A 270,993-nucleotide genomic window follows, 5' to 3' on the forward strand; every position below is an offset into this window, starting at 1 on the left:
GCTGCCTCCCGCTCCCAGTGCCACTGACATGCGTGGGGCTGAGGAGGTTTTCCTCCCTCTAAAGGCAGGACAGATGTCATGGCTGTGTGCGTATGTGCGCAACAAAGTGCTGGCTGCGTGCTTCTCTCCAGAGCCCCGAGAGCCAGCCTCTGGCCTTGTGCAGCTGCAGCTCTGGACTCTGTGTGTGGCTGCCATCAGGCATGGTGGCGAGGGCAGTGGTCAGGGCCCAGCAATGGCAGGCAGGAGGCCTGGGTCTAGAAGACTCGTGTGACCTTGAGCAGGTCATTCTCCTACCCAGGCCTCAGTCTCCACATCGGGCCAGTGGGGATGATAATAATCCCTATTCCCTGGTTGGGGTAAGGATTCAAGGCAGTCAGGGACTTAGAGGTGCTTTACAACATGATGTCTCTCCATGTTAATTAAGATGTTAAAAAGAAACTCTTAAAATCATTTTTTTATTATTTTCTTGCACGTCTTTTAGATTCATTGTTAGGTAGCTTTTTGTTTCTATTATGGTATTTTTTTTTTCTTTTAGAGAGAGAGCATGTGAGTAGGGTGTGGGGGCTAGAGGGGGGAGGTGCAGAGGGAGAGGGTGAGAGAGAATCTTAAGCAGGAGCCCTACATGGGGCTCGAGCTCACAGCCCTGAGATCATGACCTGAGCTGAAAGCAAGAGTCGGACCCTTAATCAAGTGAGCCATGCAGGTGCCCCTCTATTATGGTGATACTTTTAAAAAATGACTTTTCCTGACTCCTTATTACTACTATATAGAAATTAAATCGATTTTTTTTAAGATTTTATTTATTTATTTGAGAGAGAGAATGAGATAGAGAGAGCATGAGAGAGGGGAGGGTCAGAGGGAGAAGCAGACTCACTGCTGAGCAGGGAGCCCGATGCGGGACTCGATCCCGGGACTCCAGGATCATGACCTGAGCCGAAGGCAGTCGCTTAACCAATTGAGCCACCCAGGCTCCCTTAAAATGATTTTTGTATGTTGATTCTGTATCTGGAAAACTTGGTACTTTTAAAAATTAATCAATTATCTGCAAGATGTTTTTGAATGTGCTTTTTGGTGGGTTTTTTGTATGTAGACTAATGGTTCTAAATGAGGTGTATTGCCCCCTATTTAAGAGATTTGGAAATTTATAAGGGTTTTTGTTGTTGTTGTTCTTGTCGTGCCCAAGAAATTACACATTACAATTCATACTATTTTATTTTAAAGTATTTTCTTTTTTTTTAAGATTTTATTTATTTGACAGAAAGAGACAGCGAGAGGGGGAACACAAGCAGGGGGAACGGGAGGGGAGAAGCAGGCCTCCCGCTGAGCAGGGAGCCTGACGCGGAACTCGATCCCAGGACCCTGAGATCATGACCTGAGCCGAAGGCAGACGCTCAACGACTGAGCCACCCAGGCGCCCAGATTTTTTTTTTTTTTTAATCACAATGGCTGGGGCTCCTGGGTGTCTCAGTTGGTTAAGCGGGGGACTCTTGGTATGGGCTCAGGTCATGATCTCAGAATGGTGAGATCCGGCCCCACCACCACTCCCTGCTGAGCGTGGAGTCTGCTTGAGATTCTCTCTCCCTCTCTCTCTCCCCAGCTCGCGCTCTCTCTCTCTGTATCTAAAAAAAAAAAAAAAAGAAAAGAAAGAAAGAGAAACAATCACAAATGGATGTTGAATTTTATCCATTTTTTTCTCCTGCACCAGAGATACTTTTCTTTTGATATGATGCCCCACATTGACAGATCTTCCTTTTCTATCCATACACGGTGATTGCTTTTCTAATGCTAAATAAACCCACCTGGAATTTCTGGGATAAACCCATCCAGATGCTGATACATTTTCCTGTTTTACATATTGTCACGCTCCATCTGCAGGCATTTTATGTAGGATTTCGCAAGCGTGTTTGTGAGGGAGGCAGGCCCCAAATTTTCTCTGCTTATGTGGTCCTTGTCAATTAGCACCTGTCGGGTAACGGTTGTTGGAAGCACCCCCTCCACCCCCGCCGCCCAGATTTTCACCTACCCAGGGATCCGACGCCGGCTTCCCCGCAGAAACCGTGTGCGGGGAGCGCCCCCTGGCGGCCCTGGGGGCGCAAGAGCCTGAGGAGCCGGGCGGGGTGAGGACCAGAGGACAGAACACGAGGTGGCGCCAGGGCTCGGCGGGATGCTGGTCTTTGCCGGCCTGGTGACGAGAGCGGCTCAGCTTCAGAGAAGGGGTGACCAGGACCCAGAGTGACACAGCAGGTTCATAACTACAGAGTTTTAACCCTTCTGAGCTGTGCAGTTCCTGAGTCTTAATCTCTTCACCTATAAAGTGGGGATAATCCATCTGCTTTCAGGGAAATAGGAGGAAGCTGTCAAAGCACAGACGTCAGACTTCCTAGAGAATAAGGAAGGTGTCCTCTCTTGGCCTCAGCATTCTTGTTTTCTTGTCTGTTACAAGCCCTTGATAAATGGCAGCTAGGGAGAAGGGGATTCAGGACTCGTGATAATTGTCCAGCATGAGAGTCTGCATCAGGGAGGTCTGTGTGAAGGAAGAACATACGTTCATTTATTAATTGTAGTTTATTATTTAGTCATTGTTCATTTATTCAACAAATATTTATTGGACACTGGTAGGCAGAATAATGATCCCCAAGAGACGTCTGCACCCTCATCCTTGGATCTTACAAATAGTTTAGGTTACAAGGGAAAAGGGAAGTAAGGTTGCAGGGGGAATGAAGGTTGCTGATGAGTTGACCTTAAGATAGGAAGATAATCCTAGATTATCCAAGTGGATTATCCAAGTGGGCCCAATGTGATCACAAGGGTCCTTAAAAGTAGAAGGAGGAGGAGGAGAGTCAGAATCGCTGGTTTTGAAGATGGAGGAAGCTGAAAGACGCCAGGAAGGGGATTCTCCCCAGAGCTCCAGTAAGGGATATAGTCCTGCTCACACCTTGGGTTTTTTGGTTTGTTTTTTTTTAAGATTTTATTTATTTATTTATTTATTTATTTGACAGAGAGACACACAGCGAGAGAAGGAACACAAGCAGGGGGAGTGGGAGAGGGAGAAGCAGGCTTCCCGCGGAGCAGGGAGCCCGATGCCGGGCTCGATCCCAGGACCCTGGGATCATGACCTGAGCCGAAGGCAGACGCTTAATGACTGAGCCACCCGGGCGCCCTGACGCCTTGCTTTTAACTCCGTGAAGCTTATGTGGGACTTCTCACCTAACCGTAAGAGAATAAATTTGCATGGGTTTAAGCAGCCAGCTTTGTGGTAATTTGTCACAGTTGTGGGAAACTAACACAGTATTTTTCCGGGCGCAAGAGCAGATGTGGAGGGTTCTGGGGAATTCAGAGCTAGAACAAGGTAGAGTGTGAGGAGCCACCATGTTGAGAAGCTCTGAGTCCCAGGACTAGCAGATTGAGAAGGGCTTTTCCAAAGAAGTGACATTTCACCTTGTATCTGAAGATTATATCAAATGAAGCGAGAGCTGGGACGCCTGGGTGGCTCAGTTGGTTAAGCGTCTGCCTTCGGCTCAGGTCATGATCCCAGGGTTCTGGGATCGAGCCCCGCATCGGGCTCCCTGCTCCGCGGGAAGCCTGCTTCTCCCTCTGCCTGTCATTCCCCCTTCTTGTGCTCTTGCCTTGTCAAATAAATAAATAAATTCTTAAAAAAAAAAAAAAAATGAAGCGAGTAGAAAAATGTTTCAGGCAAGGAAACAGCATGGTGGAAGGCCCACGGGCAAGAGAAAGTGCACCGAAGCTCAAGAGGCCCCAGCAGAGTGAGAAATCAAGCAGGAGAAGTCAAAGGAATGCAGGTCAAACCGCCAGTCCCAGAAAGCGTTTGCTTTTTATCCGAGGGCAATGGGGCTAGATTTTGAGAGGGACCAAATTATGACCAGATCTGCCTTTCAGCTGCTGTAGGGTGGAGAGTGGATCCCTAGGTGGCTCTGGCCCACCTGAGAGCTGGTGGTAACCCAGGCCAGACTGGGCCATGGAGAAGAAGATGGACAGATGAGAACTGACTGGAGAGATATTTTGGAGGTCAGATCAATGGAACTTGGTGATGGACCAGATGGGCTGTGAGGGAGAAGGAGAGTTTGAGATGCATCATCACCTCCCACCTTCTGGCGTGAACAAATGGGGGGATGATAGTGCCATTTCCTGTGATGGGAACAATGGGTGAGGGGGCAGGCCTGAGCTGTGCCTGCAGCACATTCGAGCTGAGGTGACCACTGAGGCAGCTGGATACGCATCAGGAGTTGGGTGAAGGTCTGTTGGAGATTCAGGGTAGACTCTGGGTTCTTGCAAAGAGAAAAAGAGGTTTCTCAACCTCAGCACTACTGACATTTTGGGTAGGGCAGTTCTTTGTTTGGAGGTAGGCCTGGAGTGTTGGCCTCCTCTGTAAGGTCAGAGCTGGGTCACAGGCCCACCCATGTGCCAATCTAGGGGAAGGGGAGGGTGAGCACAGGTGAGGCAGGGTTCAGGTGCGCTCCTCATGGTGTCCACAGTCATCTAAGAAAGCCTGGTCACAGGGCCACACCTGCTTGCCACGGAAGCTGGGCAGTGTAGGCTAGGTGTGCGCCCAGCAGGGAGGGGGCAGCAGATTTTGGCGGACAGCTGCAATCTCCTAAATGACGATGGGGGGTGGCGGCGGTTGGAAGACATTTCCCGTGAAGGGATGAGAGCTTGTGTGGAGACTCAGAGGCAGGAGGGAGCCCCGCAAAGCAGGACACTGCCTGTGGTTCTGCCAGGATCGAGTCCGCCAGCGGGGAGGAATGGGCCTTGTCCTGAGGGCAGGGAAGGCGTTTGGTCAGTCTCCTGACTTCCCACCCAGGCTCCTTCCTCCTTGAAGGTGTGTCCTTGTTGTCTCCCACAGCTGGGACCTTGATACTCCTTCCTTCCATCCTCCCTCCCTCCCTCCCTTCTTTCTCTCTCTCTCTCTCTCCCTCTTTCCCTCTCTCTCTCTCTCTCTCTCTCTTTCTTTCAAAGATTTTATTTATTAGTTTGTCAGAGAGAGAGAGAGCACACAGCAGAGGGGGCGGCAGGCAGAGGGAGAAGCAGGCTTCCGCGTGAGCAGGGAGCCCGATGTGGGACTCGATCCTAAGACCCTGGGATCATGATCTGAGCCGAAGGCAGACGCTTAACTGACTGAGCCACCCAGGCGCCCCTTGATACACATTTCTGCCTCACCCTGAAGCTGTTTCGTTTATTTTCCTACTTTGCCAAGATGGCTGACAGCTCCTGGAGGTCAGGGCCACAGCCTGATCCTCAGTCCTGATCACTGACTCCCCAGCCTCCTAACTGATGTCCGTGACAGACTCCAGTCACCCCTGCACACCCTCTAATCATTGTCCCTCAAGGCTACTAATCGGATTCCCCACCCCCAACACGGCTCTGTACACTGACCTCCACGGGCTTTCCAAATACTGTCCAGATTTCCCAACCAGCGTCTTTCACAGTTTCATCACTGACCCCCACGCTGATCCCACCCTGAACCCCCGGCTTGGTTCCCCAAGGCTGACCAACCCTGAGGCCCAGACCCTGGCAAGGAGTCTGTCTGTGACCCCGCGCACCACCCCCCCCCCCCCCCCGCCATAGCGGGAGTAAGTGCTGGTGGGGCAGGTGTGCATGGGCAAGCCTATTGGAAGAGGCCATTAGCTGGGGTCAGTGAGTGTGGAGAGGACCACAGCAGTGGGATGACTGGGAATGACCACATGACCCTGGGTCAGTCACTGTCCTCACTGAGCCTCAGGTTCCCATTTTGCACAGTGGGGATTTTTTTGTGTGTGTGTGTGTGGTTTAGGTTTTATTTCATCATCATCAACTGAACTCTGCCATCCAGCTAGACCTGGGGAGAAGGAACCATGGAGCCCGCAGAACTGCAGTGAGAGCACAGAGATTCTGGGGTATTTCGAGCAGGTGCGGGTGGAGGGGTTCTCTCCCAAGCTATACAAGGAATGGTCTGGTAGTTAAGATAAAACACGAGTCGGATTTCCTAGATCTGTCTACAGTCAGCAATGGTGATCTTCTTGCTGGTCTTGCCGTTCCTGGACCCAAAGGGCTCCATGGCCTCCACGATGTTCATGCCCTCTTTGACCTTGCGGAAGACCATGTGCTTGCCATCCAGCCACTCAGTCTTGGCAGTGCAGATGAAGAACTGGGAACCGTTCGTGTTGGGTCCAGCGTTGGCCATGGACAGGATGCCAGGACCTGTGTGCTTCAGGATGAAATTCTCATCATCAAACTTCTCCCCATAGATGGACTTGCCTCCAGCGCCGTTATGGCGTGTGAAGTCCCGCCCCTCCCCCCCCCCCCCACATAAATCCCGGAATAATCCTGTGAAAGCAGGAACCTTTATAACCAAATCCTTTCTCCCCAGTGCTCAGGGCACGGAAGTTCGCTGCTGTCTTTGGAACTTTGTCTGCAAATAGCTCAAAGGAGACGCGGGCCAAGGGCTCGCCGTCCACGGGGATATCGAAGAACACGGTGGGGTTGACCATGGCTGGGCGGCGAAGGCGGCTCCGGGTCGGTGGTGTCTGCAAGGCGCCACAGTGGGGATTTTGACCTCACAGAGGTGTTGGGGGGTGAGGGAGTGGTGGAGAGAACTGGGTGGGAGGAAGGCTGCCGCCCCCCCCCCCCCCAGGCTCTGACCTGGTTGCTTTCCAGGTCCCCAGTGTGAACTGACTTCTGGGGTAGGGAATCCATCTGCTGACCGTCAGTCCAGCTCCATCTGTACTCACTCTGGAGTGAATGATGACAACGACCACCCGTGTACTGCACCCAACAGGCGACACTGGATCCTGACTCCACCGCCCACACGGACTCAGTGCAGGGGGCGCTCGCAGGCTCCTACAGGGGGCAATGGAGCTGGGTTTGGAGGGTTAAAAGCCATCCCTTGCCCAGTGGGCTTCATTCCTAGCTGCACATTCGGCTCATCTGAGGAACTTAAGAAATACCCAGATGTCTGAGGACACCCCAGGCAGATAGAGTCAGAAACTGTGGAGATGGGGCCAGGACCCAGGCCCTTCCGACCGCCACCCAGGCGATTCCAGTGTGTAGCTGGGGTTCGGGGGCACCGAGCTGGGTGGGATCGAAGGTATCCAGAGCAGGGAGGATGCCTTCTCAGCACGGAAAGCGTCAGATGTGGAGGCTGCTCATCCTCCCGCGGACGGCCCGCCTGTCCTCAGGAGATCCTCTATCCCCAGCCAAAGCTCAGCCCAGGATTGTGCAGCGCCTTCCACATGAGCAACATCTCGTAGGGCGCGAAGCCGTGCACGACCAGCAGCTGGCGGTACAGGCAGGGGTCGAAGGAGGACTTGGGGGCGCCGGGCAGCTGCAGGCCGAAGGGCCGGATGCCCTGGTGGCTGCTGGGCGCCAGGCCGGCGCGCTTCAGACTCATGCCCATGTAGGCGTCATCGATGGGGAAGAGCGGGGTGCGGCGGGCGGCCACGCGCAGGGCCCCGGCCGTGTGGCGGGACAGGAGGAAGCCGCCGCCGCTGCAGTACACCGGGTAGGCCTCCCCGGGGAAGAGCTGCGGGGGCACAAAGTACTTGCTCCAGCTGTTGCGGACGGGCACCGAGCCGTCCATGAGCTGCCCGGCGAAGAGGTGGCCCTCGGGCCGCTGCGTGCCCAGGAAGTGGAGCACGTTGGCGGTGTGCACGAAGACGTCGTCGTCACAGCTGAGCAGGAAGGGCCCGTGCGGGCAGCGCTCGACCAGCCAGTCGAGCAGGTGCAGGTGCTTGAGCCTGAGGTTGAGGAAGGTGTCGGTGAAGGCCCAGTGCAGCACGTCGCCCCGCTCGCACGCCTCCAGCGCCATCAGCGCCGCCAACCGGCTTGCGCTCTCGGCGTCGTCGCGCGCGGGGGAGCCCAGCAGGAAGAGGCGGCGCTCCTGCCCCAACGTGCGGTGGATGAGCTCGCGCCGTTCGTAGTTGGCGGGCGACGACTTGACTGCCAGCAGCAGGGAGACCCCTCGGCTGCCCGCGCACTTGGCTGGCGCGTCCCAGAGCAGGGGAAAGTGGCGACAGTGGCGGTACCGCAGGAAGTCCTGGATGCGTGCGGGCAGCTGCTCGAAGCCGACCGTGGCGTTGACCGAGTCGTTGGCCACACATGGGGACCCTGAACTGAACGCCGACGGCTGCACGGCCGCAGAGGCAGCAGGGGCAGCCTCCGTAGAGCCATCCCACATCTTCTCCCGCTGGGACCTGGAGGCTTGGAGGAACCAGAGGTGCAGGGCCAAGAAACTCACACCCACCAGAAGGAGGGTCAGAGTCTTGGGATTCAGGGACCTGCGGCAGGGAAAAGCCATCTGTGCGGGAAACCGAGTCAGAGGTGAACGAGGAGTCATGTTTGACATCAGTGGAAGGGCACTCTGACCCCGTCACGAACCAGGCCTTTCTCAGCTTTGCTGCTACAAGGTCAAAGGAAACCACAATTCAAGATTACACGGAAGCATCTCGCATTTCCCACCGTCTGGAGGGCTCTGACCCTCAGAATCTCATTGTCTCTCCGCATCTCCCCAAGCCACCTCGGCGGAGCAGACTCACTCAAAGTCAAAATCTTCATCTTCAATTCTTATCCTGCTTTTCCACGTCAGTAAATGGTACCACCATCCACCCAGTTGCTCCAACCAGAAGCCCAGACTCTCTCCACACTCCACTTACATCCGCACTCCATATCCTGTGGTTCCTGCACCACAGTCTCTCTGTGCTTATTCCCTCCTCTCCATCCCTGTCAGCCCTGACTCTCTCTGATCCATTTCCCCCCTTACCACCTAGTCAAGGAAGCATGAGGTGATAGCATTGGACTCAGACCCAGGTCAGATTCTGGTGTCCCTACTTACTCGTATCCTCTTGAGCAAGTCACTTCCGGTCCCTAGGGCTGAGTGTTGTCTACAAGAAAGGGCTACTAGAGGAGCACCTGGGTGGCTCAGTCGTTAAGCGTCTGCCTTCAGCTCAGGTCATGATCCCAGGGTCCTGGGATCGAGCCCCGCATCGGGCTCCCTGCTCCGCGGGAAGCCTGCTTCTCCCTCTCCCACTCCCCCTGTTTGTGTTCCCTCTCTCGCTGTCAAATAAATAAATAAATCAAATCTTTAAAAAAAAGAAAGGGCTAGTAGATTCCTACTTTAATGCTCCCAACAAGGGTTGCTTTCATGAAGAAAGACAAACTCCAGATCACAATAGCCTTTCCCGTATTGACTCCCTGTGAATCCCATCACACTGGGTTCTGTCCTTAAAACACACTCTGCTCTGTTTCAGAGATGCTGCTCTCTCCTGCCTCTCCTCCTCCCTCTTTAACCATGTCTCTCAATTCCCTTTGCTCATTTCCTCCTCTTTCCACCTTTAATAGTGAGAGGTGCCCAGGCTCTGTCCTAGATGTATCTCCTTTGCCTTGAGGACCTCCGAGCGCCCGTGCCGTATGTCCATCCAGCCACCTATTACCTAGCAGCTCCACATGGTGGCCCACAGCCACTCCGGGTGCAACCTCTCATCTCCATCCCGAGTTGTCCCAGAGTGCCACCACCCACTGTGGTTTTTGTTCAAGCCCCAAACCGTGACTGACTCCCTCCTTGTCTTCATCCCCCCAGCCAAGCTCAGTTGATTTTAATCCCTAAATGTTTCATCAACCTGTCCAATTCCATTCCCGCTATCAACAGGCTAATCCAAACTAGCATGGGCTGCTCAGATGACATAGCCTCCCGCTCGGTCTCTCCACATACTTCCATGCTCTCAGTAGATCCCTCCTCCACAGTAGCTGGATTACCTGTGAACCGTGCAGATTTCATGCCACACCTCATGCGCTTTTCCTCAGCTTCCTACTGTCAGCCACCTGCCCTGGGCACCAGCCTCAGCCTGAGAAAGCTCTTTTGGCCTTGGAGCTCCCCTGCCTGGATGGACCCCCTCTCCCTCCTTTACCTCCTTAATGCCTGCTCAGCCTCCTCAGCCTCTAGGTCCACTGAATAGGTATGTCCTTGGCTAGGCTTTAGTGTAGCTCAAAGGAGACCAGATCATTATTTGTTTTAAAGTGTATCTTCTTTCCTAGTCTGTAAGCATCTTGAGGGCAGGGATGGTATCTGTGATGTTCACCACCAATGTCCTGCACAGGGAGAGGTCAGACAACATGGTGATGGAAAATGCTGGTTGCCCAGGTTCAAATGCTGCCTCTACTAGTTTCTAATTGCATGTTCTGAGCAAGTTGATTTAAGCTGTCTAACATTTGACTCCGAAGAGTTACTGTGAAGAGTAAATGATAATGTGTGTATAGAATTTCGCATGGTACTCAGCACATAATAGGTGTTCAGTAAATGTTACCTGTTATGAATATCAGAGATGTCAATAAATCTTTGTTGAATGAGGGGCGCCTGGGTGGCTCAGCCGTTAAGTGTCTGCCTCTGACTCAAGTCATGGTCCCAGGGTCCTGGGATCCAGCCCCGCATTGGGCTCCCTGCTCAGAAGGGAGTTTGCTTCTCCCTCTCCCTCTGCCACTCCCCCTGCTTGTGTGTTCTCTCTCTGTCAAATGGATAAATAAAATCTTAAAATAATAATAATAATGGCAGTGCCAATAACTACCCAAAAAAGTGAGAGATGCTTGCAAAAGTGTTGGTGCAATCACTGAGTCCCATTAGAAATACTAGAGGTCGGCTCCTGTAGCTCTCACTGTATTCCTGCTTCAGCGTGTGATGCACTGAGACAGGAGGGACAGCGAGATGGTCTAAGTCTACTTAATCATCGCTCTAGGCTCAGTGGCTTGTCCTGTGCCTAGCACATTTGCGGCAGGCAACATTTTTTTTCTGTGAGTGAAAGATTTAAAAAATGAATGAGAATAGAATTTGGAGTCTGAATAACTGGGCCTGAGTATCAACTGCTTTCATTAGCTGTGCGACTTTGTGTCAAGTCCTGAATCTGCATTTGAGTTTCAACGGAGAAATCGAGAAGGTTAACACTCATCCCTCAGTGCAATCAGGAGGCATTCTCTATCTTCTCTCTCTCTGCCCAGAATCATTTTTAGAAAGAAAAATCATTTCAGTCTTTTTTTATTTGACAGAGAGAGATAGAGGGGGGAGTGGGAGAGGGAGAAGCGGGCTCCCTGACAAGCAGGGAGCCCAATGCGGGGGCTCGATCCCAGGACCCTGGGATCATGACCTGAGCCGAAGGCAGACGCCTAACGACTGAGCCACCCAGGCGCCCCTCATCTCAGTCTTAATGCAACAGTAATTCTTGTCTCAAGGAAACTTGCATTTACTTTGATAAAGCTGATCCAGGAAGCTGAATCAGAGCCACTTTCTGATACAAGTAAGGAAAAGTTTGGGCCAGGTCCTGTTCCTGAGGGTGGCGCTGGTGTGTGGAACTGTGTTCCTGGATGCTGACACTGTGGACCTTTGGGTGTCCTCTGTGGTTCTTTTTGCTGGATTTCCCCCTTTTCTCAGTGCACTCTTCCAGATCTCCTGGAGTCCTCACACCTTAGGCTTTCATGGCCTCTGCCGGCCCTGATCCCTCATCCCTCAGGACTCAACTCAAGCACCACCTCCTGCAGGAAACCTGGTACAACGAGCTCAGTTCAACGTTCAACGTATTGACTGTATTGTGTGTCCTTGTTACCATGGCTACTGAATAACTAAGTTGGTAAAAGAGGCCATATGCGCCACGTAGGTGACCCTTTCAAACCTCACATTCCTCATTTGTGGGAACATGGGCAAGTCATTTATCTCAGAGCCTCGGAGGATAATAGGAGTTGATTTGTGAGAGGATCATATAAATTTCCTTTGTGACCCTGTCACTTCTTTCTCCATTTATTGTTCCACGCGTATGTTTCCTTTCCTTTGCAATGCTATTCACTCTGCCTGGGATTCTCTTTCTCATGTTCTAGGAACAGGAAAAGTTTCTGTTGGTTATTCCCCCCTCTGGTTTCATGACGAGATGGATGAATGGAACACCGCTACCACCCTAAGGTATTCCTGGGGAATGCATGCACAGTGAATATGGCAGGCAAACAAACTTTTTATTACTTTTGGCCCCAACTCCAAGCATGGAACCTTAACCCAGAAGTTTTGTCCTGGTTCCTTTCCCTCCCTGTCCTTCCTCTGGTTCTTGCTTTGCCCTCTAAGGAGAGGGGTGTCTGGGAGGGGGAGAAAATGCACCTCCTCACCGATGGGAAGCAGCCCAAGGCTCTGTCTTACCTCGAGTGTCTGAGAAAGAAGAAATAGACGGGAGCCGTCCCCAGACTGGGACCTAACTTTAACACCCTGCTTTCATTTGCTGAGGCCCCACCCCCGGGACTGGGCTTGGTTCAATATTCTTGAATCTGACCAATCCATGACATCCGTCCTCCTTGGAGGGATGGTGAAGTGGGGACAGCTACAAGCTTCCTCCCTACAGTGACTGCTTATCCTTTGTGAGGAAGCTAAATGCCATCTCTTCCGGCTTTGTTGACTCCACCCAAGACTGCCTTGGCCTCTCCTGCAGTATGCCTGACGGAATCGCTTGAATGCTCTATTTTCATGATCAGTTCTCCCTGCTGGACTGAGAGCAACTCCAGGGCCGGGGGCCTGTTCTGTTAACATAGGGTATGCTCTGGGGAACGCCTGGGTGGCTCAGTTGGTTAAGCGTCTGCCTTCCGCTCAGGTCATGATCCCAGGGTCCTGGGATTGAGTCCCGCATCGGGCTCCTTGTTCAGCAGGGGGCCTGCTTCTCCCTCTGCCTCTGCCCCTCCCCCCTGCTTGTGCTCTCTCTCTCTCTCTCTCTCTGACAAATTAATAAAATCTTTAAAAATTAATAAAATTTTAAAAAAAATTTAAAAACATAGGATATGCTCTGAAATCTTTGTTGGGGGAAATTGTATGTAAAATGTTCATACAGGCATATTTTCTAAAGGCATTAATGACATCCGTATACTGTATTTAGCAAACGATCATGGGCTTCATCCCATTATCACTGTGAGTGGTCAATCAGACTCGGTCTTGGTCCTCAAGAGCTCACCATCTCTTGGAAGAGCCAGATATTGAATATTTATAAAGGGGTGGGATGCGTACAAAACACAGAGAGGGAACTTGGAGAAGGGAACCTGAGCGAGCCAAGGAAGACTTCACATTAGAACTGGATAATATCAGTTATCTAGTGCTGTGTCACAAACCAACCCCAAACGTGATGGCTCGAAACAACCAGCATCAATTATTTTTCAAGATTCTGCGAGTGGCCTGGGGGCCTTTTGTGCTGGGCCCGCCTGGGCTCGCTCCTGTGGCTCTGGTCAGTTAATGGGTCAGCTGGGGACAGCTGGCTGTGCTCCTTCATCCTGGGCTGCCTCACGGCATGGTGGTCTTGGGGTTCCAAGATGGGGAGGGCAGTGGCTACGAGGCCTCTGAGGCCTGGCCCTCAGTACTTGCAGCATATCACTCCCACCACATTCTGTTGGTCAAAGCGAGTCATAAGACCAGCCCAGATACAAGGGATGAAGTGGCGCTCCAAAAATTGATGGCCATATTTAACCTGCCACATGGGCTTTGAGATGGTAAGGAGTTTTGCCCGTAGCCAAGGAGAGGGCACTCCTGGGCAGAGCCACAGAGTGGGAATAAACAGGACATGTCTGGGACACATTTCAGGCTTAATGTGGTTGGAGGGGTAAATATTGGGAGTTGAAGATACACAGAAGTACCCTGGGAAGGGCTTTGAATGCCATACCTGGAGTTTTAACTTGGTCCTTTGAAAGTCTTCGATAAGTCTCTGTTTTCAGGAGTTCATTATAGCAGCCCAAATGGGGGTACAGTGTCTGGAGAGGGCGGAACTGAAGGCAGGGACCCCCGAGGCAGACGGTGAGTGGGGTATGGGCTTGGGAGCGAGGTATGGCCCAGCCTAAACTGGGCAGGGGCTGTCAGAATGGCAGGATGGTGTCCTTGGAGATTGGTGCCTTACTGGATATTCTATGAGAGCATTCACCTCTCAGCCTCCTTGTCCTTCTTGCTAATTTAGAGGGTCCTGGGTCCGTGGGGAGTAACTGGATGAAAGAAGAGTGTGGAATGAGGATGAATGGGGAGTGGTGGTAGGAAGGAGGAAAAAGGGGGAGGGGGCTTGAGTACAGGTTTCAGTGGGGATGGTAAGAGATAGCTGGAGGATTAGGGAAGCCCAGACTTCCTGGAAACTGGCAGGTGAAGGCTGAGAAAGGATGGGAGCACCAATTAAATCTGGGGCGCAGGGGGGCAAGAGTACAGCCCCAGGGAGGGACCTGGCTGGATTTTTTCCCCAGACTGAGAACTCCTGTCGCACTCATGGCTTTGAGTCCAAGGCCTGGCGCAGAGCTGACCACCATCCAGGTGGGCAGAATGACAATGTTGTTAACTCATTTTCTTTAAGTCCCCTAAAAACCCATCTTTTCTCCTTAGCAGAAATGTCTTTTGGGAAGTTTAGGGATGAATTGAAGTGGTGAGAGTTAGATGAGGTAAGTTTATTGGAGTAAAGTGAATAGACTTTAGAACAGGCAACTATGGCCTCTCTAGGAAGGTTCTGGAATGGCCAGGGGGACCCTAGTGAGATGTATGTAGTGGATATGTGTGGCAGGGTGACTTCAAAATGTGTGTACTGTTCAGAGGTGGAGTTATAACAATCTTAATTCCTTTCCAGCCCGCCTCTTTACAGTGGGGTAGATGTTTTAATCTATTGTAAAAAGTCTCAGTCCAGTGCTTGTTCAGCCACACCCTAGTCTGAAAAACTGGAGTGGGATAAGGCAGAGGAACCTGTCCCCATCTCCAAGACAAACAGGTTCTGTGAGCACAAGGTAGCATCTGATGACCAGGAAGGGGAGGAAAGTTGGATGGCCCCTTGTTTCAGGTCAAACTGGTCAATGGGAGAGGGACCTGGAAGAGAGGTTGACTCCTCAGGGTTGTCTACAAGTTTTGAGATACCCCTGGCAGACCCAGGCCAGACATTCTTACAGGAAGGATCCTATTCAGAAAGCCCATTATAATTAGATTCATGCTACACCATGGTGCTAACCCTTCAGACAATCCCACATTTTACAGATCCAGAATCCAACATTTAAAGTTAAGTGACTTGGCTACAGACACCTCTTCAGTGGGGGCCCAAGATCCTAAGCCAGGTCTTTAGACCAAGGACATGAGGTATGTAACTGTACCCTGTCAAGACAATGCCAATGGGCTCCCCTGGGGAGCCTGCTGCTGCCTCAGGGCAGTGTTGGGTCCAGGCTACTGCCTTCCCGCCCACATACCACGTGGAGCACAGAGCTAGCCGTATACAGACCCCGAGGAACTAGAACACGGGCTCTCACCCTCAGATTCCTTTCCAAGTGAGTGGTGATTCTCTTTGGAGGTGCCCCTGCCCTTCATAATTCCTCTACCTAACCCTTAAATGGTTTGGTTTATGGGACTTAGCCTGAGACCTTCTTCTTTCCTTCCATGATCTCCTCTACTCCCATGGCTTCAAATACCATGTATGTTTTTCTCAGAGTTCTGTCTTCAACCCAGATTGCTCAGCTGAGCTCCAGATCCACAGTATTTTACTAACTTTTAACTCTCCACCAGGATTCTCGCTCTCACGGTCTTCACGTTCAATGACTCCCAAACTTACTTGCGAACTCACCCCCAATCTGCTGCTTCCCATATAACTCAGATGTATTTGATCTTCTATCTGGTACTCCTGCACCCACACTGACTCCCTTTCGTCCATTTTCCACACTTTCAGGAGCTTTCCAAATTCAGGTGCTCCACAAGAGACGATGGACTCTGAAAAACAAACTGAGGGTTCTAGAGGGGAGGAGGGTGGGGGTATGGGTTAGCCTGGTGATGGGTATTAAGGAGGGCACATTCTGCGTGGAGCACTGGGTGTTATGCACAAACAATGAATCATGGAATACTACATCAAGAACTAATGATGTAATGTATAGTGATTAACATAACAATAAAAAAATTTAAAAAAGATAACAGCATTGTTCCAATTCATTCAGAACCATCTCTGAGGTTAGTCTTGAAAAAGAAAAAAAAATTCAGGTTCTCGACGTGGCTTTGAAACCCCTGTGTGACTTGATCCCTGCTCATCTCCCCAGACACCCACTTTTTGCTCTCTCTGCTGTAACCAGTCTGTCTCTCTTTTCCTAACTCCTCTCACCCTTCAGTTAACCTAACATTCCTCTTCAGAGAAGTGTCCCCTTCTCCAGTTTCCTTGTGCACACTTCCAAAGCTCTCTGTTCACTCCCTCCATGACACTCACCCCAAATGTAACCGGTAGTTACTTGGTGGGCACTAGAGTGTAAGTGCCTGGGGCAGGATGTCTTGTTCTCCATCTGCTCCTACACCTAACATGGACATAGCATTCCGAAGTTTGCTGAGTGGACGGCACAGTGCCATACGGTTCCCACATAGCAAGGCTCGAGAAACGAATCCTCTTTCTCTTTTTATGCTTTCTCCACATTTGAGAATCAGCCCTATTCTGGGGCTAGGCTGGCTTACCAAGTGAGACAGGTCCTTTCTCTAGCACCTAGGTAGATCTGTATTCCAGTCCAGGGCTAAAGCGAGAAAAAAAAAAAAAAGCTGGGGGGTGGTGGTGGGAAAACCCCACCCCCGGCACGCTAGAGCTGAGCCCCATCAGCTCAAGGGAAATTCACTCAAATGGTGAATGCCTGTGTTTGGAGGGTGTGTGTGGCAGGGTAGCTTTAGAAAGGCATGAACTACTCTGAGGTGGAATTAAAGCAATCCCAACCCGTTTTCGGTCCTTATTTTTACAAAGCAGAGTTCAAATCACTTTGAAAATTCACTTGTATTCCTTGGCAGCCTGTTGATTCAGGCAAGGCTGTCCCTTCCTGACATACAAAAGAGAAACTAGTTGACTTATCAATATATGGTCAGCAGTGATTCAGACTACCCATTCCAGAGGGTTTGGCTAGGAAAACTAATATTTGAAAAGCCATGGTTTGGATTACTGAGTGAGGAGTGGGAAATTCTAGTTTTGTTTTACATCTTGCAGATGGTGCTTTAGCCATTGCGAAAGACAGAAACCACAGACATACAACGGCTCGTGGCATATGTTTTTTCTGTTTTGAAGCTGTAGTGTTTACTCCGGAGCTCCTAAAGTTGAGAATGCTGTGTATTTATAGATTATAAATGTTTAACTAGCTTTTGCTTTGCAAATTACCTAGCCTTGGAGTAGAAAGGTACTGCAGTATAGTTCAAAACTCTAATGATAAAGATCCTTCCTGTGAGCAGGATTGCTGCTGGCCTTATACAGACCCTTTCACCTAGAAACTGGAAAAAGTTGTCCCAAGATGCAACTCCACCAAGGCACATACCTTAACAAGCTGAGCACAGGTTAGATTTCGGCCTCCACTAACTCCCCTCCCTCAAGTGGGTGCCTTGAGCAGTGCACAGACTATACAACTAAACATGGTGGTCCTACCTTTATATAAATGTATATATTAATATAAACCAGGGTAAAACAGTACCAGAAGTCTTATTACAAAACAGTTATCATTTTTAATATTTTCACCTAGAGAAGTAATGAAATATAGCCTAGGTTATAGCAGATTAGATAAAAATACATAATTCTACTATCTTCTAGAAAAATGACTGTGGCACTGGCAAATCAAATAGAAAAAGTGAATAAGCAATCTGAGATCACCTGAAAATGGTTAGTTCCTCGTAAAGATTCAGTACAACCTATGCTTATTAAGTAATTGCTAGTAGAACAGACATCTGCATCAAAATGAAACTAGGAACATTTATATTACCTTGAACGGTTTATCTGTTGGCCACATTAATGACTCAGAAATATTAAATGTGTGGAAATGCTGGACAGTAGACAATGCCTGATCAGTACATTAAACAGAAATTGATAATACCTAGTTATTAAAACAGACTAATTAATTGGTGTTAAATAATTTAGCTCTAAAAAGAAAAGCCAAAAGGAAACAAGGACTAACTGTGGAAAGGACTTCGAACTTTTCCTTTTAGAAAGTTAAAAAAAAAAAGTACCCACGACTGTGATGGCTTATTAGTTCCCTGACAACTGCCACATGACACATTTTATGTGGCATGAGGAAAGATGGTCAAAAGATCTCAGCTTTTTGGAAGTCAACTTAAAAACTGAATGCAACTAGCATTTTTGGACTCTACAGTATGGAATGTAATTCCCTACATAATGAAAACAAAATCATGTAATTTTATTCAAAGGTTTAGGCACTTTGCAGCAGGCCGTTAATGATCTAGTAAAACTGGTATGAAGAAATAATTTTATAGTGTAAATATTTAAACACAAATCCTATTACATTCAACAAAGAAGTGAGAGGTTTTAAATGTATAAAATATTTTCTTTCTGATGAATACACACTGGAATCATCAGAAGCGCGGTGGCAAGTACTATACTGGACTTGCATTACGGAGTTCCTTTGTTGAAGACATAGAGAAGAGGCGGCAAACTCTCAGAACCAGATAGTGAATATTTGAGGCATCACAGGCCACATACATCTCTGTTGCATTTTCTTCTTTTTGTAAGTTTAAACAACACTTTTAAAAAGTAAAAATCATTCTTAGCTTGCAGGCCATACAACTGCAGACTGAATTGGTCTGTGGGCTGTAGTTTGCCAACCCTTGGTCTAGAGCCATATGATATCATAAAACATTTTTATCATTTTCTTTAAGGTGCAGATGATCTCAAAACGAGTATCTGTAGTGAACTATATTTATGTGCTTATATTTATGTGATTTCCTTAAGGAATGTGCTCTGCTGCAATCTTAGTTACTTCTCCAAACTCAATGTAAAAGTGATGTTCTGCAAAGACACTGCCAGAAGTTTCAAATAAAGCTGCCTTTATGACAATTTTGTGAATAAATTACCATTGACTAAATCTAGTTCTAGTATCAGCGTTGTATTCTTTAAAGCAATGAAGCAGGTCTTGTTAAGAAGGGTTGAGAACGAGTTGTGAGCAAAGTGTGACCTGTGGTTGGTGCTATAATATCCACAGCTGCTGAGCTAAACAGAGTGGGGCAATTTTAGGTTACCTGTGATAAATTTTTTGTTTTTAGGGTCTGCTAGGAGGAAATATTCTTGTGATCATTTTCTGTACTAGCTGCCAATCAAAACAGGTAGTAATTTGCTGGATTTAATAATAAATGAAGGTCTTGTGAAGCAATACTGGCTATTGAAAGTGAATTAAAATGGGCGTTGGTACTGCTTATTGTAAATGGCCAAGTGCATGTCTGTTAGAGTAGAAATTCTGTAGCTAACAATACTGCTTACATTCTTTAGTGCTCGGTCTCCTTAAGCTGCTCTGATTGCCTATCAGGGAAAGAGTTGTTGCTTGGTGAAACTTGCTATCCCTTACACATTTTCCACTTTTCCCTCAATGATGTCAAACCAATGTCAAATCCAACATCAAAGTTTATGGTCCCAAGCCAGGGTTTTATCTCTAGTTTGAATTTCAAATGAAGCAGTTCTTTGTATCTGTGTCTAGGTCATTTCCAAATAAAATGCTGAAACATTAATTACTAAACATAAGTTTATCTACTTTTGACTTATTTTCGATTAAAGATATTTGGACCTGTTATTTGACCTAAAAGATTATTTTGACTAAAGATATTTGGGCCTGTTAATAAACATGTTCTTTTACCACATTAAGAAGTTGTATTATGAAGAAACATATAGATCTGGATATTGAAGTGGTACATTCATAAATGTGCTAATCTATAGAATGCTGATATGTGACAGTTCACAACTGAAGACTTCCTCATTTTCCCTGGAAATTAAGGTTACAAAGGGTTAAAAATGCTAATCAATACATGTAAGTGAAAAATACTAGAAAAAATAAAGAAGGGAAGCAATCTCAAAGGCCTGTAAGAAATGAAAGATGTGTTTTTGTTAAGGAAAAAAGAAGAGCAATTTTGTCCTCAAGTAGTTACACAGAGGTTGTTTAAAAGTTGTTCCAGAATGAGGAAGAGGAATGGACAAAATCCCACATGGGCATAAAGTTGTAAAGGGTCTGCAGAAGAGGGTGGGGGCAGGGGATGGAGGGGAGAGAAAGAAGGGGGGAATATCTTATTCATGTGGGCAAACTGGCTAAGATTGAATGCATTTATTTATAATCTTTTTTTTTTCTTTTTTAAGAAATGAGCTCAATAGTATATGGATGCAAAACTCGAGGTTGAAATTTCCTATTAAAAGGACACAGCTTCTTGGATTATTGGAAATTTGTCAACATCATAGCTGTCCAAGTCCTGGTAGAATGTGACCAATCATAACTCCAGCTATCTTAAACTGTTGAATGTCACAGAGACAACTAAATTTCTTGTCAACTGCATTATAAAGAACTCTCATCAAATCTTTAATCATGGCCATTTAAAGCCTTTTGTCATTCACAGATATTGTTTTACCCTGATGTTTTCCTGAAAACTCTTTTAATCAGCTGCAGGTTTAATCTTCAACAAAAAAGGATTATCTCAGGGACCCACAGTATGATTACAGCATTACTGTGGGGTACAGGTTTCCAATGTCATTGTTTAGGTAATTTTAAGATCATACCCTGGACTAATGATTTCTAGAACAAACAGAAAAGCTCATAGGTTCATAAAACCGCAAATCAAGAAACACCTGAATTTATCATATGGCACTGAGTAGACTGATAAAGAATGATTATGATTTCTTCTATGACCTTTGCTCAGAATACTGCTGGTTCTTTAATGTTTCATTTTCTGGGATTTAAAAAAACCCCTTTCTCTGAAGCTATCTATAACATAGCAATTTAGTAGATTATATCTTTGTAAACAAAAACAAAACATTTATCTTTTCTCCCTGCCTGAGCCATCCAAAATTTGGAAACCCTTACTGATTGTTATTTTCACGGCAATAGAGTTATTTGAGTAAGTTCAGTAAGAATTTGTTCTTCTTATAACAGGACACAATTGGAAACACTGGTTATATTAGGCTTTGACTGGAGTGTCATGTGTGAGAATGTTGTGCATAGCATCAGAGATGACCAGGTTTAAGAAACTAAGGTGGACTTTAAGGAGTCAGTGCTTATAAAACCTTCCTGGAAAACCCACCTGGCACCTGGCTTACAGGATTCCCAGCCTTACAGGTGAGTAAGGAAGGCTACCTCCTGGCAGGCCCAGAAAACTTAGGATATTTTGGGGATCTTGAGAAGGAATTCATCCAAATCTGTGGGTACTGCAAGTGAAGTCTGATGGCAAATTCTCCTAGCCTTGAGCTTTTTAAAAGTCCAATCTGAGATTCCTAATAAAAGTTCCAGTAAAACAAACTTAAAAAGGCCTATGTTGTCAATTACCATTCTTGCTACATTTACATAAACAACCAGGCCAAGTTTGATGAGACTAGACTTGTTTTGCAAACAAAAATAGTCTTACCTCAATTATCTTTGATAAAAGTGGAGGTGATTACAGAGAAATTTTATGTTTCAATGGAAAACTATAACCCACCACTGTGGATTATCAGATTCTAGTCCTGTTCATTGTCTTTGAGCTATTTTCACCTCTTTGAAAGCTGAATCCTGCCATCTTGTGCATTTTGTCAGCAATTAACTTTTCCGACTTTCTTCCACCCTCCTGACTTGGCACCATTAAGAACTAAAACTGCCTGTTTCCTAAAGCCCTGCAAGCTGAAGGGAACCTTAAAGGCTTTATCCCAACAGTTTGGGCCACTCAGGAAGTTCACCAGAACATGGTCCTCTGAGCTCCAGGAAATGCTCATGACTGTGAGATTACCACGACCATCGTGACTCTGCAATCTAAAGACACTTCAAGACCAACATGTAGAAATCATTTGGACTGACTCATCTCTGAACTCAAGAAACTGAGTTTATAATCCGCTTCAACTATTAGTTTTTGTTTTTTCTTTTCTTTCTCCATAAATCTACGCCTTTTTTCCCTTTGCATACCTCTTACCTCCCGCCTTCTAACCTGAATCTTTTCTCCACAACCACTATCTCAGCTTCTGCTCCTTGAAACACCCTGGGAAGTTTCAGATGGGGGAAATAAAGGGTGCAGAATACACCACTGTGGCATAACAATTATTTTGAGCTAAGGGCATTTGAGAATCAGAGGCAGGAAGAGGCTTTTCTGAACTCCCTGTATCTGCCTAAAAGTAGAACCTCCCCCAAAGAACTCAACTGTTACAAATCCTCTCCCTGGGACTTTGGGTACCACAACTAAGCAGACATTTTCACAAAACTATTATACCTCCCTTCTTTCTCCCAAGGGCCCATTTATCCTTTCTGAAAGTCATTTGTTTTCCCGTAAGTGCCCTTTCTCCCCTCCCCTTATTAAGATGGCATATGAGCCCCGAATTCTGCTTTTCTCTGAGTTCTTGCGTACAGATGTGAAAAAAGAATCTACATTTTCTCTTGCTATTCAGTTTAATTCACAGGTCCCTAACTACTGGATCTAAGAGGGTAGAAGAGAGGTTTTTCCTCTCCAACGGGAGGAAATGTTAAGTCAAGTAGCATGCTCACATGAACCTCAGCAAAAGTGGCAACGTCTCATCTAGCAACTACAGTTAGACATTTAAGTTTCCTTGTTCTTAAAGTAAGTCCAACAGTTTAAAAAACAGCGTTGAAGTTTCTGAAGTTTCCCATTCAGGTGGGTCATGACTTTATTTTCACTTTACAGCCCCCTCTACAAAGGGGTTTAGCTTTTAGCCAAATTTTACTCATTATTTCCAAATGTTTACAGCATAGCAAATAAGCTGTAATTTTAGATACTGAAAAACAAGACAAAGTCACCAAACTAATTATATTATGGCACTGATAAGATGTAAAATGTAAGACACAGGTAGATCTACAAATTGCCACTTACTTGCAAATTCCAATTATAACCGATTCTCTTTCAAATATCGGTTTTATAGAAATACTTATCCAGTAGCACATCATAAGCCACAGGGTTAAAAGAATTTCTTCTGTCATGTAACTGTGGAATTGAGAGCTAAAACTCTTCAACTTAGCAACAAATTACTTTTTTCAAGAGCAAAATAATATGGAACCCATAGGACTCATAAGAAAACCTTAAGCTAGGGGCGCCTGGGTGGCTCAGTCATTAACCGTCTGCCTTCAGCTCAGGTCATGATCCCAGGGTCCTGGGATCGAGCCCCTCATCGGGCTCCCTACTTGGCAGGAAGCCTGCTACTCCCTCTTCCACCCCCCCTGCTGTGTTCCCCGTCTCACTGTGTTTCTGTCAAATAAATAAATAAAATCTTAAGAAAAAAAAAGAAAACCTTAAGCTAAATCATTAGACTTTAAGGGGCACTGGCTAAATTCTGAAGGAACTGGCATTAAAACAGAACTTAGTTTTGGGGCACATGGCTGCCTCAGTCAATAGGAAGTACAGGACTGTACTTCTTATTCTATACTCTGGTTAGAACACATTACTCTTGATCTCCGGGTTATAAATTTGAGCCCCACATTGGATATAGAGATTACTTAAAAATAAAATCTTAAAAAAAAAAATAGAACTTAGTTTTTTCAGGCATTTAAAGATTTTCATGCATTGTGTATGTACCTAAAGTTTTTGGTCTCTTGATATTGACTCCTACCTCCTTCTCCTTAGTATAAGAAAAACCTTCTTAGTGTAAAGAAAGCCTAGTTTAACAGTCCTGGAAATTGTGCATTTAGGGTAAACCATAATATTTTATCTAATTCTGCTATACCAAATACCTCTATTTGGGGTTCTCATTTGTAAATTATTCAAAACCTAATGTTTCTCATCAGTTTATCACCAATCATCAATTTATACAATATTGCAAGGATAAAGATCAATTCAGGTGTTGGCAACGTTTCATGAAAGCACCAAGGTGGGGAGGGGTGGGTAGAGTGACCAACCAGATTAGTACAACCACCTTTCATAGTTTTTCCTTAAAAAAAAGAGTCAAATGCTTTCAATTTTCTGTGAAAATGGCAGGATATTAAGATGTGCAAGCAAACTGCTTCTTTCAGATCCTCTTAAGGTATTAGTATTTTCTGAAAGATAATTTGCTATAGGACCCACAGAGGAGCACCTTTCACATCAGATGGTATGTAAACAAACTTTCTGCCAAGAAAATAAAGGGAAGGCGGGGTAGTAATACAAGCTATAATGCCCACCCAGAATCCTAGAAGGGAAAAATAAAGCCATTGAAATAAAGTCAATTTAGTGATGTCCTGAAGGTCAGCAGTATTTCCATAATACTCACTATGGCACAGAAACAAAGTCTTGAGTGAGCAAATACTTAGGCTGCTAGAAAGACAGCCATATGTGAGGCACAGACTAACTTGGAGAGTTGAGAGTCTGGATTCAGTCTCTGCTTTCTGTTCAACACTTCTAAAATGCTTTCTGCTTTCATGTTGCTGTTTTCACAGCAGAAACAAGGGTCTCTGAAGAACTGGCCACAGCATTACAAATCATCCAGTGGTGCCCATGCTTCTCCACTGAGGTGTTGGACAACTTTCTTCAAGTGACTACAACTGCTCATTCAGCAAGCCGCTGAAAAGGACCCCAGGGCCGGGGCGGGGGGGTCCCCCGGCGGGGGGGGGCCCCCCACACCTTATCTGACTGTGATACACAGAAACTCAGTTGCACCACACCTAGTTGCCCTGTCAAGAAGGCTGTGCCTTTGTTGACGTATATAAATTCTTTACACAGAAGTGTAATGTGAATGAAAAGTACAAAAAGACAATGGTGTGAAACAAATGAACTTATTAAAAAAAATGTAAGATCTCGTGGCAAAAGAACAGTCTTATAGGCTGTGTGTTGGAACGGCTTAGATTTAGATTTTCTTAAGGCACAGCCAAAGTTCTTTAGATTTGTTTTGGCAAGTGTTTTTCTTGCTGGAGGATCACAAAAGTAGGCAGAATTACCTGCCTAATGGCATGCTGGCATGCTAAGGTAAGGAAAATAGTACTTCGGCTACAACTAAGGCTAGTAGGTGAAGAAAAACGACAAAATTTGTATTGGTTTAAATTTGTACCAAGGAGACTTACTGGATACTGGAGAAATGACAGGAGTGTTTTATACCTTTGCATAAGAAAAAAAATGATTTTCCTTTTGAAGTTGTAGCTTCAGGATTTAATCTGGGTCAATGTCACCATGTGGTAAAAACAATCTGGATTTTATAATGCATGAGCAGGAAAAAGTTGCAAAAATGCTAAATGGTATGGAGCTACAAATATGGTGATACATCAGCAAAGGGGTGAAATCAGGTTTTTACACTAGACAGGTGTTAGTTTGTGAAAAGTGATTCAATTTGTTCTACATTTAAACCCAAGTTAGAACTAGCTGCCTTACAATGATATTTCACGGCCATTTCTTAGCACTTTAATTTTGGTGAGTTCTGTTACAAGTTCAAGGAAGTTAGAGCTGTTCTCAACTCTTATTATCTAGTTCCTTCAAAATATGAAGGGGCAGATATTCTAATAAGCTTAAGGTAAATAGGACACTGATCATTTTAGCTCTAGTTAACCTGAAACATTTCCCTGGGCATAACCATAGCCTCTCTGAAAACTGGAAAAAAAATGGTATAATTTAAAAAAGTCGGAGGGTAACAACATTCACTGGTAACTTCAAATAAGTTAGGCGAAGAGGATGGAATATGGGGGGTAGGCCAGACCACCAATCATGTTTGCCTAGCCATAAAACCAGTGACAACTTAAAGATCTGCAAAGATCAAAGAAAACTGAGAAACCACCCTTAACTGGCTGGAGCTATAACAACATTCTACAGGGGTCCTCGTGGTCTTCATAGATATTACAAGGTGACCCACCCACTCTGATTGGCTGTGCTGCACACAGAAACCCCAGAGCCCACTGCAAATCTGGGATACGGCAAATATGGAACCTAGTAGCAGGTTGGAGCTTGCTTATGACATACTGACTACCACAAAGGCAGACAGTGAAGAACTATCAGAATCCCACAGACCCAATAAAAAAATTAAAAAAAAAAAAAAAAAAGAATCCCACAGACAGCTCTTTTTCAAAATCTTGGAAAACCATTCATGAGGTTACTAGGACAAGAATATAAATCAAGGCTGACACCGCTAAGTGCTGGTTCCACAGCTGGCCATTTGGATATGGGGTTTTGCCAATACTTAGCTGTTTTGATTATTTAATCAAATAATAAGCAAAGTATAATTCACATGCAACCCTTATCAAAAAAGGGAAAAAGGTTAATTTCCTATGATCCGCACAAACTGTTAACCTGTTAAGAAAAGCCTCATTTTTCCAGCATTCAAGTGTATACACACACATCATGTCTGTTTCTTTTTAAACATCTTAGGGTGAGGGTGAGGAGGAGAAGAACAATGAGATACACACACAAGCTAAACATCCAACAAGCCCCATTCCTTATTCTCTGTGTGACTGGCAGCATTACTCAGAAAGTCACTCCTTTACTCCGATGGTTATAATATATTTGAATGTGTAGATCTTTAAGGATTTGCTTATTCATTTGGCCAGGTCTATGGCAGGTGCTGTTTTGTTTTCTTGGTGGAATAATTCATCAGTGCTTCCTGAGAGGTTCAAACAGGATCACTGGCCAGATTCCGAAGAGAAACTGTTTGGAAACAAGTTAGGACAAAATGAAAGAAGGTAACTGCTGCGTGTTATCCCTGAAAAAGAACCAATGAGCTAGGTATGCTAACAACTAGTAGCCTGAGTATGGCATAGTCTTTCCAGACTTTCCCCAGATCTCAGAAATTATTTTTATTTAATTTATTTAAATGGATTAAGCTTCTATTTTGTCAGGCATGGAGCTGGGCATTTTAATCATCTCAGTTTCTTAAAACAACTCTGTAATGTAGCTATTGACAGCTCCATTTTATTGTTGAAAAAACTAAGGCTTAAAGAGAACAGACTTGCCCAAGGTCATAGAGCAGTATGTGGAAGACCCGGTTCAAGATTCAAGAGCATCTGGTTCCAAAGCTTGTACCTTTCCAGCCCATCCCCTTCTTCCACCTGTAGCCCATCCTCTCAATACCAAACCTCTCCTAACACATCCACACATGCATGTACACACCCACACACACCCACCCCTAGGAAGGGAACTTACCTTTACTTTTGGCCTGTATCTCAGGTAAAGAGTTCTTGTATATAAACTGAAAGAAAAGGGGAGGGGGGGAGAGCTCTTCAGATTAATTTTTAATTCATACAAACTTTCTTACTGACAAATTTAACCACAGTGCCTCTGTATACACACACAAAAAAGCAATCCTAGTAGATTCTTTGTTCATTTAGCAACCATTTTTTGAGCAGCTATTCTATGCAGAACACTTGGTAAGATGCTAAGGAAGACAGAAATCAATACTCAGACTGTGACCTCAGGATGTTTGTAGTTTAGTAGGGAGCACAACACTCATACTTGATGATTCATATCATAATTGCCAGTTTCATCTTTGAAGATAATGGTAGCAAGGATTAAAGCATTCTTAGAATATTTTGGAAGTAGTTATATCAGCTCTACAAGGATTACAATACAGGTATGAGATAATCAAGAAGGTAATGAAAGTCTTCCTCACAGGGACCTTTAGAATAAGTAACTTCTGAAGATGAATGAGACTGGATTCTAAATCAGTGCATATGGCAAGTAAATAACTTGGCTCAAGATTGTTACACAGTTATGAAGTGATGGAGCAAAGCTCCAAGGTCAGATATTTTTACTTCCCTGTGTTAACTCTGTTTGAAACAAACATTTGTATAGTACTTAAGTCTTAAAAGGCACATGTGTTATATTAAATTCTCAAATCATCCCTCTGAAATATTATTTGCATGCTTCATTCAATGAGGTACCCAAAGAATCAAAACTTCCATAACTGAAGCTTGAATATCCAAGCTTCTTTTATTTTAGTTATTTAGGATGAAATACGTCTAAAACATATTCTATCTTCTCTGCCTCCTTAAAAAAAAAACAAAGTAAAACATTTTAACGTTAATAGACAACAAAACAAAAAAAGTCACAACCTTGCCACCAAATATAGTCAAAATGCTTCATTTTTTTCTGTATTTACTTTAACCCTTGTCCCCACACAAATCAGTTTTACACAGGGTTAATAATTACCTACATATGATTTTAGTCTGTTTCATTTAAAAATCCAAATAATCCAAATACCTTTCTATGTTGCTATAAAATTTTCACATTTATAATTTTAAATGGCTGAATAAAAGATAAACTATAATTTATAATTCTACCTTATTAGGTAATTTATTTTTCTTCTATCATTGTTGCCTTGCTAATTAAGTAACACTGTAATAAACATATTTGAGTTTACACACACATTTTCATTTTCATTTTTCTTTAGGATAAATTCCAGGGAATATAATAACTGGGATAAAAAAATATAAATATTTTGGGCGCCTGGGTGGCTCAGTCGGTTAAGCGACTGCCTTCAGCTCGGGTCGTGATCCCGGGGTCCTGGGATCGAGTCCCGCATCGGGCTCACTGCGCAGCAGGAAGCCTGCTTCTCCCTCTCCCACTCCTCCTGCTTATGCTCTCTATCTCTCTGACAAATAAATAAATAAAATCTTAAAAAAAAATAAAAAGATGAGTGTTTAAAAATATATATATATATATAAATATTTTATTTTCACAAACACATGTAGTATCAAATTTCTTTCCAAATGGGTTACAGCAATTTACACTGACGAGTAATGTGTGATGATACCATTTCACTGCAACAAAAGAATACAGAAGGAAATTTCAAAATACTATAGAGCTCATTTAATGGATATAAAAAATATCATTGTTTTATTTAAAAAAATTTTTTTTAAATAGGGAATATAATCATTTGTTAAAGATTTGGAAGAGTACATAGGAAAAAGATCTGTCTCCTACCTGGTACCTTTAGCCCAGAGAGAAATGCTAGTGCTTACCAGTTAACATATACCCTTACAAAGATAATTAAGTATTTATGAGCATATATGTATATTTAGCCTTCTCTTTTTCACAAACATGGATAGCCTACTGTTTTAGAAGGTATTTTGATTACCAGTTAGATGATCAGTTTTCTATTTGCTTATTTACACTAAATATCTCAACCCCCTCACCCCCACCATCATCTGGAGGCTTGGCCTTCCCCTCTCCTTTTTTATTTTTTTAATTTAAAAATAGTTTTAAACTTACAGGAAAGTTGCAAGATTGGTATGAAGAATTCCTGTATCCCTGTCTCCCAGATGCCAAATTGTTATCATTTAACCACATCTGTTTTACACACACACACACACACACACACACAAAGTGTATATATTATAGAGTCTTTGAATGACATGATGCCCATCACCTCTAAATATTCCAATGCGTATCACCATAAAACAAGGACAGTGTCCTAAATTACTATAATACAACCCTTCCACTCAGGAAATTAATACAATACTAACATCCAACTCAAGACTTCATTCCAATTTTTTTAAAAAGATTTTATTTATTTATTTGACAGAGAGAGACACGTGAGAGAGGTAACACAAGCAGGGGGAGTGGGAGAGGGCAACGCAGGCTTCCCACCGAGCAGGGAGCCCAATGTGGGGCTTGATCCCAGGACCCTGGGATCATGACCTGAGCTGAAGGCAGACGCTTAAACGACTGAGCCACCCAGGCGCCCCTTCATTCCAATTCTGTTGACTGTCCCAATAATTTCTCTTTTTTCCTTTCTGATCCAGGTTGCAATCCAGAAACATGCACTGCATTTGGTTTTCATACCTTAACAATTTTTTTCTAACTAGAACAGTTCTTCAGTCTTTCCTTGTTTCATGAACTTGATAGTCTTAAAAAGTATAGGACTTTCATTCTGTAGAAGGACCTTCAACATAGGTCCGTCAATATTTCCTCATAACCAGACCCAGGCCATGCATTTTTGGCAGGAATACTACAGAAATGATGCTGAGCTCATTTCAGTGTATTTTATCAGGAGACATACCATAAATGACCGGCTCTATCATGGCAATGTTAACCTTAAATGCATGGTCAATTTGGTTGCTGCGACTTTTCTTCACTGTAAAGTCACCATTTCCCCCTTTCTATTAGTATTTCATGTGGAGATATTCTAAATTACACCAATATGTGTTCCTCATCATACTCCCATCTATCAGCCAGAGCATCCATTGATAAATAATACATATCAACTATCTTTAAGGTGGTTGCCAAGTGGTGATCATCTGTGACCACTGTTTCTTCCACATTTGTTATGGGGCATTCTTGTGTAAGGAAGAGCTTCCCTTCTCATTTATTTGTATTAGTATGCACTCATAGATTCTCATTTTATTCAAAGGGTTGTAACTTGAAACTCTTGCTATTTAATTTTGATATTCACACTATCTCAGGTTTAGAAGGCCAAAGCTTGCCTTTCAGCCTTCACAGGGGTTCAAAGAGCTAAGCAATACATGTATGTGTAAGCATATGTATACATATATATTTATAACTTATACAACACACATACATCTAACTTTTTCCATATCTGTGTGTACATTTATGTTGGTGTCACACACTCATGAGTTCATACTAATACTTTTTTTTTAAGATTTTTATTTATTTATTTGAGAGAGCGAGAGAGCACAAGTGGGGGGGCGGGGAGCAGCAGGCAGAGGGTGAAGCAGACTCCCCACTGAGCAGAGCCTGATGCGCGGCTCAATCCCAGGACCCTGAGATCATGACCTGAGCTTAAGTCCGACGCTTAACCGACTGAGCCACCCAGACACCCCTAATAATTTAAATTCTAATCTAACCCCCTCAAGATTCCATCTAGCTTTCCCTCTTTCCATATTTGTAAATCCCTTCTGAGACAGTGGGGAAATCAGGCTTTTGTTATCTCCAATATATTTACTTATTGTTTAATCAATGAATGTACTTGTTCAGTGTAACCCATTTCCTAACTTCAGCCACCTCCTCCACCCACCCCGCCATATCCCTTCCCCTGGTCACTCTGCTTCCCTGCACTGCACAGCAGCCACCTCCCCATCACCACCGGATCTGACCTCCTTTCTTCATTCCTCACACACTGAAAGCGGCCACCACGGCACAGCACTTCTCCCCCCTCAGTACCCCGCCTCCCTGAAGGGTTTCCATATCAGGAGGAGAGAAGCCTAAAGGGGAAGGGAAACGGAAAGGGGAAGGTGAAAAAGGGAAGGGGAAAGCGGGAACCTAACGTTTAAAAATAGCATATGATGAGTATACTTTCCCTTCTTATTTATTATAGAACTTTACGACTGTATTGTATTACACTGCAGTAATGTCCTCGGGACTTCTTGGGCAGTGTTAAGGTGCTAAGTTTATAATTCTCAGGCTCATTTTATAGTTATTATTTCTTCTCTTTCATTTTTCAATTTCCTCAAACATTTCCTATCCCTTCCCTTTTAAATTAGCTATTTCTAATGTGCTACGGGCTGAGAATCCAAATAATCAATGTAGTAACAGGTTGCAAAAGGTAAAATAAATATACTTATAGTCAGAGTTTAAGAGCTCGTCCATGACTAATAACCTTGAGCTCTTTAGAGCATGAATTCAATGATTCTTATTTAGCTGCCCAGAAGTTCTTTGTCTATAATCCTCAGGTAGTTATATTTTAGATAATTCAGGTTGCCTAAATAAATTGATCTCCAGAGAGTTGAGATGCAAATGTTATTTTGAGGAAGTATTCTACAAATTTCAGTTGAGTAAATTTTCACATTGGTTCAAAGGAAAATTCTCTTCCCCTTTCTAGAAATATTTCAGCTCTCTCAACTCTTGAGAAGAATTTGAGATTAAACATATTCTGACCCCCTAGTAAAGAGATCAATAGGCACACATTCATTCATTAAATCATTTAATAATATATAATGAGTGCTTACTATCTGATAGCCATTGTTCTAAGCATTTGAGAGGTAGCAGTGAATAAGATAAAGTCCCTTATCTCAAAGAACTTTAAGTCTAGCTGGTGGGGGCAAACAATAAAGCCTGGTAAGTGGAGAATGATATGGAGGCATTATTTGAATAGTGTGATCAGAGAGAATTCTAATTTCATTTTGGTTGTAAATGATTAACCTCCAACAGACTCTTGAGCAAGGGAAGAAAACTGGCAACCAACTTATCTCAGGGAAGGAACAAATTAAGCTGGGAACTTCTGATACACATGCTTTTCCAGTCCGGTACTTAGGGGATCTGGCTGCTTTTTCCCCTCTAAATTTGTTCTCTGATAAACAACAACAAAATATGTTGATAAAGAAAGAAATGGAAATGTTTACATCCTACTTGCTCTAAAAAGGAGAGGAATGATTACTTAAAATGTAGTCATGTGTCAGAGATCAGTTAGTACAACCATCTCACTTTAAGGATGAGAAAACTAGGGACACCTGGGTGGCTCAGTCGGTTAAGCGGCTGCCTTCGGCTCAGGTCATGATCCCAGGGTCCTGGGATCTAGTCCTACATCGGGCTCCTTGCTCAGTGGGGAGCCTGCTTCGTCTTCTCCCTCTGCTTGCCACTCCCACTACTTGCTCAGTCTCTCTCTGACAAATAAATAAAACCTTAAAAAAAAAAAGGATGAGAAAACTAACTAAGCTTCAGAGAGGGGAAGGGACTTGCTTAAGGTCACCCAGGGGCAGAGGCAAAGCTAGAACATAAGTTCCTGATTTTTGTCTCTGACATTTTATATTTACAACATCCTATTTGAAGGGTAAAGGAACAAAATACTTCAATACTATGCTAAAAAAACTCTCTCTTTCCTACCTGAAAAGGATGTGAAGATAAGAACCAAGGCCAGTTAAAATATGCCACCATGCATGAAACTGTGTGGCAACACCTATGATAGGTGGCACCTTCTTTCGAAAGTTCCTGTGTAAAGAGGGGGAAAGAAATCACCGTATTATTATTTTTTTAATATTTAGCAACTAATGCTGACAGCCTTTGAGCAATTTGAAATGTTATTCTCAGATATGGCAATTATTTAATTTCCTTAAGTCTGCTGTAGTCTGCATATTGTTTTCCAAAGTATATTTTGAGGAACAGTGTTCCTAGCAGAAGTTCCATGAAGAAATGATTCTGTGTTCAAAGAAAACATAGAAAATAGTACATAGTTTATTGCCCTCTTGGAAACTGCAATGTCTATTAATAGAATGAAGGCTTTGAGAAGTCCTAACAGAACTATACATTTCATTTTTTTTAAGGTAATGTACTAATGGACAGAACCCTTTCTTCAAGTAATATCTTACTAACACTTTATGGAACAAGTGTTTCCTGGAACACAATTTGGGAAACATTGGTCTACTTAGCTATTCACTCAAGAAACTAGATACATGCCTTTCCTTGCCCTACACACATTCATCATCTTGATGAGCACCATGCAGTCTACAAAGTACTTTTGTAAATACTATTTCACCTCATAGTGAGTCTTTGAGGTGGCTATTAATTAGTTTTGCTTTACAGATGAGCAACCTAAAATTCAGAGACTGGGTGACCCAAGTCACTCAGCCAAGGCGCAGCTGAGTCTCAAATTCTACATCTTTCGATTAAATGTGTACCATATTAATATTCTCATTTATTAGAAGGGAAAAAAATCAATGTAAAACTATTTCTGTAGATACCCCATGAAGTTTTGAGACAATTACCATCTCTAAAAACCTACTTTATTTCTTAGTGGCTCTTACCCAGAGGAGAATGACTTATCTCAGCAGTGTAAATGCTCTCTCTAATGGGGCTTCTGCTGGGTAATACGGATTCAGAACCACTCATTCAGAACTTAGTTTTCTAAGCAAAGTATATTACTTGTTTGTTTGTGTGCATTTAAAATATATATTTACTTATTTATTATGGAAAATTTCAAACATGTGCAAAAGTAGGCAAAATTATAATGTACCCATTATCCAGCTTCAACAATTATAACTTACAGCCAACCATCTAGACTCTCATCCACTTCCCCCCTTCCATATTTTGAAGTAAATCCCAGATATTGTATCATTTTAACTTTAAATATTTCAGTATGTGTCTCTAAAAGATTAAAACCTCTTTAAAGGGGTGCCTGGGTGGTGCAGTCGGTTGAGTGACTGACTCTTGGTTTCCACTCAGGTTGTGATCTCAGGGTCATGATCTCAAAGTCATGAGATCAAGCCCCAAGTAGGGCTTCACACTGAGCGTGGAGTATGCTTACGATTCTCTCTCCCTCTCCCTCTGCCCCTCCCACTTGTGCTTGCTTTCTCTAAGTAAAGAAACAAATCTTAAAAAAAAAAAAAAACCTCTTTAAAACATAACAATACCATTTTCACATATAAAATATTAACAATATCCCTTAATATCACAAAATATTCAATTATTGATTAAAGTTCCAATTCTCATAAGTTTAAAATTTTGTTTTGCAGTTTGTTTGCTTGAATCAAAATTCAAAAAAAATCAACACACTGCATTTGGTTGATACAGTGTATCTCTTAAGTCTTTTATTTATTTTTAAATATTTTCTTTCCTCTTTCTTTCTCTTTCCTTCTTTCTTTCTTTTTCTCTTTCTTCCTTCCTTCCTGAGAGAGAGAGAGTGTGCCCATGGGGGGAAGGGCAGGAGAGAGAGAGAATCCCAACTAGACTCTTTGCTGAGCACAGAGGCTGACACACAGGGCTCCCTCTCACCAGCCCACAATGATGACCTGAGCCAAAATCCAGAGTCGGACACTTAACCGAATAAGCCACCCAGGCGCCCCTTAAGTCTCTTTTAATCTCTATGTTCCTCTTCTCTTTCTTACCTCCTCTGCCATTTATCCTGTAGATTTCCCACAGTCAGAATTTTGCTGATTGCCTCTGTCTGGTGCTTTTCAACATATGTGTTTATGCAAAACTTTAGGGCACAGAATTTTGAATTGGAAGGACCCACTAGTTTAACCTCTTCAACATGTTCATTTTATGTAAACTGAGGCCCAGAAAGATATTTATCTTAGTGACAGACTAAGGTCCACAGACCCAAAATTCAAACTCTAGTCAATACAAAATTGCTGACAAGATGGTAAAAGAAACACTTGCCTTTCTTAGAAAACAACATTAAGTATATTAAACTACAAAATTATATGCATGTATCTTAGATGCTTCTTATAAATCATTAGTATTTTTTCAACACAGCAGATTAGGGAGATTTCAGAGGCCTAATTAACATCTGATCAACTCTATAATTCTGTGATGCATACACATAAAAATCCCTACAGATATTATGAAATAGTCTTAGGTCCAAATTTTTAGGTTAATTAAACAAGTATTGTCAGAATTTAACTTCAACAATGGCAAAAATTCACTTCATAGCACTAATAATTCTATATGCCTATGAAATTTTCTGCTTAATAGATTGCTTCCAAAAATATTTCTTAAAGACTGAAAATATATCTTACCTCAGTGAATCACAAAAGATGTTATCTATGTTCCATAATAGAAATCCCATTAAAAATATACCCAAGGATGTATAACCCAGTCCTCTGAGCCATGGATAAACCCTGTGGGGAAAAAAAAGAAAGCAAACTGAAATTTTGTTAAGTCATGTGATGATCAGAACTTGAAGCTACTGCTTTCATGAGAAGGAAAAGTTTTCGTTAGTATTTTTTTTTAAAGCTTTTATTTATTTATTTGACAGACAGAGACACACTGAGAGGGAACACAAGCAGGGGGAGTGGGAGAGAGAGAAGCAGGCTCCTGGCTGAGCAGGGAGCCCGATGCGGGGGCCGATCCCAGGACCCTGAGATCATGACCTGAGCCAAAGGCAGACGCTTGACTGAGCCACCCAGGTGCCCAGTTTTCATTAGTATTAAAAGCAAACCTATCTATTAAATTCTCTAATACATTTGCCTATTACATTTAGCCATTAAAAAAATGAGAAAGAATATGCCATTAAGACTTTGCTAAGTGTTTCAAGAAAGTAAACTGAAGGCCCCCAATAACTTTATCGTCCCCTGGAAGAGGCAGGGGGGTGCAGGAACAGAATTAACACTGAGTCACCTGCTCTGTGTCAGGCAGGCACCATCATCAATTGGATACACAAGCAAATGAATAAAATCTTCAAATAAACCCTATAAGGCAGGTATTAGTCTTTGCACTTCACTGATAAGAAAACTGAAGCTTAGTTGAGTTACCCAAAATAAAAACAGTAGCTTATATATTTTTATAGCTTCAATGATGTATCAGTGACTTACATTTAACTGAATATATTTCAAGTGTACATTTGATCGGTACATTTGTATATATCCATGAAACACTACAATCAAGATAATAAACATATCCATCATCTCCAAAAGCTAGTTTGCATTTTTTAGAATGTCATATAAATGGAATAACACAGTATATCCTCTTCACTGTATGGCTTCTTTCACTTGGCATAATTATTTTAAAATTTGTCCACGTTGTTATGTGTATCAATACTTCCTTTTCTTTAATCGCTGAGTAGTATTCCACTGTATGGATATATGACAACTTGTTTTATCTGTCCAAATGTTGGTGGACATTTATGTTGTTTCAATTTTTTCTGTAACAAATAAAACAGCTATGAACACTGATAAGTAAGTTTTTGTATGAGCGTATGCTTTCATTTCTATTGGGTAAAAAGCCAGGAGAGGAATAGCTGTACTGTACAGCAGGTGAGTGGCAGGTGAATGTTAAACTTCTTAAGGCACTGTTAAACTGCTTTCCAAAGTGACTGGATCACTTCACATGCCCACCAGCAGTGTATGAGTATTGTTCTATATCCTCACCAACCCTTGGTATAACATGGGTATTTTTTTTTTTTAATTTTAGTTGTACCTTGTAGGCGTCAGTGGTATCTCACTGTTGTTTTAATTTGCATTTCCCTAATGACTGTTTCGGAACATCTTCTCATGTGCTATTTGCCGTCCATGTATCTTCTTTGATAGTCTGCTGAATCTTTGTGTATTTAAAAAAATTATTTGCCTCTTATTGAGTTGTAAGAGTTCTTTATATAGTCTAAACATTAAATCCTTTGTTGGATATATATTTTGTATTTTCTCCAAATCTGTGATTTGCCTTTCACTTTTTTTTCCCAAAGATTTTATTTATTTGACAGAGAGAAAGAAAGAGTGAGCACAAGCAGGGGGAGCAGCAGGCTCCCCACTGAGCAGGGAGCCCAACATAGGGTTCGATCCCAGGACCCTGACATCATGACCTGAGCTGAAGGCAGCCACTTAACTGACTGAGCCACCCAGGTGCCTCTGTCATTCTTTTTTAAAATTATTTTAGTTCTTCTAGATCCTTTGCATTCCCATATAAATTTCAGAATCAGTTTCTTAATTTTTATCAAAAAGCCTGCAGAGATTTTGATTATGATTGCATTAAACTTATAGATCAGTTGGGGAGAACTGACATCTTAATAATATTGAGTTTTCTAATCCATGAAAATGGTACATCTATCCATTTATTTAGGTCTTCTTTAATTTCCCTCAGCAAAAAACTGTTCATTGTAGTTTCCCATATGCAGGCCTTACATACAGTTCCTAAATTTAATCCTTAAACATCTGATGTTTTTTGGTGCTACTGGAAATTGTATTTTTGAAATTTCACTTTTCAATTGTTTGCTGCTAGTATATAGAAATATGATTTTTGAATATTCCTTTGAATTTCATGAACTTGCTGAATTCCAACTTACTACTTCTAGTAGTTTTTTGGTACATGTCCTATGACATTTTCTGTACATGATCATGCGATTTGCAAATACTATATTGGACAAGCCTTCAACCAGTGTAATGTTGAACAGAAGTGGTGATAATACATATTCTTGTTTTATTCATTTTATTTTATTTTATTTATTTTTTTAAAGATTTTATTTATTTATTCATGAGAGACAGAGAGAGAGAAAGAGAGAAGCAGAGGGAGAAGCATGCTCCCCGCTGAGCAGGGAGCCCGATGCAGGACTCGATCCCAGGACCCTGGGATTATGACCTGAGCCGAAGGCAGACACTTAGTCATCTGAGCCACCCAGGTGCCCTATTCATCATTTTAAAGATAACTTTTTTTTTTTAACATTTCATTACAACATGTGTTAGATGCTGTAGAGTTCACAAGTTAAGAAAGTTCCCGTCTATTACTAATTTGTAAAGGGTTTTGTTTTTAGTTTGTAAATAGCTGTTGAATTTTATAGAATGCTCTTTCTAAATCTACTGCTATCTTCATGTACTTTTTCTTTTTTTTAAGTATGGTGAACAAGAATACATTTTCTCAAATATTTTCTTATTTTTAACTGTAAGTATTTGTACATAAATGAATGAAAAAGGGTAGTTTAAAAACCAGGAAAGCACAAACCTGGCTGTGCATGGAAAAAGCATTATTGCCACTGTTTGAGAAAGGTTCTCAGAGAAGATCAGGTTAAGAGAGTCACAGTCTGTCTTCAGCTTTTCAGAGTTTATCATAACCCCATTTAGGGGAGGCAAGAATGAGTCCCAGGAAACATAGGGCTCAACACAGTGAAGGCATCTGGCAGGGATGCAGTGTGGGCCAGGTGCTGAGATGTGACAGAATATGATCAACGGGAGTACAGTACTCTCTATTTTCTGCGTCTAAGCTTACTTACCGGGGCCAATCTTCAGCTCTCAGCAGTAGTTCAAAGCAAAATTCTTCTGTGGGGTGAAATGAATGTCTTTGGTTATCCAGGCAGCAGGGTACAGAGGAGAGAGCAAGAATTTCATCAACACACGATCCCTACAAGCTAAGTAAATAAGATTCTGGGGACAGACTACCCATTATTATCAGGTATGAGAATGTGTAATACAGAAGGCCCTCAACATATCTGGGTCTGGAGTCACACTGCTTCATTCTGGACCACCTTCCTGACCAGTGTATAGCTATCATCTGAGAAATTCTTTCCCTACCTCTTCACCCTGAGAATTGCCTTTACCTCTCTCAATGTTAGATTTCCTATGTCTTGTTATCTCATGTTCTTCCTCCTTTTTGGTTTACTCTCTCACTATACATCCTTCAGGAGGTTTCTGAGTAATAGTTTACAGGCTATAGCTTTTTTTTGAGAACTCAAATATATGAGTTGATAGTTTGGTTGGCTACAGGATTCTAAGTTAGAATTCTAGAATTCTAGCTGCCAGTTTTGTTTTGATAAGCCGCAAACCATTCTGATTCCTGATCCTTTGTATGTATTTCTGCCTTCTAACTCTACAAACTTGTGGAATCTTCCTGTCAAGAATTCTGAAACTGGCATTGGGTCTATTTCAACCCATTGTGTTGAACAGCTAGTGGGTTGTTTCAATGTAATAATTCATGTCTTTCAATTGCAGGATATTTTCTTAAGTAATTTTGGTAATGATACCTTCTCTTCTATTTTATCTGCATTGTCCCCTCCCCTTTTTTATGCTGGTTCTTGTATCTGGCCCAGTAATATTGAGTCTCTTCTCCATTTCTTTCTCATCATCCTGGTAGCACCCAGGTGTGTAGGTGTGTGTGCGTGTGCTTCTGCCTTTTCTGCTGTGAAGCCCACAGACTGGAGGAAACACTTCACTGTTTCTAGAGCAGTGGTGGTGAGTGGGCCCAAGGGTCCTTAGGCCTCATGCTATCTTGGTTACTCTGGACCACACCATGGGTTTAGTGCCTTTCCTGTGGTAGATTCTTACTGGTGGATGGGGGATGATGGACCATAATGCAGTCACAATGTGTGTTCTGGAGAAGGAATTCCAGTGGCTTATTTAACTGTAGCTTTCTAACCATTCACTTCAGTTTTCCATTTTACCGTATTTTTAGTATCTTCGGGGGAGTAGGAGATTCTCTGAATGTTCCTTTTTTTATACTGCATCCTACTCTTGACTCACAGATATAGTATATTTCTAGAAATATGAATGGATTAATGATATTTGTTGTTTTGTTACTTTTGAAGTTTTCTTCTTCATGCGTAAGTTGTTTCTTCTAAGTTGATTTTTTTTCCCCCTTATTTGTTTTGGTCTCTTTCATACTGGATGCATTCATCATGTCTGGCACTGTTTCCTCATTCTTAAGAATGGGAAAATAAAAAGGTGACCGACCACAAGCTCTAAGCATGTGGTTGAGGCCCTTTGACTAGTAACCTTTATTATAGGGTTATTTTGCTGGGCCAATTGTTAGGGAACCCCCAAATCAGTATTGTTAGGTCTTTTAGGCTTCTCATATTCCCTAAAAGAAGATTCTCTCAGTTTTCTGCTTAGAAGGTTTTACATTCAACATTCAAAATGCGTAAGGTCATTCAATTTCTCTGATTTCACTGTGGTATTCACATGCTCAGTTGTGGCTGGCAAAGCCCAATCTAGAGACATTGTTCACCCTTACCAGAGAATAGGCCTATACAGGCTCCTGCAGTTATTCAGTGGTATGGAGTAGGTGAGGGGATGTAAGCAGTTAACAGCCTCTTAAGGCTTTTAACCAGTCCTCTTTATTTTAGACCCCTCTTCCATCTGCTTTTCCAAACTGTCTGTTGCTGTTAATGCTTGATACTCGATACTTGAGAAAATTCTGATGTAAATTGGAGGTTCTTTGTTTAAAATTCGGCTTTCTTGGATTAGCAGTAATCCATCTATTTTTCAGCTCTTAAAATTTTATTGAGTCTTCTTGTGGGTTTATGCTTTATAAATGAATTCCTTTGTTGGAGTTTTAGTAGGGTTTCGGAAGGGAGCAAAATTAGATTGAAGATGTTGATCTTCAATATTATATGTTTTCTTTTCATTAATGTCTGACCTTTAGTAGTCCCATTCTTCATTTCTATGTGGACTGAATCTATTGATCCTTTTTCTAATTATTGAAGTTGTATGCTTAGTTCATTATTCTTCAGTTTCTCTACTTCTAATGTAAACATCTAAGGCATAAATTTCCCTCTAAGAACCAGTACTTTGTAGTACTTTCACTATGATTACTTTATAAGTATTATTTCTACTGTGATTTTCTTTTTCTTACTTGTATTTACAAGTATGGTTTTAAGTTTCCAAATATATGGGCTATTTTGACTAATCCTGTTTTGACCTAATTGTACTATAGTCAGAGAACATGTTATACTTTAAAGTTTGTTGAACTTTGCTTTAAAACTAGTGTCTGGTAGATTTAATAACTACTCCATGCATGCTTGAGAAGACCAAGCTTCGTTAACTTAAATATATTATATCAACTTGTTATTGTATTATTCAAATTTTGTCTATATCCTTGTTCATATGGTTACTGTGTTAAAATATTTCAGCATGATGGAACATTGATATACTTCTCTTTGTAATTCTGTCAATTTTTGCTTAAAATTTTCCATACACGGTTTAGAACTGCCTTTTTTCCCCTGGTAAATCAAATCTTTTAATAATAATGTAGCAAACACATTTGTTTTAAATAATGCTTTAATTTTTTTGTTATTAAAATAGCTAGTCCAGCTTTCTTTTAGTCAGTATTTGTATGGCACATATTGTTTTTATACCCTTTTCTTTTAAAAGTACTGTGTATTTATGTGGATTTTTTGAGACTAATCAGGTGGTTTTATTATCAAATGTAATAATTCTACGAAAACTCAGTAGTATTGTAGTATTACTTTCTATCTTAAAGTCTTTCAGAGCTTTCGGCAGACAGCATCTTAAGCACCAAGTATAAACAGCTCTACTGATCTTAAGTGCCAGTTGTGACCAATTTTCCTACAAATGAACTCTTCCTGCTGCAGTTAAATGGCCATTGCTAGTCAGGTGAAGAGAATGTCTGGCTCTCCACTCAAGGTATTAAAGTAATGCTAAGTAAATGAAAATAGCCACATAAAGCTGCATGACATATCCAAGCCAAGGCTAGTAACAGTATCTTAAAGAAGCATTTAGTTAATCAAGTCCTGTCTCCCTCTTTGGATTACATAATACAGCAGTACTAGCTAGCTAGAGTCTAATATGGCACTTTTGTAGCATAAACATATAGTGCGAAACACTGACAGCATCAGTACCTGCTCTAACACCACTCCAGTGTTTACCTCTCGGTCCAGCATGCTGACGATAATAGTTTTAATCATTTGACAGTGAGGCATGGAGACAAAGGGTTAAGGCTATATCTTAATATATACAAGCATTCACTTCAATTAGTATATTGCTTTCTAGAATATAACTGTTGAAATATTCTCATTTTGTGATATTAAAAACAATGGAATTTCTTTTATTAAAGTCCAAACCATCAGTGATGGGAAAAGTACAATATAAAATAACACATATGAAGCCACAATGTTCAGTTACAATTTAAACTAGAAATTACTAACTACACATAGCTGCTTTGTTTTTGGTTTCACATTTTGGATCCTAGTTCATTCCTATTTACAACTGGTACCTGCTGAGAAAAGAGATACAACTCTTAAGCTATGTATATTTTGTGGTGGGTGTGCAATGTACTGTGTATTTATGTTTTAATCACGCTTTTTATGAATATCACATAGCTGGATTTCTTTTCCCTGCTTGAGAGTTTTTGTTTTTTAATTGCTTAGCTTTGTCCATTTATATTTACTGTGATTATTAATATGTTTTGAATTATTTCTACCCCTTTAGTTTCTGCTTTGTGTTTGTTCTGACTTCTCTCTGCTTTTTTTTTTTTTTTGGTTTCTGCTAGCATTTATTTGAGAAAATTTACACAAAAATCCCCAATCCAACATTTACAAGTGAATCTGTAGAAATCCCACATGCCTCTTTCCGTTAAACAAACAGAAAAATGGCTTATGACAGGAGTTTATGACAATGATATAACAGCACCTAAACTGTATCATTCCTATCTATATTATATAGACTGTGTTGAAAAGGCTCAAAATGGAGGAAAGCAGATAAAATTCCCATTTTTAAAGCTGATCTACTCTTGCACTAGCCTTCTATCAAAGACAAATAATTTTTACTTTTTCGATAAAATCAAGGTGTAATTATCAATGAACTTTAAACCGAAAGCACAAATGTCTGAGTTGGTATTTTTGGCATGAAAGTAAAAGGGAAGGACATGGAAAAAATCCCAGTTTCACAAAGTCACATTCGGGAACAAAAAATCAGTAAAATAAAATATTCTCCTCTCCTATCTTTTCTTTGCCATTTTGTCAAAACAGAAGAATATAACCAAATTAAGAACTGTCATTGCTTCTGAAAAAGGGGAAAGGCACCAGTCAGAAACATGAGTTTCTTATTAGGCTAATGGTACAGAACAAAATTTGACCTTTAGACCCCTAAAAATGGATCTGACCCACAAATTTGGTTATTCTCTCCCCTACTGGGATGTATCCTCTGTCATATACTCTATGTAATACCACAGGTGGACTTTCTCAACATCCACTCTCCTTACGTTGAGGATTCGGTCGCCAGAATCTCAGAAGCCGTACCTATCAATTCCTACTAGCAGATGGCAATGTTGCACAAATTAATGAAAGAACCACTCTGCCACACCAGAAGAATTCACACAAGGGTGGAGGGGGGACCGCTTTGGGGTTCAGAGTAGCCGGAACATTAACAGAAGAGCCTGAGATTTTAACAACATCACTCAACTCCCTCTTCTACTTTTGTACTTTACCCTGGTCATCACAGCAGTGTTCTCTGTTAATGCTAATACACCTGCTTCTTAACTGCAAGCTATATGCCCTAAGTTCTGTAATTCTTGCCACTGCACTAGACAAAGCCCTGTAACAGTCAGCAGGGGTTAAAAGAGATTACAGAAAGGACAGACTCCTATCCACTTTCCTGGGCAAAATGGACTAATTTTCTAGTGACAGTATTTTTCCTAACTGTTCACAAACACAATCATTTGTATCCATACCTTTGCTTACTTAATGGCCTTTAGGCACCTTGTATTCCCACAGCAATTCTTGGCTTTGCTTTTGCAACATTCATTTTCAAGTATTTACTCTATTCATAATTCTCCCAGATGTGTTATTTTTTTATACCCCCTATGTCTTAATTTGCTAGATGGAACACATAAAGGACAGGAATTAAGTCAGTGACTGGCCACATAAAAAGAGTTGGTAAATTTTACCTATATTTTCCTTGCTAGAAGTTATATTAAAAACTCAAGCAACCACATATCTGACAAAGGACTTGCATCTAGGGTATATAAGGAACTCTCGAAACTTAGTAGAAAAAACAAGCTAATTAGAAAGTGGGCAAAAAGGAAAGGAATAGATACTTCATTGAGGAAGATATATATAGATGATAAATAAGCACATGAAAAGATGTTCAGCATCATTTGCCATTAGGAAAATGCAAATTAAAACCATAATGAGGTATTACTAGACACACCTATGAGAACGACTAAAATAAAAAATAACAACAATAGCAGATACTGGTGAGGATTCGGAGAAATTGGATTGGTCACACGTTGCTGGTGGGAAGGTAAAATGGCAGTCACTCCGGGAAAAGAGTAGGACGGTTTCTTACAAAAATAAACGCGTGCTTATCATACAACCCAGCATTTGCCATCTTGGGCATTTATCCCAGAGTAATGAGAATTTATGTTCATGTAAAAACTGTACATCAATGTTTACAGCAGCTTTAGTAGAAACGGCCAAAAACTGACAATGACCCCAAGGTCCTTCAATGGGGGAATGGTTAAACAAAACTGTGGTACATCCATACCACGAAATACTACTGAGCAAAAAAAAAAAAAAAAGCAAGCTATTGATAACATGCAACAACATGGATGGATTTCGAGGGAAATATGCTGAGTTTTAAAAGCCAATCTCAAAAAAGGTTACATACTATATGATTCCATTTATAAAACATTCTTGAAATGACAATAGTAGAGATGGAGAACAGATTAGTGGTTGCCAGAAATTGGGACTTTGGGGAAAAGAAGGGAGGTGGCTGTGGTTATAAAAAGGTAGTAGTACAGGGATACGAGAATTGAGACTGTTCTGCATCTTGCGGTGGTGATCACACAAATCTACACCTGATAAAACTGCACAGAACTAAACATACATAAATACACAAAAGAGGTTCAGGCAGTTGAGCACAAATATGTTAATTCTCTAAAATGAAGTCCTCTTTAAGAGTTATGTACAGTTCAAGGCTCAATTCTATGAGGTGTCCCATCTATCACCCTTTTAAGAGACATAAATTTATGAAAGGATATTACCAGAAGCTATCTAAACATTTCAGCTAAGGGTCAAGAGAAAGTGAAGTGTGTTTTCACAAAGAAATCCAAAGAGGACAATCAGAATGAAACAAGTTCAACATGGTCATACAAACCTTGGTAAAGGAACTAAAGTGGAAGCCCAAGCTGGTGAGCGAGTAGGAAAAGGAAAGAAAACGTGGTTCAAACAGATCACAGGAGGAAAGCCAGTACAAATGCTGACTTTGACATCATCTAGGTAACCCCTATTTTTTGTCATAGGTGACTCTAATAATAGTCCTATTGTTGCAAAACCAGTCCAAATGCTACCAAGTTAAAAAGAAGTCCCTCATTGACTTGTTGGGTGTCGGTGGTAACCCCTGTCCTCCCACACCAAAAGAGATCAGTTCTGGCAAGAAAGCTTCAGTGTGCCTTGACGGTGCTGTTAGTAGGATGCCTTAGGTCAGACATATCCCAGTGATGTTCAGCTGGCTGCGATACAAGGTGGGAGGAGACTGGGCCTTATTACTCCTTCAACTTCTTGGCCTTGAAGAAGCGACGCAGGTAGAAGACCTGCCAGGTGGCTAATCCAATGAGGCAGAACACTGAAAAGATGCTGAAGTACAGGACCCGAGTGTTGACTCACTGGTATCTCGCATCTCCTCCTCTCGCTTCTTCATGTAGGCAAAATCATTAACGATGGATTCTGAAAGGTCTTCTAAGCGTCGGAGCTCCACTTCTAAAGATTTGAGCTTCTCAACCTTGGCAATCTCTTCATAATTTTTCACCTCCACTCCATGCTTCATGTCTAGAATCACGAGTTGATCAGGTATCCGCCCTGTTCCCTTGCCCTGAAAACACACTTCAAACATGTCATAATCTTCAGTGGTAAAGGCAAATTTCCCCTTGGTTGCATCTTCCTTGGAGTACAGAATATGACCAGCAAATCTGTGATCTTGAGGTGGGTTCGCAGGCCGCCAGCGCCCCCAGACTGGTACCACGGTGATTTCGTACGTGCCGGTCACCAGCAGGTCCTTGTGGATCTCCTCGCGGAGGCACTTGCAGGAGTTAAGCGGCGGACGTAAGGAGATGGCGTGCACCAAGCTGGGGCCGAGTAGGAGGAGTAAAAGCAGCAGTGATAACGGGCAAGGGTCACGCTGAGCTGGTGCGCCAGACAAACCAGACATGGTGCCGGAGACTGTTCACCCCCTCGGGCCTCTACCGCGCCGGAACTGCTCTCTGCTTCCCTTTTTACCCTTCTTTTCCTAATTTCTTTTGGACTCAGTTTATTTATTTTTTTAATTTTTTAAAAATTTTTAAAGATTTTATTTATTTATTTGGCAGAGAGAGACACAGCGAGAGAGGGAACACAAGCAGGGGAGTGGGGAGGGAGAAGCAGGCTTCCCACTGAGCAGGGAGCCCGATGTGGGGCTCGGTCCCAGGAATCTGGGATCATGACCTGAGCCGAAGGCAGATGCTTAACGAGTGAGCCACCCAGGCGCCCCTGGATTCAGTTTATATAATTCCATTTACTCCCTCATGTTTTTGAAAGTCACTACAAAATCAATTACTGTTTCTCATGGTTATCAAAAACACACATGTAAAATCTAAAATCAATCACTGTCTGTACCTTCTTCCAAAATAAAAAGGACCTTAGAAACTAACTATGTAACGAAGATTATCCTCTTGTATCTCATATTATTTTGTCCACCACTTTAGTTTCATTTAAAAATATATCAAGGGCGCCTGGGTGGCTCAGATGGTTAAGCGTCTTGCCTTCGACTCAGGTCATGATCCCGGGGTCCTGGGATCCAGTCTGGCATCAGGCTCTCTGCTCCTTGGGAGCCTGCTTCTCCCTCTGCCTCTCATGAATAAGTAAAATCTTAAAATATATATATATATATATTTATATCAAAATAGATATTAAATAGTCACAATATTTTGTTCATATAATCCCACAGGTTTATCATTTTTTCTCCACCAGCTAAAGTAGTTCCTAAAGGGAAAGTCTTTTAGTCAGGTATATTAGTAAACTTTCTCCATTTTTAAAGTTTGTTTTAAAATGTCTTTATCTTGTCCCTGTTTTTAAAAGATATTTGGGTATACAATTCTAAGTTGATGGTTAATTTCTCTCAGCATTTTGAAGATAATAGTCTACTGTGTTTTGGCTTTCATTGTTGCTGTTGATAAGTCTGTTGCTGACTATTCCTTTGTTAGTAATATATCTTTTATCTCTGGATGTTGTAAGATCTTTCTCTTTGGATTTCAGCAATTTCAGTATGCTTTTTCTACATTCAACTGCAAATAATACCTCTATTTAGAGCAGAAAAGAATTTAATATTCAATTCCAACCAAAATGATGAATGAGCAAGGATTAGGCTCTCTAGGAATGACTCATGAACACTACCACAGAATTATCTTGCCAAAGTAACTTTTTTCTTTTTCACATCTAGGAAGCCGGAGAATTGGGAAGCCTCTGGACCACTCTTGCACCCAGCATCATATTGTAACCTTAGCTATAATTCATAGATCAGGAAGCTATCATCACACTTGTTTCCAGAGCCATGATGCATACCTTAGATCCACTCTAGTAAATGGATGCCTTACATACTACCATTTCTCGTCCCCACTTAACTTGGTTCTGAATTCAGTCTTATGTGAATACATGTGATTGGCAGAACCTGAATGTATCTGGAAACTTATTGGCAAAAGTAAGGGAAACACAGCTCTTAGCTTTATAGCATCTACATTACACCTACTATCTCTTTGAATATCTATTCTGTCCCAATTTTTTGCTATTCTTTCCCTTGGAACTGCAATAAGAAGTGTTATTTCCCTATAATGCTTTCTGGCTTATTTCTTTAGACTTGTCTTCCAATTTAATTAATTCTATCTTCATCTGTGTCTAATCTACTTTTTAGCTTATCCACAGAGTTTTTTATTTCAATATTTTTTTAATGTTAGAAGTTCATTGATTCTTTTTCAAATCTGGAATTTCACTTTTGATAATCTCCTGTTCCTTGGTCACTTTTTCATTTTCTCTTTCATTTCATTAAGTATTTCCTAAATAGTTACTTTATATTTCAGCATGTGATTTGGGGGGTTTATTTCTACTGATTTGTGTTTCTCCTGACTGGTTTTGGAATTGATTGGCACACTTGTTTGATCTCCATCCAATCTGCACAAATCCTAAGGGGCTTACATGAAACTACATTTCTTTAAAGATAATTTGCTTTTGCTTCTCTCAGATATACTGGAGCCCTAGGAATGCTGGATCAGTTTAAGATAATTTTACACCTTGAAGTTTCCCAAACAATAAAGGTAATGTGTATTTGAATCCAAAATCTGTGGGAAGGCAGAACAGTGACTACAAATTCAGAGGGGAGTCATTTTTCCTACATAAAACTAATGCTAAAAGACAAGGTGCCTCATAACTGCTCATGATCTCAGAACTTATTTGTCAGTTTAGTTTTCAACTCCTTCTTTGCATTTGATGCTTTAGAATTTTCTTTACATTTTTTTTAGTTCAGCTATGCATTTAAAAGGATGTTTGTTGTGCTTTATCCACAATTTCTACATGTTTTGTTATAAAAGAGATTTTCAGATATATCTTTTCATAGTAAAAAAACAAAAACAAAAAACAAGTTCTAGAGTTTCAATCTGATTTTAAAATATCTTTACTGATAAGCACTATTCTGAGTTCCAGAGGTTACCATGATAACGAAAACTTCAAGAAACATAAGCTAGATGGACAAGACAGATAGGTAAACAATGAACAATACTAAATGAAATGATCACCAAAAGAAGCTGTGGCAAGACAGATAAAAGAAAGATGTTTTATCTCCTAGGACTTCCACTGTTACACACTTTTTACAGATCTGTCATTTGTGTTTCTAAAAGTATTGGTATCCTATCTTTTGGACTTGATTTAGGCAAGAACTGCTTTTTTATGCAGTTTTATTTTATGCTTCTTTACACTTCCCTAAGGTGCCTAGATTAAAAGCAGAATAAATTAGGAACTTCTGTTTCTGGGAAGATGAAACAGACACACTTTTCCCTGTTCCCCCTACTAGGTATAATTAAAAATCCTGAATATTACATAAAAACAAACATAAGACGACTCTGAAAGGTGGAGAGAAGGCCAACTGGCTAGAGACTTTGGGACCTGAGTTACACTACAGTGATAAGTTCCATGTGTTTTCTTTTTGCCTCAAATATCCCAGAGTTGGAACTGAAGATGCTAGCAATTCAGAAATGCCACTAGGTACAGACAAAAAAAAAAAAAAAAAAAAAAATCCTAACAAAAGCCTGCTCTCTCTAGCCAAATGACCAGAAAAGAGGCAGCCTAGCAAGAGTGAAAATTTACATAGTAACTATTATTCTATAGCCAAACACCCCAGAAAAAACTCTAGCCTCACCCCCATCCATGCTGCAAAGACTGAGTGGGGAGTCTAGACTTCCTTCCTCATTGGGTCATAAGAAGGCGGGACTATAACAAAAGATCTAGCATTCATGTTATTGGTGTCCTGGAAGGAGAGAGAAAGGGAGGGCTGAAAAAGTATTTGAAATAATGCCTGAAAACATTCAAATTTGGCCAAAAAAACTCCTCCCCCCACAACAACAACAACAAAAACACTATAAACCCACAGATTCAAGAAGCTGAGCTAACCTCAAACAAGTTAACCCAAAGAAATCCACATCAAGAAGACACATCACAGACAAAATTTTAAAAACTAAAGACAAGGGGAAATCCTGAAAAGAGTGAGAGAGAAGCAACACCTTTCCTATACTATAGGAAATAAAAAATTTGAATGACAGGATCTCTCATCAGAAAACCTGAAGGCCAGAAGAAAGTTGCACAACATTTTTCAAGTTCTGAAAGAGAATTGTCAACCTAGAATTCTGTAACCAGAGAAGAAATCAAGATACATTTTCACATGAACAAAAACCTAGAGGACAATGCCAACAGATCTACCCTAAAAGAATGGCTGAGGAAGTTTTCTAAACAGAAAGAATATGAGGAGAAGGAATCTTAGAATGTTAGAGAGGAAGAAAGAGAAAAGAGTAAAAATATGAATAAATATAATACATTTTTCTTTCCCTTTGAGTTTCTAAATTACGTTTTATGGTGGGGCAAAAATCATAATACTGTCTGATGTAGTTATAAATGCATGTAAAATGCATTTTTTAAGTGGTGCAAGGTGCACTGCTGTAGGTTAAATTTTTCCCCTCAAAAAGGATATGTTGACGTCCTAAGTCCCAGTACCTCAGAATGTGACCTTATTTGGAAATAGGGTCATTGCAGATATAATTAGTTAAGATGAGGTTATACTGGAATAGAGTGGGCTCCTAATCCAATATGATTGATGTTCTTATAAGAAAACAACCATGTAAAGACATGGAAATACAAGGACAACACCATGGCATAACAAAGGCAGAGGTGGAAATTATGTGGATAAAAGTCAAGGAGTGCCAAACATTGCCAGCAAATCACCAGAAGCTAAGAAGTAAAGGATGGATTCCCCTACAGGTTTCAAAGGAATCATGGCCATACTGACACCGTGATTTCTGACTTCTAGCCTCGAGAACTGTGAAACAAAAAATAAAACTATAAACCAATATCCTTCATGATTATAGATGTAAAAATCCTTAACAAGTATCATTTGGCAACATATAAAAACAATTTTATACCATGATTAAGTGGGGTTCATTCAGAATACAAAGATGGTTCAATATTTGAAAATCAATCAATGTAATAACACCATACTCAGAGACTGCAGAAAAAAGCATATGATCAAATCAACTGATATTGAAATGTCTGACGAAACTGAACAACTTCCTCAACTTCATAAAGAACATCTACAAAAACCATACAGCTAACACTGCACTTGAATTAATGGTGAAAGACTTAATACATTTCCCCTAAATCTGAAAACAAGGCAAGGATATCTACTCTCACCACTCTTATTCAATATCGTCCTGGAAGTTCTAGAGAGGATAATAAGGCAAAAATGGAAATCAAAAGCACATACATTAGAAAGGATGATAAAAACTGTCCCTATCTGCAGCAAATCTCAAAGAATCTATAAAAGTCTTCTAAAACTATTAAGTTCAGCAAGGTGGCAGAATACAAGGTAAACATAAAGAAAACCAACTGTATTTCTATATAATAGTAATGAACATGTGGACACCCAAATTTAAAAATAAAATACCATTTACAATTGCTCAAGAAATGGAAACTCCAAAATGTCAAACAAAATCAAAGATGATCAAAATAAATGGAGAGACACAAAATAATAAACACAAAATAAATGTGTTTATAGACTGGAAGACTCAACATAGTAAAGATGTGAATTCTTTGCAAATTGATATGCAGGTTTAATACAATTCCTATCAAAATCCCAACAAAAATTTTAAATATACACATATTTAAATATATATTGTAAAATTTATATGGAAAGACAAATGAACCTAAACTTAACCTTTTTTCAATTTTGAAAAGAACTGAGAGGAATCATTAGTCTACATGATTTGAAGAGTTGTTTTATATATAGCTACAGTAATCAAGAGAGTGTAGCACTGGTGGAGGGAGAGAGACACAGATCAATGTAACAAAATAAAAAACCCAGAAATAGATCCACACAAATATATATATGAATCATTTTTGAGGAAAGAGCAAAAACAATACAGTGGAGAAATTTCAGATAGCCTTTTCAACCAGTGGTCCTGGCAGTTGGACATTCATAGGTTAAAAAAAAAAAAAAAAATGGACCTTGACCTAAGCCTTATACCTTATATGAAAATTAACTAAAAATAAATCACGAACTCAAATGTAAAATGTAAAACTATACAGAACTTTTAGAAAAAAAAAAAAGGATAAAATCTACGGTTAGGGAGAGGGTCCTTATATTTGACACCAAAGTATGATTCATAAAATGAAAACTGATAAATTGGACTTCATCAAAATTAAAAACTTTTTTGCTCTATGAAAGACTCTGAAGAGTATGAGAAGATAAGGTATAGACTGAGAGAGAAAATATTTGTTAACTACATATTTGATGAAGGATTAGTATCTAAAATATATAAAGAACTCTCAAAACTCAACTGAAAAAAAAGAGAATACCATCAGAAAATGGGTAAAGACACGAACAATCATTTCAACAAAGAGGATATACAGATGGCAAATAAGTACATGAAAATATGTTCATCTTTAGACATTAGGGAAATGAAAATTAAAACCACAGTGAGAGATTAGTGCATACCTGTAAGAATGGCTAAAATAAATAGTGATAACACGAAACGTTGACAAGAATGCAGAGAAACTGGGTTACTCATACACTGCTGGTGGAAATGTAAAATAAAATGGTAGAACCACCTTGGAGAACAGTATGGCAGTTCTGAGAAAAACTAAACATATAACCATGATACACTTAGCAATTTCACTCTGGGCATTTATTCCAGAGAAAGGAAAATTTACATTCACACAGAAACCTATAAACAAATGTTCACAGCAACTTTATCCTTTATAGTCAAAAACTAGAATCAATCCGGATGTCATTTAACAGGTCAATGGTTAAACTGTGGTACATCCATATCACGGAATACTTCTCGGCAATAGAAAGGGATGAACTATCGACAGACTCAACAACATGAACTTATCTCCAGTAAATTATGCTGAGTGCAAAAGGCCAATCCCAAAGGTTATTATATATACTGTATGATTCCATTTATATAATATTTTTGAAATAAAAAAATTATAGAAATGAAGGATTAGTGAATGCCAGGGATTAAGGATAGGTGGTGAGAGGATGGGGTAGGAGAGAAGTGGGTATGGCTATAAAAGGACAACACAGGGATGCTTGTACCAATGGAATCGTTCTGTATCTTGACTCTGCCAATGTCAAATCCTGGTTGTAATGTTGTACTATAGTTTTGCAAGACATTATCAGTGGAGAAAATTGGTAAAGGGTATAGAAGATCTCTATTATTACAATACATGTGCTTCTACAATTACCTCAAAATGAAAAGCTTAATTAAAAAAGGATACACCCAGAAATCATATTATTTATTTATTGAGCACATGCTGTATGGTCAGGTCCCATGGAAATTACTCACATGAATATTTATTATTTAATCTTCATAAACTCTATAAAGATTATGACTATTTCCTAAATCATCTCTCTGGAGTACTGATTCTGACATTGTTTTCCTTAAATAGTGTATTGTAAGAAGGGTTCTGAGTCAAGTAGTTTGAGAAAAAAAAAAGAATTTTTTACTATAGGGATATTTCAAGGCAATATACTAATGTACATTACAAATATTCAAAAGGAGGCCATCATACAGTTTTCCTCAGATTAATGTTGGAACTTTTGTTTTTACAGGATGCCAATTAACACCTTGCTTAAAGAACTAGTATTTATTATCTTATATCACAATAAATGTTGGCCTAAAGTTTTCTATCAATATCACTGCTAGAATTGGGTTTTATGTGTTATTTCAATTTAGGCTATAGATTTATTGCTTGAATGTAATCTAATCATACTGTTGATCCAAACCACTTACCATGTAACAATATAAATAGATCGAAGTACTAATGTGAAGACCAACATTCCATACATGACCTGAATAAGAAAGGAAAAATGAAGTTAGTAAAATCATTATTCTTTGGCAAAGGAAGTATATTTTACCTACAAAAATAGCCCTCTCAACAAAATGTAAATATTATCTTTTGTTACATTTTAAAAAACAGACTTTTTGCAAATATCTTCTCCCATCCACAGGCTGCCTTTTAGATTTGCTGTTTCCTTTACTGTGCAGAAGCTTTTTATTTTGATGAAGTCCCAACAGTCTAATTTGCTTTTGTTTTCCTTGCCTCTGGAAACATAACTAGAAAGAAGTTGCTATGGCTAATGTCAAAGAGGTTACTGCCTGTGTTCTCCTCTAGGATTTTTATGGTTTCAAGTCTCAGATTTAGGTCTTTAATCATGTTTAATTCATTTTTTGTGTATGGTGTAAGAAAGTGGTCCAGTTTTATTCTTTTGCACGTGGCTGTCCAGTTTCCCCAACACCACGTGTTGAAGACACTGTCTTTTTCCCAGTAGAAATTCTTTCCTGCTTTTTCAAAGATTAATTGACCATATGGTTGTGGGTTCATTTCTGGGTTTTCTATTCCATCCCGCTGATCTATGTGTCTATTTTTGTGCCAGTACCATACTGTTTTGATTACTACAGCTTTGTAATATAACTTGAAGTCTGGAATTGTGATGCCTCCAGCTTTGCTTTTCTTCTTCAAGGTTTGCTTTTGCTACTCGGGGTCTTTTGTGGTTCCTTACAAATTTTAGAATTGTTTATCTGATATAGGGTTAGTATCCAAAATACATAAAGAACTTATAAAACTTGGGGCACCTGGGTAGTGCATTTGGATAAGCTTCCGCCTCTGGGTTTCAGCTCAGGTCATGATCTCAGGGTCATGAGATCAAGCCCCAAATTGGGCTCCATCCTCAGTGGAGACTGCTTGAGATTCTCTCTCCCTCTCCCTCTGTCCCGCCCACTAATGCTCTCTCTCCCTCTAAAACAAATAAATAAATCTTAAAAAAAACCCATAAAATTCAACACCTGAAAAACTAATAATCCAGTTAAAAATGCCCATAAGACATGAACAGACAATTCTCCAAAGAAGATATACAGATGGCCCACAGACACATGAAAAGATGCTCAACATCACTTTTCAATTCAAAGTATTATCCAGTATCTATGATTTCTTTGATCCATGTGTTATTTAGAATTATATTACTATATACTATATTACTATATACTATATTACTAATTATATTACTTATATTTAACATAATTGCATTATAGTTAGAAATTATATTCTGATTCTAATCCTTTGAAATTTAAGATGCTACGTGGGTAAGTGTATGGTCAATTTTTGTAAATGTTCTCTAAGGGTTTGAAAACAATGTGCTTCTGCAATTGTTGGATGCGGTATTTTACATTTGGCTTATGGGTCAAGTTTCTTTTTAATTAGTTAATTAATTAATGTCAGGGAGAGAGAGAGAGTGCATGAGCGGGGAGGCGGGTAGAGGGAGAGGGAGGGACAGAATCCTCAAGCAAACTCCCTGCTGAGTGGGGAGCCCGACACGGGGCTGGATCCCAGGACCCTGAGATCATGACCTGAGCCAAAATCAAGAGTTGGCTGCCCAACTGGCTGAGCCCCCATGGGTCAAGTTTCTTAAACATGTTGTTTAAATATTTTATATCTTATATCAATTACTGAGAGGTATGTATTAAAATCACCTAAAATTATAGATTTGCCTATCTTTTCTTTTAGTTCTGCCAATTTTTGCATTATATATTTGAGACATTATATGTATTAGAGATATATACAAATTTTAAATTATTACAATTTTCTGATGAATTAAATATTTTTAACACTATGAAGTAAACCCTTCTTAACAAGAGAGATGCTTTTCCCTTAAAGTCTATTTTGTTCTATAATAAAACAACCATACCACATATACATATAACACAACTATGCTTAGTGTTTGCATGGTATATATGCTTTTCCATACTTTTACTTTCAACCTTTCTATATCTTTATATTTCAGGTGGACTCTTTTATAAAGCCTTGATATGACTCCTGCCTACTACTTGTAGTCTCTCTATAACGGTAGACTCCAACAAATATTTATTAAGCATTGTATTAGACCCTGAGGATATAATGGTGTGGAGTAAAGGATTAATATCAAACATATTCTTGATGTAGGCCTGGTTAAGAATGACCTCAGTCTCCCAGCCTTGAATACAAGAGTTAAGATAAATGGAAAATGTTATGTCTGCTTTGGTTGTGAAGGACTGCACCTAGGTTGGAGGCTTGGGGCCTGCACGAGGACAGTATGAAAGGTGCTCATTATAAAGAATAGTAGGAAAAAGGGACTGTGGCTTCTGTGAGTTATAATGACCTCCACTACACTTAGCTCTCATCCCTGGCAGCTGTACATAACTTATGTGGATGAGAGGGCAAAAGAATCTGTACATATAAATAGCTCTGGATCTCCTGATAAGATGAAAATGTTATACCTGCTGTATTCTCCACCATGTATCCCTTTACAGAGCTAAGTAAACACAGCATTAGATTAAACCTGATTAGAAGCTGATTGCCAGATTAAATCCACAGATGCAGCCATGATGCTCTAATGGTGAACAAGGAAGGCATGATCCCTGCCCTCACAGCAATTACAACCTAGTGTGGAAAGAGGTAAGTAATCAGGCAACTGAAAATGTAGTATTTAAACTCTGTGACAGGGCGCCTGGGTGGCTCAGTTGGTTAAGCTGCTGCCTTCGGCTCAGGTCATGATCCCAGGGTCCTGGGATCGAGCCCCACATCGGGCTCCCTGCTCATGCAGGAAGCCTGCTTCTCCCTCTGCCTGCCGCTCCCCCTGCTTGTGCTCTCTCCCTCTATCTCTGTGTGTCAAATAAATAAATAAAATCTAAAAAAAAAAAAAATTAAAAAAAAATAAACTCTGTGACAGGGACTATACAGGGTACTTTGTAAGCATATACGAAAGCCACCTAGACTTATGCAGATTGGAAAGACTTTTATGGAGGATATGATTTTTAATTTTATAATTGAAGCATTACTAGAAACATCATTAAGAATCACTGAAATATTTTTTTTAAAGATTTTATTTATTTATTTGAGAGAGAGAGAATGAGAGACAGAGAGCATGAGAGCAAAGAGGGTCAGAGGGAGAAGCAGACTCCCTGCTGAGCAGGGAGCCAGATGCGGGACTCGAGCCAGGGACTCCAGGATTGTGACCTGAGCTGAAGGCAGTCGCTTAACCGACTGAGCCACCCAGGTACCCAAGAATCACTGAAATATTATTAAGAGAAGCTAGAAAAGGGGCGCCTGGGTAGCTGAATCAATTAAGTATTGGACTCTTGATTTCAGCTCAGGTCATGATCTTGTGTCTTGAGATCAAGCCCTTGTGTCAGGGTGTGCTCTGGGTGTGAAAACTGCTTGAGATTCTCTCTCTCCCTCTGCCCCTCCCCACCCCATGCACATGTACTTTGTCTCTCTCTCAAAAAAAAAAAAGAAAAAAGAGAGAGAGCGATTGGAGCTGGAAGAAAGTAAATGGCATTGCTTATAGGAAAAAAGAAAGTATGTCTAGAATATATTGTTGGAGGCAAGAGTGGGAAAAATGAAGTCAGAAAGGTAAAATCAGAGGTCAAGTCTGGCTTTTCAGGTCATGTTGAGTTGAAATTTACCTTATAAAAAAGGGAAGTCAATGGAAGTTTCAGTGATAGTGCAACATGATCACTCGTGTCCCTCTCTTGCTGGGTGGAGAATGAATTAGAGGGAGTCAAGACCAATGGAAAACGAACTAATGACAGGTAACCTAGGTAATGGGGCCTGAACCAGGGTAATATCAGTGGGAATAGAGAGAAACAGATTAGAGAGCTATTTAGGGCTTGGACTGATAATAATTTGATATGGCAGTTAGGAAGAGTTGGGAAAGTCAACAATGGCCTGGTTTACGACTTTAGCAGTTAGGTACATGGTGAAATTGTTCCTTGGGTTAGGGAATAAGAAAGAGAAGAAATACTGGAGAGAAAAATGGTGATTTCATTTCTAGATATGTTCGGAGTTTGAGGTGTCAGTGAGATAGCCATGCAGATTATCTCTGAGAACAGATGTTAGATATCTGGGTCTAAATCTTAGAAGAAAAAATCTAAACTGAAAAAATGAGATTTAGGAACATCACTATACAGAAGTCAAGGGGAATGGATTGTTCAAGGAGTATGTTAAACACATCAAATAATGGATAAGTTTGAACCTATACTCTCTGGCAGTGCACTGAGGCTTTTCCAAATTAATTTTCTTCTTTCCACAAGTACCTTCACCCCATACATTCTGATTCTCTCCTAGGATCTGTGGCAGACCCTGCTAGTGACTCACCCAGTATCCAATCTCTCATTTTTTTTTGTCTTAATAGAAGACTGATTTTATTTGGCCAACAATATGTCCAGCTATAAAAGCTTGATTTCTCAGTCTCTCTTGCAGCTAGAGGTAGCCACATGACCTTCACAACTTTTTTCTATGCATATTCTAGTATTAGTCATTTTTAAAATAAAAGATAATAGAATACATACTTTTTTGCTCCTTATAATTTTCACCTAAAAATATTTTCATTCTGATAATAAATTAAATTCCAAAGTAATCTGCTACAGGGGCATCATCATATCATAGAAGGAATATGGGCTAGGGCGCCTGGGTGGCTCAAGTCGTTAAGCATCTGCCTTCGGCTCAGGTCATGATCCCAGGGTCCTGGGATCGAGCCCCGCATCGGGCTCCCTGCTCCACGGGAAGCCTGCTTCTCCCTCTCCCACTCCCCCTGCTTTTGTTTCCTCTCTTGCTGTCTCTGTCTCTCTCTCTGTCAAATAAATAAAATAAAATAAATCTTAAAAAAAAAAAAAGAAGGAATATGGGCTTTGGAATAAAAAAGACCTGGGTTCAATTTTCAGCACTGCTAGTGACTAGGTGAGAAACACTGGACAAATTATTTAACCTTTCTGACTCTCAGTTATCTCACCTATAAAATGAAGATGGTGGGGCGCTTGGGTGGCTCAGTTGTTAGGTGTCTGCCTTTGGCTCGGGTCATGGTCCCAGGGTCCTGGGATTGAGTCCTCACCGGGCTCCCTGCTCCCCAGGAAGCCTGCTTCTCCCTCTCTCACTCCCCCTGCTTGTGTTCCCTCTCTCTCTGTGTCTCTGTCAAGTAAATAAACAAAATCTTAAAATAAATAAATAAATAAAATGAAGATGGCAATTTCTATACAGGTTTATTGATATTTAGTAAGGTAATAGGTAAGTCAATCTGTATAAACTATATGAAAGAGGGGTGCCTTGGTGGCTCAGTCAGTTAAGCCTCTGCCTTCAGCTCAGATCATGATCTCAGGATCCTGGGATGGAACCCGCATCGGGCTCCCTGCCCAGTAGGAAGCCTGCTTCTCCTTCACCCTCTGCCTGCTCCTCCCCCTGCTTGTGCTCTCTCGCTTGCTCTCTCTCTCTGTCAAATAAATAAATCTTTAAAAAAAACTATATGAAAGAGTATATAATACTCAGCACGTAGCAGATACTAAAAAACGTCAGCTTCTTTTCCAAGTGTGCGTACATAGTAAGTTCCTTATATCCCTAATTTGTAATAAAATGGCACAAATAAAACATAACAGGGGAAGCCTGGGTGGCTCAGTCATTAAGCGGCTGCCTTCGGCCCAGGTCACGATCCCGGCGTCCTGGGATCGAGCCCCGCATTGGGCTCCCTGCTCAGCGGGGAGCCTGCTTCTCCCTCTCCTTCTGCCTGCCGCTCCCTCTGCTTGTGCTCTCTCTGTCAAATAAATAAAGTCCTTAAAAAAATAACAGAATAAAATTTAAATAAATCTGCTTAAGTTCCTGTTTTTCAATCTGTTTATATAATACGTTCCTTTTTACAAACCTTGAGGGTTAAGTTAGAAGGGAGAGTAGTAAAATACTGATGTGTCCTGTCTAGAAATAATCTCTAGGAGACAGCTACTTTGGCAGGAAGATTTTAAGCAATAGTACTCTCTGAGATAATAGATGAAATCTCATCTGAGATATTCAATTACTGATTAATTAATTGGCTTAAAGAGGGTTCACTAACTAAAGTTCTCTTAACCTATTTTCATGTATACTTTTTTTGTTGTTGCTTTCTTACTTAAGATATATTAGTCTTTCTACTGAATGTGGCTGGCATATGATTTTAGCATTATCCTTTGCAAGGCCATCAAATTAAATAAATAGCATTTGGCTTTCTTTTGGAGATGTGTAGATCACCTTGGATTTAATACAGTAAAGTAAAACTGTTATCAGTATTTTCTCCTTCAGGGAAGCTAATCTGGTTAACAAGACAATCATCCTGGCTGTGGCAGATACCTTTAAAGTGTTCATTAACTCTTTCCTTCTAATTGTATATCACCACCACTTATCTGTCTGGTCCCTACTCAAATATATCCTTTCAGAAACTTTCTGTGATTATCATAGGCAGAAACTTAAGCCCGTAATCTTACACCTTCATATGTACTTTATTGTCACACTATTACTATATTCATTGCCTTGTGCTTTACCTTATGTAGTATTTTTATATTATCCTTGTTGAAAGAAAACCTCTCCTTGTTTTAAACATTTTATAGATGAGGAAACTGAAGAACAGGCACAGCATGTCCATGGATAACGAAGTGGCAAGAAACTGAGATTCCAAACTTCAAGAAATCAAAGTGGTAAGAAATCAAAATTCCAAACTCTCGAGCCAGAGTTCCTTTATATTAGATAACATTGCTCTTCCCTCCTTTTTCCATTATTTCTAAGATCTTGAAACTTACTGTAAATTTAGCCACAAATTCCAAAACAATTTTTCTAATTACAAATTTCAAAACAATTTTTCCAAATTTCTGCATATAAGATCAACAGTGATATAAAAGAATAAGAGCGATATTCCACAAACTCAGACAAAAAGAAGATTCTCAGAAAAAGCAGTTCTCTTTTCTTAAGAATGATACTCAGAAACTAATTAGGAATAGATTTTTTTAAGCCATTAAGTACAAATAAAAAGTATCAATTCTGGGGCGCCTGGCCCACCTGGCTGGCTCAGTCAGTAGAGCATGCAGCTCTTGATCTCAGGGTTGTGAGTTCAAGCCCGACGTTGGGTGTGGAGCTTACTTTTTAAAAAGAAGAAAATCAATTCTAATTACTTAACAGGACAGCAAAGAATATTCCAGATTAGACTTTGGGGCAAAGACCTCTTCAAATAAAACATTACAAATAGCGAGAAATACTACTGTATTACAATAGTAGGTCATCTTCCCTATTTTTTTTTTCAATATTAGAGGAAGTAATAATTTAGCTATATGCAATAGTTATATTTTGTAATCCTATCCTGAGTCATCTAAGCAGACAGACTGCACCCTTGTCTACATTAGCACTGCTTTTACATACATACTATAAATACCTTTTTTTACAAGTCTATCTATCCAGTGAGCTCCTTGAGACCAGTAACCATATCTTACTTGCCTTGATTTATTAATATTAGTTAACATTTACTGACTGCTTACCATGTGGTAGGGGCTTTATATGCATTATCTCATTTATTTTTAAATTTATTTTATTTTTAAAAAGATTTTATTTTTAAGTCATCTCTACACCCAACATAGGGCTCGAACTTACAACCCTGGGATGAAGAGTCACATGTTCTATTGACTGAGCCAGCCAGGCACCCCGGCATCACCTCATTTAATCCTCAGACAACCTTAGGAAATTATTATACCAATTTTAGAGATACAGTATAATGAGCTCCTCAAGAGCAGAGACCCCATTATTTTATTCACTAGTATTTCTCTTATGCGTAGTCCAGCACCTGGCATACTGAAGGCACTTAAAAAGTGGTTGTGGAATAATGAGGAAACCAAAGCTCAAAGAAGTTGAGTACTTGTCCAGGGTATACAGTTAGTAAGTAGAGACTCGATACGAATCCAGGTCTGCCTGATTTTAGATATTCAAATTTTTGCTCCACTGCCTCTGTATTTCCAACTTCAAGCTCAGAATTTGGTACTGAGAAGGTACACAGTGGACATCTGTTGAATGAATGAATGTCTTCTACCTTCAGACTACTTACCCACTTCACCCTACCATTCCTCTACTTCTTCACTTCCCTCCTGAGAGGCCTAGTATATAACCCATAGCTATAAGCTTTCATCCTCCCTCCCTCCCTTCCTAATAGCAAACATTTACTACTATCTACAGAAAAGAAGGTATGTATTACTGAAAAAACACATGAGAGTTGCAGCATGGGAAGTTAGATGAAGAGTTTGTTACTTTTATTACATAAACACACTATAAAATAGGTCTAAAACACAAAATGGAAAATTGATCATAAACTTACAAAAATTAACCCCAAATTTCCGAATTGTTTTTTTTTGTGCTTATGATTTTTCTTTCTTATAAAGACAAATAAGAAATTTATAAAAGTGAAGTATTCTTCATATAAACTTCATCCTCTAGAGTGTGTCAATAAATTTTTTTTTAAAGATTTTATTTATTTATTTGACAGAGAGAGAGAGAGAGTACACAAGTAGGGAGAGCAGCAGGCAGAGGGAGGAGCAGGCTCCCTGCTGAGCGGGGAGCAGGGCTTGATCCCAGGACCCTGGGGTCATGACCTGAGCCGAGGGCAGATGCTTAACAACTGAGCCACCCAGGTGTCCTTCAATAAATCTTTCTAAATAAAGAGGTAATTCCATAATGACATACTTCAAGCTAAAATAAACAGGAAAGTGAGGATGTCCTCTCTTGTAATATCTACTTTAGGCTCGCCTGTAGAAAAGCAAGGCACAATAATGTAGTTTTGGAATTTAAGAAACAGGTTTCAGTTAGATGATTATTATCTAGTTTAAGTTTAAAAAGATACAGGAACACTTAGTTTTTATAAAAGCTCAAAATATTCTAAAACTACAAGGCTTCTGATACTCCTGAAATGTGTCCTTATTGTTTGTTTGTTTTCTAGTTTGTTAAAAGAATTGTGATAGGAGTCAAACAAATCTAGGTTACAATCCTGGCTCTGCTCCTTAATAACTGTGTAACTGCTGGGCAAATTCTCAGTAGCTCTGAGCTCATTTCCTTTAAAATGTGAACAGTAATCCCTAATTTGTAGGACTGCTGGGGAGATTAGAGTCTGTGCAGTAATGGTCATAGCGCCAGGCACATGAGAGCACTCAATTAACAATGGCTCTCTTTATTTAGGGTCTACTACTTTATTTTCCTCTGGTTTCATTATGGGATACACTTAAATCATTACTTCCTACAGCAAAGTTTCCTATGTCTGCTTTCCTCAATGTAAATAACCTCCCACATTAAAAAATCCATAAAATATTAGGAGGGGAAATATTCAAGGGATTTTCAGTCTATCTTTTCTAGAAAATAATGTCATAAAAAGGACCTTGTATGTGTATGTGCATGAATGCTTTGTGTTTTTTTCTTATAAGAGCAATGCTACACCTGCATTACTGACTACCAAAGCCAGCCGGGCCTGGGCACTGGCATCCTTTAGGCACTTGAGTTTGCAAACTCTGTTTTAAACACTTTCATAGGACATCTACCATTTTATTTTCAGAAACTGTATCACATATAATTTACCAGAAAGGGAAACACAATGCAGGCAAGTACTGTTAAACAATCAAGTGTGTAATAATTTTTTAAAATTACCTGATGGAATATAGGCTCCTTTACCTTAAGGTAAACCTACAAAATATTAAAAGAAACACATGTGAATGAAGTGCATTATTGAAGAGGAATACTACTGTATTACAATAGTAGGTCATCTTATTCCAACCATTCTGCAAATCCCAAACCTCTCTTGCTTCCCTAGTCCTGCTACTTAGATCTGACTCTAGTCACGTAAAACCAATCAGATGAGGTGGCGTGCCACAGAAGGGCTAGTACCTACAGGTGGGTCTCCCCCAGTGCTAGCTTTACCATGGTAAACTAAATGTTTCAAAGCTATTGTGGATTACTCTGGCCTCTTAGCTTCCACATCAGCATCAGGGAAGGGCACAGCTACTCAGATAGGAGGGGTGAAGAGGTTCTGTTGACAACGTCTATAACACATTTTTTCTACAACACAAAGAACACTGGACTTAGAGACAGGTGGTAAATTTCAGAGTCTGCCACTTACTTGCTATAGACCTTGAGCAAATCACTTAACCAAAAGACTCATTTTTTCCTTATCTGGATAATGGGAGTAACAGTGGTGAGGAATAATAAGCTAAAATACATGAAAGTATTTAGCATATAATGCATGCTCAGTAACTGAAAACATTTAAAACAAATTTCTTGTGCTTTCTTTTACTTCCAAACACACTCACCTAGATGCGTAACTCACCACCTAAATGCATTCCCAATTACACATATCCTAGTTTTAGGCTCCAATATCATTTGGGTGATTAAGTTCAATGCCTATTTAGGCTTTAGCATGCATTTACTGCCCTGTAGGAGTATGCCTTTAAAATGACATGGTAGAGAGGAAACAAAATTCAAATCATAATCCTGAAATGGCTCCCATCACTTACAAGACAAAGTCCAAATTTCAAAGCTTTCCATGATTTCACTCCTGACTTTCTGCCTGGCCTCATTGTTCTCCTCTTGTCCCTTTTTCATCCTAGGCTCCAGAAAGTACAGTGCTTCCACATCTTTAAACATGCTGCTCTTTACTTTGTTCAGAAATCCTCGCATGCTGGCAAACATTCATCTCCCAGGATCCTGCTCAAACTATCCCTCTTTCTTGAAGACTTTCCTGGTCCCTTCTCCATTCAGCACGAGCAGCCATTCACCCTCCTTTATGCCCTCACTGACCATGTTTAAACATCATGTAATTTATTGGTTTGTTTCTCTCCCCTGCAAGGCAGTCATCTCTTTGACAGCAAAGGCTGTACTCAGGTATCTCTATATCCTCATTTAATGTAGAGCTGACCTCACAAAAATTTTATGTAATTTTACAATTTGGCTGCAAAATTTCTTATTTTGGGAGAAAGTTCCTACCCTCACACAGTAAGAGCAGAGTATTTCCTTTAAGCATCCATAGAGCTTTAATAGTAAGATGTATATAAGACACTATATATCTGTAACTCTAAACTCAGTAAGGAAGAATGCTTTTCATCTCTGAAATGTGTTGTTTCAAAATACTAATTTCCCTTTGCATAATTTCATATAACCACTGCTATTAATAAAAGAAATGCAAAAGGAAATGCCTCTTAAAGATATTTTTTAAGGTGAAAGAATTATGGAGTCCTTACTGTGTGCCAGGTATTAATTTTTACAACTAATACGAAATGTATGCTATTATTATCTTCATTTTACAGATGAGGAAATTAACGCAGGGAGATTAAGTAACTTGCCCAAGGTTCCCAGTTATTAAGTAACAGTGTTGGTCCAAACTCAGATCTGACTGACTCCTAAGCCTGTAATTCTGACCACATCAGTTCTGAACTTACAAAGGGGTACAGTTTTAACTCTGCCACCAATTCTCCATATAAACTTGGCTGGCCAGGTAAATCACTAAAACTCTCTGGACTTTAGTCTCTCTCTTTTTTTTAAGATTTATTTATTTGAGACAGAGAGCACAGAAGGAGAGTGAGAAGGAGAAGCAGACTCCCCGCTGAGCAGGGAGCCCAACGTGGGGCTCGATCCCAGGATCCTGGGATCATGACCCGAGCCGAAAGCAGCTGTTTAACCAACTGAGCCACCCAGGCGCCTTGGTCACTTGGGTCTTTTAATTGAAATTTTTATAGGTCAAACTTCAATCTTTATTTTACTCATCCTCTCAGAGGCAACTAATACTGTTATTCCTTCTAGAAATCTCTTTGTACTCTGTTATATTGGGCTCTCTCGTTTTCCTAGATCTCTGATTACTTATTCTAGGTCTCCTTCACTAGCTCCATTTCTTCTACCTGACCCTCAAATGTCAGTGTTCCCATGTACAGCATGGTAATTATGGTTAATACTGGGTTGAATACTGGCAATTTCCTAAGAGAATAGATTTCATGTGGTCTCATCTCTCTCTCTCTCTCTCTCTCTCTCTCTCTCTCACACACACACAGGTGAGAAGATATGTTAATTAGCTTGCCTAGCGTAATCATTTCACTATGTATCAAAGTATCATGTTTTATACCTTGAATGTATATAGTTTTTTTTTTTAAAGTGATGACTCTTATTGAAATCTTTAGGCATTATGAAAGTTTGCAAACTGACAGGCTGTGAATAACAAACAATATACTCTTGTTTAACTCTGTTAAAAAAAAAAAGCAGTGGGGGCGCCTGGGTGGCTCAGTCGTTAAGCATCTGCCTTTGGCTCAGGTCATGATCCCACCAGGGTCCTGGGGTCGAGCCCCGCATCGGGCTCCCTGCTCCGCAGGAGACCTGCTTCTCCCTCTCCCACTCCCCCTGCTTGTGTTCCCTCTCTTGCTGTGTCTCTCTCTGTCAAATAAATAAATAAAATCTTTAAAAAAAAAAAAAAAAGAAGTGTTCCATAGGGTTGCATCTTTGGTCATCTTAATGGTTCATGCTATCTTTGTGCCAGTTCATCTATTCCCACATTTCTAGTACTACCTATACCCTGATAATTCTCAAATCCACATCACATGCTTAATCTGTTAGAAACAAGATATGACTTACTGTGGTTACTATTAAACTGAATAGAACTAAAATAAAAAGCAGGTGGTAGTTTACAGAGTTCTTCATCTTGAAACATTCAAACCTTTTAAAAAAGAGAGAGAGAAAGAAACTTATTTTAGAATATATAACTAGTAAAACAAATAGAATGCTGTCTTACCACTTGTATACACACCTTTGGGTCTAGTGATGCCCATCATTTCCTCCCACCCAAACTCTTATCTCAGGGAACTTGTACCACCCAGAGCCTCCAAGAGGCTGGGGAAATCAGGAGAAGGCACCTGGCTTAAACTGGGTCAATGAGAAGCTCTCTCCTGAAAACTTGGGAGTTTGGGAGTCAGAGACTGAATCAATTAAATGTGGAGAGTCAAAGTATAAAGCCTGATGGATTGAAAGTCTGATGCTGACATTTAGGCAGCTAAATTGAGTGGACGAGAAGATGAATGAGCAGAGAAGTGATCTGCATGGAGGGAAAAATAAAGCAAATTCAAAGACAAGACCATGCAGAGAAGAAGGAATGGAGAAAAAAAGGGTGGGAGAGAGAAGCTGCCCTTGAGTTGTAGTAACGCTGTACTTCCTGCTATTGGGTTTCATTTAATTTCCTCATGTCCTTAAATAAATTTCTCTTAACTCAAGCTGGCTTGAGTAGGTTAAATCTTGCAATGAGCCATCCTTGACTAAGGCACACTATTACAGAAAATATCACTTTATTATAATTGTCTCTTTATGGGTTTCCTCAACCAGACTGTGAACTCCTGTGTGCAGGGATAAAATCTTTTTCTCATGTATATAATCACTAGGCTAGCAAATACTCAGTAAATAAGGAAATATGAACAAATATTTGACCATCGGTTAGGTATCCAACCTTTGAACCTATGTTTTAGTAGAAGCAGCAGGAGAGTTCTCAGTTTACTCATTAATTGGCTGTGGGAACTGGACCCAACTCCTATTTCCTTATCTCTACAGAAAGGTGGTTGGCCCAGATGATTTCTAAGATCTCTTTTACCTTCAAATTCTGTGACTTGATGACTCATTTAAAAAAGCTCACCTGAAAATACTTTTCTAGATCAGGGGCAGCAAACTACTGCCCAAAGACCCAAGCTTGTTTTTGTAAATAAAATTTTACCAGAACAGTCACACTCATTTGTTTACATATTGTCTATGGCTGCTTCAATGCTACCATAGCAGTTGAAGAGCTGCAACAGAGACCACAGGTCCATGAAACCTAAAATAATTACTACCTGTCCCTTTACAGAAAAAGTTTCAGATGAGCTCTTTTATTATTTTTTTTAAGATTTTATTTATTTATTTGAAAGAGAGAGAAAGAAAGAGCAAGAGCAGGGGGAGGGCCAGAGGGAGAGAGGGAGAGAGAGAGGCAGACTCCCTGAGGAGCAGGGAGCCCAATGCGTGGCTGGATCCCAAAGGCAGACACTTAACTGACTGAGCCACCCAGGTGCCCCCAGATGAGCTCTTTTAAGTAATATATTTTCTCAAATGATTTTGATTTTCAGATATCTTTAGAAGAAAATATTCTTGGGGTGCCTGGGCGGCTCAATCAGTTAAGCATCAGACTCGTGATGTCGGCTCTGGTTATGATCTCAGGGTCTTGAGATCGAGCCCCAAATCAGGCTCTGTGCTGAGTGTGGAGCCTGCTAGGGATTCTCTCTCTCCCTCTGCCTCCCCACCCTCTCTCTCTCTCAAAAAAAAAAGGGGGGGGGAAGAAGAAGAAAATATACTTGAGCTAGTATTAATGATCATATTGAAAAGAGATAACCATCATATAAGGAGTTTAGAGAAATTTTAAGTACTAGTGCTAGGGAATTAAGCGCATACTTAGAAGGTAAGTTTATTAAATTTGTAATTCAATTTCCAACTCTGACACTTACCAGCTACATGGCCTTAGGCAAGTCACCTAAGCATAAATTCTGCTTATATCCTTAGACAAGTTACTAAATCTCTCTGTGCTTCACTTCACCATCTATATAATGGGGATAATACCCATTTATCTTGCACAACTGAAAGAATTAGAGATGATTTGTATAATACCTACCACAATTACAGGTACAAAGTACACAAATATTATTTTTATGGCTTAATATATAAAATTTTTATCTACATTTATAACTCAAGGAAAGGAAGATTATACAAGTTAAGTCAAATTGAAGTAAGAATATTTAAACTGGCCCTAGGGTTTTGAGATCATAAAAGTTAATAAACAACATTATTATAACTTCCCACAGATTATACTCCACAGGGAGATCACAGAATTTATAACCTTTTACACTATTACAATCTCCCAGTATAATGTAACAGGGTTAACTATATTACTTAATTCACTATGAGGTGAAAATGAATTTTAAAATATATTAAACAATTGAACTTGAAACATAAGTACTTACATGCAGTACACAAATATACAACAGCTATAAATCATTGGGAGTTCATCCAATAGCTATAAGAAACAAAGATAAGAGGACTTGAATATTGTAGAGGTGCAATTATTATACAAATCAAAATAAAACATCAGAATGATTATGACAGTCACCTCTTATTATCTAATATCTTTTACTAATTCTTTCATATATTTAACATCTAATTACTCTGAGTGTTGGGGAAGGTCATTGAAAGGACGTGACCATCAATTGACCTGTGAGCTGGACCCAGGCGATTGGAGGCTCCTCACCCGCTATCCTTGGAAGAGGAGTTCTGCTCATCTTTCTTGTTCCCAGAGGCTGTTCCAAGGACAGAGTCTTGAGATAGTGATGTGGTGTTGAAAACACCTGTACGGTATACCTGACTAAACCAAATTAAGACCTTCTTTACAAACTTTTAAGATTTGGTGGGCAGGGGCTCCTGGGTGGCTCAGTTGGTTAAGCGGCTGCCTTCGGCTCGGGTCATGATCCCAGGGTCCTGGGATCGAGCCCCGCATTGGGCTCCCTGCTCAGTGGAGAGCCTGCTTCTCCCTCTCCCTCTGCCGCCTCTCTGCCTACTTGTACTCTCTATCTCTCTGTCAAATAAATAAATAAAATCTTTAAAAAAAAAAAAAGATTTGGTGGGTAGGTGGGGGACCCATTGCTGCCACCCAAGATAAGCCTTGTATGTAGGTACTCTCTGCTTATTAAAACTGCCACCTACCAACCAGGAGTGGCCTGCCTCTTTCTTTCACCTTTCCCTGCCCTCTGCTTATAGGGGTTGGTTTACTGTCATCGAACAAACAAGCTCGTCCATCTATCTATCCTAATGCACACACCTAAGCAGGACGCCTGACTCACTGGACCACCCAGATCATTCAGTACCACAAACTATGATATCATACCTCCAGGAAAGAATGATGTCTACCATCTATTGGTCTGTGGGTCCTATCAATATTCTTGTGCATTTTCCCTTTTCCTAGAATACCTAAGATGGATAAAATGTCTGCTAATATATATAAGAAGGGATATTAATGGCTGGGAAAGTCATTTAGTTAATCTAAGTAACCTATGTTTCTGAAAAATATTGTTATTAGCAATAATAATAATAGCTGTATGTATTAAATTACAAGCTAGACACTAGCTAAATGTTGCAGATAGGTTATTTCTAATCCTTAAGCCAATCCTATAGAATTAACTTATTCACTAGATATGCATTTAATTAATTATTTAATAATATATCTACTATGTACCAGGAAATGTGTTAGTTGCTTAGGATATAATGAAAACAAGATGCAGTCAATGCCCTCATAGTCTAGTGAGGTAGGGAAATGAAAAACATGTGATTAAATATAAAGATTCCAAAAGAAGGGGGACACAGAAGCCAGAGAAGGTGGTGGCAGGAAATGAAATGGGTTGGTAGAGAAATACATTCTAGGAAGAAGGAAGAGCGTTTACACAAAGTAATATATTCTGATAAATTACTGGAATAATGAAATAGCAGCGTATGTGCAGGGTCTCATGGTGAAGTGCCTTGCATTCATTACCTCATTTAAGTTTAACAACAATTCTAAGGTAGGTCCTATTATCTCCATCCCAAGATGAGAACTCTGAGGTTTAGACAATTTAAGTAATTTGTCTTTTTTTTTTTTTTTTTGACAATTTAAGTAATTTGTTCAAGATCACAGAGCTAGTAAGTAATGGAGCCAGATTTTAAACTGACTCTGGAGCATACCTCTACATTACGATGCCTCCAAAACCTTTCACTTGAATCACCTTCACATGTTCAAAAAAGTTGGCATGGTATCACAATATACTGCAGATAAATCTGCCACAAGGTTTATGATATACAGAAGATTCCTCTATTTAAAAGTTTGAACCACAATCTCCTGGCTTTATATTAATCATCTTTTGCATTTATATCTTCTTTATTTCAGTTTTCATGTGTTAGCAAAATATTTGTGTCATTATTTGGCCTTTCCACAATGTAGTACGGAGGTACTTAAATGGCCCATTTTGGGGGATCTTCTATTCATGTATTTGGAGGATAGGACATAAAAAGATCTGCTGTCTCCATATTATCCCATAGGTCTAGCTATACAATCTATAAAGGCAGTTGAAATAATTGTTGTCATTCTTTTATTCATTCATTCGACAAATATTTATTAAGCACTTACTGTGTGCCTGGAACTATGCTATGTGCAGGAGACAAGATAACCCTTGCTCTCATGATGCTTGACAATCTAGCCAGGGTGAAAGACACTAGACAGTTAACTGCCCAAATAAATATTTAATTATAATTATGGTAAGTGCTATGATGGAAAAAGTACAGAGTACCATGACCAAAAAACAGGTGTCCTCATGTAAAGAGTCATGACAATTTTCCTTAAAGAAGTAACACAAAAACTGAGTCCTGGAAAATATGCAGATATGAGTAAGGTAAAGAGGGACTGAGGGAAAGATGAGAACCCCTAAGCAGTGGGAACGTAATGTGCAAAGGTCCTGTTGCAGGAAGGGAATTTAAAAACCTGAAAAATGTCCATTGTGATTGAAGCTTAATTAATGATGAAGAGAAAGGATATGAAATGAGACTGGAGAAATAAGCAGCAAATAAATCAGGCAAATGTTTTAGGCTGAAAGGGATTCTTAGTTTTATCTTAAAAGCAATGGGAAGCCACTGAAAAGGTTTAATTTGGTGGTGGTCTCCATCAGCTTGGGTGAAGACAAAATACCTCAGACTGGGTACCTTAAGCAACAGAATTTATTTCTCACAGTTCTGGAGGCTAGGAAGTCCAAGATGATGGCACAGATTTGGTGCTTGGTGAAGTTTCTCTTCTTGGCTTGCAGATGGCTGCCTTCTCACTGTATTCTCACATGGTGGAGAGTGAGAGAGAGCAAGCTCTCTGGTCTCTTCTTATAAGGGTGCTAATCCCATCATGAAAACCCTACCTCATAACCTCATCTAAACCTAATGACCATCTTAAGGCCCCGTCTCCAGATATTGTCATACAGGGGACTAGAGATTCAACATATGAATTCTGAGGGGACACAATTCAGTTCATAGTGGTGGTGGTAGTGTGTTTAAAATATAGGTTTTATTATTTTTCAGGTATGGTGAGGCCAACAGATCAGGAGATGACTGCCATTGAAAAGACAGTTATTCACAGTTCCTAAGAAGCGACATGCCATGCCAAGGAGGGCCACATGGGGAAGCACCAGAATCAGTCAGGAGGGAGAATGAGCAAGGGGAAAGCATGGATGACATGCTTTATAGTGGTTTCCCAGAGAAAGGCAAGGTAAGAGAGGGCAACCAGGCTTAGCATTGGCTAATTTGAATAATTTCAGCAGGCTCTAGGGTCTAGGGGCTATCTTTAGTTGTCTAGTACCTGGCCCTGGGGTGATCAGAGCAGAAGAATACTGTCTCCTGGAGTGTAAGAGTCAGAAAAAGAAGGTAGTTTAAAGTATGGGCTCTGGATTGGTTAGTCTGAATATGAAAGGTGCCGTCCAGGGTGAGTTATTTGCTGTATCTAAGAAATGGCCACCCCTGGAAAGGACAGTCTCTCCCTAGTCAGTGAGGCTCCAGAAGCCAGAGAATCAAGAAAACAAAAAATAAGAAAATATAGTTATTATGGACTGAATGTTTGTGTCCTACCCAAATTCTCATGTTGAAACCCTAATCCCCAATCCAATGGTATTTGAAGATGTGGCCTTTGGGAGGTAATTAGGATTAGATGAGGTCATGAGGGTAGGGCCCTCATGATGGGATTAATGCCCTCATAAGAAGAGATACCAGAGAGCGTGCAAGAACCCAGTCAGAGAAAGACAAATACCATGATTTCACTCAAATGTAGAATTTAAGACAGCAGAAAACAAAGGAAAAAAAAATAAAAGAGAAACAAACCAAAAAACAGACTCTTCACTATAGAGAATAAATTGTTACCAGAGGGGAGGTGGGTGGGAGGACACTTAATGTTAAAAATAAATAAATATTGGTTAAGCGACTGCCTTCAGCTCGGGTCATGATCCTGGAGTCCCGGGATCGAGTCCCGCATCGGGCTTCCTGCTCAGCGGGGAGTCTGCTTCTCCCTCTGACCCTCTTCCCTCTCATGCTTTCTATCTCTCATTCTCTCTCTCTCTCAAGTAAATAAATAAAATCTTAAAAAATAAATAAATAAATAAATAAATAAATAAATAAGAGTACACTTATCTTGATGAGCAATGAGTCATATACGGAACTACTGAATTACCATATTGTATACCTGAAACTAATATAACATGTAGTTAACTACATTGAAATTAAAACAAAGGTCATTTCACACACACACACACACACACACACACACACACACACACGGAGTGGCTACCTGTAAACCAGGAAGACAGCTCTCAGCCGACCCAACCATGCTGGCACCCTGATCTCAGACTTCAAGCCTCCAGACCTATGAAAAAATATATGTCTATTGTTTAAGCCACCTAGTCTACAGTATTTTTGTATGGCAACCCCAGCTGACTAATACAATAATGAACATACGGTGCCAGATCAGGTTCGTGTGGAGCGTTCTGCAGGGAAAGAGCATAGTTGTGGGAGGGCTACCTAGGTTACAGTAGTCCAGGCAAGGAAAGTTGCTACTTGGATTAAGGTTGCAGAATTGGGAATAGATATAAGTGACTAGACTTGAGAAACATTTAGGAAGTAAATTAAACAGGGATTTGTGATTGACTTGATACAAAGGTGAGGGAGAAGAAACTCCTAAGGATAACTCCCAGGTTTGTTGCCTAAATACTACAGTTGATGACAGTACAGTTTATAGAGATTGTGAAAACAGAAAATTACAAGAACAATTTCAACATGTTGAATTTGAGGTACCTATGAGACAGCCAAGTGGAAATGTCAATCAGGCAACTAGAAATACAAATCTGTAGCTCAGAATTAAAGTCTGGACTGCGGGTGTTGGCTGCTTGTTTGTTTAGAGAAACTACATTGAACTGAGCATATGTTAAAAGGGCATGGATTTTAAAATCTGGGTGATACAAATAAAGAAGTCTTATTTGAAAACCGTAAGTAACAAAATTATGATTGGTAAAAGAGCAGAGTTCCAGGGTGGGGGTGGGGTGTGTGACTGAAGAGGAGTCTAGAGAGGAAGGCAGGGGCCAGATGGCAGCCTGTGGTGCAAATTCATGAGCCTGACCTAGGGGAAGTATTAAAGATGTTTAAAAAGTGGCATGCCTGGGTGGCTCAGTCGGTTAAGCGTCTGCCTTCAGCTCAGGTCATGATCCCGGAGTCCTGGGATCGAGTCCCGCATCCGGCTCTTTGCCCTGCGGGGAGCCTGCTTCTCCCTCTCCTCCCCACTTGTGCTCTCTCTCACTATCTCTGTCTCTCTCTCTCAAATAAATAAAATCTTAAAAAAAAAAGTGGCATGCATTCTGGAGGGCAGAGACTGCATTTTACATGTCTCATCTCTAACACTTGTACAAAGCCTAGCAAACACTGCTCAAAGAATGAAAACAATTAGTTTTGTTTGTAGGGACAGTATTTCTGTTCCAGTGTGACAAATGGATAGGGGAGGTAGGGACACCAATTAGGAAACAGTTACAGAAATCTGGATTAGAGATAATGGGTTAAGGTTGTGGTTGTACAGATAGCTAGAGCTAGATGTATTTGAGCTTTCAGTGTTTTCAGAAGTGAGAGAGCAGGAGAAATTAAAGATGAATCACAAGTCTTTGGCTTGGGCTTTCAGTGTAAGGTGGTTCCATTCACTGAGATAGGGAGCAAAGGAGAAATAAGGGTAATATTTATAACCAGAATATCTGTTCTTTACATTATAAAATCTGAATTAGCTTACATTAATTACCTAGCATTTAAGCACTTTTTGTTTTTGTATTATAAAGAAAATTATAGGTGAACACACATTTTTCTTCGGTTTTATTGTCTAGGATAAATATATTTATTTTTACTTATGAGAAAAGGATGAATACATTTTTTTTACTAGCATCTAATTCTTTTTTCTAATAACAAACATACATGCTCAGTAGAGAATACTTAGAAAAAGCAGAAGAACACAAAGAAAAATTCCACATGGCTGGAGAAATTAAGAAATTGCCTTTAACTTTACCCACCCCAGGATTATCAGTAACTGTATATATGTCAGTTAGTGAAAGCAAAAAAGAATGAGTTGAATGAGTGACTAGATAAAAAGAAAATCTGGGAGAAGTGTCCTAAAAACTTGAAGCTTTTATACTCTAACCACCAGCAATGCAAGACAAAGTCCTAAGACAGGTAAAGGAAACACAAATGATAAAACAAAATGTAGGTCCTCATCTTGTCTCTAACTTTCTGTGTAACTTTTAGTCAATTTACTTCACCTCTCTTAGGCTGTTTTTCCATTTATAAAATTTATAGATTGGACTACATTTTAAAAATCCCTTCTAGGGGCACCTGGGTGGCTCAGTCAGTTAAGCGTCTGTCTTTGGCTCAGGTCATGATCCCGGGGTCCTGGGATCCAGCCCCATGTTGCACCCCCTGCCCCTGCTCAGCGGGGAGCCTGCTTCTCCCTCTCCCCCATGTTTGTGCTCTCTCTCTCTCTCAAATAAATAAATAAAATCTTTAAAAAAATAAAAATCTCTTCTAATATTAAAGTTCTATGATTCTAAATTGTTCTTTGGCACCTTTCACCCCTTACTTGAAGGCCACTCTTGGTGTCTCTATTCCTTCTCTAATGTTTTCCTCAAACCCATCCCCAAATGCATTGCTCGTGGCTAGCTGCCAAAAGGATGTGACACATTAATCATGAGAAAGGAGTTAGTAATAGCTTAAAATATTACCCTTCACAGAGGCACACATAATAGTATTCAAAAGAATGAATCACTAACAATTAATAATGGTGGTTTCAGACATTCTAACTGGCTAAAGAAAAAGGAAGGAAACTAATACTTATTAAACACTTATTTACCAGATCCTATGATGACACTTTCACATATGCCAATCAATTGATCCTCACAATACTCCTATAGGTATTATTAAATCCATTAGAATAGATGAGGAAGCAAAAGCTCAGCAAGATTTAGTGGCATATCTGTGCTCAAACAGCCAGCAAAGTGGTAGCAGAATCGGAACTGGAGTCCAAGCAGCCACCTAGCAATAACAAATCTGAAGAAAATACCATCTAAGCTCCAAATCATTCTTAAGACAGAACTGTCAATATCTGCTTGTGCTCAGTTTAGGCAGAAGTAAAGAATAGGCCTCCAATTTCTTTACAGCTACAACCAGCTAAGTTCAGGGTGCTGAAATGGTTCACTGACCACCAGGGTCTAATAAGTGGCAGCACTGTCATTTCGTACTTTGCTTCAGTGACTGTGCATAAAAAATAATGGATTAACATAGCTGAGACAACTTTATCCTGAAAGGAGACAAGAAGCCTTCAAGGAATATTCACAATCATTATATGTTTAAATTAGAGAGATGGAAAGCTTTTTTTTTTTAAAGATTTTATTTATTTTTTGACAGAGAGAGACACAGTGAGAGAGGGAACATAAGCAAGCGGAGTGGGAGAAGGAGAAGGAGGCCTCCTGCAGAGCAGGGAGCCCGATGCGGGGCTCGATCCCAGGACCCTGGGACCATGACCTGAGCTGAAGGCAGAGGCTTAACAACTGAGCCACCCAGGCGCCCCGGGAAGCTGTTTTAAAAAGTCCTTCAGTACTGAGGATTCTTCCCTCCTAAATCATTGGGAAATTGGGTCATACGTTATTTCTGTCCAGATGGGCATGCACATAAAACCACAACTTTGTAGACCCAAAGAGGCAAGAAATAAGGCATCTGTATAATTTGTCCCCAAAGCTGATAGAGTGGTATTACAGTAATGATAAAGCACACAATCAAAGATCTAAGGATCAAAGGCCATCTGGTCAATCGAAATGCTGTGTTATTTTGGTAACAATCTTATCAACAATTAAGTTTATATACAAATCAAAGTATGTCCCACTTCTGCTCCAAATCTATTAATGGCTTACAGGGGATAAAGTCCAAAAGGCTCAGATCTGGCCTCTGGTTAGCTTCCCAAACCATATCTCTTACTATTTAGTTCAACGCCTACTCAGAGCAAGTACTCAATAATGTAACAAATGTTAGCTATTATCACTGTTAGAACTGTCACCATCATCACATGTTCCCATTCCATCCATGGCTACAACTACAAAGTACTACTTGCAGTGCCCTGAGATGCCAGACATACTCTCAACTCTGTAGGTTTGAGCTGGCCTGGCAAATTCCTATTCATCTTTGAAGATGCAACTCAAACATGTATCTGAGTCACCTGTGTGAAATCCCTTCTCTCACCTCCCTTCCTTAAATAATTTCTCTTTCCATTTCCATAGGATACTGTAGGTCCCTTTACCACTGCATTCACTACCATATTACCTTCACTCCAGGTAGATTCACTCAAGACCACAGATTCCTTGAGGAAAGGACTATATCATCTTTACCTATGCAGACCTGTTGCCCAGGTACCAATTTTTGAACTAACGAAAGTATCTGTCCAGCTTACACGTGGGCACCTCCAAGGACAGGGGACTCAATCTCTGAAGGAAGCTCTTACCATCTACTAGCTCAGAAAATTCTTCCTGATGTTGAGCAAGATGTCTCTTTACCTTTAATGCCACTAGGACCACAAAGAATAAATTAAATCTTTTTCAACATGTCAACCCTTCAAACAATGATTCATAAAACATTTATGTACTGCTATGTGCCCTCTAAGTATGGGATACACCAAGGTCAACCACAGAGAGTCCCTGCTCTTAGGTAACTCACTTTCTGATACAGAAGAAAGATATAAATATATTTATAAAACAAAAGATAAGGACAGTAACAGAGAAGCACAGAGGGTCGTAGAAGAACATATGAGGGGTACATATCCAGCCCCGGGACCATGGAAGGCCTCCTAGAGGAGCTGCCGCTTTGGCTAAGACTTTAAAGGTGAACAGGAATTGTCCAAGGGAGAGAGGGAAGTGCGATAGGGCCAGACGTGAAAAATGCACAGAACTGAGAGAGTCTGGTATGCACAGCTGAGTGAATGGCATGTCTTCTCTTCTTCACGTTAAATATTCCCAGTTCCTTCCCCTCAATCATCATGACTAGAGTTTAGTTCTTTCACCATTCTGGTGTTTCTAATTTGAACATAAAGCAGGTCAGTCCTCAGAAGTGAAATACTGTCATGATCTATTCAGCACACAGTAGGGAAGCCTATCCCCTCCTTAACTCAGATACTTAGTCTATCCTTGTCTCAGTACATTCATGCAGTTGCTTCTTTATATATGTGACAGACACACACTACCTTCCAGGGTTACTGTTTTAGGAATTACATGATGGACAACAGGAATGATCCTAGAAATGTAAAAACTTACCTAAGTCTTAGAAAATATGTGTTTAAGGGAATGTCAGAGGTAGCCATATGCACAGAATTAGGGTAGATATGTTTTGTATATTGTTCTGGTTCTCTGTTACTGTAGAGCAAACCACCTTAAAACTCAGTGGCTTAAAATACCAATATATATTTTGCTGATTAATATGCATTTTGAGCAGAACTGAGAGGGAGCAGTTCATCTCTCCTTCACTCAGGGTCAGCTGGGACAGCTCAAAGGCTGGGGCTGGACATCTAAAGAGTCACACACTCAAATTTTGGGCAGTTGATGTGGCTGCAGCCTGGGGATTTCAGGTGAGGTTGTGGTAGGAACATCTATACATGCCCTTTCCACATGGCTGATTGGCTTCCAAGGGTAAGCATCCCAGGAGTAAGGATAAGGAAGAAGCTCTATTGCCTTTTGTGACTCACTCCTTGAAGTCATATAGCTTCATGTCCACCATAGTAACAGTCTTGCCCAGATTCAAGGGCAAGGAACAAAGATCCCACCTCTTGAGGAGAGTCAATGTCACATTGTAAGAAAAAGCAGGTGGGATGAGATATATTGGTGTTAACATCTTTGGAAAATACAATAATCTGCCACATAAATAAAACTCAAGACTGAATTAAATACCCACCCCCCAAGAACAGAAGGTAGTCTGCTTTAAGATGAAGGGTATTCAGATTGGCTTATTATCATTACTACTCCTCCAAAGCACGTTTGGAGTCTTTTAAAGTCTCTTTTCTTTTAAAGCAAGCATAAACATATATTTTCCTTATTACAAAAGTATTTCATGTTTATTACAGAAAATCTGAAAAACAGAAATGCAAGAGAGAAAGAAATATAATTCCCTGTAATTCCACAATCCAGGGGTATCTACTATTCAATATTTTAATGCATCTCTTTAGTTATTTACTCATGTGTTTAATTAAATGTTCTTCCTTCCCTCCTTACGCCCTTCCTCCGTTCCATTTACATATTTATTGGGCAGATGCCATGTGCCAGCGCTAGTCTATATGCTAAAGTACAGTGGTATTTAAGAGAGGTGGGATCTCTGTTCTCAAGAAGTTTACATTCTAGTTGGGGGAGACCAGGCCAGTGTGACTGAAGTGTAGTAAACAATGCAGAGGAAGAGTAAAAACTGAAGTTGTAGAACTAGACCAAGGCCAGATCAAGTAGGCCACAGTAAAGAATTTAAATTTCACTTTAAGTGCAAATGGATGTCTTGGGAGAGTTTTCAGCAGAACAATATGATCTGATTTAAAATTTAAAAGACTACCTTGGATGGCTGCAGGGGCAATGGATGACTATTGCAGTAGCCAGGAAATAAGATGGTGATGGCTTATACAAGGGTAGGCAATGTGAAAACAGAACATATTTTCCAGTTATATTTTAAAAATAGAACCAGAAGAATGGCTAACAGATGTGATGTGAGGAATGAGGAGAAAAAAGAAATAAGGATGATTCTAGGTTTTTAGCTTCAGCAATTGGGTGGATGATGGCATCACAGTGGCTACTAGGGGACGAACTGGTATGGAAAAAGAAATAAAGAATTACATACTGCCCATATTAAAGGTTGAGATTTCTACTAGACATTGAAGTGGTATGTTAAACATTTAGTTGGTTATACAAATCTAGAGCTCAAAGATGAGGTTAGAATTGAAGACGGATGTTTTGAAATCATCAGCATAAATATCAATAATCATGATACTATATGAGATCACCTAGAAGAGAATATAGAGAAGGTAACCCAGGACTAAAAGAGTGGCCAGGGCCCCTCTCTTCCTCAGCGCTGCCTGCAGAGGTGGCAGCCATCTCCTACTCAGCATCATGGCTGCCCTCAGACCTCTGGTAAAGCCCAGGATCATTAACGTTTTAATGGACCAAGTTCATCTGGCATAAGTCAGACTGATATATGAAAATTAAGTGCAACTGGTGGAAACCCAGAGTATTGACAATAGGGTGCACGGAAGATTCAAAGGCCAGATCTTGATGCCTAACATTGGTTACAGGAACAACAAGAAAACAAAGCTGCCCAGTGGCTTCCTGAAGTTCCTAGTCCACAACATCAAGAAGCTTGAAGTGCTAGGGAGCCTGAGTAGCTCAGTCGGTTAAACATCTGACTCTTGGTTTCGGCTCGGGTTATGATCTCAGGGTCGAGATCCCTCAGCCAGCTCCGCACTGAGCAGGGAGTCTTGCTTCTCTCCTTTTCCCTCTGCCCCTCCCCCTACTTGTGTACACGTGTGCACACCCGCTCTCTCTCTCAAATAAATAAAATCTTAAAAAAAAAAAAGCTTGAAGTGCTGACATGCAACAAATCTTACTGTGCAGAGATTGCTCACAATGTCTCCTCTAAGAAGGACAAAGCCATTGTGGAAAGAGCAGCCCAGCTGGCCATCAGAGTCACCAATCCCAATGCCAGTCTGCCAGCGAAGACAATGAAGAGATGGCTTATGTGTGTATCATATTTGTTTTAATAAAACCATAAAACTACACACACACACACACACACACACACACACACACAGAGTGTCCAGTGAGGTAAGGAAGAAGGCTGAAGGAATTTTTTATATAAAGGAAAAGTGAGAAGCCCAAACAAGTGTTTCACAAAGAAAAAAGCAGGGCGCCTGGGTGGCTCAGTTTGTTGAGTGACTGCCTTCAGCTCAGGTCATGATCCTGGAGTCCTGGGATCGAGTCCCGCATCGGGCTCCCTGCTCAGTGGGGAGTCCGCTTCTCCCTCTGACCCTCTTCCCTCTCGTGCTCTCTGTCTCTCACTCTCTGTCTCTCAGATAAATAAATAAAATCTTTAAAAAAAAAAAAAACAAAGAAAAAAGCAAATATTGTGTGGAATGCTACTGAGAGGTCAAATAATAAGACAGAAATGTATTTATTGGATTTAGCAAGATAAAGGTCACTGGTGACCTTCACAATAGCAGTTTCTATGAAATGAAGGGAAGAAATACCTAACCAGAATGGGAGGAAAAGAGAGGGAGGTAAGTATAGAGAAAGCAGAGACATTCAAGTGGTTTTGATATGAAAGGGAACCAAAAAATGATTCAATAGCTGGACAGAGGGTCAGGGAGAAGTAACTTTTAAAGGAGGGGAGTTATTTGAGTATGTGTGTAAGCTGATAGCAGTGAATGAGTGTAGTGACTTTCTAAAAACTGGTGGAGCAAGTGACTGCGCTGGAGTGTGTAACTGTAGGCTTGAGTCTTTGAGAGGAATTGGGACATTTCTTCCACAATAATAGGAGGAAGATGACAGTGGTAAAAAGATGAGGGAGTTTCTTACTAACTTCTTCTATATTCTTAGTGAAATATTGAAGACATCACTGAGGAGATGGGGATATGAGGCAAAAAAGATATAAAAAGAAATCTAAAAAGAGCAGCAAAAGTGTGAAATAATAGTTCTGGAGAATGGAAATTGAAACTGTCAGGGAAATGTAACAGTACTGTCTTATGGCACTGAGTGGTTATTTGAGATTTTTGTTCAATAATTTAAAAGTGAGATCATTTAACAAAGGGATATAATTTCTATGAGCAATATTTATCTACTCAGTTCAGGCACAGGATACACAGATAATTGAGCTTGATCAGAGTTGAATATTGCTCAGAAAACAAGGGGCAAGGACTTTAAGGATATTTTATGGGTGGGTGGGGGTTATTATAATTTTGAGCCACAGATTACAAACTTTGTAACAAAGGAAAAGAAGTGAGGCAAAATGTACTTCCTTCCAGTCTTTTTTCTATTGTTTATAAAATTGGTATCACATTACATAAAGTTTTGTCTAACATTTTCCCATTTCAATAGTCTTCAAAATATTATTTTATTTATTTATTTTTTAAAGGTACTCAACCAGAGATCATGTTTCCTTTATCTTATTGTATGTTTTAAAGTAAGCACAATGTGGGGCTCAAATTCACGACCCTGAGATCAAGAGTCACTTGTTCTACTGACTGAGCCAGCCAGGCATCCCTCAAAATATTATTATTATTATTTTTTAAGATTTTATTTATTTATTTGAGAGAGAGAATGAGAGATAGAGAGCATGAGAGGGAAGAGGGTCAGAGGGAGAAGCAGACTCCCTGCTGAGCAGGGAGCCCGATGTGGGACTCGATCCCGGAACTCCAGGATCATGACCTGAGCCGAAGGCAGTCACTTAACCAACTGAGCCACCCAGGCGCCCTCAAAATATCATTTTAAATGGCAACAGTACATTTCAACACATAGATATATCATAGTATATATTAACAATCTCCCTTTTGTTAAACATTTAGATCATTTAAAAATCTTTATCATGTGTAACACTCCCACATGTGTAACATACTTGTAAAACATCTTTTCCCTGTCTCTGATTACTTTCTTAGGAAGTATTCCTAGGAGTGCAATTACTGGAGTCAAAGAACATGTATATATATTTTTTTATTAAAAAAATAATTGAAACAACTTCAAGGTACAGAAAAGTTTGAAGGACAATACAAAGAACTTTTTTTTTTTTTTATCTCTGAACCGTTTGAGTAAATTGCTGACATGAAGTTCCATTATTCCCAAGTACTCTAGTGCATGTTTCCTACAAAGATATTCATTTGGATTATATGCCTTGACCAAATGGAATTTATCACAGGAATGCAAGGTTGATTCAACATATGCGAACCAATGTACTATATCATACTAATATAATAAAGGAGAAAAACCACATGGTCATTTCAGGAGATTCAGGAAAAAAAAAATCTGAAAATTCCAACATCTTTTCATGATAAAAACACTCAGCAAACTAGGAATAGAAGGGAACTTCCTCAGACTTAAAAAGGGCATCCACACAAAACTCCAGCCAATACTAGAATTAATGGTGAAAAACTAAAAGCTCTTTTCCTAAGATCAGGAACAAAACAAGGATATCTGCTCTGTCCACTTCTATGCAGCAGTGTACTGTAAGTTCTATTCAGGGCAACTAGGCAAGAAAAACAAGTACAAGGCATCCAATTGATAAGGAAGACATAAAACGATCCCTATTTGCATATGACATGATTGTGTACACAGAAAGCCCTAACAAATCCACATATGCACACACCAAACTACTACAGGTAAAAAGAACAAGCTCAGCAATGTTGCAGGATACAATAACAATATGCAAAAATCATTGTTATTTCTATAAATTAGGCATGAGAAATAAAAAAAATGAAATTAAGAAAATTCAATTTACAATACCATCAAAACTATAATACTTATGAATACATTTAACAAAAGAAGTCAAGATTTGCACACAAACTATAAAACATAATTGAAAGAAATAAGAGACTTAAATAAATGGGAAGACATCCTATATTCATGGATTGGAAGACAATATTAAAGATAGCAATACTCTTCATAAAGTTATAAATTAGCATAAAATCATCTAACTTAAGTTTTAAAATCTTTTATTACCAAAATAATGTTTATTGTAGATCATATGCAAAATAAAAGTGAATACAAAGAAAAAAAATAAAGATAGCAATACTCTCCAAAGCGATCTGTGGATTCAATGGAATCCCTTTCAAAATCCCAGATAATTTTTGCAGAATATGATAAGTTGATCCTAAAATTCAAAGGATGTTATTTAAAAAATGAAAACACAACCCACAGAATGGAAGAAAATTATAAGCTATGTATTCAGTAAGGGTCTAGTACCCAAAATATATAAGGTACTCTTATAACTCAATGATAAAAAGGCAAATAACACAATTTAAGAATGGGAGAAGGATCTGAACAGACATTTCTCCTATGAAGATATACAAATGGGCAATACGCACATGAAAAATGTTCAACATCCCTGGTCACTAGGGAAATGCAAATCAAAACCACAATGAGATATCACTTCACATCCAGCAAGATGGCTATAATCAAAAGGAAGGACAATCACCAGTACTGGCAAGGATATAGAGAAAATTGCAGATGAGAATGTAAAATGGTACCGCCACTTTGAAACTTTGAAAACCAGTCTGGTAGATCCTCAAAAGGTTAAAGGCAAAAAAATAAAATTTTAAAAAAATTTTTAAAAAAAGTTAAATGCAGAATCACCATGTGACCTAGCAATTCTACTTCTAAGAAATATATATCCACATAAAAACTTGCACACTGGGGCGCCTGGGTGGCTCAGTTGGTTAAGCGACTGCCTTCGGCTCGGGTCATGATCTTGGAGTCCCAGGATCGAGTCCCACATCGGGCTCCCTGCTCAGCAGGGAGTCTGCTTCTCCCTCTGACCCTCTTCCCTCTCGTGCTATCTCTCATTCTCTCTCTCTCTAATAAATAAAAAATTAAAAAAAAAATTAAAAAAAAAACTTGCACACCAATGTTCATAGAAGCATTGTGCATAAAAGGCAAAGAGTGCAAACAACCCAAAGTCCATTAATTGATAAATGAACAAATAAAATGTGGTATATCTATGTAATGGAATATTACTCAGCCTAAGTCAAAGAAGCCAGATATAAAAGGTCACACACTGCAGGATCCATTGCTATGAAATGCCCAGAAGAGGCAAATCCACAGAGACAGAGAGTAGATTAGTGGTTGTCAGAGGCTAGGTGGACGGAGTAATGAGGAGAGACAGTTAATGGGCATGAAGTTTCTCTTTGGGGTGATGAAAATGTTCTGTAATTAGATAATGGTGATGGCTTCACGATTTTGTAAGTGTACTTAAAACAACTAACTTACGTACTTTAAAATGGTTAATTTTATGGCATGTGAATTAAATCTTTAAAAAAAGAAGATATTCACCTACATATCCACAATACTACCAACAAAATCAGGATATTAACATTGATTTACCATATAATCCTCAGACCTCATTTAAGTTTTCCAAGTGTCCCAGTAATATCATAAATGTAAGCATACACACACACAACCATCGAGTCTAGAATCATACACTGTATTTAGTTGTCATGTCTTTTTGCTCTCCTTCAATCTTAAACAGTTCTCTAGTCTTTTATTATTTATTATAAATGTGTTGAATATCAGAATCAATCCTAAGAATTAATTCTTATACATTTAAATAGCTGTAATTAATAATTCACAGATCCTCTGGAATAGCACTGTCCAATTAGCAGCCACTAGGCTTATATGGCTACTGAGCACTTGAAATAAACCTAATCTAAATTGAGATATACACCTTATTTCAAGACATGAAACATTTCATTAATAAATTTTTATACTGATTACATGTTGAAATAATATTTGAATATACTGGGTTAAATAATATATATTATTATAATTAATTTTACCTATTTCTTTTTAACATGGCCTTTCTTAATGTGGCTACCAAAAATTTTTAAATTACATACATACTCACATGATATTTCTACTGGACAGTGCTGTTCCATGAGTTTCTGGGTTAGCAATGGGGAATAAAGAGGTCAATAGACTGAGGACTAGATATATTGGCCTCCTAGAGCAAGGACAGTAAATAAAAATCCTTGCAGAGCTCTTAAAACTTTGCTAGCTAGAGGAATCATCCATTCAAATGGATGCCATAAAAGAGACGTGAGGAAATACAGGCATCGAAGAATATATTATCTTAGTGAACTGTCTTTTTAAAATGCCTCCAGGGGTCTCTGCTCTAACATTGTGTGTGTCTGCACACAGGAGGACAAAAGTTACAGTGCTCTCACTTGTTTTCTCTACGGACAGCTAACTTATTTGCTGGCCTCTTTATTCTACCTAGTCAATTTGAATCCTCTGGCCTGAAGTAAAATCTCCAGAGATTTGTAATCTCTTTTTTTCCCTTTGGTCTCTTATATCAATAGCACCCTCTAGTAATGTACTCTTTCCTCAAATCTGAAGTGTCTCTGGGTGAAGAGAAGTAAACATTTAGTTAATTTTGTTATTACTGACCTGCATTTCATATTTCAGAGTCATGTGGAAGCACCAGGATCCCATTCCTACCACTGAAATTAAAACAAACAAATAAAAAAAGACGATTAGCATGAAATTCTTTGGGGCTGGCCAGAGTGATGTGAGAAGATAATAAGACAATGCAAAGCACTGAATTTTAAGAACAAAGTTTATGAAATCTATGGCAGGATACGGCAGACTGCATAAGTTCTATAATTGATGAAATTTTGGTATAGAAAAAAAACCCCAAATACAATAAATTCTCATAAATTCCTTCCACTAAGTGGACTTACTGGATTAATCAATAGTCTCCATTCTTTCTGTAAAATATACTACCTGATACTCAGGATAAGCCTTTTTTTTTTTCTTTTTTTTTTTTTAAAGGAGACAGAAGTTTATTGACTACACCGCAAGGGAGTGGTGGACAGGGCAGCAAAGGAGAGACTGCCTCTCAGGATAAGCTTTACAGCTTAAACACTACAGGATAATGCTTACAGCTAGTTAGCTACTCTAGTACTTCCTTGCACATTTATCCAAATAGCTGAATTGTATACTTACTAAGAGCCAGTTATATCTGTTCCCAAACCTGTTAATGCCATTGTATTAAGTTATCAGAAATATGATTGCAAAAAGTGAGCTGTTGTTTCTACAAAAACTATTTAAAATGCTTAAAACAGACTCAATAAAAGAGAGTTGCTAATAAAAATTGCTCTTGAATTAAGTGTGGGTAAGATACCTGTTAGATTGAGAAAAATAGTAAAAATCTAAAGATTCCATATTTAGGTCTCAAAGTTCTTCCCAGATGCCTCTATTTTAAATAAACTATTTTCATTTTAGGGTTTTTAAAAATTTTTGTTTTTTAATGCGAGAAAAGCTAAGTAGAACTATAATTAGGATCCCAAGGCCATGTTATATATCAAATAATTGTCAAAGATTACATAACTATGTTTTAATTAAAAAAATTTTAAGGTAGGTATATATATAATTTTATAATTGTTTTGAATTTTTAAAAATTAGCTGACCAAATATCAGTCCCTATTACACCTGACAAAAAGCCTTCTACATTAAGTTCAATTCAACAAGCATTTACTGAGTACCTCCTATTTGTCAAATTCAGTTACAGTTACAAAGATAAGATCCAATCATTGGCCTTAATAAAGCATATAGTCTAATAGAAGACACAGGCCGACAAAATGCCAGTAGGTGGAGATATGATAAAGAGATATACAGAGTACCATGGGAGAACAGTAGAGGGCACTTACGAAGGAAGAGAAGAGAAACCAGGGGACTTAGCCTTAAGGATGTATAAGAGTTGGCCCAACAAACATGGTAAATGGAGGTGTCGCCAAATAATCTGTACAAAGCCACTTGAGAAAAATTTCAAAAATTTGTTACTTTTTAAAAAAGATTTTATTTATTTGAGCACGCATGTGCAACACGAGCGGGGGGAGGGGCAGAGGAGGAAGAAAAGGGAGAGAATCTCAAGCAGACTCCAAGGTGAGCATGGAGTCCGGGACAGGGCTTGATCCCACGACCCTAAGATCATGAACTAAGCCAGAACCAAGAGTTGGATGCTTAACCGACTGAGCCACTCAAGTATCCCTTGTTACTCTAGCTTTATTTTTTTAAGATTTATTTACTTATTTGAGAGAGAGAGCACAAGCAGAAGGGTCAGAGGAAGAGGGAGAGAACCTCAAGACTCCAAGCTGAGCACAGAGCCCAACACAGGGCCCAATCTCACGACCCTGAGATCACGACCTGAGCAGAAACCAAAAGTTGATGGCTTAACTGACTGCACCACCCAGGTGCCCCATTACTCTTGCTTTAAAAAAAAAAAAAAAAAATCACTAAATATCACATTATTTTTTACTGTTCAACATGAGATGAGAGAAGTAAACAGTTACTGCACTCATTTTACTAAAGAAATAAGGAAGCAGGGGTGGGTGGCTCAGTCGGTAAAGCATCCGCCTTCAGCTCAGGTCATGATCCCAGGGTCCTGGGACCAAGCCCCACATTGGGCTCCCTGCTTAAGCAGGGAGTCTGCTTCTCCTTCTCCCTCTGCCCCTGCTCGTGCTCTCTCTTTCTCTCGCTCATTCTCTCTCAAGTAAATAAACAAAACCTTAAAAAAAAAAAGAAATGAGGAAGCAGAATGGTTGATGTCTTTTTTCCAAAGGAGAAATTAGAAAGTGCAAAGGTGGGTAAATTAATGGAAGGGAGTGGGGGGAGCCCACAAACTCTGTCAGTTAAAGTCATATAATATACTAGGAAGTAAAAAAATTAAAATGCAGTGGGATGATTATTCATTCTGAAAAGTAGACTGGCCATTTAATCGTGCTTTACTCAAGAACTGTTTTTGTCCAAACCTTTTTTTTTTTTAAAGATTTTATTTATTTATTTGACAGAGAGATAGAGAGCACAAGTCGGCAGAGAGGCAGGCAGAGGGAGAGGGAGAAGCAGGCTCTCCGCTGAGCAAGGAGCCCGATGGAGGGCTTGATCCCAGGATCCTGGGATCATGACCTGAGCCGAAGACAGCCGTTTAACCGACTGCACCACCCAGGCGCCCCCGTCCAAACCTTTTCAAATATGCTCTTGTACTTTTTATTATATACCACTAAAAGTCTGATTTTCAGAGATCGCTACAATTTACTTCAACAATCTACTTAGAATGCAAAGAAATGTATGGAAGAGCATCACCTTTCTCTACACAATGTTTTCTATTTTGCCGCTTTAAAGCAAACCATCAGTTTTTGCTAAAGTTTATCAGCTTTATTGAGATATAATTCACATACTATAAAATTAATTTAGGGTGCACAATTCAACTGTTCTTAATGTTCGGGCTGTGCAACCATCATCATTATCTAATTTTAGAACAGTTTCATCATCCCAAAGAGCAATCTCATATCTATTAGTAGTCACTCCCTATTTCTACTCAAATCTCCCCACTCCTTAGCCCTAGACAACCACTAAGGTATTTTCTGTCTTTATAGATTTGCCTGTTCTGGACTTTTATTATAAATGGAATCATACAATATGTAGTCTTTTCTGTCTGGTTTCTTTCACTTAGCATTATTTTCAAGGTTCATTCATATTATAGCATATATCAGTACTTCATTTCTTGCATGAAGAATATTCTATGAACTTACTACATTTTATTTATCCATTCACCAGTTGATGGACCTTGTTACAAATTGCATGCTGTGTCCCCACCCCACCAATTTATATGTTGAAGCTTTAACCCCAAATGTGATGGTATTGTGCGTGGAGCCTTTAGAAGGTAATTAGGTTTAGATGAAGTTATGAAGGTAGGGCCCCCATGATGAGATGAGTGTCCTAAGAAGACGAGGAAAAGATAGGACCTCACTCTCAATCTGCCTGCATGCATCAGGAGAGGCCATGTGAGGACATGCAGAAGGCAGCCATCTGCAAGCCAAGAAGATCTCAGCAGGAACCGAATCAGCCAGCACCTTAATCCTGGACTTTCCAGCCTCCAGAACTGTGAGAGATAAATGTCTGTTGTTCAAGCCACCCAGACTATGGTATTCTGTTATGGCAGCTCAAGCTAAGACAGATATTTAGGTTTTTTCCACATTTTGGCTATTTTGAATAACACTACTGTGAACATTTCACGTCCAAGTTTTTGTGCAGACTTGTTTTCATTTCTCTTGGGTATACATACCTAAGAGTGGAATTTGTGGGTCATATGATAACTCTGTGTTTGGCATTTTGAAGAACTGCCAAAGTGTTTTTCAAAAGCAGCTGCATCATTTTACCATGAGCAATATATGAATTTCTCCACATCCTCCCAATACTTGTTATTGGCTGTCTTTCGGATTATAGCCATCCTAATGTATTGAAGTGGTATTCACTGTGGTTCTGATTGGCATTTCCCTAATGACGGCTGCATGCCCCCCTCTTTTTTTCTTGTAGAATGTTCTATATTATAGATTTGTCTTTTTTTTAATGGACTTTTTAAAAGCAGTTTTAGGTTCACAACAAAATTGAGGTACAAAGATTTTCCATATAAACTCTGCCTCCTCACATGCACAGCCTCCCTCACTATCAAGATCCCCTACCACAACGGTACATTTGTTACAACTGATGCACCTACATTGGTATATCATTATCACCCAAAGTCCACAGCTTATATTTTATGGTTCACTCTTGGGTATGGACAAATTTATAAAGACTTGTATTCACCGTTATATTATAGAGAATGGTTTCATTACCCTAAATTCTCTTTGCTTTGCCATTTCATCTCTCTTTCTATCGAACCCTGGCAACCACTGATCTTTTTACTGTCTTCATAGTTTTGCCTTTTGCACAATATTATATACTTGGAATCATACAGTATATAGCTTTTTTCAGTTGGCAATAGGTATTCTTTCACTTAATAATAGGCATTTAAGGTTCCTTCTTATCTGTACATTGTTTGATACCTCACTTCTTTTTAGCACTGAATAAATATTTCATTGTCTAAAGGTCTAACAGTTTACCTATCCACTCACCTACTAAAGGACATCTAAGTTGCTTCCAAGCCCAGCCTTGTAAATAAACCTGCTATAAATACCTGTGTGCAGGTATTTGTGTGAAGATAAACTTTCAACCCTTCTGGGTAAATACCAAGAAGTGTGACTGCTGAATCATATGGTGAGAGTATATTTAATTTTGTAAGAAACCATCAAACTGTCTTCCAAAGTGGCTATACCATTTTGCATTCCCACCATAAATGAATGAGAGTTCCTGCTGCTGCACAACCCCATTTCCTTTTTAACAAATATTTACTGGGCCCTCAACAGCATTCCAAGCATTTCCTCTGGGATAAATGAGTGAACAAGAGAAATAAGGTTCCTGTCCTCAGAACTTTAAGCCATTAAACATATGAAAGGGGCCATTTCAGAACAGAGGAACTCAACCTCATCTGGGGAGTCAGAAGAGGGCTACTGGGGGAAGTAATACATAAGATAGGGCTTGAAGAATAAACAGAAGATAAACAAGTAAAAGGATTTTTTTTTTAAACAAATGAGACCATTCTATGTAGAAGGATCCTGCATTAAAAAAACTGAAAGAACTTGGCTTACACCATAAACAATGTTGTAATAGGGATCCAGTCAGTGAGTAGATTGGCATGATTTGTAGGCAGCAGACTAAGAAGAGCATTTAAAGTCATGTTAAAATCTGATTCAGATTTGGACTTTATACTAAAGACTAAGTTGTTGAAAAACTATACACATATACCCAAATGTATGTATACACACATATACACATGCATACATACAGGGACTAATTAGTTTTGCATTTTTAAAAATATTGCTCTAATTACAAGGCAGGAAAATGTCTAAAGGAGTGAGTGGTCTCTCAACTTTGATAGCAACAAAAAAAAATTTTAGCAACCCCATATCTGATATTTATTTATAAGCTGTATATACACTACTGTGTTAAGATACTACATATTTTTTAAAACACATAAAATAGAAATTTAGATGAGGTAAAGAAAGAGGTAACATATATACAAATAGAAGTTACAAAGTTTTCTTGGTGCACTTCAACAGATCATTTTCCTTACCACTTGGGCTATGAGCATTCTACTTGGCAGCCACTAGTTTAAATGATAGACTAAATTTGCAAGGCATACATGGAACTTCATAATCTGGCTCCACTCATTTCTTTTATTGCAGCTTGTAGTTCAATCACACCTGACTGCTTACCTGACTGGTCTCTTATCTCACACTATCAACTTCTAGTCTCCTCTGCCTTTGCAGGTTTCCAGATTACCCTGTCCTTTCAGCCTAGAATACTTATACCCTGCCTCCAATTCTATAATCTGTGTCTCTGGTTATTGAAATGTTATACAACTTTGGGGCACCTGGCTGGCTCAGCTGGAAGAGTGTAAGACTCTTGATCTTGCGGTAGTGGGTTCGAGCCCCACGACAGGAGCAGAGATTACAAAACAAACAAACAAAAAAACCCTTAAAAAAAAAAAAACCCAGGAAATCTTACACAATTTCTAGATCCAATTAACTTTTGCTCATTCCTGTTAGCTTCTTCTTTTCAAACAATTTCAAACTTCAGAAATGTTTAAAGAATAGTAAACTGCTCTATATGTTCCACTCAACAGAATCAACATTTCTTTTTTTAAGATTTTATTTATTTATCTGACAGAGAGAGAGAGAGCACAAGCAGGAGGAGTGGCAGGCAGAGGGAGAGGGAGAAGCAGGCTCTCTGCTGACCAGGGAGCCCAACATGGGGCTGGATCCCAGGACCCTGGGATCATGACCTTGAGCCGAAGGCAGATGCTTAACCCACTGAGCCACCCAGGTGCCCCAGAATCACCATTTCTAACATTTTGATATCTATATCCACATACATGTGTGTGTATATATAAATGTACGTATATACATGTATGTGTACATGTATAATTATTTTTATGAACCATTAGTAAATTGGATACATCATGTCCCTTTACCTTAATACTTCTGTGTATACCCCATATCCATTTTAAATGTCACCTCCTAAGTCAAATCTTCCTCTGCTTCCTCCTCCATTAAGACAAGCATACAGGCATGTAAGAAATAGTGTTTGGCCAGGCCACTAGTTATCAGATTTGGAGAATTCTATTTTACCTAGAGGCCCTTGTTCTAGAAACTCCTGATTTAGTGGATACTCTGGTACCCGTATTTTAAAGGCCTGCCAATGATTTTGCTGAACATCAAAAGCCAAAGATCACTGTTAGAATAAGATTCATAAAGGCATGATCTAGGTCTCTACCGTTCGCTAAAGAATCTCCAAATCCTAGCACAGGGCTGAAAATATAAAGAACACTTATTAAGTACTTGCTAATTGGTTGATTTTTTTTTCTTCCTCCTCAATGATCCAGCACTTCACATTAGAATATGTGTATTGGTAGTAGAGGGTGGTAAGGAATGTCGTGGAATTGAAAAAATAATAGGGGAAATGAGTTCCAAAGAGGAAAAAACGTTATTTGGGTAGAATGTGGACAATAAGAACAGAAAGGCTTACCTCACAAGGTGACATCTGAGATAGAACTTAAGAGAGATTTGCAGGCAGATAAGGCGAGGGAGAACATATATACAGTTTGAGTAAAGGTATGGAGATGTGGACAATATTTAGGAATAAGCATTTCATTCAATAGGACTGAGTATCAGAGAGGAAGAGAAAATAAGGCAGAAAGGTGAGCTGGTAGCATATATAGTGTTTTTTAGTTTGCACCTGTAATACCAGTGCTAGGTATGTTACTTTATATACTCTACCTCCAAACGTTTCAAAAGATCTACAAGGTATTCCCACATTATTATTCCCATTTTGTACAGAAAGAAAGTGATGTCTGGAAATATCAAATAGCTAGTAAGTGGCAAAGCTCAGATTAGAAACAAAGTCTGTCTGCCCTAAAGCCTTTCCTTCTGTCACACCTAGTCCTAGAAGCAATTAAGAGAAATATCAGAATTTTGATAAGGTTGTAGGGCAGCAGATGTCCAAAAGAACAGAACTTTTACTTAGGAAGAGAATGCATGGTGTCCCATGCCACCTGTGAAGTTAGTAAGGAGAAGTCTAGGTGAAAAAAAAAATACAGTTTCTCAATTAGAATGATGACAACAAAAATGGAAAGAAAGAGGCTATTCTAGACATCACAAAGATAGAACCTGAAGACTTGGCTAATGAAGGGATATGGGAGTTCTGAGAAGGGGCAGAAGGGGACTAGTCAAGGATGAAATTGTGGTTTTGTGCTCAGGACCTAAGGAAACTTGTGGCACAGGAAACAAGGGCAGGAGGTGGTCTGCAAAGGGAAGGAGAAAAATAAACTAGGATGCCCAAAAGCATACCTCTAATGTGAGCCAGATGGGAAACTCAGCCACATGCCCACCTTTCACAAGAAATCAAAGGAGAGTTCAGGAAGCATTTTGGTCATCTCCCCTCTAATCAATGGTTAACCCAGGTGTTCTCCAGACACATTAAAATATTGGAAAGAAAATGAGGGGTGCCTGGCTGGCTCAGTCGGTAGAATGTGGTACTCTTGATCTCGGGGTTGTGAGTTCGAGCCCCACGTTGGGTGTAGAGATTACTTAAAAATAAAACCTTCAAATATACATAACAGGAAAATGAGACCAAGAGGATTAACAATGATAACTGAGTCTCTTAAAATAATTTATCATACTGACTATACCCAGATCCAGGGGAAAACTATGATGTGCTTATGTGCTTTAATGGGGAAAAAGGGAGTAAAAAACCCTTCTAGCTGTAAATCTCAACAAGTCACAAAAGCAAAAGAACAATTTTTAAAACCCCACCAAAATTAGTAATATCTATGTAGTTTATTTTACTAAAGACTTTATTTATGAATATGAATCTTTGTTTAAATATATTTTTTAAAAGATTTTATTTACTTATTTTATTTACTTATTTTATTTACTTATGTGAGCACAAATAGGCAGAGTGGCAGGGAGAGGGAGAGCGAGAAGCAGACTCCCCGCTGAGCAGGGAGCCCAATGTGGGGCTCAATCCCAGGACTCCGGGATCATGACCTGAGACGAAGGCAGCCGCTTAGCTGACTGAGCCATCCAGGCGCCCCCTATGAATATGAATCTTAAAGTGAAAAATAAATTTGTAATTTAAGGCTGTACATTAAATTGTCTTGACAAGATACAGGTATCTAGAAATTATTCTTCAGAAACTACTGTTTCTGGTGTATAAACTTTATAAGTCAAGGCTGATCCAAAACTTAAGAAGGAATTATTTTGTGGTAAGAATATGAATTAGACAGGATTAGAGGCACCAAACAAAATCCTTTCAAAAGCCAGATGTGGAAACATAAGGCACATATATAAGACTCAAACTTATTTTCATTAGATAAGAAATGAGGGCAAGGTATGATTTCAGGTTTTATTATTCAACTCAGGAAAAGACAGGAAAAAACATTCTGCAGATGTTCAATATTATCTTTTTCTCAACAGAACATATTTTCTATGGTTTGAAGAAGGCTATCAAAAGAAAAATCTCCAAATCAGTTTTGGAACTTGTTTTTTCCTTTTTAAATTTTGAATCACAAAGGTGGTAAAAAACAAATTTAGTAAGCATATTCTCCCAACCACAATGCTAAAACCTGATCAAAAAAATCAATTAATGTTCCCTTAAGATTAAAGTACATGGCTAGGGGCGCCTGGCTTAGTCGTTAAGCGTCTGCCTTCGGCTCAGGTCATGATCCCAGGGTCCTGGGATCGAGGCCCACATCGGGCTCCCTGCTCAGTGGGAAGTCTGCTTCTCCCTCTCACACTCCCCCTGCTATGTTCCCTCTCTCGCTGTGTCTCTCTCTGTCAAATAAATAAATAAAATCTTTAAAAAAAAAATAAAGTACATGGCTAGCTCACTTAGATTTTAGGTCAGTAAGTTAGAGATATGGGTATGTCAGGAAGAGTGTAAGACTGGAACTCGTGATGACTAGGGGATGAAGCCCCAGTTCTGCTCAATGGGCAATCTTAAATCCACGTCTGACCCTCAGTTCTCACCTATAAAATGTAAAGTAATATTCTCCTCATTTTCAACACTGAGACTATATATGACTATTATGTACTCTTTAAGAAAAGTATCAGATTTTTACAGATTAAATTCCAAAATCCATATTTAATCTAAATAAATCTATATAAATCTATAAGTCTAGGGGCACCTGAGTGGCTCAGTTGGTTAAGTTACCAACTCTTGACTTTGGCTCAGGTCATAATCTCAGGGTTGTGAGATCAAGGCCTGCGTCAGGCTACATGCTGTGCATAGAGACTGCTCAAAATTGTGCTTGCTTCGGCAGCACATATACTAAAATTGGAACGAGACTGCTTAAAATTCTCTCCTTCTCCCTCTTCCCCTCCCCCTACCCGTCTCTCCCTCTCTCTTTGAATGAATGAATGAATGAATAATTGTCTGTATTTAGTCTAAATCTTTAGCTTAAGATAATTCTCTGGTTCTGCGTGAACACTGAAGATTCTCATTTTTATCTATCAGTATTCCATATTGCCATCACCTCAGGACCAACACTCTCCTTCCCTCCCTGAAACAGCATGTCTCCTTCTAACAAGCCCACAGTTGGGCTCTTGTGCTCTAGGATATCATCTGTTCTCCTAAAGCTTCAATTTATTATCACCTTTCTCTCCTGCATCATTAACGTCTACTTCTCTAATGGATTGTTCACATATTCGCTAATATCTCCAAAAGCCACCCTTCTGTCCCATTACCTACACCTCTTCACTTTCCTGAGTTTTCAAAAGAACTACCTCCACTTCCTCACCTCTCTTTCCCATCTATTCCTCAAACCCATTCACACCAAAACAACAGCCCTTTTCTGTCTTCATCTTACTCAATCTCTTAGTGGCATTTAATAATTGAAACACCTTCCTACCTAGTTTTCTGTAATGCCCTATTCTCCTGGTTTTCTTAGCTCATGATTGCTTCTTCCTAGGTTCCTTTGTTGGCTCCTTCTATCCTTAAGGTCTAAATCAGGGGCTGTAAATTCAAATGCCCAGAGAGGCATCTGAGTAAAATAGCTAAGTGAAGAACAATAAGGTAACAGTAGAGATTGCAGTCAACTATACAGACCATTCTAAGGAGAACAGCTTGGGCTGATTGCTCCCATGAAGAAATACAAGCTCAGTGATGATGCATCTTCTAATTATTCAGAGAAGGCAAAGACCTGGATTTCTTTTTTTTTCTTTTTAAGATTTTATTTATTTGCGAGAGAGAGCATGAGTGGGGGGAGGGGCAGAGGGAGAGGAAGATGCAAACCCCCCACCCCCTGGTCCCCGCCGAGCAGGGAGTCCCACTTGGGGCTCAATCCCAGGACCCTGGGATCATGACCTGAGGCAAAGGCAGATGCTCAACTGACTGGGCCACCCAGGTGCCCCAAAGATCTGGATTTCCATGGGAACTCTCAATTTTCAAATATGGGCAACAAATTTTAAAATGGTTAAATTTTAAATAGGGGCCTATTAAGATGTATGCATGCCAGGTTCTACCTCTGGGTGATGAACTTATGGTATTTATATTAATCTTTGGCCATCTTCCCTTCCTAGATTCATTCCCTGGGTGATCTCATCAGTTCCCACAGCTTTAAATACCAATGTTAGGACAATGATGCCTAAAGCCCCCTCTGAACTCCAATCTCACATATTTTAACACCTTTATTTAATGTCTAACAGGCATTTCAAACTCAACATAATAAAAACAGAATGCCAGATCTTCTCTCTAGACACTTGCTCAAAATAGAAACCTAGAAAGTAATTTGAAAATCTTTAACTCCCACATTTAACACATTAATAAGCCCGAAAGGCACTATCTCCAATATATGTCCCGAATCATCTACTACTCTCCAGTCTCCACTGTCCTACTCTAAACCACTATCACCTCTCACTTGCGCCACTGCAACAGTCTGTTAACTAGGCTCCCAGCTGGCACTCTTAACCATCCATAATCCATTGTCCACAAAGCAGTCACGGTGATCTTTTAAAAACATAAATAGGATCATGTTACATTCTTAGAATAAAATCCAGACTCTTTACTCTGGCCCTGCATGATCTGGCTCCTGCCTAAATCTGTCCAACCACTTTCCCCCTTAACTACTAAAGAACATTAGGGGAGAGTCAGAAAGTAAACAGATAATTACAATATGGTATATTAAATGGTATAAATATGGTATATTCAATAGTTACTCTGAATGTAAATGGGCTAAATGCCCTAATCAAGAGACACAGGGTATCAGAAACTGGATAAAAAAGCAAGACTCTATGCTGTCAGCAAAAGACTCATTTTATTTTATTTTAAAGATTTTATTTATTTATTTGAGAGGGAAAGAATGAGACAGAGAGAGCATGAGAGGGGGGAGGGTCAGAGGGAGAAGCAGACTCCCCACCGAGCGGGGAGTCCAATGCGGGACTCGATCCTAGGACTCCAGGATCATGACCTGAGCCGAAGGCGGTCACTTAACCAAATGAGCCACCCAGGCGTCCTGCAAAAGACTCATTTTAGACCCAAAGACACCCCCCAATTTAAAGTGAGGGGGTGGAAAACCATTTACCATGCTAATGGACATCAAAAGAAAGCTGGGGTGGCAATCCTTATATCAGACAAATTAGATTTTAAACCAAAGACTGTTTTTAAGAGATGAGGAAGGATATTATATCATAATTAAAGGGTCTATCCAACAAGAAGATCTAACAATTGTAAAATTTATGCCCCTAACAAGGCAGCAGCCAATTAATAACAAAATTAAAGAAACACACAAAAAATAATACAATAATAGTAGCAGACTTTGGCACCCCACTCATGGAAATGGACAGAAGATCAATAAGGAAACAAGGGCTTTGAATGACACACTGGACCAGATGGGACTTCACAGATATATTCAGAGCATTCCATCCTAAAGCAACAGAATACATATTCTTCTCAAGTGCACATGGAACATTCTCCAGAATAGATCACAAACTGGGTCACAAATCAGGTTTCAACCAGTAGCAAAAGACTGGGATCATTCCCTGAATATTTTCAGACAACAGTGCCTTGAAACTGGAACTCAATCACAAGAGAAAATTTGGAAAGAACTCAAATACGTGGAGGCTAAAGAGCACCCTACTAAAGAATGAATGGGTCAACCAGGAAATTAAAGAAGAATTAAAAAATTCATGGAAACAAAAAAAGAAAACACAACTGTTCAAAACCTTTGGGATGCAGCAAAGGCAGTCCTAAGAGGGAAGTATATAGCAATATAAGCCTTTCTCAAGAAACAAGAAAGGTCTCAAGTACAGAACGGAACTTTACACCTAAAGGAGTTGGAGAAAGAACAGCAAATAAAGCCTAAACCCAGCAAGAAAAGAGAAATAATAAAGATTAGAGCAGAAATCAATGAAATAGAAAACAAAAGAACAGTAGAATAGGTCAATGAAACCAGGAGCTGGTTCTCTGAAAGAATTAATAAGGGGCACCTGGGTGGCTCAGATGGTTAAGCATCTGCCTTCAGCTCAGGTCATGATCTCCAGGTCCTGGGATCGAGCCCCATGTCAGGCTCCCAGCTTGGCAGGGAGTCTGCCTCTCCCCTTCCCTTTGCCTCTTCCCCTGCTTGTGCTCTCTCTCTCAAGTGAATAAATAAAATCTTAAAAAAATTTTTTTGAAAGAATTAATAAGATTGATAACCCCCTGGCCAGAGGTATCAAAAAGAAAAGAGAAAGGACCCAAATAAATAAAATCATGACCGAAAGAGATATCACAACCAACACCAAAGAAATACAAATAATTATAAGAACATATTATGAGTAACTATATGCCAACAAATTGGGCTATCTGGAAGAAACGGATGCATTCATCCCTAGAGATGTATAAACTACCAAAACTGAACCAGGAAGAAATAGAAAACCTGAACAGACCCATAACCAGCAAGGAAATTGAAGTAGTAATCAAAAATCTCCCAACAAACAACAGTCCAGGGCCAGATGGCTTCCCATGGTAATTCTGCCAAATATTTAAAGAAAAACTAATACCTATTCTTCTGAAGCTGTTTCAAAAAATAGAAATGGAAGGAAAACTTCTAAACTCTTTCTATGAAGCCAGTATCACCTTGATCCCAAAACCAGACAAAGACCCTACCAAAAAGGAGAATTACAGACCAATATCCCTGATGAACATGGATGCAAAAATTCTCACCAAAATACTAGCCAATAGGATCCAACAGGAACAATCCTTGTTCCCCACGACCAAGTGGGATTATCCCTGGGCTGCAAGGTTGGTTCAACATCCGCAATTCAATCAATGTGATACAATACATTAATAAAAGAAAGAACAAGAACCATATGATCCTCTCAAGAGATGCAGAAAAAGTATTTGACAAAGTACAGCATCCTTATTAAAACTCTTCACAGTGTGGGGATAGAGGGTACATACCTCAATATCATAAAAGCCATCTATGAAAAGCCCACAGTGATTATCATTCTCAATGGGGAAAAACTGAGAACTTCTCCCCAAAGGTCAGGAACACGGCAGGATGTCCACTATCACCACTGCTGTTCAACATAGTACTAGAAGTCCTAGCTTCAGCAATCAGACAACAAAAAGAAATAAAAAGCATCTGAATTGGCAAAGAAGTCAAACTCCCACTCTTTGCAGATGACATGATACTTTATGTGGAAAATCAATTCCACTCCAAAATTGCTAGAACTCATTCAGGAATTCAGCAAAGTGGCAGGATATAAAGTCAATATACAGAAATCAGTTGCATTTCTGTACACTAACAACGAGACAGAAGAAAGAGAAATTAGGAAGTTGATCCCATTTACAATTGCACCAAAACTATAAGATACCTAGGAATAAATCTAACCAAGGAGGCAAAGGATCTGTACTCAGAAAACTACAGAATACTCATGAAAGAAACTGAAGAAGACACAAAGAAATGGAAAAATGTTCCATGCTCATGAATTGGAAGAAAAAATATTGTGAAAATGTCTATGCTACCTAGAGCAATCTACACATTCAATGCAATCCCTATCAAAATGCCATCAAATTTTTTCACAGAGCTGCAACAAATAATCTTAAAACTTGTATGGAAGTAGGGAAAGACCCCGAATAGCCAGAGGAATGTTGAAAAAGAAAAGCAAAGCTGGTGGCATCACCATTTTGGATTTCAAGTTCTGTTACAAAGCTGTAATCATCAAGACAGTATGGTAGTGGCACCAAAACAGACACATAGATCAATGGAACAGAATCAAGAGCCCAGAAATGGACCCTCAACTCTATGGTCAACTCATCTTCGACGAAGCAGGAAAGAATATCCAATGGAAAAAAGACAGTGTCTTCAACAAATGGTGTTGAGAAAATTGTACAGCCACATGCAGAAGAATAAAACTGGACCATTTCCTTACACCACACACAAAAATAGACTCAAAATGGATGAAAGACCCAAATGTGAGACAGCAATCCATCAAAACCCTAAAGGAGAACACAAGCAGCAACCTCTTTGACCTCGGCCGCAGCAACTTTTTGCTAGACATGTCTCCAAAGGCAAGGGAAACAAAGGCAAATATGAACTACTGGGACTTCATCAAGATAAAAAGCTTTTGCAGACCAAAGGAAACAGTCAATAAAACCAAAAGACAACCAACAGAATGGGAGAACATATTTGCAAATGACATATCAGATAAAGGGCTAGTATCCAAGGTCTATAAAGAACTTATCACACTCAACATCCAAAAAAACAAAGAATCCAGTCAAGAAATGGGCAGAAGACATGAACAGACATTTCCCCAAAGAAGATATACAAATGGCTGACAGACACATGAAAACATCACTTGGTATCAGGGAAATACAAATCAAAACCACAATGAGATACCACTTCACACCAGTCAGAATGGCTAAAATTAACAAGTCAGGAAACGAAAGATGTTGGTGAGGATGTGGAGAAATGGGAGCCCTCTTACACTGTTGGTGGGAATGCAAGCTGGTGCAGCCACTGTGAAAAACAGTATGGAGGTTCCTCAAAAAGTTGAAAATAGGGCTACCCTATGACACAGCAATTGCACTACTGGATATTTACCCCAAAGACACAAATGTAGTGATCTGAAGGGACCCCAATATTCATAGCAGCAATGTCCACAATAGCCAAACTATGGAAAGGGCCCAGATGTCCACTGACAGATGAATGGATAAAGAAGATGTGGTATACATATACATCGGAATCCTACTCAGCCATTAAAAAAAAAAATGAAATCTTGCCATTTGCAACAACGTGGATGGAACTACAGGGCATTATGCTAAGTGAAATAAGTCAATCAGAGTAAGACAACTATCATATGATCCCACTTATATGTGGGATTTAAGGAACAAAACAGAGGATCATAGAGGAAGAGAGGAAAAAAGAAAACAAGAAGAAACCAGAGAGGGAGACAAACCATAAGAGACTCTTAATCATAGGAAACAAACTGAGGGTTGCTGGAGGGGAGGGAGGTGGGGGAATGGGGGAACTGGGTGACAGACATTAAGGAGGGCATGTGACATAATGAGCACTGGGTATTATATAAGACTGATGAATCACTGACCTCTACTACCTCAGAAACCATAATATATTATGTTAATTAATTGAATTTAAAAAATTAAAAGTAGACAAATAATTACAATATGGCATATATTAAATGCTGTGGGAAAGATATGCATTGTACTCAGTGGGAGCACAGAATAGGGTCATCCAATTCTATAAGGGACTGAGGAAGGTTTAAAGGCAAGCTTTCCAGAGGAAAACACAGTACACCAAGTCTTAAAGGACAGACATGCTGAATTTACCAGACAAAAGAGGTTAAAGACAGAGATGTAAAAATATAGATGGTACTAAAAACAGCAAGTAGTTTGATGTGAAGTGTACAATACTTGTGGGAGAGTATTTGTGGAAGATGAGGCTAGTAAGGCAGAGTCCAAATTAGGACCAAAGTGCCAAGGCACACAGATTTTCAAATAGGTTATCCTTTTTTTAAGACTGATTGATTGATTTACTTACTTACTTACTTATTTATTTAAGAGAGAGACAGAGAGAATCCCAAGCACCCAGCTCGGCGCCCAGCACAGGGTAGATCTCAGGACCCCAAGATCATGACCTGAGCTGCAATCGAGTCAGTTGTTCAACTGACTGCACCACCCAGGTGCCCCTCAAATAGGTTATCTCTTTTAAAGAGAAAATGGTTGAACCGAAAGTGGCATGCTCGGCCGAAGAATAATGGTGAAATTTAGCACAGTAAACCAGTTCTCACCATTGACACACTACAATTTGTCTCAACAGGTGTATATTTTCTGAATAGCATCCAAACTGGAGCAAATAAGAAATTCAATAGAGAGGTTGAGTTATTTAAGCCAAAGGAACAAATGTGAAATGTGTGAAAACAAAACAACATTCATTGATCCTTAAATTAATTATACAAATTAGAAATCCTGGAGATACTTTTATCTAAGCATTTTCCTTTTCTTCTATCTGCAAACCGATTCAATCACATTGGAGAATAAACAATTAATGTAAGGGTGACTCTTAGCCAACATTTCATCACGACGTTTCCCTTTAAAAGTCCGAGGCATCAAAGTTAAAATCAAATTCACATTTTAAAAAAATAATAAAAAAAGAAAATTCACATTTGTAGGAATTATCTAGAACATTCCAAAAAACCAGTAACAGGGACAAGTTTCCCTACATGGCCATGGCTAAAGTGAAAACTGAGGCAATCAAAACAGTAACGGAATTAGAATAGGAAGGTCACTGTACATCTTCTAATTAGATGTTCATATCCACAGCACTTCAGTACAATTTTAAGAGTCTCTCAAGCATATAATAGAATTTCACTGAGTTGGAACCTTTTGATTCAAATATTTTGGCATGCTACCAAAGTTTTTCAAGGTTACAAGAGAATACAGATACCCATTTACTTTGATCCATTTGACTGACCACACCTGGAAAGAGTGTACAAGGGCTTTGGAATCAGATCTAAACTAGAATCCCAAGTCCACCACTTTGGCAAGATGGTTAACTCTCTTTGAGACTCAGGTGCCTAAGCTATAAAATAAGGATAACAATGTTTATCATGAAAGGTTGCTATGAGGATTACCTAGCATGTACCTGCCATACAACAGGCATCAACAAATTTTATTTTATAACCCCTAACTCAAGCTATTAAAAAATTCATGTACATAGAGAATAGAGTCATTAGATTTTAGAAGTAGGTTAGCTTATTTGCCATGACAGAAAATTAACGGCCCAAGAAATACTATGAGTTCTTTTTAAATTCTATCATTATTTACCAAAATGTATAAGAAGGGACCTAGAATAAATGAAAAGGAGAAGGGCATATTACTATAAAATAGCAAAGGCATTAATGGTATAAAGTGTGATTATTTTAAAATTATGACCTCAGGTTAGAGATTTTGGTGTTAATTTGGTGGTGTCAAAATACTGCCAGCTACAATTACAGGGCATGCATGATCCTACTTTACTTGTGAAGTTAGCATTCACATGAGAAACAAAATGCACTACCATATTAAAGAGGCAGTAGAGCATAGTGATTAAGAGAATGAGCTTTGATTGCACTACTGGGTATTTACCCCAAAGATACAAATGTAGGGACCCGAAGGGGTATGTGCACCCCAATGTTTATAGCAGCAATGTCCACAATAGCCAAACTGTGGAAAGAGCCAAAATGTCCATCGACAGATGAATGGATAAAGAAGAAGTGGTATATATACACAATGGAATATTATGCAGCCATCAAAAGGAATGAGATCTTGCCATTTGCAACGACGTGGATGGAACTGGAGGGTGTTATGCTTAGTGAAATAAGTCAATCAGAGAAAGACATGTATCATATGACCTCACTGATATGAGGAATTCTTAATCTCAGGAACAAACTGAGGGTTGCTGGAGTGGTCGGGGGTGGGAGGGATGGGGTGGCTGGGTGATAAGACATTGGGGAGGGTATGTGCTACGGTGAGCGCTGTGAATTGTGTAAGACTGTTGAATCACAGATCTGTACTTCTGAAACAAATAACACAACATATTTTAAGAAAAAAGAAAAAGAGGGCGCCTGGGTGGCTCAGTTGGTTAGGCGACTGCCTTCGGCTCAGGTCATGATCCTGGAGTCCCTGGATCGAGTCCCGCATCGGGCTCCCTGCTCAGCAAGGAGTCTGCTTCTCCCTCTGACCCTCTTCCCTCTCGTGCTCTCTATCTCTCATTCTCTCTCTCAAATAAATAAAATCTTAAAAAAAAAAAAAAGAAAAAAGAAAAAGAAGAAGATAGCAGGAGAGGAAGAATGAAGGGGAGTAAGTCAGAGGGGGAGATGAACCAGGAGAGATGATGGACTCTGAAAAACAAACTGAGGTTTCTAGAGGGGAGGAGGGTAGGGGGATGGGTTAGCCTGGTGATGGGTATTAAAGAGGGCACATTCTGCATGGAGACTGGGTGTTATGAACAAACAATGAATCATGGAACACTACACCAAAACAAATGATGTAATATATGGTGATTAACATAACAATAAAAAATTTTTTAAAAAAAGAGAATGAGCTTTGGAGAGTTGTCCTAAGAAGTATGGACTTTATCCTTAAACTGATGGGAAGCCATTTAGGATATTTAATAAGAGTTTTTCTAATTGTTTCCTACCTATCCTAAGGGGAATTGCAAATTCTCTTTTCTAACCTACTACTTACCTTATTATAGTAACACACATACATACAGAGGCCTGTATATCTTATTTAGCCTTATCAGTGTTATTTTGGATTACTTTCTCCCATCCCACTCCCAATGAGGATGCTGCAACATTAGTAGCAGATGGGTTGCTACATTAGTTTAGTAACTCATGGACTACAGTAGTAACTACATTATGGTGGTAGACAGAATAATGGCTTCCAAAGATGTCTACATCCCAGCCCTAGAACCTGTGAATATGTCACCGTACCTTAAATGGCAAAAAATGACTTTGCAAATGTGATTAAATTAAGGACCTTGAGTTGAGGAGATTATCCTAGATTATTATAGTATGCCCAACCTAATCACCTGAATCCTCAAAAGCAGGAGCCTTTGGGAGATGTGACTATGGAAGAATGCTCAGAGATATAAAGTTACTAGCTTTGAAGATACAGGAAAGGGGCCATGAGCCTAGGAATGCTAGGGAATGCTAGAAAGGGGCCATAAGCCATAAAAACTGGAAAAGACAAGGAAACTGCCTCTCTCCTAGAGATTCAGAAAGAAACACAGATCTGCCAATCTTATAATTTTAGCCCAGTGAGACTTGTGTTAGAATTCTAATCTACAGTACAAGATAATTTATTGTTTTAAGCCACTTAATTTGTGGTGCTTTGTTATAGTAGCAATAGAAAACCAACACAATTACCAACAGATGGCTAGTATATTAGTTAATAAATTAGTGTTTGAGGTGCCTTTAAAAACTCTTGCCAAAGAACTTTGGCTCCTCTGAAGCCTCTATTAGAAACGTAAAAAAGCAAGTTAGAAACTGGGAAAACATATTCACAATACATAATCTGACAAAGAATTAATCCAGAAACTATGATACAAAAATCAGTAAGAAAAAGACAACCCAATTTTAAAATGGGCAAAAGACTTGTAGAGGCACATTACAAAAGATGATATCCAACAGGTCAACAAGCTTTTGACAAGTGCTCAACATCATTACTCAACGGAGAAACACAAATTAAAACCTCAGTGAGACACCACTACACACCAAACCAGAATGACTAAAATTACAAAGACTGACAAGTATGGGCAACAATATGGAATAACAGGAACTTGCAGATATTGTTGGTAGGAATATAAAATGGTTCAACCATTTAAAAAATTGTTTGGCAGTGTCTAATAATTTAAACACAGACTTCCCTATGACCTAGCAATTCTACACTTAGACATATATCCAAAAGAGATGAGTACATACATCCATCAAAAGACATATACAAGAGGGGCACCTGGGTGGTGCAGTCGGTTAAGTGTCTGACTCTTGGTTTCACCTCAGGTTGTGATCTCAGGATCCAGGGATTGAGCCCCGTGTTGGGCTCCGCGTTCAGCATGGAGTCTGCTTAAGATTCTCTTCTCTCTCTGCCCTTCCCTCCCTCATGCTCTCTCTCTAAATAAATAAAATCTTTAAAAGAAAAAAAAAGAGACATATACAAGAGTATCCACAGAATCTTTTTTCATAAAAATCCCAAACCAAAAACAACCCAAATGCTCATTAACAGGAAAATGAGCAAATGAATTATATTATATTCACACAATGGAATATTACATATCAATAAAAAAATGAACTATTGATATAAACAATATAAATATAGATGAATCTCAAAAACATTACATCAAGTTAAAGAAGGCAGATGCCAAAATATATACTCCGTGACTCCATTTACATAAAGTTCAAGAACATGCAAATTAGTATATGGAAATGGAAGTCAGAATAGTAGTTATCTTTGGGGGGCGCCTGGGTGGCTCAGTTGGGTGAGCGTCGGCCTTCAGCTCTGATCACGATCCCAGGGTCCTCGGATTGAGCCCCGCATTGGGCTCTCTGCTCAGCAGGAAGCCTGCTTCTCCCTCTCCCTCTGTGTGCTGCTCTGCCTACTTGTGCTCTCTGTCAAACAAATAAAATCTTAAAAAAAAATAGTAGTTATCTTTGGGGGAGATATTGCCTAAAAAAGAGCATAAGGGAACTTTCTGGGGTAATTAAAATTTTCTGTATCTTGGTCTGGGTGGTGTTTACATGGGTAAAATCTCCAGCTGTATGTATACTTAAGATTTGCACATTCTACTATATATGAAATAATACCTCAATTTTTAAAAAGAAAGAATTGGGAGGCAGAAAGCTCTTGTCTGCCGTGCTCCAAATATACTTTGCCCATCAAATACTCCTATGTGAGTGATTTGCTTTAGTACTATTCATACTGTTTCGGAACTGGAACATCTATCCAAGTCATCAGGCAGGTTAAGGAACAAATGTTCCACAGGTAGAGGAAAAGTAAGAATATAAAATGATAATAATGGATGAGAGATAATATGGTAATTGAAGTAAGAACCAAAATAATCTGTTTAAGGCTATCTATAGCCAATTAAGGGGAATGTTAAGACACCTTAGGGAGGTTAAGGTATGTAAAACAGAATGGAGCTGCAGCAGGAACAACGGACATGACAATAACAGAAATGAGACTAGATGCCATGACTTTTTTAGTATTTATTTTTTCAGAAAATAATTGTCAATCAATTATTGTCTTATTCTGGCTCCAGCCTAAAACATTTAAAATTAAGTCACAAGTGGGCGCCTGGGTGGCTCAGTTGGTTAAGCGACTGCCTTCGGCTCAGGTCATGATCCTGGAGTCCCGGGATCGAGTCCCACATCGGGCTCCCTGCTCAGCAGGGAGTCTGCTTCTCCCTCTGACTCTCCTCCCTTTCATGCTGTCTCTCATTCTCTCTCTCAAATAAATAAATAAAATCTTTAAAAAAAATAAAATTAAGTCACAAGTGAGGCCATAGGAACCAGATTAAGAGTCATTACAGCTGCCTGCTTTCTGCCTTCAGCTGTATCTCGTCAGGCTTTCTACTCGTTAATTTTACTTTCTACAAGGCTACTTTCCTGGCCATCTCATTTCCCCACTTCCAGTTTCCTGACTACAGAGGCTACTTAGCTATCTGTGATTCTTGCTTCTCTGGTTGAGCCTGTCCCTGGGTGTTGGCTACCAGGCTGGGCATGTTCATTCAGAGTAGTCACATAAAAACCACAACTGCATATGCACAAAGATTAAGATATATTAACCAAAAAATGAAAACACTGTTTCTTTTGGCTAATATTTCTTTTCTTTTGATATTACTATCATATTACTTTTTCAACAAATTAGGAAAAAAAAGACCATTGGTGTTTCTGGCAATGTCTGGCAATGTTTGAAACTGGAACCAAAAAGAAGGGTAATAAATAAGTTATAAGCTGGTTATAAAATGATTTCCAAAGGTCTTTTCCACAGCACATTGATTTTATGTCTGTTTCATTACTAACTTTAATTGCTATAATCTAAAAGGTTATTAACCTAGTATGCAATCCACTTAACTTCCCCCTAAACAAAAAGCATAATGTTAAGATAATTTCAGATGACTTTGACTTAGTCTGCCGGTGACAGAATGTAAAATCATCCTAAAACTAAGGCTACTCCATGCAAAGAATTTTCAATGGTCCTTTTCACGAGGAAATGACTTTGTATCTCTGTGACATCTCTAATGCAGTAGAAATGGACTTAGACATAATAAAAATCTTTAATAGACTTTTTCCTGCTCTACTTTATTTATGTTTTGACTATTTTACAACACATTTTATTTTTCTTGTTGCCAATTACCTACTTACTTAGATAAACACCCAACAAACACATATGTGCAACTACAAATAGATTTTGTAGATTTAGGGGTAAAGAGAAAAATTAAATCTTCCGAAAAAGGTTTCTTTTGGCATGGTACTATTTTAGATTATGCACAGTTTTAAATTATTGGTTTATGGCATAATATTAAAAGCATATAGATCTGAATTCAAGGTATTGCTCTACCATTTACAAATTCTGTGATCTTGGTCAAATTATTTCTCAAATATTCATTTATAAAATGAGGTTAAAGAGTTCCTCATAGGTTGTGAAGAGTTTTAAATGACATAATATAAATTAATATTCTTCCCACAGAGCCTGGTATATTATAAATGCCCTATAAATGATAATTATTGTTGTCTCTTCAAACTCCACCAATGTTAACAGCAAATTTTATGGCCTCATAAAAATTAATGACTAAGCCATAATCAACATGAAGCTTGGAAAATTCTTTTTTTTTTAAAGATTTTATTTATTTATTTGAGAGAGAGAGAGAATGAGAGATAGAAAGCACTAGAGGGAAGAGGGTCAGAGGGAGAAGCAGACTCCCTGCTGAGCAGGAAGCCCGATGTGGGACTCGATCTTGGGACTCCAGGATCATGACCTGAGCCGAAGGCAGTCGCTTAACCAACTGAGCCACCCAGGCGCCCGAAGCTTGGAAAATTCTAAGACTCCTAATATCAAACACTAAGTAGTTTAACCAAGCAGGCAGAATTCAGCTTCAAACAACCCGTCTTTGCTTTTCAATTTATTCTCCTAGTTTTATTATGGGACAAGGAGTATTAAACTCATTTGAATTCATTGTCATCTCTCTATATAAATAGTTTTACCGGTTTCAAAAATATTTACTTAAAACCAATATTAGGTTTTTATTCTCCCTTCAATTTAATAGTATTTCTACTTTTCTAATAGACTTATCAGAAAAAATAATCAGAGGCGACATCTTTGATTCTCCTATTGATCTGTTATGAGCATCTCTTCCTTTCAAAAAATGTGTATATTTAGATTATACTACAGTAGAAAAATAAACAAAAAGAGAAAGATTTTAGACAAAGGGACTGGGTGGTTCCAAAGCATCTATAACTGGGATGGTAAATTAAAATGAAATCAGGTTTACCAGAAGAATCGGCAATTAGGGACACAAGATGAGAAGAAATATGAAAAAGTAACACTTTTGACTCTTCTTTAATTCTTCCTCACTGTACTTGGTATCTTTTCTTCATAACACTGAACACAACTGTTAGTATATACTTAATTATAAAATTATTTATGTAATGCCTATCTCTGCTGCTAAAATATAGGCTCCAAAGAACAATGATCTGAGAACAATACCTACCACATAATAGATTCTCAGTAAACATTTGTTGAATGAATTAAAAAATGAAATTTAGTGGCTTTAGGCTCCAAGCAAGAACACAATATACCTCATAAATTACTAATAGTCTGCCCTAATATGCTTCAACACAATGCCAAAGTTCCTAATTCTTTCTGTAAAATCTCCTTCAATTCCAAAAAGTAAGTGCATCTCAAGTAGTTATTAAGGATTTATGTTCACAAAAACAAAACACTGAAAATCTTTTACAAATATTTACTAAATTTCCTTGGGATTTGTTAATCAAATCTTTATTTCCAGATAAAGTTTGTTTGTGTACATGTGTATGTCTCTCTCATATACACACATACACAAATATTTTCAGTGGGGAGACTTAACTCAGTGAAAAATTCAAACAAGTACATATATGAAAAAGTCTTAGCAAACATGTTTGCTGTTCAAGGCTTAAAAATAAAGCATTCATTCATTCATCAAACATTCTCACATGTTTAGCTTACACCAGGTATTGCTGAATGCCAGATATCCAGAAGAGTGAGACTGAGCCCCTGCTTTCAGGAAGCTCAGATGGAACAGACAACTTAAAAACAGATTATGACAGTTAAAATGTAGAGTGATAAGATAGCAATCACAAAAGCAAGAATAAAGTATAGAAGTAATACAAACAGAGAGATTGTTACATCAGCAAAAACATCTCTCCTGTAATCACTGTCTGTTTTTGTTCCTACATTTACTTACTCCAAATCTCGTTTATTGTTAAATTGCTTGATATTCTAGCATGCAGACAGTAAGTGCTCAATAAATCTTTTTAAAAAGTAAACACTTTATTTTGAAAATACTTATATTGCAGAATTTAAGCAATGTCCACAATAGCCAAACTATGGAAAGAGCCCAGATGTCCATCAACAGATGAATGGATAAAGAAGATGTGGTATATCTGTGTGTGTGTGTGTGTGTGTGTGTGTGTGTGTGTGTGTGTGTGTGTGTGTGTGTATTCAATGGAATATTACTCAGCCATCAAAAAACGAAATCTTGCCATTTGCAGTGACATGGATGGAACTGGAGGGTATTATGCTAAGCAAAATAAGTCTGTCAGAGAAAGACAATTATCATATAATCTCACTCAAATGTGGAATTTAAGAAACAAAACAGAGAACATAGGAGAAGGGGGGGGAAAAATAAAACAAGATGAAATCAGAGAGGGAGACAAACCACAAAAGACTCTTAATCATAGGAAACAAACTGAGGGTTGCCAGAGGGGAGGAGGGTTGGGGGATAGGTTAACTGGGTGATGGACATTAAGGAGGGCACATGTTTTATCTTCCGAAAGGGCCTGGAAGCAGTGAGTGTTAAGTAGCAGCAAACACATCTAGTGTTGAGGTCTTGGTTTCTAAAAATCTTTCCTACTGAAGGAATGAAGACTTCTTGGAGAAATGATCATTTCTGGGATGAGGGAAGAATACAAGATGAGTCTGGCACATCTTGTCATGCCAGAAAGTAAGAAAATGTCCAAAAAATGAGGGAATCATGTCAAAATAACACAGAGAGCAGTTGGCCAAGCCAGGACAATTTGAACTTCCAAATGAAAAATGACAGAATTGGGTTACAATACATGGTATGAAAAAAGAATCCACAAGTTTGTACTGATACTAACAAGCAAACAAACAAATCGTATGGGAAGGGAAAGCTTTTTTTTTTTTATTATTCTTTTTATTAAGATATAATGTATTATTTGTTCAGGGGTACAAGTCTGTGATTCATCAGTCTTACACAATTCACAGTGCTCACCATAGTACATACCCTCTCCAATGTCCATCACCCAGACACCCCATCCCTCCCACCCCGCTCCACTCCAGCAACCCTCAGTTTGTTTCCTGAGATTAAGAGTCTCTTATAGTTTGTCTCCCTCTCTGGTTTCATCTTGTTTCATTTTTCCCTTCCTTCCCCTATGATCCACTGTCTTGTTTCTCAAATTCCTCATATCAATGAGATCATATAATAATTGTTTTGCTCTGGTTGATTTATTTTGCTTAGCATAATACCCTCCAGTTCCATCCATGTCATTGCAAATGCCAAGGTTTCATATAATGAAAATAACATTTAAAGTTAATTGGATAAATACTTTCACTTTCCTCCTCTGTGGTTATGTTCTCTATTTGATAAAGGGTATAGTATTTTTTTTATTATTACAAGTTTTTTTATTATTACAAGTTTTTTTTTTTTACACAAGATTTCATTTCACAGCAAAATTGAGTAGAAGGTACAGATATTTCCCATATAACCCCTACTCACCCACATGCATAGCCTCCCCTAGAGGTGCATTTGTTACAACTGATAAATCTACAATAAAACAACCTTATCACCCAAAGTCCACAGTTTACATTATAGTTCAGTCTTGGTATTGTACATTCTATGGATTTGGACAAATTTATAATGGCATGTACCCACCATTACAGTATCATAGAAATATAGAATAGTTTCACAGTGCTAAAAACCTCTGTGTTCTGCCTATTCATCTCTCCCTCCCCCAAACTCCTGGCGACGCTGATCTTTTTACTGATCTTTTCACTGTCTCTATATGCCTTTTCCAGAACATCATAGAGCTGGAATTATATAGCATGTAGTCTTTTCAGACTGGCTTCTTTCACTTCTAATAGACATTTTAGGTTCCTCTTTGTTTTTTCATACTTTGATAGCTTACTTCTTTTTAGTATTGAATAACATTTCATTGTCTGGAGATACCACAGTTTATCCATTTACCTACTACAGGACTTCTTGTTGCTTCCAAGTATTGGCATTATAAATAAAGCTGGTATAAACATCTGTGTGATTTTTGTGTGGACATAATTTTTCAACTCTATTGGGTAAATAACAAAAAGCATCACTGCTGAATCATATGGTAAGATTATGTTGAGTTTTTGCAAGAAACCACCAAACTGTCTTCCAACGTGGCTGCTCCATTTTGCATTCCTAGCAGCAATGAATGACAGTTCGTATTGCTTCACATCCTCAAAAGTATTTGGATTTTGTCCATTCTAATAGATGTATAGCGGGATCTCACTGTTATTTTAATTTGCATTTTTCTGATGATATATGATGTGGAGCATCTTTTCATATTATTTACCATCTATACATCTTCTTTGGTGAGGTGTCTATTAAGGTTCTTGGTCCATTTTTTAACCAAGTTGTTTTCTTAATGTTGAATTTTATATTTACATTTTGTATACAGAGTTCTTTATATATTTTGGATAACAATTCTTTATCAAACGTTATCTTCTGCAATTTATTTATCTTTGTATTCAAAGTCAGGGTCCCTCCCCCTAATTTCCACTACTTCCTGTTCTGCCTGATCTAATTATATTTTTTGAGTATGTAAAATCATAATATGGTTTTAAAAATAAAAACAATACAAAAAAGTATAGTCTGAGAAGTGTTAAACCCTCCTGTATCCTTTTACATTTATACTTTCACACTCTGCATCTTTTAAAGCATATATGGGTTTTATGTTTATTTATTTATTTCTTTTTAAAGATTTTACTTATTTATTTGACAGAGAGAGACACAGCGAGAGAGGGACACAAGCAGGGAGAGTGGGAGAGGGAGAAGCAGGCTTCCCCCCGAGCAGGGAGCCCAATGTGGGGCTCAATCCCAGGACCCTGGGATCATGACCTGAGCCGAAGGCAGACACTTAATAACTGAGCCACCCAGGCGCCCCTGGGTTTTATGTTTAAAGCTTATATGGGATTTTAATTTGTAATAAATATCCATGTGTCTATTTAATTTTGAATCACTGGGTATGTATCTTCACAGAAAATTCTTTAAAATGTAAATGCTGAGGGGCGCCTGGGTGGCTCAGTCGGTTAAGCAGCTGCCTTCAGCTCGGGTCATGATCCCAGGGTCCTGGGATGGAGCCCCAAGTTGGGCTCCCTACTTAGGGGGGGTTGTCTGCTTCTCTCTCTCCCTCTGGCCCTCACCCCGCTTGTGCTCTCTCTCTCTCTTCCAATAAATAATAAAATCTTTAAAAAAAAAACGTGAATGCTGAGTCAAAGGGTAACTGCATATATAGTTTTGCTAGATATTGTCAAATTCACCTACAAAAATTTTGTATTCTCACCAGCAATATGTGGAGTGCAGATTTCTACCACAGCCTTGCCAAGAATATGTTGTCAAGCATTTCACTTTTTGCCAATCTGACAAATGAGAAATAACACATCAGTGTATTTGCATTTCTTTTATTATGATCATGACCTGAGCCGAAGGCAGACGCTTAAGCAACTGAGCCACCCCTGCACCCCCAGGTTAGTTTACTGAAATAAATAATACTTGTTTATTTATTTGTTCTCATTTGCATTTATTATGAGTGAACTAAGTATCTTTTCTTAAATATGTTGGCTATTTTTAATATATTTTTTGGAGAATTTTCTGTCCATCTCTGATGACTTATTTTTATCGGATTTTTGGTCCTTTTTATCCTCAATATTTAAAAGTCGTGCTGAGGGGTGCCTAGGTGCCTCAGTTGGTTAAGCACAAAAGTTAGGGATATTAAACCTCTACCTGTAGTGTACGTCATAAATATTTTCACCATTTGGTCTTTTGCTTTGGCCCTCGCTTATGGTGTTTTTTTGCCAAGCCAAAGTTTTTATTTAATTGGCGAACATTTTCCTTTATTACATCTAGATGTTGAATCACAGTTATAAAAACTTTCCCCACATTCTGGATATAGAAGAATTCACATGTATTTTCTTCTAGTACTTACAAGATTTTAGTTTTTGTAATTAGGTCTCTGATTAACTTAGAACGTACTCTTATGTATAAGGTATACATACATCCATTCTATTTTTCATACCATGTATTAAAATATTCTTCTTTCTCCCAATGATTAGAGATACAATCTTTACCATATACTGAACTCTAATATGGACTTGGGTCTATTTATGCCTTTTTATTTTTTTAAAAGATTTTATTTATTTATTTACTTTAGAGTGAGAGAGAGCACGAGTCGGGGGGAGGGCAAGCGGGAAAGAAAAGGAAGGATTCTGGCTGAGCACAGAGCCCTATGTGGGGCCCGATCTCACGACCCTGAGATCATGACCTGGGCCAAAACCAGGAGTCTGACACTCAACCAACTGAGCCACCCAGGCGCCCCTATTTATGCCTTTTTTTAAAAAAAATTCCACTGTACTATCTATTGGAATACCAGTACTATATACACTATTTTACCAATGCAAGTTATAGAGTATACTTTAACATATAGGAGGACTAGTTTATCCTTATAGCTCTTCCTTTTTAAACATTTCCAAGATACCTTTGCATGTTTATATTTTCATATAAACTTTAGTATCCACTTGTCTTAATGAAAACAACTTACTGGTTTTTCTATTAGTATTATTTATTTCAGTAAACTAACCTGGGGGTGCAGGGTGGCTCAGTTGCTTAAGCGTCTGCCTTCGGCTCAGGTCATGATCTCAGGGCCCTGGAATCGAGCCCCTCATCGGGCTCCCTGCTCAGTGAGGAGCCTGCTTCTCCCTCTCCCTCTGCTGCTCCCCCTGCTTGTACTCTCCCTCTCTCTGTTAAATAAATAAAATCTTTAAAAATAATAATCATAATAATAAATTAACCTAGACTAATGGCATCTTTAAGTTGTCTATCCAGAAACAACTTTTTATTTTTTCAGATTTATTTTCATGTCATCAAGTGTTCTAGTTTTTTTCAGAGATACTATATATTTATTATTAAATTTATTCCTAGATACTTTATCTTTTGCGATGGTATTTTAAATGGGGTCTTCTTTACTATTATACCTAATGGGATATTGTTTGTATGTATGAAGCTTATTGCTTTTTACAATTTTAAACCTGATACCTCACCAAATAGTTGCATTGAGTTAGCTTGATAATTGATTCTCTGGACTAGAGTTTTCAGGAATACTATGGTATCTATTAACAAAGATAGTTTCCTTTCCCAATTCTTTGGTCCGTAATCACTTTCTCTGGTATAAATGCACTGATTAATGCCTCTAGTGCTTCTAGTACTTCCACACTGAGTAAAATGCTGGCTTTAGGACTGAGATATTATATTACCATGTTAATACAGTATCCATCAATTCCTAATTTCTTGAGTTTTCTTTTTAATCAGAAATGGGTACTGAGGGGCACCTGGGTATCTCAGTCAGTTAAGTGTCTGCCTTCAGCTCAGTTCATGACCCCAAGTTACTGGGATTGAGCCCCACATCACGCTCCCTGCTCAACTGGGAGCCTGCTTCTCCCTCTCCGCCTGCCTGCCACTTTCCTTTTGTGCTCTCTCTCTCACTGTGTCAAATAAATAAAATATTAAAAAAAAAAAAAAAAAGAAATGGGTACTGAATTTGACAAAGGCTTTATCAGCATTTATGAAGACAATCACATGGTTTTTCTTCTTGAATTTACTACTGTAATAAATTGTATTTATTGTATGTATTAATTGATCTCCTAAATCTGAATGATCCTGCACTCTGGGGAGTAAACTCCAGCTGTCATGGATTATTATTTTCCTAATGTGGGGCCAGATTCTATTTATTATCTACTACTTTTTAAAATAAGAAAAGAGAGAATTAAATAAATTTAAATATCTTATTTAATAACTAAAAAAAAGCTTTTAAAACCAAAAGTTCTTGGGGCTCCTGGGTGGCTCAGTTGGTTGGGCGACTGCCTTCGGCTCAGGTCATGATCCCAGAGTCCCGGGATTGAGTCCTGCGTCAGGCTCCCTGATCGGTGAGGAGTCTGCTTCTCCCTCTGACCCTACTCCCTCTTGTGCTCTCTCTCTCACTCTCTCAAATAAATATAATAAAATCTTGAGTGGTGGGGGGTGGGAGGGATGGGGTGGCTGGGTGACAGACATTGGGGAGGGTATGTGCTATGGTGAGCGCTGTGAATTGTGTAAGACTGATGAATCACAGGCCTGTACCTCTGAAACAAATAATACATTATATGTTAAAAAAAAAAAAGAAGAAGATAGTAGGAAGGGAAAAATGAAGGGGGGGTAATTGGACAGGGAGACGAACCATGAGAGACTATGGACTCTGAGAAACAAACTGAGGGTTGTGGGGGGATGATGGGTTAGCCTGGTGATGGGTATTAAAGGGGGCACGTATTGAATGGAGCACTGGGTGTTATATGCAAACAATGAATCATGGAACACCACATCAAAAACTAATGATGTAATATATGGTGATTAACATAACATAATAAAATAAAATTTAAAAAAATAATTAACATGACATAAAGTTTTCTGGAAAAAAAAAACCAAAAGTTCTTTTGTTTTTTAAGTTTGGCACAAACTGATTTGACAGTAAAACCTGACCTGATTGGACATAAGACTATTTATGATAATTATTTAGCCCAGTTAGTGTAAATATTCATGTTAAGCAGCAAGATGAATAGTTCACGTATGGAATGCTGCCCCAAGTCTTGGTGGGCTTAGTAGGTATACTGTCTACAATCTACTAATTTTCTACAATCTATTAATTTTCTAAATCTATTACAATCTATTAATTTTCTAATATCCAAAAGCAATCTGAATTCAGAAATACTTTTGGTTCCAAGGAATTCAGTAAGGACTTATTAATCTATATTAGTGGTATAACTGGAAGAAGTATTTTTAAAAAATTGAGCTAAAGGGCTTTCTCTGACTTTCAAAGAATAAATTTCATAAGGATGCCTTCCATGAAGAGATACTGATACAAGAGGCCCAAGAATTTCATTATGATGCCTCTATTGTGCTGTATTTTTTGTCTCCCTTAATCACCCCTAAACCTTCTTCAGTTGGAAAAAGGTTACAGGAAAAAGTAATTTAGAAAATATGTACCTCCATATATTCACAGGAATATCAGAAGACAGCAGATTACCACAATATGTGGAATAGTTACTCAAATCATCATATCTGTATAAATATAAAAAAAATGACTTTTGGTCATTAATATGCAAATGAATTCACTTAATAAGACATTGATCCCTGTTAAGGAAAATCCTAACACAGGGTGACAAATAGGATTCATCAATCTTCAACAATTAGGAGTGGCTGCCTGGATCCTAAATGTCAGGTACAATGGAAAAAACAGCTATATCCCACCAGAGAAGAGATACAGCTTCTATACACAATATCGCTGATTTCAAGTCTTCTGTATCTATATTCTCCTCTACTGCTTTTCTTCCTTCAGTCCCACCTGAGATGTAAACTCTCAATGTCTCTCATTCTCTCTCAGTGTGCACATTCCTCCATTTCCTGTGTCCACTGGTTTTTAGTTTTTAATCAAGTATTGAGATATACCATTAAATTTACTCAATGTATGACTTTGAGTTTTAGTAAATTTAAAAAGCTGTGCAACCATCACAATCCAGTTTTTGTGATAACTGCATCACTCCAAGAAGTTCCCTATGACCATCTGCAGTCAACATCCAGTCCTACCTTAAACCCAATGTAACTGATGATTTCCTCACCTCCATAATTTTGCCTTTTCTAGAAATTTCATATAAATAGAATCACATAATCTGTTTTCTTTTATATCTTTTAGTTTCTTTCACTTGGTGTATTTCTGAGGTTCTTGTTACATGCATCAGTTCACTCCTTTTTGTTTGATAACAACTTACGATCTCTGCATTGATATTCATATTAGTCCTTAATTTTCCTTTTTTACGGCACTTTTATCAAGTTTACATAACACTGTTGTTCGCTTCATAAAAAGAATTTGGAAATTTTCCTTTGTTATTCATGCTTTGAAAAAATTTATGTAATACTGGGACTATCTGGTCTTTGTGAAGTTTTAGTACAACTTTGTGAAACTATCTGGGCATGGTATTATTTTGTGGAGTTCCTTGACAACTTACTTTATTTTTTATACAGACATTGGTCTGTTCAAAGCTTTCTATCTTTCCTGGGGTCAATTTTGGTAAACTATTTTCTTAGTAAATTATCCAATTCTAAATGTATTTACATAGAGGTTTTATTTTTACTTATTTTAGAACAAGTAGGCAAATAAAAATTCCAGTTTATTGTTGGACAACATTGTTTCACACATACATCAAAAAAGCCAAAAAGAGGTTTTAAAATTTAATTCCTTTGTTTCAATGGATATTTCCCTTTGTCATTTATTATGTATGTTTATGCTCGCTTCCTTTCGTAAGTTAGCTAGTTGCCTACTTTTTCTTTAAAGAAAAAAATGGGTTTTGATGCATTAATTAGAACTATGTTTTTCTGTCTTCTGGTTAATTTCTGCTTATGTCTTTATAATTTCCTCCCTTGAACTTTCATTTGGTTTACTTTGTGGTCCTTTTTTCTTGCCTTTTGAGGTCTTAATTAATATTTCACTTTTTGGGAGGCACCTGAGTGGCTAAGCGGTTAAGCGTCTGCCTTAAGCTTGGGCCCTGATCCCAGGGTCTTGGGATCCAGCACCACAGCAGGCTCCCACAGGCTCACTCCCGGGACTTCCTGCTCAGCGGGGAGTTTGCTTCTCCCTCTGCCCTTCCCTCTGCTTGTGCTCTCGCTCTCTCTCTCTCTCTTGCTCACTCGCTCTCAAATAAATAAAATCTTTAGGGGTGTCTGGGTGGCTCAGTTGTTAAGCATCTGCCTTCGGCTCAGGTCATGTTCCCAGAGTCCTGGGATCAAGCCCCATATTGGGCTCCGGGCTGGGAGGGAAGCCTGCTTCTCCCTCTCCCACTCCCTCTGCTTGTGTACCCTCTCTCACTGTGTCTCTCTCTGTCAAATAAATAAAATCTTTAAAAAAATAATAAAATAAAAATAAAATCTTTAAAAAATATATTTCACTTTTTAATCTTTTATTATTAAGTGTTTAAGCCTATGGATTGTCCTCTGATGGCTGCAAAATTTTTGTTACAACTCTATTTTAAGGATTTTATAATTTCACTTTACATTTTCCCTTTCAATCAAGAGTTAATAGAAGATTTTAAAATTCTGAAAAGGAAGAAACTTTTTCTGGTTTGAATTTGTTGTTAATTTTTAGCATGGATGCACTATGATCAGAGGATATTATTTCATTATTTCTTCTTCATGGAACTCACTCCTTTGTTCTTACGAACATTTTCTGCACACTTGAGAAGCGGGTATATGTTCTATTATCAGGGTGTGAAGTTCCGCATAAACCATGTGGTTTACTGGTTATGTTGTTAGGTCTTAGAAATCGTTGATTTTTTGTTGTTGTTCACTTCAGCTGTCTTGTACTGAGTGCGGCAAACGATAATCTTCTATTATATTTCTATTTATCCTTGTATCTTTTGTAGTTTCTGCTATATAAAAATGGTATTTGTATTACTTGGTGCAGAGATATTCATAACTTATATTTTCATTGTGAATCATGGTTTCTAGAATTATAAACATTCAATATAACATTCTAATTAATATAATATAAACATTCTAGAATTATATCACATTTAATGCTTTTTAATGGAAATTCTACTTTATATGATATCAAGATCACTACTACTTTCTTATGATTTCTAATTTTTCTGAATCATTTTGTTTTAGGTGTATCTTTTATACAAAGCATAAAGTTTGGTTTTGTTTAGTAAGCAAATTCGAAAATGTTTCTTTTGACAGTTAAGCTCATTTGTATTGATTGATATGACTGATGTGTTTAATCTCAATCATATTTCTTACTATAATTGTTACACATATTATTTTATATTTAATGTATTTTTCTAAGTGATAAGTCTTTTTTGCTCTTTAAAAAACTTCTTTTGGTATGTAGAAAAGGCATTTTTTTTGTTCTAAGGGTTTCTTTTGCACTTACGCGGTTTATAGTACTCTGATTCCACTTTATTTTCTTACTTGACCTTTTACAATCCAATTTGTTACTTTTAAATCATATTCTTTAGTGCTCAACTTATTACCTAGGCAACAGTCAATGAACTTATTCTACTTTGCCCTTTCCTTCTCTCATTTAAAAAAACTTCATTCTTTCTACTTATTACACCATATAATGTGTCCATATATTATCCTTCAACCCTATCCCACCTGTATTAGCCTTAGATCTATAGTTAAATATATTAAAGGCTCACCATCAGACATTTTGCCAAAGTTTTCCCAGTCTTGTCTTTGGACAAGTTGGATGAACATCATTCTCTAGTATAATGTAGTCAGCAGAACTTTCTGTGATAATGGACATGTTCTCTATCTGCATTGCCTAATAGGGTAGCTACAAGCCACATTATGAGTATTGAGCAGTTGAAATGTGGCTAGTGTGACAGAGGAATTGAATTTTACATTTTATTTAATTTTAATTAATTTAAATTTAAATTGCCACATGTGGCTAGTAGCTACTAAATTAGTATAATGTTCACAAATTCATGAGGAAGGAGTCTTGCATGTTTAAAACTGTCTTTCTATAACCTAGATTATCTGAAAAACAACTTGATTAGAATAGAAAATCTATGGCTGACACTAAAACTGCTGTTCCACTGGTGCCTTTCTGTGTTTTGCTGATGAGGTCAAATGCTGGCCTAATTTATTTGCCCTAGTCAGTAACTGGGCCTTTTTCATTAGAGCTTTAAGAATTTTTTTTTTCATTTTTAAAATCTAGTAGTTTTACAAGGCTATGTTTCAGAGTTAACTATTCCAAGTCAGTTTTAAGAGGCAAAGATGGACCTTTCAATACAGATTCATTTCTTTCTTTCATTTCTAAAAAGTTTTTTGAATTATAATTTTAAATGTAAATTCTGTTTCACTGTTTTTTTTTTAAGATTTTATTTATTCATTTGACCAGAGAGAGAGAGAGAGACAGTGAGAGAGGGAACACAAGCAGGGAGAGTGGGAGAGGGAGAAGCAGGCTTCCTGCTGAGCAGGGAGCCCGACATGGGGCTCTATGGGGCTCAATCCCAAGACCCTGAGCTCATGACCTGAGCTGAAGGCAGATGCTTAACAACTGAGCCACCCAGGCACCCCCACTGTTTTGTTTTTCTTCTCCAGGGACTCCAATTATATGTTTATGAGGTCTTCTCTGCCTCTCTTCCATTTCAATCACTTTCTCTCTGGCCCTTTCTTAACTCTCATTTTCATTCTTTTGCTTATTTCTCTGCCTTCTTAAGTAGCCCTTATTAAATATTCAACAGATTGTAATTCAGCCTCAATATCTTTCCTAAGTTTAATCAATTCTATTTCTTTTAGAAGAAGGGGGTGTTATTTGTTTCTAAATTTTGATTAATTTCTTTGAGCCTCGTTAATTTAGCTAGGAGTTTTATGCTACAGTTTCCTTCCGCTTTATAACTAGTTGTCAGGGAAGGATGCCATGAGCCAAAAAATTTTGATTTTCATTTTGTTGTCTTTTTACAGTAATTTTATATGGTCCATTTTGCAGGAGTAAAGACTTTGGGGGGCTTAAAAATTCCTAGCTCAAGACTGCTCCCTTCTGTCAGAATAGTGAGGTTCAGTGCCCTTTTTCATATATACTTACTTACTTGGGTGATAGAGGGAGTGAAGGGGAAAGGTCTGTTAAGTTTTATAGTTCCTTTGTTTCCAAAGGATCTTAATTCCTCCCTCTAGCTTCCTTCACTGACATATCTCCAAAAGGTCCCTCCCCCTTTCTTTTTTGAAATACTTTTTTTTTTTTTTTTTTAAGAAAGAGAGAAGGAAAGAGAGAATCCCAAACAGGCTCCACATTCAGCACAGAGTCTGACGCAGGGCTCAAATCCCAGGACCCTGAGATCATGACCTGAGCCAAAATCAAGAGTCAGACACTTAACCAACTGAGCCACCCAGGCGCCCCAGTCCCACCCCCTTTCTATTTATCTCTTTTCCAGAAGTGGTACCTTTCCAAAAATGCCATCTTAGGTCTTACACACTTTTAAGTCCTTTACCTCCAGCCAGTACTGTAATCTACCAGATCTTAGACTGCTTTCAGAAATTTTGCATTTAATGTGAAGCTTTATTTTTTTTTTCAGACTTAGGTTCTCAACCCCTCTCCTCTTTTTCATGCAGTTTTTCAAACTTCCCCAACTCTAAAACATCAAAGATAGTTCTGTTGGAAATTGGTGTTTTTACTTATTTAAAAATGATTTGAAGTTCATAGTATTCTTTCTCTCACAGTAAGGCTGAAAGTATTGAATAAGTGTGGTACTATGTATTTTCTTTCTTAATCTGTATGGTTTTCTGGGAGGATAGTGGACAAATTCTAATTTAGGAGGACACTATTATCCTAGGGCAACCAGGAAGTCCCTTAAATCTTTTTATTCTTATTGTTATTACTGATTGTGATTTGTCAGTATTTCATAAACATTCTTAAAACATCTCTGGAAATAGGGGCACCTAGGTGGTGTAGTCGGTTAAGCCTCCAGCTCTTGGTTTTGGCTCAGGTCATGATGCTCAGCATGGAGTCTGCATTAGAATCTCTCTCCCTCTGCCCCTACCCACTTACACTCTCTCCAAAAATAAATAAATCTTTTAAAAAAAAATTCCAGGTAATAAGGCAAAGAGCTAAGTTTGTAGGTAAGTCTTCCTTTTGAAGTAACTTTCTTAAAACAAATAACTTTCTTAAAATGTCATGGATATGAGAAATGGATTCCAAAACTGAAGTCTCTCATATCTAATGATTAATTACAGTAGAATCTGATATGACACATTGCAACATCTGATATGACACATTATAGCTTACTGATTTGTAGTAATTAAAAGTCCTTTCTAGGGTGCTGGGTGGCTCAGTCATTTAAGCGTCTGCCTTTGGCTCAGGTCATGATCCCAAGGTCCTGGGATCAAGCCCCACATTGGGCTCCCTGCTCAGCGGGAGGCCTGTTTCTCCCTCTCCCACTCCTCCTGCTTGTGTTCCCTCTCTTGCCGTCTCTCTCTCTCTGTCAAATAAATAAATGAAAAATAAAAAAAAAAAAAAAAGTCCTTTCTACCTATATATAAATAATACTTTGGGCTAAAACAAGAAATTGTGTTTAGAAGGTTATACAGAAAAGAAACAAACTAGAATCAACTTTGTTATTTTTCTTGTTATGATGATAATGCAAGAACATGACAGGGAGATTTTCCCATCTTCTGCTCTCGTAAAGTTCATTTATCCATCCATCCAACACTTACTGCAGACCACTAAATTGCCAGTCAATAGGGATACAAAGATGACCAAGACACAGCCCCTGCTCCACAGACAAGGTAGAGGAATATGAGTAAGTTGCAAAAGGTTAGATACAGTATAATATCCTTTAAAAAAGTTTGAAAATATGCAAACCATATTATATATACTTTTAATTATACATATATATGTAGTATAAATACAAAAACATCTGAGAAAATTATAATCAAATTAAGTATAGAAGTTAACTCTAGGAGGATGAGCTGGGAGGATGAGGGGAATAAAATCAGGCAGGAATACAAATGTAGCTTCAATTTTATCCATAGTAATTTATTTCCTTAAAAAAGAAAAAAATCTGAAACAATATATATTGCAAAGTACTAACATCTGACAAAGCTGAGTGGTAAGACACATGGGTATATTTGTTATATTATCTCTATTCTTTTCTGTATGCTTGAAATAATGAATTTTAAAAACCTGTATTCAAAATGTAGTTCAATTTACTGGAGTTTTAAATCAGAAGTTTCAGAATATGTTCAAGTTGTGTAATAAACAACACAAAATTAAGAACCAATTTTAGGTATGAATGAGAAAAATAACCCATCCGAATACTGTACACATTTTTAGATGAAGTGTTACACATACCTGTGAGTGCTAAATAAGAAGCAATGTACCGCTTTTCCAGTCCATCTCTAACACTCTGAATTGCACCAAAAATTGGAGGTATAATCATAATCAGGTTACTCACTGTATTCCCTATAGGAGAAGAACACAAGAAAATAATTATATTAGTCAATACCACTTTAAATAAAAATACATGAACTTGGCCCTTAATAAAAATTAAATAGGTGACTTCCAAGAAAGACGGTGGAAACATATTTACAAGGTGCTAAAGGAAAATAATTCCCTACTCAAAAAAAAAATCCTGTAAAACGATCCAATTAAAATAAAGATAACTTTCGACAAGTGAAACTAAGATTTTTTTTTTAAGATTTCATTTATCTATTTGTCAGAGAGAGAGAGAGAATAAGCAAGCACAAATGGTGGGGGGAGCAGCAAGCAGAGAGAGAAGCAGACTCCCAACTGAGCAAGGAGCCCGATGCAGCATTCGATTCCAGGACCTTGGGATCATGACTTGAGCTGAAGGCAAACAATTAACTAACTGAGCCATGCAGGTGTCCCAAAACTAAGATTTTTCAATCAGAACATCCACTAAAGAAAATTCTTTTTTTTTTTTTTTTAAAGATCTTATTTATTTATTTGACAGAGAGAGAGAGAGCATGAGAGAGAACAAGCAGGGGGAGCTGCAGAGGCAGAGGGAGAAGATGAGAGCCCAATGTAGGGATCGATCCCAGGACCCCGGGATCATGACCTGAGTTGAAGGCAGATGCTTAACCAACTGAGCCACCCAGGTGCCCCTTTAAGGTAATTCTAAAGATAAAAAGAAAAAGTATCTCAAAAAGAACCTCAAAGATACAGCAAAAAATGAGTTGGAGAAGGTAGCCATTCAGACTGAAAGAACGGTCCACGGATACACTAATGACAAGACAAAATATAGAATTGTGTTACTTTTGTCTGTTGAATCAAATAGCAACAAATTGGGGTATGCATTTTGCATGTCTTTTTGAAATTTCATTTTGCGGTAATATATTTAATTTCTTGCTTCTAGCAATGGATCTTCATCTGATTTTTGTTTCTCTCTTTACAAAAACAAAACAAGCCTCAAACATGAAAAGCAAAGAAATAATAAACACCCAAAAGCAGAAATAAGTAGTAAAATGGGGAAAGAAATGGATAAACTATTTTACAAATAGATTCTGGGTAGAATAAAGTAGCACAAAATATCCAAATTCCAAATGAATGATTTTCAACACAGGATTTTCAACAGAAGTATCAATTAATGGACATATACAGAACACTCTACCATATAGCATATACATTCTTATCAAATACACATGGAACATTTGGACAGACCATATGTTAGACTACAAGTTCTCAACAGACTTAAAAAGATAGATAACATAAAAAATACCTCCTCCAACCACAACAAAATGAAGTTACAAATAAATAACCAAACAAAAACAAAAATTCACAAGTCTGTGGCAATTAAATGACATGTTCTTTTCTTTCCTTTCTTTTTGGGGGCTATGTGCCTTCCCAATATCACTCTCCCTTTTTTCTTAATAAAAGAATCCCAATGTTTAACCTGAATACATTGCTACTTAGCTAAGAAAACTACATTTCCAAGAACTTTTTGCAGCTTGGAATGGCCATGAGACTTGGAGTTCAAGATAAATGGGAAGTCTGCCATGGTACTTTCAAGAAAAATAGAGGTCTCTGCTTCCCCTTTTCTGCTATAGGAAATGTGGCCCCAACAGCTAAAGCCATCTTGGTCTCTGAGGGGACACTGGGAATCTAAGCCCATGTCAGGGAGGAAGACCTTCCTCTGCCCTATGGTCCTTCTAAGTGGACTTAGAATCAAATTGACAGAGGCGCCTGGGTGGCTCAGTCAGTTAAGAATCCAACTCTTGATTTCCACTCAGGTCATGATCTCAGAGTCACGGGATCAAGCCCTGTGTAGGGTTCCATGCTCAGCACAGAGTCTGCTTAAGATTCTTTCTCTCGGGGCACGTGGGTGGCTCAGTTGGTTGGGCGTCTGCCTTTGGCTCAGGTCATGATCCCGGGGTCCTGGGATTGAGCCCCACATCGGGCTCCCTACTCCAGGGAAAGCCTGCTTCTCCCTCTCCCACTCCCCTTGCTTGTGTTCCCTCTCTCACTGTGTCTCTCTCTGTCAAATAAATAAATAACATCTTTAAAAAAAAAAAGATGCTTTTTCTCTCCCTCTCCCTTTGACCCTCCCCATACTCATGCTCTCATTAAAAAAAAAAAAAAAATCAAATTCACATGGGACAAATTTATAGAAGAAAAACAAATTTAACAGTTACATGTATGGAGAATCCACACAGACATGAATTTCCAAAGACAATGAGGCAACATGAAGCTTATATGATCAAAGGAGAGGGGTACAGTCAGAGAATGCTGTTCTCTGTGTTCTCTGTGGGGAGAAAGACCACCAGCAAGAAGGTGAAAGGAGTTGTTTGGAAAAACAAGGTTGCCCTATTATGCAGATCAGTTATGAAGGTAAAGAGAAGTCTCTCTTAATAGCTCTCTTCCTGTTATAGACTCTCCTTCCCAATGTAAATTTAGGGAATTTTGGGGAGACAGAGTTTTCTTGTTTTTTTTTTTTTAAGATTTTATTTATTCATTTGAGACACAGAGATATAGAGAGAGAGAGCGAGAGCACATGAGCAGGGAGAGAGGCAGAGGGACAGGGAGAAGCAGGCTTCCCGCTGAGCCAGGAGCCCGATGTGGGGCTCCATCCCAGGACCCTGGGATCATGACCTGAGCTGAAGGCAGATGCTTAACCATCTGAGCCACCCAGGCGCCAGGACAGAGAGCTTTTTCTGTATCTGCTGTGTTTTAATTACTTTTTAAAAAATTTATTTATTTATTTTAGTAGCGGGGCAGAAGGAGAGGAAGAAAGAGAATCCAAGCAGACTCCCAGATGAGTGTAGAGCCCAACACAGGGCTCGATCTCAGGATCCAAAGATCATGACCTGGGCTGAAATCAAGAGTCCGACACTTAACTGAATGAGCCACCCAATTTGAGTTAATTACTTTTAACTCAAAATAATCTTTATACCAAGATGGCCCATCTTGGGCAGCCTGCCCTGGGCCCCTACACCGAAAATGGCTAAGCAACAAAATGAGAGAAGCTTGTGTCCCTGATACCAAAGAGCTACCATCCAAACCCCAAACTACCTCTCTTCAGACTGAAATAAATCTACATCTTCTTTAAGGCACTAATTTTCACATATTTGTTACAGCCAAACCTAATCCTAACTGATGCAAAATATGTCCTTTATCAGTGCACCTTATTTCATTTGAATTAAAAATGCTAACAGTCTCGGGGCACCTGGGTGGCTCAGTCGTTAAGCGTCTGCCTTCGGCTCAGGTCATGGTCCCAGGGTCCTGGGATCGAGCCCCACATCGGGCTCCCTGCTCAGCGGGAGTCTGCTTCTCCCTCTCCCACTCCTTCTGCTTGTGTTCCTTCTCTGGCTGTGTCTCCCTCTGTCAAATAAATAAATAAAATCTTAAAAAAAAAAAAAAATGCTAACAGCCTCTTCTCTGTGAATACAAAGCCTGATACCATCCTGAAACTGAAACACAAATGCCTGGTCTTTGATACATTACACATCTTTGGTAAATTTAATGCTATTACATGAATGATAAATCTAAATTAATACAAATGTTTTAATAAAGAATGATTTCATTTTTTATTTTAATAATGTTAAGATGCAAAGAGAAGTATAAACATGAAGTTAATATCTTATGTCAGCTCCCCCCCCTTTTTTTAATTGAGAGAGGAAGGGAGAGGGTGAGTGGGGGTGGAGGGGTTGGACATTGGGAGAAGGGGCAGAGGGAGAGAGAAAGAATCCTAAGCAGACTCCCCACTGAGCCCGGAGCCTGATGCGCAGCTCAATCTCATGACCCTGAGATCATGACCTGAGCCGATATCAAGAGTCAGAAGCTTAAACAACTGATCTACCCAGGTACCCCTATGTCAGCTCCTTTTTAAATTACAGTTGATACATAATGTTCCACCAATTTCAGGTGTATAACAGTGTCTGACAAGTCTATACATTATGCTGTGCTCACTACAAGTATACCCACCACCATTTGTCACCATACAATGCTAATTACAATACTATTTCCTATGCTGTAACTTTCATCCCCAAAACTTATTCATTCCATAACTGGAAGTCTCTATCTCCTACTTCACCCACTTTGCCCATTCTCCATGGCAACCATAGTTTGTTCTCTGTATTTATGGATCTGTTTTTACTGTTTGTTTTGTTTTTTAGATTCCACATAAGTGAAATCATATGGTATCTGTGTTTCTCTGATTTATTTCATTTAGCCTAATACTATCTAGGCCCATCCATGTTGTCACAAATGGCAAGATAACATTCGTTTTTATGGCCGACCAATATTCCATTTTATATATCTTCTTTATCCATTCATCTATGGATGGACACTTGGGCTACTTCCATCTTGTGGCTGTTGTTAATAATGCTGTGATAAACACAGAAGTGCATGTATCTTTTCAAATTAGTGTTGTCATTTTCTTTGGGTAAATGCCCAGTAGTGGGATTACTGGATCATATAATATTACTATGTTTTAATATATTTTTTAATTTGGGGGTATTTTTTTAAGTAATCTCTACATCCTCACAACCTTGAAATCAAGAGTTGCATGCTCTACCTATTAAGCCAGCCAGGTGCCTCAATTTCTCTAACTTTCTGAGGAACCTCCATGCTGTTTTCCATAGTGGCTACACCAATTTACATTCCCACCAACAGTGTACGAGGGTTCCCTCTTCTCCACATCCTCGCCAACACTTTTTATTTCTCGTCTTATTAATTCTAGTCACTCTTGCCTTTTCATTTTGTTGATGGTTTCCTTCACTGTGCAAAAGCTTTTCATTTTAATGTAGTCCCAAAAGTTTATTTTTGTTTTTGTTTCCCTTGCCTGAGGAGACATATCTAGAAAAATGTTGCTAAGGGTGATGTCAAAGAAATTACTGCCTATGTTTTCTTCTAGAAGTTTTATGATTTCAGTTCTTACATTTAGGTCTTTAATCCATTTTGAGCTTATTTCTGTGTAGGTATAAGAAAGTGGTCCAGTTTCATTCCTTTGCATGCAGCTACCCAGTTTTCCCAGCACCAACCCAACATGGGTTGTCTTTTTCCCATTATATATTCTTGCCCCCTTGTTGGAGATTAGTTGACCATATAAGCAAGGGTTTCTTTCTGGGCTCTCTTCTATTCTGTTCCATTAATCAATGTATCTGTTTTTGCGCCAGTACCATACTGTTTTGATAAACACCATATTCTTAAACAAGCAACGGATCAAAGAGGAAATCACAAGAGAAAGTAGAAAATACTTACAGATGAATTAAAATAAACACAACATCCCAAAATTCATGGAATACAACAAAAGCAGCACTAAAGCGAAATTTATAGCTATAAACGCTTATTAGAAAACAAGATCAGGGGAGCGCCTGGGTGGTTCAATTGGTTAAGTGACTGCCTTCGGCTCAGGTCATGATCCCAGAGTTCTAGGATCAAGCCCTGCATTGAGATCCCTGCTTAGTAGGGAGTCTGCTTCTCCCTCCCCCACTTCCCACAATTGTGCTTGCGCTCTCTCTCTCTCTCAAATAAATAAAGTCTTAAAAAAAAAAAAAAAAAAAGCAAGATCAGGGCACCTAGGTGGCTCAGTCAGTTAAGCGACCGACTCTTGATTTTGATTCAGGTCATAATCTCAGGGTCACGAAATCAAGCCCAGCATTGGGCTCTGTCCTGAGCATGGAGCCTGCCTGGGATTCAGTCTCTCTTTCTTTCTCACCCTCTGCCTCTCCCCTCCCCTGCTCGTGCTCTCTCAATCTCTAAAAACAAAACAAAAAAAAAACAAGAAAGATCTCCAAGCTGAAATGAAATAATGCTAATTAGTAACATGAATATATATAAAAATATACAACACACTGGTGAAGGTAAGCATATGGTCCAAATCTGAATACTCTAATACTGTAATATAATGGTATATTAATCACTTACCTCTATCACCTCTAAAGGTGAAAGGACAAAAGTATTCAAAATAATTATAGCTGCAAAAAAACAAAAAAACAACTATAGCTGCAAATGACATATCCAATAGAGTTAGTATCTCAAATATAAAAAGGACTGATACACCACCCAAGAAACCAAATAATCCAATTAAAAAATGGGCAGAAAATATGAACAGACATTTCTCCAAAAGAGACATGCAGATGGCCAACAGACACATGAAAAGATGCTCAACACCACTCATCCTCAGGGAAATGCAAATCAAAACCACAATGAGGTATCACCTCACACCTGTCAGAATGGCTAAAATCAACACAAGAAACAACAGGTGTTGGCAAGGATGTGGAGAAAAAGGAACATTCATGTACTGCTGGTGGGAATGCAAACTAGTGCAGCCACTATGGAAAACAGTATGGACGGCCCTCAAAAAGTTAAAAATAGAACTACCTTACGATCCAGTCATTGCATTACTGGGAATTTACCCAAAGAATATGAAAACACTGGGGCGCCTGGGTGGCTCAGCTGGTTAAGCGTCTGCCTTCGGCTCAAGTCACGATCCCAGGGTAATGGGATCGAGCCCCGCGTCAGGCTCTCTGCTCAGTGGGGAGCCTGCTTCTCTCCTCTGCCTGTTGCTCCCCCTGCTCTCTCTGTCAAATAAATAAATATTAAAAAATAATAATTTTTAAAAAATTTTTAAAAAGAATATGAAAACACTAATTTGAAGGGATATATGCACCCTATGTTTATTACAGCATAATTAACAATAGCCAAATTATGGAAGCAGCCCAAGTGTCCATCCATAGATGAATGAAGAAGATGTAGCATATATATACATAATGGAATATTTTTCAGCCATAACAAAGAATTAAATCTTGCCATTTGCAACAACACGGATGATCTAGAGTATAATGCTAAGCCAAATAAGCCAGTCAGAGAAAGACAAATACCATATGATTTCACTCATATGTGTAATTTAAGAAACAAAACAAATGAGCAAAAGAAAAAAAGAGAAAGAGAGAGAAACCAAGAAACAGACTTCTAACAATAGAGAACAAACTGATGGTTACCAGAGGGGAGGTTGGGGAGGAATGGGTTAAATAGGGGATGGGGATTAGGAGTGTATTTATCATAATGGGCACTGAGTAATGTACAGAATTGTTGAATTACCACAATGTACAACTGGAACTAATATAACACTGTATGTTAGCCATGCTGTAATTAAAACAAAATTAAAAAACCTAACTACAATAATTTATTAATGAATAGACAATAAAAACAGGTAAATTGTTATATCAAAAACTTATGAGGAGGAGAATAAAAGGGTAGAGTTTTAGTAAGAGAAGTTGTTAGCGGGGAAAAAAGACTATTATATCTCTAAGTTGTCTTATGTAAGCCTCATGGTAATCACAAAGCAAAAACCTACAGAAAAATAAAGAGGAGGGAATCAAAGCATATAACTATAGAAAATCAATTCACAAAATAAGGCAACAAGAGGAAGAAAGGAATAAGGGAACTATGTAACAGCCAGAAAACAATTAAGATGGCATTAGTAAGTCCTCAACTATCAACTATCAACAATTACTCTAAATGTAAATGGATTAAATTCTGCAATTAAAAGGCACAAAGTGGCTGGCTGGATAAAAAACAAGACCTGACTATATGCTTGCTGGCTACAACAGATTCACTTCAGCTTTAAGGACATGCATATGCTCAAAGTGACAGTATGGAAAAAGATATTCCAAGCAAAGGAAAACAAAAGAGAGCAGGGGTAGCTATACTCAGACAAAATAGACTTTAAGATAAAAACTGTAACAAAAGACATGAGGCGCCTGGGTGGCCCAGTCAGTTAAGAGGCTGACTTTCGCTCAGGTCATAATCCCAGGGTCCTGGGATTGAGCCCCACATCAGGCTCCCTGCTTAACAGGGAGCCTGCTTCTCCCTCTCCCTCTGCCTGTTGCTCCCCTTGCATGTGCTCTCTCTCTCTCTCTGTCAAATAAATAAAAAAACAAAAAACAAAACAAAACAAAAAACAGTAACAAGACAAAGAAGATCATTATGTAATAACAAAGGCTTAATTCATCAAGAGGATATAATAACTGTAAATATGTATGCACCCAACATCAGAGCACCTAAATATATTAAGAAATACTAACTGATCTGAAGGGAGAAATACACAATACAATTAATAGTAGGAGACTTCAATATGCCACTTTTAACAATGAATGAATGAATAGTAAACCCAGACAGAAAACTAATACAGAAAAGTTGGACTTAAACTACGCTTGACACCAAAAGGACCTAACAGACATATATAGAACATTCCATCCAACCAAGAGCAGCAGAATACACATTCTCCAGAATAGATCACATGTCACAAAACATCTTAGTAAAAATTTTAAAACTGAAATCATACAAAGTATCTTCTCTGACCCCAGTAGTATAAAACTAGAAATCAACTAACATGGAGGAAAACTAGAAATTCACAAATATGTGTAAATTAAACAACATATTCCTGAACAACCAATGGAGCAAAGAAGAAATCAAAAGGTACATTTAAAAATATCTTGAAATAGGGCACCTGGGTGGCTCAGTCGTTGAGCATCTGCCTTCAGCTCAGGTAATGATCCCAGGGTCCTGGGATGGTCCTCACATCGGGCTCCCTGCTCAGCGGGGAGCCTGCTTCTCCCTCTCCCACTCACCCTGCTTGTGTTCCCTCTCTTGCTGTCTCTGTCAAATAAATAAATAAAACCTTAAAAAAAAATCTTGAAATAAATGAAAATGGAAACACAATATACCAAAACTTACAGGATACAGCTAAAGTAGTTCTAAAAGGAAAGTTTATAGCAATAAATACCTGTATTAAGAAAAAAAGAGGGGCGCCTGGGTGGCTCAGATGGTCAAGCATCTGCCTTTGGCTCAGGTCATGATCTCCAGGTCCTGGGATCAAACCCCATGTTGGGCTCTCTGCTCAGTCGGGAGTCTGCTTCTCTCTTTCCCTCTGCCTCTCCTCCTGCTTATGTTCTCTCTTTCTCTCTGTATCTTTCTGTCTCAAATGAATAAGTAAAAAATCTTTAAAAAAAGAAAGATGTTGGGGCACCTGGGTGGCTCAGTCAGTTGAATGTCAGACTCTTGATTTTGGCTCCAGCCATGATCTTGGGGTTGTGGGATGGGGCCTAGCATCAGGATCCGTGCTTAGTGGAGTCTGCTTGAGATTCTCTCTCCCTTTCCCTCTGCCCCCCACCACCCCACGAGCATGTTCTCTCTCTCTCAAATAAATCTTTAAAAAAAGAAAAAAGAAAGATCTCAGATAAACAACCTAACTTTATAACTCAAAGAACTAGGAAAAAAGTAAGCCCAAAGTTAGGAGAAGGAAAGAAATAAAAATCAGAGTGGAAATAAATGAATTAGATTAATGAAATGAAGAGCTGGCTTTTTAAAAGATAAAAACTGATAAACCTTCAGCTACACTAACTCAGAAAAAAAGCAAGAGAATTCAAATAAATAAAATCAGAACTAAGAGAGAACATTACAACTAATACCACAGAAACAAAAAGGATCATGAGAGACTACTATAACAATTATATGCCAACAAATTGGAAAACCTAGAAGAAACGGATAAATTCCTAGGTATATACAATCCACCAAGACTGAATCAGAAAGAAAAAGAAAATTTTTTTTAAAGATTTTTTTTTAAATTTATTTTTGACAGAGAGAGAGCATAAGCAGGGGGAACAGCAGAGGGAAAGGGAGAAGCAGACTCCCCGCTGAGCGGCTCGATCCCAGGACCCTGGAATCATGACCTGAGCCGAAGGCAAACGCTTAACTGTCTGAGCCACCAAACAATAACAAGTAAGGATATTGAATCAGTAATCAAAAACCTCCCGGGGCGCCTGGGTGGCTCAGTTGGTTAAGCGACTGCCTTCGGCTCAGGTCATGATCCTGGAGTCCTGGGATCGAGTCCCGCATTGGGCTCCCTGCTCAGCAGGGAGCCTGCTTCTCCCTCTAACCCTCCCCCCTCTCATGTACTTTCTCTCTCTCTCATTCTTGCTCTCTCAAATAAATAAATAAATCTTTAAAAATAAAAAAAACCCTCCCAACACAGAAAAGCTGAGAACAAGTAGTTTCCTTGCTGAATTCTAAATATTTAAAAGGATTAACACCAAACTTTCTCAAACTGTTCCCAAAAAATAGAAGAGAAGGGAATACTTCCAAACTTGTATTCATGAATCCAGCATTACCCTGATACCAAATACTAGGTGACATCATATATATTTGGAATCTAAAAAAGCCAAACTCAGAGAAATAGAGAATAGAAGGGTAGTTACCAAGGGTTGGGGGTGGGGAACTGAAGAATGAGAACATACAGGTCAAGGTGTACAAACTTCCAGTTATAGGATTAACAAGTTCTGGAGATTTAATGTACAGCATGGTGATTACAGCTAATAATACTATATGATATACTTAAAAGTTGCTAAGAAAGTTCATCTTAAATGTTCTCACCACATACACACACACACACACACACACACACACACACACACACAAATGGTAATTATGTGACAGGTAATTATATGACAGGTAATTATGCAATGCTATGCTGGTAATCATTTTACAATATATGTTTATCAAATCAACACATTGTACACCTTAACCTTATATAACATTACACAGCTGACCCTTGAACAACACAGGTTTGAACTGCACAGGTCCAATAAATATAATACAGTACTGTAAATATTTTCTTTTCTTTATGAGTTTCTTACTAATATTTTCTTTTCTGGGGCTTGCTGTATTGTAAAAATATAGTATATAATACATATAACACAGAAAATATGTGCTAATCAACTGTTTATGTTATTGGTAAAGCCTCCAGTCAACAGTAAGCTACTAATAGTTATATCCTGGGGGAGTCAAAAGTTCTATATGGCTTTTTGATTGCGTGGGCAGATCGGTGTTCCTCAACTCCATATTATTCAAGGGTCAACTGTTTCAATTATATCTCAATAAAACCAGAGACAAAAATCCAAAAAATATATATATATTTCCAAGTAACTTAACTGAATCCTAGAACAAAATTCAAGGCTATTTCTGGTATACCAAAAATATCCAGCACCCAACAAGGTAAAAAACACAACCTCTGGCATCCAATCAAAGATTACCAAGCATATGGGTGGCTCAGTAGGTTGGGCGTCCAACTCTTGGGTTTCAGCTCAGGTCATCGTCTTGGGATCATGGAATTGCGCCTCATACCAGGCTCAGTGCTCAACAGGGAGTCTGTTCAAGGATTCTCTCCCCTTCTCCCTCTGCCCCTCCCCCCTGCTTCCTCTCGCTCTCTCTCCCTTTAAAACAAATAAAAAAATCTTTAAAAAAAAAAAAGATTGCCAAGCATACAAAGAAGAAACATAACCCATAATGAGACAAATAATCCAGTGAAACCAATCCAGAACAGACACATATGTTAGAATTAGCAGACCGGAATTAAAACAGTTCATATAAAAGTCTAGAAAATACAAACTAACCTATAGTGTCAGAAAGTAGAACAGTGGTTGTGGGGTAGAGATGAGGTAGAGGCAACAGTGGGATGGAAAGGGAGGACTTACAAAAGGGACATGAGAAAACCTGGAGGTGATGGGTATGTTCAATACCTTGACTGTGGTGATGGTTTCACGTGTATATATGTCAAACCTTTATTTGTACACCTTAAGTATGCACATTCTGTTGTATGTCAACTATACCTCAATAAAACTGTTTTTAAAAAAAGTTTTGCCTCCGGAGAGTAGAATTAGAGGGTAGAGAGAAAAGAGGAAAAGGCACTGCTTTTTGGTTTTATTACAACTCTTCTACCACTAGCTGGATTTTTATTTATTTTTTAATGTACTGGATTTTTACACTTTTAACACATCACTTTGATAAAATAAATTAAAGAAACTTTTAGGAAAGGGAATAAAACAGTTGAGGATAGTTTCATAGATGTGATAAGATTTGAGCTAGATACTGAAAAGAGAGAAAGGAACTAAAGCCTACTGTCGAATTAAGTACCTACTGGACTTCACTTTATACATGTGCTAACTTGCTTCTCACAACAACCTTGTGAAACACTGCCCCATTAAGCAAACAATAAAGTCAGGCTAAGAGATTATTTTTTTTAAGATTTTATTTATTTATTTGAGAGAGAGAGCAAGAGAGACAGAGACAAGCACGAGTTGGGGCGAGGGGCAGAGGGAGAAGCAGACCCCCTGCTGAGCAGGGGGCCTGACTCGGGCCTCCAGGATCATGATCTGAGCAGAAGGCAGACACTCAACCAACTGAGGCACCCAGGCACCCCAGGGAAGAGGTTATTTAATTTACCCAAGTTCTCACAGTAAACAAATAGCACAGCCAAGATTTTATTCCAGGTCTACCTGTACTTATAGTCAATGTTCTTACCCTTAAATGTACTAGCACAATGTTTGTACAAAGAAGGTCCTTATTAATATTTTAAAAATTATACCAAAGAGGTCATGCCTAGGTGGCTCAGCCAGTCAGGTGACCAACTCTTGATTTTGGCTAAGATCATGATCTCGGGGTTGTGAGATCAAGTCCTGTGTCAGGCTCAACACTCAGCGTGGGAGTCCGCTTGGAATTCTCTCTCTCCCTCACCCTCTACCCCTTCCCCGACTCATGCTCTCTAAAATAAATAAATAAAACCTTTTTAAAAAATTATATAGGGGGGAGAAGAAAAGATGGCAGAGGAGTAAGGGACCCCATTTCAACTGGTCCCCGGAATTGAGCTGGATATCTACCAGACCATTCTGAGCACCCACAAAATCAGCCTGAGATGTAAGAAGATCTGGATCTCTACAAACAGAATATCACAGGTGGTTGGTTTCCAGGCACGAAGCAGAGAGCTGTGATTCCGCGGGCAGATATCGGAGGATAAACGGCAGCGGGAGGGAGCCTGACCGTGGGGATCCTACACCTCCGGTGAGAGACAGTCTCGCTTGCTGGGGATGGGGCACAGACTCGCAGACCGGGTAGCAGAGGGGAAAGGGCTTTAGGGCAGTCCCCGGGACGGAAACCGGAGTGGCAGGGTTGCGGGTGCGAACTGGAAGCGGCTGGCGGTTACAAAGGACAGAGATGTGCTGCGACCTGGGGGCAGGGCTGGGGGCACTGCGGAGGGGCACACAACCCAGGATGCTGTAGTTTATAGCAGCACACACAGAAACGGAGACAGTGTGGCCTGGAGAGCTCACTGAAGAACAGACTGCGATCTCTCTGCTCTGTGGCAGAGGGTTGGAAACGGTCTCTTCTGCTCTGACTCGCGGAAAAGCAGAAAGCTGCCAGGGAAAGCTGCCAGAGAACAAAAGCCCCAAAAAACTGATTCCCAGTAAGCCCATCCCCCACCACAGGGGGCAGGGCAACTCTGCCCAAACAGGGTTGCCTGAGTAACAGCACGGCAGGACCCTCCCCGAGAAGACAGGCTGGGAAAACAAGAGGCCAGCAACCTTAAGGTCCCTAGAAACAGGTGCATCTTGCTTGGGTTCTGGTCAATAATTTGGACTCTATACATTCCCTCAACCACCCATCAACAGAATGACTAGGAGGAGGAACCCCCAAAATAGGAAAGACTCAGAGATTATGAGGTATGCTGCAGATTTACAAATGGATGCAGATATAACCAAGATGTGGGAGATGGAATGCAGGCTAGCAATTGTGAAGACAATGGCTGAAATGGAGAAATCAATTAATGGCAACATTCTCTAAGGGCAGAAATGAAAGCTGAACCGGCAGAACTTAAAAATGCTATCAATGAGATCCAATCCAATCTAGATAATCTAACAGCTAGGGTAAGTGAGGCAGAAGAAAGAATAAGCAACCTGGAAGACAATATAATAGATAAAAAGGGAAAAGAGGAGGCCAGGAAAAAACAACTCAGAATCCATGAAAATAGAATCAGAGAAATAAGTGACACCATGAAGTGTTCCAATGTCAGAATAATTGGAATCCCAGAGGGAGTGGAGAGAGAGAGAGAGAGGACTAGAAGATGTATTTGAGCAAATCATAGCTGAGAACTTCCCTAGTATGGGGAATGAAACAAACATTCGAGTCCTAGAGGCAGAGAGGACCCCTCCCAAGATCAAGGAAAACAGGCCAACACCCTGGCATGTTAACAGTAAAACTTGCAAATCTTAGAACCAAGGAAACCATCTTAAGGGCAGTTAGGGGAAAGAGATTCCTTACATACAGAGGGAGGAACATCAGAATAACGTCAGACCTATCCACAGAGACCTGGCAAGCCAGAAAGGCCTGGCAAGACATATTCAGGGTACTAAACGAGAAGAACATGCAGCCAAGAATACTTTATCTGGCAAGGCTGTCATTCAGAATGGATAGAGAGATGCAGAGCTTCCAAGACCGGAAGAAACTGAAAGAATATGTGACCACTAAGCCGGCCCTGCAAGAAATATTAAGGGGGGTTCTATAAAAGGAGCAAGACCCCAAGAGTGATATACAACAGAAATTTATAGGGACAATCTATAAAAACGTCTTCACAGGCAACATGATGACAATTAATTCTTATCTTTCAATAATCACTCTCAATGTGAATGGCCTAAATGCTCCCATAAAACGGCACAGGGTTGCAGATTGGATAAAAAACAGGACCCATCCATATGCTGTCTACAAGAGACTCATTTTGAACCTAAAGATACATCCAGACTGAAAGTGAAGGGATGGAGATCCATCTTCCATGCCAATGGACCTCAAAAGAAAGCTGGGGTAGCAATTCTTATATCAGACAAATTAGATTTTAAAGGCCAGCATTACCTTAATCCCCAAACCAGGCAAAGACCCCATCAAAAAGGAGAATTTCAGACCAATATCCCTGATGAATATGGATTCCAAAATCCTCAACAAAATCCTAGCTAATAGGATCCAACAATACATTAAAAGGATCATCCACCATGACCAAGTGGGATTTATCCCCAGGATGCAAGGGTGGTTCAACATTAGCAAATCAATCAATGTGATAGAACACATTAATAAGAGGAGGGAGAAGAACCATATGGTCCTCTCAATTGATACCGAAAAAGCATTTGACAAAATACAACATCCTTTCCCGATTAAAACTCTTCAGAGTATAGGAATAGAGAGAACATTACTCAAGTTCATAAAATCCATCTATGAAAAACCCACAGCGAATATCATCCTCAATGGGGAAAAGCTGAGAGCCTTTCCCTTAAGATCAGGAACACATCAAGGATGCCCACTCTCGCCACTATTGTTCAACATAGTCCTAGCAACAGCAATGGAGCACTGGGTGTTATACGAAAACAATGAATTGTGGATCACCACATCAAAAACTAATGATGTATTGTATGTGACTAACATAACATAATAAAATTAAAAAAAAATTGTAATGACTGCATACTATTCTATCTAGTACAAGGGTTAACATTTAAATTGATATCCCTTTCTCATTATTATAAATAATGCTATCATAAATATTTTTATGTAAATATTGTTTTCCTTTACTTAAAATGTTAATAAAGGCAAAAAAATGACCAGAAAAAGAATTATATCAAAGAGTATTCTATTAAAAATGTTTTAAGTAATTTCCCAATTGCACAAATAGCAAAGTAATTTGCCTAGGTGGAGTGTGAAAACATAAGGTGAGGAACTAGATAGATTCATAGCTATATATCCAAATGACAGTTTTCAATAGCTTTAAGTAAACCTGCCAAAGATGCTGAAACCTGCAGAAGATGCTATTCAGGAGGGCCCTAGGATTCAAACTAATGAAAATCTTTACTGATGGCTGAAATAAAGGAATCGAAATATACAGATAATATTAAATTCAGCTGAGAAGTCAATACTATGAAAGTCAGAAACACATTTCAAATGACCTGGAGACAGGAGGTAGTAGAGTCTTACAAACTACATAAAACTCAATTAAGGACAATGCAAAGTTTTACAAATTAGAATGAGAAACTGCAAACCACAAATATAGGCTGCTGTGAGAGACAGAATAAGGACAACTATAAGAGAAAGATCCAAAGACAGAAAGATGACAGTAGACTATTCTTGGGGAAAATCTGAATATACTACCTCAAAGCAAAATTTAGAGGTAAAAATGGAAAGAGATGGGTAGTGGTCATCCTTCTCTCTCCTTTAATTCAGCTTCTCTTTGGAATGTTTACCTATTTATGGAACCCTAAACAAACATAGATCCTAAGTACTGAGAGAAGAAACTAAAATAAAGGAATCATTCACTTAATAAAACACGCCATATGAGAACGGCATGAATGTAGTCTTCAAATATCTGAAGGATTGTTAAACTACGGGTGATTGAGGCTTCCAGAAGCTGTAAAATATCAAAATTAAAATCAATGAAGTTACAGAGAAGCAGATTTCTACTCAATATAAGGCAAAACATTCTAAAATTAGAGCTGTCCAAAGAAAGCATAACAAGCTGCCTTAATTAGACTATGAACTTTTTTGGACAGGGGCCATATCTTACTAATACTTGTAATGCTTTTCACTTGGTACAATACCAAGGACAGAGCAGACACTCAGGAAAAGTCTGGGGGAATGACTAAATCCATGCATGCATGCTTGATGAAACCAGAGTATAGTAGTTTCTCCCTTATCCTCTGGTATTATTCATAAAATTATGTGTTTCTTTCTCTTCTGATTTAACAATGGTTATAGCAGATGGCAGCTTGTTTTGCTCATAAGCTTTACATACAGAGAGAGATGAAAGAATGGATGAATTAAGAAAGAAAAGACAAAGTTTTACAGGCTATTAGACATACCCTTTTTTTAACAAAAGTATTAAAAATAATTAATAATTTTTAAATTAATAAAAAAGAAAGTAAAACTGAATATGAAAATGACTAAAAGAGAGGCACCTGGGTGGATCAGTCAGTTAAGCATCTGCCTTCGGCTCAAGTGTCCTGGGATCGAGCCCCACATCAGGCTCCCTGCTCAGCGGGGAGTCTGCTTCTCCCTCTCCTTCTGCCCCTCCACGCCCCCACCCCCCACCCTCCACCCCGCTCCTCTGCACGGGCTCTCTCTCTCTCAGGCTCTCTCTCAAATAAATAAATAGAATCTTAAAAAAAAAAATGACTAAAAGAAAGATTAGAGACCTGATTTTTACATGTTTTTTATAGCATCCTTTTTTTAAAAAAAGATTTTATTTATTTATTTATTTATTTGAGAGAGTGTGTGTGTGAGTCGGGGGGGGGGGGGGGCAGGGTGGAGCAGAGGGTGAAGGACAAGCAGACTCCATGCTGAGTGGGGAGTGTACCGGGGCTTGATCCCATGACTCTGAGATCATGACCTAAGCTGAAATCAAGAGTCAGACGCTTACCCAACTGAGCCACCCAGGTGCCCCATAGCAAATGCATCCTTGCTGTGAAACATAAAAAAATTCACGCTCTAAAATTTCCTCCCACCTCTTTCCCTACTTACTTATTTTTATTAGTCATTTCCACATTGTCAAGGCCTGTATATTTCGCATTGTCAAGGATTTACATTTCATTCTGCAGACCACATTTTCCACCCTTGTGGGTTTTTTTAATAACAGCTTTATCAAGATATAATTCACATATCATAAAACTTAACCTTTTCATGTATAAAATTCAGTGGTTTTTAACTTATTTACCTATTTGTGCAACCATCATCACTAATCTTAGGATATTTTCATCAGCCCAAATGAAACCCCAGACCCATTAGCAGTCACTCCCCATCTCTCCTCCCCACAGTCCCTGGCAACTACTAATCCACTTGCCACGTCTATGGATTCGGCTATTTTGGGTATCTCATATAAATGAAATCATATAATATGTAGTCTTTTGTGTCTAGCTTCTCTCACTTAGCATAATGTTTTCAAGGCTCATCCATTTTGTAGCATGCATGTATCTATAACTTCATTCTTTTTTACTGCCAAACAGTCCACTGAGTGGATATGCCACATCTTATTTATATATTCATCAGTTAAGACATCTGGGTTGTTTCCCACTCTTTGACTATTATAAATAATGTGATATGAACATTCATAATACAATTTTTTTGTGTAGACATGTTTTCAATTCTCTAGGGTATATTCCTAGGACATGAATTCCTGTATCATATGGTAATTCTATGTTCAGCCTTGTTTTTAGCCTCAAACCTCAATCTAAATGGATATTGTGCCTACCACTAGTCTTTTTCCCCATGACTTTTCTTCCCATTTTGCCTTTTTTTTAACCATGATCAACTTGTTTAGATTTCATAATCCATCTTCATGTAGTTTTTCAGGGAGTTATATATATTGTATTCCCTAACATCTTGAGTGTTTGAGAATATTGTGCCCTGCCTTTATTCTCAAAAGATGACTTAGCTATAAACTGTTGGGATCTCTCTTTCCTTCAAAAGTTTGTAAGTATTGTGCTGTTGTCTTCCAGACTGAACATTACTATGGAGAAGTTTGAAGCTAGCATGAATTTTTCCCTTGTAGAAGACTTGCTTTCTTGACTAGACTCCTGAAATATTACTGCATTATACCTGAATCTGTGTATTTGGGTAGATAAAAGGCCTTGAGATCAGATAATGATGCTGTACACACTGTATCTCTCTATAGAGCTAAGAAAACATAGTAATAAAGACATTTTTTACTCCTGAGTCAGATTGACAACTTGGATCTTTTACTGAAAGTTCTAGTGCTCCACATGTAATTTTCAGTAGCATCAAAACACATCACATACCTAGATACAAATCTAACAAAAGAGGTTTAAGACTAAAACTCCTGACAGGCTTTTTGGGTGCAAATTGAGAAAGTGATTCTAAACTTTATATGAAAATTCAAAAGGCCAAGAAGAATCCAGACAATCTCAAATAACAACAAAGAGTATTTACACAACTAGATATCAAGGCCTATTTGCAAGGATAGACAAATAGAACAACAGAAAAGACCCCAAGAACCAACTTGTACAGTCACCTGATTTATGACAAACGTGGTCCTGCATATAGTATAGAAAAAATGGTCTTTTCAATAAAGGGCACTGGATCAACTAGATACTTACATGGGGAAAAAAAAAATCTGGACCCCAAATTCACATTTTTTTATACAAAAATAAATTCGAGATGTACTGCAGATCTAAACATGAAAGGTAAAACAATGTAACTTTTAGAAGAAAACACAGGAAAATATCCTGATGACCTTGGAGTCGCAATGAGTTATTAAAACAGGACACCAAAAGTTTAACTACAAAGGCAAAAAAACTATAAAGTCAAGAAGCTAAGATTATAAAGTCAAGAAGAACAAAAGATTGTTTTTAAAAAGCTGATTTAAAGAATAATAGATATGAAATTGTAAATAAGGAGATATATAAATATTAGCTAATTTAACTTTACCGAACAAAAAGAATGCACATAAAATGATCACGGACTGAAAATTTCTTCTTAAAAAATGGTTTCAGTCGGGGCACCTGGGGGGCTCAGCTGGTTAAGCATCTGCCTTCAGCTCAGGTCATGATCTCAGGGTCCTGGAATTGAGCCCTGAGTCAGGTTCCCAGTTCAGCAAGGAAACTGCTTCTCCCTCTCCTTCTCTCCCTCCCCCTACCCACTCGTGCACAAGCATGTGCACTCTCTCAAATAAATAAAATCATTTAAAGAAATGATGTAAATCAAGGACCAATCAAACTCTAAGTAGAAGTAATTTAGCTTTTATTTTCTACCATTCATTTATATTAATATCTTAAATTATAATATAGCCACATTGTAGAAAATACAGGGAAAAAAAGAAAAATCCATTATTTTACCATCTTAAAATATCCATTTTTATCATTTTGGTGTTTGGGGAACCCTCACCAAACCACAGAGCAATTTGCACAAGAAAAGTTTACTATAAAGAATCATGAGAGAATTGGAGTAATGAGGGATTGCCTAGTAAGAAGTAAGAGAACTCTACAGAATATAGGAACAGCAAATGTAAGGAATGGCCACTATTCCTAGGTTGGAGATAGAATACTAAAAGAAGAGGTCCCAGCCAGGACTGAGATCTACACCTTGTGGGAGAGGGCATGACAGCAGCTCACAGAACAGCAGAAAAGTTGCTGTAGTACCACAACTGCAGAGCTTACTGAAAATCGTACCCTTAAGAACTTGTTCTTCATATGCCCTCTAGGGAGCCAGGAAACGCTGATCGCATGGAGGGGGGGAGCTCCTGGCCAGTAGGTGCTGCTGATTGCAGGGCTCTGCAGGAGCTATCACTGTGAAAGCAGACCAAACTGTAAGATCTGGGCACTAGAGGAAGCTTCATGCACTGTCAGAGAGACACTAGATAAGCCACTTGTACTGCAAGAGCCAGGCACTGCAGGAGCCACCAGGCCAGCACCCCAGAACCAAGAAAGAAAACCCCTCCCTCTTGCAATGTCTCTCCAGTGCCCTCTACTGGCAAAGTTTAACATTCAGCCAGCTAGCAAAGGAAACCTATTTAAAGGGCCCAGGTCCATTTTCACAGAGCATGCAAGGAATCAATCTGGAGCTGACGGATAATAAGTTGATACCTAGCACAACCATAAAATTATGTTTTCATTAATCATGGCTGGGTATAACTATGGTTGCTGAAGGTTCCCCCAAATACCAAAATGATAAGAATGGATTTTTTAAGATGGTAAAATGGTCTTTCCTCTTTTTTCTGTATTTTCTACAGTGTAGTTATATTGTTCTTATAGTTTAGAATTAAAATAATAATATAAATGAATGACAGAAAATGAAGGCTAAATTACTTCTAGTTAGAGTTTAATTGGGTTTGGGATACTCCCAGAAAATTCAATTAAAAGTTTTTTTACCAGAAGTAAAAACTAGAGATTCATTCATATACCACACAATAAGTACACTAAAACATTCAAGCAAAAAAATATTTTTTTTCAAAGAGGGAATCCTACTTGAATATAGACTTAAGGAATTTTTTTAAATCTGACTACAATATTTTCATACCCATGAACACAATTTCTTTGTATTCTCCCACCAAATAAAAATGAGACGTTAACAACATTCCCATAATTTAGAGTTTCTTAATAAGTAAAAGCAAATTTTGGTAAATGAAAAGAAAACTCTAATATCAAAAGCAAAGGAAAGAAAGTCAGGGGAAAAGGCAATATGCAAAGGTAAATTTTGGAGAAACAGTAGGGAGATGTTTGCCTCAGCATGACAGTAGGTGGAGCCAGTGCGCTCAGCAGTCTTAAGGGTTCTGAATTTTGCCTGATATAAGAAAGCCCTGGGGCAACTGGGTAAACGTTGAGAGCTCAATTATATTTTCAAGTGTATAACCACCACCCAGAATGGAAGATAAAAAAATAGAAGCATTAAAACCTGGTGAAGCTGAAAAAATGATAGGTATTACTTCATTGCCACTGTGAGGAGCCCTCCTGCACAGTCAGCAAATGATCTCTGTGAGAGCAGTAAACTGGTTTGAGCTTGAAAGCAACCCGACACTTTCCCCAAAGCAAGTTCATTTTGTCAAATATTTTACTGCTTATACAAATGTTCAAATCATGTTAAAGATTCCCAGAACTTCAGAGACTTTGGAGCTGAAAGAAGACAGGCAGATAATCTCATTTAATCTCCTCAATTTGTATCAGGCAACATTTTATTCATACCACTTTCTAGTTGTGTTAACTTGGGAAACTTACTTATGTTTAAGACTTAGTTTCCTGGGACTCCTGGCTGGCTCAGTTGGTTAAGCGGCTGCCTTCCGCTCAGGTCATGATCCCGGGGTCCTGGGATCAAGCCCGCATCCAGCTCCTTGCTCAGCGGGGAGCCTGCAGCTCCCCCTGCTTGTGCTCTCTAACAAGTAAATAAATAAGATCTTAAAAAAAAAAAAAAAAACAGTTTCCTGACCTGTAAAATGGGGGGACCCAAAATATTTAAATTCTTTAAAGAAGTATAATGAAAACAATAAATGTGACCCCAAAAGACAATTTCTGATATTACAAAGATCCACTGAACATTATATAGGAATTCCTACAATCTTGCTATGTTAAGAATTAGGTGCTGGAATTTAAGAAACACCAGAAAGGGAAAGGGAAAGGGAGGGAGGGAAAAATAAAATAAAATGAAATCAGAGAGGGAGACAAACCGTAGCAGACTCTTAACTATGGGAAACAAACCGAGGGTTGCTGGAGAAGAGGTGAGTAGGGGGATGGGGTATCGGGTGATGGGCATTTAAGGAGGGGACTTGATGTAATGAGCATTGGGTGTTATATGCAACTGATGAATCACTAAACTCTACCTATGAAACTAATAATACACTATGTTAATTAATGGATATAAAATAAAAATAAAATAAAATAAAAATTAAGTGCTGCCTGGGAATTGTCTTGGTACTTAGATCAGCTCAGAACAGTTGTCAGAAGGGAGAAAGTTTGCCTTCCAATTAAAACAATAACAAAGAAAAACAAAGAAAATTGTAGTATAAGCTGTTTCACCCAGAGTTTTAAAAAAATCACACAAATGCATATTACAGTATTAGGTACTCCTTAGTAGCTTTTAAGACAGATATCAGAATAAAAACAGGAAACCAATACAGGTATGTCTTACTTTAAAGAATTTTAAGTACAAATTCAGTTCAATTTGACAAACATTTATTAAGTACTTCCTATGGGTAAGTCACTGAGATGCGAGATGAGAAGAAAGGTTTAGCAGGTGAATAACCCTGGTTCCTGTTCCAAGAAAATATATATACAATTTAGTAGGAAAGAGAGACAGGTAACCAACTAGCAAGGGAGAATGGCAGGACCAATGAGCACCCAACAACATACTCAGGGGAAGGGAGGGAACCCAAGAGGAGATTCAGAGGAGCTAGCACTGGAGCTATGCCTTGAAAGAAGGAAACATAAGAAGTATTTATATCACTACTAATACAAGAGTCATTCTATTTTCTTTATAGAGTGAATATAGTAGCTTCAAAAAATTATTTAATTTATGAAAACTGGTTTTACATTATGTTTTAAAACATACATTCTATTTTCACTTTACTGCATGTATGTTATAATAAAAATAAAACTTAAAACCACTTATTATAAAATAATAAAAATGAAAATGTTCATATTAAGTTCAAGAGGAAGTACATTTTAGGTTTGGGAAGAAAGGCTAAGTACATAGTGGTCTCTTAAAGAGATAACAGAAGACCTTGGGAGCTCCACATTAGTTACGGCTCAGGTAAACTATAGTCCATTAAGATGGAGGTCACAGGGAAAGGGACAGACTCATAGCAAAAAAAGAATATTATCTTTATATAATGCTGCTTTGAAGAAGGCTCAAAAATGAGAGCTAAACAGTGAGAATAAACAATTAACAGAAAAGAATGATACAGAAGACATGAATTAGAAGAACAAGGGAAATAAGATGGTCCTGATCTCCCTGGAGAAATACTTAGTGAAATGAAGATTTCAGATTTATCCAAAGGTCAAAAAAGGGAAAGTTTCCAAACCATATTCAGGATGAAGAGGCATTTTGAAATAACAAAATCAGAAAATGATTATTTTTCATTGAAACTCTTTTCAGGCCCCAACTCAGTAAGTTTTGCTTAGTCACCCTACTGAAAATGATCGCTCCCTCTTATAGCACTGACTGTTCTAACCCCTCCTCTGGCACTTAGTACAGATTGCCCTGCACAGATAGCTCTCTTTTCACTAAATCTGAATACAAGTATTTACATCTATCATCTTATGTTAAATTTCTTAAGAGCAGCAGCTTTACATTTATTCACTCATTCAAAAGCAAGTCTTTACTGAATGTTTACTATGAAAAGCACTATAATGGAATACAAAGGAAAACCAGACAGACTCTGCCCTCATGCAAATTAAACTAGTGCCAAATTTACATAATAGTAAAGATATTCAAAAACTAATAGACATTATTTTAGAAGCAGTTCAATTATGATGCAATGGAGTAGTTCTTTACTCACAAATTAATCTCATGTATCAGATTTATCCTTTACTCAAAACTAGTCTCACTATAATTTTTCACTCACTCTTCATTTACTGAAATGCATCAGTTAAAAATCATGACTATACCAGAAGGAAACATCAACAAAACTAAAAGGCAGCCTATGGAATGAGAGAAGATATTTGCAAATGACATATCTGATAAAGGGTTAGTATCCAAAATCTATAAAGAAGTTATCGAACTCAACACCCAAAGAACAAATAATCCAGTTAAGAAATGAGCCAAAGACATGAATAGACACTTTTCCAAAGAAGACATATAGATGGCTAAAAGGCACATAAAAAGATGCTCAACATCACTCATCATCAGGAAAATACAAGTCAAAACCATCATGAGATACCACTTCACACCTGTCAGAATGGCTAAAATTAACAACACAGGAAACAGATGTTGGCGAGGATGCAGAGAAAGGGGAATCCTCTTACACTGTTGCTGGGAATGCAAACTGGTACAGCCACTCTGGAAAACAACACAGAGGTTCCACAAAAAGTTAAAAATAGAACTACCCTATGATCCAGCAATTGCACTGGACTAGGTATTTACCCAAAGCATACAAAAATACTAACTTGAAAGAATACGTGCACCCTGATGTTTATAGCAGCATTATCAACAATAGCTAAATTATGAAAAGAGCCCAGGTGTTGTCCACAAAAGCCAAATTATGGAAAGAGCCCAAGTGTCCACAGATAGATGAATGGATAAAGAAGGTGGGGGGGGGGGGGGTGGGGTGTGTGTGTGTGTGTGTGTGTGTGTGTGTGTGTGTGTGTGTGTGTGTGTGTGTGTGTGTGTGTGTGTGTGTGTGTGTGTGTGTGTGTGTGTGTGTGTGTGTGTGTGTGTGTGTGTGTGTGTGTGTGTGTGTGTGTGTGTGTGTGTGTGTGTAGATGTAGACTAAGCCACCCAGGTGCCCTAAGCACCAGGTGTTTGTAACTCTTGAATCACTAAATTCTACACCTGAAACTAATATTACACTGTATGTTAACTAACTGGAATTTAAATAAAAACTTGGCGGGGGTGGGGGGGGTGCGCCTGGGTGGCTCAGTCGGTTAGTGTGAGCCTTCGGCTCAGGTCATGATCTCAGGGTCCACGTCAGGGTCTCTGCTCAGTGGGGAGTCTGCTTCTCCCTCTCACTCTGTGCTTTCCTTCTTTCTCTCTCTCTCAAATAAATGAATAAAATCTTTAAAAATAAGAATTAAAAAATAAAAACTTGGAAGAAAGGGGTGCCTGCGTGGCTTAGTAGGTTAAGCGTCCAACTCTTAATTTTGACTCAGGTCAGGATCTCAGGGTCATGAGATTGAGCCCTGCATCAGGCTCTGCAGTCAGCGGGGAGTCTGCTTCTCTCTCCCTCAGCCCCTCCCCCCTCATGCTCTCGTGCTCTTTCTTTCTCTCTCTCTCAAAATAAATAAATCTTTAAAAGAAAAAAAAAACCAACATAGGGGCAACTGGGTGGCTGTCGGTTAAGCATCTGCCTTTGGCTCAGGTCATGATCCCAGGGCCCTAGGATCAAACCCCAAGCCAGGCTCCCTCTGTCCCTCCCCGTTCATACACACGCCCTTGCCCCTCTCTCCCTCTCTCTCTCTCACTCTCTAATAAATAAAATCTTTAAAAATCAATCAATAAAAACTTGGAAGAAAAAACCAATTAGCTTAAATAACACAGGTTTCACAATAAATTATTTGACATAGTGTCTAGTGAGTTGTAATCTACAGAAGACTTCCAAGTGCAGAAACAATAACCATGAAACAATACAAAAGTTGCTAGACAGGGTATATTGGTATTTCTCCTAAGAACAGGTTCCTAGCCCAATCTGTTATAAAGAATGTTTATTTCCTGAATTTGTACCTCAAAATATATCACCATGGGGAGGGGAGGGTATCATTAAAGTGGCTGGAGAAGCTTTAAATAACTGGGATATTAAACTGGCTGTGTAACATCCCAGTTACTTACTGATACTACAATGATCCATTCCTCCTGTAGGAACAGTTGACAAAAACAGAGAAAACTGAAATTCATTAAATATCTATTTTGTGCCAGATACTATACAATGACCTTTAATTACAGAAACTGTACAATCCAGAAAAAAGAATAATGTAACAAATACATCCCCCACCTACAACTGATCATTATTTACATTTTGCCATGTCTGCATCAAGCTTTTTATTTTAATAAAGTAAATGAACTATTACTGATATAATCAAAGTCAACCATCTCTCCAGTCCAATCCCCCTTCACACATTTCCAGAGGTAATGGCTAGTGTTAATTTGGATGCATAATTGTAATTCATTTAAAAATTATTTTACATATATGTATGTCCATAAACATATAGTTTTGCTTTGTGCTTTTTATTTTTATCTAAATAGGATAACTCTGTATCACTTGGCAGTTTTTATCAATAAAAATTACAGTTGAGAGAGCCAGTAGATAATTACAATAGTTCATTCCTTTCAACTGCTGTACAGTATGCTATCATAGGAATATACCAAATTTTATTTATTTATCTACTCCCATACCACTGGACATTCTAGGTTGCTTCTATGTTCTGTTTTTTTATTAAACAATACTTCAGCGAACATTTTTATGTACATTTATACAAGTATCTTGCTTATTGCTTTATATGCATATAAAACAGACTTCCGGGATGCCTGGGTGGCTCAGTTGGTTAAGCAGCTACCTCCACCTCAGGTCATGATCCCAGGGTCCTGGGATCGAGTCCCACACATCAGGCTCCTTGCTCAGTGGGGAGCCTCCTTCTCCCTCTGCCTGCCTCTCCCCCTGCTTGTGCTTCTGTGTCTCTATCTCTCTGACAAATAAATAAAATCTTAAAAACAAAAAACAAAAAAACAAAACAACCAGACTTCCTAGTTGGGGAAGAAGAAAAAGAAAAGAGGAAAGAGATGGAAAAGAGTCCTGAGCTATCACAAGAGGCAGAAGGGCCATGAGCAAAGGGTGGGAATGTTCACTAGAATTCCCTTACATTCATCCTCACTATCACTGCCATATTTCAGGCCCTCTTATCTTAACTTGTATGAGGTTTAAAAAAAAAAAAAAAACAGGTAAAGTAAGTGAAAAGTAAAAGAACATATGTTCCATGTATTACTTCATATGACGGGGGTGAACAAATATTTTTTCACTTTTGATAGAGAAATGGAGGCTTGATGTATTTTTTTTAATTTAAAGTAAGCTCATATAGATTAAAAATAGTTTATCTTCTAAATCACTTTTTAAAGAATGGAAGTATTCATTACCTTCATTGAGAAAATCAGGCCACAAAATGATACAAGGCATAGTCATATATTTTTATTTTAAAAATATGTGTGTGTACAGAGAGAAAAAGAGAGAGAAGACAGTATAGAGGATGTACAGCAAACAATTAACTGCTCCTAAGAAATGGCTCACGAAGTCACAGGTGTGGATGCCACAGGAGTTGGGTAGCACAGAATCTAAGCCACCGCCTATGCAGATCAATAGTGCCTCATGGGCTTGCTTGGGCCAGGTCTGATTTTTACATTTCATTTTGTAATGTAATGCTGAGCAGAGTGATTACTGGTGCTTTTCATTTTCTTTTTCTGCTTCTTTGTATTTTCTACATTTCCCTTCACAACATTTTGAAGAGCTGAATTGTTTAAGTACTTGTCCAAGTCTAAACTATATACTTCATGAAGATTTCACCAGTTTCTCCCAGGCTTAGCACTGTGCCTGGCATACTGAAAGTAACCAATCAATATTTGCTGACTGATTCAAAATTTTCCACAATAAGAAAGTAATTACTCTCTAATAAGAAAAACAAGAAAAGTGGTTTCCACAAAGAAATCCATATGAACATAATTTTATGAACATATGAACATAATTTTAACATCAATTAAAAAAATACAACATACCATAATGGAAGTTCATAGAAAATGGTATCAATTCATTAACCCTTGGCTTGGTATAACTGATGAAAATTTCACAGAAGAGATGATATTTCAGTGTGCCTTAAAGGGTAAATAGGAGTTAAACAAGTGCAGAGAACAATATTCGAGGCAGAGATAGCACACGAATGTACAAAGCAAGAAAGAACATGGTGTGCCTAGGAAACCATGACAAGTAACTTTTATTAAGTCTAGGAGGCAAGCTGTAATGGGAGGTACATACAGCTACTCTGATAAAGTGGAACAAATATAAACATGCACAACATGTCTATGCTCTCCCTACCAAACTGCACAAAGTCTGAAATCTATTCCAGAGAGAGCAAATGGGGAGCAAATGATGCAGAAGAATGATAAAGAGACAAATAACTTTTAAGTTATAAGATAAACTTGAGAGACTGGATATGGTAGAAAGGGGACAAAATAGGATATGACTGCAATAATCCAAATAAGTGATGATAAGGAACTGAACTAAGATGGCTGTGAGATGGGAGAGAGGGAAGAGAAGGCATGAATGACTAAGAGAGTTTTCTATGATGAAAGAATATATTACCAACTGATTACACAAAAGGCAACCAAACGCATGCAAATACATAACTTTGCTGAAAAATGAGTAAAATGTCTAAAGTGTTAAGAAAGTTACCCACTTTCTTTCCATAGAAGGAGGAAATAACTAAATATGCAGGACCATCATCATAAATAGTCCCAAAACAGATTTTTCATTATAATTAAATAAGGTGCTTAGCATGGTGGTTGACACACAGTAAGTGTCAATAAATACAACCTGTTATGTTAATATTGTTTTTAACGTTGTCAAAAAAGGCCACAAAAGGAAGTAATTTTTCCCTAGAAATCTGTATATTCTTTAACAAGTAGTGGTTCCTCCTTGAAACACTTTTATTAAAATTTTAAATTTTTAATTGAAATATAGTCAACATTAATGTTAGTTTCAAGTGTACAACACAGTGATTCAACAATTTTATACATTACTGAATGCTTCCCATGATAAGTGTATTACAGTATTATTAACTGTATTCCCTACGCTGTATGCCTCTTAAAATCTTTTCACGAGTTCTCAGAATTTAAATCTTCCCTGTTGCCTACGGCATAAATACTTTCATCAGATCTAATTGCTGAAAAAGTCATTAAATAAAAGAGGAAGCACATAAAACTATTCAGCAGTGGTAGGGAGGTCATCAATGAGGATTTTAAACATGTCTGTGCAAAGTATGGCCCATTATCTGAAACAAATTCTATCTTCTTACTTCCTGCCAAAATACTGAATACTTTCTTGGCTGTCGGCTCCGAACCCCAACAACACACTCCAAAACACATCACTAAGACTGACACTTGCCAAGTTTTGGTATACTATCAAAGAAGAACATCCACAATTACCTAGAAAGGCTATTATTAAAACAGTCCTCCCTTTTCCAACTACATATGTCGGTGTAAATCCTAAATTTCTTTATACACTTCAATTGAAATAACATATTACAACACAGATAAAATGCAGAAGTAGATATGAGAATCCAGTTGACTTCCATTAAGCCAGACATTAAAGACACCTCCAAAAACTGTAAAGCAATGCCTCTTATCACTAAATTTTTTGTTTTTTTCATAAAAATGTTATTTATATTAATGATTTTTTTTTTAAGATTTTTATTTTATTTACTTGAGAGAGAGAGAAAGAGAGGGCAGGCAGGAGTTGGGGGGGCAGGCAGAGGGAGAAGCAGGCTCCCCCCTGATCAGGGGGCCCAACGTGGGACTCGATCCCAGGATCCCGGGATCATGACCTGAGCCGAAGGCAGACGCTTTACCGACTGAGCCCCCCAGGCGCCCTAATGATGTAGTTTTTGAATGTTGGTGAGGTCTGGTGCCAAATGCCAAGAAGTAATTTTTTTTTTTTTAAGATTTTTATTTATGAGAGAGAGACAGAGCGAGCACGAGCAGGGGGAGGGGCAGAGGGAGAGACATAAGCTCTTCTAACTGAGCTAGCCAGGTGCCCCAAGAGCTTTAATAATCTGTCCCTAAATCACTTTGCCATTACCACCATGTGTTCTTTGCACAACCATATTAGATTATCTGTTCCCCAGAAAAGCTCTGCACTTTTATCATATATGGATTTGAACATATTGTTCCCTACTTTAGGTACATAAATATAATAATTAAATACATCAAATATTACTGAATGCCTACGTGGCTAGGCACTTTACGTTTTACCCATCATTTAAAACCATCTAAATTGTTACTTCCTCAGTGAAGCCTTAAATAAGCAAGCAGGAAATCACCTAGACTGTGACAGAGTTAGGTGCTTACTCCCCTGCCAATACCACTTTGTTGATTTTCTGGTTTTTTCTTCACTAGTCTTTCTAGTTGTCAAGGATGATGTCTTAATGCCAATTCCAAAGGCATACCATATACGTATCTTGTACATAGTAGGCGCTCTGAATATAATTGTGTACGATAGGGTCAATTTACAGCTAGACTGGGAAAACTCTATCTTCATCTCTGAGGACATCTGGGTATCTGGCTCTTGGACAAGATAAGGTCAATTAGATTTATGATGTGCTGTTTAAAGTCCAAAACCCCCAGGTGACCTGTAAACCAGTTTGTTTACTGACAGGTTTTCACCTGATAGAACTGGTTAGCCAGCCTGGCTTGACTACATGACCAGAGCAACACAAAAATACCCCACTATGAACTGCCTTGAGCTCTCCACAACCCAAGATTTATTACACAGATCTTGGTGGTTCAATCCAGGGATGAAATGGACCTGTATATAAATTAGGATTCCAGACAGTTTCCCCTTGATGTCCCCCACATTCCTAATGCTTGCACTCTCTCTTTCTCTTGCTACACCATATCCCTTAACTTTAAAGAAAAGCCTTAGGTGAATATGCTCTATGGAGACTCATGAGTCCTTTCAAATACCCAAACTTGTGAGATCTTTGCAATACTATTTTCTGTACACTTTCATGAATGTAAAAATAAGCCATATGGTTCAGCTCATATCCTTGTCAATCTTAACAAAAATTTCTGTATTTTATACTCCTATATAGTCTATAAATACTTTCACATACACTAACATTAAATTCCCAAAGTAACCCTGTTAAGAAGTAGACTAGAGAAACCCAGACTCAAATGATTAAATGACTTCTCCACTTTTGCTCAACCAGTAAGGGGCAGAAATGGACTCAAGCCCAAGGTATAGATAGGTCTATCAATTAAACTAGGCTGCTTCCCAAGTCTGCAGCAATTACATGCCTATGCTATTATTTGAGGGCTTAAGGTAATATCTCTACATCTTGATGAGACTTATTGAAATAAGTTCCAAAGGCATCTGTATCCATCTATCTAGTAAAGAGGTTAATAATAATACATAATGTTGGTATCAAGAGGTTGAACCTATTCATTCCTTCACTCCACAATTATATGAGCACCAATTATGAGGCTTAGACACCGTGTTAGGTAGAGCTTAGTTGTAGCAAAAAATGAGACTTTTAAAACAGAAAAATGAATACTTTTTCAGTTCATGGAGGAAAAGGAAGTTTAAATTTCAGTACATAATCTGATATTCTAAATTCTTAAGAAAGCCATTACCCAACATTTTATATGGTACTTTAGAGTGCATAAGGTCATTATTTTGTTTAACTTAATCCTCAAAACCAACCTAAGTATTTTTAATCAAATCTGACAGCTAAGAAAGTGAAATCAAAATTAAGCAATTTGTCCTAATATATACAAGATCACACAGCTTGAACAAGGTAAAGTCGGGATTCAAATGCAAGGGTACTAATAATCTGTTTTCTTTCCATTTTTATAAACTATTTCGTATTCTTATGTTGATTTGGATTGAAATGTCCTATTACATTTTTTTAAAAATCCACAAGATGAGGGGCACCTGGGTGGCTCAGTTGGTTGAGCATCTGCCTTCAGCTCAGGTCATGGTCCCAGGGTCCTGGGTTTGAGCCCCACATCGGGCTCCCTACTTAGCAGTCTGCTTCTCCCTCTCCCTCTGCCCCTCCCCTCACCATGCCCTCTCTCCCACTCTCTCTCAAATAAATAAATAAAATCTTTAAAAAAAAATCCACAAAATGAGGGGCCCCTGGGTGGTGCAGTTAGTTAAGCATCCGACCCTTGGCTTTGGCTCAGGTCGTGATCTCGGGGTCGTGAGATGGGAGCCCCAAGTTGGGCTCTAAGCTCAGTGAGGAGTCTGCTAAGGTTTCTCTTTCCCTCTCCCTCTGCCCCTCACTGCACTCATTCTCTCTCTGAAGTGGATGAATGAATCTTAAAAAAAAAATCCACAAAATGAAAAAAATTAAGTAAAACATTTTATCATAATTATGAATAGTTTACAATTTAAAGTAAAATAATTTAAATGTCTTAGTGATTTTATCTCTTTCTAATTGATGGTTATAAATATGTTTCTTATATATTTATTGAATTATATATCTTTAACCTGGGAATTTTAGTTTTCTGGAAAATGAAATAAAAATAATTCATTTCTTTTAGTCAGCTTCCAAATCAATATGAATAATGAAAACAAATCATTGAGATATGTATCTTCTAAATATGAAAAGCTATCTGAGCTGTGGAATTGTTTTTGAAAATGTATAATTAGTTGTTAATGTTTAGCAGTATCTCATTCTTTAACAGTGTAAGCAACTAAATACTTGCTCCAATAGAACACATTAAGTAAAATAAAAGTTTATGAATTTATTTCATTTAAAGTCTTAACCAGTGCTTAATTTAAATCAAATTCCTAAGCAGTAGAGAAAAAATTAAAGACTATAAAAGGCAAGTTTTTTGGGGCACCTGGGCGGCTCAGTCATTAGGTGTCTGCCTTCGGCTTGGGTCATGATCCCAGGGTCCTGTGATCAAGCCCCTCATCAGGCTCCCTGCTCAGCGGGAAGCCTGCTTCTCCCTCCCCCAATCCCCCTGCTTGTGTTCCCTCTCTTGCTGTGTCTCTCTCTGTCAAATAAATAAATAAAATCTTTAAAAAAAAAGACAAGTTTTTTAATTTTTTGAATTCCCAAATCTCTCAAATGCATTGTTCTAGGGATGCCTGGCTGGCTCAGTCAGTTAAGCGTCGAACTCTTGATTTCAGCTCAGGTCATGATCTCAGGGTTGTTAGATCAAGCCCCTCATCACACTGGGTGTGAGGCCTGCCTAAGATTCTCTCTCTCCCTCTCCCTCACCACACCCCCAAAAGAACTGTTCTAGTGCTAGTTCTACCCAAATAACTTTGGGTCAATTTCCACTGGAACAAGACTTTTTTTCAGAGTATTCATTGCCTAAGTGTCAGCTTTATTTATTTATTTATTTATTTATTTATTTGACAGAGAGAGACACAGCAAGAGAGGGAACACAAACGGGGGAAGTGGGAGAAGCAGGCTTCCCACCGAGTAGGGAGCCCAAAGCAGGGCTCAATCCCAGGACGATGGGCTCATAACCTGAGCCAAAGGCAGACGCTTAACAACTGAGCCACCCAGGCACCCCTGAGTGTCAACTTTTAAAGGTCTAAAAAAAAAAACTGCTTTAAAGAAAACCAGAGAAAATGAGATAGGTCAGCCAAGACAAGTGTCCCATGTAGCAAACAAAGGTTTCTCTGTGATCCAACTAAAACAGCAATGCTCTTACAACCACACATACACATAACTGGAATATTTCCATGGTCTTTTCCATTAACCTTTAATCTAAATACGGACTTTATTTTAAAGTTGATTTTTATTTTAAAAAAGAATGAGAATGAAATAGTGAAAAAATCACACAAATTAGATAATAAAAGAAAAAGAATAAAGCAGAAGAGTACTAATATCTCTTTGAGTTTATATACCTGGAACTAAACTAGTGACATTATTTACATAATCTTTCTAATATAAAATATCACCTTGTGAGCTGGGTCTTATCATTCTTAGTTTACATATCAGTAAATTGAGCCACAGCAAGATTAAGGAATTTTTCCAGTGTCATATAGCTCCCAAGTGGGAATATCTAGATTCAATCTCATGTCATTTCTCTTTAACAAGCTGTGTTCCTACCACCACAACATGCAAAAAGAAAAAGCAAAAGGAAAGAAAGAATAAGGGAGACACAATCGTAAGTGTTGGTCTCTCCTAATAAATCTTAAGAGCCAAGCAAGCCATGTAATTCTGGCAACTATACTAGACTCATCTGAAGGTCTATAGAATTTATTCATTTGTGATCCATATGACTAAAGAAATGATACTGTCTTTTTTTTTGTATTCTCATCCTGTTTATTCAACACAATCCCTTCACTCTACACAACAAAATACAAAAACAACAGGGCATAAAATGCTACAAGTTACAAAACTCAAAACAACAAATTTATAGTACTGACTGTACAATAAAAGCCAAGAGAAGCAATGTACATGTTGCCCAGGTAACCTGCAAGACCACCCTGAGCAGCAGCTGCAGCAGGGGGCGGTCCGTGACGACCCTGCCGAGCCGGCTCTCGTTACTCTCACCAATTTCAGAGGAAGGGAGACATGGGGTGTGCGTGCGCGCGCGAGTACACGTAGAAACAGAACCATTTCCCGGAACTAACATGGGCCGTTTGACCGCAGGTGTGGGAAGAGGACCCGATCAGGGGAGCAGGGCCAGGCGAGCAGGAATGGCAGCTGCACCCAGGTGCACCCTTTCCTGAGGGACCCTGCAGACCATGAAGCGAGGGCAGGACCGGCACCCCCAACCGGCCCCCAGTCATTTGTGGAAATGAAGCAGGTACCCCGCCCCCAGGCTGGGGCCACACTACCACCTGGAGCCCTGCTTTGTCCCTGCTGGCTTTGCCACTGGATGGACTCCCTTAGGAACTGGAAATGTGTGAGCTTTATAGCCAGAAAACTGGAGGGCATGCTTACAGGCACAACCCCAAACCATGAATACTTCTCTGGAACTCTGTCTTCAGAGGAAACGTCTCAGTTGCTGTCTTCGAAGCCTGCCCTGAGTGAGGAATTTCTTTCCGAACAACCCTCCTTTGGCTAGAGAAGTGACAAAGCTGAAGTGGATGGGATCGAAGTCACAGAGCACAGAGCTCCGGGGACCCTGCTTATCAGGAGGAGTTGGGAGCTGGAGCAGCTCCTGTGGCGGCGGCGGCCAGGGGAGTGAGACCGCCGGCACACGGGTGACCTGCGCCTCAGAGAGCGTGACCTTCTTCTCATTCATGGGGGCGACCGACGCCACATGGGAGGTGGCGGCAGCATCCTCCTCGGAGGGCTGAATCGCCTGGGGGGCGGCCGAGGCCAAGGGGCCAGCACAGCGGTGGCAGTGATCTCCTGGCCATCGATTTGTCTTCCATCCATGTGCTTCAGTGCCTTCTCGGCTTCGTCTGGGTTCTCAAACTCCACGTATGCATAGCCTTAGCCAGATTTGGGTGCATCCTTTCTACAGGCATGTCAATCATTTTAATTTTCCCATAGATGGAGAGTATTCCCATGATGTGGTCCTTGGTCACATTCCTGGTGAGCCTCCCGATGTGGACTTTGGTGGGCTTAGGGGAAGGACTCCGCCTTTTCCTTTCCTTTTCATCTCTTTTGGGTGGTGGATTTGGAGCAGGAGTGCCTCCTGTTACCATGCCTGCGCCTAGAAGGACTTGGTGAGCCAGAGGAGCTGCTGGAGCTTGAACTGGTGGGATGTGCTGGAGCTTCCCGAGCGGCCAGACGCTGAAGAAGAGCTTGAGCCGCTGCTGGAGCCCGAGCTGGAGGTAGAGCCGAACCGGGACCTGATGCTGCTGCTACCACTGGAAGCGCTGCGCCTCTTCCGAGTTTCATCCCTGCCACGATCCTTCTCACTTGACTCCTTGGTGGCCCCTTGATCTTTAGAACGATCCTTGGACTTCTCATCAGAGCGGTCCTTGCGTTTGGTAGGAGAAGGAGCCATCTTCCCGCCGCCGCAACCCCCTCCGGCTCTCCTCAGCCGCTGACGCCAGCGCTGCCAGAAAGGATACTGTCTTAAGACAATTCTTTCACTGCTGAAACAAATCATTTATCTTTTCTGCTAGTCACCTTTTCACATTTTAAGTTTATACCTCATGTAGCACATAACCGATTGGGAAAAAAAAATCCATCAAACAACATTGCAAAGTACTATACATGTAGTAGGTATTTAGTAAATATTTCTTGAATACTTTATATATTCACAATGCCCTGGAATCAGTTAAGTACTTGAATAGTTGATAATGTGATCAGCCTTCAGTGACACCAGACTTCAAAAGTTTTGGTTTTAGGGGGAGTGGCTGGCTCAGTTGGAAGAGCATGCGACTCTTGATTTTGGGATAGTGAGTTTGAGCCCCACGTTGGGTGTGGAGATTATTTAAATAAATAAACTTAAAAAAAAGTTCTGGTTTTATAGTTCAGTCTGGAAAAAGGTTCTGCTTTATCATGATCAAGACATACTACTGGTTATCTGAGTTGATTCATCGTTTCTCTAGTATCTCCACTAGTAATGGCTTCAAAATGACAACCAGGCAAAAAATAAACCTTTTTTATTCTATAGATTATAATGGGCTGAATATGCCAAGCGATTTCTCACTGGTTTTACTAACATTTACTGAGAACTTAATCTATATTAGATACTGTGCTAAGTTCTATGGATACTGAGTTAAAGCTAAAGTTTTTTAACTTGTGGCATTATCAATATAGTGGAGAATATAGACATACACATAAATAATTAAAATACTATGTGAAACATATACACATCATTCATTCTATAAATATTTGTTGAAAGCCTCATGTAGTAAACACTGTAACAAGCTCTGGGATACAGCAATGAACAAGATCCTAGGGCCCCACCCTTCACTGACGTTACAACCTAACATGGCCTCAAAGACTTCCCAAGTCTACAGAAAAATGAAATCATCGTCAAAAATCATAAGAACACCTAAAGAAACACGCAGCCATAAAGGAAGAACAGAAAAACAAGCAACAGAAACAAAGATGAAAGATACTGAAATTAATGGATACAAGGTATTAAATATGTTTGATATGTTTAAGGAAATAAAAGAAAGCAACAAAAAATAACCAAAAAAAAATTATCACAAATTGTCAGGTAGATTTGTAAAAGAAAACCTTTAGAAATGAAAAATATAGTAATTAAAAATGCTAAAGAGAAAAAATGAATGTGAAAGAAAAAATAATAAAAGGCTAAATTAACCAAGAGATGAGAGAAATAAAGCAGGACATTCCAGATCAGAAAGAATAATGTATGCAAACACAGGGAACTATGAGGTTGCATTCTGTGTTCGAGAAAATAAAAGCTGAATTATACTGCTGAAATATAAAGTGCAAGTGTTTAGAAAGGCAAGAGATTACATCAGAAAAGTCATCAAGGGCCAGTTTGTGAAAGTCTTTACCCATTATACTTCGCAACTCTATATTCCATATGTGCCAATACTGATTATCTGAAGTTCTTATCTTATATATCTGTAAGTATACATTTTTATGTGTATATACAGTTAATAGTATTTCTAGTTTTGAAATGTATAAATTGTTAGCTAAAATAAATAGCTATTGAGCAATATGGCAGACACCCCAAAAATCCTCACATTACAAATACCTAGACATGCTGGATAAAGTTTAATAATATATTTTTCAATGCACAGTTCAACTCCTCAAAGACTAAAGGTAATTCCCAGAGGGAAAAATTGAGAAGAACCTGAAAATCAATATGGAGGCTGGGTTATGACTGTCCTACAGCGAGAAAGAGGTAGGGCAGTGAATTGCCTGTCTCGTTATCATAGCAAGTAGAGTTTCAAATGCTCACACAGGAATAGGAGATAAGGCACTGGACCATGGAAGGATAGGAAATGGATCTGAGATCATCTATATGAAATGCTTGAGGGACTACCTACTCAGTAGTTAAATGAAATAGAAAAGTAACCACCCAATAGCACAGAATAACAGTAAGAAAGTTGTTCCATAGTGATCTAGTTTAAGGGAAAAAACAAATAAAACAATAAAAACAATTACCTCGTTTTGGAAGTATAAACACAAGGTTTGTGACAAGCATATTCTAAAGTGGCCACCAGGGGGTGCTGGGGTGGCTCAGTCAGTTGACCAGTGACTTGATTTCAGCTCAGGTCTTGGCTTAGGTCTCCATCTGAGGGTGCCATGGGATCTAGCAGAGCATCCACTCTGCGCTCAGCCAGAGTCAGCTTGTCCCTCTCCTTCCCCTTCACCCTCTGCCCCTCACCCTGCTTGTGTACACGCTCTCTCCCTCTAAAATAAATAAATAAAATATTTTTAAAAAATAGGGGTGCCTGGGTGACAATCAGTTGGGTGTCCAACTCTTGGTTTCAGCTCAGGTTGTGATCTTGGGGGCATGGAATCCAGCCCCCCACGGGGCTCCAAGTTCAGTGTGGAATCTGCTTGAGACTCTCTGTCTCTGCACTTCCCCACCACTTCCCTCTCACCCTCTCTCTTTCTCCCTCTTAAATAAAGTGGCCACCAAGATCCTCACCCCCTAGTATCCAAGCCCTTGTGTAACTCCCTCCCCCTTTGTATGTAGGCAGAACTGGTGACTTGCTTCAAACCAACAGAATACAGCAAGATGACAAGATACATATAATTATGTGCATGTGATATTATATGAGATTGTAGCACCCATCTTGCTGGAGTCTCTCACTCCCTTGCTGGTGTTAAAAAAGCAAGCTACCACACATTGTCGGGTTGCCTATTTTGGGGGACTCATGCAGCAAGGAACCCAGGGCAGACTCCAGGAGCTAAGAGTAGCTTCCATCCAAAAGCCAGCAAGAAACTGAAGCCTCAATCCTACAACCACTGGGAACCAAATTCTGCTAGTAAAGTCTTCCCTCATCAAGCTTCAGATGTGACCACAGCCCCAGCCAACACCTTGATTACAGCCTTGAGAGACTCTAAGCAAATGACCCAGCTAAGCCAGGCCCACACTCCTAACCCATAGAAAATGTGAGATTATAAATGTGTGTTACTTTAAGCCACTACGTATGTGGAAATTTGTAATGCAGCAAAGACTAATACAAGGTGGAACTACATACTGAATAACGTGCACTCGCTCTCTCTCTCACTCTATCTCCGGCAAATAAATAAATAACATGTAAGTTAGGAGGAGCATACACAAAGTTAAAGTAGCTTCTTTCAATTACTTAAGAGAAGAAATAAGTTCAGATTTTAAGTATGTATTCAAAAAATATTTAAATGAACACCATAAGAAAAGAATTAGAACAAACCAGTAGCTTCCAAATCAGCAGAGGGGAGAAGGGAATAAAAAAACTTATCACTGCCAAAAGACGGCAAGAAATATACATGCAGAATAAAAAGCATTATAAAAAAGGGTGGAGGGGCACCTGGGTGGCTCAGTCGTTAAGCGTCTTTCAGCTCAGGTCATGGTCCCAGGGTCCTGGGATCGAGCCCCACATTAGGCTCTCCGCTCAGCGGGAAGCCTGCTTCTGCCTCTCCCACTCCCCCTGCTTGTGTTCCCTCTCTCACTGTGTCTCTCTCTGTCAAATAAATAAATAAATAAATCTTTTAAAAAAGGTGGAAATATGGGGTGCCTGGGTGGCTCAGTTGGTTGGGTGTCTGCCTTCAGCTCAAGTCATGATCCCAGAGTCCTGGGATAGAGCCCCGCATCAGGCTCCCTGCTGAGCGGGGAGCCTGCTTCTCCCTCTCCCTTTGCCTGCTGCTCCCCTTGCTTGTGCTCTCTCTCTCTGTCAAATAAATAAATAAAATCCTAAAAATAAAAAGGGTGGAAATAAAAATGTATCAGTAATCACAGAAAGACAGAAAATGAGACTGAATTTTAAAAATAAGAGAATTGGCTATCTCCTATTTACAAGATAAACACCTTAAACCTAAGGACACATAACAGTTGACAGTAAAAATCTGGGGAAAAAATTTGCCAGGTAAAAGAAACAAAATAGATTTTAAAGCATAAATTCAACATACAATTTAAATTTCAGGTAATTTTTAGAATTAGTGCCATTGTTTTTGTCCAATCTCGTGAAGAAGCAAACCATTTATTGATGGTATACATGGCTTTGTACTAGTCTCATAGCTGGTGGAGCAATTTTATGAAGATACCTACACAGCATGCTTACCAAATAAATAATGAAGACTTCTAACAGAGGGCAATAATAAGAAAGATAGGCTGTATACAGACAGGATTAAAAGTAACGAACATTACACGTCCACCCAAGATAGAGTAACAAGGACCATATTTACTCTTCTACCTGAAATCAATGAAGCAACAAAGGTGCACAAGAAAACTTTTTGGGATGACGAGTATATTCAAATCTTGGTTGTGGTGATGGGTTCACGGGAGTACATCTGTCAAAATTCAGCAAATCATACAATGTAAATATGTATAGTTTTTTTGCACTGCAAAGGAAACCATCAACAAAATGAAAAGGCAGCCTAATAATGAAATAAGATATTTGCAAAAGACATATCTTTTTTTTTTAAGATTTTATTTATTTGACGGTGAGAGACACAGCGAGAGAGGGAACACAAGCAGGGGGAGTAGGAGAGGGAGAAGCAGGCTTCCCGCTGAGCGATGTGAGGCTCGATCCCAGGACCCTGGGATCATGACCTGAGCCGAAGGCAGATGCTTAACGACTGAGCCACCCAGGCGCCCCTGCAAAAGATATATCTGATAAGGGGTTAATATCCAAAATACATTTAAAAACTCATACAACTCAACACCCCAAAACCCCCAAACAATCCAATTAAAAATGGGCAAAAGACCCGAATAGACATTTCTCCAAAGAAGACATACAGATGGCCAAAAGATGCATAAAAAGATGCTCAACATCACTAACCATCAGAGAAATACAAATCAAAACCACAATGAGATTATCAGTTCACACCAGTCAGAGAGGCTAATATCAGAAAGACAAATAACAAATGTTGGTGAGGATGTAGAGAAAAGGGAACCCTCGCTGTACTCTCGGTAGGAATGTAAATTGGTGCAGCCACTACGGAAAACAGTATGTTAGTTCCTGCAAAAATTAAAAATAGAAATGCCATAAAATCCAGTAATTCTACTTCTGGGTATAAAAAGAAAATGAAAAAACTTATTTTTTTTAAGATTTTATTTACTTATTTGCCAGAGATAGAGCGAGAGAGAGCGAGAGAGAGAGCAAGCGCACAAGAAGGGGGGAGCGGCAGGCAGAAGGAGAAGCAGGCTCCCGGCTGAACAAGAAGCCCAATGCAGGATTCGATCCCAGGATTCTGGGATCATGACCTGAGCCAACGGCAGACACTTAACCAACTGAGCCACATAGGCGTCCCACGAAAAAACTATTTAAAAAAGATATATGCACCCCTCTGCTTATTGCAGCATTTACAGTAGTCAAGATAATGGAAGCAACCCAAGTATCCATTGAAGGATGAATGGATAAACAGATGTGGTACACACACACGTACACACACACAGACAATGAATAAATAAACTTAGCCATAAACAAGAATGAAATCTTGCCATTTTTGACACCATGGATAGACCTAGAGGGAGGGTATTATGCTAAGTGGAATAAGTCAGACAAAGACAAATACCATATGATTTCATTTATATGGAGAACCTAAAAAACAAACAAAACAGATAGAAACAGACTCATAAATACTGAGAACAAACTGGTAGTTGCCAGAGGGAAAGGGAATGGGGGAATGGATGAAATAGTTGAATAAGATTAAGAGGTACAAACTTCCAGTTTTCAAATAAATAAATCATGGGGATGAGAAAAGTACAGCCTAGAGAATTACACTTAAAATCCAACATTTAGGGGTGCCTGGGTGGCTCAGTCAGTTGCGGGTCTGACTCTTGGTTTCGGCTCAGGTTGAGATCAATCAGGGTCCTGAGATCAAGCCCTGCGACAGGCTCCACGCTCAGCCTAGAATCCGCCTGAGATTATCTCTCCTTCTCCCTCTGCCCCTCCTGCTCGTTTTCTCTCCCTCTCTCTCTCTCAAATAAATAAATCTTTTTTCAAAAATCCAAAATTTATATATATTTATGTATATGTCATGAAATACTTGTCAGATAAAAGAACTAGAACAAACCAGTAGCTTCCAAACCAGTAGAGGGGAGAAGGGGGAAAAAAAAAAAACCTATCACCGCCAAAAGAAGGCAAGAAATATAGATGTAGAATAAAAAGCATTAAAAAGGATGGAAATAAATATGTATCAGTAATCACAGTAAATCAGTAATCAGAGAAAGACAGAAAATGCAACTGAATCTTACTGTAATAACTTTGTATGGTGACAAATGGCAACTACACTTTTCATGATAAGCATTTCATAATATATATAAATGTAAAATCACTACATTGTACACATGAAACTAATATAATACTGCATGTCAACTATATACTTCAATTAAAAAAATCTTTCAAAGACAACAGATTTTTTTTAATGGGCAAAAAACACTTCACAAAAGAAGCTACGAATGTTCAAGAAACAATGAAAATGTGCTCAATATCTTTATTCATCAGGTAAATGATAATTAAAACCACAATGAGAGGGGCTCCTGGGTGGCTCAGTTGGTTAAGGCCCGCCTTCAGCTTGGGTCATGGTCTCAGGGTCCTGGGTTTGGGGCCCTCGATCAGGCTCCCTGCTCAACGGGGAGACTGCTTCTCTTCTCCCTCTGCCCCTCACTCTCCCTTTGCCCAATCCCCCTCCCCCGAGTGTGCTCTGTCTCTCTCAAATAAATGTGGGATAGAGCCCCACATCGGGCTCCCTGCTCTGTGGGAAGCCTGCTTCTCCCTCTACCAGTCCTTCTGCTTGTGTTGCCTCTCTTGCTATGTCTCTCTCTGTCAAATAAATAAAATCTTTAAAAAAGAATAAAATAAAAATGTTCATAGGTTTATTCATAATGGCCAAAAACTGGAAACAGTCCTGGTTTCCAGGAATAAGACAATGGATAAACAAACTATACTATATTCATACAGTGGAATACTCAGCAATAAAAAGAAACAAACTATTGGGGCACCTGGCTGGCTTGGCTAGTAGAGCATCTGACTCCTGGTCCTGGGACTGTGGGTTCGAGCCCCCCGTTGGGTGTGGAGATAACTTAAAAATAAAAAAATCTTTGGGGTGCCTGGGTGGCTCAGTCAGTTAAGCATCTGCCCTCAGCTCAGGTCATAATCCCAGGGTCCTGGGAACGAGCCCTGCATTGGGTTCCCTGATCAACAAGGAGCCTGCCTCTCCCTCTCCCTCTCCCATTCCCCCTGCTTGTGTTCTTTCACTCTCTTTGTCAAATAAAATAAATAAAATCTTAAAAAGAATTCAAAATTAAAAAATAAAATAAATCTTTAAAAGATTTGTTTAAATTTTAAAAATTAAAAAGGAACAAACTACTGATACAACAGCATGGTTAAATCTCATTTCTCAAAAGCATAAATCTTTTTTTTTTTTTGGTTTTTACTCAATTCTTACACAAGCATGAATCTTAAATGGATTAATAAAAATTTTAAATCTTTTCAATTTTAACTTTTAATACAGTAAATACCAAAAGATTTAACTCACAAAGCTCTTCAGGGTCCTCAATAATTTTCAAATGTATAAAGGAGGACATGAGACCAAAAAACGTGAGAACTTCTGATCTACTAAAAGTTGAATATGAGCATGCCCTACAATCTAACCATTACACTATTCAACAGATACACAAACTCTTAATTTGTGTAGTAGAATATGTACAAGAGGGTTATAACGTTTCTAATAGCAAAAACCTGAAAACAACATCCAATAACTGAAGAACGGATAAATCAATATATTCATACAGCAGAATTCTAAACAGGAAAAATAAATGAACTATATCTAAACCCATCAACAGAGATAATTCTTGGGAATATGGATGATACATATTTGGCCACAGTGAGTGAAAAAAGCAAGCTGAAGAATAAACACACACAGCACAATTCCACTTAAATAAAATATAAAACAAGCAAACCTAAACAGTGTATTTTTAGAAATGCACAGGGTAAAAAGCTAGGAAATGATAAACACTAAATTAAGGATAGTGGTTATCTCTGGAGAAAAAAGAAGACGATGGGATGAGGGAAAGGCACAGAGGAGGCTAAAAGTTTAATGAATGCTCTTAACCACAGAACAGTCCTCCTTTATCAACGTCATAATTCTCTTCAATTGCCAAGCTTTAAGTTGGACGTTTTTTTTAAAGATTTTATTTGACAGAGAGAGAGAGCATGCACGCTCGATGACATATAAGTGAGGGGAGGGGCAGAGGGAGAGGGAGAAGCAGACTCCCTGCTGAGCAGGGAGCCCAAGACACAAGATGCGGGGCACAATCCCAGGACCCTGGGATCATGAGCTGAGCCGAAGGCACACACTTAAGTAACTGAGCCACCCAGGCACCCCTAAGTTGGACATTTCTAGAGTAGTGAAAGAACAGAGAACATCCATCTGATTGGCAAAACTAACTAAATGAACTCCAGTGATCAAATGGATTTCAGACAACAAAACCAGACTGTCCTCCTGTATGCTTTAAAAAGGGGGTGGGGATGGGTACCTGGGTGGCTCAGTTGGTTAAGCAACTGCCTTCGGCTCAGGTCGTGATCCTGGAGTCCCGGGATCGAGTCCCGCATCGGGCTCCCTGCTCGGCGGGGGGTCTGCTGCTCCCTCTGACCCTCTTCCCTCTCATGCTCTCTGTCTCTCATTCTCTCTCTCAAATGGATAAATAAAATCTTTAAGATAAATAAATAAGTAAATAAATAAATAAAATAAAAAGGGTGGGGTGGGGAGGGGGTGGGGAGGGGGTGGGGAGGGGGGTGGGGAGGGGGTGGGGAGGGGGTGGGGAGGGGGTGGGGAGGGGGGAGGGGGAGGGGGAGGGGAGGGGGTGGGTGGGGGACGGATTGCTACCCAGCAGGTAAAATAGCCTCAAACCATATTTCATTTTGCGAAGACTACCTTACCTAGAATGTCTCCTTATCATTGTGTAGAAATAAATGAATTCCAGTCATAAAAGTTTTTACAGCAGTATCAAGATCTTAACATGCACAATTTTATTTTTTTTAAAGATTTTATTTATTTATTTGAGAGAGAGAGAATGAGAGATAGAGAGCACGAGAGGGAAGAGGGTCAGAGGGAGAAGCAGACTCCCCGCCGAGCAGGGAGCCCGATGCGGGACTCGATCCCGGGACTCCAGGATCATGACCCGAGCCGAAGGCAGTCGCCCAACCAACTGAGCCACCCAGGCGCCCAACATGCGCAATTTTAGAGTTCTGTTTTGTTTTGAGTCCATTCAGTCTTTCTTCTTGCTGTTAAATGCAGCTTGCTCTGAAAAGTTAAAGAACTTTAAGATGGAGTCCACATCTATAATGAGTCAAAGATTTTTCCAGTCATGCAACTGAATTATTTCAACCTTAAAGTACTTATTGATTTTCATTGGGTAAAATGCCTCTTTTGAGTCTTATGAGTGCATTATAGGGATAAATAAAATGATGCTTATAAAAATTCTTTGAAATTTTCAGAGAGAGGGCCTATATTAAACTTTATTATTATTTTTATAGTTCTTTTTTTTTTTAAGATTTTATTTATTTTTCATGAAAGAGAGAGAGAGAGAGAGGCAGAGAGAGAAGCAGGCTCCCAAGGAGCAGGGAGCCTGATGCGGGACTCGATCCCAGGACTCTGGGATCATGACCTGAGCCGAAGGCAGACGCTTAACCATCTGAGCCACCCAGGTGCCCAAAACTTTATTATTATTTTTAAAGTTTCATCCTCTAAGAATAAAATGTATGGTGTAATTTGGCATACTCTGAGTCTACACAACAGGAAATCAAAATTGCTCAAAACTCAACTTTAGACTATTTAGAGGGACTATTACTCTCTCCCTCTATTTCAGTTATTTATTGCTGAATAAAAACCACCTCCAAACTTCATGGCTTTAAAAAACAATTTATTATTATCTCTCATGGGAAGAACACAAACAATGAAAAGTGTACCAAAATATAAATGTAATACATAAACAGTCTGTTTTGCAAGAGTACAGTATACGCAAGGAAAGCAGGAATTATAGGGAGAAGGAGGAACACAGACTGAAGAGTTTAGAATACACTGGATCACACAATGAGTTAAAAAACTACGTTACTACCGGAAAGGCAAAAATTAAAGACACACCAAATGTTAGTGAGGGAATGGATGAAATGCTGTAAATGTAAAACACTACAACCACTTTGAGAAAAGGTCTGGCAGTTTCTAATAAAATTGAACACACAACTACCCTCTGACTCAGTTATTCCAATCCTGAGTATCTACCTATGAGAAATGAAAATATATATCCACAAGAAGACCTGTGCAAGAATGTTCATAGCAGCTTTATTTATGATTGCCAAAGCCTGAAAAAGCCAGGTGTTCAGCAATAGGAAAACTGATAAACTATGGTATATTGATATAATGGAATACTACTCAGCAATAAAAAGGAACTACCAAAACATGCGACAACATTGATGAAATCTCAAAAACCACATGCTGAGTGAAAGAAATCTTATACCAAACAGTAAAGACTGTATGATTCCACTTACATTCAGTTTTAGAACAGACGCATCTAATCTATGGTGGGGAGAAAAAAATCAGAACAGTGGCCACCCTAGAGAGAAAGGGAAGGTGGAGGTGAGGATTAACAGGGAAGGGGCATGAGGAACTTTCTTGACAGTAAAGTTCCATATTCTACTAGAGGTTTTGGTTACACAAATGTATGCATTTCTCAAAATACTGCGATTATACCATAAGATCTGTGCATAACATCAAATATAAATTTTACATCCAAAAAACCCCACAAAGAATTGATCTTTAAGGGCGCCTCAGTGGCTCAGTCAGTTAAGCATCTGCCTTTAGCTCAGGTCATGATCCCAGAGTCCTAGGATCGAGTCCGCATCACGCTCCCTGCTCAGCGGGGAGTCTGCTTCTCCCTCTCCCTCTGTCCCTCCCTCCTGGTCGTGCTCTCTCTCTCTTTCTCAAATAAATAAATAAAATCTTCAAAAAAAAGAACTGAACTTTGATGATATGCATGTTGAAGGATTTAGGGGAAAATGTACAGATGTCTGCAATTTACTTTGAAATGTATCAAAAAATAAAATTAATTGATAGAAGAATGGATAAATGGACAGACATGCAATAAAACAAGCAGAGGGGCGCCTGGGCGGCTCAGTCGGTTAAACAGCTGCCTTTGGCTCAGGTCATGATCCCAGGGTCCTGCTTCTCCCTCTCCCTCTGCCTGCCACTCTCCCTGCTTGTGCTCTCTCTGTCAAATAAATAAATAAGACCTTTAAGGAAAAAAGTGTAAAACAAGCATAATAAAATGTTAAAATAGAATCTAGGCAATAGGTGAACAGATATCCACTGCAAAATTCTTGCTGTTGTGAAAATATTCATTAAAAAAAAAAAAAGAAGGGGTTTTCATGCCATGTTAGAATTTGGCCTTTATCCTTCAGTTAATAGAAAGTCCTCGAAGGGAGGGGTACCTGGATGACTCCGTATGTTAAGCGTCTGACTCCTAATTTTGGCTCAGGTCACAATCTCAGGATTGTGAGATCAAGCCCCGCGCCGGGCTCCGCACTCAGTCAAGAGTCTGCTTGTCTCTCTCCCTCTGCTCCTTCCCCCTCTTGCACATGTGCGTGCTCTCTCTCTCTCAAATGACTAATCTTTAAAAAAAAAGTGCTCCAAGGGAAACAGAAGTACCTGACTCTGTAAGGAGTAATCACTAAGGCTTGAAGAGGTATCCACTGAGAGAATGTAGCTACAAATGACAAGGGAACATCATGTGCAAAAGCAATCCCACTGAAAACATCTAAAAATTCTGGTATATTCTCAATATATTCAAACAAATGAAAGAAAGAATGAAAGGGAGGGAAGGAAAGAATGAAAGGGAGAAAAAGAAAAGAGAGGAAAGGTCCGTTAAAGTGAGGAGTCAAGTAAGTCAAGGGGGAAACCTCCCCCAAAAAAGTTTAACCTTCCCCCCACCCTCCCCAAACTCAGTGTTTGCTCTTAAGGCCTTTCAACTGACTGGATGAGGCCCACCCACATCACTGAGAGTAATCTTTACTTAAAGTCAACTGATTGTAGATGTTGACCACATTTATAAAATACCTTCACAGAAACACCTAGATTAGTATTTGATTAAATTAATGGATACAACAGCCTAGCCAAGTTCACACATAAAACTAACCATCACAGATGAGGAAGCCACAACTATAACACAGCATGATTTACTTTTTAGACTTATTTTGACTAGATTTCAATTCAACTAGTATTTATTGAGCACCTTGTATTTGCCAAGCACTTCACCTCACTGTGCACTTTCACGTGTATCTTGCCATTTAATTCTCATAACCCTCTTGCATATCATTATTCTAATGTTATAGAAAATAAACTGATACAAAGAATGATTAAGTGATTTGCCCAAAGTCACAACATTCAACTGAGCAAAGTTCAAATAGAAATCTTGATCCTGGCTCCAAGTCATTATACCATGAACTTTCCCTACAGTAAATATGTAGGACTGTTGTGTCACTATTAACTGCTTCTGGGCGCCTGGGTGGCTTAGTTGGTTAAGCAACTGCCTTCGGCTTAGGTCATGATCCCAGGCTCCTGAGATCGAGTCATCGGGCTCCCTGCTCAGCAGGGAGTCTGCTTCTCCCTCTGACCCTAACCCCTCTCATGCTTTCTCTATCTCATTCTCTCTCTCAAATAAATAAATAAAATATTTTAAAAAAAAGTTTTAACTGCTTCTGCTGTCTCTTTTGGGCTGTATCATTTTGCTGGGTCCTAAAATGTTTCTCCATGCCTCTACTTCTTTCAAAATGCTCTTCTGCACTACCTAAAACTCTCCAGGTCAGGTTTTTTTCCCCACTAATGGGGAAATGGTTGGCAAAGGGACAGGGTAAACCCAAAATCAAAGGAACAACTTAAAAATTTAACCTGAGATAATAATGCACTGGGCAAGACTTTCATTTTTTTAAAGATATTATTTATTTGTCAGAAAGAGAGAAAGAGAGGCAGGCAGAGGGAGAAGCAGGCTCCCCGTTGAGCAAGGAGCCCAATGCAGGACTAGATCCCAGGACCCTGTGATCATGACCCAAGCCGAAGGCAGACATTTAACCGACTGTGCCACCCAAGCACCCCAAGACTTTCATTCAAATATTCACTATTCTATGTATTCTGCTTAGTAAAGTTCCCCAAATTACCATCTGAGGTATTCGTTCTTCTTATTTACCCATATACCAATTACTGTTCCATTAAAAAAAAAATCTATCATTTCTTCCAACATGTGCTACCAAATGACAATTCTTCCTAGTTAATATCTTGGACAACACGGGTAAAAACTAAGTCAAGATGAGACTTCAAAATGCTCTTTGCCTTCAAGTATTACTAAGCTCTAATGACTAACTATAGACCTAAGTGTGAAAAGTGGCTTGAGGGGTGCCTCAGTGGTGCAGTCAGTTAAGCATCCAACTCTGAATGTCGGCTCAGGTCGTGATCTCCAGGTTGTGAGATCGAATCCAGCATCAGGCTCTGCACTCAGTGGAGAGTTTGCCTGAGATTCTCTCTGTCCCTCTCCCTCTGCCCCTCACTCTCTAAAAAATAAATAAGTAAATAAAATCTTTAAAAAAAAAATCAAGGCAAAAACTGTTGGTGATTATTCACTGCACTCTGTTATTCAGTTCATGTACAGACAGCCAAGTGTGTAGCTGAGTTGCCTCCTTGTCTCCTGGTGATGAACGTATGTGACATTTTACAAAAATGAATAAGCAAAATAGGGAAAGAGCCAACAATGATGAAAGTGTATCAAAGAAACAAAAAGTGATAATATTGGAAGTGAAATTCCAATCAAACATAAACAAAGTTATCAAAGAAATAGCAGATAATGACAATGTTGATTGCTGCCATTCAAGGGACTCTAGATATACAGCCAGAGGAACTTAGCAAAGGCAAATTTATCAACATAAATGAAAAAAGTGGTTGTGAGAAAAGGATGAAGATGGACCGGAAGAAGTAACAACAGCAAAAAAAAACTCTGCATTAGAAGAACTCTCAGAGATATTTCACAATATTGAAAGTGCAAAGAGTAAAATGTTGAAACTGAACCAAACTTAGAAAGGAGTATGACAATTCATGAAGGCATAGAAAAATTACTCATTCCATATCATATGTTATATGACAAGAAAGCCAACACTGTTCAAACTACTCTTGATTAGTTCTTTTACAAAGAAATAACACATTTTAATTCTCAATGTTTTTAATGTTTTAAATTACAGTGTACTAAATAACAGTTTCGCTATTTTTTCATTTCTCTATATATGTTTATAACCAACAATAAGAGGGTTTATGGTGTTTGACAAAGAAATTTGAAGGTCACAGAACAATTGTAACTTTTCCCACTGATTAGTAAGACTACCTTGCCAGGTTTTAACTTGCATGGTCCCTACCATAAAGAGTGAGGACTGTCTGTACCTGTAACTTCTGCCACACCAAGGAACATATTATTTCACAATTATAATTAAGAGGAAAAAACTCTACGTTTTCCCCTGTCCTTACAATCTGATCAAACAAAAAAGGAATTTGGAAAAAAAAAAAAAAGAAGAATTTGAACTGATCTTGGGTGATATTAAAAAGGCAGATTTTCAGGTATTTCAGTGACTCAGAACTGCTTCCACATCTGAACGTGCAATTCCAGAAACTCATCTTTTTATTATTCAAAATATACACAGCCTAGTGCTAAAAGATAGGATTCTTGAATAATTATTCAATCTGTCCTTGTGATAGTGTACTATTTCACCTGTCCTCATACCTTGCATGCAGGGACAAAACAATGAAAGTGTGACAGAATATGGCATATAGTAGCTTTAGAATCAGACCTCAACCTGAATACTATCTCTACACCACATTTTGCAGTCTTAGGTAAAAAAATCAGAGGGGCACCTGGGTGGCTCAGTCAGTTGAGCGACAGACTCTTGATTGCTTGAAATCGGCTCAGGTCATGATCTCAGGGTCTGAGACTGAGCACCCCCATTCCAAGCTCAACAGGGAGTCTGCTTAAGATTCTCTCTCTCGGGCACCTGGGTGGCTCAGTTGGTTAAGTGACTGCCTTCGGCTCAGGTCATGATCCTGGAGTCCCGGGATCGAGTCCCACATCGGGCTCCCTGCTCAGCAGGGTGTCTGCTTCTCCCTCTGACCCTCTTCCCTCTCGTGCTCTCTATCTTTCATTCTCTCTCTCTCTCGAATAAATAAAAATAAAATCTTTAAAAAAAAAAAAAAGATTCTCTCTCCCTCCCCCTCTGCCCCTCCCCCATCCCCACATGCAAGTGAGCGATCACTTGATCTGTCTCTTTCGCTCTCTCTCTCTAAAATAATAAATCTTTAAAAGGAAAAAAAAGAAAGAAGATAGATGAAGTGCTTAGCAAACAGTGTGGTACACAGTAAGCACTTAGATATGGCTTTTATCTCCATTATTATCTTTAATAGTTCTATCATTAATGTAAATATAAGAATGATAAAACTACATTTTTTTAAAAAGATTTTTTATTTACTTATTTATTTGACAGAGAGAGAGAGACAGCGTGAGAGGGAACACAAGCAGGGGGAGTAGGAGAGGGAAAAGGAGGCTTCCCGCGGAGCAAAGAGCCTGATGCGGGGCTCAATCCTGGGCTTGATCCCAGGACCCTGAGATCATGACCTGAGCCGAAGGCAGATGCTTAACGACTGAGCCACCCAGGCGCCCCCTAAACACACCATTATTAACCAGCATATTTTTCGAAGATCAAGTTCTCTTACTCCAAAATATGACAGATACCCACTGCCTCCTGGATAAGAAGACTTGAACTCAACTTCCTCCCAATAATTTTCTCCCAAGGTACATGAGCAAAGGACAACCAACATTCACTTACCCTCTTCTTGCACCCCGATTCCTATGTCAAAACCCTCCCTGCAGTCTGCTCAGTTTCCTCCTCTAAGGACGGTAAGACCAAAAGCCATTTCCCATTTCTCAGAGCTATCTGGAAGAACAGTAGTATCTTGCACTCTCATAGCTCACATGACTTAACTGTCAGTTTTCTCTTGATTCTAATCCTTGGTTCTAAACTAAGAGCCATTATTACCTATATCCACCCATAAATATGCAAAGGACCTAAAGGCCAACTAAAGCCAACCCCTTTTTTTAATAAACAATTCTCCATAAAAAAATTCATGTGAGTTAGCTGAGCAACATGTTTCAAAACTTTCAGTGACCTCTAGCTCTCCTCAATCCATCCTATGATTCTTTGGTTTAAAAGCTCCCTTATGTTGAAGCAAAATCTCTCCGCTTACAGTTAGTTTCCACCCATATACTCTAATTCCACATTCTAGAGAAATACAGAAAGTTTAACTGCTCTATATGACTGACAGCCCATCCAAAATTTGAAGACCCCTGAGTTTCTCTTTTCCATGTTATACACTTCCAATTCACAAAGCATGGTTTTAGGTCTCTTCCTCTCATGGACCTTCTCTGGACCACGTATGGGCTTGCCAACATGACCTAACAGCAAATTGGTATAGCGCTTCCTTGCCAACATTTGGGCTGCCAAGTAATTACACTACAAATGATCACTTTGCCCATATACTTCCATTACTATGTAAAAAATTATTACTCTAAAGTAGTAGTTCTGGATAAGTGACTCTCAGGATAAATCATGGTTTAAGAGGAATGGTTTAAAGTCTTGAACACTACTAAGAGTTCGGTGTGTTGTTTTTTTTTTTTTTTAATTTAGTCAATTACTGTGAAAACAATAAGGTAGGATCAGCTGGCATGAAACTCTTGCCTCCTTCTTACAAAGCCAAACAAATGCCTGGGGAAAGGACCCAACAATGGGTAGGTTAGCAAAGAAGAGTTGCTTCCTGTCCTGAGAAAGTGGATCCAATTAAAAGAAGAAATAGCCAGAAAAAAACCCCTCTGTACTTTGTCAGAAGCAGATAGGTACCCGAAGAAGGATCAAACATTGTGCTCTAAAAACTTAACCAAAGTAAACTGCATTTAAAAAAAAAAAAAAAGTGGCAGATTTTTCCTGTGCTCCCCTAGCCTGATGGAATAAGATCTGGTGAGGGCGCCTGGGTGGCTCAGTTGGTTAAGCGACTGCCTTCGGCTCAGGTCATGATCCTGGAGTCCCTGGATCGAGTCCCGCATCGGGCTCCCCGCTCAGCAGGGAGTCTGCTTCTCCCTCTGACCCTCTTCCTTCTCGTGCTTTCTATCTCTCATTCTCTCTCTCAAATAAATAAATAAAATCTTTTAAAAAAAAAAAAAAAAAAAAAAGATCTGGTGAAACACACACCCACCCACCCAGGGGGAAACTGGGGCCTGTCAGGGGCAGCACCTGGAGAAGGATGTTCCCCGAGTCCTCAGAAGGTGCAATCAGTGGAAGCAGTGCCCTCAGATGAACCCTAACCCTTAGGTAGTCGTAAAGGAGGCAGAGTGGCGCAGGGACTTGGTCCCTTGCGCTCTTGAGAGCCTGGCACCTTCCCTGGAGGTGACCGAAGAGGTCCGGCGAGAACAGACAAAGAGGAAGGGAAAGATCTGGGAGTTTTCAAGGTTGGGGTAAGACTAAGCTAGGACCTGTTCCTTTCTCCTGTGCCCTTAGGCCGAAGGTGGTGGCAGCGACAGTAGGAGCAGGTGTCCCGGGCCCTCATTCTAACGAGCAGAATCCTCCACTCTCCCAACCTCTCTTGGGCCGCCCCAGCCTGCCCCACTCCTCCCCTCCGACAGGAATTCCCATCCCACCCCTACCCTTCAGGCCTCCCCTCAGGTCCAGCGGGGGTTCCCCACTTCTCTCCCACTCCCCCAAACTCACCCCCCCCGCAAACCGTCCAGACCCCGGCACGCCTCACCCGACACACTGGATTCCCCCATCCGCTCCCCTCCTCAGCAGCCTCCCATTCCTGCCCCCAGGCCAGGGCTCCCCACTCCACCTCCCCGGCCAGGCCTGGTGCCTCCCCTGGCGGCCAGGTCCGCCCTTCGCCTTCCTCACGCGGCGTCTCCCCTCAGACCGGCGCCCTGCCTCCCTGCCTCCCGCCTCAGGCCCGGGCGCTGGCGCCCGCACTCACAGAACTCGGCGATGTACCAGGTCACCGCGTAGTTCTCCTCGCACCAGTCCAGCGTGGACGTCGTGGGACCCCAGTAGCCCTCGCGGTCCGCGGCCGGAGCCATAGTGCACGCTGCCGCCGCCGCCGCCCAGGCGCTCCTCCGCTTGCTGCGCTCGGCTCGGCAGGCTCCCAGGCCGGCTTTGGCCCTGCTCGCGCGCTCACCGCAAGCCCTCCCCGAGGGGCGGAGCCGGCGCCGTCAGCGGCAGTGCCCGGCGGGGAGACCCCGCCCACCGGCGCCGCCAGGCCGCCCGAGCCGTGCCGGCGCCCCGCCCATCCCGAGGGCGCTGGGGTTTCCCTCGGCCCCCTTCTTCCCAGGGAAGGGCTGTGATCTGGCCACTGGGGCGATGGTTCCCCGGGCTGCCTGTCCCGGTCAGACACACCGCTGGCTGTAGGTCTGGGGGTCCTGATAAGCCTGAGGCTGTTCTCTGTCTGGACGTGTCTGAGCCTCTATCTCTGTGTCTGTGTGCGTGGTTTGATATTTAACTAGGGCGGGGTGGGGTGAAGCCTTCGACAAGCTCTGGCTTGATAAAACCTGTGCAAAGATGCACTTCTGTGTCTTCTTTTGAGGGCAGGCCTCAAACGGAGCCCGGAAACAGAACTCTCCCAGCCCCGGGGAATTCTAGGAAATAGTGATTTTTCTGATAAAGGTATAGGTAAGTGTCTCCTGGGATCAAAGGGAAAGGGCAACAGCCCTGGAGGGAGAAAAAAAAAGGAGGGGAGTTGAAATCCTATAAAAGAATGCAGCCAAAGCACTAAAGCAGAGCTGCTTCAGTTTGGGCTTTCAATCCCAGAGGTTTCCACAGGCTACCTATAATTTTACTCTACTCTCCAGGCAACCAACAGCCTCCCCTACTTCCAGCCTCAAGACTAATACTACACTGCGCTGCCGGGAGGGATCTTTAGAAAAAACACAAACGCAACCGTTCCTGCCCCTGTGTAGTGTTCAACTACACGAACTCTTCCCTAGCTCAGAATGTGCTGGGGCCATTCCCATCCCAGCCTTTGTCCCTGCTGTTCAGCTGGGACTGCCTTCCTCTCTTCATTTGGCTAACTCCCACTGGCCCTTTAAAATCCAGCATCCTGGGAGCCTCGTGGCTCAGTCGGTTGAGCGGGTTGAGCATCTGCCTTCCGCTGGGGTCCTGATCCCAGAGTGCTCAGCGGGGAGTCTATTGCTATCTCTGCCCGCCGCTCCCCTGCTTATGCTCTCTCTCAAAAATAAATTAAATCTTTAAAAATAAAAAAATCCAGCTTCCTGAAGCACTTCCTAATTGTCACCCCCAAAAGCTCCCTTGCCTTTGTTCATACTCTCCAGTGATACAACCTGATAAGAAAGCTTGCTGTTCATTCTTTATGGTCAAGGCACCCAGGACTCCACCCGACCAGTTTGACATAAAGATTATAGTTAAGGATGATACAATTGCTATTTTCTAAAGGAACTCGTCGGGGCGCCTGGGTGGCTCAGTTGTTGGTCGTCTGCCTTCCGCTCGGGTCATGATCCCAGGATCCTGGGATCGAGTCCCACATCGGGCGCCCTGCTCAGCGGGAGGCCTGCTTCTCCCTCTCCCACTCCCCCTGCTTGTGTTCCCTTTCTAGCTGTGTCTTTCTCTGTCAAATAAATAAATAGAATCTTTAAAAAAAAATAATAAAGAAACTAGTCAGATAAGGTGCAATCACAGGTAAAAGAGAAAACAGGGGAGATGTGCCCACAGCGTCTGGGCAAAGTGACCCTAGCAGATGATAGATGCAAAATCTTTACTTTCAGGGTGCTGAACCTAGGAATAGAGGCAGTGTGTATTAATAGAAATAGCAGGATATCTGAAAATTTTCTTTCCAATAGCAGACACTGAGCTTCTGCTATGTACCTGGCCCTTGGCTGGGTGCTGGAACACACTGAAGTGTATAGGAAAAATCCAAGAGGGCCAGTCTCCAGAGAAATAAAAGTCATTGAAGTGTGGGAAAACTTCTATTTCTAAGCATTTTTAAAATCTCAACCTCTAAAATGTTTTGTGTGTTTTTAATATGTATAATAATCATGTATATATAAGTTATAAGTGAATAAATATACATATATTTGTATATTCAAAGTGAACCTGCAGAAATACATACTCAAAAGTGATTTGCTGGAGTTGGAGTGCCTGGCTGGCTCAGTCAGTAGGGCATGCGAGTCTTGATCTTGGGGTTGTGAGTTTGAGCCCCATGTTAGGTGTAGAGTCTACTTAGAAAGAAAATCTTAAAAAGAAAAACATGATTTGCTGATGAAATTATAATGAAAACAGCGTAGAGACCACCAGAGTAGAGTGTGATAGTATTTTGCTTGGACTAAATAAAAAATTAGGGTGTTGTGGGGCACCTAGGTTGTTCAGTTGGTTAGGCGGCTAGGCTGCCTTCAGCTCTGGTCATGATCCTGGGGTCCTGGGATCAAGCCCCGCATCTGCATCTGGCTCCCTGCTCAGTGGGGAGCCTGCTTCTCCCTCTCCGTCTCCCTCTGCTGTGTTCCCTCTCTCTCCATCAAATAAATAAAAATCTTAAAAAAAAAAAAATCAGGGTGTTGTGGAAAGAACCCCTGACCCAGCCAAGTGACTCAAGACAGGAGATGAAGTCAAAATCAATACCCTGCACATTTCATCACATTTTCATCAACAATGAAAAAAAAAAATCTACGGTGACCAGGACAAGTTTTAGGAGAGAAAAATTCCCCTGACCAAGAAAATAGGTGCACAGCAGAAGTATCACTCTCAGAAAACAAAACGGATTTCATAGTACCATCGGCAATGTCTATCTTTCTCTCTTTCTAACAAAATTTTCCCAATTATAAAAACAATGCATAGAAATGTAAGGGACCCTGAAAAGCCAAAACTATCTCGAAAAAGATCAAAGTTGGAGGACCCACACTTCCCAATTTCAATACTAAAAACTACACTAATCAAGGGAGTGTAATACTGGCATAAGGATAAACATGTAGATTAATGGAATAGAATGAAGAGTCCAGAAACAAACCCTTAAGGGTTTGGTCAGTTGATTTCCAAAAGGGACGCTAAGACAATTCAATAGGGAAAGAATAGTCTTTTCAATAAATGGTGCTGTGACAACTGGATATCCACATGCAAAAGAATGAAATTAGACTCCTTGCCACAGTAAACAAAATTAATTCAAAATGGATCATAGAGTTACATGTAAGCACTAAAACTATAAAACTCTTAGTTTACATAAAAGTAAATGTTTGTAACCTTGGGTTAGGCGGTGGTTTCTTATATAAAATAACAAAGCACAAGCAATGAAAGAAAAAATAGATAAATTGCGCTTCATCAAAATTAAAAACTTTTTGTTGCAAGTAATACCATCAAGAAAGTAAAAAGACAACCCCAAAATGGGAAGAAATATTTACAAATAATATATCTGATAAGAGACTTGTGTTCAGAATATATAAAGACCTTTTACAACTTAATAAAAACACACAAAAAAAGTTAAAAATGGGCAAAGCATATGGCTAGACATTTCTCCAAGGGAGATAAATGCCAATAATCACATGAAAAGATGCTCATGGGGGCACCTGGGTGGCTCAGTTGTTAAGCGTCTGCCTTCGGCTCAGGTCATGATCCCGGGGTCCTGGGATGGAGCCCCACATCAGGCTCCCTGCTCGGGGGGAATCCTGCTTCTCCCTCTGCCACTCCCCCTGCTTGTGTTCCCCTCTCTTGCTCTTCTCTCTCAGTCAAATAAATAAATAAAATCTTAAAAAAAAAAGATGCTCATGTTTGCCATTAGAGAAATGCAAATCAAAACCACAATGAGATGCCACCTCACATACACTAGGGTGACTATAATCAAAAAAACAATAACAAATATTATCAAAGACGTACAAAAATTGGAACCTTCATACAATGATGGTATGTAAAATGATACGACCACTTTGGGAAACAGTTTGGCACTTCTTCAGAATACTCAGCAGAGTTACCATAGGACCTAACAATTCTACTCTTAGCTATATACTAAGAAATTTGAAAACATGGCCACAAAAAAATTGTACAAGAATGTTCATAGCAGCTTTATTCATAATAGCCAAAGAGTGGAAACTGATGAATGGATTAATAAAATATAGACTATCCATGCAATGGAATATTATTTGACAATAAGAAGAAATGAAATACTGATGCATGATACAGTATGAATCAACCTTGAAAACATTATGCTACATCAAAGAAGCCAAACACAAAAGGGTACATATTGTAAGATTCCATTTATATAAAACATCCAGAAGAGGCAAATCTTTAGATAGTAATAAAGTAAAGTAGATAGAAAGTAAATCAGTGGTTGGCTGAAACAGGGAATGGGAAGTGATTGCTAATGGGGACAAGGTTTCTTCTGGGACAGTAAAAGTGTTCTAAAATTAGATGTGGTAATGGTTGCACAACTCTGAATATGCAAAAAAATAAAATAAAATTGTATACTTTATATTTTTTTAAGATTTTTTATTTTTTAAAGTAATCTCTATACCCAACATGGAGCTCGAACTCAACCCTGAGATCGAGTCTCACATCCACCAACTGAGCCAGCCGGGTGCCCTCGAATTGTATACTTTAAAATGTACAGTAAGTATTCTAAATGACTGAACAGTATGGTAGATTGATTATATCTTAATTAAGCTGTTTTTCTTTAAGATTTTATTTGAGAGAGAGCGCGCATGCGTGAGCGTAGGGGCACGGAGGCAGAGGGAGAGGGAGACTCCCCGCTCAGCAAGGAGCCGGAGATGGGTGCAATCCCAAGACCCTGAGATCATGACCTGAGCCAAAGTCAGATACTTAACCAACTGAGCCACCCAGGTACCCCAATAATGCTGTGTTTTTAAAGAAAGTAATATATTCTTATATTGGAAAATTTAGAAAACTGAAAAAATAAAGGAAATCACTCACAATCCCACCAACCAGCAATAACCATTGTTGACATGTAAGTATATTTATTTCCAGCATTTTATCTTTGGATTTTTTACGTACTAGAACTAATATTGCCTTTCTTTTTTCTTTTTTTTTTTAAAGATTTTATTTATTTGACAGATAGAGACATAGTGAGAGAGAGAGCACAAGCAGGGGGAGTGGGAGAGGGAGAAGCAGGCTTCCTGCTGAGCAGGGAGCCGGACACAGGGCTCGATCCCAGGACCCTGGGACCATGACTTGAGCCAAAGGCAGTTGCTTAACAACTGAGCCACCCAGGCGCCCCTAATATTGCCTTTCTATTTCATATTTCATAAGCATTTCTCATGCCATTAAAAAATCCTTGTAAACATATTAATAGTTATATCATATTCGATATTATAGATATAACACAATGTATTAATTGTCATATATCCATGTTACTATTCCCTTATTACTGAATATTTATGTTATTTCCAATTCCTGTATTTATTTTTCAGCTAACAAATGAGAACCCAAATTTTGGGAGTTTCAACCAGATTCCTAGTGAAAACCCTTTTTACTAGTTCCCAAGACAAAAGAAATCGAAGCTGTAAGCCATTTTTTCCGCAAGAGATATGTTGCATCATTTCATAATTGCAAAGGAAAATTTGAAACCACAGAAACCAGATGTGTAGGCTTACCACAGATTAAGTGATTGTATGATCTACATGTTACCTCTTGGCCTCTCTTACGGCAAGGCACATCTATGGTAGCCTGTCAACACTTAGCATGTCATCCACTTGGGGACACGGTTGTGTCCAGGTCTCTGTGGGAAGAGCCCCTGTCCCCAGGCTGGCTGGGGGCCCATCTATGCTCCTGCAGCTCCAGGTTTCCCTCCACAATAACTTCTCTCACATTTCATGGTAGTCTGTTTAAGAATCCATCTTCCAGACTCGGTCTCATTCTATCTCTGTATCACCAGTCCCTCATGGGGCCTGACACAGAATTGGTGCTCAGGGAATATTTAAAGAACAAAAACAATAACAATAGGTATCATTTATGGTATATTTACCATGAGCCAGGGTCCTGTCCTGGGTTCTTTATATTAACTGAGTTAAATCTTACAACAACCCAATGAGGTAGATACTACTCTCCCATTTCATAGCTAAGGACATTAAAGTACAAAGAGGTTAAGTTACTTGCCTAAATATGTGTAACTAGTTAGTAGCAGAGACAGGATTTGAATTTAAGTGGCTAGCTTCAGAGCACAGGTACTTAACAGCTACATTAACAAACATTGGTAATGAATTTGTAAAATATTGACAGTGAAAGCCAAACTCTGAGAACTTTACAGGGACACAAAAGAGCAGCCGTGAGTGTAGGAACTATGTAACATCCTTGTACCCTCAACATACAGCTTAGGACAGAGTAAGTCCTCAGTGAATATGTGGTGAATGAACAACATAAAGAGGCCAGAGTAAGAAAAGCTACAAGAGAGTAACAATTTTTAAAATGCCATTACATTTGTTATCTTTCTGTTTAATATAAGTGACTGTTTATACTCATGTTCGTTATGGGAAATTTCAAAATATGGATAAAAATAGTTTTATTATGAAATATATAATGTATAAAAATAATACATAACTGAATATATTAAGCATAGTAATGAGATAGAGCCTGATTAAGATAGAACCTATGTGAGAGCTAGAACCTGGCTGATGCCTTAAGCCCCGCGTATCCTTCTCCAATCTCATTGCTTCTTTCCCTCCAGAAGCAACAACCACCTTCCTGAATTTTGTTTGTTTGTTTTTTCAAAAGACCTATTTATTTATTTTAGAGAGAGAGAGCATGGGCAGGAGGGGCAGAGGGGGAGGGAGAGAGAATCTCAAGCAGACTCTGCGCTGAGAGCAGAGCCCCACCCTGACCCTGAGATCACAACCTGAGCTGAAACCAAGAGTGAGACACTTAACTGACTGTGCCACCCAGGTGCCCCCTGAATTTTTTTTGTTTTGTTTTGTTTTTTAAAGATTTTATTTATTTATTTGAAAGAGAGAATGAGAGAGAGAGCACATGAGAGGAGGGAGGGTTAGAGGGAGAAGCAGACTCCCTGCTGATCTGGGAGCCTGATGCGGGTCTTGATCCTGGAACTCCAGGATCATGACCTGAGCCGAAGGCAGTCGCTTAGCCAACTGAGCCACCCAGGCACCCCTCAATTTTGTTTTTATCATTCTTTTACCTTTGTATACTTTTATCACATGAATGTATCCCTGAGCATATATTTTGCATGTTTTTGAATTTTGTAAAATTAGACTCATATAGTAAGCATTCTTCTTAGACTAGCTTTTTTTTTTTTTTTTGGCTCAATATTATACTTTTAAGATTCGTCTGTGCTGTTGTTTAAAGCTTGTAGTTTCTTCATTTTTACTCTTTTATGATGTCTTCTATTGCACGACCATGCCACACTGTATTTATCCATTTCCTGAGATGGGTATAAGTTGTTTCCCATTTTTGCTATTATAACCAGGGCTACCTTGAACACTCATTTGCACACATCTGATACACATGTGCAAGAATTTCTTTAGCATATTACCTGTGAATGGAACAGTCTGCACATTTTCACATTTATTAGATAATGCCAAATAGCTTTCTAAAGTGGTTGTACCAATTTATATTTCCACAATAAAGTTATATTTCACAATATAAAATGTATTTATACAATAAAAATATAATCCACAATAAAAAATATATATAAAGAATCATCTGAAATTTCATCACACAGTAGTAAGCACTGATAATATTTTGGCATATGATGGGCCAAACAGCTTTCCTTTTTTTTTTTTTTTTAAGATTTTATTTATTTATTTGACAGAGAGAGAGACAGCAAGAGAGGGAACACAAGCAGGGGGAGTGGGAGAGGGAGAAGCAGGCTTCCCGCTGAGCAGGGAGCCCGATGCAGGGCTCGATCCCAGGACCCTGGGATCATGACCTGAGCCAAAGACAGACGCTTAATGACTGAGCCACCCAGGTGCCCCAGGCCAAACATCTTTCTGTGTGTGTGTGTGTTTTATTAAGATATATACATGTGTATGTTTTATTAAAATAGAATTTAAAAAAAATTTATTTTATTTTATTTATTTATTTATTTGACAGAGAGAGAGCACAGGTGGGGAAGCAGCAGAGGGAGAGGGAGAGGGAGAAGCAGACTCTCTGCCAAACAGAGATCCTGACGTGGGGCTCGATCCCAGGACCCCAGCATCATGACCCTAGCCGAAGGCAGATGCCTAACCAACCGAGCCACCCAGGGGTCCCTATTAAAATAGAGTTTAAAAATACAAATCATTTTGGAGTTTCTTTCTTTCTTTTTTTTTTTTATTTAAGAGAGAGAGAGACAGGGTGGAGGGAAGGGCAGAGAGAGGAGAGAGAGACTCTAAAGCAGACTCATCAATAAGCAGGGAGCTCAATGTGAGGCTCAATCTCATGACCCTGAGATCATGACCTGAGCTGAGAGCTGAAACCAAGAGTTGGATGCTTAACCGATAGAGCCACCCAAGCACCCCTTGGGGTTTCTTGTTTTCACTTACAGTAGATGACAAACATCAAATAATAAGTTTTTATGCACCTGCTGATACTTAGGCTTCCAGAAACATCTCTAGAGTGATCATCACTCTCAATCCCAGACTTTGAGACTCAACTGCCACCTCTGTAGCTAGACCCCAGGCCCCACTCTTCAGGCGGAGTCAATGCTTTATTTTCCTTGCTCCCTAGTACCCTGTGCATTTCCCACACTTGGCCTCACTGCCTGTTGACTAGCTTGTACCCAGAATGCAGCTATGAGTTCCTGGAAACAAAGGATCACCCACATGGATCTCTATGTTCCCAGTGCCAGAACTAGCATGTGAGCAAGTCCACAGATATTTCTGATTAAGTAAATCATCCATTTTTATGAAGCAATCTGGCATAGCAGTTAAGAGGTTAAGAGTATCGGCTCTGGGGCACCTTGGTGGCTCAGTTGGTTAAGCGTCTGCCTTCGGCTCAGGTCATGGTCCCAGGGTCCTAGGCTCAAGTCCCGCGTCGGGCTCCCTGCTCAGTGGGGGGCCTGCTTCTCCCCCTCCCTCTGCTGCTCCCCCTGCTTGTGTTCCCTGTCTCGCTGTGTCTCTCTCTGTCAAATAAATAAATAAAATCTTAAAAAAAAAAAGAAAGAATATCAGCTCTGGGGAGCACCTGGGTGCCTCCGTCGGTTATGTCCTAACTCTTGGTTTCAGCTCAGGTCATGATCTCAGGGTCATGGGATCAAGCCCCGTGGCCAGCTCCATGCTCAGCAGGGGGTCTGCTTGAAGATTTCCTCTGCCTCTGCCCTTCCCCCCACTCACTCCCACTCTCTCTCAAATAAATAAATCTTAAAAAAAAAAAAAAGACAGTGTCACCTCTGGAAAGTGGCAAATGTGACCTTGAATCCCAAACTCACTTCTTAATAAGCTGTGATTTTGGTCCTATTAACCACCATAAGCCTCAATTTCCCCATCTATAAGATGGGGAAGCAGGGGCACCTCTCTGGCTCAGTCGGTGGAGTGTGTGACTCTTGATCCTGCGGTTGTGAGGTCGAGCCCCATGTTGGGTGTGGAGATTACTTTAAAAATAAAATCTTTTAAAAAATGGGGAAGCAGGGGCGCCTGGGTGGCTCAGTTGGTTGAGCGACTGCCTGCCTTCGGCTCAGGTCATGATCCTGGAGTCCCGGGATCGAGTCCCACATCGGGCTCCCTGCTCGGCGGGGAGTCTGCTTCTCCCTCTGACCCTCTTCCCTCTCGTGCTATCTCTCATTCTCTCTCTCTCTAATAAATAAATTTAAAAAATTAAAAAAAAATGGGGAAGGGCGCCTGGGTGGCGCAGTTGGTTAAGCGACTGCCTTCGTCTCGGGTCATGATCCTGGAGTCCCGGGATCGAGTCCCACATCGGGCTCCCTGCTCAGCGGGGAGTCTGCTTCTCCCTCTGACCCTTTTCCCTCTCGTGCTCTCTATCTCTCATTCTCTGTCTCTCTCAAATAAATAAATAAAATCTTTAAAAAATAAAATAAAATAAAATAAAATAAAATAAATGGGGAAGCAATAATACCCACTTCATGTTTGGATTAAATTAAAAAAAATGGTTGCAAAATACAGTGCCTGGGAAATGAAATGAGATCAAAACACTTCAAGGTATTGTGGTATTATTAACACTTTGAAGGAAGGAGAAAGCCTCCTTGGTGAAGCTCAGGGAATCATCCTGTCCACCATGCACAAGATCTGGGCCTGATTTTCCTGTGAGATCTATTTTCTAAACTAAGCTGAGGGGACGCCTGGGTGGCTCAGTCGATTAAGCCCTTCAGCTCAGGTCATGGTCCCAGGGTCCTGGGATCGACCCCCCACATCGGGCTCCCTGCTCCGCGGGAAGCCTGCTTCTCCCTCTCCCACTCCCCCTGCTTGTGTTCCCTCTCTTACTGTGTCTCTCTGTCAAATAAATAAATAAAATCTTTAAAAAAAAATAAAATAAATAAACTAAGCTGAGGCTTGGGTTACAGAGAACAGAATGTCAGGTTTTTGTTTGTTTGTTTGTTTTTTGTTTTTCAGAAGGCTCCACACCTAGCATGCAGCCGAATCCAGGGCTTGAACTCATGACTAGAGATCAAGGCTTGAGCTGAAATCAACTGTCAGATGCTTAATGGACCAAGCCATCCAGGTCCTCCAAAGCCAATTTTTGTTTACTTGAGCTAAATAAGCCTCTTTGGCTCCTAGTTTCTCAGCATTTCCCCTCACTGCTCCCTGGCCCCCTTATCCTAGCCACAAGCTATCTCCTGCCATGTCTTCTGCACTATTCTAGATAATAGAAGAAGAGAAAAAGACAATTTTCAAGGATCAAAATGAAATGTAATAATTATAATAGCTAACACTTATATAGGATTTACTCAGTTCCTGACACTGTTCTGAGTACTCCTCCGTATTACCTTTTAAGATCTTTTTAACAACCCCAAGGATGAAGGCTACCTTTAGCCTTCATTTACCAATAACGAAACTGACACAGTGAGATTAAATATTTCACCCAAGGGCATCCAGCTGAGCAGAGACTGGAATCCAGGAAGTCTGGTGCCAGAGGCCATGTTCTTAACTATTGTGCCATGCTAGCCCCTAGGAGCGCAGGAGAAGGCGGCTGTGCAGGACAGAGGGCTGAAGATCAGCACTGGGTTTGATTTCTCTCGGTACTTGAAGTGTAGGAAATGAGGCTTGAGAGGTCTGCAGGGATAATGCCACCAGGGACAGAAAGGGTTTTTAGGGAAAGAGTGACACGGGTAAGTTGGATTGACTGAATTGGGCAAGACTGACGACACGGAGGCTCCTGCAGGGACTTGGCAGTGATTTGGTTAGTAGCAATTGCGACAGAGAGGAGGGGACAGATTCACAGATGTTTAAGGGGTTGAGTCAGCAGGACTTGGAGACATATTGGGGACAGGGATCGAGGAGGTTGACCACTCCTGGGTTTCCAGCCATTCCCAGCTGCCGCCCGAAGACCAGAAAACTAACCTGGCTGCTGTAGGTGGGCGAGGCTAGTCCTTCAGAGCAAGAGGCAGAGAAAGCATTGCTGGGCAAGGAAAATAGTTGGCGAGGACTTGAAAGGGCGAGAGAGGGTGCTCAGTTTGCTGAGCGTCTGCCTTTGGCTCCAGTCCCTGGTCTCAGGGTCCTGGGATAGAGTCCCACGTCCCTAAGCAGGGAACCTGCTTCTCCCTCTCCCTCTGCCCCTCCACCCTGCTCATGCTTTCCCTCTCTCTCAAATAAATAAATAAAATCTTAAAAAAAGGGGGGATGAGAAAAATGTGGGCAGAATGAGACATTTAGAGTGGCTTACCAGTGTGCAGAGATGGGGGGAGAGGTGGGAACATTCAACAGGAACTGAGGATGGAAAGATTGAGGCCTGATACCCTGGGATGAGGCGTTTGGGCTTTATCCTAGAGACAACAGAAGTGTTCAAGAAAGGGAATCACATGTTTCCGTGTGTGAGGGTAAATAGATTCCTGGTTTTCGGATTTTTTTGTAGGGGGCAGGGCAGGGAGAAGAGAGGAATCAGGAAAATTAGCCTGATCGACCTTCTGATTAATTAGGATAGTGTGGCAAATACTCTTGGCAAAAGATAGGACCGTCAGGTTAAACTGCAATACAGGTCCTGGGCAGTCCTCATACCAGTCTTTCCAAAAGGAACTCCAAGGGCACTTGCTTCATGGAAAACAGAGAACTGAGGTTTACCAAGTCACCTCCTGAGCACCAAACACACAACCCGCCCCCCCCACTTCCGCCCCCCCCCCCCCCCAGGTAAGTTGCCAGGCATATGAACAGTCACTGCCCTTGGGTAAACACCTGGAAGGTTGTTGAATAGTAATTGAATAGCCCTAAATTGATTGTTTTGTGTTGAATGAGGTTATGGAAACATCAACAATCAAAAAGTAACGTAAAGACACTCCCTGTGAACAGGAATTCCTCCTTTCAAAATTGCCTACAAATTGAGCCCTCTGTCCTTCAGCTTATAAGAATCATTTACATCTGTGCCTATTCCGGTGCTGGTTTTCTTGTGTCCACCCAAATACTGTCAGTTACCATCTAGATGCTGACCCAAATCTCTATCTAACCTAGATCTGTCTCCAGAGCTTTATCCCTGGAGCCTTTTAGCCCTAATCAATTAGGCTCATGTTTTGCTGCAGGGGACAGAAAACCAATCCCAGTGGCTTAACTAAATTAGGGTTTATTTTTCTCAGATGGTAGACAGCCCAGGGCCATACAACAGCTCCACAATGCCAAAATCCTGTTTTTCTTCTCTGCTTCCCTTAGTACGCTAAGAGCCTTCATCCTCATGGTCACAAAATGGCTGCATCTCGTCCAAGCATTACTACTCTGTTTAGGCAAGAAGAAGGAAGAAGGACAGGGGTAAAAGGCAATTGCCAGCTGGACCTGTCCATTGTTATCAGGAAAACAATAGCTTTTCCGGAACCTCCACCCAGTGATGTCCACTTAGAGTGTATTGGGCGGAACCGGATCTCACGACCAACTATAGAGTCTGGGAAAACTGGCAAGAGAGTCTAGGAGGGTGGGTGTTTTAACTAGGCACATCACTGTCCCAAACCAAGTTGGCTTCTGTTAGGGACAAAGGGGAAGAGCATGTTGAGTGGTCGACTAACAAGGATACTCCATACCTGCATTTCCAACTGTCTTTTGGACACCTCTCTGTATTTCAGGAGGATCTCAAAGGTGATCTCCTCGTTCTCCCTCCAAATTGGTTTCTCTTCCAGTGGTTTCTTACTACAGTGAAAGTCACAACCATTGACCCAGTTCACTAAAGTAAGAGGGCTTGACTTCTCCCTATCCCTGTCCAGCCATATCCCGTCGGTTACCGCCTGGGCTCTTCAGTCTGTCCACCTCTCTCCTTCTCTCACTGCCGTTGTCTCTGTCCAGGTCCTCATTGCCTGCACCCTCCCTCACAGCCCTGAGGAAGCCCTTGCCCTGGTCGGGCCCCACTGCTATTCTTTCCACTGCAGCTGCCAGAGGGCTCTTTCTTAAATTCAAAACTATCAAAGCCCTCCTCTGAATCATCACTCAAATTTCAGTGATTTTCCACTACCTGTGGGGAAAAAGTCCAAACTCCTCGATGTGACTGACAAAGCTCTCTGTGACCTGGACCCTACCCATCTCTCTGGCCTTGTTGCCATATCCCACACTCCGGTCACAATAAAATACTTTTTTTTTTTAAGATTTTATTTATTTATTTGATAGAGAGATAGAGAGCACAAGTAGGCAGAGCGGCAGGCAGAGGGAGAGGGAGAGGCAGGCTCCCCAAGGAGCAGGGAGCCCAATGCGGGGCTCGATCCCAGGACCCTCGGACCGTGACCTGAGCCGAAGGCAGATGCTTAACCGACTGAGCCACCCAGGTGCTCCTAAAATACTTTTATTTATTTATTTTTTAAAAGATTTTATTTATTTATTTGACAGAGAGAGACAGCGAGAGAGGGAACACAAGCAGGGGGAGTGGGAGAAGGAGAAGCTGGCTTCCCGCAGAGCAGGGAGCCCGATGCGGGGCTCGATCCCAGGACCCTGGGATCATGACCTGAGCCGAAGGCAGACACTCAACTGACTAAAGCACCCAGGCATCCTTAAGCAAGCATTTTTATATGCATTCTTTCATTTAATTCTCTCAGTCTAGCAAAGTAAGATCATTATTCCACTTTGCAGATTAAAATACCAAGGCTTAGGGGCGCCAGGGTGTCTCAGTTGGTTGGGCATCTGCCTTTGGCTGGGGTCATGATCCTTGAGTCCTGGGCTTGAGCTCCATGTCGGGCTCCTTGCTCAGCAAGGGAGTCTGTTTCTCCCTCTCCCTCTGCCCCTCCCCCTGCTTGTTCTCTCTCTCTCTCTCTCAAATAAACGGATAAATAAAATTGTTAAAAAAAATAAAATAAGGGATGCCTGGGTGGCTCAGTCGATTAAGCATCTGCCTTCAGCTCAGGTTATGATCCCAGGGTCCTGGAATCGAGCCCCGCATCGGGCTCTTTGCTCAGCGGGAAGCCTGCTTCTCCCTCTGCCTGCCGCTCCCTCTGCTTGTGTTCCCTCTCTCTGACAAATAAATAAAATCTTAAAAATAAAATAAAATAAAATACCAAGGCTTAGAGAGGCAAAATAATTCATACAAGGTAAAATTGAGGGCAAATGGAAGAGATGAAACTTGAACTGGGTTAAAAAAGAAACTTCTTAAGGCTTTATTGAACAGAAATCAAGTTTGGGGGCACCTGGGTGACTCAGTTGGTTGAGCATGCCTTCAGCTCAGGTCATGATCTCACCGTCCTGGGATCGAGCCCTGTGTTGGGCTCCCTGTTCAGTGCGGAGTCGGCCTGTCCCTCTGTACCACCCCACCCCACCGCCACTCGTGCTCTCTCTCTCTCTCTCTCAAATAAATAAATAAATAAAATCTTTTTTATTTTTTTATTTTTTTTAAAGATTTTATTTATTTATTTGAGAGAAAGAGAATGAGAGACAGAGAGCACAAGAGGGAAGAGGGTCAGAGGGAGAAGCAGACTCCCCGCTGAGCAGGGAGCCCGATATGGGACTCGATCCGGGGACTCCAGGATCATGACCTGAGCCGAAGGCAGTCGCTTAACCAACTGAGCCACCCAGGCGCCCTAAAATCTTTTTTAAAAAAAGAGATAAATCAAGTTTGGCAACTGTGTAGAACATGAACATTCATACACTGCTGATGGGAATGTCAAATGAGAGACAGTCACTCCAGGGAGCAATGTCTGGCAAAGATGAAGATGTGCGTACACCTTCAGCATGATTCACACACTCCTAGGAACATATGCTAAAACCCCTCACATCTATGTATTAGGAGGCATGTACAAGAGTGTTCATTGCCATGATTATTTATTGAACAGAAGGATGTTTAAATAAACTGGAGTATAATCACAAAATGAAATCGTATATAGCAGGTATATTGAATGAATCCCAAAAACATAAGATTGAGGGGAAGAAAAAGGAAGTTTGCAGAATAGTCACAGTAGGACACGGCTCATATGAAGTTTAAACCATGCAAAACAAGGCATCCATTTTTGTGGCTAAATACATATGTACTAGAAGCGTTGAAAACACACATTCAGTTAATAAATTGATAAGCCCCAAACTCAAGATGGCAATGGCCTCTAGGCATAGATAAGAATGGAATTAGGGAGGTTATACAGACACTCAACTGTATACTTAATGCCTCACTTCTTTTTTTTTTTAAGATTATTTATTTATTTATTTGACAGAGAGAGAGAGAGAGAACAGCAGGGGGAGCAACAGAAGGAGAGAGAGAGAGAGAGAGAGAGAGGCAGGCTCCCCACTGAGCAGGGAAGCCTGATGCAGGGCTTGATTCCAGGACCCTGAGATCATGCCCTGAGCTGAAGGCAGTTGCTTAACCGACTGAGCCACCCAGGTGTCCCTTAATGCCTCATTTCTTAAAGAACAAAAGAGCTGAAAGCAAATATAGGAAAATACTAAGATGTGTCTAAGCTGGGTAAAGAGTACATAGAGATTAATTATATTATTCTATTTTTGTGTATGCCATATTTTATAATTTTTTAAAGACTTCAATAAGAACACATAGAGCAGGCACTTTGGGGTCCAGCAACATCCTAAATCTTTCGGGTCATTTCACCGCCATCCGTGATGACAGCCGCCTCCCCAAGCCAGTTGGCCTTCTGGGGGCCTCCCCTTACAGGAACCTCGGTCGTTGTCCCAGGGACTGACCCACGCCTGTAGACACCCTCAGCTCTGAAGTCCAGCAAGCCCTGGGCACTGGCATGACCTGGTCTGTCACTCCCTGCTGGCTGGGATGCCTACCCGCAGGTGCCGCTGAGCATAGAGCCAGAGTAGCAGGGAGGTGTCCCTCCAGGAACCTCTGCAACTTGACCTCTGCTCTGCCCAGCTCTAGCCCAGCAGGAGAGCTCTCCGCGGGAATCACGCGGGCACCAGCGCCTGCCCCGGGGCCCAGCAGGCCCTGCCCTGAGCCTGCGCGGTTCCTGCCTCTGTGTGAGGAGAGTCAGCCCGAGCTGAGCAGGGCGTGCACAGGATTCCTATTCAAAAAAATTCATCTCAGCTTTCTCCTAGTGTTAAGGGCTTGTAAACCACCTGAACACCATCAGTACCATCAGATCTGTATCATGCACATGAAAAGATGCGGTAGTACGTCCGTGAGATGCAGATAAGCGGGCAGAGGGGTGGGGTGGGGAAAGCAGGTTACAAAGCAGTATGTGTAAATGTGATCCCATTTTAAGCGCACACTTAGAAAAAAAGTCAGAAGTGAGTATTGGGATTAAGAAAGATTTTTTAAATCATTGGCTGTATTTTCTAAATGTTCTACTACGTTTTAATTGGTTTTTAAAACTACTGTAAGGATGGGAAAACAATTATTCCTCTATTCTTCTAGGTTCTTGGCTGAGACCCCACCTATAATAAAAAGATAGCTTAATAGGAGAAAAACAAGTCCCCCAAAAGATAGGAGATTCAAAAGCAACCACGCAGTTGAGGCTTCTATACCTTTCGAAGCTAAGGACAAGGATTTCAAAAGGGTGGGGCTGAGGAAGGCAATTCACAGAAAGGTTCTCACCTGGGTGGCTCAGTTAAGCGTCTGCCTTCGGCTCAGGTCATGATGGGATCGAGCCCCACGTCGCGCTCCCTGCTCACCGGGAAGCCTGCTTCTCCCTCTCCCCCTGCTTGTGTTCCTGCTCTCGCTGTCTCTCTGTCAGATAAATAAATAAAATCAAAAAAAAAAAAGAAAGAAAGATAAGAAGAGCAAATGTTTGGTAAAGAAATGTTTGCCCTGCCATGCAGGTAAGTCTCTCAGATGAAAATGTGATCTTAGGGAATAGCTCTCTTCCTGGTTACAAAGCCCCCTTTCTCCATTCTTTTAGGCAGTTGTGGGGGTGGGGGGGCGGTAAAAAGCTTTTCCTGAGTCTGCTGGGTCTTGATTGCCTTCAGCATAAAATAATCCACTTGCCAAAGTGGCACATTTTGGGTGCCATATTCTACCCCTCAGCCACCTTTGTTAGGTTAAAAAAAAAAAATTACACAGGTAGAAAAAATGCACCAAGTACAAAAAAAGTACTCAAAAGGTAAATCTTCCTCTCATCTCAGCCCTTACTCCTCCTCCCCCAGAGGAGGACTTTGTATTCAGAACCAGATTTTATAATCAGAAAAAAGGGACATTTGCAAGGAATGAAGTATTTGTTTCTGGGTTTGTATCTTCCGTTAACAGGCTGGGGAACTTCTTAGGGCAGGGAAAGAAGTCGAGCTTTGCAATCAGACAGGGTTTTGAACCACGGCTCTGCGACTAGTGTAGGCATGAGCAAGTCACCAAACCTTTCTAATGCTCAGTTTTCTCATCTTTGAAACGGAGATAACCACCCATCCCAACGTTTTGTCGTAAGGATAAGGTGAGATCATGTGTATAAAGCACTATACACATACTCTCACCTTATAGATGCCGAGTAACTGCCAGATGTAGTCATTATAGTAATTATTACAGGTGTGAGTCACGTGACTTTGTGAGAGAGGGAAACTGAAGGACTGCATGAAAACCCGCTTTTTGCTCCTTTCCCTGCTTCTCTTCTTGCTAGAACCTGCAATCCCACTTTACACATGCCTCCGAATGCAAATAGTGCACGTCCTCCTTGTAAGGGACAAGGAGTTAATGCCTTTTTTTAAACAGAAAACATCTAAGGAGGGACCGGGTGAGAATGAGCAGAGGCAGCTATCAATTTGTATCCCAGACCACCCGAGCTGGGCTAAACATCTCCATAATCATGTGCCTGGGCTCCAAGGAGTAACACCTGGGCCCCCGTCTTTGTTCTAAGGGGTTCCTAGATGCCTGAGAGGACAGGTACACCAGACCACAATCCTCAGTAAAAATCCTGAGACCCCAAACAAAGACCAGACTCCCTCCTTTCCTTTCTGAGTCTCCCAGACACTCTGTATCTGCACTCTCTGTCTATACCTAAGGTAAACTCTGCTCTCACTTCCTGCTAGCTGACATTTCATATCCATCCTGTGTGCAGCCAGGGATCTTCTTGACTAGTCCTGTAGGGCCCCCTCTGGGTCCTAGGACCTGGCCTGCCCCCATCATTTACACTTAGTTAAGTCTTCAGAAATGGACTGATAGACTATTTGTCTGGCAGGGAATGGTTTCTGAGATTAAAAACAGCTATAAAAAATTTCCCTTGAGGGTGATGTGGGCTTCAAGGAACCACAGACTCCTTTGTAGATTGGTAGCTGGTGGGTGGGGGAAAGAGTTCAGTATGGCAGAGGAAGGCTGAAACCATGCTCTGTAGCCAAAGCAGGCCACATCAGGCTAGGGGCAAACCCAAACATATATGCTCTTAAAAGTCTCAGAGAAGGTAAGCAACCAACCAGAGGAAAATAAAGAACTGCGCCCAGGAATGAGGAAATTAATATACATTTGTCCCTTGTGCTGAACCCAGTGTCATCTTCTGTGGGTGAGCAATCCCCTGCATGCAAAGACTAATAGTTTAGGGCACAGAACTTGGAGTATTGGATTATTGTCACAGAGATTCAGGGTGGGGGGAAAGGCATGGTGGGGCCAGGTAAGGGTCTCATGCTTACTGGGTCCTGTGTGTAAGGCAGTTTATACACATTTTTTTAAAAGATTTTATTTATTTATTTGACAGACACAGCGAGAAGGGGAACACAAGCAGGGGGAGTGGGAGAGGGAGAAGCGGGCTTCCCGCGGAGCAGGGAGCCCGATGCGGGGCTCGATCCCAGGACCCTGGGATCATGACCAGAGCCGAAGGCAGATGCTTAATTGACTGAGCCACCCAGGGGCCCCATACACATTTTTTTTTATCCTTTGAATCTTCATCACCTTGTGAGGTAGATGTTACTGCCTCATTTGGAGATGAAACACTCAGGATTAGGGAAGCTAACGACTTGATTAAAGTCACACAGTTACTAAGCGATGAAGCTGAAACTCAGACTCAAAGGCTGACTTACACCAAGCCAGCAGCCTTTCCTTCTACACCATGCTGACCTGTCAACTCCCATGAAGATTTCTGTAGTAGAAAAGCAAGGGCTCTCGCTTGAGAAAAGTTGGATTCAATTCTGGAGACTTTCTGTGTGGACGAGGGTCAATCATTTGATATCTCTGGACCTCGGTCTTCATATCGGCAAAATGGGGATCATGACACCTGCAGCACTCACTGAGTGGCTGGGCAGATCAAATGAGTCTGACAGTGCTGCTTCAACCTGAAAGAGCTATGTGAATATTAGTGCTTGTTATTAGGGGCCAGACTTTCAGGAGGTTTCTGAAGGAGACTATGCCCAGGAAGGTACCAGATGCATGGTAGGCCCTCTGCTTGAGCCTGGAGAATGAGATGGAGGGAGTGGCTTGGCTGGCCCAGAACAGGAGGGCTGTGCTTTAAAGCAGATCAGTAAACATTAACTGAAATTACTCCAAGCACAGCACGGGAAATGGTTTGGGTGAAAATGGATTCTTTCATTAAATATTTGTTACTCATTCTGTGCAAGGCCCTGAGCTGAGATCTGGGGAGATAAAGGAGAATAAAACAGGTCCTTTATAACACGAGATAGAGGGGTGCCTGGCTGGCTCAGTCAGTAGAGTGTGAGACTCTTGATCTTGGGGTTGTGGGTTTGAGCCCCACATTGGGTATAGACATTACTTAAAAATAAAATCTTGGGGTTTACTTCCTGCGGCTGAGTAATCTGTGGCCCAGTCCTTTGCTGTTCTTTTGTCAGAGAGGATGGCCCTGGAGACAGTGCCGAAGGACCTGCGGCATCTGCGGGCTTGTTTGCTGTGTTTGTTGGTCAAGACTATAGCCCAGTTTGAATATGATGGTTGCGACAATTGTGATGCATACCTTCAGATGAAGGGTAACCGGGAGATGGTATACGACTGCACCAGCTCTTCCTTTGACGGAATCATTGCGATGATGAGTCCAGAGGACAGCTGGGTCTCCAAGTGGCAGTGAGTCAGTAACTTTAAGCCAGGTGTGTATGCAGTGTCAGTCACTGGTCGCCTTCCCCAAGGAATTGTGCGAGAGCTGAAAAGTCGAGGAGTGGCCTACAAATCCAGAGACACGGCTATGAAGATGTAGCAAGATGCATGGCTGCCATTGTCTCTCCTCCCCACCTCCTGCATCTGCTTATTTTTTGTTACGGAACTAAATGGACAGAACCTAAGATACTCCCCACCCTCCAACTCTGAGACTCAGCGGACTATTGAGAGACCACAGCGTGTCCCTGAGCCATTTCACCTTTGGACTGCTGCTGGGGGCAGGGGTGGGGGGATTTGGGCTGGTTTGGGCTGGTGGATTAACAGAGACTGAATTGAATGAGGGGTAGGAGACCCAGTCTGTGCCCTTGCCCATGGGCAGGACTCTGGGTCAAATGCCAAATAAACATGAACCCCTAGGAAAGTTCTTAAGCCCCCCCCCGCCAAAAAATAAATAAATAAATAAAATAAAATCTTGGGCGCCTGGGTGGCTCAGTTGGTTGGGTGATTGCCTTCGGCTCAGGTCATGACCCTGGAGTCCTGGGATCGAGTCCCGCATCGGGCTCCCTGCTCTGCGGGGAGTCTGCTTCTCCCTCTGACCCTCCTACCTCTCATGCTCTCTGTCTCTCATTCTTTCTCTCTCAAATAAATAAATAAAGTCTTTAAAAAAATAAAACCTTAAAAAATAAAAAAAAAAAATAACATGAGATAGAAAGTGCTAAACACCACTAGGGAAAACTTCCCTGGAGCTGCTGGGGAAATAGACATGAAAGACCAGACCCTTGCTCAAAGAGCTCCCATCTGGGAAAGGCATATGCTAAATCCCAGGTCAAGCAATCAGGTTCATCAGAGTAGGGAAGAGCTGTGGGTGGTCAGAGGGGGAGGGGAGACTCTTGTCTGGAGGCAAGAGGCTGAGGGATAGGGAAGGTGGGAAGAGGTGGGGGGGGTTGGAATTAAGGTCCTTGGCTCTTTGTTCTAATTCAGTGGGTGGTCAACATCAGTTTGAACCGGTGGACAATGGTGGGTTTTAGGGATGGAGAGGAGGGGACAGGGAGGAATGAGGTTGGGGGGGGAGGGACTGGCGATATGCTGGGAAGAACGGGATATGGGGGTGGAGGGAACACGGGCAGGAGTTGTCCAGAGAGGAATTCTTTGACTCTGAATGGGTCAGAGGCTGGGTTTTTCTTCTCATAGACCACTTCATGATGTGGGGAGATACAATGTATAAAATCTTGCACTTCTTATTAGATTCATACCCTTAGTCATTTAAATTTTCTGAACCTCAAGTACTTTATAAAATGAGGCTAAGTATTTGTACTTCATAGGATTGTTGTAAAGAATGAATTAGACTGGGACGCCTGGGTGGCTCAGTCGGTGAGTGTCTGCCCTCGACTCCGGTCATCCCACATCGGGCTCCTTGCTCAGCTCTCCTCTGCCTGCTGCTCCCTCTGCTTGTGTTCTCTCTCTGACAAATAAATTTAAAAAGTTTTAAAAAAAAGAATGAATTAGACCAATTCCATAGTATCTGTGCCCCAGGAGACATATCCAGGAATCTTCCTAGCAACACTATGTGTAATGGAAAACACTGGAAGCATTGTAAGTGTCCCTTAATTCAACAAATACATAAATTATAATGTATTCATAAAACAGATTACTATACAGCCAAGAAAATGAATGAATTAGATTCTACACATCAGGGGTGCCTGGCTGGCTCAGTTGGTGGAGCATGCGACTCTTGATCTTGGGGTATTAAGTTCCAGCCCCATGTTGGGTGTAGAAATTACTTAAAAATAAAATCCTTAAGGGGCGCCTGGGTGGCTCAGTTGGTTAAGTGACTGCCTTCGGCTCAGGTCATGATCCTGGAGTCCCAGGATCGAGTCCCACATTGGGCTTCCTGCTCAGCAGGGAGTCTGCTTCTCCCTCTGACCTTCTTCCCTCTCGTGCTTTCTATCTCTCATTCTCTCTCTCTCTGAAATAAATAAATAAAATCTTTAAAAAAAAATAAAATAAAATCCTTAAGGGACGCCTGGGTGGCTCAGTCAGTTAAACCTCTGCCTTTGGCTCAGGTCATGATCCCAGGGTCCGGGGATTGAGCCCCGCATCGGGCTCCCTGCTCCGTGGGGAGCCTGCTTCTCCCTCTCCCTCTGTCACTCCTCCTGCTTGTGCTCTCTCTCTCTCTGTCAAATAAATGAATAAAATCTTTAGAAATAAATAAAATAAAATCTTAAAAAAAGAATACTATACATCAACAAGAATGAATCTCAGGAATATAACATTGAATGCAAAAATAAGTTACAGAAAAGTATATATACTCTAACTCCTTTTATTTAAAGTTTAAAAACACACAAAACTAAGAAAACACTCTTTGAGGATACAAATATGTAACTATAAAGAAAAGTGAGGGAGAAAGGCAGAAAATTTAGGAGTGTGATTATCCCTGGAGTGAGATGGAAGGTGACGGGATGTGGGAGGGGCACTAGAGTTTCCAAGGTAACAGTAATATTCATTTTTTTTAAAGATTTATTTATTTATTTGAGAGAGAATGAGATAGAACATGGGGGGGGAGGGTCAGTGGGAGAAGCAGACTCCCCGCTGAGCAGGGAGCCCGATGCGGGACTCGATCCTGGGACTCCAGGATCATGACCTGAGCTGAAGGCAGTCGCTTAACCAACTGAGCCACCCAGGCGCCCAGTAATATTAATTTTATTTAAAAATTTGTTTATTTTACAGAGAGAGAGAGTGCGCACATGCAGGGGAGGGGCAGAGGGAGAGAGAATCTCAAGCAAACTCCCCACTGAGCGTGGAGCCCGATGCAGGGCTCGATCTCAGGACCCTGAGATCATGAGCCAAAATCAAGAGTTGGACACTCAACTGACTGGCCCCAATAATATTCATTTTTAAAAACTGGGTTTTGGGTGCAGGAGTTTTGTTGTATCATTGTTTTTTTATACCTTATGCATATTTGTATAAGTATTCTTTTTTACATACTTAATACAAACAATTAAAAAAAAACCCTGTCCCATCTAATACCAACTGCTATAAATTACACAATAGTATAATAATAGGGCGCCGGGGTGGTTCAGTCAGCTAAGGGTTTAACTCTTGACTTCCACTCAGGTCATGATCTCAGGGTTCTGAGATCAAGCCCCGTGTGGGCTCTGTGCTGAGCATGGAGCCTGCTTAAGATTCTCGCTCTTGTTCTCCCTCTTCCTCTGCAACAGCCCCCACGTGTGCCCCCCTGCTCGCACGCATGTGCGCTTTCTCTCTTAAAAAAAAATAAGTAAATAAAATAAAAGGAAATAAACAAATTTAGGAATTAGCTTTGAATGATTTGGCTTATTATGGATTAGCTTCTGGCTTCTTAGCCTTTTGGCAAAGTGATGGTTTGAGAAATTATTCACTTGGGCAGCTGGCTTTCTGTGATGTGCTTGTTGGAAAATGGGCCTGGAATCTGGTGTTGAGTAAGATCGGGGCTGTTAGAAGGAAGCAAGGTGGCCAAGGCTGGAGGAGCCTAGAGAAGGAGGGGAGGTTTGTGGGAGGCCTGGCTGAGTCCTGAAGAATGAGTAAGCGCTAACCAGTTTTGTCAACTCTCCTCCTTAATAGCCCCCAGAAGTGCCCACTTCTCCCCACCTGCACAGCCAGCCCCTGGGGCCAGACTCCTGGCCTCTGGCCCCTGGTCCCCTACTGTGGAGGCCTCCTGGTGGGTGTCCTGGCATCTACTCTGACCCCCTTCAGTGCACCACACCAGAGCCAGAGGGAAATTTCTCATATATAAATCTGATTTATTTTCCCTGCTTGACACCATTCAATGGCTTTCTATGGCTCATAGGATAATATTCACAATTAACCTCATTGCTTATTGGGACAATGAGAGGAGTTAACACATGGGAAGCATCTAGAAGAGTGCCTGGCACATAATGAGTGCCACACCCACGTTAGCTCTTACTGTAGTGATGAGACTGCGCTCCTCCCCTCACCTCCACCTTGCACAACGTGTCCCGTTTCACCTGGGATCTTTCCCCTAATCTCCAGGTACCCTCCACCTGTCTTCTTGCCATTCTTAGAATGCACCATGTTCCTTCTTCCTTCAGGAACTAGCTCTTTGGGACTTAGCCATGTGTTGACTTACTTGTTCCGAGAAGTGTCTTGAAACACGCTGCCCGCTTCCACAGACAAGGCGCTCCTCCAGGGCAGGGACAGGCTAATTTCTCTCCCCGTCCTCAGTGCCAAGCACAAAGTGAGCATCAGCAAGCTTTGCTAAAGAAAAGAATGGACACACCGAGGCTCTGAACAATGGAAGCCAGAGACTGAGCTTACTTATTTCCTGCCACCCTCGTGGTGACAAAGCTGATTTTGCACTGTGTTGGGCTGCTGTGTGACCTGGTCACTGGCCCAGCATTCTGGGGGCTGCAGGGGGAGTTTCCTGAGGACTTTGCCCCTAGGAACCGCTCAGCTGAAGCCTGAACAGGAGTCCCAGGACAGCCAAAGCGAAAGCATCTTTTTGTTAGTGATTGGCAAGATTGCAGAATAAGAGGCAAGAGACCGTGTCAGCCTTGGTTAGATCTTGGAAGTTGTCCTGCTCCGTCCCATGCTTGCCTTCCTTAGTCTTCAGAAATGGACCGACAGACCATTTGTGCCTGCGGTGCTGCTCGTTCATGGGTCTGCCCCATGTGTGAGCACTGAGTGAGCGCTCAGTGAAGAGGGGGACGAAGACGAGAGCCAGGAGCTGCTTGGAGCTGAGTGCTCCAGGGGAGGAAACAGGGCAGGTAGGAGCACTATTCACATCCACACGGGGTGCCAACTGCACCCCCAGGGATCCAACCAGTCTGGTGCACAGAGAATGCCCGATGTTTCTAGGGCAAATGTATGGTTGGGGGGGTGGCTCACGTGTCAGCCGTCTCCTCCTGCACAGACAACGCTATCAGCAGAACTGGTTTGGAGGCATGGGCAGCTGTTTATCATGTGACAGGGACAGGGAGGGCAGGTGGGGCGTCATTTGAAGAAGAGGGAACGGCATATGCTAAGACACAGAGGCCTGAAGCAGCACAGGGTTGCTGTGGTGTTATAAGCAGGTCTGGAGGAGTATAAGGAAGTGCAGAGGGGGGAACGGGGGCGTGGGGGAGCAGATGATCAGGCTGAAGAGGAAGGCAGCTTTATACCATGGCAGTGGGGAGCCAATAAAAGGTTTTCAGGAGGGGAAGGGCATGATGAGATTTTCATTTTAGCAAGGTCACGCTGGTAGTCTGTGTGGGGCTTAGAAGGAAAGAAGGGAGACAGCTAGGAGGCTGTCACTTCGGTCCCAGTGAGAGATGACTCGGTCTGACTTAGGGCTGAGGATAGGAGACTGATTTAAGACACCTTTGCACAGAACAGACAAGCCTAGGTGACTCATCTGTCAAGTATGTACGCTCCTTAATGTTTAAGAAAACATGTACATGTGTGAGGGAGGAGCGGTATGGAGGTGAAGGAGGCCCATCCTTACCCTTATAAGGGTGAGGTCAACACACAGCTGTTCATCACATTGACCGAGTACCCACTTGGCTCATGCACACAGATGAACACAATACAAGGTCCACAGCGGCACGTGTGCACGGAGCAGTACTGTGAAGTGCTGCAGCAACAGGTGCGGGAGGGACAATTCTAGCTTGTGGAAATGGGTGAGGCCAGATGGAGAGGTGGCATGACAGTGGTACCTTGCCATATGGGGTGCATGATGCTTTGGGAGGCCACTCCAGGCCGGGGGAAGAGTAGGAGCAAGGGCACAGTGCTGTCAAGGCCCAAGGAACGGTGATTTGGTCTGCTGCTCGTGTGTGTGCGCATGCGTGCGCACGCGAGTGTCTAAGGTTAGAGAGGGAGAGAGAGAGGACCCAGTGAGGGCAGCCACGGGTGGGCTATGGTGAGCCTCCACCACCAGCCTAAGGAGCAGGGATGCGTTGGGTCAGCCCTAGAAGGTCACAAGGCAAGGGGCATGGTCTGAGCCATGCTTTAGGAAGATCAATCTGGTACCGTGTTCAGTATAGTGGGAGGGTCAAGCCCCTGCCAGAGTGGGGATGTCAGTAGGTGGTCTTCAGCATAGCCACCATGAGAGATGATGATGCTCTGGACAACTTTTCTAGAAAAAAATGAATCCCAGGGGACAGATATGTGAAATATTGCCAAGGCAGCCTACGTAAGTAAGGGTCCACAAGTGTTTATTGTCTGTTTGCTGCTTTTGTCTGTTTGCTGTTTATTGTCTATAGGGCCAGGCTGTGTGCTAGGCACCGAGGGTGTGGGCAGCTTCAGGCCCATTTAACAAGGATCCCTGGCTGGGCGCTCTTGCTGAGCTCACAGGCCAGGCGGGGAGAAGAAAGGAAACAGTTGTTGCCTTTTGAGTGGGTGCCAGGTCCTGTGCCAGAAACTTGATATACATAATCTCACTTAATCTCAAAGCTATCTTCCAATGGGGGAAATAAGATGATCTTCCTTTTTCAGATTTGGAAACAGATTCTGAAGGGTGAAGTGACTTGCCCAAGTTCATGCCAACTAATTAGGGGAACCCTCCAAAGACAGGGCTTTGACTCCAATACCAGGAGTCGCCATGGAAGCCATCTAGACCTTTCTTGCATTCCTGTTCCCCACTACATATGTAGATGTCAGTATAATATCAGTGACTAGTAGCCAGGAGGTACCAAGAATTGTTCTAGGCACTTCATATATCCTGACTAATTTAATACTCGCAACCACCCTGTGAGTTAGATGCTATTATTACCTGTATTATATAAACAAGGAAACTGAGACACAAAGGGGTTAATAAGTTATCCGAGGTCCAACCATTGGTAAGTGGAAAAGACAGGTTTTCAACCTGGGCAGACTGGTTCAAAGCCCATGATCTTAACCAATGTGTTATACCTGAGGGATAACCAGACGACCCTACAGAGGCACAAAGCAAATCACCTAGTGTGCTTGCTTGCACGATTTTATATCTATGCATGTTTATTCCTTCAGCAGTTATTGAGGGTTTTTTTTTTTTTTTTTTAACATTCCAGAGCCTATGTTCAGCACATCAAGGCTCCAGGGATATCCAACAAGAGCCTGCCCTCACGTCTGGTGGAGACACACAGAAATGAACAGTTACATCGAGGTATAGGGAAACCATCAGAGGGTTTAAGCAGAGGTCTGACATGATCTAAACTAAGTTTTAACATGCTCATTCTGCCTGCGGTGTAGACAATAAACCTTAGGAGGGTAAGGGTGGGAGTCAGAAGACCAGTGAAGGTTGGTGCCGTTGATCAGGACAGAGATGTGACTGGCCTGGGCAGTTGCCTTACAGCTAGGGTGTCACTGGATTGGCCAAGAGCTCTGTTTCAACACCCTGGGGAGTAGGGAGACTATGGTCTTCTACTAACTCTTGGTTCCACCACCCACTGACTTTGTTGGGTCTCCTGACAGGTCTTTTCCTCTGGACCAATGTGAGATGCTTGGGTCAGAGTGTCTGTAAGGCTGACCATCATGACTCTGCTTACCTTCTGCTGGTGATTTTGCCCAGCTGCCTAAACTCTGTACCATGGCTTCATGGTGTCATCTCCCACCTTTTGTTTCTGCCACTTTCCCAATTGTTGATCTCCTTCAGCCACATTGGCTTCCTTTTTCTTCCTCAGATAGTCAAGCTTGTCCCTACCTCAGTGCCTTTTCACTTGCTGTTCCCTCAGCTTAGGAAGCACTTTCCCTTGATAATCACATGGCTGGTCCTTCTCAACCTGATCTCAGCTCGAATGTCATCTGCTCAGAGAGGCCATTTCTAACCACCTTGACTTAGGTAGACCTGCAATCTGCAATATCGCTTCTCCTAGTTTACATTTCTCCTAGAATTTACAATAAACTGAAATCATCTCATTTCGTTGTTTGCATCTTTATTGTGTCTTCCCAATACAATGTCAGTTCCATGAGAGCAGAGACCTCGTCTGTCTTTGTTCATGACGCTTACCCAGTGCTTTGAACAGTGTGTGGTCCGTACATAGACATGCAATAAATATCTGTTGAACAAATGAGTGAACGAATAATGGAAGGATGAGTGAGCCATCTTTCAGCTTTTTGTAACATATAAGCTAGAACAGGACATTATCCATTTTCAGAGTCAGAATCCCTTTTTCATTTAAATGATTAAAAGCCCAGATCTAAGGGAGGGGATGAATATACATCCTCTGGAATTATTATTTTTTTAAATCATGGACTCACAGACTGCTCAGGTTGGGTGGGAACCGTCTTAATCTTTAGTCAGGCAGACCTGGGTTCCAATTCCAGCTCTTTTCCTTGCTGGCTCCACAAGCACATATAAGTCACTTAAACTTAACCTCTTTTTTTTTTTTTTTTTGAGAGAGAGAGAGAGAGCATGAGCCGGGGGGTGGGGGACAGAGGGAGAGAGAGAGAATCTTAAGCAGATTCCTTGCTGAGCATGGAGCACGGAGCCTGTTGGGGGGCTCCATCTCATGACCCTGATATCATGACCTGAGCCAAAATTAAGAGTCCAACACTTAACCGACTGAGCCACCCAGGTGCCCCTAAGTCACTTAACCTCTTGAACCTCCGTTTCTGCAGCTATAAAATGGGGAGAATAATGCCTACCTCGGAGGAGGCATTAAGTTAGATATTAGATACAAAGTGCCTGGGACATCGTTGGTCCCATCAGTAAAGGTTACTTCCTCTTCTCTCTGAGGAGGGACTACATAGGTCCTGCAACACATGCTGAACAAATGGTGGGACCCACTCCAAGGCCTCCTGCAGAGGAGGAAACTGGAGCCCAAAGAGGCAAACTGGCCCTCCGGGTCCCCAGAGCATGTGAATGTCAGCGTGGCTCGGAGCATGGCTTAATTCACAGCCCGGTGCTTTTTTTTTATTCTCCCTATGCTCTCCTGCTTCGGTTTTCTCCACTGTTCCGCGCAGCGTTCTGCTCCCATCCTGGGTTTTGTATGCATCCGCACAGCACCTCAAACCTCGGGGGCATTTGTAGGCTGGGAGGGGGCCTGTGCCAGAGCTAGTAAACGAAGCTAAATACTTCACGAACTTTGTAAAAAGTGTTTACACACAGGCTTACTCCTGGCTTAGAGGGGTAAACGATCCCTGAAGTAAGTTCTCACTGGCTGGAAATACAGGCAGAGCCACTCTATTCTATTCACCAGCCCCAAACTGTGTACCCGGGTCATTCTGTCCGGCGCGCAGTGCTTCCGGATGCCACCCAAGTGCCTGGCCTTGTGCTGGGCCCTCGACCCCCAAGGAGCAGTGAGACTGGGGTGGAGACAGTGACCACACACCGTACTCTGAGCTGAGACAGAGAAAGGCAGGAAGCTGAGGGAGCCCAGAGGAGCTAGAAGGCAGCAGAGAGGGCTTCCTGGAGGGAGATAACATCCGAATTTTACTTTTTTTTTTTTTTCCCTCTATATGAGGAGTATTCTCTTGTTCTGGTAACATGGCTTTCACCAAACCTGGAAAACATGTGGTTTAGGGGACATGAACTACCCCAAAAGCACTTTAATTTTTGCTTTCTTGGAGGTTTGGGTAATCCTCATTGGCCCATGGGATCTTTTTTTTTTTAAAGATTTTATTTATTTGACAGAGAGAGACACAGCGAGAGAGGGAACAGAAGCAGGGGGAGTGGGAGAGGGAGAAGCAGGCTTCCCGCGGAGCAGGGAGCCCGATGCGGGGCTCGATCCCAGGACCCCGGGATCATGACCTGAGCCGAATGCAGACGCTTAACGACTGAGCCACCCAGGTGCCCCTGGCCCATGGGATCTTAATGTGGGCATTTGTATCCTAATGTGGGCATTTGTATCCTAATGTGTCATGCCATATGTATGACCCTGAAAAGAGAATAAAACAAAGAAAATCCTTTTGCAAAAATCTCATGGTGTAAAAATTATAGGGTTTACCAAAGATACAGATGTAGTGAAAAGAAGGGCCACATGCACCCCAATGTTCATAGCAGCAATGTCCACAATAGCCAAACTATGGAAGGAGTCCAGATGTCCATCGACAGATGAATGGATAAAGAAGATGTGGTACATATATATACAATGGAATATTATGCAGCCATCAAAAAATGAAATCTTGCCATTTGCAACAGCATGGATGGAATGGGAGGGTATTATGCTAAGCGAAATAAGTCAATCAGAGAAATACAAGTATCATATGATCTCACTCATGAGTGGAATTTAAGAAACAAAGCAGAGGATCATAGGGGAAGAGAGGAAAAAATAAAACAAGACAAAACCAGAGAGGGAGACAAACCATAAGAGACTCTTAATCATAGGAAACAAACTGAGGGGTTGCTGGAGGGGAGGGGGGTAGAGAGATGGGGTAACTGGGTGATGGACATTAAGGAGGGCATGGGATGTAACGAGCCCCGGGTGTTACATAAGACCGAGGAATCACTGACCTCTACCTCTGAAACTAATCATACACTATATGTTAATTAATTGAATTTAAATAAAACAAGTAAATTTTTAAAAAGGAAAAAAAAAATCAAGGAAGGGCTCAAAGGATGATAATGCCCCACTAGCCAAGTAAAGGCTAATTTGAGCATCAAGATAAATAATGGATATGATGGATTAAAACCCCTTAAATAAAATACAATTCTCTGGGAAAAAAAAAATGATAGGGTTTAGCCACAACCGAAGAGTAAGTTTGGGGCAGATCACTTAAAACCTATGGGTCTTTGTAAGCAGAGCTCTAACAAACCAGCACCAATCCTAATCAATGGCGGCTCCGTGGCTGCCAGCGCTCGTACCCCGGCATCCCGGTCCCTTCGTGCTAGCAGCCTTCAACCCAAGGTTCCTCCTCCCAGATGGGGGATTTTTACGGCATTTGCCTCTAACAGCTGGAGTCACCAAAGTGAAAAACCTCAACTAAGGTTTAGACTTCTTCAAAAAATAAAACAAGTTTTCATCAACACAAGAGGAAGTATCTCCACAAGCTTCTTCATCCGCACAATCCGCTTCCCCAGAGAGCCTCACAGAGTGGAGAGGACATTGGTTCCTGAAGCCACTACATCAGCAAAAATGCGCACCAGAGAAAAGCACTTCTGCAGGATTTTCAGCTTTTTGTAAGATCTTCATAAAATGCTGCAGCTTCCTCTTTAGTCGTGAGAAAGCTTGTTCCTAATTGCTTCAAAACACCGACATGCTAGAATATATTACATAAGAATCAATATGGCGAGGAGAGGGGGTGGGGGATGGGCTAACTGGGGGGATGGGCTTTAAGGAGGGCATGTGATGTGATGAGCCCTGGGTGTTATACACAACCAATGAATCACTGAACACTACATCTGAAACTAATGATGTACTACTATATGTTGGCTAACCGAATTTAAATTAAAAAAAAAAGAATCAGTATGGCTCCCATGTAATATGGACACTGCACCCCCCTTTACCAACCACGTACAAACGAAACGATTCCTGAGAGAAACAGACATTTCAACAGAACAGACTGCTTTGAATCTTCCTTGGGGAGCAAAATTTAAAGGGGCTTCTTCTTCAGGAACTATTCCCAGAACTTCTGGTGTCTTCTTTCTTCCTGCTGATGGTCAGAGCCTGCTCACCCTTTGCAGTGTGGGTGACCTGGTACAAGAGACTCTTTTCTTCAGCCGTCACAACCGTTTTGTGGATGAAGACAGGCAGGTGACAGACACCATCCCCACTGCTCCCTCTCAGGGGGAGAGGGAGGGAATTAATCACTGCTGAGGGCTCCCAGGCCTCAAGGCTTGTGCCAGACACCTGCCATATGCCACTTAATTTCATCCTTATAGTAGCCCACTGAGACCAAGGAAGGTTTATTTCCCAAAATAGTTTGATATTGTCTTGACTTTTCAGGGGTGGGACCAGGAGTTCAGAGATATTTAAGGTCACCTAGCTGAGAAGTGACAGGGTAGAGAGGGAACTCACCCTGTGTGAAGATAACACCTGTGATGGTTCCCTACCACTCCTCAGGGAGTCAAGCTGGCAACGGGCAGAATAATGGATGAGCTTATCCCTCTGCAGAGCAGCCCTAGAAAGCCTGGATGCCTCCCAGGCCCAGAGCAGGAAGCTCACATCTGAGCAGGACCATGTGAATAATGATTCTCATTTAGTGAACATTTATTATAAGCCAGGCACTATGCCAAATGCCCCGCAATATTGTCGGTCTAAACTTCTTCCAAATTCTGTGAAATAAGGATTTTTTTTAAAGATTTTATTTATTTATTTGACAGAGAAACACAGCAAGAGAGGGAACACAAGCAGGGGGAGAAGGAGAGGGAGAAGTAGGCTTCCCGCAGAGCAGGGAGCCGGATGAGGGGCTCCATCCCAGGACCCTGGGATCATGACCTGAGCCAAAGACAGACGCTTAACGACTGAGCCACCCAGGCGCCCTGAAATAAGGATTTTAAAACCCAATTTGCAAGTAAGGAAACTGGGACCAAGAGAAGTTCAGCAACTTGCCCAAGGGACTTGTTAGACAAAGGGTGGGGATCTTAATTCACATCCCACAGACTCCTTGTGTATCTAGTAGCTATTGGAATCAATGAAGCCTAACAGGGTTGAGGCAACTTCCTGTTTGTCTCAGAGTTCAAGGAAGCACCACGGGCCAAGGGAAGGACAATCTCCATGCGACTTACTAAGAGACTAAAACCCCCACTGAAGATACACAGAAAGCTGGATAAAGAGGGGGGAGGTGAGGGTTTCACTGGAGACTGGATAGCATTGTCCATCTCTGTCCCTTCCTGTGCCCCACCCTGACCCCAAGATGGGAAGGCCAAAAGGAAGCCTCTTCCTTACTTAAGCCAACTGCGTGGGGGCTTCCTGGAAACCATCCAGAGAATGTAGCCTGTGTGCCTGGACATTTAGTGAGAGTACAGATTGGTACCTGACTGGCACCTGAAAATGTCTATTGGCTAGAGGTTTGTTTAGGGCGCCCACTGGTGGCCAAATCAGGAGATGGTGGTGCTTTAGGAACAGCCCAGCAAGGATGCCTGAGGTTTTCCCAATGGGCCAGATGTGCCCCCATGGAGAGGAGCTGGATTAAGACGACCTCCTAGAAGGGCACGTGGCACCTCAGAGGCGACGAACTGGAGCTGAGCTGAGGAAAAAAGTATAGCTTCGGCCAGAGAAGGCAAAGCCAAATCAAGGGACCTCCCCAGGGACGGGGACATGTTGCAAGGGCCCCACAGACCTTCCTATGAGACAAATGCCAATGATTTTGCATGGCTATCTTGAAGAAGGACCCAATGCCAAGTTACATCTGCAACTGTCAAGTTAATCCTTGTCTGCCCCTTATCTTCCTGTCCACTTGCACCTAATAAGGTGTTGGAGTGGGGTGGGGGCTGGGGGCCAATAGCAGCTGGAGAATGGGCGTGGAGGGGTCCCACTTAGAGACGACTAGCTAGATGCCACATCCCTTTATTTTATTTTGTTTATTTTATTTTATTTTAAAAAAGTTTTATCTATTTACTTGAGAGAGAGTGAGAGAAGAGAGAGAGAGAAGCAGACCCCCCCAACTGAGCAGGGAGCCCGATGCGGGGCTCGATTCCAGGACCCCAAGATCATGACCTGAGCTGAAGGCAGATGCTTAACTGAGTGAGCCACCCAGACGCCACGCCACATCCCTTTAGACGCTGGTCTCAGTCACACCCTTCTGAGGCCAAAGGGACAACCATTCAAAATAGCTAATTTTCTTATAATGATGAAATACTCCACATCTGGAATGAGTCATATATTTTTTTGTATTAGAAGGGTTCAGCCTAATCTCCCTTTAAATGTTGTCATTCCTGGGGCGCCTGGATGGCTCAGTCGGTTGAGTGTTCTACTCTTGGTTTCGGCTTGGGTCATGATCTCAGGGTCGTGGGATGAGCCCAGCATCGGGCTCCATGCCCAGTGGGGAGTCTGCTTGGGCTTCTCTCTCTCCCTCTCCCTACCCTCCCACCTACCCCCCCCACCCCGCTTGCATGCACACACTCTCTCTCTAAAATCAATCAATCAATCAATCTTCTAAAAAATTTAAATATTGTCATTCCTTTGCTCTGGAATAGGAGTGGGAGGTGCCTGTTGCCTTAAATAAGCACCTGGTTACACTGCGGTTGCTCAGTTCTATCCCTCACCTACTGTAAGCACAGACCTTCCCGAAGGAAAAGCCCTGCTCTGCACAGGAGTTGCACAAGCCATGGATGGGAGGAGGGGGCGGCACAGTGGGACCCAGCACTGAGAAGACGCTTTGTGCTTTGAGCAGAAACTTTCTCGGGCTCCTGGGGAGGTGGTTGAGGAGCTCTGGATGTATAAAGACAGGAGGGAAAATGCCTGTCCCCTCAGACACAGCTCACAAGGTCACTGTGTTTCTTCAATGTCCCCAGGGGGACTGTGCCAAGCTAAGCAAGCCCAGGGGAGCCCGCCCAGCAAGGATCGCTTACTTTGGGATCAGTGGGAGGCATGTTGCTCTTACAAAAAGATAGATATTACTTTCTTCCTTTTAATATATGTATTCATTTATTAAGAGATATTTACTGGCATCCACTGTGAGCCTGACACCGTGCACATTTTGGATATAACCTGCAGGTTTAATAAGAGCCTTTTGGGAAAACAAGAAGTGTCACCCCACTAAATGTACTTGTCAGTTCCCAGATGTTGCCCTCCATTTCAAAAATCAATTCAAGGAGGGCAATGCATGTCTTGGAGGTGAGGAGCTGTGGCAACTCTCTTGGATGGAAGTGTTCTGGTGCCATCCTGGCTCTTAGCAGGCCTCTCTCCAGAGCTGGACTCTGTACCTGGTTCCCGCCCACTGCCCCCTTTGGCCAGGGTCCAGCTCCAGAGCTGCCTGGAACCCTGGGAATCCAGCGCCCAGGACCCTGCCAAGGCCCTACCAGGCCATCTGGGCAAGCCCTGGATGACAGAACAGGGTGGGGTCCCTGTCTCCAGACGGCTCCTGTAGCCACACTAAAAGCAGTCAGTGAGCATTCTTCCACTGACACAGCAGACTAGGCTAGCAGCTCACTCACAGGATTTGCTGGGACTAAGGGATCCAACGTGGATGGCAATGAAACACAGTGAATTCCTTTGGATTTTTTTCTTTTTGTTCCAAAAGTCATATATGCCCTTGGTTGAAAAGTTGAAAAATGTAGAGAAGGCAAAAGAAAAATAGCTATTAACTTCACTACCCAAAGATAAGCTTGCTTATTTATTTATTTATTTATTTATTTATTTATTTTAAGTAAGCTTTATGCCCAACATGGGGCTTGGACTCATGACCTCGAGGTCAAGAGTGGCATGGTCTATCAACTGAGCCAGCCGGGAGCCCCAGCACTTTTATCTTTTTTTTTTTTTAAGATTTATTTATTTATTTTAGAGAGAGAAAGAGACCGCACGTGTGCGAGCAGGGGGAGGGGCAGAGGAGAGAGAGAGACTCCCCACTGACCATGGAGCCCAACATGGGGCTTGATCTTACGACCCTCAAGACCTGGGCCGAAATCAAGAGTTGGACACTCAACCGAATGAGCCACCCAGACATCCCACCCAGGACTTTTGTCTTTCAATATGTTGTGTGAAAAACTGATCCACCTTCCCCCTGCCTGCCTGTCGCCATCCCAAAACACACATACAGCACATGCACACACATCACACATACAATACACACATGCACAACACCACACATACAACACACACATGCACACACACCACACATACAATACACACATGCACGCACACCACACATACACTACACACATGCACGCACACCACACATACAACACACACATGCACGCACACCACAATACACTACACACATACCACACACACTACACACATGCACACACATGCATGCACACCACACACACAACACACACATGCACGCACACCACACATACAACACACACATGCATGCACACCACAATACGACACACACATGCACGCACACCACACATACGACACACACATGCACGCATACCACAATACAACACACACATGCATTGCACACCACACATACAATACCACATGCATGCACACCACACATACACTACACACGTGCACGCACACCACACACTACACACATGCACGCACACCACACACACTACACACGTACACACACATGTACGCACACCACAATACAATACACACACGCACGCACACCACACACAATACACACATGCACGCACACACACACAATGCACACATCACACACATATTACACACACACACACTGCATATGCTTACACACCACATATGCATATATGCACCATATACACTCCCCTCACACACATACACACACCACCCACATCATGAAGAGAACTAAAGAATTTTGTAAAATCCTTTGACCAGAACTGTCAATAAGTCTTTCCTTTATTTGAAAGAGAGAACCAAGGGGCAGAATTTTACGAAACTTGACAGGCCTACAAATCACCTGGGAACTCTATTAGAAGCAGAGATTTCTGGCTTCACCCCCCCCCCCCCCCCCCAAGGACTCTGACTCAGCAGAGATGCAGGTTTGGAGTAAGGCTAAGACAGGTTAGTAAGCATTCAGGTGACTCTGACAGAGGACTTGGGAAACCTTACCTAGAGAGACACTGTGTTCAAGGGTAACGGGGCACATCTTGGTTCTTCTGAAGAGCAGGAAATAAACTCACCTCATCCCTCTCAGCAGCACAGGGGCTGGGGCTGGGGGCTTGCAGACTCAGGCCCTGCTACTTAAATAAGACTATCTCCTCTTGGCATTGCCTTTTAGGATGGGCCCAACCATCTGTGCAGAAAGGTATATCCCCTGCCCCGCTAGGTGTGTAATCGGGCAGGACCGAAGGGACAGAACAGTGAGGGAAAGGAGCCCCATCCCTCCAGGGCTTCTGTGGAGAAGAGTGTGGCCGGTGGGCAGCAGGACCAAACAGCCAGGGGTGCTTCTCCATGGACACCCCAAGAGACCCAGCAAGACTGAAGCTCCTCTGGGGGCACCTGGGTGGCTCAGTAGGTGAAGCGTCCGACTCTTGGTGTCTGCTCAGATCTTGATCTCAGGGTTGGGAATTCAAGCTCCACATTGGGCTCCACACTGAGTGTGGCGTCTACTTAAAACAAAGAAGACTGAAGCTCCCCTGACCCCTGCCTGATAGAAAGAGTTTCACTTTTTTTTTTAAAGGTTTTATTTATTTGAGAGACAGACAGACCGACAGAAAGAGATGGTGAGAGAGAGCATGAACGGGGAGGAGAGGGAGAAGGAGACTCCCACTGAGCAGGGAGCCTGGCGCTGGACTCGATCCCCGGACCCTGGGATCATGACCCGAGCCAAAGGCAGACGCTTAACGACTGAGCCACCCAGGCGCCCCAGAGTCTCACTTTTGAAAGCAGAAAGACACCATGGGTGCCAAGCTACCTGGCCTTTGGGCAAATTAGTAAAAGGCAGCACTCCTCACGACACGTTACTTTAGTCTGTCACAAACTGTCACGATACTTTGAGAAAGCAAGCACTTGACTACCATCTGCTGGAAAAGTTTCCTGAGAGGGCGCTCCGAGACATACTGCAGGCTGCGTGCGGCAGCCTTCCTTACATGCAGGCGCCTGTGAAGCTTACAGTTGAGGAAACTGAGCAGAGAGAAGATGAGTGACTTGACTAGGGTCACACAAAGGTGGATTCAAACCCAGCCGGTCTGACTCCAGAGCCCAGGCTCTGTACCAAGAGGCCACTGTTTTTGTTGGAAATGTTTGTTGCCCCCACATCTCCCTGACACACACCCTCGACTATTATCTTCAACGTTTTATCAAGTTATAAATTCCAAACCCCCCCTCTTCCTGTGATACCTTCTTTGATCTCACCAAGTGCAACTGGCTTCTCCATTTCATGCTCCCCTCTCCTGGACTTTACCCGGCCCTCTACGGAAGCCTTATTTTTCTGAATGAATTGGATATGTTTACAGGGTCTCTCCACCCTGTGAGTTGTGAGCAAATTCTTCAAGGGCTGCTGGGGAGACTGCGGAACACCAGCTCTGTGCCTCCAGAACCTGGCACTGGCCCAGCACAGAGGAGCAGCTCGGTAATGATGGATGAAAGGAATGAAAATGAATTCACACATGAGAGGATTGGACCCACTGCCCACCCCCTGCCCCCCGGGACCCTTCCAGCTCTGACCTTCATGAGTCCATGACTCAGAGTTTGATGCTAAGCCTCTGCCAACTTTAAGGGGCAGAAACCACAGTGCAGAACAGAGGGAGGCAAGACGAAGAGTAATTGCCAGAAAATGGTAACCTTGTCAGCTCAGAAGATGTCAGGGTGATTGGATGGGAATTGGTCTAGAATTCGTGGCGCTCCTTGGAAGGCTTATGTGAACCGATGAAATACCACTGAATGCCCGAGGGCACCGCAGACAGAGCGACTGCAGAAACTGTCAAGGTCATTGCCAACTTTGAAATCCCCCAGATACTCCCACATTAATAAGTTTTCAGGGAAGGAAGGAAAAAAAAAAAAGCAGTGAGCTGTCATCCTGGAGTCAGAGAACATTAATAACGCTCTCATTAGGAAAAGGTCAGGGGCTTTCTGCCAATTTCAGGCAAGTGTCCAAGGACATCCCGTGTGTGCAGAACTTCTGGAGGGAAGTGTGAGAAACTAATGAGCTCAGGGCAATAAGAGTGCAGCTAGTGAGGCCCCTGGTTCCATCCTTTTCCCTTCACTTAGTGGAATGTAAGCGAGCTGCCACTGTGGACTGGGCTCGGCCACGAGGGAATAACAGGATTCAGTTGGATCTCAAGGGGCCAGTGGCGTGTCTCACTAGGACTTACTCAGATCTTACTGGGACTGAGCACTACTAGTCTGGGGCAGCTGATAGACTAGCATTTGGTGTTGAATTAATTTTTTATAATTCTGTTCAATTCACCTGTCATTTGAAGACAGAAGTCCCAAAGTATCCAAAAGATTCACAAAGTTGATCTTGTCCCTTCTTTAAGTCATCCAACACATTTTTATTGAACAATGTATCGATTTTAGTTATCATGTGCACCTGGACCGGCTCAACAGCACCTAACCTTGTTCTAGTCCTCTTCCAGGCTCTTAGCCTTGGCAGGTCAGCCTCACCCGACTTGGAGTGAGCTCCCAGGGCCTTTCCAGGCCAGAGGTCCTGATGCAATTTATTGGTGGCCTCTGTCCTCCACGGGCTGGGACCCAAGAATCAAAAGGGATTGTGCCACTTAGAACCCAGACAAGCAAACACTCAGCTGCTGCCTGGGGCCAAGGGGCTGCTTCCCCAGCATGACAGAACTAGGTTGGGGGGAACACACACACACGGGGGACAGAAATATCTCCAGACTCTTTGTTATTGCTTTAAGGAACTGTCAGTCCAGACTCCATATCTTCCTCAGCATGGAGCACATAGATAAGTAACACTTGTGGTTCCTTATGAAAGAATGGGAAAAACACACAAAGAAGATAGCAAAAATCCCCAGGGATTCATCATCGAGAGATAACCACTGGGCGCCTGGGTGGCTCTGTCGGCTAAGCATCTGACTCTTGATTTCGGCTCAGGTCATGATCTCTGGGTTGTGGGATTGAGCCCCTCGTTGGGCTCTGTGCTCAGCACAGAGTCTGCTTGGGATTCTCTCCCTCTCCCTCTGCCTCCGTCTCTCTTTCTCTCTAAACAAATTTTAAAAAGAAAAGAAAAAAAGAGATAACCACTTTTAATGTTTTGATGTTTACTATTTCAGTTTTTAGAAAAATTCATATAAAGAGACATACATCTCTTTTTACAAAACTAGGATTGTTATGCAATACTCTTCTATGAACCACTTTCAAAACATAATTTACTGTGGCTCTTTCCCCTTTCTCCTACTTTATAATACTGCCTAGTACGGATGGAACAGTTTATTTAACTTACCTCTCTACTGACTAAGTCAGCCATTTACAATTTTTTTTTTCCTATTATGCAGAAGGTGAAATTTTATTTTTATTTTTATTTTATTTTTTTTTTTAAGATTTTATTTATTTATTTGAGAGAGAGAGAGAATGAGAGAGAGAGAGCACGAGAGGGAAGAGGGTCAGAGGGAGAAGCAGACTCCCCGCCGAGCAGGGAGCCCGATGTGGGACTCGATCCCGGGACTCCAGGATCATGACCTGAGCCGAAGGCAGTCGCTTAACCAACTGAGCCACCCAGGCGCCCAGAAGGTGAAATTTTAAAGGAGATGATGGACATTTCCTGCAAGCTCATTATGTAGCCCTCTCCCCTGGCTTTCTCTTCTGCCTTTCCACCACCAACACGTCAGCCAAGCCAGCATCCGGAGTCGGCCCTGACCCCTCACTGCTGGTCACCCCCACGTCTAATCCGTCAGCAAGTCCTCTGTCCTCCATGGACTGGGACCCAAGAATCAAAAGTGATTGTGCCACTTAGAACCCAGGCAAGCAAGAGGTGGCTCCCTCTGTGGGCCCTCAGCCCTAGCTCAGATGTTCTCTGGGGACCTAGCCTCCTGGAGTTGCCCCCTCCCCCGGCCCATTCCTCCTAGTCTCCATTCTGACTCATCTTGGAATGGGGATGGTGTTAAGTTTACCCACCTACCGTCCCCGAGGGCAGAGAGAGAAGCCAAAGGCTCCTAGTCTTGGCAGAGGAGGACAACTGGGGGTAAGGAGATTGCTGCCCCTGTGTTTTAAGGGGACAGGGGAGAAATGGGTAACTGGGGGTCCACGTGAAAGGACCTCTGTACCACTCGGGTGCGAGCTGGGGGTCCTGGCGGCCAGGGCGCTGGCTGGGCTGCTCTGATCCTGGAGGCTCAGCCCCTGGCCGCCCACCCACAGCTCTCTCACAGGTCTTTCTTCTGGCAGGAGGTATGGGGCCCAGGCCCTCACCGGGGGACTTCAGAACAGGTTGCTGAGAGCTGAATTCTGGGAAGATGAGGGCCCCCAGGCCAGGACAGGCCCCGGCAAAGGCATAGGGATTCCACGGAGGGTTTTGTAATCCTGTAACTTCGGCTCGAGATCCTTCTTTAGTCCTGAAATGTGACACTGTGCTTTCCTTCTAATCGGGGTCAGCTCAGAATCGCCAACCTTAGAAAGACCTGAAAGGCCTTTTATTCCAGCTTCTCTGTTCTCTGCTTCAGGTTGTCTCTCCGGAGCCTGGCAAACAGAGGCGGCTCCTTCACGGGGAGTTTTTACAGGGATCTTTAGAAAACTCTTCTCCCCAGGAGGGGAGGCCCTCCCACATCCACGCCTCTGCTCTATGCCCTTCTCCGTCTTGTCCACCGGCCAAAGCTCCTATTTGTCCTCCTTCAAAGTCCAGCCAGAGGCCACCACCTCCTGCTTGCATCTTGCAGACTGAGCGGATTCCGTTTCTCCGGATTCTCTCGCGGTGCCCCGAGCTTCTCGTTATCATCCGCAGACGTTGGTGTACGTGCCTGTATTCTGACCCCCTTCTCCACCTGCCTCCTGCCCCTCCTCCCCCATGCCGTCATGGGCTCCTGAGGGTGGTACCCTGGCCGATGCATCTCTCTCTCACTAGTGCCTGGCCCAGGGCTTGGCCAAGAGAGGAGGCTTGAATGAATGAGAAGGGAAGAAAGGAGGGTCTCGGGTCACTTTAAACAGCCCTAGTTCCTGCACCCCTCGGTTATCCCGGGTCCCTGATCTGTCTGAGCCCTCCCCTAGCCTGGCTCCTACCAGCTCCTCACAGCAGGATGCGCGAGGATTTGGTTTAGGGTGAGGACCTGCACCTTGGTGGGCAAATGAGGAAGCTGAGATCCCAAGAGAAGTGACTTGCTCAAGGTCACCTCAGAGCCCCCTGTGAGAGAACAGGAACTGTTTCCTTCCTTCCTCACGTTCCCTTCCTCAGCCCCTCCCACCTGACTCATTTCCTCGGCACTACAAGAGGAGAGCTGGCACTTCCGGTGGCATCCGAGGGATGTGGGAGGCCTGGGAGCAGTTCCGGGCAGCGAAGCGTGTGGGTGGAGCGCATGCAGACTCTCCGGTGTGTGCGGGGTGGGGGGAGGGGGATTATGGCTCCCAGAGGACCTGGAAGCAGGTTTGGCACCGAGATATGTCTCCTTTCCAGTCCCCACTCCCGAAAAGGGGATCCCAGGTTGTCCCCCAGTGTCCAGGTAGCTCCAGCCACATCAGCAGAGTCAACAGGATGTGCTGTACCATGGCAGATAATCAGTAAGCATCTATTGAAATCGCTGTGTGACCTTGGGTGAGTTATTCAATTTCGCCGGGTCTCAGGGTCTGGGTCTAGAAAATTAGAAGCTTAAAGTCTTATCATTAGGAGTGAGGGACAGGGACAGATTGTTGTCTCCCAAATTCCACAGGACTGCCACAAGGGAGAGGGATCATATGGATTCCTGTAGCCCAACGAGCAGGATGAAAATGGGTGAAGGAAGGTGGAGGTCGATGAAAATGCTGGGCAACGCACTGAGCATAGAGCGTCTCTAGAATGGAAGGGGCTGCCTTAGGAGACAGCGAGTCCCCTGTCATTGGAGGTATGCAAGGAGAGACCAGGTGGTCTCATTCTGGAGATGGTGGGATTGGACTGAATGAGATGTGAAGTCCAACTCAGACAGCTATGATTTCAGTTACCTTCACAGTCCCTTTGTGCCCAGCATGGTCTTTTGCCATGTTAGCAGGTAAGGGGGACAGCTCAGCGTGGGAGCTGGGAGACCTGAGGTTAGCCTGCCCTCCATGGGTGACTGTGGTGAGGCCTTGGATAAGTGGCTCCCCGCCTGGGCTACTGTTCCCTGATCTTTGAAGGGGGAATAATCATCTCTGTCCTGTGGATCTTTCTAAGAACATGGTTATTAAAAAATATTTATAAGCTAGGGAATTCCCTACAAATATCGAAGGCTAGCTTTTAAAACAACTCTGTGCGTGTTTTTTCAAAAGTGATACATCTTTATCATAGCAAATATGGAAAATACAGGCCAAGAAGTGAGTTTAGATGAGGTGTTAATTCCACCAGACAGAGACATCCATTGTTAGCAACCTGGCATATCTTCTTAGTCACTTCTCTACACATACACACATTTATATAATTTTATCTATCTATCTGTCTATCTATCTATCTATCATCTATCTATCTATCTATCTATCTACCTGTGTAGGCTTCATGCCCAATGTGGGGCTTGAACTCACGACCCTGAGATCAAGAGTTGTATGCTCCACCAACTGAGCCAGCCAGGTGCCCTTACATTTATATGATTTTATTTATTTACTTGAGAGAGAGAGAGAGAGCAGAAGGGAGAGGGAGAGAGAATCTGAAGCAGACTCTGTGCTGAGCACAGAGCCCCACGTGGGGCTTGATCCCACAACCACAAGATCATGACCTGAGCCAAAACGAAGAGTCTAAGGCTTAACCGACTGAGCCACCCAGGCGCCTCTATATTTATATAATTTTAAACCAAATATTGTGTCAAATAATATATACTATTTTGTGCCCTACTTTTTTTTTTCTACTTAAGATATTTATATATATGTATGGACATCGCCTCACATCTTTAAATGTTCTTCTGTAGGTTTAGCCTTAAAAAACCCCTTTGTACTGAAGTTTAATATAGATACAGAAAAGCACATGTATCAAAGGGAACAGCTCATTGAATGTCACAACTCGTCTGTGTACCCAGCCCCCAAATCAATAGGATAGGATATTACTGTCCTGTCCACCCCCGGGGGGGCCCTCAGGCCCCCTCCCTGCCACTACCCACTCCCTAGCTGGGGCTGCAGCTTCATTTACAATTTTTATTTTGAAATCATTATAGGACGCTGGGTACGTATTGCCAAACTGCTCTTCAGCAAAGTTGTGCTGAAGTTCTCTCTCTTGAGCCGGGCATGAGGCAGCCTATTTTCCCACCCTGTCCTCTAAGGAGACACCACCCCCTAGAAACAAAACAACAGTGCAAATGGGATCCACAGTGTCTTCGTTTGCGTATTCTTTTATTACTAAGGGCAATTCTGGGGGCGGGCAGACAGGAGGATCCTGTCCTCCCAAGTCCTTCCTTCCTTCCCCGTGTCTTCCCACTTACCAGTTCTTGCCAGGCCAGGGGACCAGGCCCAGAGTTTACTCTCTTCTCTGACACCGCATGTATGGCCCTGGACAAACTGCATACCTCCTCTCCGACCCTCGGTTTTCTCTTTTGTAAAAGGAGCTAACAATGCCATCCTAGCAACTCACAAGCTTTTTGTTAAGGTCAAAATTGCACGGACATGCAATTGCTCTGAAATTTTACACACTGTTCGGGAGGAAGATAGGCATTACTGATCGCGTGGTTACTTTTAGTTCCTTTTCCTCTGTAATTTCAGAGTACAGGTCACATTAATTGGTCTTATCAGTGCCCCCGGCTGGGCGTCAATGACATAATGACCCAAGCCTCCCTGGGGTCCCCACTAGGCCTAGTGACACAGAGAGTGACGGTTTATGTACCAGTGTGGTACCAGCACTGCCCAGTCAAACCCAACAGGCATTGATCCTGGGACATGCGCCCTGAATCTCAGCCTTGGGAAGTGGAGGACGTTGCTGGCGCTCCCCGAGGCCCCCCAGTGTGCCAGGCCATGTGAGGGGTCTCTGAGGGTGGTGTGGATGTGCTACAAACAGGGTTGGTATCCCTGCTCTCTGGTGAGGGACCCGGAGCTCCAACGTCTTGGCTGGGGTGCTGCAGCTACAAAGTGGCAGGAGCAGCTGGGATGCACGGTGCCCCAGCTTGCCCTGCCACCCCGATCCCAGAGGCTAAATACTTTCCCTGCTGACCTACCTTCGTGCCTGGGTATCCCCACATGACCGGACATTTTTAGTTAAATCTCTGAGGTCCTTGTTAAAAGTGCCACGGACATGGGCATGGGACCTGGGACTATGCCATAGCCTCATCCACAATTGGCAATGGCCCACGAGATGCCCTGGGTACACCTGATACTGAACAAGACCCTGGGATGGGCAGGGAGGAGGCCTGGACAGGAAGGTCAGAGGACCTGGGCTCAAATCCAGGCCTACTCGAGTGGGTGGCTTGAGCAGGTTACCTAAGAAGGGGAAGAATGAAGGCTTGGGCCCACAGGGCCTTTCTCTGAGGGGGCTTCCCAAGCCCAGAGTAACTGCCCTTGGCCAGTAGAACAACCAAGCAGGGGTGACTGGACGTTGCTCCCGACTGGCCCTGCTCACAGGTCGGTGGATTGGGCTGAAGCCCAGATCAGAGCAGCTGGATCACCGGCCGCAGGACCTCAAGTCCCTTCCAAGGTCCCCACCAAACCCCAGTCTCGGCTACTGTGAGGAAGAGCCAAGGAGGCTGACACTCTAGGATTCTCTGTTTCTGATTCTGTATGGTTAGCATGTGTTTCCCATCTATGCACTTAGTTTATTTATCAGCTCCAGAGTCAGACAGACTTGGTTTTAAAATCTGAAATCTGGGGGTGCCTGGCTGGCTCAGTTGGTGGAGCATGCACTCGTGATCTCGGGGTCATGAGTTCAAGCCCCATATCATCGGGCGTAGAGCTTCCTTAAAAAAAAAAAAAAATCTGAAATCTGTCACTTACCTCCTGTGTGACCTTGGGCAAATCAGGTAATCTCTCTGAGCCTCAGTTTTCTCATCTGTCAAACATCTTTCGGCATAGTGAGAATGAAGTAAGTCAATATATAAGCAACAACTATTTGGTGAATTAAAAAAAAATCACCTGAATAAATGTTAGTTTTTAAAGATTGGAAGTTATTTTCCCAGAGGGGAAGATGTGAAGGCAATGCGGTCCTTGGTGACTGCCAACAACCACTGCTCACACAGACTTCTACTTGTCCGAGCTCCCCCTCTGCTCTCTCCTCGTGGGGCTGCCTCAACAGCCCCCCACGCCCCTGTGCCCCAGGCCTGGGACTAGAGCATCAACACCAGGAACAGGGGTGTAAGGAAAGGGGGCCAAGGGGTGGGGAAAGGCAAGGGGCGTGCTGTTGGCCTGGCCCTCTGGTAGGGACGGCACTGACAGGTTAGAGACAGGGCTTCTGCCCCTGGCTCCGCCAGCACCTCAATGCTTGCACGGATCCCCAGCACCCCCTCTGTCAGATGGGAACTCAAGCTCCAGCCCCGCTTAGGTAGCCATTTGCCACCTTCTACTGCAGTCCACGGGAGCCGCCAGGGATAGGGCTGGGGTTGGAACACCCCTGGATGCCCACTGGCCGGGGCTGTGGCATCTTTCTGACAACTGTGGGGCTTCCAAGTGTGTGGGGGTGGACCCTGAGCACTGAGGCCTGCACGCTCACCCCCTGGGCCGCCCGAATCCTTTGCATCACTCTCTCAGCATCCTGTTGCCTTTGTCCCAGGGTTTTATTATTCTTGTCACCTCTCACCCCCATCTCCTAGAAAATGGGCTTCCCACCAAATGATTTGGCTCCCTGCCAGGGCTAAGCAAGCCCTTTGGGCAGGTCTCTCAACAAAGTAATTACCTTCGTCCTTTTTTTCTTTTCCTTTTTCTTTTCCTTTTGTTTTTGAAACGGAATCACTCTACGTGGAGTGGGAAGAGAACAGAAATGGGACTAGAGCTTCTGAGTACAAGTCCCAGGTTCTGCCACCTACGCTCTGGGCTTCATTTTCCCCATCTGTGAAACGGGTTAGTGGCAAGCCCTGCCCTGCTTTCCTCATGAGAAGGTTGTGGAGAGCAAATGAGGTATGGGTGTGAAGGGTAAGCTCTGTGTAAACTCTGAAATGTTGCCCAAACCTGATTATGCAGTAGAATCATCTGGATTTGTTTGTTTTTAAAACCTGAAAACTACCACCACTACCATTCATGCGCGCGCGTGCGCACACACACACACACACACACACACACACACACACACACACACGTTAGAAACTTATGTAACATTGAAGTGAAATTTTGGTGCATTTGAAGAAAATGAGATTTCTGGGTCTTTCTGGTGAAGTTTTGTGCCGTGTGCTGTGCTGCAAGCACGATGGGGCAGGCACGACAGCCTTCTTTAGTCTTTCTCATGGGGGGTTCACAGACTCTCTGTTAGAAGGAGCCCTTGATCTTGGAGGCTGTGTTACAGCTGGGGAAGCAGGCTCAGAGGAGGGGGAACTCGCCCTTCCATCGCCCATAGGGTTGCTGTGGGGCATGGGGGAAGCAGAGCACAGACCTAGTCACCCTGGGGAGAGTCAGAGCAGAGGCGGTTCCCTGTCAAGGAGCTGGAGGGGGACCCTCGCAGGGGACTCCTTCCCCATCCCAGCTTCAGGCAGAAGCACACAGCTGCCACCCGAGGTAGAGAGGAGGGGAGAGGGAAGGGAGGTTCCTATTGCAGAGGAACTGGAGGTCTCAAGAGCTGGTGTTGGCCATGAGCTTGCTGTGCAGCCTTGGGAAAATCACTTAACCTCTCTGGGTCTCCACTTCACTGTCAGTAATATGGATGCAACAGACACATCTATTGATTTTCAGGAATGTATTGACAAGCAACTACGTGCCAGCCTGGGTGCCAGGGACCCTTTGGGAAGCAAGGTAGGCACAGTTCTTGCCCTCAGTGTAAAGCGTGAGCTGGAAAAATAAACAGAAAATAAATGGGATCAGTGTCCCTCTGGAGGGAAGGCGAGGTAGCGGGCTGACGCAGAGGAGGAACACCTAACCTCACCTGGGGAAGGATGTGGGGAGGTGGGGGCATGGATGCTGAGATAGGAAGGGTAAGTGGGAGGTAATCAGGCTGGTGGGTGTGAGGACAGGGAAGCGTTTATTGCCCCCTCCCCCAGTCCTTTGAGGGTGTTCTTGTCTTTAAAACATGTTAGCGAAGGGAAGTTCTGTGTAGCCACTGCCGAGAGGTCTGCTCAGAGCCCGAGAGAACATTCCCTGCAAGCACCCATCCTGGTCCCTACCCACTTCTCACATGTCCACACACGACGCTGGATTTAGCTGGTGGGTGGGGCAAGTCAAGGGAATTACAGGGTTTGTGTCTGCGTGTGGGGAGAGTATTTTTAAAGCTTGTGCTAAGTATGACTTTGCCCACAGTCTGTGGGAAGAAACAAAAAGCTCCGCCTTTCCCAGGGTCCGTGCAGGGTGGGGGTGGGGGGCTGCATTCCAGAGCGGCGTCCCTCTTGTGGCCCCCCCACCCCCCCCCCGCCGCCTGTGACTGGCCTCACCCCAGCCCTGGTGCCCCTCACGGAAGTCCCGCTGCCTGGAGGAAAGCTGCTGGGGGACAGGGAAGTCCTGTTAGCCGGACAGGGGGGTTAGGTCTTTATTCTTCCAGGTCTGAGCTAGCACCAGAGGTGAGACAAGGGGAAGGGCCTGCTTGAGAGGTGCGTCTGTCTGGGGACCTGCAAGTCCTCGGTCTGGGCTGGGGTAAGGGGCTGGGAGGAGAGTGTGAGGCTGAGGGAAGACTGGCCAGGCCCCTGGGAGGCCGTGAGACACACACAGAACAAGAGATGAGCTCACGTGCAGGGCGGCACTTCATAAACTCGAGAACGCCTGGTACATGAGTTTCCTCTCAACTGTGCCTTTCTGCCTGGTACCCGCCACTCCCTACCCAAACTGGCGGTTCTGGAGCCTACGACTTGATTGTTTTGGTTATTTATCGCCATGGAAGAACCCACTCTGAAGAATAATGGCTTAGCATAACAATCATTTTATTTGCTTAGGATTCTACAAGCAGGGCTGAGATCCCCTGGCTGGTTCTTCTCCTGCTGATTTTGTTGGGGTCACTGGCCTGTTAAGCTGGGGTCCAAGATTTGCTGGGCTGCAGGATGGTTGAGCTTTTCTCTCTCCATATGGCCTTACGGCTTCTCTACATGGTCTCACAAGACTCCACATGTGGCAGCTCCCGGCTCCCAAGATTGTGAAAGTGAAACTTACCAGGCCTTCTCAAAACGTAGGAACTGACCCTGAGTCACTTCTATTGTGTGCTGTTGATTAAAGCAAATCTGGATCCAATCGAGATCCGAAAAGAAGGGTGATGATACTAGGAGTTGGGTCGTGGGGGTCTTCAATAGAACAGGACATCACACTGGCTGGTAGAGAAGGCTGCACATGTAAGAGAACTTCTCCTTCAACTACCTTCTCTCTCTCTCTCTTTTTTTTAAAGATTTTATTTATTTATTTGACAGAGAGAGAGAGACAGCGAGAGAGGGAACACAAGCAGGTGGAGTGGGAGAGGGAGAGAGAGCCAGCTTCCCGCTGAGCGGAGAGCCCGATGTGGGGCTCGATCCCAGGATCCTGGGATCATGACCTGAGCTGAAGACAGACGCTTAACAACTGAGCCACCCAGGCGCCCTCCTTCAACTACTTACTTGATAGATCTCACGATCTGGCCTCTAGCACCATCGTCTCAGCAACCATCATAATGTAGCCCCTTAAAACCATTTTTTAGGGTATATCACATTTGAAGACAGCGGTCAGGTACCCCTTGCTCCCCAGTAGTTAGCAGACGCCCTAATTCCCGCACAGACCCTTGTTCATCACCATAGCTTAAGCTGGAGAATAATGGTGGAATTTTAGGCAGAGTGAGACTGTCAGGGACAGTGCCAAGAGTAGGAGGTTTTCCCTACATCTCAAATCACAGCAGGTTGGCCATTCCTTCTGTGACCGCCAGACCCGAGGAGGATGGTTAGGAGGCTCTTTCCTAAGCACTGTTCCCTTATGAGTGTTGGGTCCGGAAGAAATTATACGGTGAGGGCAATTTTGAAATGTACTGGGGCAGAGGGAAGAACCTCCTTTCAGCCAAATTCCTGAGCATAACACCTTCTATGAGGTCACCTGCTGAGAGTCGATGGCCCTTGAAAGAAACTGCCTGTATTTTGAGTCATAGCATGCTTCTAAGTTTGACAAAGAAAGAATTTCAAGCCAATAGTATTTTATATTATTTATTATTACTGATTCTATGCCAGACACTAGTCTAAGTGTTTTGTGATGTTGGCTCGCTTACTCCCCACCACAAGCCTGTAAGATACTTACCAACTCCATTTCACAGATGTAGAAACTGAGGCTCACAGAGAGATTAAAGGGCTTACCCCAGGCCACTTAGCTGTAAGCAGCAAAGCTGGGCTTCAAGCCTGTGCCTTCACTGATGGTTACAGAGCTTTAAGGGGCCCTGTGTCAGGTCCTTAACCTTATTAGGGGACCTGGCTTTTTGTCTGTCTTCACCTGAGCAGGAGGGCTGATACCTTGATCCATCGCTCAACTTTGGAAAATGTTGCTGCTTCTAAGAAGCAACTCGTTAGAGCATTTTTTTCTTGGCTTGACACTTCTGTTCTAAAACCATGTTCTCTTTTTCTCTGTCTTCTTGTATCGGGTGTATAATAATTACATATACATGTTACACATACATACGTGTATATATTGAGAAACGTAAAGTGTATTCCTAACTCAGAACATTTTGACTAACAGGTATGCAAAATAAAATAAGAAACCACTTTTGGAATTGAACAGGAAACCCAGGAAGGATTTCCTGCTTGGCCCAACAAACACAATCACATCCATAAATACAGCCGCTGGCACTTTAATAAATAAAAGAATAAACACAGGACACGTGACTTCACTGGATGGCCATTTGCTGTTGCCAGATGCTGAGCTATGGACTGACATTAGATATCGATGCATAGAGCAGTTATCATTGCAATTAGCTGTCCGCAAACACTGGTATTTGCTGAGCAATAGTGGACGTTACCGCCACTGGACATTTTCCCTTGGTGGATATCAGCCGTTGGTGGGGGCTCTCACTGATGGACATTAGGTATCGATAGATATTAGGTATCAGTGAACATTTGCTCTCTCGTGAGCATTAGCCAACACAGAACACTGAGCACTGATGGGCAAGGCCCTATTAGCCTGTGAGGACCTCTCCTGTCGTGGTGGACATTAGGTAGGAGCAGTCAGGCCTCTGTCCCAGGCATGCTTGGCGGTCTTGTGCACAGAAACCTCCCGTGGCTGGTTTGGAAGCAGCTGGTGGGTCCTAGTATCTGTATCTTCACCTGTCCTCTCTGAGAGTCCTTTGGCCATGACAATCTGGGGACATCAGGGGTGGTATGATAACCCCCATGGAGGGAAATGCCCGGGTTTGAAAGAATAATTGGCTCCCAGAGGGATGACATTACATACAAACTTACAGACTCTCTTCTGCCATCCTGCCCAACACTGGGTGTTTGCTCCTTCCTTCTCTGTAAATGGTGTGATTAAAGCACAACGGGGCTGGCTTCATGGGCAGTGGGACCTTAGAAGGGCCTTGGGCTTGGTTTAATGCTCTGCTCTTGCCATCTTGACATTCTCAATAATTTTGAATGAGTCTCCTTATTGTCATTTTACACTGGGTCCCACAAATTATCCTGGTCACCTGGCATGCGAACTTGCGCTGATCTTCTCTAGGCCTTAGGCTCCGCATTTGTGAAATAGGGTCATGGGGGAGGGGGGAGGGGGGAGGGGGGAGGACTTTGACTTTGATCTTCGGCTTTTCATGCTCTATGATGTAGAACCAGCGGTCTGATTGGAAGTACTTAGAATTGCATAACTTCCCGGATTTATTTTCAACAGAAAAAGAGATGGAATCCCAGGGTTTTTTTCGATTTCTCAGAGCACCTCTGCTCTCTGACGTGTGGGATCTGCACAGCTGGGCCAGCCACTGAAGTAGGACACGCAAGATTGACTCACCGTTGGTCAGATGAAGCCAGGCCCAGGCTGGTATCCTCATCTGTATGGTGACAATATTACCTGGGGCCGTTGTGGTGAGGAAGAAAATGGTATTTGCACACCAAGTGCGTGGGACATGTGTCCAGTGAGTGACAGCTGTGTTGTTAGTGGAATGCAAGGAAATGTGTGGGAGCCAGTCTGTGCCATGATGACAAACTGTGCCTCAGTTGTCTGCCCATCCCTAAAACTCAACTGACGTGTGCTCGAGGCCTATTCTATGTTCGGCACCCAGAGCGAAGATCCTGTGCATTAGAGTATTGTTCTGCAGCTCTACAATCCGGAACCTTTATGACATTCTTCAGTCCTGAGTCAGTTATTGAAATATGAGTCTAAGACTACCTGATTCTGTAATCTATCTCCTAATTCTGTGGTTCGGTGAAGCTGGGACCAAGCATTTATTTGTGCCGGGCACGCACTACGCTTCTTTACAAACATTACTTCATTTACTCGTACAATCCCGTGGAGGGAGATATTTCCATCCCCCTTCTGCAGGCTCGGAGAGGTAAAGTGATGTGGCCAAAGTCACACAACTAGTTCGTGATGCACCCAAGATTTTAAATTAATCCTTTTCTGTGAACTCTAGAATGGAATCTTTGCATTCATCTCTTTACTTCTGTAAGGTTCTAATGTCCCCATTCTCGGCCCCTGGATCCCAGGAGGGCAGACTGTAGCAGCATGAAGGCATGGGGCTAGGGGATGGAAGTGCTGGGCAGGTCCGCTGTGGCCTCCAGGGGCCCTGGGCCTCGCCCCGCAACCCCTCAGACCGGGGGTGTCTGGCCGCGTGTGGCCACGTGGTGGCGCGGCGGGCTGGGAGCCTCCGGAGGGGGCTGGGTTTAGGTGAGGGCCGCGGGCCCGCGGGGCTTCCCCTCTCCCCAGGGTTCGCTGGAGGCCAGGGCTGCGGGGTGTGCAGGGCAATGCCCCCACGGCAGGCGCGGTGTGACGGTCCCACCCTCGCCCACGGAGCTTCGTCCCCGCCGCTTTCGCGGATGTGAAGCTGCAGCCCCGGGCAGAGCTGACCTGCCCCAGAATTCACGGGTCTTCTGCCCGAGGGCCGGGCCTCCCCACCCTGCCTTTAGCACCACTTTGTCCCCATTTTAAAGACACCTACGTTCCATGTCCCCCCAACTCCCCCCCCCCTTTCAAGGAGGACTTCGGGAGGGCCCAGCCTCACTGGGTTAAAGTCCCTAGGATCCCTCCCCTGACCCTGCATTTGAAGGCTTTCTTGTCCCAAGGGATGAGGGAGGGGTGCACAACCCATCTGAGGACGGTGAGTGCTGGGGTCTCACCCTGATCCCTACTCCCATATTAACTGATGGATGGGGTAGCCTCCTGCTCATGGAGCCCAAGCCTGGGGACGGGGGCAGGGGTTAAGCGACATGTGGGGCAAGCTTCCCAGACATACCTGTAGCCTGAAATGTTCTGGGTTCTGTACCATTGTTCACCCATGACCCCCTCCTCCTAAGTGTCATCCCCCCTCAGTCCAGGTGCATTGTCCTTCTCAGCTCTGTGGACCTGCTTCCTCCAGGAAGCCTTCCGATCCCCACCACAGGGCTCTCACAGCTCCCATGCAGCCTTTATGGTCAGGTATCTTCTGTGTGTCCTTCCCACTCACACCTCAAGAACGTGAGTCCCCCGGCACAGAACAGAGAGCAGAAAAAAAGCTTGTCATTGTCGGTGAGGATGCTGATGGATGTTCCCACAGACCTTGGCCAGCTAGAAGGAAAAACTTAAGAGACAGCAGAGGCATTCAGATGAGCTGCTAGCAAGTTCCCGGGGCTGGAAGTACGCAAACGGGAGTTAGGGGGCCGCAGCAGTCAAAATGCCAAGCAGGAACCGTGTACTGCTGGAGCTGGCGCTCGGGAGCTCAGGGAAGGGGGGCCTTAGGGAAAGCTTCTGAGGAGGTGAGGGAGGAACCAGGTCTATTAGAGTGGGAAGGAGTTGAGCGGCAGGGTCAGGCCAAAGGGCAAGGCCCCCGAGGAACAGCCTGGGCAAAGGCAGAGGTGTGTTCCTGGAGCTGGGGCAGCAGGGAGAGGGGAGATGAGGCTAGAGAGGGTACCAGCCACAGTGAAAGGAGCAAGCACTCCCGAGTAACTGCCTCCCTCGTGTCAGCTCACCGTCCAAATCCCACAAGGCCCCTGGGCTTTTCTGGGAGAACAGGCTGCCCAGGGCCTGGCCATGGATGCCAGTCAAAGGATGGAAAGAGGGACTCTTTATAGTGTTTATTCAATCAAGGACCAGTTAGGTGTAGGGTGGGGCAGGTGGGGGAGGACAGAGCTCTCCTTGTCCTGTGGGCATCCCTCTGGGACCAGCCCCCTGAGGCCCGAGGGGCCACGTACACCCTGGCTTCCACCCAACACCTCCTCCCTCAACGCATCCCCAGGACACAGTATTACAAAAGTTAACAAATGCAATGTTTTTCTTCTTTTTACAAATGACAAGTTTCCATCCCCTGCCGGCAGGGGTGGGGGGGTGGGGGGGTTGAAGGGACAGTCCATTACAAAGGCAACAACTTTTATAAAACAAAGACGAAGGAAAGAGCCCAGGGCTGGGAAGCTGAGATGCCGCCTGGGGTGGAGCATAAGCTCTGATGCGGGTACCTGCCTCCTGATGGATGGGGAAGACAGGGAGACCCCTGTGGAGCTCAGGGCCAGTGCGGGAGGAATCCAGGAGGCCCCCGGGGGTTTCCAGGACTGCATCAACTTCTTGCCGAGTCCACAAGAGGCAGTACACCTCAGGGGTCAATGGATGCATTTCCAGTCTTGACGCTGGGGGACCGCACGCCAGAGTGGGAAACCGGGAGGGCTTGGGACTGGCATGGCTGAAGCTTCCAGAGGCTCCGCGGTGAACTGACTTAACCTGTGCCACACAGCTAGTTATGGGGCCCAGAGTCCCACCTCCGAGGCCCTTGCCTGTCCTGGGAATGACAGGGAAAGGGCACACATGGCAGGATGGGGGGAACCAAGAAGGGGAAAGAGGGCACGATTTAGAGAAGACAGAAAAGTGCCAAGGGCCTCACTGGGAGGGCACCAGGGTGCTAGGGCCGGCTACGCCTCCGCTGTAGCACCTCAGATTAGCCATGTTCCTTCTCTAGACCTTAGTTGCCCCATTTGTCACGTGAGAAGGCGCACTTGATTTTTTTCTCTAGTCCCTTCCATGACTAAGGTTCTACCCAGGCTTCTCGAGGAAAAGAAAAGGATGAGGTGGGTCTCATGTGCCCAGAGCAAAGAGGGGGGCTACCTCATAAAAGCAGCCCATGCCCCTGAGTGACTGGACCGCGGGCCCAAGGGGATGCTCAGCCGTGGGCCTGACTCTGCCCTGTCGCAGTGGCTTCCTTCTAGCCTCCTCCTGTCCCGGGTCGGGCTGGCCCAGGCCTGAGGGAAGGCACTTTGGGGACAAGTGGGGAAGGACAGCAGGGGACTGCTGTCTGGTTTGGCATCGAAGACCTTCTACTTATGGTTTGGGGGACAACACAGACAGAGGGGCAAGACTTTGCTCCTGGGTGCTGGTCCCAGCTCCAAAGCCTCTCCCTACGTCCACAGCTCTCTTCCAATGAGGCTGCCACAGAGGCTTGTTGGGTCCCCCCACCCCCCCCCCGGCATTGGCACATGAAAATATAAGTTACCCAGGACCTGAGGGAGCCCAGGGCAGGAGTCCGTTATGTGGCCCCAGGCTATGCCATTTGTCACAAAGTGTCGGGGCCCTTAGCAGCCGATTCCCGGGTGTCTACGCAGTGCAGGGCCACCTTGGGGCTGGAGCCAGGCTGCCGAGGGTAGGTGCCCTCCCGCACCAGCCGCCGGCAGCGCACAGCCTGGCCCACGCTGATGCTCTGCAGTGCTGGCAGGTGGAGGAGCAACATCTCGGGCAGAGGCACCAGGCCCGTGCCCGACAGGTCCAGCTCCTGCAGGGAGCCCAGGCCTGAGAATACCTCGGCTCCTGCCCACTTGAGCTTTGGGTTGCCTGACAGGTCCAAGACCTGCAAGCTCTGCAGCTCACGGAAGCCATGGGGTGCCAGCTGGGGGAGACCTTGCAGGCTGCCCAGGGACAGGTGCGTAAGGCCCGCCAGCCCCTGGAAGGCGCCTGGGCCAACGGCGGCCAGCGGATTCCCATCCAGGCTCAGGTAGCGTAGGGGCAAGTCCCGGAGGTCGGGTACGGCGCGGAGCTGGTTCCAGGCCAGGTTCAGGCTCTGGATGGTGGGTGTGGGTAGGCCGGCCCCCACAGGGTGCGGCGCGAGGCGGTGGATGAGGTTGTGGGAGAGGTCCAAGTGCAGCGCCCGGGCCTGGCTGTGGGTAGTGAAGGTGGTCACCGAGACCTCCCGGAGCCGGTTGTGGCTGAGATTCACGTCGCTCAGGGGTGAGCTGGTGAAGCTTTCGGCCGGCAGAGCCGCCAGGCCATTGTGGCTGATGTCAAGCGACTCCAGGTAGCGAAGGCGGGAGAAGGCGGTGGGCGAGAGGCTGGTGAGCAGGTTGTGGCTGAGATCCAGACCAGCCAGCGTGGTATAGCCCGGCCCGGCCAGCACCGACTCGTTCACGGTCTCTAGCCGGTTGGAGGACAGGTCCAAGTGGGCTGTGTCCAGAGGGATGGGCACGGGCACGATGTGGGGGCCCAGGCCACTGCAATCCACGCGGGTCAGGCTGAAGCTGTCAAAGAGGCCAAAGGTCTCCACCTCGCACTGGCATCCGGGGAAGCATGGCCGGGTGGTCTGGGCCCCGCTCACAGCCAGCAGCAGCAGCAGGGGCAGCAGCAGGGGCCACGGCATGGTGGGGGCTGGAAAGAGAGCCACAGGTGAGGGACGGCAGCAAGCACCCCGTACCAGACGGTTCTCGCCCGACCACAGAAGCCACGAGCCGGTGTGTCTGGGCAGAGATGAACGTTGCCACCACCAGTCCTGTCCTCCCAGGATGCTTCCCCCGGACACTTTTCCTCACGTAATTCCTGGTCCCCGCTCCTCCCTGGCCTTAGTCTCTCCATCTGTGTGGTGGAGGGGTCAGGCCACATGAGTGAAGCAGCAGAACACTTTCTTAAAAAAATAAAGATCAGCGGGTAAAAGCAGGCATGCTCTGGCTGATGTGAGGGGGGGACTTGGAACCTTCCAGGCCTGCTTAAGACCCCACCAGAAACCGCCTGGACTGGACGGGTCTCTGGCTGGCCTCTCCCGCTGATGGGCTAGGGTGTTCCATCCGCCTCGGCTGAGAAAGTGCTGGGTGCTGGGGACTGCGCTACCTGCCTCCCAGCACGGGCCTACTCAACCCTCACAATGACAGAAACCGCAAGGTAGCTATTTCTCTTGCCGCTTCACGAAGAGAGAACTGAGACGCAGAAGGTTCAGAAAGCTATGCACGGCCACACGTCTGCGGGGGAAGGACCTGGATGGAGTACGGAGGAAGCATGACTCACTGTCATGGTTTGGCAGTGGCTGAGCCATGTCTGAGACCCACACTCCAACCCCCAAGACTGAAGCCTCTCCCTGCCAGGGGGGCCCGCAGTGACCATCCCCACCCTACCCCTTTTGTGGATAACAACATTTCAGTCCCTAGTCCGGAGCCCCGTCCCTGGCCTGGCCTCCAGAGGCAGGATCCTTATTCCAACGGGGGACCCTGTGTCTAGACTTCGAGATGGGCTCTGGGGACAGCTGTCCCAAGCCCCTTCCCCCTTGCCCTGTCCCCACCCACAGCTGATACAGATATTACCCCTTGTTGGCCCTTTCTTTAGTGGAGGGCAGGCAGCTGGGCTGGTTCCTTCCTTATACAGATGAAGAACTAGAGGCTCAGAGAGGAACAGGCTTTCTTCCTGAACTAGTAAAAGCAGAGCAAGATCAGAACCTAGGCCTGCTCAATCCCAAGTCCCCTCTTTTCATCTGCTTCCTCCAGCAGGACTGGTGAGGTGGACAGCAGACACAGGCCCAAGAGGGGCTTTTCCCACTGACACATGCTATGACACAAGCCACGGCCCTCCCCGGCCTCAGTTTCCCTCCCTGTAGAATTGTAACAGTAGCCGCCAGTGATGCCAGGCACTCTATGCATGTTGTCACATTCATTCCTCACACCCACCCACACCTGTGTGACCCGAAGCCTGAGTTCACGCCCGCTGCAGCTCCGGGGACAGAGGTGCTGAGGAGGGAGGGGCTCACAGGGGGATGAGAGAGGGCAGAGTAGTGAGAGCCTCTCAGTCTGCGGTTACCTACTCCTGCCACAGAGCGGTCACTCCGCCCAGGGGACAGAAGGCACCCAGCCTCACCCCAGCAGGTCTCTTCTTCTGGGGTGGCCCTGCCCTGCCCTCCTGCCCAGTCTTCCCACACCCATCCCTCCCACTGGCCCCCAGGGAGGGAGCAGCAGGATACCCCTGCATGAAACTTTGAAGGAGCAGCCATCTGATCTGCACTCTGGCTCTGAGCAGGGGCAGCGAGAAGTGGGGCTCTTCCCTCCGCCCCCGCTACGTGGGCCTCTCCTCTCCCACCCCTTTCTTTTGTAGAGTCCAATTTGAGGATTAAACCCGGCCCAGGTGCATCCTGGGCTTGGGCCCAACTGAGGCAGGACAGAGTGTTCCAATGTCTGGAACCAAAAAGAAAATATTGAGTTGCTCCAGGCCCCCTTTGTTCTGCTGGGTGAGCTTCTCACCACAGGGGTTCATTACCACTCAGAGCCCCACCTTCCCTGCCAAGCCGATCTGCTCACACGCACCCTTCCTGGGGTTTAAACAAACACTACACACACACACACACACACACACACACACACAAAGGCCCCGAGGTTACCCTGTGGTTCCCAAAGGTGATTATACAATGCGCCTATTAAATGCCAGACGGCCCCTCGAGAGCTCCTGCTTATGTGACCGGCAGCCTGAAAGCGCCCAAACCCTCTCCCCTAGAGCAGGGGTCTCTTACCACCCTCCCCAGGCCTTCCCCCTGTCCTCTGTACCGCAAGGCGGTCATTCTTGCCCTGCCCTCTTCACACCAGGCGATTGAACTCCCACCAAAGGGCAATGCAAACTGTGAAGAGCTGGGCACGAACGCGAGGTGGTCATTTCCAGACCACCGGGGACAGGAAGGCCGACATAAAGGGAGCAGGAGTAGCGACCGGGCCCCGCCTGCATAACTGCGCTTGTGGGAGCTCTCTGAGCACCCTGGACAAGGTGCCCCCCCGCCAGCCCCGCACAGCGGCCACCTCTGCCAGGGGCCCCATTCTGTGCCAGGCCTGGACACTCCCAGGGGCAAGTGCTGACGGGGACAGTCCGAGCCAGTCCCCACGATGGGCCAATGCTGGACCCACATTCTCTCCTACATCTGCAGCCCCTCCAGGAGGTCTGCAGCCTTAGGTCCGTTTTAGAGGAAACGGAGGGTGAGAACCGAACTCAGGCCTTGGTAACCTCCTAACTGGTTCGGTTCAAGTGGAACGCACACTTCTGTCCTTTGGTGGGAAAGGAAGAGGGAAGCGGCCAGAGAACTCAGGCCCGGCGCCGCGGTCTTCAATACTCAGCGGCTCCGGGGCTTTGGTGAGCTCGCAGCCGAGTCCAGAGGCCTCTCCAGGGTGTCCCAGGCAGTCGAGAGAAAGAAATCCCCGAGATGCCTTACACCTTTGGAGGTGTGGGCCGCTGTCTGAGAGTCGGTGTCCCTGTCCTGCCGAGAGATCCCCTCTGGGGTAACATCAGGAGGGGTGCCTTTGTAGGAGTGTCCCAGAGATGCTAGGGCCTGGCACTGTGGCTCCAAGCCCTTAGCAAAAGGCTCAGGAGCCAAGGGGAAGGCAGAACTTTCTCAGGGGGAGACTGAGGGAAGATAAGGAATATTCGGGCCAGGGGTGCGGCTCTTTATAGTTCACAAAAGGCCTCTGCTCACTGGATGCCACGAGGGTCGCAGAGCGGGGCGTGCCACCCGGCACTTGAGTGATGAGGAGCCTGTGACCCCCTGTGCAGTGACTTGTCCACAGCCTCCCAGCGAGGTCGTGGCGGCCCATGTTCAGGCTCCGGTCTCCTGATTCCAGGCTTGGGCTTCCCAGCCCACTCAGAATGGCTGTTGAAGTCTCTTAGGGATTTTATGGAGTCCATAAAAATCATGCTCAGAAAAGTCCACAGCCTCATAGAGGGGGCTGATGCCATAATGCTAGGTATCGTAAGGATAAATTGCATATCTAGGAAAATTATAACTATGCATTAAAAAAAAACACAACAACCAACCCAAATCCTAATTTTGGAAAGTCTAGAAAAAAATATATCCATGCAACAGTAGTTTCTCTTTAGATGGTAGAACTTTGAGCGATTTAAACATGTTTTAATCTCCTTTTCTCCCATTTCCTCTCTTACAGGAGAAATATATATAAAACACACTGACAAACCCACTAACAAAGCCTCCCAAAAGACCATGGCCATCTCTGCTTTCTCTGCTCTTGGCTAGCCACAATCCCTGAGCCTCAGTCTCCCCATCTGTAAAATGGAGATGTGAATAGCCAGCTCACGGGACTGTGGTGAAGACGAAATAGAATGGTGGCAACGGGGCCTCCCTGGCAGGCTTCCTAGCACATGGGAAGACTGCAGTGTGGTCTACCCTGCCCTCCCCCACAGACTGGGAGCTGGTGGGTGGGGGCCAGCAGGCGGGCCTGACCCATCTCTCTTCCTCCTTCCTTCGGCACACATGTATGAAATGTGTCAAAGCTCTTATCAGCACCCTCTGGGAGAGCAGTTCTTTCCTGGGTGGCACACTGTTTCCACAGGACTGCTGGATCTGTGAAGGGATGAGTAATGTTGAGTTCCCCTTGACGGAAACCACTAGCCTCAGCTCCGTGGAGAGGAAAGGCCTTCACAGAGAGCCAGAATCCTTGGACGCTAACTTGCAGTGTGAACCAGGCAAGTCACTTTACCTTTCTGGACCGGCTCCTTAAACTATGAATCTGGGATGGTAATGATGGTCCCATCAGCCTCAGAGGGGACAGGTGTGAAGATGAGACTGGGAAGCTGATTATTCCCACTGAGAAATGAGGCCCTGGGGGGGTGGAGGCCACGTGACGGAAAGATGGCACCTTTTGATCTGACCTACAGCCATATCCACTGTGGAGGTCATCACCGCACCGCTTCCTGGGGAACCTGCACAGGGCCTCAGAGCTTTTCCTGACATGGTGCTTTGCAGGCCTCTGTCCACTGGGCAGGGGTGGCCCTCCAGAGGAGAACTGTCATTCTGGGATCAGTTCCCTGCTCTGAAGAAGCTATGATCCTGGCAACTGGAGTCCCGTGCCAAACCAGGCAACTCGGGCAAACAACTTCCTCTTTCTCAGCCTGTTTCCTTACCTAAAACGGAGACAACAACGCCTTCCTCAAGGGATCGCTGTGCGGACCAGAGACCACAGTGCGAGGAGCTGACGGAAGTGCAGTTGATGAGGGCTGGTGCCTTTCCTGAGCCGTAGGGTAGAAGGAGCCCCCCGAGGGCCCTCCCCCAACCCCTTCACCACTCTCTGGAGGCTGAAAGGGAGGCGACAGGATGACTGTGCGTGGTGACAAGACAGGCCCTGGAGGACAGTCAGGAGCCCCAGCCTGCTCTGCTCACACCCGTGGACGAGTCCCCTCTCCTCTTTGCGCCTCAGCTCCCCTGGCTTCACAGTGAGAGGTTTAGCCTAGCCCCTGCAGCTCCAGCGTCTCAGGAGGGCAACACGTACCAGAAGCATTTACTAAATCTCTACTGAGTGCAGGGCGCTGTGCAAGGCCATGGGAGGTGCATGTTGGGCGCGGGTGGGGGGACCAGGCCCCTGTCCTCAAGAGGCTTACAGACCAGCAGTGGGGACAGGAGAGCAAGTCGGAACAAGATGGCTAACACCTGCCTTGCACCCAGAAGAACGGGACTCCTGTGCCCAGCGTGCCACCATCTGTGTGACCTTCACGGTTTTCTTTCTTTCTTTGAGCCTCGGTTTTCTCATCTGTAACAGTATGGACCCTGCCTCCCTCTGGGACCTGTGATCTACCCTGGGGAGGAAGGGAAAGGCAGACACGTGGCCACCATTGAAGGCAAGGGAGGAAAGGGATCTTTGGCCCAAGACGTATCACTTCTTTCCCAAACCCCGGCCTGCAGATAAAAGACACTGGTCAGCCAGCCTACAGAACACAAGGGCTTAGAAACTACCCACCCTGGGTTGGCGGGACACCGCATAAGGTCCTCTGGGCAGGGGCCAGGAGTTATTCCTTGGTGGGACCACTGTGGCTCTAAGCAAAGTTGGCCGATGGCCCTGTGAGGTCAGAAGACAAACCTGCGTGGCTATTTCCTAACGGGCTCCGGGCAGCATTCCCTCCCGTGACAGCAAGGGCCTGCTCAGACAGCCCCCAGGACAGGTGTGGCCACATCAGTCCCCTTCTCAAAACCCTCCCAACCTCTCCTTCTACCTACAGACATCAGGTTCGCCCTGGCACAGAGGCACGCTGTCCCCACGGTCGTCCCTCCCCCAGCTGAGCCCCCGTCTTGACCTGAACCTACGGTGGGGAGCTCTGAACAACTCGGCCTTTGCTCGCACTTCCTCAAACTCACAGAGAGTTCAGGGTGGGGAACTGGAAGGTCCCCCAGCGATCACCGGTAACTGAGGCCCAGAGGGGTAGTGACGACAAGGAAACGGCAGAGCAGGGCCCAGGACCCGGGTCCCGGTGCCTGACTGCGACCAGTGGCACCCGCGCCCACCTGGCCTGCCAGGGCCCTGCCTGTGGAACAAAGTTGTTCTATCCACTCGGGCCCCAGAGCCGGTTTCCTGGCCTAGGCCTCTCACGCCGTCCGCGAGCCTCCTTCGGCTGCATACTCACTACATCCTATCCTGTGATTTACCTGCCCATCTCCTGACTTCAAGTGTGAGCGGCTTGGGGCAGCAACTCTGCCTTCTTCACCTGTCCATCCCTCCCCGACGCTGGTGTCAGAGCCAGGCCTGGAGGCCATGGCAGACCCAGTCGGGTGAAGAACAGGCCTGCTGGACTCAGACCCAGGTGTAAGGCCAGCCCCACACCTGCGTGCCTGAGGCAAGTGTCAACCTTGTTGGGTCTCAGTGTCCTCAATAGGGGCAACGACACAGGGTTGGTCAAAGCATTATGGGAGAGCGTGTGAAAACACTCGGCTCCGTGTCTGCCACATGCTAAGTTCTCCATGCGTGGTAGTCGATGACGGCGATGACTTACGAAGCTTCCAGAAGGCAATGACCGTGTTACTCTTCTTCATGTTCCTCCCTACCCAAGGACCCAGCACAGCGCCAGGCACCCGGCAGGTCTGTGACTGCTTGTACTAACATTCTCTGGACAGTGTGCTGGTGTCGGCTGGCCAGGGTCCAAACTCCCTCCTCCTTCTCTGAGACTCATCTAGAGCTCAGGGTTCTGGCTTAGGCCTTCCTGGCCCCAGGCGCCTGCCCCTGGTGCCACATCACAGCATTTCTGGGCCAAAGATTTGCCAGCTCCTCACCACAACTTCAAGAGGGAGACCCTGGCACAGGAATGAGGTGGGCAGGAGGCTGAGCCTTGGGCTGGACCAGGGCCCCTGCCCCCACCTGAGATAGGCCGCTCGGTGCTGAGCTGCTGAGGCAGCACCGAGCTCAGCACCGAGCGGCCTCCCACCCTGCTCCCTCCGCCATGAGCTCACTCGAGCTGATGCCAACGAAATCCCCAGGTGGAAATTCCACGAACACCCTGCCCCCTCCCCCTTCCCCCCCTCCCCCCCACTTAGCTCTGGAAACGCAAGGAAAAAACAATTTCAGGGCCTTGAGGGCTGACTCTCCCAACAGAATCACTAATGCCGTGTGGCATTAGTTTGTACACATCTGTACAAACACATCAGCTCACCGCGCACCTTCTATATCACCATCTCGTTTCTGCCTCATCACAGTCCTTGACCAGGGGGATCACTGTCCCTATTTTGCAGACGAGACTGACATTACTCAGCTGGGTGGTAGAGGAACCAGGTCTCAAACCCAGATGTCTGAGCTCCAAATCCCTCCTTATACCACTGGGACTCAACTTACAAATGGGCCCGTGTGGGCGACGGCTAGAGCTGATCGTGCTGGAGTGGAATTACATTTACCTGTCTGTCCTGTGAGCAGGGATGGGGTCCGATTGATCTGTATGTCCTTGGAGCTGAGCACTGGGGTTGGCACAGAGCGGATACTACATGAAGACGTATCAGGCATTCAGAACACTACCACTTCACCAAAGGACACCTCTTAACCTTTCCGACGCCTCAGCTGTGATCTCTTCAGTCACCCCACAAGATCAGCTGGTCAGGTGGCCCTGCTACGTGAAAAGACCCAGAGAGGTTCGGTCATCTGTCCAGAGTCACACAGCCTGTGAGGACAGGGGCTAGACTCAGGATCCAGGTACTGACACCCAGTGCCTGGCCTCCTCTGTAACATTATCCCCGGTGCAGTTGGGCCCAGCAACCTTGGCCGAGGAGGATGATCTACAGGGAAATGGGCAAGGCTCCTAAGACTATTTCCTCCGTCCGGCGTGTCTTCTCCCTGAAGCTCGCCAAGATCCCTTCGGTGGAAGGCAGCATGTGTAGACTCACGGGGAGGCAGTCTGGGGCAGAGGAAGGGGTTTTGCAGCCAGGCAGACCAGGCGCCAACCCCAGAGTGCCTCTCCTGCCAGGAGGCTTGCGTGTGCCCTCACCCCTGAGTCTGAGCCTTCCTCTGTAACATGGTGAGAATTCTGGTATTGCTCCCAGCAGGTCACTGGGATGATTACACAAGGTAAGATGAAGACTCAGTCCCAGGCCTGGCATGCATTGGTGCTCACTGCATGTGGGTTCCTGTCCCCTAAAGGCTGCTTTCAGGGGCCAGGAAAGAAAAAGGAGCTGCGACACCAGCAGATCTGAAGGTGAGGCAGGGGCAGAGTTTAAAGAATCTAAAATGCACCTGGGAGCCTTGGATTCTCTCCTAAGGCACCGTCCAGGGCCCTTCCTGGGCTACAAATGCTGACCAGGATTTAGCAGGGAATTGGGAAGCGGGTTTTGGAAAGGCTGCAGAAGACAAAGCAGGCTGAAGCAGGTGTGTCACCTCTGACAGAATGAGGACAGAATGAGAATCGGGTAGGTGGGTCACCATCTTCCCCTCTCTCACCCTCCAAGCCAGGCAGTGACCTCGCCCTGCCCAGGTTCAGCTCAGGAGGCATCCCGGCCTGGACTGCTATGACAGCCTTGTTCCTAGCCCGCTGCGTCCAACTGTCAGCCTTACTGGGCACCATAGTACAATCCCAACAGAAGAATAGGACCTACCACTGCTCCCACTTAGAACCCATCCTACGAAGATGACTTGCCAGACTAGAAGCCCATTTTGCTTCCAGGGCCCCACGCCTTTGCACAGGTTGCTCCCTCTGACGAAGACGGCAGAGATGCCCTTTTCTTTGACCTGCATCGTCCCCTTAGGCTCCCATGGCCTCTGGGTTGCTCATATCAAAGTATGATACCCTTTGTGGTTTGTGACCATCTGTGGATCTGTGTCCTGCTCATCCCCTGTGTGGGGCCTGGCCGCGTGAAAGGGGATAAACCAGATAAATTTAATGTCCTGGACAGAAAGCTTCCTCCTGCTTGGTGAGGACATCACTGGCCCAAGCTTGCAGGAGACTTCGGGCTTTGCCAGGTGGTGAAATCAGGTTTAGGACCGCAGCTGAAGTTGTCTCTGCCTTCTGGTGTCAGTGCAATCCCACACCACAGGCACACCACAAACCTCCTCTCATTTTGTTAGCACGTGTAATTTATCATCCTATTTGGCATTCACCACAGATCAGTGAGACAGGAATTACTAATTTTCACATCTGAAGGATGAGGAGACTGAAAACCAGAGGTAATGTTACTTGGCCAAGGTCACAGAGCTAGGAAGCGACAGAGTGGGAGTAAAATCTAGGTTCTTGACTCTAACTCTGCCTGCAGACTGGTCTCTCAGTCTCCAGCACCGCCCACAAGCCAGAGGAAGTTTTCTTGGAATTATCAATCCCACGCTATTATGCCTGCTTAAACCCACCAGCAGCTCTCCACCACCTGCAGATTCAAATCCCAGCTCCTAGGCCCGGCCTTCAGGGCCCTCATATCTGCCCCCGCCTTCCCTCCCAGGGGAATTCCAATCCCCACCCCACCCCAACACCCACCTTGCATTGAGTCCACAATGCTGACCACCTCTGTGCTGTTATCAGAACACACAGCCGCACAGTGCTGTCCCCTCAGTGGGAGACACTTCCTGCTTACCCCTGCTGCTGCATTCCAGCCTTCCCTTCCTCGGGCTGCAGGGGCTCCAGGCCCACCTCACCTCATCCCTCCCTACCTTCAAAGCCACCTCCCCTCCCCCCATTCAATACAGCAAATCGCTGCCCGGGGGACTGCTCTAGAAAGAATGGAGGTGCGTGTCACACATCAAAGTGTTTCCAGGTTCTGTGGTCTCAAGCAGTCAGCCACAACAGAAAGGGAGGGGTGAAGTTGTCAACATCTTCCTTTCCAGAAGGCAAACTGAGGCAGAGAAAGGAAAGCGCCAATGTTTGCCTCCTTCCCAGGTGAGTGGCTTGTGGCCCTCCTTCACATCTGCAGCATCCCCAAAACTCTAAAGTTAAAGACTGGGTGGAGGATGGTTGAGGGGGCAGGGGAGGGAAGGTGTTAGGGCTATCTCCGAGACTCAGGATCAAAGGCGCAGCAGGCTTCCACCCCTGAGCGCTCCCTCTGGGGTCAGACCTAGGCTCCGCAAGTCTGGACTTATCTGAAGGGTAGAGCAGGCAGGAAGGAAGGATCGGGGAAGTTCCTGAGTCACCTCCTCGTCCCGGCCAAGTGTGGGCGGCACCGCTCTCAAGCCGAATCCCGCAGCGCGGGTAATCCAGACTGCACGCTCGGCGCCCAGAGGGAGTTCTCTCGCTCCCATCCAGAGCAGAGTGACTGCGACTCCGAGAGGCTGAGCAACTCGCCCAGGGCTGGACTTGGGCCCGTGGCCGTCCCACTGGGAACCAGTAGGTGCCGGGATCCCAGAAGCCGTCGCCTCCCCACCTACCGGATCGGAGGGCTGGTCCCCCCATCCCCCGGGGGCGGGACGCCAGCGGAGAGCGGATCTCAAAGCGGAGCCGGGGGTAGGGGCCGGCCTTTCGCCAAGCAGACACGTCTCTCTCGGTCACACACACTCCCTCGGAGAAGCGCCCGGCGGGCAACACCGGCTGCCGTCTCCTCTCCTGTCCTCTCCCGCTGCAGCCCCCACGCCGGGGCCCAGAACTGGCCGCTTACCTCTCTTCTCCTAGCTGGGTCGGCTGGGGTGTCCCGCACGCTCCGCCCAGCCGTGGCCTGGGCGAGTCCCCCAGCGCGGCTGACCCCCGCCCCCATCCTATCCCATCCCCTCCCGGCTCTAAGAACCTCAGGAGGTGAAGGAGGGGCGGGCCGCCAGCGCCCCGGCCCCGGCTGCAGCGGGAGGAGGACGGGGGCTGTTGCCGGAGGAACCAGGAGAAAAGTTTGAAGTCAAGTCGGGGGCCCGGGTGGACAGCAGGGGAGCGAGGAGTTGGGGCGGTGTCTGGCTCTCGGCGCGCACACACTCCACGGACACCCAACCCAGACACGTCGACAGGCACAGACCACGTACGCGGACACACGACGATGAGCCCACCCACAACCAAACGCGGGCCCACAAAACGTGGACATAGGCACCAAAAAGCCACACAAAGCCACAGACACACAAAAGGCTCAGGCAGATGCATGTCCCCGGATCCAAATCTACAAAGACCCACAAACGCGTGATGCACGTGCCCGCACAAAGACCCCAGAGGCGCCGGCCCCCGGCCCGCGTCCAGAGCCTTTGTCTCCTGGAAGCCCTCACCCCTTGGTACGTGTTCCCTACCCCGGCCCAGCCCCAGGCACCCCGCAGCCGCTGCCGACGCCCTGGATCCAGGAAAAGTTGAGGGGCCCGGGGCCCGCCCCCAGAGTCCCAGCGCCTCCCGCCCGCCGGATGGGGCGGCGAGGTTGGGGTCGGGGGCTCCGGACCTTCGCCCTCAGCGCGACTCCCGCTCCGCCCGGGACCCACACCCACCTGGAAGCCTGCACCGCAGCCGCCTCGGCGCGCTCACCCAGGCGGCCCGGCCGCGGGCTCTCCGGCCGGCGCTTTTCTCCGCGCGGCGGCGGCCCGCCCCCCGGCCCCCGCCCGCCGCTGGGAGCCCCCCGCCCCCGCCTGCCGGGCGCCCAGTGGCTGCTCGGGCCAGCCGCCCGACGACCTAGGGAGTGTCGCCAAAGTGCCGGCTTTCCCGGCGCGCGCCCGCCCCGCCCCCCGCCCGCCTGCGGAGCCCTAGCGAGCCCGGGTTCCACCCTAGGGAGCGTCTCAAAAGTGCGCACGCAGCTCCCGCCCACTCCAGTCAGCCTCGCTCCCAGCTTCCTGCAACCCGGATCCCTGCCCCCTTCCCCAGAGCGCCTGAGCAACCTCAGCAGATGGCCGCATGGTCGGGAACATCTGGAGGTCGCAAGAATGCGTGTGTGCGTGTGTGTGCGTGTGTGTGTGTGTGCGTGTGTGTGTGTGTGTGCGCGCGCGCGCCAAAGAGAGGGTGGGGGGACGTTAGGAAGAAAGAGATTGAGTGGGTGAGGGTTCCCTCTTCTCGAGTTCATCCCCTCGTTTTTTTAAATGAGTGAAAGAGGTCCAGAGACATTAGTGAGAAGTAGACCAGGAATCTGAAACCGAGCAAGACTGGCTGAAAGACGAACCCGCAGAGGGGAGAGAGACAGGCCGAAGGCAGAAAAACTAGCAGGAGAGGAGAGGGAAAGCGGCAGACTTACTTGCTCTGAAGGGAACCGTGGACTTTGGCTGGATTTCTAAGAAGGGAAACTGTGTGTGTGACTAGGCACCACTTATTCCTCTGCAGCTCATCCTCTCTTCACCCCTCTTTACGTTTATAAGGTCAGGAAGACATCCAAAAAAAAAAAAAAACTTTTAAAAACGGGGACTGGGAGAGAAATTGCCCGGTGGATGCCTTCCCAGTGTGGGGCTTGGGTGAGTTTGAGTCTCCCATTCTGCACACCTAGACAGGGGTAGGGGGCAGTTGTCAGGCACCCCAGAGGTATCTGGCCCAGGGGTGGAGGGAGGCTTTGGTCTTGAACCCTGGACATCCCAGGAGCCCCCTGTTGTGGAGAGGGCCCCTGGGTGCAGAGATTGGGCAGTGTTCCCCCGGCAGTGGCCCAGACTTGCACTCCCAGTCTTTTTGCTTGTTTCTTTATTACCTTTTTTTTTTTAATTAAAAAAGTTGCTTGGGCTTGTGTGTATGTGTCTGCCTGTCTACCTGGAAGGAGGGAGGTATGTAGAGAGATGGGGAAGGAGGAGTGGAGGCCGCTACCCCAGCCTCAGGGCAGCAAAACTGAATCTGCTACACGGAGCCAGAGTGTTCTTGCAAGTCCTCCCGTGCACCCAGTGACCGTGCAGCTCCTGTAGACGGTGCTCAGCTGGGCTGAGATCCCCAGACCCTGCCCGTTAGGGAGGTAAGAGGAGAAGGCTGGGAGCCTGGTCTTCTCGGTGTAGGACCGGAAGAGCTCTCCTGTCTCCTCTGCCTCTGGCCCTTGTCCTCCCCCAATTAGAAACCCAGCTGCCAGAACTGGGAGGCCAGAGGGCCAAGCAGCCAGACTTCTCATCAGTCTTTGAAATTGTACCCCAGGCTCCTTTGCATCTAGTCACCTCCTCACAGTCGAGCTCGTAATAAATGGGCCGCTGAGATTCAACTCTGCACCCGCTCATCGTTCTCGGTGCAGCCTGGTGCCCTCAGGAGGAGATGAAGCCCTTCCCAGCCCTTCTCCCTATCTGGGGGAGGAGACCCCCCAAAAGCATTTGGTGAGGGCCCTGAGCTTGGACAGGGTTTGGGTTCCAGCCCTGCCACTTCCCAGCTTTGGGTAATCTTAGGCAAGTCACCTATCCTCTCTCAGGTTCTGCGCCACAGGAGAGGCTGCTATGAGAAGTAAACAGGGTAACTTAGTAAAGCAGTAAAACTTGTCACAGGAAGCACCATCCTGCAGTGTTAATTGCCGGTACTATTATACCTAGATGTCTCCCACCAGGGATGGTGTAGAGGCTGGAAAGCCCAGTAGGCTTGGGAGGGGAGGGGCCCAGGGAATGGCCATCTGACTCTCTGGCCCCCTTCCCTGGGGGAGAGAGGGCTTTCTTTCAGTGCAATCCCCCTGGGCCCTGGCCTGGAGACTTTCATCCTCCCCTCCCTTGATGTGGAGTTCTGGAGTGAGGCTCCTGCTGAGCATCTGAGAAATGGAGATAAATAATCAACTCCCAGGGAACTCGGGGGTGGGGGGGGGTGGGGGGGAGGGGAATGCTAACTCCCACTGCCCTTTGTATGCAGGGTCTACCGGCTAGGCTGGAGGATCCAGGCTCTCCCAAATGGCTTTTCACCTAAAGTACACATGATGAACAGCCCTTCACACCTTGGTTGGTGGCTGCAGGCAGTTTTGAAGCACTTCTGCATTCATCATTTCCCTGATCTTCCCTAACTTGGGCTTTGGGTAGGGAATGTCTGTCAGCCCTACCCATCTCCCTTGTCCGCTGTCTACACTGCAACAAAATATCCTTCCTAAACTGCAAAACTCCAAAAGTGATCATGACACTTGTCTACTTAAAACCTTTCAGTGGCAAAAGCCGAACTCCTTGGCTTGGCATTCAAGGCTCATGAGATATGCCCCCCGCCCCACCTCTTCAGCCTCATTTCTGGCCATCCCCTCTTACACATTTAAAACCCTAGTCCTCTAGTCACCTGGAACTGGGGGAGGGAGATGAGGGAGGGGAGCACCTCTACATTCTTCAAGCCTCTATCCAGATTCTCCTCCCCCAGGAAGCCCTCTGCCTGGCGAAGTTGGTCCTTCATACTATTACGTTGCCCCTCCCTTTGTACATAGACACTATCATTTTCCCGTTCTCTTCACCCTTCTGTAGCCATCCTGACCGTTATCACCTGCCAGGGACTGTGCTCGATGCTTTAAAGGTCACTACATCCCTTAATCCCTGTGTGGTTTTTAATCACTTAACAACCACACAGATTGATAGTGGTGAGGCCCAGAGAAAGAGATCTGTCCAATGTCACACAACCTGTTTTCTGCAGAGCTAGAACAATAGTCAGGGCCCCAGTGCTCCTTGTACAATCCACACAAAAGCAAAATGTGGTATAATAAGAGAGACCTCGGGAACCAAGTGTCCCAGATGCAAACCATTGCTCTATCCTCGGCTACCTATGGACTTCCTTCGCCTCAGCCTGTTTCCTTACCTGTAAAATGGGAATAAATAAGAAGCCCTACCTCACTGGGATGGAGGGAGGATCAAATGAATTAACATAGATGCAAAAATATTGTACGCTGTAGGGTGCTGTGTGCTTTTCATTGATTTCCTTGACCAGCCGTACTGCAACTGAGTTCTTTTTTCTCAGAACTCTCCAGACCAGAGGTCAAAGACACCAGTAGTCCCTTCGGTTGCCTTGCTCATTTCCCATGTTTTGAGAAAGCTAAAAGGTCTTTTTCTTTCCCTTACCGTAGCTCTCAAGCCTGACCAGAAAACCCGCCAAATCCAATGTATTTCCATGAAGCTCCCGAATCTCTATTTTTCTTGGGGCATTTTCTTCTTTCCAGCTGTCAGAAGCTGGCAGATCTAAAGTTAATAGAGCCACGTGAGGCAATAATAGAGAAGAAGAGCTGAAAGACAAAGACTGCCTGTCCAAGCCCCTGCTGATTGCATAGGGCTGAGTTGGCTGGTGCTATGCTATGTTTTTTAAAAGCTCGTGTGGTGATTGTGATGTCAGTACAGGGACTGGGGGACATGGCAGAACTCCTTAGGGTTTGCCAAGTCCTTCCACACACGTTTTCATTTTTGAGCCTCTGAGCACCCTTCTTAGGTCGTCTCTTATCTCTGTTTTACAGATGTGGTGGAAACTGAGCCTCAGAAGTGACCGCCCCAGGCAGTGGGACACAGCCAGGGCCTAAAACTGTCTCTGACAGAACTCCAGCCAGTGCTTGGCCGGGCAGAATTCTGTGCCTGGCCTTTGCTGGTGTCTCAGCAGTCACTGTGCCATGAACACTCTTCTCCTTCTGCCAAAGCAAATGCTTCCCTAAATATTTCTCTCCCACTCTCCCACCTCCGTGCTTTTTCCCCTGCCTGGAATGACTTTCTCAGCTCAGTCTGCCAGCTGCAGTCTTCATGGTCTTCCAAGCCCGGCTGCCTCCCCCACAAAGACATTTTCATTTCCCCCAGTTTCTCTTGCTTTGAGCCTGGAAGCACTTGGTCTGTGCTTCTATGCAGCCCCTTCTCCAGCCCCGCCCCTTCTGCCACTGGATGCCCCAACATCCCCAGCTGTTGGGGTTCCCGGCAGGTTCTGGCCATGCCTCACTGCCTCCCTGACTCTGTTCCTGCTGCGCCCCCTTACAGAAGTGCCCCTTACTCCACCCCATCTCTCACTGATTCAGAGTCCAGCCGAGTATCACCTTCTCCAGGAAGCCTCACCTGACTTTCCCAACCCTTGACTTGACCCTTGGAGGCCCTCCTTGGTGTGTCCGTGGCACAGTGAGGATACCTCTGTCATGAACAAGGTTGTTCTTTCATTTGTTTATTCATTATGGCAAGGGGCAGACTTCTGGGCTGAACTGCAGAGGTATGAATCCCAGGTTTAGAGTAGGGAAGTTCTAAAACTTCTCTCTCTGCCTTATATTTCTTCTTTTTTTCAAAGGGGACTTTATTTTTAAGTAATCTCTGCACCCAATGTGGGGCTCAAATCTACAACCCTGAGGTCAAGAGTCGAATCGAAGGTTTCACCGACTGAGCCAGCCAGGAAGCCCCTGCCTTATATTTCTTATCTGTAAAGTGAGAAAAATTGTCTCTACCTCAAAGGTTATTGTAAGAATTAAATGAATTAATCCATGTAGACTGTGTAGAACAGTGTCTGGAATATAGTGAGCCCTTGATGAACGGTGGCGACTACTATTATGATTTATTCACTCATTCTTCAGCAAACGTTTGTAAAATGAGACAGGGAAGCTGAAGCGGGAGCCTGATGGTATGGCCCAAGAGAACCCAGTGTGGGGTATGGGAAGTTTGGCAGACGCAAAGATTTGTTTTCCCCCTGCGGAGGAAGGAAAAAAAAAAAAAAAGGAAGGTGGCATTGGCCTTGGGAGTGGGGATGGGACCCAGTAGAGAGGGATGCTCCCTCTACTGGACCCGTGGATCCCTGGTGGGCCCTCTCAGCGCGAGGCCCTGGTGTGCACAGAGGCCCAAGACTGTTAGTGAAACCTGCCAGGGCCTCAGCCTCCAGCGTTCCCAGTTTGGTGTTAGTGGTAAGGGGTCAGGAACAAATTGTTTCCTGGGCAACTGCCAGAGCTGGTCTTCTGCCAGGAGGCCCAGTCCACATCTCAAGCGCTGCCTTTCCCTGCCATGGCTTCCAGGCTTCCTCTGACCCCATCCCTGCCTCCAGAAGCTAAGCTGACCTGCATGTTCAGACAGAAGGTGATGCACCTGTCACTGGAGAGTCAGCGTGGAAGCCGAAGGGCCCTTGGGGATCAGAAACCAGGCATTCTACCCTATTGCCTCCCTCATTTTACAGGTGGGAGACTGAGGTCCAAAGAAGGGGAATGACTTGTCCAAGGTCACAGAGCTAATGAACAGGAAAGCTTCTAGACTCCCAGTCAGGCATCTTTCAATCTCTTTACATTGCCGCTATAACTACATATTTTTCTGTTGCCTGTGCCATCCTTCCATCCGTCTACCCTACCGTCTTTACTCTCTATCCCTCTGCCCATCCACTGTCCGTCCGTCCATCCATCCATCCATCCATCCAGCAAGTGTTCACCTATCGAACTGACACGTCAGGTCTGGTGCTGGGCTCCAGAAACCCACAGCTGGGGTGGGGGACACCGACACGGACAGCTTATGTTCCAAAGAGTTTTGGAGGCTCTGATAGAAATCCGTGCGGAGCATTCACAGCAGAGGGGGCCAGATTCTAGTTGGAGCAATGAAGAAAGGTGTCATCAGGGAGGGGACGGTTGAGAGAGCCCTGCTGGGGAGAGAGGGGTTGGGAATATGGGGTTCAGGAAGAAGTTAAGGCCATTCCAGCTAGAGGGGAGAGTGTGAAGCAACAGTGCTTCAGTGTGGCTGGGGTACCAGGCATGAGGGGGCCTGGTCTGAGGTCTGAGAGAAGCCGAGTGAGTCACAGGGCCTGGGGCCCTACGTGTCGGCCGAGATGTCAGTCCTTGGTGCCACGTGCATGGGAACCTCAGATGGTCTACTCCATTGTCAGGTGCTCATCTGAGAGAGCGCCGTGAAGGGTGCTCAGGGAGGAGGGAAGTCTCTGGGTTCTTTTTCCCCTTCCTGTTAGCCTATCCGTCTCCTTGACCTGCCCTACCCCCACACTCGTTTCTTCCTCCTCCTCTGCCCTTCTCTGTCCCTCTCTCCCTCTCCTTGTAGCCTATTCGTCCTTATCAATGACCTGGACCCTCCCCCTTTCCCCTCTGTCTTCCCGACAAGAAACAGGTTTTATCCCACCACCACCCCGTGCCGGCAAAGAGCCCCTGCCCGGAGGTCAGGACATGGGATTCCAGTCCTGGCTTTGTCACCAACAAACCTCTTAGTAACAACATATTTGCAGGGCCATTATCCAACCAGTGTCTCCTGGACCCCTTGCTACAGCGCCCTCTATAGGGAAGATGTCTCATTTACACCAGGGGGCAGAGGCTTCATGACTAGGTCCTGTCTCGGAGGGCCAGTGAACTCTGGAGAACTTTGTTATCAGGCTTGGGTTACATGATTACGTTATTGCGTGCGAAGGGCTGTGTGCACAATTTATTACCTTCTGTCCCAGGACAAACAGAACTACAGAATGCTACCCCCACAAGTTGACTCTCAGAGAACATCAGAATCGTTCCTATCCATTAGCAAACAAGTTCTCTGTCAAAGGGGTTTTCAGACTTTTTTTTTTTTAAACCTTTTATTTATTTATTTGAGAGAGACAGAGAATGAGAGATAGAGAGCACGAGAGGGAAGAGGGTCAGAGGGAGAAGCAGACTCCCCGCTGAGCAGGGAGCCGGATGCGGGACTCCATCCCGGGACTCCATCCCGGGACTCCATCCCGGGACTCCAGGATCATGACCTGAACTGAAGGCAGTCGCTTAACCAACTGAGCCACCCAGGCGCCCACTTTTTTTTAATTTTTTTTAATGACAGCCCATCATAAGAAATGCACAGTATCACACGAGCAGGGACACAGATACGTATATGTATATACAAAGCAGAAGCAAATGTTTGCCAGAACAATACTTACCCTTACCGCATTTAATATACTCTGATATTTTCTTTTCTATCTTATTCTGTTCCGTTAGCTATAACAGTGGTGGTCACAACCCTGTAAATTGATTTCACATCCCACTAACAAGTTAAAATGGGAAGTCTGAGAACCTCTGTCTTAGTGTCTCTGGTGTTTAAAGCCAAACAAGCCAAGAGAACAAAAGAATACCTTCCCCGGACTAGCTGCTCCGCACTCACCGCTCCCTCTCCCCAACTGATGCATTCACTTAGGAGTATTTCCTGAGCATTTACTGACGATCCTGGCTTGCGTCTGTTAAATTTCTTGAATGACAGTCTAGTTTCATTGTTTCCACTTTCTCACTCCCATTCATCCCCTCTAGAAAACCATAACCCGGCCTCTGCCACTGCTAAGCTGCCAACAGCGGCACACCAACCCTCACGGAGTGACGTCTATCATAGCTGACTCTGTCTTTCTCCTCAGCTCGCCCCTCTACGTTGTCCCCCACCACAGGCTGCCCCCCCCCCGTTCGTCCCCAGCTCTGTGGTTCCCCAGGCTATGTTCTGCATTCCCCTCTGCCTCTCACTCTCGGAAGGGTTTCCGGGGGCGGCTCACCCCTGCCCTGCCCCATGCCTCCCATTGCTGCCCGATGCTGAAGAACGTGTTGTCTGGCGGCGCCGCGCATGCCAGGCTCTCAGCCACCTGCCTGCTGGTTGCGTCTCCATGAGGGAGTCCTATAGGTCTTACACTCCATTCGCTGGAGTCAAAGCTTCGGCTCATACCCAAACCTGCCCCTCCTGAGTCCCCATCTTAGACAAAGGTGTCACCACCCACCCAACTGTATAAACACCGAGCCTGGGACCCATCCCAGACTCCTTACTCTTCCTCGTCCCCACGGCTGGCGCATCCCCGAGCTTCTGAAGTCTGTCCCCTTCTCTCTGTTCACCTCACCTGAGCCGAGTCCAGGTGACAGATTTTCTTGCTTAGACCGTGGAAATCACCTCTTTGAGGTCTCCTGCCTGCACGTCATCACCGTCAGACCAAGCTCTTTGGAACCGTGAGAGGGTTTCTTTTATTTATTTATACATTTTTAAAATTTTTATTTTAGTTTCAGAGGTGGAAGTGAGTGATTTATCAGTGTTATATAACACCCAGTGCTCATTACATCACATGCCCTCCTTAATGTCCGTCACCCAGTTACCCTATCTCCCCACCCCCTTCCCTCCACCAACCCTCAGTTTGTTTCCTCTGATTAAGAGTCTCTTGTGGTTTGTCTCCCTCTCTGATTTCGTCTTGTTTTTTCCTCTCTTCCCCTACGATCCTCTGTTTTGTTTCTTAAATTCCACACATGAGTGAGATCATATGATAATTATCTTCCTCTGATTGACTTATTTTGCTTAGCGTAATACGAGAGGGTTTCTTTTAAATTGCAATAATGACCTCGCCTCTACTTGGTTTTAAAATCTTCCCATGACTGTTGCTTTTATGATGAGGTTGTAATTATTTACCGTGACACAAAACCGCTGCATAATCTTGCCCCGGCCTACCTCTTGTGCCTCACCTTCCACCTGTATCTCTGAGTTCTGGGACACACACAACCATCTTCAGTTCCTTGGACCAGGTCCCCTCTCCCTGCTCCCGGCCACTGTCGCTCCTGTTCTCTCTAACTGGAACACTGGCTGAAGCCCATTGCCTCCTCTAGTCACAGCTTAGCTGATGGTTGTTCGGGACCCCGTCTCTGGCCCACCACGGGTGGTTCCTCTGTTCTGGTTCATGCTTCTGTAGCACCTTCTGCTTCTTCTGCCATGGTCTTTACCACACTTTGTCATCATTGGCTCATGCTTATCCTCTCTACCTCCCGACCGTAAGCTCTGAGAATCTAGGGGCGTCACCGTGCTCACTACTGCGTCCTTAGCCCTGAGCTCAGGACCTAGCATATAGTAGGCACTCAGTGAGTATCTGTAAAAGAATGGGCTTTTAGGGGCGTCTGGGTGGTCAGTTAAGCATCTGCCTCCGGCTCAGGTCATGATTCCAGGGTCCTGGGATCCAGTCCCGCATCGGGCTCCTTGCTCAGCCAGGACCCTGCTTCTCCCTCTGCCGCTCCCCCAGCTCGTGCGTGTGCTCTCTCTTTTTCTCTGACAAATAAATAAATAAAATCTTAAAAAAAAAAAAAAGAACAGGCTTTTAGACTTAATGTTGGAAGCAAAAGAATCACCACGGTGTTAGGAAGGGACAGTAACCAGATGTTCGGAACATCGACTGTGACAATCAGAGTCACAGGACATTAGAATCATGGAAGTATACTGAATGGATTCATAGAATGTGGGTGCATGGGACCAGAGAATATTTCAGTCCTACCACTTGCCAGCTGTAATCTCAAGTAGGCTGATGAAGCCCTTTTTCTCACTTTCCATTTGATTTTTTATGAAGTGCTGATTAGAGGCCCTTCCTGCCCTGTCTGGGGGGTGTGAGCAATGAGACCACGGAGTCCGACTGTGAACGTACACAACTTGCTCCCTCTGATGGGGGCATTGGTGATGGTGTTGTCTGGTCTGAGTCTCTTTGTAACCAAACAACTGTCCTGGGGTTCTGATTGGGAGACCTTGGTCAGGTTATTTTACCTAACTTGACTGTGCTTTGGGGGCCCATTTTCCTCAGGGCCAAGAGGAGCTCCTGTGTCCTGGCCTGGCATACAACAGTGCTCAGGATTAGGGCCTGGGGGAGAGGACAAGCACCCTTCAGGAAGAATTCTCCACAATCAGGACAGGCTGAACTGCCTTAGAACCCTAGATATTACAGATGGGGAAACTGAGGCTCAGAGCACGTAAGGGCTTGTCCAGGGTCACAGAGTATGTTGGGGCAGAGTCCCAACTAGAATCCACTCCTTTGGGCTCTGATTCTTCAGGCTTCTGCTTAAATTCCCAACCTCCCTAGGTCTAGACTATCTGAAGGCATGAAATAGTGTGCATTTCCATAAGGGTGAGGGCCCAAGGCCAATGCAGGCTGGAACTCAGGTGTCCTGCCAGTTAGGTGAAGAAAGTTCATCAGCCATGGGCTTTGTGCTATCACAGCAGATATCCTGGGAATGATTACACAAAGAAGGGATGCTTCAGGCCACAGTGACCTCTGTGAGTCAGTGTCAGTGACCTGCCCGTGGCGGAGGCAGTGACCTCCCTCTCACCCCAGCCAGCTCCGAGCCCTACTATTTGGAGCTGCAGGGTAGGCCCCATGCCACAGAGAAAAAGAGGATACTTGTCTGTGAGCATGCTTTCATTTTAATTTTCTGGTGGCAGTCATAGGAATTAAACACGCATAGAGTATTTCTCAGGGTTCGTGCTGTGGCCACCTGGATCTCACAACACAGTGACCCTGGGAGGGGGGCTCGTGCCCTCATTTTACAGACGGAGGCTCAGAGACAGGAAGCAGTTGTCCAAGTTCACACAGTGAGGAAGAGGCAGCACTGGGACTTGAGGTTAGTTTTCGCGCTCCTGGCACCTGCGGGAGTGGCTCCAGTAAATAAAAAAAGTTAACAACTTAGGTGAAGCTTATAATGGGCTTGGTTATGGCAGCCTTTAGTAAACTAATATTCTCCTTATGCATCATGGAGCATAGCCCCTTAAACTTTCTGTGCTTCAATAGTAGATTAAATGAGGTAATGCCTGAGAAAGCGCCAGCACATAGTAGGTCCTTAGCAAATGCTGGTGTTGCGCCCCCCCACCCCCCTGCGACCCTTAGCACGGGGACAGCAGCTGGCTCTCTCGAAGGGGGGAAATTGGGATGTTACTGAGTCATCATGCCTCAGCATGAAACTGCAGGACCCCTGAACCTTGACCTGGCACTCATCTTTCCCCAGACTGGCGGTCCTACTCTCAGCACTGCCCTTGGCTTTGACACTGGCTTTCGGTCTGACAGGCTGTGAGGTCATCAGGGTTCACAGCGGCTTTTGCCTCTGCCTAAGCCCAGCAGCAAACCTGCTGTGAGTTGGTGGCTAGCTTGGCATAGACCCCAACACCAGGGCAGGGTTGAAAGGATAGGGAGGGTGGCTCAGGGGGCCCTCGGGGAGGAGAGGTTGACTCTTGCGTTGTGGTGGTATTTCCTAAAATACTTGCACAATGAAGCTCATCTGATACTCATAGCAAGCCTTTCAGGTGAGCTGGGCTAATGGGCTCCTGTTGACACGAAGAGAACCTGAGGCCCAAAGGAGTTAAGAGGCTCCTCCTAACTCAGCAACCCCATGCTGAGACTAGGACCTTGGAATCCAGACTCAGGCCCTGGCTCTTTCCATCGGGGAGACCACTTGCTTGGGGGGCTGTGGGGTGTGGTGGGAAGTACATGGAGCCTGGTCACCAGATCGAAGCCCAAATCCCAGCCGGGTCAGGGACTAGCTGTGTGACCCTGGACAAATTAGCTGTGTGACCCCGGACAAGTCAGGGCCTAGCTATTGAGAGGCTCCAGGAGAGAGGGAGGCCAGCTCTGCCCCTGGAACTCTCCAGGCCCACAATAAATGGCAGCCACTGTGACTGTTTCATAACTAACTGCTCAGTAACTGTTGCTGAATCGAATTCCTGGAGAGCCAGGAAGTGTGTCTGTGGGTGGGAGAAACGTCTGGCACTTCCAAGGGGCCCCCAAGGCTTCCTTCCTACATGCTTGCTTCCCCCAGTGCCTGGCAGCCCGTGAGAGAGAATGCAACCTGTAGAGGGACCTACAGGTGAGCGGGTCTGGAATTTACCTCCCTCCGGCCACTGTGCTGGAACCCACCGTCCTCTCTGCAGTTCCTGGTTCAAGAAGCACTGTGTTACCTTCTTCACAGCGCCTGTCACCATCCAAACTTGCTTGGACTATTACATTTTCACTACTGTTTACCCCCCACCACCACTCCCCCCCTACAGTGATGATCCTGCAGCAGGAATTTTGTCTGTTTTGTTCCTGTTCTGTCTCCGGCACATGGAAACGTTCCTGGCACATGGCCAGAGGGGTTTGGTCATTATTTTTGGAATGAATGAATGAATGAGTTGATCCTTTGTGGTCAGCTCTTTGCTGCATCTGACGATGTTGCCTAAATCAGAGCCCAACCCTGTTTTCTGGGGGTGGCAGACACAAACAGTGACCATGGTGTGCCCTGTGCTGTGACAGAGGGAAGGAGCCATGTGGGCTGGGGGAAGCTAGAGCAGGTGGCATCTGATCCACGTCAGGGAGCCAGAGGGGCTCGGTGGCAGGGCCAGGGAAGCCTCTCAGGGAAGCCTCAGCTGAAGGAGTAAAAGATGAGTGAGACTTAGAGGGACAAGGGAGGGAACAGTTTTCCAGGCAGGGAACAGCATGTGGAAGGCACAGAGTCATGAGAGACCATGACAAGTTAGGGTTGTTTGATGCTATAGAGACAGGATAGGGCCAATGAGTGCCGCAACTGGGAGGATGGGTGCTGGGGTTGGCAGGGGGTCCTTGAGGGGGACAGCAGGGGGTCTAATGGGAGCCCAGCTGAGGGATGTGCACATCTGAGCTGTTTCCTCTCCCAGCTCTCAAAGGCCTCCCACCTGTTGATAGGCAGACCTGCCCCCTCCTGTCTGACTTTCCCAGGTCAGCATAATCTCCCCTCTGTAATGGTGTCTGTCTCTGCCTCTCTCCTGAGAGAGACTGGGCTTGGGGTCAAGGTCCACCTGGCCAGGCTCCTGTGGTGGTGAGGTCCCAGAACAGCCATTCCCCATTCTGAGGCCGTTTCCTCCTCAGACTCTCTGTGGACGGGTAATGAGTGCCTTGCAGGCCTCCCCTCCCGGAGTTTTGGTGTTTGAGCCAATGGAGCTGGGCCGGGAGTATGTGGTAGCTTTTCTAGCCGGAAAACATTGCCCCATGGCCCAGGAAATATGACTTATTCCAGCCTTGCTAAGGGTGGGGATCAGCCTTCTGGCTCCTTCTCCTCCAGCCAAAAACCTTTCAGCCCAGACAGCCATGGCAGAGCCCTGAAGCCAGAGAGATGGATGTGGTCTATCACACACTCTCTTGGTGACCTCCACAAATTTCTGCCCCCTTCTGGGCCTCACTCTCCTCTTTTGTAAAATGGGTGTAACTGTACCCACCCTCTCTCTGCAGAGCCAGGAGACCAGCTCCTCTGCCTGGATGTAGCGTTGGCTCACCTTGGGTACCTTGGGGCCTCAGTCTCCCCATCTGTCTTTTGAGGAGTTTGGGCTTGAGGGCCTCTGGCTGGCTTTCCAACTCAGACATTCTCCCCAGGCTCGTAGATTCTGTGGATCCAGCTGGTCCTTGGTAATCACACCACTGCCAAATATCCACCCAGGTTCTGCCTGAATGCTCCCAGGAAACTCACCACATCTGCAACTCCCTTCTGCCTTTGGAGAGTTCTAGCAGAAAGGCCATCCTCACACGGTATCTGCCTTCCTGCATCACCCAACCCCTGGGGTCATTCTGTCTTCTGAGGCTACAAAACTCTACTTCAATGGACCCTGGGCACTGGGCACCCTGGCGAGCTCTTGGGCTGGCTTCCAGGGACACAGAAGAGCCAGAAACAGTCTTGGTCCTCTACGGGATCATTGCCAAGTTGGGGAGACAGACCAGAAAGCAAACATGCACTTTCAGTAAAAGCTAATGATATGACAGAGAATTCTGGAACTGCTGGAGCAAGGCATGAGGGAGCAGAGGTGAAAAGGCAGGGTAGGAGTCCTAGGTGTCAGGCCAAGAAGTTTCTGTGTTGTCTGTGTTGTCCAGCCAGGACTGGAGAAATGTGGACAAATCTACTGGCTCTGTCTGACCCCAGATTTAGTTATAATCCAACTGCCACCTACCTACATCTCCTTCTGGGCACCAGGCTTGTTGCCTCATCAAATGTTCTCAATATCTGTCTCGTCGAATCCCCACAACAACCTTGCCAATAGGAATTCTCATTCCCATTTTGTAGATGAGAAAATTGAGGCCCACAGCAATCAGATATCCTCCCAGAGTTCACATGATCAGTACACTTGGAGCCTGATTAAAACCAGTTTGGCTAAATCCTCTCACTAGGTTGTGTTGCCTCTTGTTTGTCCATCTGTCCCTGTCATGACCACATTTGGGGTTTCCTCACCCCCAAAGCCTCCTCAGAGTCAGTCTCTGGTTGCTTGTGTACATCCGGAGCTGAGGGAGCTGGGCGGGTGGCTTCCAGCTGGGGTGGAGACTTTGGGCCTGAGTCAAGGGTCAGGAGGCTCGTCACCCTGGAGGGATTCCAGGCATCTCTGCAGCCTGGGGAGGTAGGCCTTTGTGTGAGTGAGGAGGGGGTCTTCCCTGTACCCTCAAATTCTCCCCCCAAGTCTTTTTAAAGATTTTATTTATTTATTTGACAGAGAGACACAGCGAGAGAGGGAACCCAAGCAGGGGGAGCAGGAGAGGGAGAAGTAGGCTTCCCGCTGAGCAGGGAGCCCGATGTGGGACTCCATTCCAGGACCCTGGGATCATGACCTGAGCCAAAGGCAGATGCTTAACAACTGAGCCACCCGGGCGCCTCTTGTCAAATTCCCCCTTAAAGGTGGCCCAGTCTGGGAGCCCGGAGTCCAGGCTGTAACGCTGGCTGGCCCCTGACACACAGTGTGACCCTCAATGGGGCTCTTTCCCTCAGGGCTTCGGATGCCCTTTTCGCAGACAAGAGGAGGGGACCAGCTCTCCAAGCAGCACTCACAGCCGTAGCTGAATCGGACCCCAGCTTGGTCTGATCTAGAAGGGCAGATGTGATTCTGAGTATGCTCCCGCACCCTCTCCCAACACCCTTCCCCAGCCTCTTGGAGCTGCAGCTGGGCCCACCCTACATCTTCTCAGTGGGCTGTCCTTTCATTTAGGAGAAAAGTTCCCGCAGACGGTGATGGGGACAGGGACGGGGACGGGAGGGGCAGGAAGGGATGAGATCAGTGTGGCCAGCTGTCTGCTGGTGAGGTGTAGTCCTTGGGCCAGACAGACCATTAACCAGCTGTTTGACCTTGGGCAGAGCTGTTAACCTTCCTGAGCCTAATAATAGTATCTGCTGTTGGGGGTTATTAATAGTGAGTATAAAATTGGGTTAAAGCGAGTGTGCCTGCAAAATCCTTGGCCCAGAGCCTGGTACGTAGTAAGCACTCAACAGTGTGGTCTTGCTGACACCATGCTGATGGTGGTGATGGCAGTGGGGGAAGAAGGGTGACAAGGACAGTCATGTTGGACAGTATGAGACACCGAGAAGCCCGCCCCGCCCCCCCCATGCCCCTGGGCTCTTCACTCTCTGTTTCTTCTCTCTGCCTGTCCTTCCTGAGACTCTCCTACTCTGGCTCCACAGCGTGTCTTGGGCTGCCGAGGGCCCTGCGGATCTGGGCCTGGAAGAGGATCTAAGTGCCCTTGGACGGTGTGGGAGCAGCACGTGCGGAGGGATGAGTAGAAGGTTTCCCGGGGGGAGGTAGAGCTTGGCCAGAGTCTCACTAGAGGAGCAGGGAGGGGCTGGAAGAGGAGAGGAGGATTTCTTCTTCCATTTAAAGGCATTGCAGGCAGATGAAATAACGTGTGTGAAAGCAGAGGTGTGAAATGGTATGTGGGGCTCGGGAAACTGCGAGAAGCACAATATGGGAAGAGAGTGGAGGGCAAGCGGGGAGGGGGGAGATGAGAGCCCAGTGGAGAGGATGTCTGGGGCAGATCGTGAGGGCCTTGTGTGCCGATTAAGACATTCAAAATTCATCTTGAAGGCAATGGAGGGTTATCCTTTTTATCATGCAACAAACATTCCTGAAGATCTACTCTACCCAGAGCACCTTTAGTGGGCACCGTGTACACTGCTCAGATGCCCGCGCCTCCCCCCTCAGACCGGAGCAGCCGACCCTCTGATGGCTGACAGCTCACAGGCTGAGACTCTCCTCCCTGCCATTGCCTTAGGCGGAAGGGACCCTCCTCATCTAATGGCACTCCCCTTCCTGGGACCGGTCCGTCTCTACTGACTGGTCCATAGTGGGGTCTACTGCCCAGAGCCCATGCCTCCATTTGGCCCAACTGTGAAAATTCATTCCAACTGCCGAGCTCCCTGAGAGGGTGGCTGAGGCCTAGGTGGGGTCTGCCTCACAGCCCAACTTGTCCCTCTGCCCAGTCATTCCCCCACAGGTGTTGCTCTTGCGCTCAATCCCCAGTAAGCCTCCTGTCAGCGCATGTTCATGCCAGAATCTCCTTCCCCAGGAACCCGGCCTGTGACAGCCATCACTGAGGGATGTCAGTGCGTGAGAATGAAATGCCGGGGCGGGGGTGCGGTCTGCGTGCAGAGGCCGGTGAGGAGGCTGTTCTGATTCAGCAGAGGACTGAGGAGGGCAGGAGGTGGGTGGGGGCAGGAAGGAGGGACGGATCTGGGGGACTTAGGGAATACAGAATCGTCAGGCAGGGACAGACGGGGTACGGAAGCAATGCAGAGCAGCTGGGCAGAGGTGAGGCCGATCTTTGCACTGGGTTTAACGGGACCCAGTTTAGTGGGAGTGGAGAGCATGCCATGCCCACGGGCCATCCAGATGGGGGTCCAGAAGGCAGGGCGGACTATCCATGATCGGGAGACGGATCTGAGATGAAGGTGTGGATCTAGGGGTTAGCCAGCACCTGGCAGTTTATAAAGCACTTTCTCATACCCCTTAGTTTAATATGGGCACCCACTGATCAGAAAGGTCACCAGATCCTGGAGATCCTCTGTTGAGCTAGAAGTTAACCCTTCCATTGCTGAATCGTGCTGGGGGTGGTGATGTGTTGGATGGGAGGGGCACTCAGGGGGCTCTGAGCACCAGCGACTTACCATGCAGTAAGTTAGAATCTTTGCATGCCAGCTGAATATCTGGTTCCTCACATAATCCTCAGAGGAATCTGCTGAGGCAGATACTATAATCCCTTCTTAAAAAGAGGAAACCAGGGCTCAGTGAGGGGAATGGCTTGCCAGGAATCAGACAGCGCCTAAGCGGGAGGGCTGGAGTTGAACCCATGTCCATCCGATCCCCCATCCTACATCTGTAGTTGCCGGAGTGGGCATCAGAGCCTGAAACTCTTGGCTCTGTAGTCAGGGCTCCCTTCCCGTTGTTCAGATGGCCACTTCCTGTAGTGAATTCCAGAACTTCTGATCATAAGCCAGTATCTCCTTCCAAGAAATGGTGCTGAGAATGTCCAGGACTGTGGGGGAGGTGGGGTGGGATGGGAAAGCCTAGCACCAGGCACGAGGGATTTTTCCAGACCTGGGGATCCCCCAGCTCCTGGTTTGAGGCCGAGGCATGTGTGGGAAGGTTTGTGGCCTCTCCAGTGGATAGCGCCTTCCCGGGGGCGGAAGGAGGCCTGGGTGGCCGGCCATGCCTGCCTCGGCTCGGGCCTACCACTTCTAGCCTGTTTCCTCTAGGGAAACGGGCTACCTGGGAAGCCGTGAGCCTGGTTCCCAAAAATGCTCCTGTAGAGCCTGGCTGTTCACTCATTTGTTCACCCACTCATTTAACACTGAGCAACTGTTTAGGGAGTGCTTGCCACATGCTCTTTGTCACCTGGGTCCTGCCTCACCTGGGTCTAGCCTTAGCCTGTGTCCAGGCTGGTAGAGAAGTTGTATGCTTGACCCAGTGATGCAGACTGGGGAGTGGACAGGGGAGGGATGCTCTGGTGGTCCCTGTGTCCCCTGGGCTAGCACATGGAGATGCGATCAAGGGTATTGATTGATGGGTCAAGGGAGGAAGGGCTGAGGCTGGACAAAAGGCAGGCTTCCTGGCTGGCACGAGGGAAAGCCCTACAGAGGATGAAAGTTGGGATGGCGTCTTCTATCCTTGGGTGGGGGCAGCCTCTGCCCTCAGGGTCTGACAGCCACCCATTTAGAGGCAGGAGGCTGAACTCAGAGATGAGGGGCCTTCCCAGATCTGGAATTTTCAGTTCTGCTATGGCTCCAGGTGGCCTCCAGCTGCCCAAAGGACATTTTGGCAATTTGCTCAGCTATGACCCAGAACACACTGAACTAACTGTCTTGCTAAATCCTGCTCAGGGAGGAGGCGGGGACTGGAGGAGGGAGTTTCTACCCGCAGGGCTCTGGTCTCCTGTCGCTGACACCTGAAGTCCCAGGCATGGCTTCATAGGGTTGCACGGTGTCAGGTGTTGGAAAACATGACCTGGTAAGTTTTTCTTTTAACTTTTCACATTTCCCCGAGAAAATGATTTTAGAAGCCAGCTCCTTACTCTTCCCCTGTCTCTCAGTCACGATCTCATCCTCAGCCTCACGGGGCCGTGGTACTCGGCAGGGAGGACAGGTCCCCCTGTGACCTCCCACAGAGGAAGTGACTGCATGAGCAGGGGAAGACGTTGAGGAGACCAAGCTCCAGGGAGCACCTACTATGTGCCAGGGCTTATGCGATGTGCTTTGCATATCAGCTTCCTTTTTTTGGATGAGGAGGCCGAGAGAGAAACGGATATGTGCAAGAGCACACAGTTGATAATAATTGCACTAAGACCAATAAAAGTGATAATTGTGAGTGAAACCATCATTTGAAAATCTGACAGTTTCTTACGTTCAACCTAACACATGTTATTCAGGCACAAAGCCGGAGATTCTCTCTCTCTATTCTTGCAGGAGGGAACTCTCTGCAAGGAGGAGTTATTCTTCTGATTTCAAAGCTGAGGAAATTGAGGCCGAGAGAGATCAGGTGACTTGCCAACATCTCCCGGCAAGCCAGCCGTGGGGCCAGGCCTTGAACTCAGGTCACTTTCCAAAGCCCCTCAATTCCCTGGCCCCAAGCCATGACCCACTTTGTCTCCTTTCCTGAAACTCTCACTGACTCAGGCAATGGAAAGATACTGGCCTGGTAGTTGGAAAACCGGGTTGGAACAGGCTCTGCCCCAAAGTGGTGGGTGGCCTTGGGCAGGTCCATTCCCTCTCTGGGACTCACGGTCCACATCTGAAAAATGTGGGTTTGAATTCATCCATTTCCCACTGTGACCATCTCTGATTCTATCCACCCATCCCTCCATCCACCCATCCATCCATCCATTCATCCATCCATCCATCATCTATCCATCCATCCATCATCCATCCATCACCCATCCATCCATTCATCCATCCACCCATCCATCCATTCATCCATCCGTCCATCCAACCATCCATCCATCCATCCATCCAACCAGTTACCCATTTGTATCAGACAGAATCCCAGTAGAAAACAGATTTACACTTAAAGTAGGAGAGTTCAAGGTGGGCTCAATAGGGGCGCCTGGGTGGCTCAGTCATTAAGCGTCTGCCTTTGGCTCAGGTCATGATCCTAGGGTCCTGGGATCGAGCCCCATGTCAGGCTCTCTGCTCAGCAGGAAGCCTGCTTCTCCCTCTCCCACTCCTCCTGCTTGTATTCCCTCTCTCTCTGTCAAAATAAATAAATAAATATTTTTTTAAAAAGGTGGGCTTAATAAAGGGACATCTATTAAGATGAGGAGGTGTGGTTTGAAGGGAAACCACTCTAGTGTCCTAGAGTTAGGAACAGCAAGGTTGATATTACCTAGAACCTGAAGGAATGAGGAGAGGGAGACATTGATGGAACCTGGGGAGAGAGGACCTGAGAGGAGCAGTTCCCTTTGTCAAGAGATATGTCAGTCTGAGACACCACACAGAGAGGGGGGCCTGAGGAATAAGTACCCCAGCTTCTTCCCTTCTTCTCTCTTCCTTTCTATCTCCTGCTGGGCTTCCCTTCAGCTGACCCGACCAGAAACCAAAGGGCACTGCAGCCAGTTGATGCAGTCCCTTCAGGTCAGCCTCCGGGACAGAGAGCAGATGTGGAAATGTGGTGAGCAGAGCTGGAGGGACAAAGGGAAGACACGCAGCACACCATCCATCCATCCACCCTCCACGTCTCTCCTGGCACTGTGCCATGTCACATGTGCTCTCTTATTGGTATGGGGATATTATTCCAGGCAAAACAGACATGGTTCATTCATTCATTCATTCATTCATTCATCAGGTACCCTTGAGGCCTCTGTGAGAAGCTCTGTTCTCGGTGCTGCGGACCCAGGGAGGGGTGGGGTCCAATCCTGCCCTTGAATTGCTCACAAACCACTGATAGATCAACCTGAGACGAGCTCTGGGCTGCCTGCTTCCTGGCGGGGGTCTGGAGAGTTGGGGTGGGGGCAGTCAGATGATATGGAAGCAGTCCAACCGTTAGAAAACCTATCTGCTGAATTTGACCAATTATTCTTAAGATTGTGTCTGTCTTTTGGGGGATAGGAGCTGTCGTCAGGGGAGGAGAGCCCAGCCTAGGGACAAGGCTCAGTGCCTTGGTCTCATTAACAGCATTATGTTGTGACGAAGAAACAAAGCCCCGGCCGTGTGGGAGCAAGTCACGAGCCTGGAGCTTCCATGGCTCCTGCGGGGTGTGGGGTGGTGGGAAGAGTCCTCTTACCAAAAGACCCGGCTTCTACTCCAGCTCAGCTCTGTACCTTTGGAGTGATCCCTGCCTCCACCCTGGACCTGCCTCCTCAGCTGTGCTACAGTTCCCTGCCTCCTACAGGCTGCCAGGACCCGCAGTGCTACGGTGTCCCAGCTGTGTTGTCCCCAGAGCTCTGACCAGGGAGGTCCCAGGTGAGTGCCTCTGGGCTTCTCTTTTCCTTCTGGACCTTGCAGTTGCTGCTTTACTTCCTGCACTCAATTCTCCCCCTCCTCCTGGCCCTGATTTAATTACTGTGCCAAACCCCTTGGAGGGGTGCTCAGACTCGCTGTGAGGCTAATGGTGCCAGCCATGTGGACCCAGGGTTATCTGGGCAGGCTGGGGGCGGCTGAGAGCCCACCTGGATATGTGAGGGGTGAGGGCTCTGCCTCTCCAATGCACTCTTACGTCCTAACACTTCAGTGTGTCTGATGCAGGGAGGCTTGATGCTCACACAGTAATGTAACCTCAGCCCTGGGGCCTCTGGCCCAGCACAGATGGGGACAATTTGTGTCTGACTTCCATCTCTGGTCTTCTTGTTTGCTCAGTCAGTTAATGGGCTTCCAAAATAATTTCTTACTCTCTGCATCTCTATACTCGTATTTCAGACTTTGTGATGTGCATGAGCCTCTAGAGCACAGGGCCCAGGCAGGGGCCCCTTTTGCCCAGATCTAAGGTGGGTCTGATCAGACGGGAATGTGTGCCCTTCAACAGATGCCAGTGGGGACAGATGCTGCTGACCAGGGCCACCAGTAGGAATGAGGGGACAGCAGGGGTGTTGTTATCACAGAATGTAGTGGACCAAGGATGGGTGGCTCCTTGCCATTGCCTTAGCACTATGCACCCTATCCATCTCCAGAATTCTAGCACCCCAGGGCCCTGAATCATCTGAGAGAACCCTCACCTGACCAGAGTTCTCTCCAGCAGCAGGAGAAGTGAAGCATGGAGGTCACACCCCTGCACCCAGGAGCATGGCTGAGGCAGCCCATCCCTCTCTCCAACCTGAGCCTTGTGTCACAGCTCTCCAAGGTGAGTGCCTCCCACTTACTCTATTGTAAGGAGCATCGAAGCCCCTCCCACCTGAAAGCATCACTCCCTCTTTGGAGTAGGGGTGCTAACACAGAACCCTTTGGGCAGGACCATGACATCTCCCTTGTCACAGAGTTCTGCATCCTACCCGCTGGCTGCCAACCGCACCCTCCCCTCAACTGGCAGTAGGTGACTCCTCGGAGTATATACTCTTGGCTATGAGTGTGTGTGTGACCGTGGGCTTGACTGTGACCATAAGTGTGAGTGGGGCTTGCGTGTGAGAGTATGTGTCCACAGGAGGAACCTCACTGAATTAAAAAGTCAGAGAACCCTGAATGAAGACCCGTCAGGTGCTATTGGCCCATCAGCCTTTGAGTCAAGGTGTGCATTTCAAATGAGGACCCCAGCAGTTACTCGGTAGGCCGGTCCAGGGGCTCTGAGCCAACACTCCAGCTCTATTTTTTTTTTTTTTTTTTGGTAAGGTCTGTCAGTGTCAGGCAAGGAACCCCTCAGGCTGAAAGGTTTTGGGGGATGTTAATGTCAGGGTCCAAGGAGATATTCTGGGTTACCCAAAGCAAACATGAGCCCTTGTTCAGATTACACAGCAAAGACCATCACTGGAGCTGTCCATGTAAACGACCAAGCCTCTGACAGGAAAGGGAAGAGGGAGTTCCAAACATGGAAACCAGAGGAAGGAGTGACCAGAACCCGATGGACTGCTGACTCTGAGACATCTGCACTTGGTCCTTCACGTACAACTCAAGTTTCTCTTCACCACCACCCTGGCAGGTTAGATTATCCCCACTTTTTTATAAAGAAAAGAGGCCGAATGACTTGCCCAAGGGCATGCAGCCAGTAAAAAACTCCACCCTAACACAGTGGCCCTTTTGTTCCCGAATGCACAGCAGAACTCCTACTTCAGGAAGTAGAGAGGAAAGGGGTAGGTCTGGGCCTTCCCAGAGGATGGAGCGGGGGTCAACACAACTCCGAGATTCAAAGAGCCTGGGTGCAGAGATGGACTGGGTGGGGGTTAGAGCACCCAGAGGCTTTGGAGTCAGTGTCTGCAGCCTCCTGGCTGGTATTCTTGGGCAGGTGAATTTACTTCCCCGGGTCTCAGTTTTCTCGCCTGTAAAATGGGGGTAATGATACACTCCACTCTCTTCAGCAGATCCCCTTGAAAGTTGAAAGAGAGGCTGTGAGGAAAGCACTTAGCACGGGGTCCTGGCTCGGGGCTCATCTGTGGCTGTCATCATTAGTGCTGGGAGGGAGGTCCCCTGGGGTTGGCATGAGTGCCACACCTGGGGAAGGGCAAGGGCAGGGTATCCCCAGGAAGGAGAGGACCTGGACAGGGACCGAGGCTGCTTTGCTTTGTTCTCATTCTCATCTCAAGAAGCGATTCCCATTCCTACCCCCTCTAGTAACCTTTAAGCTTCTGATAAACCACGCAGCTGTTGAGAGATTTGCCTGGCCCTTCAGGCTTAACCCCTTGGCATCACCACCTTCTCCTCCTCAGCCTGGGCCCTGAGGACAACTCCTACTGAAGCCCGGGAAGGTGCTGGGGAGAGGGGAGACAAAGGGAGGAGGAGACCGCACCTGCCCCTTGCCGGAGGTGGCACCCAGCCTCCAGTGGGGATGATTTCAGTAGGACGGATGTCAGGGTTCCAGATGCAGTGCTGAGCCCTTTAAGCCTGTTGCTTATTTCTCCTGCTTCATCGTGTGGCAGCCTAGTGCGCAGACTGGCGTGCACACCAGAACTACTGACCATGCCCTCCGACAGGTCCCCCGCACGCTCTCATCAAATTCAGTGGACATCTCTGGTTTGGTCCTAATCAGTGGCCCTCTTGCTGTCTCCGGTGCTCTAGACCTGCCCTTCTACCTCAGACACTCCCCTTAGTGCCTATGATTGGTCCCCCTCCCCTGGCTGGCTCTTCCCTCTTTCCTAGGCTATGACTTCTCGGTAGCCTGTGAAGGCTCCTCTGTCTCCACGGCTCCCTCACCATGGCTGTGTCCAGGGCCTGTCTCTGGTCACAGTCCTTCTCCACAGCACACGTTCTCTGTCCTCCCTGCTCTGACCACTCCCTGATCTCCCTCTCCGGCCGAGGTGGCAATCTCCCCCAGCTCCATACCCACCAGCCACCAGCCTCAGGGCAGCTCCCCTGCGATGTCCCCGCGCCCCTCACACTCCGCTTTTTCCGAGACGGGTTGCCTCATTCTGCCTTTTCTTTGCTCAAAACTTTTCACCTACGAACACTCTGGAAAACTATTTGGCACCACATATTAAAGCTGAGCCAGATTCCACTCTTCGAAATATTCCCCCGGATGTGTACATATGAGCTCTGAAAGACACGCACCGGAACGTCCGCAGCACTGTGCCAGAGCGCCTAGACGGAGACTGCGCACGCGCCCAGACCCGAGACTGCGCACGCGCTTCGCTCTAGTTACTGCTACCGCGGCCGTTCCAGTGACTCTCAGAGACACCAGGGAGTTCATACTGTACGATTCTACCTTCATCAAGTTCAAACCCGGTGAGATGAAACTATGGTGCTGGAAGACGGAACAAGTGGTTAACCTTGGT

At 43.2% G+C, this 270,993-nt stretch overlaps 3 protein-coding genes, 2 long non-coding RNA genes and 4 pseudogenes across 16 annotated transcripts; 3 read left to right on the forward strand and 6 right to left on the reverse strand.

Annotated features, from left to right (window-relative positions):
• Positions 1 to 5,778: 5,778 nt before the first annotated feature.
• On the reverse strand, positions 5,779 to 7,095 carry LOC113915364 (annotated as a pseudogene).
• An 8-nt stretch (positions 7,096 to 7,103) lies between these two features.
• Positions 7,104 to 16,458, reverse strand: B3GNT6 (UDP-GlcNAc:betaGal beta-1,3-N-acetylglucosaminyltransferase 6). 2 transcript variants are annotated; one of them, XM_027581218.2, is made up of 3 exons: positions 16,433 to 16,458; positions 15,567 to 15,709; positions 7,104 to 8,392 (listed from the first exon to the last, which is right to left on the reverse strand). In XM_027581218.2, exon 3 carries the CDS (start codon positions 8,336 to 8,338, stop codon positions 7,181 to 7,183), a length of 1,158 nt encoding a protein of 385 aa, XP_027437019.2. In that variant the 5' UTR covers positions 8,339 to 8,392; positions 15,567 to 15,709; positions 16,433 to 16,458; the 3' UTR covers positions 7,104 to 7,180. The 2 variants fall into 2 exon arrangements, with proteins under 2 accessions (XP_027437019.2, XP_027437020.2); XM_027581219.2 differs by lacking the exons at positions 15,567 to 15,709; positions 16,433 to 16,458 and adding an exon at positions 13,656 to 13,707.
• ACER3 (alkaline ceramidase 3) lies at positions 15,927 to 178,948 on the reverse strand. Of its 6 annotated transcripts, XM_027581225.2 has the most exons (12): positions 124,756 to 124,866; positions 117,897 to 117,971; positions 85,826 to 85,878; positions 68,839 to 68,952; positions 68,555 to 68,607; positions 66,159 to 66,240; positions 63,195 to 63,230; positions 53,486 to 53,544; positions 35,266 to 35,367; positions 32,636 to 32,740; positions 26,999 to 27,044; positions 15,927 to 26,503 (listed from the first exon to the last, which is right to left on the reverse strand). In XM_027581225.2, exons 5-12 carry the CDS (start codon positions 68,587 to 68,589, stop codon positions 26,450 to 26,452), a joined length of 519 nt encoding a protein of 172 aa, XP_027437026.1. In that variant the 5' UTR covers positions 68,590 to 68,607; positions 68,839 to 68,952; positions 85,826 to 85,878; positions 117,897 to 117,971; positions 124,756 to 124,866; the 3' UTR covers positions 15,927 to 26,449. The 6 variants fall into 6 exon arrangements, with proteins under 6 accessions (XP_027437026.1, XP_027437024.1, XP_027437025.1 ...); XM_027581223.2 differs by lacking the exons at positions 68,839 to 68,952; positions 117,897 to 117,971; positions 124,756 to 124,866 and adding exons at positions 153,707 to 153,714; positions 178,746 to 178,861; XM_027581224.2 differs by lacking the exon at positions 68,839 to 68,952.
• LOC113915363 lies at positions 42,191 to 46,136 on the reverse strand (annotated as a pseudogene). The gene has a single exon (XR_003517632.2). The product of XR_003517632.2 is annotated as a transmembrane emp24 domain-containing protein 10-like (transcript).
• Positions 158,934 to 178,881, reverse strand: LOC113915362 (annotated as a pseudogene).
• Positions 178,949 to 179,028: 80 nt separating the features above from the next.
• LOC113915398 lies at positions 179,029 to 179,984 on the forward strand. Its single transcript, XR_003517648.1, has 3 exons — positions 179,029 to 179,172; positions 179,357 to 179,437; positions 179,617 to 179,984. It is a non-coding gene; the product is annotated as an uncharacterized LOC113915398 (long non-coding RNA).
• An 18,999-nt stretch (positions 179,985 to 198,983) lies between these two features.
• LOC113914804 lies at positions 198,984 to 199,526 on the forward strand (annotated as a pseudogene).
• Positions 199,527 to 220,612: 21,086 nt separating this feature from the next.
• On the forward strand, positions 220,613 to 231,348 carry LOC113915137. 2 transcript variants are annotated; one of them, XR_003517593.2, is made up of 4 exons: positions 220,613 to 220,872; positions 221,225 to 221,362; positions 221,478 to 221,648; positions 230,635 to 231,348. It is a non-coding gene; the product is annotated as an uncharacterized LOC113915137 (long non-coding RNA). The 2 variants fall into 2 exon arrangements; XR_003517592.2 differs by lacking the exon at positions 221,478 to 221,648 and adding an exon at positions 226,564 to 226,623.
• Positions 231,349 to 232,722: 1,374 nt separating this feature from the next.
• On the reverse strand, positions 232,723 to 246,873 carry TSKU (tsukushi, small leucine rich proteoglycan). 4 transcript variants are annotated; one of them, XM_027581181.2, is made up of 3 exons: positions 246,771 to 246,853; positions 242,810 to 243,069; positions 232,723 to 235,554 (listed from the first exon to the last, which is right to left on the reverse strand). In XM_027581181.2, exons 2-3 carry the CDS (start codon positions 242,913 to 242,915, stop codon positions 234,473 to 234,475), a joined length of 1,188 nt encoding a protein of 395 aa, XP_027436982.2. In that variant the 5' UTR covers positions 242,916 to 243,069; positions 246,771 to 246,853; the 3' UTR covers positions 232,723 to 234,472. The 4 variants fall into 4 exon arrangements, with proteins under 4 accessions (XP_027436982.2, XP_027436983.2, XP_027436984.2 ...); XM_027581182.2 differs by having other exon boundaries at positions 242,810 to 243,018; positions 246,771 to 246,833; XM_027581183.2 differs by having other exon boundaries at positions 242,810 to 243,015; positions 246,771 to 246,812.
• Between the last annotated feature and the right edge of the window lie 24,120 nt (positions 246,874 to 270,993).

The sequence above is a fragment of the Zalophus californianus genome, chromosome 11 (genome assembly GCF_009762305.2).
Source record: "Zalophus californianus isolate mZalCal1 chromosome 11, mZalCal1.pri.v2, whole genome shotgun sequence".
NCBI classification, from domain to species: Eukaryota; Metazoa; Chordata; class Mammalia; order Carnivora; family Otariidae; genus Zalophus; species Zalophus californianus.

Coding starts and splice junctions, on each gene's coding strand:
- B3GNT6 (XM_027581218.2), bottom strand. CDS start 8,338: ATGTCAAACATGACTCCTCGTTCACCTCTGACTCGGTTTCCCGCACAG.
- ACER3 (XM_027581220.2), bottom strand. CDS start 178,848: ATGGCTCCGGCCGCGGACCGCGAGGGCTACTGGGGTCCCACGACGTCC. Junction 85,879..124,755: donor TTCTTATTTAGCACTCACAG/GTATGTGTAACA, acceptor TTTTAATTTCAG/TGGTAGGAATGGGATCCTGG. Junction 35,368..53,485: donor TCTATTTATATTGTTACATG/GTAAGTGGTTTG, acceptor TTTTCCCCACAG/GGTTTATCCATGGCTCAGAG.
- TSKU (XM_027581181.2), bottom strand. CDS start 242,915: ATGCCTGATACGTCTTCATGTAGTATCCGCTCTGTGCCAACCCCAGTG. Junction 235,555..242,809: donor CCTGCTCACAGGACAGACAG/GTAAATGTAATT, acceptor CTCTCTTTCCAG/CCCCCACCATGCCGTGGCCC.